General features: G+C 55.2%; 20 protein-coding genes across 28 annotated transcripts in view; 11 read left to right on the top strand and 9 right to left on the bottom strand.

Annotated features, from left to right (window-relative positions):
- Positions 1–1,048: 1,048 nt before the first annotated feature.
- KIFC1 (kinesin family member C1) lies at positions 1,049–11,348 on the bottom strand (the record flags this gene model as incomplete). Its single annotated transcript, XM_080710402.1, has 12 exons — positions 1,049–1,093; positions 3,977–4,052; positions 4,137–4,210; positions 4,295–4,585; positions 5,138–5,917; positions 6,519–6,919; positions 7,115–7,165; positions 7,265–7,318; positions 7,771–7,861; positions 7,960–8,097; positions 8,166–8,331; positions 11,341–11,348. The coding sequence occupies 12 exons, from the start codon at positions 11,346–11,348 to the stop codon at positions 1,049–1,051; spliced, it is 2,175 nt and encodes a 724-aa protein (XP_080566528.1).
- Positions 11,349–47,341: 35,993 nt separating this feature from the next.
- On the top strand, positions 47,342–52,404 carry DAXX (death domain associated protein; the record flags this gene model as incomplete). Its single annotated transcript, XM_080710493.1, has 8 exons — positions 47,342–47,394; positions 48,265–48,457; positions 48,574–49,405; positions 49,523–49,737; positions 49,874–50,087; positions 50,858–51,314; positions 51,439–51,658; positions 52,345–52,404. The coding sequence occupies 8 exons, from the start codon at positions 47,342–47,344 to the stop codon at positions 52,402–52,404; spliced, it is 2,244 nt and encodes a 747-aa protein (XP_080566619.1).
- A 1,437-nt stretch (positions 52,405–53,841) lies between these two features.
- On the top strand, positions 53,842–55,573 carry ZBTB22 (zinc finger and BTB domain containing 22; the record flags this gene model as incomplete). Its single annotated transcript, XM_080710401.1, has 1 exon — positions 53,842–55,573. Exon 1 carries the CDS (start codon positions 53,912–53,914, stop codon positions 55,571–55,573), a length of 1,662 nt encoding a protein of 553 aa, XP_080566527.1. The 5' UTR covers positions 53,842–53,911.
- A 44-nt stretch (positions 55,574–55,617) lies between these two features.
- Positions 55,618–66,864, top strand: TAPBP (TAP binding protein; the record flags this gene model as incomplete). Its single annotated transcript, XM_080710400.1, has 11 exons — positions 55,618–55,783; positions 55,992–56,332; positions 56,501–56,660; positions 56,752–56,922; positions 57,034–57,294; positions 64,052–64,447; positions 65,079–65,417; positions 65,483–65,578; positions 65,665–65,726; positions 65,774–65,825; positions 66,779–66,864. The coding sequence occupies 11 exons, from the start codon at positions 55,618–55,620 to the stop codon at positions 66,862–66,864; spliced, it is 2,130 nt and encodes a 709-aa protein (XP_080566526.1).
- A 4,434-nt stretch (positions 66,865–71,298) lies between these two features.
- Positions 71,299–82,092, top strand: RGL2 (ral guanine nucleotide dissociation stimulator like 2; the record flags this gene model as incomplete). 3 transcript variants are annotated; one of them, XM_080710496.1, is made up of 17 exons in its annotated part: positions 71,299–71,454; positions 72,768–72,851; positions 73,077–73,255; positions 73,365–73,415; positions 73,501–73,798; positions 74,060–74,311; positions 74,394–74,497; positions 74,965–75,049; positions 75,124–75,192; positions 75,309–75,383; positions 76,148–76,180; positions 76,294–76,379; positions 76,458–76,553; positions 76,636–76,747; positions 76,836–77,129; positions 81,671–81,785; positions 81,881–82,092. In XM_080710496.1, the coding sequence occupies 17 exons, from the start codon at positions 71,299–71,301 to the stop codon at positions 82,090–82,092; spliced, it is 2,301 nt and encodes a 766-aa protein (XP_080566622.1). The 3 variants fall into 3 exon arrangements, with proteins under 3 accessions (XP_080566622.1, XP_080566621.1, XP_080566620.1); XM_080710495.1 differs by having other exon boundaries at positions 76,261–76,379; XM_080710494.1 differs by having other exon boundaries at positions 76,258–76,379.
- A 2,158-nt stretch (positions 82,093–84,250) lies between these two features.
- On the bottom strand, positions 84,251–85,189 carry PFDN6 (prefoldin subunit 6; the record flags this gene model as incomplete). Its single annotated transcript, XM_080710520.1, has 4 exons — positions 85,091–85,189; positions 84,797–84,867; positions 84,590–84,714; positions 84,251–84,380 (listed from the first exon to the last, which is right to left on the bottom strand). The coding sequence occupies exons 1-4, from the start codon at positions 85,152–85,154 to the stop codon at positions 84,251–84,253; spliced, it is 390 nt and encodes a 129-aa protein (XP_080566646.1). The 5' UTR covers positions 85,155–85,189.
- A 619-nt stretch (positions 85,190–85,808) lies between these two features.
- On the top strand, positions 85,809–97,325 carry WDR46 (WD repeat domain 46; the record flags this gene model as incomplete). 2 transcript variants are annotated; one of them, XM_080710506.1, is made up of 15 exons in its annotated part: positions 85,809–85,883; positions 85,979–86,188; positions 86,293–86,373; positions 86,506–86,618; positions 86,726–86,813; positions 87,127–87,188; positions 88,550–88,654; positions 88,749–88,899; positions 89,010–89,145; positions 89,436–89,535; positions 96,188–96,501; positions 96,589–96,683; positions 96,810–96,905; positions 97,004–97,117; positions 97,218–97,325. In XM_080710506.1, the coding sequence occupies 15 exons, from the start codon at positions 85,815–85,817 to the stop codon at positions 97,323–97,325; spliced, it is 1,842 nt and encodes a 613-aa protein (XP_080566632.1). The 2 variants fall into 2 exon arrangements, with proteins under 2 accessions (XP_080566632.1, XP_080566631.1); XM_080710505.1 differs by having other exon boundaries at positions 85,815–85,883; positions 86,141–86,188.
- Positions 97,326–98,218: 893 nt separating this feature from the next.
- On the bottom strand, positions 98,219–99,253 carry B3GALT4 (beta-1,3-galactosyltransferase 4; the record flags this gene model as incomplete). The annotated part of the gene is made up of 1 exon (XM_080710509.1): positions 98,219–99,253. The coding sequence occupies one exon, from the start codon at positions 99,251–99,253 to the stop codon at positions 98,219–98,221; it is 1,035 nt and encodes a 344-aa protein (XP_080566635.1).
- A 333-nt stretch (positions 99,254–99,586) lies between these two features.
- On the bottom strand, positions 99,587–106,105 carry RPS18 (ribosomal protein S18; the record flags this gene model as incomplete). The annotated part of the gene is made up of 6 exons (XM_080710519.1): positions 99,587–99,703; positions 99,783–99,874; positions 99,948–100,049; positions 100,120–100,206; positions 105,520–105,618; positions 106,049–106,105. The coding sequence occupies 6 exons, from the start codon at positions 106,103–106,105 to the stop codon at positions 99,628–99,630; spliced, it is 513 nt and encodes a 170-aa protein (XP_080566645.1). The 3' UTR covers positions 99,587–99,627.
- Positions 106,106–106,540: 435 nt separating this feature from the next.
- Positions 106,541–118,820, top strand: VPS52 (VPS52 subunit of GARP complex; the record flags this gene model as incomplete). 5 transcript variants are annotated; one of them, XM_080710499.1, is made up of 20 exons in its annotated part: positions 106,541–106,630; positions 107,456–107,540; positions 108,400–108,452; positions 108,597–108,672; positions 108,830–108,897; positions 109,162–109,337; positions 110,786–110,936; positions 111,146–111,246; positions 111,331–111,463; positions 111,542–111,599; positions 112,039–112,172; positions 112,459–112,614; positions 113,018–113,136; positions 113,339–113,462; positions 113,564–113,659; positions 113,797–113,904; positions 114,076–114,141; positions 117,653–117,764; positions 118,386–118,504; positions 118,674–118,820. In XM_080710499.1, 20 exons carry the CDS (start codon positions 106,541–106,543, stop codon positions 118,818–118,820), a joined length of 2,172 nt encoding a protein of 723 aa, XP_080566625.1. The 5 variants fall into 5 exon arrangements, with proteins under 5 accessions (XP_080566625.1, XP_080566624.1, XP_080566623.1 ...); XM_080710498.1 differs by having other exon boundaries at positions 113,339–113,483; XM_080710497.1 differs by having other exon boundaries at positions 106,541–106,735.
- Positions 118,821–129,060: 10,240 nt separating this feature from the next.
- RING1 (ring finger protein 1) lies at positions 129,061–132,940 on the bottom strand (the record flags this gene model as incomplete). Its single annotated transcript, XM_080710508.1, has 6 exons — positions 129,061–129,162; positions 129,300–129,573; positions 129,743–130,132; positions 131,091–131,306; positions 131,409–131,569; positions 132,863–132,940. 6 exons carry the CDS (start codon positions 132,938–132,940, stop codon positions 129,061–129,063), a joined length of 1,221 nt encoding a protein of 406 aa, XP_080566634.1.
- Positions 132,941–134,198: 1,258 nt separating this feature from the next.
- On the bottom strand, positions 134,199–136,859 carry HSD17B8 (hydroxysteroid 17-beta dehydrogenase 8; the record flags this gene model as incomplete). Its single annotated transcript, XM_080710516.1, has 9 exons — positions 134,199–134,309; positions 134,440–134,514; positions 134,646–134,688; positions 135,695–135,779; positions 135,884–135,969; positions 136,054–136,146; positions 136,247–136,363; positions 136,456–136,655; positions 136,814–136,859. 9 exons carry the CDS (start codon positions 136,857–136,859, stop codon positions 134,293–134,295), a joined length of 762 nt encoding a protein of 253 aa, XP_080566642.1. The 3' UTR covers positions 134,199–134,292.
- Positions 136,860–137,632: 773 nt separating this feature from the next.
- SLC39A7 (solute carrier family 39 member 7) lies at positions 137,633–140,321 on the bottom strand (the record flags this gene model as incomplete). The annotated part of the gene is made up of 7 exons (XM_080710507.1): positions 137,633–137,905; positions 138,494–138,690; positions 138,878–139,021; positions 139,156–139,287; positions 139,395–139,448; positions 139,609–139,777; positions 139,857–140,321. The coding sequence occupies 7 exons, from the start codon at positions 140,319–140,321 to the stop codon at positions 137,633–137,635; spliced, it is 1,434 nt and encodes a 477-aa protein (XP_080566633.1).
- Positions 140,322–141,007: 686 nt separating this feature from the next.
- RXRB (retinoid X receptor beta) lies at positions 141,008–145,980 on the top strand (the record flags this gene model as incomplete). 2 transcript variants are annotated; one of them, XM_080710504.1, is made up of 10 exons in its annotated part: positions 141,008–141,236; positions 141,705–141,946; positions 142,429–142,585; positions 142,874–143,053; positions 144,016–144,188; positions 144,684–144,813; positions 144,992–145,124; positions 145,244–145,335; positions 145,542–145,647; positions 145,728–145,980. In XM_080710504.1, the coding sequence occupies 10 exons, from the start codon at positions 141,008–141,010 to the stop codon at positions 145,873–145,875; spliced, it is 1,590 nt and encodes a 529-aa protein (XP_080566630.1). In that variant the 3' UTR covers positions 145,876–145,980. The 2 variants fall into 2 exon arrangements, with proteins under 2 accessions (XP_080566630.1, XP_080566629.1); XM_080710503.1 differs by having other exon boundaries at positions 145,232–145,335.
- A 2,028-nt stretch (positions 145,981–148,008) lies between these two features.
- Positions 148,009–177,954, top strand: COL11A2 (collagen type XI alpha 2 chain; the record flags this gene model as incomplete). The annotated part of the gene is given in 67 exon segments (XM_080710491.1): positions 148,009–148,087; positions 150,811–150,960; positions 151,069–151,279; positions 152,147–152,309; positions 154,103–154,294; positions 155,413–155,490; positions 156,105–156,167; positions 156,840–157,019; positions 159,678–159,737; positions 159,843–159,884; positions 160,067–160,129; positions 160,926–161,000; positions 161,845–161,931; positions 162,133–162,189; positions 162,432–162,485; positions 162,563–162,616; positions 162,711–162,764; positions 162,853–162,906; positions 163,089–163,142; positions 163,220–163,264; positions 163,595–163,648; positions 164,201–164,245; positions 164,386–164,439; positions 164,855–164,899; positions 165,421–165,474; positions 165,698–165,742; positions 165,947–166,000; positions 166,099–166,143; positions 166,261–166,314; positions 166,508–166,615; positions 167,788–167,841; positions 168,358–168,411; positions 168,507–168,551; positions 168,638–168,691; positions 168,781–168,825; positions 168,930–168,983; positions 169,091–169,144; positions 169,308–169,361; positions 169,718–169,825; positions 169,966–170,055; positions 170,236–170,312; positions 170,503–170,610; positions 170,711–170,818; positions 170,939–170,992; positions 171,100–171,153; positions 171,348–171,424; positions 171,427–171,455; positions 171,639–171,692; positions 171,837–171,890; positions 172,068–172,121; positions 172,273–172,326; positions 172,680–172,787; positions 173,109–173,162; positions 173,305–173,358; positions 173,480–173,533; positions 174,027–174,080; positions 174,530–174,637; positions 174,721–174,774; positions 174,857–174,910; positions 175,153–175,260; positions 175,389–175,442; positions 175,681–175,716; positions 175,862–175,915; positions 176,010–176,277; positions 177,007–177,119; positions 177,352–177,558; positions 177,814–177,954. Coding segments are annotated over 67 exon segments (5,229 nt in total).
- An 11,527-nt stretch (positions 177,955–189,481) lies between these two features.
- LOC308273319 (HLA class II histocompatibility antigen, DP beta 1 chain) lies at positions 189,482–204,290 on the bottom strand (the record flags this gene model as incomplete). The annotated part of the gene is made up of 6 exons (XM_080710399.1): positions 189,482–189,641; positions 194,254–194,274; positions 194,461–194,581; positions 196,430–196,711; positions 200,720–200,983; positions 204,194–204,290. 6 exons carry the CDS (start codon positions 204,288–204,290, stop codon positions 189,482–189,484), a joined length of 945 nt encoding a protein of 314 aa, XP_080566525.1.
- Positions 204,291–206,265: 1,975 nt separating this feature from the next.
- Positions 206,266–209,281, top strand: LOC308273408 (HLA class II histocompatibility antigen, DP alpha 1 chain; the record flags this gene model as incomplete). Its single annotated transcript, XM_080710514.1, has 4 exons — positions 206,266–206,347; positions 208,127–208,372; positions 208,696–208,977; positions 209,127–209,281. 4 exons carry the CDS (start codon positions 206,266–206,268, stop codon positions 209,279–209,281), a joined length of 765 nt encoding a protein of 254 aa, XP_080566640.1.
- A 24,382-nt stretch (positions 209,282–233,663) lies between these two features.
- On the top strand, positions 233,664–246,165 carry LOC308273318 (HLA class II histocompatibility antigen, DO alpha chain; the record flags this gene model as incomplete). Its single annotated transcript, XM_080710398.1, has 7 exons — positions 233,664–233,745; positions 235,795–236,043; positions 237,068–237,349; positions 237,420–237,555; positions 238,896–239,016; positions 245,701–245,769; positions 246,112–246,165. The coding sequence occupies 7 exons, from the start codon at positions 233,664–233,666 to the stop codon at positions 246,163–246,165; spliced, it is 993 nt and encodes a 330-aa protein (XP_080566524.1).
- A 2,307-nt stretch (positions 246,166–248,472) lies between these two features.
- Positions 248,473–254,578, bottom strand: BRD2 (bromodomain containing 2; the record flags this gene model as incomplete). The annotated part of the gene is made up of 12 exons (XM_080710492.1): positions 248,473–248,609; positions 248,688–248,810; positions 248,989–249,293; positions 249,772–250,028; positions 250,116–250,361; positions 250,473–250,601; positions 251,071–251,445; positions 251,533–251,747; positions 251,830–251,968; positions 252,348–252,485; positions 253,095–253,398; positions 254,553–254,578. 12 exons carry the CDS (start codon positions 254,576–254,578, stop codon positions 248,473–248,475), a joined length of 2,394 nt encoding a protein of 797 aa, XP_080566618.1.
- Positions 254,579–270,902: 16,324 nt separating this feature from the next.
- The window catches only part of LOC308273317 (HLA class II histocompatibility antigen, DM alpha chain), a gene marked incomplete at both ends in the record, with an annotated part of 8,125 nt that continues 4,349 nt past the window's right edge, over positions 270,903–274,678 (top strand). Inside the window, 2 exons of the mRNA XM_080710397.1 lie at positions 270,903–270,990; positions 272,636–272,920. Of these exons, the coding sequence (XP_080566523.1) occupies positions 270,903–270,990; positions 272,636–272,920 (373 nt within the window). The remainder of the gene's footprint in view (positions 270,991–272,635; positions 272,921–274,678) is intronic.

Genomic DNA, 274,678 nt, shown 5'->3' with positions numbered 1-274,678 from the left:
GCCGGCGGGCGGGCGGAGGGCGGCGGGGGAGGAGCCGCAGGGGCGGGCGCGCCGCGCTCTCCTCGGGCGGGCCCGCGGGCCGGCGGGCAGCGGCGGGCGGGCGGCCGGACCCCGGGGGCCAGGGAATCCCCGCGGCCCCCCCCTCCAATGGGAGCCTCGCCCCGGGGGCAGGAGGGAATCCCCCGCCCGCCCCGCGCCACATCCGTTGGCCCCGCCCCGCCCCCCGCGCACGCGCGGCCCCGCCCGCCGCACCTGGAGCCCGGGCCGCCCGCCCGCCGCCCGCCGCAGGGCGGCGCGAGGATCCGGCGGCCGAGGCCCGCACCGCGGCCAGCCAATGGCCGCAGCCCGGCAGGGCCGCGGCGGTTCGAACGGGAGGCCAGGAAAGGGCGGGAGGGCGGCTCCGGCCCGGGCTGGACCCGCGGAGGGCGGGCGCCGCCCCAGGACCGCGCCGCGAAGGGCGCGGGGACCCGGAGGAAAGCACGCGGAGCCCCGAGGGGCCGGGACCCAGCACCCAGGAGGCTGAAGCCGGGTGGCGAACTTGAGACCGGCGTGGACAACTTGGCAAGACCCTCTCGAGATCGTTTTTTCCCTTTTCTGTGGTACTGGGGGTGGAACCCAGGGGCTTTCTACCCCCAGACCCCTTTTATGCTTTAATTGTTAACAGGGTCTCACCAAGTTGCTGAGAGCCTCACCAAGCAGCTGAGGCTGAACCTGTGCGATCCTCCTGCCTCAGCCTCCGTGTGCCACCGCCCCGGCGCCTGTTTCTACAGGGCCGGGATGCAGTGCGGTGGTAGGGTGCTTGCCCAGCATGTGCAGGGTCCCGAGCTCGGTGCCCAGAACCACAGAAACAAATGCCGCGGAATGACAAATCTTCACAGAAACGAAAAGTACTTTCCGCCTCTGGCAACCACGAAAAACACTTAAAAAACATCTATTCTTTATTTGATAAGCTGGTACACAGTGCCCCCCACCCAATAAAGCATCCCTCAGAAGTCTCCCCTATGCCATACAAACAAAACACACACACAAACAGGGTCTGGGTCCCTCTTCACTTCTTGTTGGCCTGGGCAGTACCAATAACACACTGGTTCACCTGGGGATAAGGGCGACACGTTATTACACAGCGTCCAGAAGAACAGCCCCCTGCTCCGCCAGTGCACCCAAGGGCGCCGGAGGCCGTTCTGCTGGTCCTGTTCCTGGTTTAGTTCTGTGCTCAATAGATTTAAAGAAGGAAGAAGAGACGGAAGCCCCACATGAGGGTTTAGCAGAGAGAGAAGGCTTCCATTTCCAGCAACACCCTAAAGACCTCAAAACCCTCCTACTAAACCCAATAAGCCGGGAATGGTGGCACACTCTTGTAATCCCAGCATTTGGGAGGCTGAGACGGGAGGACTGTGGACAGCCTCAGCTATTTAGTGAGGTGCTCCATAACTTAGTGAGACCCTGTTTCAAAATAAAGAATAAAAAACAGGGCAAGGGGGTGTAGCTTGAAGGTTGAATGCCCCTGGGTTTCATCCCCAGACCCGCAAGAAGAAAAAAAAAATAGGGCTGGGGGTGTACCTCGGAGGTAGAATGCCCCTGGTTTCAAACCCCAGTACTGGGGGGGAAAAAAAGAAAAAAAGCCAGGTGTGGTGGCGCACCCTTGTAATCCCAGCGTTCAGGAGGCTGAGACAGAAGGTTCACAGTTCGAGGACAGCCTCAGCTACTTAGTGACGCCCTCTGCAACTCAGTGAGACCCGGTTTCAAAATAGAGAATAAAAAAAAATAGGGCAGGGGGTGTAGCTCGGAGGTCAAATGCCCCTGGGTTCCACCCCCAGACCCGCAAAAAAAAAAAAAAAAAAAGAGTAAGGTAGAGCACATATTTATTTCCCATGCAGGAGGCCCTAGGTTCAAGTCTAAACACCAAAACAGTAAATAAGCAGAAAAATCCACTACTGCCCTTGCCTTTTTTTGTGTGTGCAATACTAGGGATGGAACCCAGGGCATTCTACCTCCAAGCTACACCCTGAGATCTAGTTTACTTTCAGTTTTGAAGCAGGGTCTCAAAAGTTGCAGAGGACCTCACTAAGTAGCTGAGGCTGGCTGCAAACCTGCGATCCTCCTGTCTCAGCCTCCTAAGTACTGGGATTACCAGCATGTTACCACACCTGAACTACTGCCCTTCTAACTGAACTTCCTGGGTGGCAGGGGGCAAACTTGATCAAAGTGGATACCCAGAGCAGGTACAGGTTTCCATGGGAGGAAACCAGCTCTAGATGCAGGGAACCTAAGCAAGGCGGAGGGTAGACCTGATCAGGCCCCTAGGAAAACCAGAACCCACTGAAGGGGAAACCAGGTGGGAAATTTTTCCCCTTGAGGTAGACAGTAAGGAAGCTCCTGACTGCAGACTCCTGAGTGTTCATGGCCACCAGGCGGAGCCTTTAGGGCTAGAGCCTGAATGCTGTTTGGAAGGCCCTCTGCAAACCTGGGTGTCTCCTCTCTCCAGCAATTCCATCCCAAGGACTGTTTCCCTAGATAGTTTGACTAACTGAAACACACACAATGGCCACTCAGTGTGGCCTGGGGGAGAGAAATGATGGCAACAACCCAGTGTCCAGCAGAGGGAACTGGTGGGCCGATTTTGGAGTATCTACACAACAGTGCAACCCGGGCAAACCTACAGATGCCGATCCCTGGAGCAACCTCAGCAAAACACACGTGCAGAACCACATGCAGCCACCGGGGAAGAGCGTGCGTGGATCTCGCCTTTGCGATAGTTTTGACCATTTAGTTTTCACTTATTTAAAAAAACGGACTCAGAGCCGGGCGTGGTGGCACACACTTGTAACCCCAGCATTTGGGAGGTTGAGCCCGGAGGATCCTGGTTCACAGCCAGCCTCAGCTACTTAGTGAGGTGGTTTGCAACTCAGTGAGACCCCGTTTCAAAATAAAGAATAAAAAATAGGAAATAGGGCTGGGGGTGCAGTTCAGGCCGGGAAAGGAGCTTGAATTAAGGCAAGGCCGGTGCTGGGGCCTCCGAGGCCGGGACTGGAGCCTGCCATGAGGCAAGGCTGGTACTGGAGCCAGAGAGGCCGGGATCAGTCTGCCGGGTGGCCAGGCCGGTGCCAGGGCCTTCAAGAGTGGGATCGGAACTTGCAATGCGGCATACACAGAGAAATATCACAGAAAATAAAAATCAGATGCTTTCCCTAATATGCAAAAACTAGGAAGAAATGGGTAATAGGAGGAAATCTAGTTGAAAAAGGCCTATGGAGGAGCAATTAAGGTGACCAATCAGAGGGGATGGGATGGGGGAAGATGGAACAGCTTTAAAGCACATGATAGATATATAAACAAATATATCCAAGTTAATCACTAACTCAAGCATGGGATTGAGGGAGGGGGAAGGAATGGGATGGAGATTGGATAAAGGCTAATTGGACGATGTGTGCTTGGATATCCTCTCAAATCTTGTATTCCAATGTGATGTTTGACTACAATGCACCAATAAAAAAAAAGCTGATTCAAAAGCCAATAGTTGAAAATGGAAGGCAGTGTGGTAGCCCATGCCTGTAATCCTAGTACTTGGGAGGCTGAGACAACACGATCACAGATTTGTGAACAAAAAAAAGCAGGAGGGTAATGGATCAGATACCTGGCATGTATAAATCCTTTCTAGATAAATGTGTCCCGAGTTGAGTGTGGTGGTGCACACCTGTAATCCCAGTAGTTGGGAGACTGGGACAGGAGGATCATAGGTTTGATACCAGACTCCACAACTTAGCAAAACTCAGTTTCAACATTAAAAAAAAAAAAGGGCTGCAGGTGCAGCCCAGAGGTAGAAGGTCCCTGGGTTCAATCCCTATACCAAAAAGAGAAAAAAGAATAAAGTGTCCCCTGGCAGAAAGACCAGGGGAACTGGATGGAGACCAAGCAGCCGGCTTGTCTGTAGCCCTAGTACTTGGATTGGGCCTGGCCAGGCCTGGTGGTAACGCACCTTGGAGGCAAAGCGGAGAGAGTTGAGTGACTCCGAGACATTCTCTTCTAGAGGGGAAACGTTCACAAACATGAGCCTGTGGAAAGAGAAGGGGCAGAGGCAGTGTAGGGGTCGCAGAGGCTGGACGGCCCCCGCCCCTGGGCCTCTGTCCACCTCTCACATCTTAGCGCTGCCGCCCAGAGAGTTCTGCAGCAGATAGGTGAGCTTGCTGTTCCGATAGGGCACGTGGGGCTCCTGGGGATGGTGGACAGGCAGTCAGGCCAGGCAGACCCGATGGCCCGCCCAGGCAGCTCCCGCTCACCTGCCCGCCCCGCCCACCTTGTTGCTCAAGGCCATGATGACCAGCCCCAGCGTGGACAGGCTGCTGTTAATGGCCTGGGTTTCACGGAGGCGATCTCGCTCCCCAGGACCCAGGGCTAGGCCAGGGTCCAGCCGCTCACTCCCGGCCAGGTCCACAAGGTTGAGGGGGGCCCCGCACTGCAGGCCGCGGGCAGCATGCTCCCCAGAGATCTGCAGCTGGAACACGCTGTGGCTGCGTGACGATCGCTCGTTCTGGGCTGTGCGGGCCACAGCCCGATTCTGGCGGGCCAGATGGAGCAGGGCCTCCACCTGGGGTGGGAAGCAAGGAGAGGCAAAGGCGGAAAAATGGGCGCGTGACAGCACCAGGCGCCCCAACCAGCGAGGCCAGCCCTGCCCTCGCTGAGCTTCCCTTTAGTCAGCCAGGAGACTAAATATGTAAAAAGCACAGCACGTCTGAGAACGCCGAGGAGCCACCCAGAAACAGGAAGCACGAAGGTGGGCGGGTGCCCAAGTTTACACAGGACAGCCCAGATGGCCTGCCTTAAGAACCCCAGGGAAGGAGAAGACCTGAGCGGGAGGGAGACTGACTGGTGGGCTGGGCATAGGCGGCAAGCCAGCGGGGCTGGGGAGCTGGGCAAGCACACGTGCCAGCGACAGGAGCAGGGCACACTCCCCTCCGCAGCTCCCACCGGCTCCCTTCCCGCACCCTAGCTGTGTGAAGGCAGTCCGCCCTTCCGGTCTCCCAGCCCAGCCCAGCCCACGAGACGCCCCCTCAGCAGGCACCTTCCATCCTCAGGCCTCCGGCTCCTCTCTGTCTTCCCGCCCCCTCCCCAGGCTCCAGCTCCAGTGTCCAGTCCTTACCTCCTTCTCACAGGAAACAGGGACGTAGCGGGCATTGGTGACGGTCAGCTCTTCGCTCCCGGGTCCTGCCCGGCGAATTTCACACTCACCCGCTTGGCCCTTCCGGGTGCCGGTGGCCAGCAGGTCTCGGACAGACTCGTTGTAGATCTCTACATAGCTGGCCACAAAGCTGTAGGTCCAGCCCTGGCCACTCATCTCCTGGGCCACGGAGAAGAGGTGCCGCAAGGCCCGCGGGATCAGCCCCTCCAGCTGGGGGCCTCCCCCAGGCCCACCCTCCATCGTGAAGGTCTTGCCGCTGCCTGTCTGGCCATAGGCAAAGATGCACACTGGGTATCCGTCCAGGGCGGACTGGACAAGCATGGCGATCTCCTCAAACACTTCATCCTGTCCACTTCCTGGTGGGAACACCCGGTCAAAGGAGAAGTCGTGGCGGGTAGGGGGTGCTGGCGCCCCACTCAGGGTCCCGCGCCGGTCATCAGACCGGGAGAGGCTGAGGCGGGTTGGAGGATCGCCCGGGCCCCCAGGGCCATGGGGAAAGAGAAGGAAGCCGGGGGATGGGGTGGGCTCCCCTGCGAGCACGGGGCGCACGCGGCAGAACACCCGGATGTTGCCCTTCAGCTCCTGCAGCTGGTTGTGCAGCCGGCGGCGCTCCATCTCAAGCCCGTGGAGCCGGTCTCCTCGCTCGGACAGCAAGGCCGCCTGCGCCGCGGTCTCCTGCTGCAGAGACGCCGCCTCGGCCTGGCTTTTCGACAGAGCTGCTTCTGAGGCCTGCAGCCTCCTCTGCCCAGAACAGAGCAAGTAGAGGGTGAGTTGCAACTGTGAATCAGGACTCGCGTGGCCGAGATAGGACGGGGTGGATGTGGGACTCCTAGCCCCACGGACACCCCGGTCTGATACAGAAAGAGAGCTAAGAAAATGGGAATCGGGCTGGGCATGAGGCCAGTGGCAGAGCACTTGCCCAGCATGTACCAGGCTACGCAACCATCACTAGCAACACATGCACGCACGCACGCACGCACATGCACAAATCATAGTACTAGGCAGGACATGAAGTGATATGGGAATATCCACAGGGGCACTAGATGACGACATCTACACCCAAACTACAGGCGTGACCCAGGGGAGCACGGAGTCCAGAGAGGACGGCATGTGCAAGGTGCCAGGGGGCAGAGCTCTCTGCGAATGTGCCTCCTGGCTGGAGTCCGCCAGGACCGGTGGACATGGAAAGAGGGGACAGAGCAGCCAGAGGGCGCCTAGGGAGACGTGGACGGGAAGCCAGAAGGCCAGCAGAAGGCTGGGGTGGAGCCAAGAGCGCGCTGCATGCAGGTGGTCGGGGGCTCCCACCCAGCGGGGACCTGGAAGGGTAGGGACCAGCCCGCACCTCTTGCTCCTCCAGGCGGGCGGCCAGGCCCCTCCGCTCTTCCTGCAGCTCCAGCTGTTCTCTCTGAAGCTCCCGCACCAAGCCTTCCTGCGTGCCCAGCCGCCCCTCCAGCTCCAGGACTCGGGCACTCAGAGTCCCCAGCTCCTGCTGGCCCTGCTCAGCCTGGGCCCGCACCCTGGCCAGCTCCCCTTCCAGGGCGCTGCGCTCTGTCCCCAGGGCCGTGGCCTGCTGCTGAGCCTCCCTGAGCTGGTCCCGCAGCTGCCGGTTCTCCTGGTCCAGCGTCTGCGTCTTCTCGCGGCAGCGCTTCAGCTCTGCGTTGAGGTCACACAGCTGGCCCTTCAGGTCCCAGGCAGGGCGTTTGCCAGGTTTCTTCCCTCCCACCATGGGTGGAGCAGCTGACGCTGACATGGGCGCAGAAGGAAGGGGAAAAGCATTGGCTCCCCTCCCTCCTCCAGCTGACCTCCAGGCCTCCACACCAGAGGCTGCGCCTATGTCTTCCCCTCCAGCCAGGGAAGAGACCAGCGAGTCCCGGCTGGCACTCACCACTCCTCTTCCCCGTCCCAGCCTCTCACCCAAGGCTTATGTTTGTCACCTACTGCCAGGCTTCTGGGCAGGAACAGCAGGGCCCGGCTTCTGGTTCCTCGACACTGCAGAATGGGAGTCGGCGTAGCAATCAGAGGCCAAGGCCCTGCCCTGCCTCCCTTCGCACCCCAGCACCCCAATCCCTTCTCAGCCGCTGCTCTTACCTGTGCTCACAGCTGTGGGGCAGCGGGCTCCTGTCTTCCTGATAACTTGCCGAGCTGTTCAAAGACGGAAGAGAGGCAGAAGAGTCACTCAAGTGGGACGGAGGGCCGAGGTGGAGGGACAGAACTCACTTCCCTCATCCCCTCAGTCTGACCAGCACCTGATGCCGTCCCTAAGACCAGGAACTACTCATGTCGCCAGGAAGCGACTGGATGAGTGGTGAACAGGAGCAGCGGGAGGGCGCCAGGTAAAGTGCGCTAGGGTTTATGGGAAAAGGGCCCAAGGCCGGATTTGCCTGTACACCCGTGGACGTTCTCTAGGACAGGGAACTGAGAGCCCGGGGACAGAGGCAGGGAGGAGACTTCACTGTACAACCACCTTTGTGGCTATGGGAATTTAAACCAAGCGTGATGTGATTACCAATTCAAAACAGAGGAAAACAGAAAGAAAAGCAGAAGTTAACGAAACTGCAGGGCCATGCCCACGGTCCCCGCGCCCCCGAGCCCACCTGCAGCCTGGCCCTGAGGCTGCGGCACTGTGCTGAGGGGCGCTGCTCTGGGGCGAGACGTGACGGGTTTGAGTGCTGTTCGTGTCCGTTTCTGAGGAAAGATATGGACAGGGTGCAAAGTTACCTTTCTTTATTGGTTTATTCCCTCTCTCTCACACGCACACACAGAGCGGTCCATGTCCGGCTCACCTTTGCAGGCTCCAAGGCGCCCTCCATCTGGTCAGGCCCCCTCTTGAGCCTGCTTCCTGGGAGCGGCAGTCGGGACGCGCCCTTGACCTGCGGTGTCTTCAGCTCTACGTTTCCCTTCACTTCCGACAAGGGAGACCTCTGCAGAGGACAGAGAGCCTTAGGACGATGCCCCGGACTTGCCACGGACACCCCTCCCGGGCCCTCACCTTCATTCCGAAGACACCATCAATATGCATTAACCGAGCACCATCGGTGCCCAAAGACGGCTCACAGATTATGTGCCGGTCAAACAGCACCGACAGAGGTGCGGCAGGATGGGAATGCGGGAAAGAGCTCTCAGGGAAAGGCTGGGCGCTGCTGAACTCGAGCAAACTTAGGGTCGAATGGAAACAAGCAGAGAAAAACAGAGACTCCTTCTAGATGGCAACAACTCAAACACACCTGGCATGGCTGGGAAAACAGCAGGCCCTGGTGGCACACGCCTGTGATCTCAGGACTTGGAGGCTGAGACAGAGGATCGCAGGTTCAAGGACAGCCTCAGCAAGTAGTGAGACTCATCAACTTAGCAAGACCCTGTATCCAAATAAGAAATAAAAATCAGGCTGGGATTATAGACTGAAGATACAATGCCCCTGGGTTCCACCACCATCATCATCATCATGAGCCAGGGGTGGTGGTGCACACCTGTAATCCAGTACTTGGAAGGTTAAAACAGAAGGATCACAGCTTAGAGACTAGCCTCAGAAACTTAGACTCAGCAACTCAGCAAGAGTCTATTTCAAAGCAAAAAGTAAGCTGGGTGTGGTGGTGCACACTTGTAATCCTAGTACTTGGGAGGCTGAGACAAGAGGATCACAGGCTCCCAGCCAGCCTCAGATACTTAGTGAGGCTCTTTGCAACTTAGTGAGACCCTGTTCCAAAATAAAGTCTTAAAAAAAAAAAAAGAGACTGGGGGTTGTAGCTCAGAGATAGAATACCCCTGGGTTCAATCCCCAGTTCTGCAAAAAATAAAAAATAAAAAGAACTGGGATATAGCTCAGAGGTAGACTGTCTCTGGGTTCAATCTCCTACACACACACACACACACACACACACACACACACACACACACACACACCTGGGCACAATGGAGCATGCCTGTAATTCAGTGCTTGCGGCAAGTCCAAGACAAGACAGGAGGATTGGAAGTTCAAGGCAAGCCTCAGCAACTTAGCAAAACCCTCTTTCTAAATAAAATATAGAGCCGGACGTGGTGGTGCACACTTGTAATCCCTGCGCCTGGGAGGCTGAGACAGGAGGATCGCGCAGGTTCGAAGCCAGCCTCAGCTACTTAGTGAGGCTCTCAGCAACTTAGTGAGACCCTGTTTCCAAATAAAGTATAAAATAGGTCTGGGATTATAGCCCGGAGGTAGAAAGCCCTTGGGTTTCACCTCCAGTACCACAAGATAAATAAATAAATAAATAAAATAGGAGCTGGGAGTATAGCTCAGAAGTAAAATGTCCCTGGGTTCATTGACCAGTACAAAAGAGAAAGAGACAGACAGACAATATTACAAAGAGTAATAATGGTCGGGCATGCTGAGGCATGCCTTTATTCCCAGTACTTGGTAGGCAGAGACAGTACTGCAGGATGGAGATGAGCAATTAGTGAGACCCTCATCTACTTAGCAAGACCCTAGTTCAAACTACATCCCCAGCCTGTTTTACTTATTATTTTGAAACAGAGATATAGAGCTGGAAGTAGAATGTCTCTGAGTTTAAAAAGAAAAAAAGAATGTCCCTGGGTTTAATCCCCAGTCCAAAAATTAAAAAGAGAGAAATCATTGTAGATCCACACACTATTGTTAAAAAATAATACAAGCCAGGCCTGGTGGCGCACGCTTGTAATCCCAGCATTTGGGAGGCTGGGACAGGAGGATTGCGGTTCGCGGACAGCCTCAGCTACTTAGTGAGGCCCTTGCTACTCAGTGAAACCCTGTTTCAAAATAAATAATAAAAAATAGGGGGGGGGGGAGTGTCACTTGGAGGTAGAATGGCCCTAAGTTCCAGCCCCAGTACAGCAAAATAAATAAATAAACCGGGCGTGGTGGCGCTCGTTTGTAATCCCCGTGCTTGGGCGGCAGAGACAGGAGGATCATGCATGTTCGCATGTTTGAAGCCAGCCTCAGCTGGTTTAAGAAACCCTGTTTCCAAATAAAATATAAAATAGGTCTGGGAGTGTAGCCCGGAGGTAAAAGGCCCCTGGGTTCCATCTCCAGTACCACAAATAAATAAATAAATAATAACACAAAGAGATCCTAATGTACCTCAACAGCTAACTTTTTTCTTGCTTTGCTGCACTAGGGACTGAACCCAGGGGCACTATACCACTGAGCTACATCCCTGGCCCTCAGACCCTTTTGAGACAGGATCTATCTAAGGTGCCCAGCTGGCCTTGAGCTTTTAATCCTTCTGCCTCAGCCTCCCAGAGTTGCTATTATAGCAAAAATGTGTATGAAAACCAAATTTATCCTTAAGTATTTATTTATTTATACTGGGACAGAACCCTGGGGCATTCTACCTCTGAGCTTCACACCCAGCCCTACTGTTTTATTCTTTATTTTGAAACAGAGTTTCACTGAGTTGCAAAGGGCCTAAGTAGCTGAGGCTGTCCACTAGCCTGGATCCTCCTGTCTCAGCCTCCCAAATGCTGGGATTACAAGCATGCGCTGCCACCACACCCAGCTTATCCTTCAGTATTTAAACATGGAACACTAAATATAACTTGAACATTTCCTTCTTTCTACGCCACCATAGTAGATCTTCTACAGACCTGCCTCCTGAGAGAGAGAGAGAGAGAGAGAGAGAGAGAGAGTGTGTGTGTGTGTGTGTGTGTGTGTGTGTGTGTGTGTGTTACTGGGGAAGGAACTCATGGGCTTCTACCTCCAGGCTACACCCACAGACCTATCTATATTTTTATTTGGAAACAGTGTCTTACTAAGTTGCTGAGGATGACCAAGAACCTGCAATCTTTCTCTTTCAGCCTCCCAAGTACTAGGATGACAAGCATGTACCACCAAGCCCAGATAGATACAACTCCTTTTTATTGGGGGGGGGGGTGGATACTTGGGATTGAACCCTGGGATATTCTACTTCCAAGCTATACCCCGAGCCTTTGTTTGTTTCTTTGCTTGTTTTAAAACAGGTCTTACCAGGTTGCTGAATGTCTCACTACCTGCTGAGGCTGTCCTTGAACCTGTAATCCTCCTGCCTCAGCCTTCCAAATACTGGGAGTACAGGCACGCACCACTGCACCGGCTTCAGCTCTGCAACTCTTTATGGCCTCTGTTTTAATAGACTTGCTCTGTCTGCAATGCCCTCCTTCAGTATCCACTTGCTCACCTCTCCATGGGGCTCACGGACACCATTCAATTTAACCCTCTAGCATACCAGCTGGTGTCCCTCAACCTGTTTATCAGAACTTTTTTGTGGGTGTGTGGTACTGGGAGTGGAACCTAGGGGCTTTTCTACCTCCAGGCTATACTCTAAGACCTATTTTATATTTTATTTGGAAACAGGGTCTCATTAAGTTGCTGAGAGCTGGCTTTGAATCTGTGCGATCCTCCTGCCTCAGCCTCCCAACCAACCACTGGGATTACAAGCGTGCGGCAGCACACCCAGCCCCTCAACCAGTTTAAATGTTTGCCTTTTACGCACAGCACTTACTCCCTTCTAATAGTTATATAGCTTGCTTATTACACTTATTGACTCTTCATAAAATGGCAGCTCTATGATGGCTGAGATTTCTTTCTTTTCTTTTGAAACTAGAGATCAACCCCAGGGCTTCATGCATACTAAGCAAGATGGCTGGGACGGCTATCTCACAACCTACTGCATCCTAAGTATCCACGATTGTCTGGCACCTAAGTGGCTCAGTAAATAATATCTCAGTAAATATTTTTCAGTCCCACCACAGTGCTCCGCTCTTGGACTGCCAGGGTACCCGCGACTTTGGGTTCATCTAAACGTGAGTCTCGGAAACCAAGCATGTGGGCAGGAGACCGCTGCAGGCAGCGCAGGCCTGTGCTCACGGCCACACACACAGCGGCCATGGCCACTGGAGAGGGACGCTGCAAACGGCTGTGGGCTATAGCCTGGGCCCAGTAAGAAAAGGAGCGAAGTCCACAGCCCCACTGGACAGTAATCTTTGCAAAACTTGGCGAAGGAGAACTGGGAGTCCTTCAGTCCAGATCACCGCATCCCTACTCTCCCCTTTATACACCCAGAAGCCCAGAAGTCCGTCGCAGAGATGCGGCCGCAGGCACCATTTCCCCAAGAGTAGAGGTCATCACGGAGCTGCCTTCTGCCCAGCAGCGATCCCAGCACGGGGCCGGAGACGTGGCCGACGAACGAGAATTCGAAATGGAAACTCCAGGAGGGCGCCCCGGGGCCGCGCGGCCCGCCGCCCTCGCACCCTCGCCGCGGCCCGCGCCGCCCGCTCACCTGCGGCTCCATGGCGGCCGCGTCCACACTGCAACGGAGGGGGCAGCGCCGAGGCCCCAGGGCCCGCGCTCCCTCGCCGCTCAGGACGCGGAGCTCGCGCGGCGGACCCGGCGCCGGCAGTCGCGCGCCACACCCGCCACTTTTGAATTTCAACGGCCGCCACCCATTCTTACCTCGCTCCGCGCCCGGGGGCCAATCGTCGCCGTCGCCACAGCCGAGGGCCAATCGCAGCGCCCTCCGCCTCCCGAGGCCACGCCCGCCCGCCCCGCGCCTTCTCCCGCGGCTTCACCAGCGCCGGGGCGGAGACTGACTGACCCACTTCCGGCGCCGCTCCGCTCACCCCTCCCCTCTCGCCGTCGGCGCACTTCCGCTCGGCTCCCCGCCCCCGCTCATACGTCATTCAGTGCGCAGGAGACGCCGCGAGAACGTCATTGGCAGAACGTAACCGGCCGTGGGCGGGAGACAGGGGCGGGGCGCCGGAGGAAAGAAGTCGCGCGTGCGCACACCAAGACCTGTGCAGGGGCGCGCGCCCCCTCGCGACGGCGGCGCGAAACGCACACTGTGGCCCCTCGCTGTTGGTCTTACAAGGGTGTCTCCGGCTCATCTTCTCTGGGTGGACTTGAGCTGGGCCTGGAAGTGGGAGCTGGAGCCCTCACGCGGCCGTGAGTGGCCGGATCGGCCCATCCCCGGACCGTTGTGCCACTTCTCAACAATTTTAAGCACCTTGGGTGCAGCTTGGCGCTCCATGGAAGCCTGACGGTGGGGACTGGAGGATGCTTCCATGCCGTCCGTCGCATTGGTCATCCCCTTTCTTGGCAGAACTGATACGGGGCAGCTCTTTGTCTCCTCATATTCCTCAAGTACTGAGAGTCGAATTGGCAGGAAGATTTATTTCCTTTATTCAAAGCTACCTGTGAGGCCAGGCGTGGTGGCGCACTCTTGTAATCCCAGCGCTTGGGAGGCAGAGACAGGAGGATCGCGCAGGTTCAAAGCCAGCCTAGCAATTTAGCGAGACCCTGTTTCCAAATAAAACATAAAATAGGTCTGGGAGTGTAGCCCGGAGGTAGAAGGCCTCTGGGTTCCAGCACCAGTACCACTAAAAAAAAAAAAAAAAAGCTAGCTGTGAAATAAGGTAGAGGAAACATGTTTCAGGTCTTCAGGTCACATCTTCAGAGACTCAGCCTGTTGTGTGTGTGTGTGTGTGTGTGTGTGTGTGTGTGTGTGTGTAACTGGGGATGGAACCCAGGGGCCTTCAGCCTCCGAGCTACACACCCAGACCTACTTTTTTTTATTCTTTATTTTGAAACAGGGTCTCACTGAGTTGCAAAGAGCCTTAAGTAGTAGCTGAAGCTGTCCTCAAACTGCAAACCTCCTGTCTCCGCCTCCCAAATGCTAGGATTACAAGCATGAGCCACCACGCCCTGCGACAGACAGCGTTGTTTTTTTTTTTTTTTGGTGGTACTGGGGTTCCTGGAAGCCCTCCTCCGGGCTACACTCCCAGACCTATTTTATATTTTTATTTGGAAACCAGCCCCGCTGACTTGGAACCTTCGATCCTCCTGTCTCCGCCTTCCAAGCTCGGGCGCCGCCACCACACCCGGCGACAGACAGCCTTTTTAAGAGAAGATAGCCCGAGAACCTGCCAGCCCCGGCTCCCTTGGCCTTCTGTCCATCTGGCCAGTGCGGGCAGCCCACTAGCCTTTGCTCTCAGGATGAGGAAATACAGAAAAGTTGCAGAAGCTAAAACAATTTGGGGCTTTAATTCAAACCTGGACACTGTTGCTGGTGGCAGGGAACTGTTTAGGGCCCTCCTTTGGAGTCTAGAATCCCAGGAGTTACTGTTTCCATTTTAAAGCATTTAATGCTTTTGAGACTCCACCTGCATTATGCCCCCCCTCCCAGTACTGGGGATGAACCCAGGGGCATTCTACCTCCAAGCTACACCGCCAGACTGATGTTTAATTTATGTTTTATACTTATTTATTTATTTATTTATTTGCAGGTCTGGAGATGGAATCCAGGGACATTCTACCTCCAAGCTACACCCCCTGCCCTAATTTTTTTTTTATTCTTTATTTTGAAACAGGGTCTCACTAAGCTGTGGAGGGCCTCACTAAGTAATTGAGGCTGTCCGCAAACCATGATCCTCCTGTCTCAGCCTCCCGAATGCTGAGATTACAAGCATATGCCACCACACCCGGCTCTTATTTTTTATATTTATTTATTTATTTATTTATTTATTGGTGGTCCTGGGGGTGGAACTCAGGGGCTTTCTACCTCCGGGCTACACTCCCAGACCTATTTTATCCTTTTTTTTTTTTTTTTTTTTTTAACAGGGTCTCTTAAGCCAGTGCGGCTGGCTTCGAACCTGCACAATCCAATCCTCCTGTCTCCGTCTCCCAAGCACGGGGATTACAAGCGTGCGCCACCAGGCCCGGCTCTCCCAGACCCATTTTATACTTTATTTGGAAATACGGTCTCACTAAGTTGCTGAGAGCTCTTATTTTTTATTTTGAAACAGGTCTCACTGAGTTACAAAGGACCTCACTAAGTAGCTGAGTCTGTGAACCACGATCCTCCTGTCTCAGCCTCCCAAATGCTGGGATTACACGGCCAGCTGGCCATCACGCCCAGCTTCATTATCACATTTAAAAATGGACAAAATTAGGCCGGGCGTGGTGGCGCACGCTTGTAATCCCCGCGCTTGGGAGGCTGAGACAGGAGGATCACGCAGGTTCGAAGCCAGCCTCAGCTACTTAGTGAGGCTCTCAGCAACTTAAGTGAGACCCTGTTTCCAAATAAAATATAAAATGGGTCTGGGAGTATAGCCCGGAGGTAGAAAGCCTCTGGGTTCCACCCCCAGGACCACCAAAAAAAATCATAATTTTTTAAAAATGGACAAAATTCACTGAGCTCAAGTGCTTGCCTGTCCTATCTTCAAGACAGATGGAGACAGACTTAGAAAGGTTAAGTAACAAGTGTATAAGGTCACACAGCTGGTTGGGAGTGGTTCAAGATTCCATTAGCCGCAACTCTACATCTGAGCTATTTCTGTTATCCCCTGGCCTCTACCAGTCTGCGTAAACAACCCTTTACGTGTGAATCCCACACTACTGTCACGCTTCCACCAATCGGGGGCAGGCAGGTGTAAGACCCAAAGGCAAGAGACGGGCAGGGAACAAGCTCTGGTTGAGAACGTGGATAGCATGTATGAAACCTCAAGTTTAATCCCCAGCACCTCCAAACAGCAACAACAACAACAGATTCTAGAACACTCATCAACATAACGGTGAAATGTTAAAAGGATTCATCTTATGATGAGAAACGGAGCCGGGCATGGAAGCGCACGCTTGTATTCTCAGCATTTGGGAGACTGAGACCAGAGGATTGCGGTTCACAGACAGCCTCAGCTACTTAGTGAGGCCCTGTTTCAAAATAAAGAATGAAAAATAAGACAGGGGGTGTCTTGTAATCTCAGCTACATGAAATTCACAATAGCAACAACATATAAGACACTTAGGATTTTTTTTTCCCTGGTGGTACTGGGCACTGAACCCAGGGGCCTTCTACTTATGGGCTATACCTCCAGACCCTTTTTTTTTTTTTTTTTCCCTTTTGGAAACAGGGTCTCACTAAGTTCCTGAGAGCTTCACTAAGTTCCTGAGGCTGACTTAAAACCTACGATCCTCCTGTCTCATCCTCCCAAGTACTGATATTACAAACCAGCTCACTTAGAATTCTTTTTTTTTTTTTTTTTTTTTTGGCAGTACTGGGGGATTGAACCTAGGGGCATTCCACCTCCAAGCTACACCCCACCCCTATTTATTTACTTATTTATTTAATTCTGTGGTACTAGGGATGAAGCCCAGGGGCAATCTACCTCTGAGCTATACTCCAAACGCTATTTTTTTATTCTTTTTGAAACAGGGTCTCACTGAATTCCAAAGGGCCTCACTAAGTAGTAGCTGAGGCTGTCCTCGAACTGCGATGCTCCCATCTCAGTCTCCCAAATGCTGGGATTACAAGCTTGTGCCACCATGCCCAGCTTTTATTTTTTATTTTGAAGCAAGGTCTAAGTTGCAGAGGGCCTCGCTAAATAGCTGAGGCTGAGCCAGGCATGGTGGCTCACACTTGTAATCCCAATACTTGGAGCCTGAGACAGAAGGATCTGAGTTTGTGGCCATCCTCGGTTATTTAGTAAGGGTTCAATCCCCAGTACCAACACACATATGCACAAAAAGAAAAGAAATCACATTTTTAACCAGGTGTGGTGGTACACATCTGTAATCACAGTATTTGGGAGCCTGTTCGAGACCAGCCGCAGAGTCGGGTATGGTGGTGCAGACCTGTAATCCCAGTATCTGAGAGGTTATGACAGGAGGATTATAGGTTTGAGACTAGACTCAACAACCTAGGGAGACCCTGTTCAAAAACAAAAAACAAGCAGGGCATGCTGGTACACACCTATAATCCCAGGACTTGGGAGGCCGAGACAGCAGGATCTCAGGTTTGAGGATAGCTTCAGCAAGTAGTAAGACTCTCATCAACCTAGCGAGACCCAGTTTCAAAATAAAAAATAAAATAGGGCTGGAGTATAGCTTGGAGGTAAAATGACCTTGAGTTCAATCCCATTACAAAAAAGGAGGAGGAGGAGGAGGAGGAGGAGGAGGAGTACAGCCAATCTCAGCAACTTATCAAGAGACTCAACAACCTAGCGACACCCAAGGACTTGGGATGTAGCTTGGAGGTAGAAAGGCCCTGGGTTCCATCCTCGGTACCACAAAAGAAGTGTGTGGGGGCGCTGCAGGGACATGGTGTCTTGTCCTTTTCTGTTGCAATAAAGTGAGCCTAGGCCTTCGCTTCAGTAACGCCGTGATGTTGCCCTAGATGACCCCGAGGCACTAATGTTCATCAGCCTGAAACTCATGTTCTCTGCCACCAGGTACCTCGCTCGTCACGCAGAGCCGCCTGTTTGACGTGTGTAGCTCCTGCTTGGCTTGCACCTCCAGAGAGGAACAAAGGCCGTCAGGGACTTTCTATCCTTAAAACAAGCAAAAAGAGAGCAATAGAAGGGCCCGGCATGGGCTGTTGAGCTCCTGCGCGATGCTGGTACTGGTTTCAGACTTTCAATTGACGTGCACACCCACTGAAAGAAACTGCTGGGGATTGTCCATGTCTGTGAAAACCTAAACTCTTTACTTGGCGGACCTGGAGGTGGAGCCCAGAGGCATTTTACCTCCGAGCTACACCCCCAGCCCTACTTTTTATTCTTTATTTTGAAACAGGGTCTCACTGAGTTGCAAAGCAGCTAAGTAGCTGAGGCTGTCCTCAAACCGAGATCCTCCTGTCTCAGTTCCCCAAAGGCTGGGATTACAAGTGTGCGCCACCACGCCCCACTGAGCTTGTGGTATAAAAGGAGCCCTGAGAAACAGCCCGGGGCTACACTCAGGACTAAGCCCGCAGTGTAGTCGCTGGCCAACTAATAAAGACTTTGTGTTTGGTCTAAATGAAGTCTGAGTGGTCTTCTCTGGTGTACACTCCCAAACACTGTCAAGATGCTCCACCCCACCATTCGGCCGGACCAAGCCACGCAGGTGTGTGTATCATCTGTGACGTTCTCGGGATGCGCACGTCACTGAAGAATAGACTTTTCCCAGTGCATCCCTTCTCTGAAGTGACACACAGATGTAATCGGACCTGAATACCCTCTTGCTGAGTGAGATTCCAAATCCAAATCCTCCCTTCATGGGTAGGCAGCTTCTTGTCGTGAGCACAATACCTGACGTGCACGACTTAGAGGAGATATTTGTCCCGACTCATGGTCACAGAGGCTCTTCAGCCCCCGATGGGCTGGCTCCATCGCTCCGGCCCTCAGTTGAGGCAGGATGTCCTGGAGGAAGAGCGCGGCGGAGAAGCGGCTCCCAGGACTCAGTCCAGCGACCCGTGGGTTGACCCACCGAGAAGACTGGAGCCCTCTTGATCCAGCTGTTTCCTAAGGGCCCCGGCTCGACTTCACCGCTCGACTTGGCTCCGGCAGGGACTGAATCTTCAGCACCTGAGCTTTTATCCATATCCCGACCACACCGTAAGTTACACAAGTCAAATGATGTCGAGGGCCCGCTTAGAACCGCACCTTAAGATTAACATCTTCACCAACTGGGCTGACACAGAGCCTGGATGAGTGGAATTTGTTCACGAGTGGACGAGTTTGGGACCGTGGAATCGGTAGTGTGTAGATTCTGATCTCCTCTCCATTTACCAGCAATGCTGAACTCATCCCTCCCCTTGCTTGTCTATGACGGCTCTGCTGCGCTCTTCATCTGACCCACGATACCCGCGATCCCTGTGGCTAATTGTTTTATGATGCTTTATCCAAACTTTTTTTTTTTTTTTCCGGTGGTACTGGGGGTTGAACCCAGAGGCTTTCTAGCTCCGGGCTATACTCCCAGACCTATTTTATATTTTATTTGAAACAGGGTCTCACTAAGTTGCTGAGAGCCTCACTAAGTAGCTGAGGCTGGCTTCGAACCTGCGCGATCCTCCTGTCTCAGCCTCCCAAGCACAGGGATTACAAGTGTGCGCCACCACACCCGGCCTAGACCCATTTTTTTTTTTTTTTAATTTGGAAATAGGGTCTCACTAAGTTGCTGAGAGCCTCACTAAGTAGCTGAGGCTGGCTTTGAACCTGTGCGATCCTCCTATCTCAGCCTCCCAAGCGCGGGAATTACAAGGGTGCGCCACCACGCCCTTTTTTTTTTTTTTTTTTTTTTGTACAGGGGATAGAATCCAGGAGCATTCTACCTCTGAGCTACACCCCCAACCCTATTTTTTATTCTGTTTTTTTTGGTGTGTGTGTGTGTGTGTGGTACTGTGGGTAGAACCCAGAGGCTTCCTACCTCCCAGACTTAATTCATATTTTATTTGGAAACAGGGTCTCACTAAGTTGCTGAGAGCCTCACTAAGTAGCTGAGGCTAGCTTTGAACCTGTGCAATCCTCCTGTTTCAGCCTCCCAAAAGCGGGGATTACAAGCATACGCCACCACGCCCAGCCCCTATTTTTTATTTTTTATTTTGAAATAGAGTCTCACTAAATTGCAGATGGCCTCACTTACGTAGCTGAGGCTGGCCACAAACCTGCAATCCTCCTGTCTCAACCTCCCAAATGCTGGTATTACAAGCACGCGCGACCACGCCAGGCTTCAAACTTTAAATAAAGGTAGAGTTTAGCCGAGCGTGGTGGCACGTGTTTATAATCCCAGCATTGGGGAGGCTGAGACAGAAGGATTGTGGTTTGCAGACAGCCTCAGCTACTTAGTGAGGCCCTTTGCAACTCAGTGAAATGCTGTTTCAAAATAAAGGATAAAATATAGGACTGGAGCTGGGTGTGGTAGCACACTCTTGTAACCCCAGCACTGGGAAGGCTGAGACAGGAGGATCGCAGTTCGTGGACAGCCTCGGCTACTTAGTGAGGTCCTTTGCCACTCAATGAGACCGTGTTTCAAAATAAAGAATAAAAATAGGGCTGGTGGTATAGCTCAGAGGTAGAATCCCTCTGGGTTCCATTCCCAGTACGGCAAAAAAAAAAAAAAAAAAAAAATAGGGCTTAGGGTATAGCTTGGAGGTATAATGCCACTGAATTTCATCTCCAGTACTGCTAAATAAATAAATAAATATAAATGAAAGCTGGGTGCCGGCTGTGGGAAGGCAAGAGATTTTGAGTTGCCTCCTCTCCAGCTAACCCTGATATTAAAAAATTATTTTGGACTCATTCATGTGAGGAACTTGAGCGAGAGCCCCAGACCATCACAGGATAAGATGGTTCTTATCTTAGTCTATTTGTGCTGATAAAAGTCCTAAGACTGGGTAATGCGTGTGGGGTGTGTGTGTGTGTGTGTGTGTGTATGTGTGTGTGTGTTGCTAGGAATTGGACCCTAGGGTGTTCTACCTCTGAGCTATACCCCAGCCATATTTTATTTGGAAATAGGGTCTTGCCGGAGCCAGCAAAAGTACGGGTTCCGGAGAGAGGAGTGAGGATGAAAGAGTTCAATTCTAAGAATTTATTTTTTTCTTTGCGGGTCTGGGGATGGAACCCAGGGGCATTTGACCTCTGAGCTACAGCCCCTGCCCTATTTTTTATTCTTTATTTTGAAACAGGGTCTCACTGAGTTGCAGAGGGCCTCGCTAAGTATCTGAGGCTGTCCACGAACCGCGATCCTCCGGTCTCAGCCTCCCGAATGCTGGGATTCCAAGCGTGCGCCACCACGCCCGGCTCAATTCAAAGAATTTAATTCAATCATGGAAGCATTGCCAGTCCACTCCCGGGTTGAGATCTCTACTGGCCGATCCCGGGTTTATTTCTCTTGTGGTATTTATACAGTTTCAGGTCAATCAATACCCTCGTGCCATCCCCACCAGAGCTTCTCTCAGACCTTTTACTTTGAACTTTCCATGACCCCAAACCTTGTTGACTCAGCAAAGGACAGTCAGCTGAGTCAGAAATATTCTTTCAGGGGAAAACCTTAATGGCTTCCCACGATTCCCCTTTCTTATTATATTCAAAGACTGTGCGTGTCTCAGGTTGTTTCCTTCAGGTGTCAAGGATTACCCAACTTTGGACAATACGGAGCTATAAGCTGTATATCCTGTCTTAGGTTTCCTCTTCCCAAGGAAATCTTACCCGTCTTTGACTACCAGCCTCTTAAATGGAGGTACTTTTTTTTTTTTTTAAGATTTAAAGAAGTTTATTAAAAAGATAGAAATACAGAAAATAGAAATACAGAAATTAGTTACAGCCCCATGCCAAAATGGCATGAGGGGGGAGGGTGGCCCGGGCCAACTCACCACTCCCCAAATGGGGGTACTTTTTATTTATTTTTTATTTTATTTTATTTTATTTTTTGGTGGTACTGGGGTGGAACCCAGGGGCCTTCTACCTCTGGGCTATACTTCCAGACCTATTTTATACTTTATTTGGAAACAGGGTCTCACTAAGTTGCTGAGAGCCTCACTAAGTAGCTGAGGCTGAACCTGCGCGATCCTCCTGTCTCAGCCTCCCAAGCGCGGGGATTACAAGCGTGCGCCACCACGCCCGGCCTAAGAGCACACTTTGTCCTGAGTCTCTAATAAACAAGGCATTGGGAATATCATGAAAAATAGGTATTTCAGTAAGACATTTCCTCAAATTAACACTAGGATGTCTACATGTTAAATCAGTTTAACAGGGTGCGCAAGTTATTGGTGGGCTAACATTTTTGTCTTCTTTCCCTCTGTAACCAGGGCCCCACAAAGCCACACCTTTAACAGCACAGTTACTATCAGTCTTTGTACTTGTCTGCAATACTACGGGCGTCAACTGCAGACATCCCATCTTCTTGACATTTTTAGAAAAACATAAGGGTGTATCAATTCTTTGTCCAGAATAATTAAAAGTTTCTGCAATGGGTGTAAAATTCAAAGCAAGAAGTCCCAGCTATCGTGAGTTGTTACTGAAGACAGCGATCTCCCGTTGTTCCCAAACAGCTGGATGAATATGGGAGGATCTGGAACGTAAGTCCAGTGTGTTTCAGTCATCACTGGGGCTGGGAGCATCATCAGCATTAATCAGAAATTCTTCCATTTTGGCTTGATCTATATGTCGCACCAGCCGCTCAGGTATCCACCGTGCGTTATCTTCATCCTGTGAGAAAACACACATGCCCTCGTCCCCATATTAGTACGGGGTCGGGACCTTCCAAATCCCTGTGCAAGGATCTTTCCATTTTACTAGAGCAAAATTGTTTTTTGGAGGATGGATGCCAATATCTATCTGCTGCTGTGTGACCAGTTTTGTCAGCATTCAAGAAATTAATAACACCTCCTTGACCATCAGGGTCTTCAGTAACCAGGAAAACTCTGAATCCTCTTGTATCTTCTCCGTTTTTTTGGAGCCCGATTTATAGCCCCTTGAAGCAGTGATATTAAAGATAATAACTCATCTTTATGGAACCGAGCAGCAGTTCCCTCAAGCCGCTCTTCTTCAGTTCCCTCATCTTCCTTAGGAAGTGAAGGCAAAGCGCCTTCGTGTTCTGTCTTAGTTTCCCTAACACCAAGCATATCTTTTAACATATGTACAAAAAGCAAAAGACTAAAATTTTGACCCATCGTATATTACAACTTCCACGTTTCTCACCGCCACCACGAGTCGTCGAGTGCGCTCTTTTTCTATTCAGCGGTGTCCTTCACTGGATCCTGAGTTTCAGAATCTCCCCACGGGCCACCACCTGCCAGAGCCAGCCGGCAAAAGTACAGGTGCCCAAGAGAGGAGTGAGGATGAAAGAATTCAATTCTAAGAATTTGATTCAAAGAATTTAATTCTAGCATAGAAGGACCGCCGGTCCACTCCCGGGTCGATATCTCTACTGGCCGATCCCGGGTTTATTTCTCTTGTGGTATTTATACAGTTTCAGGTCAATCAATACCCTCGTGCCATCCCCACCAGAGCTTCTCTCAGACCTTTTACTTTGAACTTTCCATGACCCCAAACCTTGTTGACTCAGCAAAGGACAGTCAGCTGAGTCAGAAATATTCTTTTAGGGGAAAAACTTAATGGCTCCCCACAGGGTCTCACTTAGCTGCTGAGAGCCTTGCTAAGTTGCAGCTGCTGGCTGCAAACCTGTGATACATTGTCTTAGCCTCCCAAGTACTGAAATTACTGGCTTGTGCCATCATGCCTGGCTAGACTGAGTAATTGTGGGTATGTGTGTGGTACTAGAGATTGAATTCAGGGTCATCCTACCTCTGAGCTACATCCCAGCCCTTTATTTGCCGGAGCCGGCCGGCAAAAGTACTGGTTCCGAAGAAAGGGGTGAGGATGAGAGACAAGCATGGGAGGGTCCCCAGTCCCCCGGGCTGATATCCCCACTGGCCGGCCGCTGGGTTTATTCTCTTGTGGTTATTTATACAGTTTCTAGCTTCAGGTTATCTCGAATACAAGAAAGACAAGCCCGAAGTACATATAACACGGGGCAGACCAAACAATACCCTGGTGCAACACAAACCGAATCTCAGCTCACACAGAACAGTAGCATCATTAGTTCTGAGCGAGTCTTAAGTACTTTGAAACCTTCATGACCCCAAACCTAGTTGACTCTGGGTGGAAGGACAGTCAGAAGTACTCTTTTAGTAAAGATAAGGGGAAGGCCTTAATGCTCCCCACACTTATTATATATATATATCTTGCCGGGCATGGTAGCACACTCTTGAAATCCCAGCATTCGGGAGGCTGAGACAGGAGGATCATGGTTCACGGACAGCCTCAGCTACTTAGTGGGCCCTTCTCAACTCAGTGAGACCCTGTTTCGAAAAATAAAAAGACTAAACAATAGGTCTGGGGATGTAGCTCGGAGGTAGAATGCACCTGGGTTTCATCTCCAGACCACAAAAAGAATAAATAAATAAATAAATAAATAAATAAATAAGGAAAGAAAGAAAGAAAGAAAGAAAGAAAGAAAGAAAGGCAGGCCAGGGATGCGTCTCAGAGGTAGAATGCACCTGAGTCCAATCCCCAGAAACACAAGCGCACACACGCACACGCACACGCAGTGTTACACAGGATTCGGCTGGGCCAGCAGATGAAGGTGTGTGGGGGAGGCGGAGGAGGCGCCCGGCTTCCAAGTTCTTGGGCCCGCCGCCCTCCTGGCACACGGGCATGTTCAGCAAGCAGGTGGCTCTGCACTCTCCTCCTCCTCCTTCTTTTTCACGTATTTATTTATTATTTCAGGGGCAGGGTCTCCCTCTGAGCCTCAGCCTCAGCCTCAGCCTCAGCCTCAGCCTCCTCTCCTGCGGCCTCCACCCCCAGCCGCTGAGCAGCCCCAGGTGCTGTTTTTAATGTCTCAAGCTGGATTTATTTGCGAACGAACACATGGTGGTTTAATTTTGTGCTCGCTTTATATTTGGCTGTTCCTTCTTCTCTCACAAGCACTCTCAAGACGGTCGCCACACCCAAAGGCTTTCAGTTCCACAGAACACACCGGCGGGGAGTCTCAGGGTGAATATGCAAAGAAGCCCCACATTCTGAGAGCACTGCACCGCCCAGGAGAAACCCAGATTGGTTTGTTTGGGGTTTGGGGATTTTTTGGTACTAGGGATTGAACTGGGGCATTCTACCTGGGAGCTGCAACCCCACCCTTCGTATTTTTTTTATTTTGGAACAAGGGCTCACAAAGTTGCTGAGGGCCTCACTAAATTGTTGAAGCTGGCCTCGAACTTGCAATCCTCCTGTCTCAGCCTCTGAAATACTGGGAGTACCACATACCAAGTACCATGATGCCTAGCTATTTTAGTGTTATAGGTAGCCTGGTAGGTGTGTTTGAATAAATAACCAGATAGACAGCCGGGCATGATGGTGCACACTGAGACAGGAGGATCGCACAGGTTTGAAGCCAGCCTCAGCTACTTAGTGAGGCTCTCAGCAACTTAGTAAGACCCTGTTGCCAAATTAAAAAAAAAAAAAAAAAAAAAAAAAAATATATATATATATATATATATATATATATATATATATGAATAAAATAAGTCTGGGAGTATAGCCTGGAGGTAGAAAGCCTCTGGGTTCCACCCCCAGTGCCACTAATAATAATAATAATAATAATAATAATAATAATAGTAGTAGTAATAAAAAATAATAATAATAATAATTTAAAAATAACCAAATAGAAGCCGGCTGCGGTGGCACACGCTTGTAATCCCAGCATTCGGGAGGCTGAGACTGTAGGATCATGGTTCGCGGCCAGCCTCAGCTACTTAGTGAGGCCCTCTGCAACTTAGTGAGACCTTGTTTCAAAATAAAGACTAAAAAATAGGGCAGGGGGTATAGCTCGGAGGTCAAATGCCCTGGGTTCCATCCCAAAACCCACAAAAAATAAAATAAAATAAGAATAAAAATAAAAATAAAATAAAAAATAAGCAAATAGGGTTTTGTTAAAATCCAAGAGCTGTGGAAGCATTGGGTCCGAGGCTTGGGTTTATTTCTTTTCTTTTCTTTTTCTTGTGGTGCTGAGGATGGAACCAAGGGACAGTCTACTTTCGAGCCACACCCCTATTTTTAGTTTTATTTTATTTATTTATTTATTTATTTATTTATTTATTTATTTATTGCAGGTCTGGGGATGGAACCCAGGGGCATTTGACCTCCGAGCTACACCCCCTGCCCTATTTTTATTCTTTATTTTGAAACAGGGTCTCACTAAGTTGCAGAGGGCCTTACTATATTTTATAATTATATTATATCATAATTTATTTGGAAAAAACAGTCTCACTAAGTAGCTGAGGCTGGCCTCGAACCTGTGAGATCCTTCTGTCTCAGTCTCCCAAGCACTGGGATTATGAGCATGTGCCACCACGCCTGGCTTAGTTTTATTTTGAATCAGAGTCTGTTATAGCTAGAAATAGAATGTCTCATCTGGGTGTGGTAGCCCACGCTTGTAATCCCAGCATTTGGGAGGCTGAGACAGACAGATCGCGGTTCGCGTACAACCTCATCTACTTAGTGAGGGTCCTTGCAACTCAGTAAGACCCTGTTTCGAATTAAAGAATAAAAAATAGGGCTGAGGGTGCAGCTCGGAGGTAGAATGCCCCTGGGTTCCATCCCCAGCACTGCAAAAAATAAATAAATAAATAAATAAATAAATAAATAAAGTCCCTTGAAGAACTGAACTCACCTGGAGTTGGAGCCGAGGTGGCTGAGACCTGAGGGCTCCAATCCCAGCAGGTAAGTTCGCTGTAACAGAATTGTCTGGGTGGTTTGCTGCAGGTACGCGCGGCTAGAGCTGGGCCTGGGAATGCTGCCTGGAGGTTCTATAAAGGGTCCCCGCCCATCTCACTCACCCTCCCTTCTGGCCTCCATGATTTGAAGAGCACAGCCACCATCTGCTCCTGATGCCCTGAGACCTCAGCGAGGTCCCCAGCCTCACGCGGACTGAGCCCAGAACTGTTAAGAAAAGAAATCTTTCCTAAGTAATGTGGTGAGATACGTAGATCATGGCTGCCAGAAGGCTGATGGAAGCAGGTCTTGCGGGCATCCTATCTTACTACTTGCTGAGGCTGTCCTCAAACCTACGACGCTCCTGTCTCAGCCTTGCAAGTAATGGGATTACAAACCTACACCACCACACCTTTACCAGTAATTTTAAAAAAATGTGGTTTTGGGGATTAAACCAGGACATACTGTGAGCTCTACCTCCAGCAGCCCTATTTTATTTTATTTTGTTTTTTAGTACTGAAAATTAAAGCCAGGGGCATTCTACATCTGTGCTACACCCCCAGCACTATTATTATTATTATTTTTGGCAGGTCTGGGGATGGAAACCAGGGGCATTCTAACTCCAAACTACACCCCCAGCTCTACTTTTTATTCTTTATTTTGAAACAGGGTCTCACTGAGTAGCTAAGGCTGTCTGCGAACCACAATCCTCCGGTCTCAGCCTCCAGAATACTGAGATTACAAGTGTCTGCCACCATGCCCGGCTATTATTTTTTATTATTTATTTATTTATTTAGTTTGTTTGTTTTTGCAGTACTGAGAATGGAACCCAGGGGCATTCTATCTCTGAGCGACACCCCCCGCCCTATTTTTTTTTTTTTATTCTTTATTTTGAAACGAGGTCTCACTGAGTTGAAAAGGGCCTTACTAAGTAACGAGGCTATGCATGAACCAAGATCCTCTGGTCTCAGCCTCCTGAGTGCTGGATCACAACTGTGAGCCACCACACCTGGCTATTTTTTTTTTTTTTTCGGGTCTAGGGATAGAACCCAGGGGCTTTTGACCCCCAAGCTACACCCCCTGCCCTATTTTTTATTCTTTTATTTTGAAACTGGGTCTCACTGAGTTGCAGAGGGCCTCACTAAGTAGCTGAGGCTGTCCGCGAACCGCGATCCTCCAGGTCTCAGCCTCCCGAATGCTGGGATGACAAGCGAGCGCCACCACGCCCGGCTCTTTTTTTTTTAATTTTGAAACAGGATCTTACTAAATTGCGGAGGGCCTCACAAAATTACCAAGGCTGGCCACGAACTTGCGATCCCCCATACCAAGTGCTGGGACACCACGCCCGGCTCCAAACTTTATTTAAATGTGAGGATATTCCAAGGATCCTTCTGCAACTTGCTTGCTTTTTTCAAACAACTCTGTATTTTTGAGACCTATATTTTGAGATATGCAGATCCAGATGGCTCATTTTCTGTTCCCCAACGGTGCTGTCCAATAGAATCTTCCGCAGTGATGGAAATGTTCTATATCTGAATCATCTACGATGGTGAACGCTGACCACACGTGGAGACTGAGTGCATGAAACGCAGCTAGTGATTAAGCAACTGAATTTAAAAGTAAACCCTAGAATTAATTTTAATTTAACTAATTTAAATTTAAATAGCCACATGTAGCCTGTGGGTACCAGATTGGACAGTGCAGCTCCAAAATATTCAATTATATAAATATGTCACACCAGGCGTGGCAGCACCCGCCTGTCATTGCAGGACTTGGGAGGTCGAGACAGGAGGCTCAATCGCAGGTTCAAGGACAGCCTCAGCAAAATAGTGAGACTCATCACACTAGTGAAATCTTGTTTCAAAATAAAAATAGAAAAAAAAAGCGTGGTGGCACACGCTGGTAAAAAATGTGGGTACGGCGGAGTGTGAAAAACAAGAGAGAGGTCCGGTACACGTGGCAAGTAAAGTTTTAATTGCGCGGCTCTCCCGGGGATCGGGGCGAGGCACCGTGGGGCCCGCGCGCCCGTCCGAAGCTAGAGGAGGTGGGCTCTCCTTTTCAAGGTATGCATCTCGCGAGATGGGGGGTTTACTTGCGGGAACGCCCAATTATCGCAGGGGTTCCCCCCCCCCTGCAGAGGTCATGTGACGCAGTCACACGCGTGCAGGACCCAACTTATCATCCCGGCCTTTTGATGGTAGGGGATAAGAGATGACGATTGGACCCTCTAGCGACTTCCTGCTGTCAAGGGGTGTCCTGGGGGGGGGGGGGCCCAGGCCGGGAGAAGTCGGAGTCTGCCCGAAGGGGGCAGGTGGGTGCATTGCTGCAGTGAGAATTGGAGGTTACCCTGGACAGCTTAGTGATGTGCGCTTGAGGAGGCTTGAACAGGCGAGGGCTATTAAATTAAAAAACAAATCGTGAGATTGAGCAGGCGACAATAAAGGAGAATGGCTTACCCACTACCTGGAGAGCTAGGACCCAATTTATCAGTAATCCCAGCATTCAGGAGGCTGAGACCGGAGGATTGCGGTCCGCAGACAGCCTCAGCTACTTAGTGAGGCCCTCTGCAACTCAGTGAGACTCTGTTTCAAAATAAAGAATAAAAAAAAAATTGGGCAGGGGTTGTAGCTCGGAGGTCAAGTGCCTCTGGGTTCCAGCCCCAGACCCGCAAATAAAATAAAATAATAAAAATAGAAACTGGGAGTGTAGCTCAGAAGTAGAATGCCTCCATGTTCAATTCCCAGCATCACATAAAAAAAAAAAAAAAAAATGCCAGCTAGGCCTGGTGATCCGTGCTTGTAATTCCAGTACTTGGGAGGCTAAAACAGAAGGATTGCAGGTTTGAGGACAGCCTCAGCAACGTAGTGAGACCCTGCTTCAAAATAAAACTACACGTATACTTACAAAATGGAAAGATCGGTGTTAAATCTGATGTAAAGATGTTGCAAAGAATTTATTTTATACATCTTAAAGGAGATGTGACTAAAGGTCTTTATATTTTCTTGAACTTTTCCTCCTGAACGTTAGCAAGTAACTAACATGGTGGTTTATAAACCTAACTGTTGGCAAATAATTGAGGCCCAGATGCACACTGATGTCCACTTTACCACCACATTATTTCACTTTTTTTTTTTTGGTGGTACTGGGGGTGGAACCCAGGGCCTTTCTACCTCCGGGCTCTACTCCCAGACCTATTTTATACTTTATTTGGAACAGGGTCTCACTAAGTAGCTGAGGCTGGCTTTGAACCTGTGCGATCCTCCTGTCTCAGCCTCCTAAGCGCGGGGATTACAAGCGTGCGCCGCCACGCCTGGCACCACTACATTATTTTAAATAGAGGTAACCATATATACTATCTTGCTTGAAGAAGTCTTTGACAAAAAGCAATACCTGTCATTTGTGAAATTTCTTGTTCTAAAGAAAGCAGCTATGTTCTATAAATACAAACTATATAAATATAAAAGTGTGTGTGTGTGTGTGTGTGTGTGTGTGTGTGTGTGTAGGTGTAGCTTATAGGTAGAATGCCCCTGGGTTCAATTACCAGTACCAAAATATATATATACACATATATATTACATATATATAATTATATATAATATATACATATATTATATATACATATATAATTATATATAATTATATATGTATATATAATATGTATATATATGTATATATAAAAATACAGGGCTATATATATATATATATATATATATATATATATATATATATATGTATAATATAGCCCCGTAACTGACAAAGATTCTCTCCTGATCAAACTCTAGCCAGGCTCCTGTGGACCCTTTTGCCACTAGGGCTCAACCTTGAAAGATAAAGACAAACAAAGTTTCTAACATAGAAACTGTTCCTAACAGCTCAAGGTTACATTCCTAGGATAACCAGCCCCTTGTAGTAACTGGCTGAGAAAACTCAAGGCTGCAAAATAATTGACTGCTTGTTCTGGTCAGAAGAGAAGGCCGGGGCTCTGTGGGCAGTCAGAACATAACTCCCTACGCGCCAGGTCACCAACCCGGATGGCTTTGTTGTAAAATGGTTGAAGCCGGTTGCTGTGTCCCTTGGTGCAAGCTAGTTATCCAAGTGCTTGGGAAGTTGAGACGGGAGGATCACAGATTCAAGGCCAGCCTCAGCTACTTAGTGAGGCCCTCTGCAAATTTAGTAAGACCCTGTTTCAACACAAATCATAAAAAAATAAGGCTAGCCCAGTGCGGTGGCACAAGTTTGTAATCCCAGCATTCAGGAGGCTGAGACAGGAGGATAGCGGTTCGCAGTCAGCCTCGGCTACTTAGTGAGGCCCTTTGCAACTCAGTGAGACCTTGTTTCAAAATAAAGAATAAAAAATTGGGCAGGGGGTGTAGCTCGGAGGCCGAATGCCTCTGGGTTTCATCCCCAGACCCACACACACACACAAAAAAAATAGGGCTGGGGCCGGGCGTGGTGGCACACACTTGTAATCCGGAGCTTGGGAGGATCGAGCAGGTTCGAAGCCAGTCTCAGCTAGTTTAAGAGACCCTGTTTCCAAATAAAATATAAAATATAATATAGGTCTGGGAGTGTAGCCTGGAGGTAGAAAGGTAGAAGGGTTCAATCCTCAATACCACCAAAAAAAAAAAAAAAAAAAAGGGGCAGGGGGTGTAGCTCTGAGGTACAATCCATCCCTAGCACCACAAAAATAAATAAATAAATAAAATAAATAATTGGAAAGAAAGGTGTTTTTGTTTGTTTTCTATGTCTCTGTGGTAAGGTTTTGTTTCTTCATTTGTTTTGTGTTACGGTGTGAAATGATATGGTTTTGGGGAAACTGTCCCCGAGGACCCCTGTTAGGGTTCCAGACACAATTTCCCTCAGAACACAAAAAACCCCAAACAGAAAAACCGCGGGTTCTTGTCCTGAGCTAAGGGTGAATACACATTAGCCTGGACCCTTGATGAAGATTTAAAGCCGTTTATTAAAAAGATAGAAACACAGAAGACAGTTAAAGCCCCATGCCATTCAGAAATGGCACGGGGGGGGGGGTGGCATTCGGGCGAGTTCACCAGCCGTCCCTGCATGCTGAGTGTTCTTGTCCCGACCAAGTCTGCTGCGGGTCCTTTGATATGGAGATGTGCCGCCCTATCTCTAGCCCACTATCTGTATCCGCTGTCTCCATCCCAGCCAGACCCGCCCCCTCTGAGGCAGGGGGCAGCTCTGTCCCTGGCACAGACCCCCACACCTTTTGTTACACTCGCAAGATGTGTTAAGTTGCTTCTCCTGAGTCTGGGATTTCCTCACATCCTTGAGGAACCTGGCGTCTCTTTAGAAATGTATAAACACCCTTTTCCCTGATGCTCCTGTCTTTCTTTACTACCAAAGATATATATATATATATATATATATATATATATATATATATATATATATATTTTTTTTTTTTTTTTTTTTTTTTTTTTGGTGGTACTGGGTGTGGAACCCAGAGGCTTTCTACTTCCAGGTTATACTCCCAGACCCATTTTATATTTCATTTGGAAACAGGGTCTCACTAAGTTGCTGAGAGCCTCACTCGGTAGCTGAGGCTGGCTTCGAACCTGCGATCCTCCTGTCTCAGCCTCCCAAGCGCGGGGATGACAAGCGTGCACCACCACGCCCGGCCAAAGATATATTTTCTAAAATTGGAAATCTTTCCCACTACTGGTACATTAAGACATTTTGAAACCTTTTCCCAATACTGGTACAGTTTGGTTTCTTGGTACTGAAGAGTGAAACTCCCAGCTTATACCTCAACCCCTTTTCAGCTTTTCTTTTCTTTTCTTTTCTTTTTTTTTTGCAGTACTGGAGATGGAACCCAGTACCATCTACCTTCTACTTCCGAGCTATACTTCCAGCCCTATTTTTTTTTTTTTTTATTCTCTATTTTGAAACAGGGTCTCACTGAGTTGCAAAGGGCCTCACTAAGTAGCTGAGGCTATCCGTGAACCATGATCTTTCTGTCTCAGCCTCCCAAATATTGGGGTTACTGTTAAGTTGGGTCCTGCACTCATGTGACTTTGTGTCACATGACCTCTGCAGGGCAAGGGAGGGGCTGAAACCCCCGCGAGAATTGGGCGTTCCCGTGAGTAAACCCCCATCTCGCGAGATGCATACCTTGAAAAGGAGAGCCCGCGTCCTCTAGCTTCGGACAGGCGCGCGGGCCCCACGGTGCCTCGCCCTGATCCGCGGGAGAGCCGTGCCATTAAAACTTTACATGCCACGTGTACCGGACCTCTCTCGTGTTTTTCACACTCCGCCGTACTCACTTATTTTTATTTTACTCGCATTTAATTTTTTATTTTACTTATCATTTGGTGCCGAACCGGGAGAACTCTTGGGTCCCTCCCCATTTTTTTCCTTTTTTTTTTTTTTTTCTGTTTTCTCTTTTTATTTTTAGTCTCTTTTTGAGCCCCGGACTCTCCGACCCGCCAGCAGCTGACTGTGAGGTCCCACAGCAGCGCTCCGCTTGCAGGCGTTGCTCCTGCCACTGCCGCCGCTGCCGCACCGTGCCTGCCCGGACCGTAAGCCTTCTTCCCCAGCCCCGCGCTCTCCGGGAGAGCCGGCGGCCTTCTTCCCGCCCCGGGCTCTGCTGAGAGCTCGCGGCCATCTTTCCAGCCACGAGCTCTGCTGAGAGCCGGCGGCCTTCTTCCCGCCCCGGGCTCTGCTGAGAGCCAGTGGCCATCTTTTCCTGCCCACGTGCTCTCTTCTGGAGCGCCGATGGCAATCTTCCACTGCCACTGCAGCCACAGCCACCACTGCCGGGGCGTGCAGGCTCCGCCGGCCGCCAGGCTGCCAGTTCCACCCGCCCGGAGCCAGGCTCCTTGGGTGATGCTGGCACCTGCTCTGCTCCTGCCTGCCGCTTGGACCTCCTAAAACCGCCGTTCCCGCCTGCCCGCGCTGCCCGCCGCTGGAATGGGACCGCGCCACCCGCGGACTGCGCCACACCGCGCGCCTATGTCTTCTCCGCGCCTGGCGTTGCTTAGACCCGCCTGCCGGGGCCGCCTGCCTCCTCCATCTAGGTGGCCGCCACTCTGCTAAACAGCCCCCAGCCCGCCAAGTCCAGCCCGCGCTCCAGCTGGTTCCTCCACTCGGACTCGCGCCCTGGCGCCCTTCACCCTGTGCCTGCCCACCCCTGCTTCCTGGGCCTGGCCATTCCGGTAAGCAGCCACATGGAATTACTGGGGGGGGGGGTCACCAGTTTTGGCCCGCCATCTTGGACACGTGGAATCACTGGGGGCCGCCATCTTGGCCCCACCATCTTTAACCCCTCCCACCTCATGGCCTCACTGGAGGCCTCGCCATCTTTAACCCCTCCCACTTTCCACTCCTATCCAATCCTAGGAGTCGGCGGCCATCTTTCTGGCCCGAGCCAGGCAGCTTGGCACTTGCTCTGCCTGCCAACCGCCTGCGCGGGCCAGGACCTCTGCCTGCCGCTTGGACCTCCTAAAGCACCTTTCCAGCTTGGTGCTCCGGTCACCGCCAGGACCTCTGGCCGGTTTGCCCCACCCGCCCCGAGCCAGGCTCACTGGCGGTGCTCCTCGGGGCCCAGCCTCAACGTCTGGCGCGTGCCTGGAAGCCATTTTGTCTCCACGCCGCCTGCCCGGCAAGCCATGCCGCCTGCGCACCCCCACTGATCCCACCTGCGCCAGCCGCCAGTGCCGTCCACACCAGCCACCGGCATCCACGCGCCCCAGCTCCACCACGCTCCCAGCAGCTTCTCAGCGCTTCTGTTGCAGCCAGCGCTGGCTGGCAACACTTCACTCCGGTAAACTGCCTCCTTCCCTTGGTTAGCGGGTTCCGGACTTGGGTCTTCCGGTCCACTGGGACCTAAAAATCCAAGCGCTTGGTGACCCATTGTCCCCCGGTCCACTGGGACCACGCTGCGGATGACCAGGTCATCCTCCGGTTTTGAGAAGGAATGAAGACGTTCTTCCCTATCTCTTAACCTCCGTTTCCGAACGATTGAGCAGGGAAATCGGGGACGCCCATTTCCTGTTCTTCGTTTCCGCCCGCGAACCAATTATGGGGAGTCGAACCTTTATACTAGCAGATGCCCTGAGAGCCTGTCTGCCTTGATACGAGTTGGGAAATAGGTTGCGGTGGCCCAGGAATAGTTAGGAACTTTTATAAGCGGTCTGGTATCCCTCCAAATGCTCTCCCCCATCAGCTTCCATTTATTTTCCCGCCAGCTGCCATTTTGTGATGGCGCGTAGTCACTGCCTGGTGATGTCACAGTCACCATCTTGGCCTGCGCCAGACTGCAATTTTGCTGGGTGGCCCGCTCGGGCGCGCCCTAGGTGCTGCGGGAAACGACAGGCCGGGGCTGGGGCGACACTCTCTGTCTGCCCGTGCGGAGTCCGCGTTGCCATTCTTGCTGGACACCTGTCTCGGGACGTGCTCTTTGTGAGTATAGGTCCGTCGCAGCTGACAGAACCTTAACATGGCATCTAAGTTTTAATTCCAGAGAGAAACAGGCGGAGATGGAGCGTACACTCTTGACTTTGCCAAAAAGCAGATCCCTGGTAGCTGCCCTTCGGCTGGCGGTGGCGGCTCAGCCCTCTGGAGCGCCACCTAGGTGTGGAGGACTGCAATGACGACTACCTCCAGGAGCCTGCCTGAAGTGGGGCGAAGCCACGCCCACCAATCAGACTGTGCCCGGCGTGCGGCCAGGAGGGCCACTGGAACAGTGCCCTTGGAAAAGGATGAGCCGCAGGTGCCTCAACACAGGGGGAGCACCTTTCCAGACCAGGCCCGCCGCTGGCCCTACTCAGCCTGGCTGAAGACTGATGGCTCCTGGATCCCTCAACCTCCATCCTCTTTGCCAGCTCAGGGTAGCTCTCCAGGTACTGAGTAAACCAGTCTCCTTTTTGGTCGCCTGCTCAATCTCATGATTTGTTTTTTTCTTTAATAGCCCTTGCCTGTTCAAGCCTCCTCAAGCGCACATCACTAAGCTGTCCAGGGTAACCTCCAATTCGCACTGCAGCTATGCACCCACCTGCACCCCCTTCTGGGGGACTGAACTCCCGACTCCTTCCGGCCTGGGGCCCCTGATGACGCCCCTTGACAACAGGAAGAAGCTAGAGGGTCCAACGTCATCCATTATCCCTACCATCAAAAGGCCGGAATGTTAAGTTGGGTCCTGCACTCATGTGACTTTGTGTCACATGACCTCTGCAGGGCAAGGGAGGGGCTGAAACCCCCGCGAGAATTGGGCGTTCCCGCGAGTAAACCCCCCATCTCTCGAGATGCATGCCTTTAAAAGGAGAGCCCGCGTCCTCTAGCTTCGGACAGGCGCGCGGGCCCCATGGTGCCTTGCCCTGATCCCCGGGAGAGCCGTGCCATTAAAACTTTACATGCCACGTGTACCGGACCTCTCTCGTGTTTTTCACACTCCGCCGTACTCACTTATTTTTATTTTACTCGCATTTAATTTTTTATTTTACTTATCAGTTACAAGCTTACACCACGAAGCCCGGTTAATTGTGTGTGTGTGTGTGTGTGTGTGTGTGTGTGTGTGTGTTAGTGAGGATGGAACCAAGGGGCATTTTACCTCCGTTTTACACCCCCAGCCTTATTTTTTATTCTTTATTTTGAAACCGGGTCTCACTGAGTTGCAGAGGGCCTCACTAAGTAGCTGAGGCTGGCTGTTAACCGCGATCCTCCTGTCCCAGGCTCCCAAATGCTGGGATTACAAGTGTGCGCCTCCACGCCCGGCTCCCATTTCAGTTTTTATTTTGAAGAAGGGTCTTTCCTGATCACTGAAGTCCTGCTATATCCCTGAGGTTGGCCATGTATCTGTACTTCCGACTGCTGTGATTACAGTCATATGCCATAAAGCTCCGCTCTTTTTTTTTTTTTTAATATTTTTGTGGTGCTGGGGATTGCACCCGGGAGTGTCTACTTCTGTGAAATCCCTAGCCCTACCTTATTCTTCATTTTGAAACAGGTCCTCAATATATTGCTGAGGGCTTCTCTGAGTTGCTGAGGGTGGTGCCTGGAACCTGCAATCCTCCTGTCTCAGCTTCCCATGTACTGGGATGACAGGTGTGTGTCACCATGCCTCACTTTGCCGTGTGTGTGTGTGTGTGTGTGTGTGTGTGTGTGTTGCTGGAGATGAACTCAGGAGCATTGTACCTCTGAGCTACACTCCAGCCCTATTTTTTTTGTGTGTGTGTGTGGTCCTGGGGTTCCTGGAAGCCCTTCTACCTCCAGGCTACACTCCCAGACCTAGTTTTGTATTTTTTTATTTGGAAACAGGGTCTCTTAAGCCAGCGCGGCTGGCTCCGAACCAGTGCGATCCTCCTGTCTCTGCCTCCCAAGCGCGGGGATTACAAGCGTGTGCCACCACGCCCGGCTCCAGCCCTATTTTTAATTTTTATTTTGAAATGGTCTCTCTAGGTTGATAAGCATCTCACTACCTGCTGAGGCTATCCTCAAACCTGCGAGCCTCCTGTCTCAGCCTCCAAAAGCCACCACATCCCTCCAGATTACTTTTTTTTTATGGTACTGGGGATTGAACACAGGGGTTCCATTTTACCTCTGTGCTACACCTCCAGCCCTATCTTTTATTATTTTGAAACAGGGTCTCACTAAGTTGTTGAGCGCCTCCCTTAATAGCTGGGGCTGGTGGTCCAGATCCTCCTGTCTCAGCCTCCCAACCCAATTTTCTGTGTGTGTGTGTGCACGCGCACATGTATGTGTGTGTGTGCCTGTGGTACTGGGGTTGGAACCCAGGGGGGCTTTCTACTCCCAGGGCTACACTCCAGACCTATTTTATATTTTATTTGGAAGCCACGCGTGGTGGCGCACGCTTGTAATCCCAGAGCTTGGGAGGCTGAGACAGGAGGATCGCACAGGTTCAAAGCCAGCCTCAGCTACTTAGTGAGGCTCTCAGCAACTTACCGAGACCCTGTTTCCAAATAAAATATAAAATAGGCCTGGGAGTATAGCCCGGAGGTAGAAAGCCTCTGGGTTCCACCCCCAGTACCACCAATAATTTTTTTTTTTTTTAATTTGGAAACAGAGTCTCAGTTGCTGAAAGCCCCATTAAAACCTGTATGATCCTCCTGTCTCAGCCTCCCAAGTACTGGGATTACAAGTGTGCAGCCACCACTCCTGGCCCCAGTTTACTTTTTTAAAACATTTTTTATATTACTGTTTCCAGCTTATAAGAGTCTCATGAAATGTTTTTATACTATTGGAAACAATTCGTGTATAGAGGCAGGAACTCGGCTCCCCGCTTCCCCTGGGGCTAAGCTCCGCCCATCCTCGGGTTCTCAGTGGAGCCACTCCTCCTCATCAGGGCCTCTGCTGTCCCCGCGGCTCCAGCGCCCTGCCCGCCCCCGTAGACTCACCTGGCATCTCATTGTCCTGTCTCACTAAGCCTCAGCTGGTATTCTTAGGCAGACCATAAGTGGCAGAAAGGCAGGGACCTGATTCGTGCTTACCTCCACCCCATGGCTCCCAGTGGCTGTCACAAAGTTGGCCCTCAGTGATATTTGTTGACTAAGTAAAAGAAAAAGCAACAAGCTGGGCGTGGTGGCACACACCTGTGACCCCCAGTGCTTGGGAGGCCAAGACAGGAGGGAGGATCATGGATTCAAGGGCCAGCCTCAGATACTTAGTGAGGTCCTCTGCAACTTAGACCATGTTTCAAAATAAAGAATAAGAAATAGGGCTGGGATAGTAGAAATAGTAGCTCAGAGATAGAATGCCCCTTCTCTTTGTTCAATCCCTGGTACCATGCGCGCGCGCGCACACACACACACACACACACACACACACACACACACACACACCCCAGAGTCTCACTAGGTTGAGTATCACTACTTGCTTAGACTGTCCTTGAACCTGAGACCCTCCTGTCTCCGCCTCCCAAGTCCTGGCCTTACAGGCCCCACCTGCCTGGCTAGTTTTAACAGTGCAGACACACCAGCATATCAGCTCAAGGGCTTTTGTTTTGTTCTGAATGAACAAATTTTATCCAAGCTTAAGAAATTAGATTATACTTTTTATTTTTGGTGGTACTGGGGATGGAACCCAGGGGCATTCTACCCCTGAGATACACCCCCAACCCTATTTTTTATTCTTTATTTTGAAACAGGGTCTCACTGAGTTGCAAAGGGCCTCACTAAGTAGCTGAGGCTGTCTGAGAACCATGATCCTCCTGTCTCAGCCTCCCGAGTGCTGGGATTGTAAGCCCATCTTAGATTACACTTTTAAAACCCCTGGGTCTGGCTTGGGGGTGCAGCTCAGTGGCAGAGCGCTTGCCTAGCATGCATAAGGTCCTGGAGTGAGCCCGGCACAGTGTCACACACTCGTGATCCCAGTCCTAAGGGGTGGAGGGGACACAGGCGAAAGGACGAAGTTTGACCACACCAGAGACCACCTTGTAGCCAAGAGATTTATTGGAGGGCCGCATGAAAGGAAGAAACAAAGAGAGAATAAGAGAGAGAGAGAAGAAGAGAGGGAGAGAGAAAGAGAGGGGGATAGAGAAAGAACAAAAGAAGAGAGAACGACTTGGGTCAGTGTTATATGTGGGCTTGGGGTTAAGTGCTAGGTGCTAATAGGCTAGGAGAAATGCCCTGTGACCTAATTGGCTGCCCTCTCATGGGAGGGGTCACGCTGCCAGGTAATTGGCTGGGGTCAGAGAGGTGTCCTTTCACTGATTGGCCAGGGGGGCACCCAGAGGGGTAGGTCTCCCTGGTAACTGACCAAGTCCGGTTGGAGGGGGATGGTAGTTTATCTGGTCAGACCAGGGCCTCTTGGGGAACTTAACTCTTGGCGGGGGTTTCTCAAGTAAGAATTTAGTTCATCTAACAACAGGTTCAAGGCCAGACTCAACAATTTAGTGAGGCCCTCATAACTTGGTGAGACTCTGTTTCAAAATAAAAATAAAAGCGCGGGGGGGGGGGGGGGTGTGTGCAGCTTGTAATCCTAGTACTTGGGAGGCGGAGATAGGAAGATCGCAGGTTCAAAGCCAGCTTTGGCGGCGTGGTGAGGACTTCATCAACCTAATGAGACCCAGTTTCCAAATAAGAAATAAAATCAGATTGAGGGTTTAGCTTAGAGGTAGAATGCCTCTGAGTTCAATCCCCAGTACCTAAATAAATAAATAAATAAATAAATAGCTGGGCATGGTGGTGCACGCTTGTAATCCCAGCCTTTGGGAGGCTGAGACAGGAGGATTATGGTTCGGGGACAGCCTCAGCTACTTAGTGAGGCCCTTTGCAACTTAGTGAGACCCTATTTCAAAATAAAGAATAAAAAATAGGGCTGGGGGTATCATTTGGAGGAAGAATGCTCCTGGGTTACATCCATGATACCATAAAAAATTAAAAATTTAAATTAATTAATTAAAAAGGGCTGGGGGTGTAGCTCAGAGGTAGAATGCCTCTGGGTTCAATCCCCAGTTCCTCACACACACACACACACACACACACACACACACATGAAAGGTCCTGGTTTGGTTTCCATGCCCAGCACCAAAAACGAAACCTCCCACATCCACTGAAGGCTGGGTGACTCGGTGGGCTTCACAGGTCCCCAGCAAAGCCCGGCTCGCCTTGGCCTCTAACTGCCTGCCTTCAGTGTGCACCTCGGCTGATCCAGGGCCTTGAGGCCTGGGACAGGACATTTCAGTGGGCCAGCTCGCCTGCCATTCAGCTGCCGCAGCTGGGGCTGGCATCCAGCAGCCTCTAATGCCACCTGTACAGGCTGAGCCTCTGTAGCCAGGTCACGGTACCCCTCCACGGCTGGCCTGTCATCTTAAGGCAGCCTGTGAAGGACCGGGAGTGCAGGACTGCAAGGCCCCTGCTCCCTGCTGCTGCTCCTTTATCTATACTAAGCAAAGTTTCCTACCAGCATCCATGATTTCTTCTATTTTCTGTATATTTCTTTTGTTTTTCTGGTAGGTGTTTTTGCTCCTTTTGGTCTTAGAGATTAAACCCAGGGGCATTTTACATCCAAGCCGCATCCCCAGCCCTATTTGATTGTTTGTTTGTTTTTGGTGGTACTGGGGGTGGACCCAGAGGCTTTCTACCTCCGGGCTATACTCCCAGACCTATTGATTGATTGATTGATTGATTGATTGATTGCAGGTCTGGGGGTGGAACCCAAAGGGATTCTACCTCCAAGCCACACCCTCTGCCCTGTTTTTTTTTTTTTTTTTTGAGACAGCAGTGATGTTTTTAATAAAACGTCTTTCAAGTTGGTGAACATGCTAGTTACGAAGCAAATGCTCTGCCCTGTGTTTTCTTCTTTGAGACAGGGTCTCACTGAGTCACATAGGCCTCGCTAAGTATCTGAGGCTGGCCAAGAACTGCGATCCTCCTGTCTCAGCCTCCCAAATGCTGGGATGACAAGTGTGAGCCACCAGGCCCGGTCCAGAGCTATTTTCTATTTTATTTGGAAACAGGGTCTCACTAAGTTGCTGAGAGCCTCACTAAATAGCTGAGGCTGGCTTCGAACCTGCGCGATCCTCCTGTCTCAGCCTCCCACGCAATGAGATTATAAGCGTGCGCCACCACGTGCTATTTGATTTTTAAACAGGTTCTAAGTTTGAAAAGAGTGTCACTCCAAACTGCAATCCCTCTGTCTCAGTCTTCAAAGTACTAGGATTGCAGCCAGGTGTGGTGGCGCACTCTTGCAATCCCTGCACTTGGGAGGCTGAGACAGGAGGATCAAGCAGGTTCGAAGCCAGCCTCAGCTGGCTTAAGAGACCCTGTTTCCAAATAAAATATAAAATAGGTCTGGCAGTGTAGCCCAGAGGTAGAGGGCCCCTGTGTTCCATCCCCAGTACCACACACACACAAAATAAACATACACCAAAAAAACAAAGTATTAAGATTGCAAGCATGGGCCACCATGTGGACCCAGTTTTTATCTAGATAGTTCTGAAACCATTTTGTAAGTTAGGCCTCCTTTATTCGTGTGTGTGTGTGTATGTGTGTGTGTGTGTGTGTGTGTGTGTGTGTGTGTGAGAGAGAGAGAGAGAGAGAGAGAGAGAGAGAGAGAGAGAGAGAGAGATAGATACTGAGGACTGAAGCCAAAAGCATTCTACCTCTAAGCTACACCTCAGCTCTATTGTTACCTTTTTTGTTTTCGGTACCCAGGGGCATTCTACCTCCAGCTACACCCCCAGCCCTATTTTTTGTTTTTTCTTTATTTTTGAAATAGGGTCTCACTGAGTTGCAAAGGGCCTATGTAGCTGAGGCTGTCTGAGAACCGTGATCCTCCCAAAGGCTGGGATTCCAGGCGTGCGCCGCCCTAGGCAGGGCAGGTCTCCCTCTGCCCTTCACACACATCTTGGGCGTCCGGCTCTACTGGCCCTTCTGGAAAACATCTTTGGAGGGAAGTGTTATTATCCTCATCACGGGCACACGGAAAAATCAAAGATGACAGTGAATTATCTCCGCCTTCTCCTAGGGACTTGACGCTAGAGGCTTGACTCTGCTGACGGAGCTGAGTGAAAGTAGAATGTCGCTTCTCTTGGTCCGGTTTCCAAGTCCATTGTCTTTCTGCAAAACCCTACTTTGAATTTCAATAGATACCTCTGTTCTCTGCTCGTCTTTACATTCCTGGTACAACGATCCTAATCTCCTTTTATGCAGATTGTCGCCCCCAAATAAGGAGGATGTCCTGTACTTGCTGCAGGCAGAAGAGAAAATAGTCTCTTCATATTCATGTATTTTCAACAGCCTGCTCCTGGCAGCCATCCCCTCCTCCAGAATTTTTTCTTTTTCTGGTGGTAGTAGAGATTTAATCCAGGGCATTCTACCTCCGAGCTCCACTCCCAACCCTATTTTTTATTTTTTATTTTGAAACAGGTTCAAAGGGCCTCACCAGCTAAGGCTGTCCATGAACCACGATCCTCCTGCCTCAGCCTCCCAAATGATGGGATTACAAGCGTGTGCCACCGTGCCTATTTTTTATTTTTGGTACTGGGGATGGAACCCAGGGCCATTTGACCTCCAAGCTACACCTCAGCCCTATTTTTTCTTCTTTATTTTGAAACAGGGTCTCTCTGAGTTGCAGAGGGCCTCACTAAGTAGCTGAGGTTGGCTGGAAACCACGATCCTCCTGTCTCAGTGTCTCCAGTACTTCAAAGACAAGCAAGTGCTACCACACCCAACTTTTATGGGTCTTTCTTTTTTTGGTGCTGGGATTAAATTAAACGCAGGAGCATTTTACCTCCAAGTTATACCCAAGTCCTATTTTTTTATTTTTTGCAGTACTCAGGATGGAGCTCGGGGGCATCCTATTTTTGAGCAATATCCCTGTCCCTATTTTTCTTTTCTTTTCTTTTTTTCAAACAGAGTCTCACTGAATTGCAGAGGGCCTCACTAAGTAGCTGAGGCTGGCAGTGAACCTGCGATCCTCCTGTCTCAGCCTCCCAAGTACTGGGATTACAAGCCTGTGCCACCACGCCCAGCTCGCAGTCCTATTTTATTTTTAGTTTTTATTTTTGTTTTGTTACTGGGATTGAACCCAGGTACAGACCTAGCCGTATTTTTTTTTTTTTCCGGGTCTGGGGACGGAACCCAGGGGCATTCGACCTCGAGTTATACCCCCTGTCCTATTTTTTTATTCTTTATTTTGAAATAGGGTCTCACTGAGTTGCAAAGGGACTAAGTAGCTGAGGCTGTCTGCGAACCGCGATCCTCGGTCTCAGCCTCCCAAATGCTAGGATTACAAGTGTGGACCACCACTGCTGGCTTCTCCCTAGCCGTATTTTATTTATATTTTTTATTTAATTTTTTTTTGTGTGTGTGTGTGTGTGGTGCTGGGGATGAAATCTTGGGGCCTTGCAGCCAGTACCACAAAATAAAAAATAATGAACTGAGGGTGGTGGCACATGCTTATAACAACCTCCATTACCAAAGAGATAGATAAATAGATAGAGCTGGGGAGATGGAGCTCAGGGGTAGAATGCCCCTGGGTTTAGTCCCTATTACCCAAAAAGAAAAAGAAAAAGAAAAAAGAAAAAACAACACACACTGAAATCCAGATTTTTTTTTTTTTTTTTTTTTTGGTACTGGGGATGGAAACCAGGGGCCTTCTACCTCCAGGCTACACTCCCAGACCTACTGTTTTAATATTTTTTATTTGGAAACAGGGTCCCTTAAGCCAGCAAGGCTGGCTTCGAACTTGCATGATCTTCCTGTTTGAAACAGGGTCTCACTAAGTTGCAAGAGCCTCACTAAGTAGCTGAGGCCGTGATCCTCCTGTCTCACTCAGCCTCCCAAGTACTGGGATTACAAGCATGTACCACCACGCCTGGCTCATTATTACTTTTTTTTTTTTTTTCTGGTGGTACTGGGGGTGGAACCCAGAGGCTTTCTACCTCCGGGCTATCCTCCCAGACCCATTTTATATTTTATTTGGAAACAGGGTCTCACTAAGTTGCTGAGAGCCTCACTAAGGAGCTGAGGCTGGCTTCGAACCTGTGTGATCCTCCTGTCTCAGCCTCCTGAGTGCTGGGATTACAAGTGTGCGCCACCATGCCCGGCTCATTATTACTTTTAATTTTGCTTTTTTGCTCATGTCTGAAGTCTTCCTCAAGTATCTGGTGACCCTTAACTTCACAGTAGTATCTGAAGGAGCCACAGCCCAGCCCTTGGCACCCCGTCTAAACAAGGCCACTGCTGGGTGTGGTGGTGCACACTGGCTACCTTAATATGTGGCAGGCTGAGACAAGAGGACCAAAGGTTCAAAGCCAGCCTCAGCAACTTAGCAAGAATATCGGAACTTAGTGAGATTGTATTTTCAAAAAACAAAAAAAGATGGGGCTGGAGATGTAGTGTGGAGATAGACTGCTCCTAGGTTCAATCCCCAGCGCCATAAAAAATAAAAAAATAAAAAAGCTGGGCCGGGCGTGGTGGCGCACGCTTGTCATCCCCGCGCTTGGGAGGCTGAGACAGGAGGATCGCGCAGGTTCGAAGCCAGCCTCAGCTACTTAGTGAGGCTCTCAGCAACTTAGTGAGACCCTGTTTCCAAATAAAATATAAAATGGGTCTGGGAGTGTAGCCCAGAAGTAGAAACCCTCTGGGTTCCACCCCCAGTACCACCAAAAATAAATAAATAAAATAAAAAAGCTGGGAGTGGTGGTGGCTGAGTCCCAGTACTTGGGAGGCTGAGAAAGGAGGATCACAGTTTTGAGACCAGCCTCAGCAACACAGTGAGACTCTCTGCAACATAGTGAGACCCTATTTCAGACCATAACAAAAGGCCTGGGGTGTGGACTGGAGGTAGAATGCCCCTGGATTCAATTCCAAGTGGCAAAGGGCCTCTGTAGCTGAGACGGCTGTCCTCGAACTGCGATCCTGTCTCAGCCTCCCAAATGCTGGGATTACAAGCCTGCGCCACCACACCCGGCCTTCACACTGGATGATTAAATAATGGTGCTCAGAGGCCCTTCCTTCTCTTTGGTGCTGGAATCTGGGTCAAGAAGGCTAGGCGCTGGGCTTGCGCCGTGCCTTAATCCTGGCCCTGCTGACCCAGGGCTTTCCTCCAGCCCTGCTGACCCAGCCAGCTGTCAGACAGCAGGCGAGGATGGAGGAGGACAGTGAAGTGGCTGAGGGGGATGTGTTCCTGGCTTTTGCGCAGGGGCCATCTCCCCCCAGGGGGCCCCTGCGACGCGCCTTGGACAAGGCCTTCCTAACTTTCCTGGCCCTTTTCCTGTTGGTGCTGATGTTGGAGGCTGTCTATAAGCTGCTGTGGCCGCTGCCATGGGCAAAGATTGGGGACTGGCTCCTGGGGACACCTCAGAAGGAGGAGGAGCTGGAATTGTGACCACGTTCCGGTCTCTATAAATCCTCTTCCCTACCACAGAGGTGAGAGGGAGACAGGAAAGGAAGGGAATTGTTGGGAGTTGTGGGGGGCTCTTGGATAGTTTAGGACAGTAGGCTAAAATTTATTATTATTATTATTTGCAGTACTAGGGCATTTTGCAGTACCACAGGCATTCTACTTCCGAGCTATACTCTAGTCTTATTTATTCTTTATTTGGAAACAGGGTCTCACTAGCTGCGGAGGGCCTCACTAAATAGCTGAGGCTGGCCGCAAACCTGCATCCTCCTGTCTCAGCCTCCCAAGTACTAGGATTACAAGCATGCACCATCATGCCCGGCTTCTTACAGATTTTTAAACCTTTTTTTATTTTTTGGAGTACTGGGGATAACATTCAGGGGCGTTCTACCTCCAAGCTACACCCCCAGCCCTGTTTTTTATTCTTTATTTTGAAACAGGGTCTCACTCAGTTGCAGAGGACCTACTAAGTAGCTGAGGCTGGCCTCAAACCCGATCCTAATGTCTCTGCCTCTTAAATATTGGATTTACAAGCATGTGCCACCATGCCCGGCTTTCAAAACATTTAAAATGACACAAAATGAGCGTATATATTCATGAGTTGCACTGTGATATTTCAGCTCATGTATATGATGTGCAATGATCAAACTGGGGTTTGCATATCAATCACCCCAAATGTTCATCATTTCCTTGTGTTAGGAATATTTACTGTCCTCTCTTCTGTCGGGCGTGCTTGGGAGGCTGAGACAGGAGGATCACAGGTTAGAAGTTGCCTCAGCAACTTAGGGAGGCTTTGAGTAGCTTAGTGAGACGCTATTTCCAAATAAGAAATAAAAACAGGGCTGAAGGCCTAGCCCGGATATAGAAAGCCCCTGAGTTCCATCTCTAGTACCACAAAGAAAAAAAAGGGGTCTACTCTTATAGCTATTTTATCTGTACTGGGGATTGAATGCAGGGGCATTCTACCTCTGAGCTGTACCCCCAGCCCTTTTTATATTTTATTTATTTATTTGGCGGTACTGGGGATTGAACCCAGGGGCATTCTTCTATCTCAGCCTCCCAAGGGGTTGGATTAAAAGGGTGCACCACCAGTGAGACGTTGAAAAAAAAAAAATAGGGCTGGGGATGCAGTTTAGAGGTAGAATGCCCCTGGGTTTAATCACCAGTAAAACAACACAAACACACATGCACATATAAGAGCTACGTGTGTGTGTGTGTGTGTGTGTGTGTGTGTGTGTGTGTGTGTGTTACTAAGAATTGAACCTACAGGCATTCAGACCTATTTTATTTATTTTGTGGTACTGGGGATGGAACCCAGGGGCATTCTATCTCTGAGTTACACCCCCGGCCCTATTTTTAAGGCTTTACTTTGAAGCAGAGTCTGAGTTGCAAAGGGCCTCACTAAGTAGAAGCTGCGGCTGGCCTCTCGAGCCGCGATCCTCCCGATGGCCAGCGTGCCCACCACGCCCCCCGCGTCTGGGGTTCGGGACCCAGCGTGGGGCGGCGGGGGGCGGGAGGCGGCGCTGCGGGGATGGGGCCCGGCTCACCTCTCTGGCTTCCCCTCAGCTTACTTCTACTCTAGACCCAGCGGCCTCTCCACGCTCCCGGGGAAGAGGAGACGCGGCCCGCGCGGCCTCGCAGCCCCCACGGCCACCCAGCCAGCCGGCCATCCACCCGGCCACCCAGCCAGCCAGCCAGCCAGCCTCCTGCGCAGAAGAGGCGCCGCCGGCCGCCCACTAGCTCTGCGGCGCCTGAGCCGCAGCCGTCACGACCGCGAATAACAAGCCGCGTCCGCACAGCGTGTGCTGCTCTCTGGCGGGCGTCGCGCTGGGGGGGAGCCGGGCGGGGGCGCCGACCGCGGCGGCCGGCCAGGGAGGCCCGCAGACGCCGCGCCGCCGCCCGCACACCCCGCGCCGCCGCCCGCACACCCCGCGCCGCCAGGCTTCCCGGCCCGCCCCGCCCTCCCCGCCCGCTCCCCGCCCCGCTGGGCGGCGCCGTCCGCCGCACGCGACTCGCCGGCGGTTGGGCCGGTCAGGAAGTTTCTGATTGGCCGGGTCGCGGAAGCTCCGGGCGGAAAGAGCGCTAGTGGGGGGTCAGTGCCGTACGGCAAGATGGCGGCCCCCAGGCGCTCCGGGCGCTCCTCGGGTCGGAGGCCTCCTGGGGCGGTCCCGGCCCGGCGCGCCGCCGGCCGTGTGGGCGGGCCCTCGCTCACTTCCGGCCTCTGGCCTTCCGTACCGCAAGATGGCCGCTCCCATGGCTAGTAGGCGGAACCCCCGCGACTTCCGGTCCGTAGTGGGGCCTGCGGTGGGAGGGGAAAGGAAGGCGGAGAGAACCATGCGAGGTTCTGAGAGCCGCGGCCAGGGTCGCCTCGAGAGGCCGTTTTCGAGGTGGGGGCTCGGCCGTGCGGGGAGCGGAGGAGGGGGCGGCGACGTCGAGGGAAGGTATCCGGGGGCCCGGGTGTTGAGTGCGAGGGGCAAGCGGCGGCGCCTTCCTCACCGCGCCGGGGAGCCGGGCGGCCGGGACTCCTGGGGGAGGGGGCAGTTGGCGGGAAGCTCGCACAGCTGACGGCCGCCCGACCCGGGCTCGCAGTCCGAGAGGCGGCAGGCGAGCCCGCGCGAGGCTCGCCGCGGTTACCAGTGCGGGAGCGAATGGGGAGCCTTAGGGTGGGGTGCAGGGAGGGGACCGGTGGGCAGTCTCCCCGGAGAGCCCGGGGTGGGCAGGCCCTGGGGTAGGAACACGTGAGGAGGGGAGGAGACGCGCGGTGCGAGCCGCTCCACTTGTCTGGGAGTTGGGTGGTGATCCGGGATGGGTCGGGTTGGCCGGGTGTGCGTCAAGTGGCGCCGGCGCTGTTCTTACCTGTGGGGGGGCGTCAGGGACCTTTGGGTGCAGTCTGGGAGGTGGGGTTGGAACTGGGAGGAAGAACCAATTGCCAAATCCGAGAAATAAGAAGGAAATGAAACTGAAAGATGGGCCATTGACAGGGGAGGGTGGAGCTCCGGATAGAAACTGAAGTTTTGGGGGAGGCTTCACACACACACACACACACACACACACACACACACACACACACACACACACAAGATGAGCAGGTCCAGGTACTGCTGAAACCCAAGGTGACTGGGTAGCGCGTGAGCTGAAGGCCCGGGCTGTGCTGGAGGGGCGCTTTCTGAGGGCCCTTCCCCTTCCAGCAGGAACTCTGAAATCCTCAACACTTGCTCCCTCCTGGGGCTTTGACTCCCCATGGCCACCGCCAACAGCATCATCGTGTTGGATGATGACGAGGAAGATGAGGCTGCTGCGCAGCCAGGGCCCTCCCACCCGCTGCCCAGCCCCGACTCTGCAGGGGCAGAGGTCCCTGGCCCCTCTGAGCCCCAGGGGGCTGGAGGAAGCGGCAGTTCGGGCAGCAACAAGAAATGCTACAAGTTGGAGAATGAGAAGCTGTTTGAAGAGGTGAGCTTTAGGGAAGAAGGTTCCTGCACCCCAGGGAGGAGGTGGCTGGCCGTCCCTCCTAAGGAGTGCTTTCTTCCACAATAACCTCACCGTGCCTTCTTTCCCGAATCTTCCAGTTCCTTGAACTTTGTAAGAGGCAGACATCCGACCACCCCGAGGTGGTCCCGTTTCTCCATAACCGGCAGCAGCGCGCTCACTCTCTGTTTCTGGCCTCTGCGGAATTCTGTAACATCCTCTCTCGGGTCCTGTCCCGGTCCCAGAGCCGGCCGGCTAAGCTCTACGTTTACATCAACGAGCTCTGCACTGTTCTCAAGGCCCACTCGGCCAAGAAGAAGCTGAACCTGGCCCCCGCCGCCACCACTTCCAATGAGCCATCTGGGGATAACCTTCCCACAGACCCCTCCTCGGACCCCCCAAATGCTGAACCCCCTGTCCCTGAGGCCCCAAGGACCCGTGGCTCCCGGCGGCAGATCCAGCGCTTAGAGCAGCTGCTGGCGCTCTACGTGGCAGAGATCCGCCGGCTGCAGGAGAAGGAGCTGGATCTCTCAGAACTGGATGACCCCAACTCCACATACCTGCAGGAGGCCCAGTTGAAGCGGAAACTGATCCACCTCTTTGGGCGCCTTTGTGAGCTGAAGGACTGCTCCTCGCTGACGGGCCGGGTCATAGAGCAGCGCATCCCCTACCGCGGGACTCGCTACCCCGAGGTTAACAGGCGCATCGAGCGGCTCATCAACAAACCAGGGCCCGACGCCTTCCCCGACTACGGAGACGTGCTGCGGGCTGTGGAGAAGGCAGCTGCTCGGCACAGCCTGGGCCTCTCCCGACAACAGCTCCAGCTCATGGCCCAGGATGCCTTCCGGGACGTGGGCGTCCGGTTGCAGGAGCGTCGCCACCTGGATCTCATCTACAACTTCGGCTGCCATCTCACCGACGACTACAGGCCAGGTAAGAGGTAGAGCCTTGCCCTCTGGTGGCCCTTCCTGTTGGGTGTGTGGCGGAGGGGACACCCTGCCCTCCTCGGGTTTGGGCTCCAGTCCTCTGACTTCACGTCTTCCCGCACAGGCATTGACCCCGCACTGTCGGATCCTGTGTTGGCCCAGCGTCTTCGGGAAAACCGGAGCTTGGCCATGAGCCGGCTGGATGAGGTCATCTCCAAGTACGCAATGATGCAGGACAAAAGCGAGGAGGGCGAGAGACAGAGGAGAAGAGCTCGGGTCTCCCAAGGCGCCTCTTCCCAAGCGGCAGACCCCCCCAAAGCCGCTCTGGATTCCGGTGAGGTGTGGAAGGGATGTGCCCTTCAGAAAGACCAAGCCCCGGCACGAAGAGCAGGGACCCCAGGGTGGTGGATGGGGAGGGTGCGGAACCAGATGCTCTGGGGCCAATGGAGTCTTCAGAGACCGCCTTGTCCCCCAGGGCCCCAGTGGAATGGCTTCCCAGGAGTGCCCTGCCACCTCCAAGGCCGAGACAGAGGAAGACGACGAGGAGGAAAGTGATGAGGAAGAGGAGGAGGAGGAGGAAGAGGAGGAGGAAGCCACAGAGTCCGAGGAAGAGGAGGATCTGGAACAGATACAGGAAGGTCCAGAGGACGAGGAGGACGAGGAGGAGGAGGAGGAGGAAGAGGTGGCAGGTATTTAAGAACATCATCAATTGTCATGAGCCACCTGTTGAAACTTAATTACTTTTTTTTTTTATGGTACTGCGGATGGAACCCAGAAGCATTCTACCTCTGGGTTATACCTCTAGACTTATTCTGTTTTTTATTTTTTATTTTTATTTTTTGTTTTTTGCAGTACAATGGATAGAACCCAGGGGCATTCTACCTCTGAGCTACACCCCCAGCCCTGTTTTTTTTTATTCTTTACTTTGAAATGGGGTTTCACTGAGTTGCAGAGGGCCTCACTAAGTAGCTGAGGCTGTCCGCGAACTGTGATCCTCCTGTCTCAGCCTCCCGAATGCTGGGATTACAAGCGTGTGCCCCCACACCCAGCCTATTTTTTTTTAATTTAATTTAATTTTATTTTATTTTATTATTATTATTATTATTTTTTGGCAGGTCTGGGGATGGAACCCAGGGGCATTCGACCTCTGAGCTACACCGCTTGCTCTATTTTTTATTCTTTATTTTGAAACAGGGTCTCGCTGAGTTGCAGAGGGCCTCCCTAGCCGAGGCTGTACATGAACTGTGCGCCACCACGCCTGACCTCTTTCTTATTTTTGAAACATGGTCTCGCTGAGCCGTGGAGGCTGGCTGTGAGCCTGCGGTGCTCCTGTCTCGGCCCTGTGCACTGGGATTCCAGGTGTGGCACACGCCCGCAGAGACTCCCTTCTTACCCGGGTTTCTTCTCAGCGTCTTTCTCTAGTTCTCATGTCATCCTCCCCTCGTTTCTTGTTTCCTAGACAAGGATGGGGACGAGGACCCCATGTCCCCACCACAGATCTTCGCTGAAAAGAACCTGGAACCTGGCAAAGGGATCCGCAGGTCTCCAGGGGAGTCGCAAAACAAAGAACTGGAGGTGTCCACAGCGCTGCCGGCGGACGCTCTGGCGCCCTGCAGCAGCGCGGCGGAGAGCTGCGGGGACCAGCCGGGGCAGAGCCCCATGTCCCAGCTCTTTGAGCTGGAGATCGAGGCCTTGCCCGTGGATGCTGCCCCTTCCCCCGAGGAGAGGGACGTTTCCCCATCCAGGAAGCGGTCGGAGGAGCCCCTGACCACTGTCCTGGAGAACGGGGCGGCCACGGTCACCTCCACGTCCTTCAATGGAGGTGTCTCTCCTCGCCCCTGGAGGGATGCCAGTCCCCCCTGCAAGAAATCTCGGAGGGAGAAGCAGCAAACTGGGGTGGGACTGTTAGGAGACAGGTGAGAGCAGCGGGAGCTGGGGGACGCCGCCTGCCAGCCGGGGCTGCCTGGAGGGCTGGGGGCAGCCTCCTGGGACAGCCCCGGGCGCCTCCCACCCCTCTGCCTGCTTTTGTTTTGTTCCCAGCACTGTGGAAGGGCGAAGGACGGTGCACAAGAATGGGAGGCAGACGGATTCCCTGCCCAGCCCACCGTCCCCCCTGGCCTCCACGGCCCCCGTTGCTGACTCCTCCACAAGGGTGGACTCTCCTAGCCACGGCCTGGTGACCAGCTCCCTCTGTAGCCCTTCTCCAGCCCGGTTGTCCCAGATCCCGCAATCACAGCCTTCCAGACCTAGTACTTACAAGGTAAGGCAGGGAGGCCCGATTCCCTCCGAGTTTATTTTCTCATCGTCTGGTTCAGCTCTTGTCCAAGTATTCTACCTATCACAGGGTGACGGGGTCTTACTAAGTTGCTGAGTCTGGCTGTGAACCTGCAATCCTCCTCCCAAGTATCGGCATTATAGGTGTGTGCCAACACACCTGGCTTTTTTTTTTTTGCAGTACTGGGGATGGAACCCAGGAGGGGCATCCTACCCCCGAGCTACATCCCCAACCTATTTTTTTTCTTTATTTTGAAACAGGGTCATGCTGAGTTGCAAAGGACCTCACTAAGTAGCTGAGGCTGGTTTTGAACCTGTGTGATCTGCCTGTCTCAGCCTCTCAAGTGCGGGGATCATGGGCATGCGCCATACACCTGGCGTGTTAACCTCGCAAATCTCGTTTGCACCTCCCCCTGCACTCTAGATTTTTTTTTGTGTGTGTGGTACTTGGGGTGGAACCCAGGGGCTTTCTATCCCCTTTCTATTCCCAGACCTATTTTCTATTTTATTTGGAAACAGGGTCTCACTAAGTTGCTGAGAGCCTCACTCAGTAGCTGAGGCTGGCTTGGAACCTGCGCGATCCTCCTGTCTCGGCCTCTCGAGCGCGGGGATGACAAGCGTGCCCACCACGCCCGGCTGCCCTCTAGATTTCTGACTCTCCTTTCCCTGCAGACGAGTGTGGCCACACAGTGCGACCCGGAGGAGATCATCGTGCTCTCCGACTCTGACTAGCTGCCTCCTGCTTTTCCTGCCTCTACAGAGTTTGGGGGGTAGCATTTGGAGGATGTGGCAATCCATGACCGAGGAAGGGATGGACTGAGCTCAGCTCTCTTCGGTGGTGTTTCTTTAAAAATAAAAAGCTTAAGTTTTACACAGAAACATTAATAAACAATAAAGTTCTTTTCTTATTCCTGTCTTTTCCTTGTCCTGCTGTCTCGGCTTTAAGTCAACCCTTCTTCACACAGGCCAGCCTTGCAGGCCTGTCTTGGGGTTTACTCCCCAGGCCTCCCCGCGGCCCTCCACCAGGCACCTAGAGAATGCCTCGCCTCCCTAAGACGTTTACTTTCCCACTCCGAGCGGCAGGAGTGGAAAGGCCAATCAGGGGCCGGCTCGAGGTTACTCGGCCAATCCAGGCCCGGGCAGGGGGCGGGGCCGTGCAGCGGGGGGGGGGGGGAGAGGGCTCCCGGAGCCGTCAGGCCTGGAGGGCCTCGGCCGGGCGGGGTCTGAGGAGCTGGACCAGCGCGCCTGGGGAGGGCAGGCTTACAGAATTAAAGGGCGTGCAGGCTGCGGCTAAGCCAAGTGCCGAGTCCTCCACCTATGGAGGGACCTGACCCCTTTAAGGAGCAATGATGCCACGGCTCTTTAAAGGAGAAGTGGCGGAGTCGGCCGACTTCTGCCCAGCGGCACGGGCGGGGTGCGGCTCTGTGCCTTTAAAGTCGGAGGGGCGGGAGGCGGAGCGGAGGCGGAGGGCGGAGGGAGTCGGCGCAAGATGGCGGCGGGAGGGGCCCGGGCTGCAGCTCTGGCCGCCGAGTGAGGGGCGGGGGGGCCCGGGGGCGCGCGGCCCGGTAAGCGGGGACGCGCGGGGTTGGGGGGCACCTTCCGGGTGGGAGAAGAGGCCGAGGTAGCACTTGGGGCGGAGCAGGGGGGCGGGGTCCGGCGGGGGCGGGGGTAGACAGGGGCGGGGTCGGGTGGATCGGGGGCGGGGCGCGGGAGGGTATCGACAGGGGCGGGGCTAGTGGCTGGGGGCCAGGGGGCGTGGCCTGCGAGAGCTGGGGGGCACGGCCCGAAAGACGATGGAGCCGGGGGAGATTTTCAGATGAGCTGACTTGTCCCCCTCCCAGGAAGAGGGTGTAGAACACCAACACGGTGGACTTGGGGAAGTTAGGCTCACCAGCAAGGGGAGGCATGACGCCCCCTCTCCAGGGGCGCCTCATTTCTCTAACCATCAAGGAGTCAGGACGCCCGCATTTGCTGGCGTTATTTCGTGGTTGTGTGACCTTGGATAATCTCAGTTTTTGTGAGCCTTCGTTTCCTCATCCGTCAAATGGGGTTGAGAATCATACCTGTCCTGCTCTTGGGGGGGTTCCGTAGTAGACCAGGATGAACATGTCCCTCAACTCTAACGGGCTGGGTCTTTATGAAATGCTTTTCTTCTTTCTTCCCAGAGACCCCCCCGGCCGCCCTCCTCCTTTCCTTTGTTCCAGTGGCTGGGGGGGGGGGTGTCCCCTCTCTCCACGACATGGAGCCATCCCTGTCCCCCAGTGGGGCCGCACTCCCCCTTCCTCTGTCGCTGGCCCCGCCCCCACTGCCCTTGCCAGCCGCCGCCGTGGTGCACGTGACCTTCCCCGAGGTGACCAGTGCCCTCCTGGAGTCCCTGAATCAGCAGCGGCTTCAGGGCCAGCTCTGCGACGTGTCCATCCGCGTGCAAGGCCGGGAGTTTCGGGCCCATCGGGCTGTGCTGGCTGCCTCCTCTCCCTACTTCCACGACCAGGTCCTGCTCAAGGGCATGACTTCCATCTCGCTGCCCAGTGTCATGGACCCAGGCGCCTTCGAGACCGTCCTGGCCTCGGCTTACACCGGCCGCCTCAGCATGGCCGCCGCGGACATCGTCAACTTCCTCACGGTGGGGTCAGTGCTCCAGATGTGGCACATCGTGGACAAATGCACCGAACTCCTCCGAGAGGGCCGAGCCTCCGCCGCGGCCACCATCGCGGCCGCGGCCGCCCCCTCGGGCACGGCGGCGCCGGCGGGGAGCGGGGCCCCTGCGGCCGCGGGCCCCGCGCGCCCCCCGGCCTGCAGCCGGGCCAGCGAGAGCCAGTCTCCCAGCAGCAGCAACTACTTCAGCCCGCGGGAGTCGGCCGAGCTCTCGGCGTCCTCGCAGGAGGCGTCCTCGGCGTCCGCGGCGGGCGGCGGGGAGCGGCGCGGCGGCGCCACCCCCGGGAGGCTGCTGCTGGAGGCGGACGAGCTGTGCGCCGACGGCGGGGACGGCAGGGGGCCGGAGGTCCCGGGGGCCGGGGGCCGGCGGGCCGTCCTGCCGCCGAAGCCCTGGGCCTACGCCAGGCGCGGCGGGAACGGCCCCGCGGCCGCACCCCTGGCCGCCCAGGACCCGGACCTGGAGGACGAGGACGAGGACGAGGACGAGGAGGACCTGGTGCTGACCTGCGAGGACGACGAGGATGAAGAGCTGGGGGGCGGCGCCGGGGTGCCCGCGGCCGGAGGGCCCGAGGCCACGCTCAGCATCAGCGACGTCCGGACGCTGACCGCGCCCCCGGACCCCGGCGAGGAGCAGGTCCACTTCTGCGAGTCCTCCGACGACTTCGGCCCCTTCGACGGCGGCGGCCCCGACCCCGGGGGGCCCGCGCCCTCCGCGCCCGCGCCCGCGCCGAGAGCCCTCCTGCCCCTGGACGTGCCCGGCGCCCCGGTGCTGCTCTTCCCGCCCGCCGCCCCCGCGCAGGCCGCGGGCCCGCCCCCCGCCCAGCCGGCCGAGCACGGCGCCCCCGGCGGCGACGGCATCAAGGTGTTCCTGTGCCACTGCGGGAAGGCCTTCTCGCACAAGAGCATGCGCGACCGCCACGTGAACATGCACCTCAACCTGCGGCCCTTCGACTGCCCGGTGTGCGCCAAGAAGTTCAAGATGAAGCACCACCTGACGGAGCACATGAAGACGCACACGGGGCTCAAGCCCTACGAGTGCGGCGCGTGCGCCAAGAAGTTCATGTGGCGCGACAGCTTCATGCGGCACCGCGGCCACTGCGAGCGCCGCCACCGCGCGGGGCCCGCGCTGCTGCCCCGGGGCGCGGCGGCGGGGGCGGGCGGCGAGCCGGCGGGCCGGCGCGGCTGGACCCCGCCCGGCGCGCACCAGGCGGAGAGGGACCTCGGCGGGGCCGGGGGCGCCAGCTAGGGCCGGGGGACGGCCGCCGGGGTCCGGGGGCGCCAGCTAGGGGGATGGCCGCCGGGGTCCGGGGGCGCCAGCTAGGGCCGGGGGACGGCCGCCGGGGTCCGGGGGCGCCAGCTAGGGGGATGGCCGCCGGGGTCCGGGGGCGCCAGCTAGGGCCGGGGGACGCCGCCGGGGTCCGGGGGCGCCAGCTAGGGCCGGGGGACGGCCGCCGGGGTCCGGGGGCGCCAGCTAGGGCCGGGGGACGGCCGCCGGGGGTCCGGGGGCGCCAGCTAGGGCAGGGGGACGGCCGCCGGGGGGTCGGGGGCGCCAGCTAGGGCCGGGGGACGGCCGCCGGGTGCCGTCGGGAGCGGGGCCAGGGCGCGTGGGCCCCTCCCCGCCACTTACTGTCTTCCATCTCCGTGGACTTGTGTATACTCTGGAGGGGGCGTGGCCGCGCGCCCCAGCCTCCGCCCCCTGGACGGCCGCCCCTGCCCGCCGACCGCCCCTGGACGGCCGCCCCTGCACCTGCGGGCCCCTGGACGGCCGCCCCTGCCCGCCGACCGCCCCTGGACGGCCGCCCCTGCACCTGCGGGCCCCTGGACGGCTGCCCCTGCCCGCCGACCGCCCCTGGACGGCCGCCCCTGCCCGCCGACCGCCCCTGGACGGCCGCCCCTGCCCGCGGCCCCTGGACGGCCGGGGCGGGGGCAGCGGAGCCCCGCGGTCGTGTCGTCTGTGCCTGAGTCTGTGTCGGTGTCGTGGCCGGGGCCGCCCCCCGCCCCCCGGGTCCGCCCCAGTTGCTAGCCCTCGGGCCCCTAGGGACAGGGAGGCCCGGAGGGAGTAAGTCGTAGTACAAGGTTTTAATTTTTTTTAAGTGATTAAAGTATTTATTGGTCATTTCTCTGGCTCCCGGCGCCGGCGTTCCGGGCGGGCGGGGCGGGGCGGGGGGGGCAGGGCCGCGATGGCGCCGCCCCGCCGCACCTGGCCAGCCGCGTCCCCGCCGCCCGGGCCCTCGCCCCGCGGCGCTCGCGAGCAAGCGAAAGCGAAACGGGGAAGAGCGGCCTGGAGATCGCAGCCATGACGCCGGTGTGGCCGCTCCTCGCCGCGGCGCTGGGTGAGGGCGCGGGCGGGCGGGGGGCGGCCGGGGGCCGGGGGCGGCCGGGGGGCGGGGGGCGGCCGCCGCCACTCTGCCGCGCTCTCCCCAGGGCTGGCGGCCGCCGCCTCGGCCGGGCCCGCCACCGTCGAGTGCTGGCTGGTGGAGGACGCGAGCGGGGGCGGCCTGGCCAAGAGACCCGCGGCGCTGCTGCTGCGCCAGGGGCCGGGGGGGCCGCCGCCCCGGCCCGACCTGGACCCCGAGCTCTACCTCGGCCTGGACGGTGAGTCCGGGGCCGCCCTGGGGCGCGTCCTGCCCGCGGCCTCAGTTTCCCCTCTGTGAGGGCGTCAGGCCCCTCCCGCGACTCTGCAGCCGCGCCCCTCTCGCCCCGCAGACCCCGCGGGCACCCTGCGGGCGGCCCTCCGGCGGCACCCCCGCGGCGCCCCCGCCCCGCGCTGCGAGCTGAGCCGCTTCCTGCCGCTCCCCGCCTCCGCGCGCTGGCTGAGCGGCCTGGCCCCTCGGCGGAGCTGCCCGCGGGCCCTGGACGGGGCCTGGCTGATGGTCAGCGTGTCCAGCGCGGTCCTCAGCCTCTCCAGCCTCTTGCGGCCGCAGCCGAAGCCTCAGCAGGAGCCCGCTCCCATCACCATGGCAACAGGTAGCTGGGGAGAGGATACGGAGGGATGCTTGGATCCAAGGGTGCAGAGAGCCGGTGATTCGGGACTTGAGTTGGTCCTACTTCCCGGATGGGCATTCAGTTTCCTTTTCTTGTAAAGCGAGGCGGTTAGGCTAGAATAAATCTGCCTTCTAAAATGTAAACCAATCCTGGCTTGGGGGCGGGGCTTTGTCGCATCCCAGGGGCGGGGCTTTGTCGCGGCGGGATTTTCCTGCACCAGATCCTGGGAAACTTGTAAGGTGAGGTGCCTGGTTTCCAGTCCTCCCACAACTGTATCTTGCCAGGCACCTCACCTTTGCAGTTTATCCTTTTTCAAAAACCCAGACCCGAGCATCTCAGGTTCTCTAGCCAGCTGCAGCACTTCATGGAGGCCTTCTGCAATTTAGCGAGACCCTATTTCAAAATAAAAAGTAAATAGGGCTGGGAGTGTAGCTCAGAGGTAGAACACCCTGGGTTCAATCTCCACTATCACACACACACACACACACACACACACACACAAAAAAAAAAAAAAAAAAAAAAAAAGCTGGGTGACGTGGTACAGGCCTGTCACTCTGTCATTCTAGTACTTAATACTTGGGGAGGATGAGACAGGACAATCTCAGACCTGTCTCAGCAGTTTATCATGTCCTTAACAACTTAGACTCTTTTTCAAAATAATAAATAGCTGGGAGTTAGCTTACACCTGTAATTCCAGTAAATGCCAGTATTTGGGAGGCTGAGACATGAAGATTTCAGGTTTAAGGACTGCCTCAGCAAGTAGTGAGACTCATCAACCTAGCGAGACCCTGTTTCAAAATAAAAATTTAAGTGCATGTATGCCTCTGCCGTGTTGACCACACACTGAGAGGTATGACTACAATGTACCAATAAAAAATTGGTATGCCCCTGGGTTCAATCCCCAGTACCACAACAAAAAAACAAGTAATTAGGCTTGGGGTGTAGCTTGCTGGTAGAATGTCCCCAGGTTCCATTCCCAGTACCACAAAAAAATAAATAAATAAATAAATAAAAATAAAAAAATAAGCCAAGCATGGTGGTGCATGCCTATAATCTCAGTACTTGGGAGGCTGAGACAGGAGGATCACAGGTTCAAAGCCAGCATTGGCAATGTAGCAAGGCTCTCAACAACCTAGTTAGATCCTGTTTCCAAATAAGAAATAAAATAGGGCTGGTTGATATTGAAGGTCGAATGCCCCTGGGTTTGATCCCCAGAACCACACACACGCACCAAAAAAAAAAAAAAAACAGAAGAAGAAGCAGCAGCCAGGTGTGGTAGCGCACATTTGTAATCCCAGCATTCATCAGGCTGAGACAGGAGGATCACAGTCTGCGGACAGCATCAACTATTTAGTGAGGCCCTTTGCAACTCAGTGGAACCCTGTTTCTAAATAAAGAATAAAAAATAGGGCTGGGGGTGTAGCTCGGAGGTAGAATGTCTCTGGGTTCCATCCCCAATACTGCAAAATAAATAAATAAATAAAATAAAAATAAACATAGCCCTTGGGACCTCCCCCCCTCCACAGCAGCCCCGTCAATCTGCAGCACTCCCCTAAGGCACATGACTGGGAGTCCCCAGTCAGTGGGCTCCGGACTGAAGGGCTACAGAGGCAGACCCCAAAGGCCTCCTGTTGCTTGGTGCAACTTAGTGGGAGTGCACAGGGGTTGAACCCTGACGGGCTGGGTCAGGGGGCAGTGAGCAGAGAGGGTGGGGAAGATCTCACCTGGGTATCTTCTTGGCTCCCCGAGGACTGGTAGAGAGGGTCCTCGACTTCCTCCAGTCTCCTGTGATTTTTTTTTTTTTTTTTTTGGTAAACAAAACAGTCTGATGGCAGGTCAACCCCAGTTAAGCCCCTGTATCCTCCCTTTCTTTGTTCTGAGAGCATGTGGTCCCCTGGACCAAGAGAATGGGAGTCTAAACCCTCAGCTGTGTCACCATCTCCACTCTTGGTTCCCTTTGAGAATTGCTAGTTAGAGCCGGTGTGGTGGCTCAAGCTTGTAATCCCAGTACGTGGGAGGCTGAGACTGGAAGAGTGCAGGTTCCAGGCCAGCCTCAGCTACTTAGTGAGGCCCTCCACAAATTAGTGAGACCCTATTTCAAAATAAAGAATAAGCCGGGCGTGGTGGCGCACGATTGTAATCCCCGCGTTTGGGAGGCTGAGACAGGAGGATCGCACAGGTTCGAAGTCAGCCGCGCTGGCTTAGGAGACCCTGTTTCCAAATATTAAAAAATAGGTCTGGGAGTCTAGCCTGGAGGTAGAAGGGTTTCCAGGAACCCCAGCACCACCAAAAAATAAAAATAATAAAGAAAAGAAAAGAAAAGAAAATGGATGAAACTAGAGAATATTATACTAATGGGAGCCAGCCAGTTTAGATAGTCAAGGGTCAGATGTTTTCTTTCATATGTGAAAAACTACTGAGAAAACTGGAAACAAAATGGACTTCAGAGCCTGGCGTGGTGGCTCACACCTGCAATCCCAGTGGCTGGGAGGCTGAAACAGGAGGATCACAGGTTCAAGATCAGCCTCAGAAACTTAGTGAGGACCTCAACCACTTAGCAAGACCCTCTTTCAAAATAAAAAATAAAAAGGGATGGAATGTAATTCAGAGGTAGAATACTCCTGGGCTCAAACCCAGGTACCCTCAAAATTTTTAAAAAATTAAATTAAATTAAAAAATAAACAAAGAATAAAAAACCGGACCAGGCGTGGTGGCTTACGCTTGTAATTCCAATATTTGGGAAGCCGCGTCAGGAGGATCGCGGTTCGCGGACAGCCTCAGCTACTCGGGACATTTGCAACTCAGACCCTGTTTCAAAGTAAAGAATAAAAAAGGAGCTGGGCATGATGGCTCAAACTTGTAATCCCAGCATTCAGGAGGCTGAGATAGGAGGATCATAATTCGCAGACAGCCTCAGCTACTTAATGAGGCCTTTTGCAACTCTGTGAGACCCTGTTTCAAAATAAAGAATAACTGGAGCCAGGCGTGGTGGCACATGCTTATAATCCCAGCATTTGGGAGGCCGAGACCAGAGGATTGTGGTTTTTCACAGCCTCAGCTACTTAGGCACTCCATAACTTGTGAGAGACCCTGCTTCGAAATAAAGATTAAAAATTAGGGGGGCAGAGGGTGTAGTAAAACCCATGGAGGTTTAATACCCCTGGGTTTTATCCTCAGATCCACAAAAAAAAAAAAAAAAAAAAAAAAAAAAGAATAACCAGGTATGGTGGTGCACACTTGTAATCCAGTGCTTGGGAGGCTGAGACAGGAGGATCCCACAGGTTCGAAGCCAGCCTCAGCTACTTAGTGAGGCTCTCAGCAACTTAGTGAGACCCTGTTTCCAAATAAAATATAAAATAGATCTGGGGGTATAGCCCCGAGGTAGAAAAGCCCCTGGGTTCCACCCCCAGTAACACACACACACACACACACACACACACACACAAATCGAGCTGGAGGTGTAGCTCAGAGGTAGAACACCCCTGGGTTTAATCCCCTGTACTGAAAAAGAAAGAAAGAAAGAAAGAAAGAAAGAAAGAAAGAAAGAAAGAAAGAAAGAAAGAAAACTGAAAACTGCTGGATGTGGGGTCAGTTGTTCTCTCAAGAGGAATCCCCCAGGCGGGGTCTGTGGCAGGAATGTCCTTTCCTCTCTTCCTCCATACTGTTACCCAGCTGCCTCCCTGCTGTGACTCCACAGGGAAGCCCTGTGTGAGTTTATTCTCTGGTTCAATAAATATTTATTAGCACCAAGAACAAGTATTTCTTAGACCTGGCTGCGAGTAAGAATCCTGCTGGAAGCCTGGCATGGTGGTACACACCTGGCTTATCTGGGGCACTGTGTGTGTGTGTGTGTGTGTGTGTGTGTGTGTGTGTGTGTGTGTGTGTGTGTTACTGGAAACTGAACCTCTGAGCTACATCCCCAGTCCACTTTTATTATTATTTTTTTATTATTATTTTTATTATTATTATTTCGTGGTGGCGCACGCTTGTAATCCCAGCATTTGGGAGGCTGAGACAGGAGGATCGCGCAGGTTCAAAGCCAGCCTCAGCTACTTAGTGAGGCCCTTTACAACTCAGTGAGACCCTGTTTCAAAATAAATATTTTGGTTTTTTTGGGGGGGTGTTTTGGTACTAATGATTGAACCCAGAGGCATTCTACCTCCAAGTTATACCCGCAGCCTGATTTCATTTCTTATTTGGAAACAGGGCTGGTCTCACCAGGTTGCTGAGAGCCTCACTAAATTGGTAAGGCTGGCTTCGAACCTGGGATTCTCCTTTCTCAGCCTCCTAAATACTGGGATTACAAGTATCTGTTAGCGTGGCTGGGCTTTATTCTGTGTGTGTGTGTGTGTGTGTGTGTGTGTGTGTGTGTGTGTGTGATACTGGGGATTGAACTCAGAGGTATTCTACCTTCGAGCTATACCCTCAGCCCGATGTTTTATTCTTTATTTTGAAATAGAGTCTCACTAAATTGTGGAGGGCCTCACTAAGCAGCTGAGGCTGGCCACGAACCTGCAATCCTCCTGTCTTAGCCTCCCAAGTACTGGGATTACAAGCATGGGTCACCACACCCAGCTTATTCTTTATTCTTTATTTATTTATTTATTTGCAGAACTGGGGATCGAACCCAGGGGATTCTATCTCCAAGCTTCACCCCCAGCCCTATTTGTCTTTCTTTCTCTCTTTCTTTCTTTTTGCGGGTCTGGGGATGGAACCCAGGGGCATTTGACCTCTGAGCTACACCTCCTGTCCTATTTTTTATTCTTTATTTTGCAACAGGGTCTCACTGAGTTGCAGAGGGCCTCACTAAGTAGCTAAGGCTGTCAGCAAACCGCAATCTCAGCCTCCCGAATGCTGGGATTACAAGCGTGCGCCACCACGCCCGGCTCTATTTTATATTTTATTTGGAAACAGGGTCTCACTAAGTTGCTGAGAGCCTCACTAAGTAGCTGAGGCTGGCTTGAACCTGTGCGATCCTCCTGTCTCAGCCTCCCAAGTGCTGGGATTGTAAGCGTGCGCCACCCCCTTCCGGTTTACACCTAATTTTCTATAATACCTATTAAGTTGTTTACCACGAGAACTCTTTCATCCACTTACCACCAGGACTGCCCAACCCTCTGTAGAATTGCAGAGTCCTGACTTGGAGCCACCTTCCCTTAACCCTTCCTATCCATTCTCCATCCTTATCATTCTTATAAAGGGTGGGAGGGCCGTGTATTGATTAGCTCTGGCCCCCTGAAGTGGCAGCCATGGACGCACTTTAATCATATAAGCTGGCCCAATTAATTTTGCAGGGACCACGTCAGGCTTTTCCTTAAAAGACTGAGCTTCTATAATTAACGGTAATTGTTTCAGTTTCTACTATTGTTTCTTAACTATTTGAGACTTTATGAAATTATGAGCAATTCCCAGGTTTCTTTTCTTTCTTTCTTTTTTTTTTTTTTAGGGTCTGGGGATGGAACCCAGGGACATTTGACCTCCGAGCTACACCCCTGCCCTGTTTTTTATTCTTTATTTTGAAACAGGGTCTCACTAAGTTGTGGAGGCCTCACTAAGCAGCTGAGGCTGTCTGTGAACGGCAATCCTCCGGTCTCAGCCTCCCGAAGGCTGGGATTACAAACGTGGCCACCACGTCCCCCCCCCCAGGTTTCTTAATACCCCTTTTCCTGTAGCATCTTCATATGCAAAGAACAGCATGTCTCACTGAGCCCACCCAGATCATTTGGCTTCATTAATAATCCAATCAGAACACAGACAGGGTCGTGTGAGTGTGGTCGCGGTGTGTGTGGTCGCCGTCCTCCTGCCTTGCAGGAGTCCTCCTCTTGCTGGGACCTTGTCAAACAGCCCAAGGGACCAGGACCTTTCGTATGTAGGTGTCTTGTCCCAACTTAGAAACTGAATGGATTTGGGAGCTAGAGAGTGATTAACCTCACAACCCCAGGACCTAGGGACTGAGGCCCTGGGTTCCACCCCTGGTACCAAAATAAATAAAAAATAAAAGTGAAAAACGTTTCCCTCCAGTCCCACCATCCCGAGTTTGGGTGGGCAGTGTGTTCAGAGTGGGCTTCGTGGGCGTCCATCCTACGGCCCCTACTCACCCGTGGACCTCTCTGCTCACTCTCAGCCACATTGGGCCCACCCAGGCCCAGGGCAAAGGGGATGTGCAGGGCACTGGGGAGTAGTATCAGGAAGGGAGGCTTTCTAGCGGGGCATGGTGGCGCATGGCTGTAAACCCAGTACTTGTGAGGCCGAGATAGGAGGATCACAGGATTGAGGGCAGCCTCAGCAAGTAGTGAAGCCTCTCAGCAACCTAGCGGGACCCTGTTTTGGAAATAAAAATAAAACAGGGCCCGGCGTGGTGGCACACTCTTGTAATGCCAGCATTGGAGAAGCTCAGACAGCAGGAGGATCTGGGTTCGCAGCCAGCCTCAGCTACTGTTTCAGCTACTGTTTTAGTGAGTCTCAGCTACTGTTTAATAAGGCCCTGTTTTCCAAATAAAGAATAAAAAATAGGGCTAGGGGTGTAGCTCAAAATAAAATAGTGATGGGGTATAGCTCGGAGGTAGTCTGGTCTCAATCCCCAGTACCACACACACACATGCACACACACACACGCGCGCACACACACTCGCGCGTGCGCACACCGCACAGAGGCGGGTATCTGGAATTTGACGCCTTTTCTCTACAGCATCCTGTGTCTATTTCTGTCCTTTCTTTTCCGTCTCCCCCCCCCCCCCAGTGGTGCTCACCGTCCTCACCCACACCCCTGCCCCTCGAGTCCGAATGGGACAAGACGCCGTGCTGGACTTGAGCTTCGCCTACGCGCCTCCCACTGCTGAGGCCGCCGCTCTGGCCCCGGGTCCCCCTCCCTTTGGGCTAGAGTGGCGACGCCAGCACCTGGGCGAGGGGCACCTGCTCCTGGCCGCCACCCCTGGGCTGGGGGCGCAGGTGCCCGAGGCCCAGGAGGGGGCAGGGGCTTTTGCTGCGTGGGACGACGACGAGCCTTGGGGCCCGTGGACCGGGAACGGGTCCTTCTGGCTGCCTGCGGTGCGGCCCTCCCAGGAGGGCACCTACCTGGCCACCGTCCATCTGCCGTACCTGCAAGGACAAGTCTCCCTGGAGCTTACTGTGCACAGTGAGTGGGCCAGAGGTCTCTGGGATTGGGGGAAGCCACGATGGGGGCTGGTGGAGAGGAGGTGCTGGGTGAACCTGTGGCGGCAGGTGGGGGCCCTTGCGGCGGGTCGGAGGTGCCCGCCATTCCGAGGGGCTTTGGGATAAGGGTTCCCAAAGCTGATGGAAGGTGGGATGGGGACTTGGGTCTGGAGACTGCTGGAGCCAGGCAGCAAAAGTACAGGTGCCCAAGAGAGGAGTGAGGATGAAAGAATTCAATTCTAAGAATTTGATTCAAAGAATTTAATTCAAGCATAGAAGGACCGCCGGTCCACTCCCGGGTTGAGATCTCTACTGGCCGATCCCGGGTTTATTTCTCTTGTGGTATTTATAGTTTCAGGTCAATCAATACCCTCGTGCCATCCCCACCAGAGCTTCTCTCAGACCTTTTACTTTGAACCTTCCGTTACCCTAAACCTTGGTGACTCTGGGCGAAGGACAGTCAGAAGTATTCTTTTAGTAAAGATAAGGGGGAACCTTCCTGGCTCCCCACAGGAGACTCCCGGCAAGCACCGTGGGAGAGGGTTCCCTGTCCTTGGGCCCCAGGTTTAGGGGTGGCCTGGCTCTGCTCACGGGCCTCCTCGCTCTCTCCCCAGAGCCCCCCCGGGTGGCCCTGTCGCCAGCCCCCCTTGTGTGGGCTGCCCCGGGGGAGGCGCCCCCAGAGCTGCTGTGCCTCGTGTCCCACTTCTACCCGCCCGAGGGCCTCTCGGTGCGGTGGGAGCAACGCGGCGGCGGCGGCGGCTGGCGGAGGGCCGAGGGGCACAGCTGGCTCTCGGCCCTGCGCCACCATGCGGACGGCTCGGTGAGCGTCTCGGGGCACCTGCAGCTGCCCCCCACCACTGCGGAGCGGCACGGGGCGCGCTACGCCTGCCGCGTGCACCACCCCAGCCTGCCGGCCGCGGGCCGCAGCGCCGAGGTCGCCCTGGAGGTGGCAGGTAGGAGCGGGAGCTGGGGGGGGCGAGGGGGGGCGGGGGCGCAGCTCACGGCCCCTCCGCCCCAGGCCTCTCCGGGCCCTCGCTGGAGGACGGCGTGGGCCTCTTCCTGGCCTCCTTCTTCCTCCTGGGACTCATCAAGGCGCTGGGCTGGGTTGGTGAGTGTGAGCCCCACCCGACCCCCAGACCCCCAGCTCCTGGAAGCCCCCACCCACCCTTCCATGCCCAGCCCTCCCGCACCCCTTCCCAGCTCCTCTCAATGTCTCCACAGCTGCCCTGCGGAGGACGGCTGGCGGGGAGTCGCCGGAGAAGGTGAGGGCGCCGCTTCCTCCTCGCCCCTCCCTCTCATCTCCTCTCAGGCCGTGCAGGGGCCAGGCTTGGACGCCCTCCTGCCCGCCCTCCATCCTCAGTGTAGGCCCTTCCAACACGCTCTTCATCTCATGGTAGTTTCCTAGGTGTAGGTGCGAGGTTTTATTTTGTTTGGTGCTGGGGATTGAACCCAGGGTATCTACCTCTGAGCTATACTCTCAGCCCCTATTTAATTAATTAACTTATTTATTTTGCAGCACCGAGGATGGAACCCAGGGGCATTCGACCTCCGAGCTACACCCCGTGCCCTATTTTTTATTCTTATTTAGTTATTTACTTATTTATTGGTGGTATTGGGGTTCCTGGAAACCCTTCTACCTCCGGGCTACACTGGAAACAGGGGCTCTTAAGCCAGCAAAGCTGGCTTCGAAACTGTGCGTTCCTCCTGTCTCCGCCTCCCAAGCGCAGGGATTACAAGTGTGCACCGCCACACCCGGCTTTATTTTGAAACAGGATCTCACTAAGTAGCTGAGGCTGGCCACGAACCTCGATCCTCTGGTCTCAGCCTGGAACCTCGATCCTCTGGTCTCAGCCTGCGGAATGCTAGGATTACAAGTGTGCACCACCACCCCCTGCTGCCAGCCCTATTTTTTTTTTTTTTTTTTTTTGTGGGTTTGGGAATGGAACACAGGGGCATTTGACCTCTGAACTATACCCCCTGCCCTATTTTTTTATTCTTTATTTTGAAACCGGGTCTAAGTTGCAGAGGGCTTCACTAAGTAGCTGAGGCTGTCCACGAACCGTGATCCTCCAGTCTCAGTCTCCCAAATGCTGGGATTACAAGTGTGAGCCACCATGCCTGACTTTATTCTTTATTTTGAAACGGGGTCTCACTGAGTTTCGAACCTGGATCCTCCTGTCTCAGTCTCCCAGATGATGGGATTACAAGCATGGGCCATCATGCCTGGCTTTGCAGGTATTTATTTTAAACCCAGAGCACATCACAATGCAGACTAGCCGGGTTTCACACCCTTAATACCACCTCTGGCTTCTAGATCGGTGGTGCCAGGGCTGCACAGCAGAGCCTCAGGAGACTGTTCAGAGGGTAAAGGAGACCACACTTCTCTCTTCGGAGATGTAGGAGAAAGCCCGGCATGGTGGCGCACACTTATAATCCACTACTTGGGAGGCTGAGATAGGAGGATCTCGGGTTCATAGCCAGCTTCAGCTACTTAGTGAGACTCTATGCAACTTAGTGAGACCCTGTTTCAAAATTAAGAATAAAAGCCGGGTGTGGTGGTGCACGCTTGTCATCCCAGCATTTGGGAGGCTGAGACCGGAGGATCGCGGTTCGCGGACAGCCTCAGTTACTTAGTGAGGCCCTTTGCAACTCAATGAGACCCTGTTTCAAAAATAAAGAATAAAAGCCGGGCGTGGTGGCGCACGCTCGTAGTCCCCGTGCTTGGAAGGCTGAGACAGGAGGATCGCGCAGGTTCAAAGCCAGCTACTTAGGCTCTTGGCAGCTTAGTGAGACCCTGTTTCTAAATAAAATATAAAATAGGTCTGGGAGGATAGCCCAGAGGCAGAAAGCCTCTGGGTTCCACCCCTAGTGCCACCAAAAATAAAAAATAAAAAAAGAAAAAAAAGAAAAAGAAAGAATAAAAAATAGGGCTGGAGTGTACCTCAGAGGTCAAATGCCCCTAGGTTCCATCCCCAGTACTGCAAAAATAAATAAATAAATAATAATAATAATAAAAAAATAGGGGTGGGGGTGTCCCTCAGATGTAGAATGCCCCTGGATTCCATCCTCAATACTGCAAAAATAAAAAAATAAAATAAAATAAATAAAAAATAGGGGTGGAGGTGTAGCTCAGAGGTAGAATTCCCTTGGGTTCTATCCCCAGTACTGGAAAAAAAAAAAAAGCAAATTTTTCACTTTTTTCTTCTCTTCCAGAAAACAGAGTGAAGACGCTCAGTATGCCCCGTGGAGCTGGCGCTGTCTCTGCCCCAAGCTACTGCAGGAGCGCCCCAGAGTCGAGCCCGCCATCTGCTCCTGCTTCCAATCTCTGCACAGACTGGCGGGAATTTTTTTTTTCTTTCAATACTGGGGATGTAACCCAGGGGCATTCGACCTCTGAGCTACACCCCTTGCCCTATTTTTTTATTCTTTATTTTGAAACTGGGTCTCACTGAGTTGCAGAGGGCCTCACTGAGTAGCTGAGGCTGTTCGTGAACCGCGATCCTCTGGTCTCTGCCTCCCAAATGCTGGGATTACAAGGGGAATTTTTTTTTTTTTTGACACAAATTTTTTCATTCACTTTCTTAAAGCTCTAGGACAATGGTTCGTAAAATGTTTGGTCTCCAGACCCCTTAAAATTTGTTAGAGACAAGCTGGGCGTGGTGGTGCACTCTTGTAATCCCAGCACTTGGGAGGCCGAGATAGGAGGATCACACAGGTTCAAAGCCAGCCTCAGCTACTTAGTGAGGTTCTCAGCAATGTAGTAAAACCCTGTTTCCAAATAAAGTATAAAATAGGTCTGGGAGTGTAGCCCAGAGGTAGAACCCTGGGTTCCACCCCCGGTACCACAAAAAAAAAAAAAAAAAAAAAAAAATTGTCAGAGAGCCAGGCCAGTGTGGCAGTAGGCCTGCAACCCTAGCACTTGGGAGGCTGAGACAGGAGGCTCTCAGGCTCATGGCCTGCTTCTCAACTTAGTAAGGCTGTATACAATTTAGGTCCCGTTTCAAAATAAAAGTGGGGTGTGGTGGTACACACCTTAATCCCTGTTCTTGGGAGGCTGAGACTGGAGGATCGAAGGTTTGAGGACATCCTTGACAACACAGCAAGCCTTTCAACAACCTAGTGAGACCCTGCTTCAAAACAAAAAATAAAAAATAGGGCTGGGAGTGCAGCTGGAGGTAAATCCCCAGAATAGCACACACACACACACAAAAAAAAAAAGTCAAAGAAGCCAGGCTGTAAGCTGGGCATGGTGACCCACATGCTTGTAATCCTAGCTTTTGGGAGGCTGAGACAGGAGGATGGCAGGTTGGAGGACAGCCTCATTGCAGAGTGAGCCTCAGCAACCCAGTGAGACTCTGTTTCCAAACAAAATAAAAAGGGCTGGGGGTGCAGCTCAGGGACAGCAGCGCCCATGGGTTCCAGCCCCAGGACTATAAAAATTGACACATTCCAGCCGGCACGCTTGTCATCCCAGCACTCGGGAGGCTGAGACTGGAGGATCGCGGTTCACAGACAGCCTCAGCTACTTAGCGAGGCCCTCTGCAACTCAGGGAGACCCTGTTTCAAAAAAAAAAAAAAACATTGGGCAGGGGGTGTAGCTCGGAGGTCAAATGCCTCTGGGTTCCAGCCCCAGCCCCGAAAAAAAAAACAAAAAAAACAAAACACATTCCATTTACTGTGAGAGCTACAGGGCCAACGCAGTCATGTAGCTGCTGGGAAGTTCTGCTCTATACTCAGAATTATACCGAAGAAAGCAACGTCTTTTTTTTTTAGAGGGGGGTCAGTGGTACTGTCCCTCCTGCCCTGGCCTGTGTCCCCGCCCCGCTGGACCACTGCCCATCTGTCGAGCCCTCCTCAGTGCTGGGTCAGCAGGCGGCAGCAGCTCCTTTCCTCCGAACCAAAGGCCTCCCGCTGCCCCGGCCACCGTCGCCATTCCCCTCGGCCTGCGCGCGTCCCCCTTGTGCGACCGGTCCACCACTGTATTAAAGTGACTGTGCGCCCTGCCTGTCGGTGTCCGGAGCATGGCGCCTAGCTGTCGTGTGCGCTGCGCCTGGCGCCCACTGGAGGGCGCTCGGGGACAGCTGCGGGGCCTGGACCTGGCAGCGGAGGGGCAGTTTAGGGCCCTCTGGGGCAGTACAGGGGTCATCCAGACCCGCGGAAATAAACTGTTACAAGCCGGGCATGGTGGTGCACGCCTGTAATCCCGGTGTTTGGGAGGCTGAGACAGGAGGATCGCAGATTCCAGGACTGGCCTCAGCAATTTAGCAAGACATTGTTTGAAAACAGAACCTAAGGCCAGGCGGGGTGGTGCACGCTTGTAATCCCAGCATTTGGGAGGCTGACCCAGGCGGCTCCGGTCAGCCTCGGCTACTTAGCGAGACCGTGTTTCAAAATAAAGAATAAAAACTAGGGCTGGGGGTGTAGCTCGGAGGTAGAATGCCCCTGGGTTCCACCTTTAGTACCATAAATAAGTAAATAAATAATATGAAAAGGGCTGGGGGTGTAGTGTTGTGATCCCGGTACTCAGGGGGCTGACAGGAGGGTCAGAGGTTTGAGGCCAGCCTCAGCAATTAAGGCCCTTTACAACTCAGACCCCGTTCCATACTACAAAACAGGGTTGAGGGCATACTCAGTAGAATGCGCCTGGGTGCCCGGCGTGGGCGCGCTTGTCATCCCAGCACTCGGGAGGCTGAGACAGGAGGTTCGCAGCCAGCTCGGCTGCTTAGCGAGGCCTCTGCAACGCAGTGAGACCTTGTTTCAAGGGAAAGAATGAAAACTAGGGCTGGGGATGTCGCTCCGAGGTAGAATGCCCCTGGGTTCCATTCCCAGTGCCGGAAAAAAAAAAGTCTGCGCCTGGGTTCAATCCCCAACATCGCAAAACAACAAAAACGCCAATCTCCGCCCCGGTGCTTCGGGCAGAGTCTCGTTCTAGCCTTTCCCAGCTCGTGATGTCGCAGCCACCCGGGTCGCGTCCCAGTCCCCGTCCTCCGACGCCGCGCGCGAGCCGAGCCGAGCGGAGCCGGAAACGCGCGCGCGCCCGCCGGAAGTGGCGGCTTCCGGCCCCGCCCCCGGCCGTGGGCGGGGCCGGCTGCCCGGAAAAGCCGGCGTGGATCGGGCCGGCCGCGCCCGCTGGCCGGGAGTGGGGCGCCGGCGAGGAGCGGGTGCGCCGCCCGCGGCGCCTGTGGGGAGTCCAGCCGCGTCCCCGCGGGGCCGGGATGTCCAGCCCGCCCCTGCCCTGCCCCGCAATGTCCACACGGTTCCCCATCCCGGCTCAGTGCGGGGCGACGGGCGCCCCCGGCCCCCCGAGCCCGGGCGCGGGGGACGGCCGAGGTGGACACGCGGCCCCCGGCGCCCAGCGCGCCCCGAGTCCGCGGCCCTGGCTCCTGTCCTCACTTCCTTCCCCTTTTGGCTCCCGCTCTCGGAGCAGGCGGACGTGGGGGGAGCGGAAAGGGCGGGAGGGCCCGGGCGCGCGGCGGGGGGGTGTGCGGAAAAGCCGGGGAGGGGACTCGGCCCCGGGACTCGGCCGGGGGCCGCAGACCGACAGCACGGCGGCCCGGGGCCCGCGCCGCCCCCACCCGCCCCGAGCAGGTCAGAGCCCGAGCGCCAGGTGACCCTGCCCAGCCGTGACCCTCGCACCCCCATGCGCGCCGGGGGCCCCGGTTTCCACCCACGTTGCCCCCCCCCAGCCTTCCTGCAGGACTCCCATCCGGTCGTCTACACGCCCACCCGCGTCCCGGCCGTCCCGTCCCCCACCCCCTCCTGACTCCACCCCACCCCCGCCGTCTCTCCCCAGGCGCCCCCATGGCCCGACCCCGCTGACTCCTCCACTCGGCCATGCTCCCGCGGCCCCTGCGGCTGCTCTTGGACACGAGCCCCCCCGGGGGAGTCGTGCTGAGCAGCTTCCGGAGCCGAGACCCCGAAGAGGGTGGGGACCCAGGTGGCCGGGCCGTGGGCGGGGGGCAGGAGGAAGAGGAGGAGGAAGAAGAAGAGGTGAGAGCGGGTGGGGGTCGGCCTCTCGGCGTCTCTGGGTCTCCGGTCTCTTCCTCCCTGCCTCGGGGTTGGCCGGCCTGTCTCTGGGTCCCTGCTTGTGCCTGTGCTGCGGGAGGCCTGGCGTCTCCGCGGTCCTCGAAGTCAGTGCGACTCAGGACCTGCCCGCGGGAACCTGCCCTGCTCCCCTGGAATGGCTGGCTGGCTGTCCCTGCGGGGCTCTGGCCCTCCCGGCCTCTCTGGGTAGTAGCGTCTCGCCCTGTCTCCCTCGCTGCTGTTTTTGTTTGGAGAGGAGGGGTTTGTTTCCACAGTAACCGGCTCCTCCGACTCTGGGATTGGGGAGGGAACCCTCGGATTTCGTGACCCCACCCTCCCTCCCTCCTCTCCCCACCCCCTGGTGCTAGGTAGAAGCCCGGAAGGCCAGGTTCTGGGACCCGGAGGGACCGTCCCAGGCGGGGTGGAATGTGGTCACCTGCTTTCCTCAGGAGCCAATGTGGTGGCCAGGCGCGGGATCAGAGCCGCAGGAGGGCCAAGAGTTAGAGTGCGTCTGCGTGTGTGGTGCTGGGGCTCCATGCAGGGCCCTGTGCTGCTGGGCGAGGACTCTGGCCAGCCCCACAAGTTAGAATTGAGGCCCGGAGCCCCTGGACTCCTGGGTCGAGCCCTGGGTGAAAGCAGGGTGACTGACTGGCAGGGCTGGTTTTTCGGGATCTTTGGGGGAGGGGCTGGGACCACGTGACTCTGAGTCCACACCCCTTCTCATCCCCACTTCCCCTTCTCCTTCCTGGACTGGGATTGGAGCTGCCACTTCCAGGGGGCTCCCCAGGGCTGGGAGGGTGGAAGCCCCACCCAGGGAACTGGAGAAAAGGGGCCTGGGGGGAGGTCGGGCTCTTGGGGCCGGCTGGCTTTGGGCAGGGCAGCGGGTGCCTGTGCTGGGTGTCAGCTTCTCAAGGTCTCTGCCTCTGGCCGGCTGCCTCTTTCGCTTCCCTGTCCTGCCCTCTGCACCCTGCTTCTCTGCTGTGTTGGGGTTCAGCTCTGGGGGGAAGAGGCCTTGGGGGGCTCCAGGATCCTGGTTCCTGCTTTCCATTCACCCCTCTGCTGCAACCCCTTCGACTCCACCGGGCCCTGCGGCGGCTGGGGGGGGGCTGTCTGGGCTCCAGTGGGGGAGAACTGGGGTCGCCGGCCCCCCCCACCCCTCGCACCCGCTGGTACTGCCCCCTGCCATCACAGGTGAGGGGCAGAGGGGAGAGCAGGCCGGGTGAGCAGGCGGGGGCAGCGGGCGGGGCGGGACTTTCTGACTCCCCCCCTTGCTCCTCCAGGCCCCTGTGTCTGTCTGGGATGAGGAGGAGGATGGTGCCACCTTTACTGTCACGAGCCGCCAATACCGGCCTCTTGGTCCCCTGGTGAGATCTTTGGCCTCTCACCTCTGACCCCTCATCCCAGGTGCCCTTCCACCTGTCGACTTGCACACCACAGCGCTGGTTTGGAGATCTAGAGGCCAGGACTGCGCTTTGCCCCTCAGAATCTCAGGAAATGAGCCCTGGCCAGTCCCTAGGTTCCGGGATCGTCCACGGATATCCAGGGCCGTGTTGAAGTACAGGCCAGTGACGGGCGTCTGTGTCCTCCAGGCCCCCACGCCTCCCCCCCGTTCCTCCCGACGGCTCCGAGCCGGCACACTGGCGGCCCTGGTCAAACACCTGCTGGACGCGCGGACGTCAGGGGCCGACGTGACCTTCGTGTCGGCCTTCCTGGCCACCCACCGGGCCTTCACCTCCACGGCTGCCCTGCTCGGGCTTGTGGCCGACAGGTCAGGGTCATAGGGGTCTCCCAGGGTCACAGAGGTCGAACATCTTTCCGAAGGAGTCAGGGCCTTCCGGGGCTGGGGACATGCACATAGGTCCTCTTCCCCTCCCCAGGCTGGAAGCCCTCGAGTCTCATGCTACCGATGAGCTAGAGAGGACAACAGGGTGAGTGACCCCGATTCCCAGCCTCAGTGCCCTCTGCCCGAGCGGCCGCTGGACCTCTGACCTTTGGCTGCCCCCATTCTCCCAGGGTAGCCATTTCTGTACTGTCAACCTGGCTGGCCTCTCACCCTGAGGATTTTGACTCTGAGGTCAAGGGTCAGCTTGACCGGCTTGAGAGCTTCCTGCTCCGGACAGGGTATGCAGCCAGGGAGGGTGCTGGGGGGGGCAGCACTGATCTCATCCGCGACCTCAGGTCCCGGGTGGACCCCCAGGCCCCCGACCTTCCTAAGCCCCTGGCCCTCCCCGGCGAACCCCCTGCTGACCCCACGGATGTCCTGGTGTTCCTCGCTGACCACTTGGCCGAACAGCTGACCCTGCTAGATGCGGTGAGACCCTGACCTTTGACCCCGTGCCCCCTGACCCCTGCTAACCTCTCCTTGACTCCAGATCCTTTCCTGGCTTCCAGCCCTTCCTAATCCAGCTCCTAACCACCCCCGTCCGTCCACCGTTTGACCTCTCTCCCCTCCCCTGGGCTTGTTACCCTTCAAACCCCCAGCCCTTCCAGCTCCCTGGGCGCCTCGGACCTTGATATTGGAAGAATCAGCTCATGTGACCATGAACTTGAACCTCTTTCCTCTGCTCTGCAGGAACTGTTCCTCAACCTGGTCCCCTCTCAGTGCTTGGGGGGCCTGTGGGGTCACAGAGATCGGCCGGGACACTCCCACCTCTGCCCGTCTGTCCGGGCTACGGTCACCCAGTTCAACAGGGTGGCCGGGGCAGTGGTTAGCTCTGTCCTGGGGGCCACCCCAACTGGAGAGGGGCCGGGGGAGGTGAGCGTGCGGCCGCTCCGGCCCCCACAGAGGGCCCGGCTCCTGGAGAAATGGATCCGGGTGGCAGAGGTAAGAGGGGCTGTCCTGCGGGGGGGGGGGGTGCACCGTGAAGAGGGTCCCACAGCCTGGCTTTCCTCTGGGACTCCTGCAGGAGTGCCGGCTGCTCCGGAACTTCTCCTCCGTGTACGCTGTTGTGTCAGCCCTGCAGTCGAGCCCCATTCACCGGCTTCGGCTGGCCTGGGGGGAAGCCGCCAGGTGGGCTGCGGATGGGGCTCCTCCTGGACTGGGGAGAGGGGCTGGCTGAGCCGGGCTGTCCTCAGGCCCACCGTCCTCCCCTCCCAGCCCGGGTTGTCCTCAGGCCCACCGTCCTCCCCTCCCAGCCCTGGCTGTCCTCAGGCCCACCGTCCTCCCCTCCCAGCCCGGGTTGTCCTCAGGCCCACCGTCCTCCCTTCCCAGCCCTGGCTGTCCTCAGGCCCACCGTCCTCCCCTCCCAGCCCGGGTTGTCCTCAGGCCCACCGTCCTCCCCTCCCAGCCCGGGCTGTCCTCAGGCCCACCGTCCTCCCTTCCCAGCCCTGGCTGTCCTCAGGCCCACCGTCCTCCCCTCCCAGCCCGGGTTGTCCTCAGGCCCACCGTCCTCCCCTCCCAGCCCGGGTTGTCCTCAGGCCCACCGTCCTCCCTTCCCAGCCCTGGCTGTCCTCAGGCCCACTGTCCTCCCCTCCCAGGGACAGCCTCAGGGTGTTCTCCAGCCTCTGCCAGATTTTCTCTGAGGAGGACAACTACTCCCAGAGCCGGGAGCTCCTCCTGCAGGTGAGCCCGGGGCCTGGCAGGACCACCCTTTCCTGCCAGGCTGCCCCTGTACCCTCTTGTTTTTTCACCACCAGGAGGTGAAGCTGCAGCCCCCCCTGGAGCCTCACTCCAAGAAGTCCCCGAGGTCCAGCTCCCGGGGCGGGGTGAGTGACCGCGGGAGCTGGGGGCAGGCAGGGCGGGAGGGCTGCGTAGGGGAGGCTGAGGGGCACGGGGCTGAGGAGAACATCTGCCCGGGCCTCAGCCTGACCTCTGACTGCAGGGTGTGGTCCCGTACCTGGGCACCTTCCTTAAGGACCTGGTGATGCTGGACGCAGCCTCCAAGGATGAGCTGGAGGTCAGTGGTGTGCGCGTCTGTGCGTGTGTTAGCGCTTGATGATGTAACAGGTATGCCTCAAGGTCGGCATACTACCAGAAAGAAGGCCGAGGAGCTGAGCGTGGGCTGCTGCAGCCAGGTGTGCTGGCTGTGGTGACGTGACCGTGGAGAGGCGTTTAACTTCTTTCTGCCTGGATGGTCTGTAGATAGGAAACAAGCAATAGTATCTGCATTAGTTTGCTAGTATGAGGGGTACGTGAATTCTTATTTGTGAAGTGTTTAGAACATGCCTGAAATACCAATATATACGCTTTCTTAAATAAACATATACAGGGTTCCTGGGGCATGGCTCAGTGGTTGCATGCCAACAGCAAATTCTGAGACACTGAACAGGCTCCTGTTCCTTTTTTGAGCTGGTTTTCCCATCTGTAGATAGTTTTTTTGTGTGTGTGTGGATCTGGGGATGGAGCTCAGGGGCATTTGACCTCCGAGCTACACCCCCTGTCCTATTTTTTAGTCTGGATTTTGAAACCGGGTCTCACTAAGTTGCAGAGGGCCTAAGTAGCTGAGGCTGTCTGTGAACCGCGATCCTCCTGTCTCAGCCTCCGAATGCTGGGATGACAAGCACGCCCCCACGCCCAGCTTGTGGACAGGTTTCCCACCTGGGATGCCAGTTTAAAGGGCCAGTGGTGCGGGGAGCTAGGGATGGATGGTGTAGGAGTCGGGGTGAGCGGCGTGTGTTGAGAGGGGCTAGGACCTTCTCTCCTATCCTGTTGTCCCTGCAGAATGGCTACATCAATTTTGACAAGCGGAGGAAGGTGAGTGGACCGCCCCGTCTGTGTTGAGGGGCCGGGCCCCGAGTTTTGGCTCCTGCAGTCTGAGGGCTCCTTTCCAGGAGTTTGCTGTCCTGTCTGAGTTGCGCCGGCTGCAGAACGAGTGTCGCGGGTATGCCCTCCGCCCCGACCCCGACATCCAGCGGTGGCTCCGCGGGCTCCGGCCACTCACCGAGGCCCAGAGGTGAGCGTGGGCTCCTGGGGCTCTGGCTCGCTGCGGCGGGGGCCTGGCCTGACCTCTGCCTGCTATGCTCCTTCCCAGTCACCGCGTGTCCTGTGAGGTGGAGCCCCCTGGTACCAGTGACTCTCCTGCCCAACGCGTTCTTCGGCCAACGCTGGTCATCTCGCAGTGGACAGAGTGAGGGACTCCGCGGCGGGGAAGGGGCGCCCGGGGATTTACCACTCTTCTTCCTCTGACCCCCAGTCTCCTGCCGCTCCAGGGTCCTGGGCTCTGTCGGGGGCCCCACCTCGCTTGCATCCTGGGACCGGCCCAGTGCTGGGGGAGACGAGGCGCCCGGAACTCCCGCTCTGCTGCTGACCCGGCTGGCGCAGGTGAGTGCTGCTCTTGACCTCTGCCCCCTCTGACCTCTGCTCCTGCGTCTCCTTAACTCCCTGCCTTCCGTCTTGTCGTTTGCTCCAGCACATGAAGTGGCCTTCTGTCTCCTCTCTGGACTCGGCCCTGGAAGGCGGCCCCTCCCTGCACAGCCCGGCAGACCCCAGCCACCTCTCGCCCCCAGCCTCCTCCCCCAGGCCTTCCCGAGGCCACCGCCGCTCAGCCTCCTGCGGGTCCCCCCTGAGTGGGGGTACAGGAGAAGGGGCCTCCAGGGGGACTGGACATGGAGGAGGGGGACCGGGCCCTGGGGCCTCGGACTGCCGGATCATCCGCGTCCAGATGGAGCTGGGGGAAGATGGCAGCGTCTACAAGAGCATCTTGGTGAGCGCCTGGCGGAGGAGGGCGGTGCGGCCACGGGGCTTATTCTAGGGTGTGTGTGTGTGTGTGTGTGTGTGTGTGTGTGTGTTGGGATTCAACCCAGGGATATTTTTCCTCCAGCCCATAGCCCCAGCCCTATTTTATTTTTATTTTGAAACAGGGTCTCTCTAGGTTGATGAGAGTCTCACTACTTGTTGAGGCTGTCCTCAAACCTGCAATTCTGTCTTGGTCTCCCAAGTACCAGGATCATAGGCAGGAGCTACCAAGCCTTACTTGGTTCTAGTTTTCTTATTTATTTATTTATTTTTTGTGGGTCTGGGGATGGAACCCAGGGGCATTTGACCTCTGAGCTACACCCCCTGCCCTATATTTTATTCTTCATTTTTGAAGCAGGCTCTCACTGAGTCGAAGAGCCTCACTAAGTATCTGGGGCTGGCCGTAAACCGCGATCCCCCATCTCAGCCAACCGAATGCCATCCGTGAGCCACCAGCCTGACTTGGTTCTAGTTTTTTATTTATTTTTGCAGTACTGGGGATTAAACCCAGGGGCATTCTACCTCTGGGCTATAGCACCAGCCCTATTTTTAATTCTTTATTTTGAAACAAAGTCTCACTAAGTTGCAGAGGGCCTCACTAAGTAACTGAGACTGGCCATGAACCAGGATCCTCCTGTCTCAGCCTCCCAAACACTGGGATTACAAGCATGTGCAACTAAGCCTGGCTCTATTTTTTATTCTTTATTTTTTTGTGAGTCTGCAGATGGAACCCAGGGGCATTCGACCTCCGAGCTATACCCCCTGCCCTATTTTTTCTTTATTTTGAAACAGGTTGCAAACGGCCTCATTAAGTAGCGGAGGCTGAAGCCCGGCATGGTGGCACACACTTGTAATCCCCGTGCTTGGGAGGCGGAGACAGGAGGATCGTGTAGGTTCAAAGTCAGCCACGCTGGCTTAAGAGACCCTGTTTCCAAATTAAAAGTATAAAATAGGTCTGGGAGTATAGCCCAGAGGTAGAAGGCTTTCCAGGAACCCCAGTACCCCACACACACACAAAAAAAAAAGTAGGGGAGGCTGTCCTTGAACCCGTGATTCTCCTGTCTCAGCCTTCCAAGTACTAGGATTACAAGTGTGCGCCACAATGTCTGGCTTGACTTTTTTTTTTTTTTTTAATTAAAAATTTTTTCTTTTTCTGGTATTGGGATTGAACTCAGGGGCATTCTACCTTTGGGCTACACCCAGCCCTGTTTTGTTTTTTATTATGAAACAGTCTCACTAAGTTGCTGAGACTAGCTGTGAGTCTGTAATCATCCTGTCTCATCCTCCCAAGTACTGGGATTACAGGTGCTCACCAACACACCCTGCCTAATGTGAAATTTCTACTTATTTATTTTAACGTTTGTGGTATTGGGGACTGAGCTCCAGGGCACTCTACCTCTGAGCTATCCCTTTTTATTTTGAAACAGGGGCTTGCTAGGTTGTGAGAGTCTCATTAAATTTCTGAAACTGAACTCAAACCCGTGATTCTCCTGTTTCAGCCTCTTCAAGTACTGGAATTGTTTAATTTATTATATATAAATGTACTGGGGAGTGAACCAAGGGGGTTCTACCACTGAGGTACACCTCCCAGCCCTATTGTGTTTTATTACTTTGTGGTACTAGGAATTGAACCCAGGGGCCTTCTACCTCTGAGCTACACCCCTATTTTATTTTTTTTTAATTTTGAAACAAAGTCTCCTTAAGTTGTAGAAAATCTCACTAAGTTACTAAAGATGGCCGTGACCTGTGATACTCCTATCTTAGCCTCCCAAGTACTGAGACTACAAGTGTGCACCACCACATCCAGCCTTTTATTCTTTACTTTTGCAGCGGGGTCTCACTAAGTTGCAGAGGGCCTCACAAGTTGCTGAGGCTGGTCACAGACCTATGATCTTTCTGTCCCAGCCTCCCAAGTACTGGGATTCCAAGCATGTGCCACCACATCTGGATCCTATTTTATTTTTTGTTTTGAAACAGTGTCTTGCTAAATTGATGAGTTTCACTGCTTTTTGAGGATGTGCTCAAATCTGTGATCCTTCTGTCTCAGCCACCCAAGTACTGAGATTGAAGGTATGCACTGCTATACCTGGCTCATACCTGTATGCTCCCAAGTAATGTAATGAGATTACAGGTGTGCACCACATTTATTTATATATATTGTGGTACAGGGGATTGAACCAAGAGACATTCTACCTCTGAGCTACCCCAGGCCTGTTTTAGTTTTATTTTGAAACTGGGTTCCCCTAAGGTCATGAGAGTGTTAGTCTTTGCCAAAGTCCTTGACCTGCGATCCTCCTGTCTCAGACTCCCAAGCTCTGGGACTACAGGTGTGCACCACAACGCCTAGCCCAAATTTCTTATTTTTGTGGTACTGGGGATGGAACCCAGGGGAATTCGACATCTAAGCTACACTCCCCACCCTATTTTTTATTCTTTATTTTGAAAGAGGGTCTCACTGAGTTGCAGAGGGCCTAAGTAGTTGAGGCTATCCTTGAACAGCGATCCTCTTGCCTCAGCCTCCTGAATGCTAGGATTACAAGTGTGTGCCACCACGCCCGGCCTTACTTTGGGATACTTACTTTGGAAAATTTTTTTTTTTTTCTTTTGTGGTACTGCGGATGGAACCCAGGGGTATTTGACCTCCGAGCTACACTCCCGCCCTAGTTTTCATTTTTTTTTTTTTTTGGTGGTACTGGGGTTCCTGGAAGCCCTTCTACCTCCGGGCTACACTCCCAGACCTATTTTTACATTTTTATTTGGAAACAGGGTCTCCTAAGCCAGCAGCTAGCTTTGAACCTTCGTGATCCTCCTGTCTCCGCCTCCCAAGCCGGGGATTACAAGCATGCGCCACCACGCCCAGCCTATTTTTCATTCTTTATTTTGAAACAGGGTCTCAACTGAGTTGTGGAGGGCCTAAGTAGCTGAGGCTGTCCGTGAACCATGATCCTCCCGTCTCAGCCTCCCAAATGCTGGGATTGTAAGTGTACACCATCATGCCTGGCTCCAATTTTTATTTATCTTTTGCAGTACTGGGGATGGAACCCAGGGTCATTCTACCTCTGAGCTACACCCTCAGCCCTATTTTTTATTCTTCATTTTGAAACAGGGTCTCACTAAGTTGCTGAGAGCTTCACTAAGTAGCTAAGGCTGGCTTTGAACCTGTGCGAGCCTCCTGTCTCAGCCCAAGTACTGGGATTACAAGTGTGCGCCACCACACCCGGCTTCAATTTCTTTATTTTTTGGTGGTACTGGGGGTGGAACCTAGAGGTTTTCTACATCCTGGCTATACTCCCAACCCTATTTTATATTTTTATTTGGAAACAGGATCTAAGTTGAGAGCCTAAGTAGCTGAGGCTGGCTTTGAACCTGTATGATCCTGACTTAGACTCCCAAGCGTGGGGATTACAAGAGTGTGCCACCACACCTGGCTCATTTTTATTTTATTTAATTAATTATTTATTTTTTTGGTGTTACTGGGGTTCTTGGAAACCCTTCTACCTCCGGGCTACACTCCCAGACCTATCTTTATATTTTTATTTGGAAACAGGGTCTCTTAAGCCAGAGAGGCTGGCTTCGGACCTGCGCAATCCTGTCTCCGCCTCCCAAGCACAGGGATGACAAGCGTGTGCCACCATGCCCGGCTAATTTTTATTTTTAAACAAGTTCTTGCTCAATTGCTGAGGCTGGACTCAAGCCTGTGATCCTCGTCTCAGCCTCCCAGGCACTGGGAGGACAGGCGCGTGCCACCATGCCTCGCTCCTTGCCAGCCCTTTTTCATCTTTTGCTTTGAAACTGGGCTACATTTCTGCGGGCGCTCAGAACCTGCATCCTTCCTGCCTCAGCCTCCTAAATACTGCGATTACAGGTGTGCGCCACCATGCTTGGCTACATGTTTACTTACGGTGCTGGAGATTGAACCCATGGGTGCTCTTCCTCTGAGCTACACCCCAGCCCCATTATACTTTGTTTTTGTTGTTGTTGTACTGGGGATTGAGCCCAAAAGCATTCTATCTCTTGAGTCACATTCCCCCATTCCTATTTTTCTTTTATTTTTATTGCAGTACTGGGGATTGAACCCAGGGGCATTCTTCCTCTGAGCTACCCCCCAGCCCTATTTCTTATTCTTCCTTTTTAAACGGTCTCACTGAGTAGCCGAGGCTGGCTGCGAACCGCGATCCTCTTGCTTCAGCCTTCCACGGACTGGAATTTTGTGCGTGTGCCACCATACCTGGTTCATGTTTTATTTTGAAGAGTACCTTGCATTAGTACCTTGAACTTTTAGTGGCCACGTTAGACTGTAGAACCAACAGCCCTTTCTCCGTGGAGTAGCAGCCGTATTTCGTGGGCACGTGAGGGCTGGCTCCGAGGGTCCAGGCAGCCACCCTATTGGGGTTTTGTTCATTTTAAAGCATTGGACACAGGTAGCCCCTGGCCCGGCGAGTGGCCGGGGTTGGGAGGATAGAGCAGAGGTCACCACGGGTGATGTGCTGTTCCTTGGTCTCCTGCCAGGTGACAAGCCAGGACAAGGCTCCAAGTGTTATCAGTCGTGTCCTCAAAAAAAACAATCGTGATTCTGCGGTGGCTTCGGAGTTTGAGCTGGTGCAGCTGCTGCCGGGGGAGCGAGGTCAGAGGCAAGAGGGAGGGACCGGGAGGGCTGGTGCCTGCGGGGAGCACCACGCTGGGCGGGCAGCGTCCTGATGCTCACCTTGGCACCTACAGAGCTGGCCATCCCACCCTCAGCTAACGTCTTCTATGCCATGGACGGAGCGTCCCACGACTTCCTCCTGAGACAGCGGCGCAAGCACTCCACTGCCACGTCGGGGTCCGCCAGCGGCCCCTCTGCCTCAGGAACCCCCCCAAGCGAGGGCGGAGGAGGCTCCTTCCCCAGGATCAAGGCCACGGGGAGAAAGATCGCTCGGGCGCTGTTCTGAGGAGGGAGCCCTGTTGGCGTCCAGGAGTCACGGCACTCCTGTCGGACATGGGCGGCCATCCCGAGTGGTGGCAGGAGGACAGAGCCCTGACATGTGGCCAGCCACCCGGGGGCAGTGGAGTGCCAGTTGTTTACAAGACACCTGAGAATCTGGCCCTGGGAGCTGGTCATCTTGTCCAGCTCCCCACCGCCCCTGAGTGCGGCACACAGCCAGTGCCAGGAAGAGGTGCCACCCCCGCTTCCTACCACATCCTAGCCTGTGCGGGCCAAGGAGCGCCGAGCCCCCGGGCGGAGGGGACGGGCAGGGCGGAGGCATTAACAGGAGTCCCTTTTCCCACTCCGGGGGTTCCTGTCACTGTGACAACACTAAGGTAATAAACCAAAACACTACCTGAATCCTACCCGTCCTTGCAGTTGCACGAGATGGCTGGAGGGGCGGCAGCCTTCTGCTCCCGGAGCGGAGCGCGGTTCTCCTGCAGAGGCCCTCTCCTCTTCCGCTGGCCCCCCGTTTACTCCTAGCGCTTCCCCTCTCTGGGCAGACCCCCGCAGGCAGAGGTCCCCACATCGTGCGCAGGAGGGAGCAACGCTCTGGAAGCAAATTTGTGAGCAACAGTTTTCTAGGAAACAAAGACATGAAAGAACAGTGCTGCAGACAACACACATGGTCTTGGAGGGGATTTTTTTATTCAATTGTTATTTATTATTTTGTTACCAGAGATTGAACCCAGGGCCAGTCTACCTCTGAGTTTCTCCTCCAGCCATATTTTTTTATTATTTTATTTTGAAACAGGCTTTCACTAAGTTACGGTACACTGGCCTCAAACCTGCAACCCTCCTGTCTCAGCCTCCCAATTACTGGGATTACAGGGGTGTGCCACCATGCCCGGCTTGGAGGAGTTTTTTTTTTTTTTTTTTTTAAGATTTAAAGAAGTTTATTAGAAAGATAGAAATACAGAAAATAGAAATATAGCCCCATGCCAAAATGGCATGAGGGGGTGACTCGAAATGAATATACCCTGGAGGAGTTTTTAAATCAGTTTAAACTCCATTCAAACAAACTCTTAATTTTTTTTTGGGGGGGTGGTGGTACTGGGGTTCCTGGAAGCCCTTCTACTTCTGGGCTACACTCCCAGACCTATTTTATATTTTATTTGGAAACAGGGTCTCTTAAGCCAGTGGGGCTGGCTTAGAACCTGCGCGATCCTCCGGTCTCCGCCTCCCAAGCAGGGATTACAAGCTTGAGCCACCACACCCGGCCATTCTAACAAATTCTTAGACAAAAGTCCAACAGAGCTGAGAGCGGCCAGGGTCATTTGGAGGCTGACAAGAACTCATGGCAAGAATGACCACATTTCGTTTGGGGTTTCCAGTTAGAATATTTTAAGTTCTTCAGTTAAAGCGACATTCCCATCTATAATCTCACTACTTAACAGGCTCAGACGGGAGGATTGCAGGTTTCCAGTCAGCCTCCGTAACTTAGTGAGACCTCTAAGACCTGTTTCAAAATAAAGTAGGATGTGGTATAGTTCAGAGGTAGAATGCCCTGGGTTCAACCTCCAGTACTCCCCAAAATAGTAACAAGATAAAAAATAACACTTGGGAGACTGAGACAGGAGGATTGCCGCCTCAGCAATCTAGCAAGGCTCTCAGCAACCTAGCAAGACCCTGTTTCAAAACAGATAAAAATGAGGCCGGGCGTGGTGGCGCATGCTTGTCATCCCCGCGCTTGGGAGGCTGAGACAGGAGGATCGCACGGGTTCGAAGCCAGCCTCAGGTACTTAATGAGGCTTTCAGCAACTTAGTGAGACCCTGTTTCCAAGTAAAATATAAAAAAGGTCTGGGAGTATAGCCCGGAGGTAAAAAGCCTCTGGGTTCCACCCCCAGTACCACCAAAAAACAAACAAAAAACATAAAAATGAAAAGGGCTGGGGTATAGCTCAGAGGTAAAATGCCTCTGGGTTCTATCTCCAGTTTAAAAACAAAAATCTGGAGCGGAGGCAGTAGTGCAGGCGGTGTAGGTAAAAGGTTTCAGAAGGGCTGCGGGAGCGGATAGGAACAATCAGGAAAGAAGTGGCTGCTCAGAAAAGAGCCAAGCATTCTTACATTTTATTAGTTATTACAGAGCTGCCCCCCCTCCCCCCGCCCCCCAGCACCAAAGGTCAGGCCTTGCCGCCAGCCCCAGCTTTTGCTGCCTGGGCCCGCTGGAACTCCTGCTGCAGCTGAGCGAGGGTCTCCCTCTGCTGCTCTGACTGCCGCTCGAGGTCTCGGAGCTGGGCCTCGTATCGCTTACTGAGGAGAGGAGAGGGAGACAAAGAAACAGAAAAGGAGAAATGAGTGGGAGAGGGCAAGAAGGAGGTGCACGGGGAACCTGAGAGCTAGGAGGAGGGGTTTGGGGAACTGGACGACTGGGAGCTACCGGGGGAGCTGTCCTGCACAGCGTCCTCACCGCTTCTGTCCAACAGTGTCAGCTGTACCCCAGGGCTGGAACAAGCACTTACATTTCGGCGGTGATATAGTCCAGTCTCTTCCCCACTGTGGCCCGGGCCTCCCCCAGCTCCTGTTTGACCAGCACGGGACCCAGAAGTTTAAAGACCACGTTGGACCCATCCAGCAGGGCCAGTTCCTGATGGAGGGGTGGGACACACGCGATCAGAACCACGGCCAGTTGTAGATCCCTCCTCGCCCGCTGAATCCCAGCCCCTCACCTCCTTTACGATGTTATTTTCTGTTAGTTGTGCCTCAAGCTTCTGCCTCCCTGACATGGATTTACTCAAGTCTGGGGAGTGGGAGGAAAGGCACGATTAGAAACATCAAAAGTGCCACTGACCTCCACAACCCTATTCAGAAGAAAACGGATGTACGGAAGAAGACAAGAACGAGCGGAGGCGACGGCGGGGGAGCTCGCGGGGAAGCACCGGCACGCGGGGCTCGGGTCCAGCAGTGTTGCTTTGGGCTGTGCATGGAGGCGGCGAGGCCACACTTCCCCCTTACTCCCTTACCCTTTTGTAGCTGCTGGTATTTCTCCACTTCTCCCTGCAGCTTCTTCTGGATCAGCTCAGCCATGGCGGGGGTGGAAGCCCGCTGGGAACGGCCGCGGGGCGCTGGGTCTCAGGCTCGGGAAGGCACTCGAGCGCTCCTTTCTGGCCCAGCCTGCGAAAACGACAGCGCCTTTGAAAGGCCGCCCCTCGGGGCCCCGCGGCCTCGCCTCGTCCCGGAGATCGGCTCTACCTGAGTCGCTGGAGATGGAGGGCCACACGAGACCCCGGAGCTCGCAACCAAAAGCCTCCACTACTCACGTTCTCCCTACTGTTAACAGACCCGGAAGTGAACAGTGAATGCTGGGAAAAGAGGGCGCCGGAAGCTGCCTTGTGACGCATGCCGGGAAATGTAGTCCTGACACGTTTAATGTGCGGAATTCGGCTAAACGCGCAAAACTCAGAAAGTTTTAGACGAGAACGAGAAGCTAACTAAAAACAAAGTGCACTGTGACTCGGGCCTTGGCCTCCGACTTGTCTATTTGTGGTTACTGTGGTCTAAGCAGTCACTAGAGAGCCTGCCCCGCCCCTCACAGGTGAGCGTGCCCTCACTAAAGATGGCGCCACGACGGCTTCAGAATTGGCAGCCGCGGATTGGATGAAGCTCAGAGGACTTCCGGAGGTTTCCTAGCGGACTGTGGCACCCCGAGTGGAGTGTTGCACGTGCATCGACGTTCGGGTGGGCGAGATGGAGACAGCCCCCAGGCCCGGCAGGAACGTCCCGCCCAAGAAGGACAAACTGCAAGCCAAGAGGAAGGTAGAGGCCTCCCTAAGTGGGAAGGGAAGTTTCTAGCAGTGGGGTCGGGGGTCGGGGCGTGAGCTGCGCAGTATCAGGGTTTCTATCTGCCCTAGAGACCGCGGCGGTACTGGGAGGAGGAAGCTCCGGATGCTGCCGGGGCCTCTCCTGGGCCCCCTCGTAAAAAGAAGAGGAATCAGGAGCCCCGCCCCAAGAAATCAAACGACACTCGCCTCTTAAAGAAGTCGCGGATTTCCAAGAAGCCCCCTGCCCCAAAGAAGCCCCGAGAACAGAAGACGCCGGAGGCCCGGCGCAGCTTGTCCGGGGTGAGCACGGGCCCTGCGGCTGCCAGGGCCGGTCGCCCAGTGCTTCGGGAATACGAGCCCTGGGGTCCGCGAGCCGTCCGCTAACCGCCCCGCCCCGGCCCCAGGCCCAGGACCCGTTCCCCGGCCCCGCCCCGGCCCCCGCGGAGGGAGCTCGGAAGTTCCGTCGCATCGACAAATCCAAGAAGGTGAGGATCTGGGCGGCGGGAAGGGCTGCGCCGGGACGGTCTGGGGGGTGGGACGGAGGCCGGGCTCCCGGCTCTTCTGTGACCCCACACGGTCTGCGCCTCCTCGCCTCGGCCCCGCCGACAACGGTGCAGCTGCCGCGTCCTAAGCCCCACACCCGAAGCCGACTTGAGGTGGCCGAAGCGGAGGAGGAAGAGACAAGTGTCAGAGCTGCTCGTTCTGAGCTGCTGCTCGCCGAGGAGCCGGGGTGAGTGCGCCGGCTGGTGTCTCCTGCCTGTGGGACCCGCTCCTTTTTAATGTCTGCCGCGCCCACCCCGCTAGGGGAAGCCTTACTACCGTCCTTACCGGTTTCAGGTTTCTGGAAGGGGAGGATGGGGAAGACACAGCCAAGATCCGCCAGGCTGACATTGTGGAGGCTGTGGACATTGCAAGTGCCGCCAAGGTGAGCCCAAGCGGGAGAGGGGGTGGCGGCTGACTGGGGGTGCGGGCCAGAAAGTGGCAGGGGTGAGCCCACTCTTTCGCCCCCTTAAACCTCGGGGTGCTCTACCACTCAACTATCTGCAGCCTTTGTGTTTTTATTTTGAGCTAGGCTCTCACTAAGTTCCCCCAGCAGGCCTCAAACTTGTCATCCTCCTGCCTTAGCGTCCCAAGTACCGGGATTATAGGTGTGCACCACCATGCCTGCCTGAGCCATTCGCTCTTCTGTTGCTTTCTTTTCAGTTTTTTATTGGTTATTCTGTTGTTTTCTTTCCCAGCACTTTGACTTGAATCTGCGGCAATTTGGACCTTATAGACTGAACTATTCTCGGACTGGGAGGTAAGATTGAATTCTAGTTAGTGTGTGTGTGTGTGTGTGTGTGTGTGTGTGTGTGTGTGTGTGACAGAAGGGGTGGGGAGAGAGGTGCTCACTGTTTGGGGATTGAACCCCAGGCCTTGCACATGCTCTGCTCCTGAGCTACACCCCCATTCCCATCTTCCAGTGACTTTTCCTTTTTTTTAAGGTGGTACTAGGGACTGAACCCAGGGGCATGCTACCTCTGTGCTACAGCCCCAGCCCTTTTTATGTTTTTGTTCTGAAACAGGCTCTCGCTAGGTTATTGAGAGTCTCACTATGTTGCTGAGGTTGGCCTTGAAACTGTGTTTCTCCTGTTTCAGCCTCCTAAGTACTGGGACAATAGGCATGCACCACCACGTCAGACCCCAGTGACTCTTCAGCTAAGATGCTGTTGGGTGCTGGGCACAGTCATGCACATCTATAATCCCAGCACTTGAGAGGCTAATACAGGAGGGTCGCAAGTTTTCTTTCTCTTTTTAGTTTGTACTGCGGATTGAACTTGGGGACCTTTTATCTCCAACTATACCCCAGCCCTACTTTTATTTTTATTCTGAAACAGCGTCTTCCTTTGCTAATGAGAGTTTCAATACTCCCTAAAGCTGTCTTTGAAACTAGGATAGCAAGGTTAAAGCCAGCCCAAGCAACTTAGACCTTGTTTCAAAATAACATACATTTGCTGGGCGTGGTGGCGCACGCTTGTAATCCCCGCGCTTGGGAGGCAGAGACAGGAGGATCGTGCAGGTTCGAAGCCAGCCGCGCGCGCTGGCTTAGGAGACCCTGTTTCCAAATAAAAAAAAATATAAAAATAGGTCTGGGAGTATAGCCCGGAGGTAGAAGGGCTTCCAGGAACCCTAGTACACCAAAAAATAAATAAATAAATAAATAAAATAAAAAAATAATAATAATAACTTACATTAAGCCGGGCATAGTGGCGCACACTTGTAATCCCAGCATTTGGGAGGCTGAGAATGGAGGATCACAGTTCATGGACAGCCTCAGCTACTTAGTGAGGCCCTCTGCAACTCAGTGAGATCCTGTTTCAAAAGAAAGAATAAAAGATAGGGCTGGGGATGTAGCTTGGAGGTAGAATGCCTCTGGGTTCCATCCTCAGTACTGTAAAAGGAGATACAATAGTACTGGGGGTATAGCTGGCAGGTAGAATATCCCTGGGTTCAATCCCCAGTACCGAAAAATAAAGTGCTGTCTGTCTGCTTAGCCACGCCAGCCATGGCCTCTCCTCACCCGTACCGTGCATGCTGAGGTCCTGTCACCGGGAGAGAGGCCCCGGCGTGGCGCAGCCAGGGCTCCCCACATTAACATCTGCCTGTCCACCTCCCCTACAGACACTTGGCTCTCGGAGGGCGTCGGGGTCACGTGGCTGCCCTTGACTGGGTGACCAAGAAGCTTATGTGTGAGATCAACGTCATGGAAGTGGTGCGGGACATCCGGTCAGTGTCTGCTCTGCTGGGGGTCTGCGTGGCCAGGTGGCCCGCTGCTGCCTCAATGGGAGCCCCGGATCCCATTTCCCCTCCTCTGCCCCAGGTTCCTGCATTCCGAGGCGCTGCTGGCTGTTGCCCAGAACCGCTGGCTTCACATCTACGACAACCAGGGCATCGAGCTCCACTGTATCCGCCGCTGCGACCGGGTGACGCGGCTGGAGTTCCTGCCTTTCCACTTCCTCCTGGCCGCAGCTGTGAGTGGCCACGAGGCCAGCGCAGCCCTCGGAAGGCCTCTCCCTAGCACCCCATTAGAGGGAGGACAGGGAGCCAGGGTTCCCTCGCTCACTCTTCCTTGCTCTCGCAGTCAGAGACGGGGTTTCTGACCTATCTGGATGTGTCTGTGGGGAAGATCGTGGCTGCGCTCAATGCTCGGGCCGGACGGCTCAGCGTCATGGCTCAGAACCCGTACAATGCCGTCATCCATCTCGGACACAGCAACGGTCAGTCCTGGCTTACTTGGGCTTTGAGCCGTCAGGGCCGGCTCCGGCTCAGTCCTCACTGTGCCTTCCGACAGCTGGGACTGCAGGTGTGAGCCACTGCGCCCTGCTCCCGGGCTAGCTTTGGTTTCCTGACCGTCCGGACCTGCTTGTCTTCTGTGCTTGGACTTTACGATGCCTTTCAAGTTGAGCTTTTCTTTTTGTTACCCCTCTGTCTTGAGTCCCCGTTTGGCCAGGCATAATAAGCTCAGGCTTAGGTTTGAGTCAGGAACTCAGGTTCTTTTAACTTCTAGGTACTGTGTCTTTATGGAGTCCAGCTATGAAGGAGCCCCTGGCAAAGATTCTGTGTCACCGCGGCGGGGTCCGGGCCGTCGCAGTGGATTCCGCAGGAACGTAAGTGACTTGTTTAGGGACGAGGGCTTAGAGGTCACGGCGGGGCAGGACGGCTGGAGCGCAGCTGCTGGAGTGTGTGTATTGGCGCTGTGGCTGGCCTGCCCCGGAAGTGTGGGCCTGTTAAGTGACCTCTGTGTACCACCCGCTGCCCTCGAGCCTGCGATCCTCCTGTCTTGGCCTCCTAGGTACTAGTATTACCAGCATGTGCCACCACACCAGCTTTTTTACCATTTCTTTTTTTTTTTTTTTTTTTTTTTTTTTATTTGGCGGTACTGGGGATGGAACCCAGGGGCATTCTACTTCCAATTGAAACCCCCAGCCCTGTTTTATATTCTTTATTTGGAAACAGGATCTCACTGAGTTGCAAAGGGCCTCACTAAATCGCTGTGGCTGTCCGTGAACTGCGATCCTCCTGTCTCAGCCTCCCAAATGCTGGGATCACAAGCGTGTGCCACCACGCCCAGCTATATCCCATTTCTTTTTCTTTTTTTGCAGGTCTGGGGATGGAACCCAGGGGCATTCAACCTCCGAGCTACACCCCCTGCCCTATTTTTTATTTTTTATTTTGAAACCGGGTCTCACTGAGTTGCAAAGGGCCTCACTAAGTAGCTGAGGCTGTCTGTGAACCATGATCCTCCGGTCTCAGCCTCCCAAATGCTGGGATTACAAGAGTGCGCCATCATGCGCGGCTTTATATCCCATTTCTTAACTCGTGGTCCTTGCAAGAACAGATGGTGGGCCAGATTTGGCTCTCAGGTCAGTTTGCTGAGCCCTGGTGGGAGGCCCACGTAAGGCTGGTATAGACATTGAGACGAGCTAAGGCTTACCGAGTTAGCTCGGCGTCTAGCGAGTGGCAGCGCCATGGTCGTCATTGTTGAAGATGCCCCACAGGTCAGCCTGTGCTGTGAGCGCGGGGCGCCGCACCGCTCGGCTCCTCCATGCCCAGGAGCGCCTGCGTTTTCTGCAGCTGCTCTCTGGTCTGCGTTTCCCTCTAATTCCTTTCCTGTGTCAGGGATGCAGTCCCCGCCGCACCTGGGCTCTGAGCCACGGGCTGCAGGAGCTTGCACTTTGTGTCCAGTGACGTGGCCTTGGTTGGCAGGACGATTGACAGGCGCTGTCGTCTGGCATCCCAGACGTGCCTCCTCAGATGTATCACCTAACGTATCACCTCGCTCCCAGAGTTCCTCACTCTCTGCTTCTGTTTGCTGGAATTTCCCTGTCACCCAGAATTTTTTTTTTCTTTTTTCTTTTTTTTTTTTTTTTTTGCAGTACTGGGGATGGAACCCAGGGGCATTCTACTTCTGAGTTATACCCCAGCCCTATTTTTTATTCTTTATTTTTTGAAACAGGGTCTCACTAAGTAGTAGCTGAGGCTGTCTGCGAACTGCGATCCTCCAGTCTCAGCCTCCTGAATGCTGGGATTACAAGCGTGCACCACCACGCCTGGCCAGAATTTGACTTACCTCCCTAGCTAGCCACTCTGTCCTCAGGGTCTTCGGCCATCTGTGTTTTGTTTTGAGGTACTGGGGACTGAACTCAGGGGCATTCTACTTTTGAGCTACATCCCCAGGCCTTTTTATTTTTTGTTTGGAAACAGTCTTGCTAGGTTGCTTAAAGCTGTCCTCGAGTCTACGCTTCTCCTGTCTGAGCCTCCCAAGTACTGGGATTACAGACATGAGCCAACATGCCCGGTTATTGAACCTTCCATATTACCAGGAATACAGGCACTGTTGGAGCCAGGCTTGGTGCACGTGCCTGTAATCCAAGTACTTGGAAAGCTGAGACCGGTGGCCACAGGTTTGAGGCCATCCTCAGCAGTTTAGCGAGACCCTGTTTCAACATAAGTAATTGTTAAGAAAAAGGTCTGGAGCTGGGCGTGGTGGCAAATGCTTGTAATCTTGTAATCCTAGTACTTGGGAGGCTCAGACAGGAGGATCTGGATTTACAGCCAGCCTCAGCTACTTAGGCCCTCTGCAACTTAGTGAGATACTATTTCAAAATAAAGAATAAGAAGCCAGGCGTGATGGCGCACGCCTGTAATCCCAGCATTCAGGAGGCTGAGACCGGAGGATCAGGATTCGGAGACGGCCTCAGCCTACTTACTGAGGCCCTCTGCAACTCAGGGAGACCCTGTTTCAAATTAAAAATAAAAAATAGGGCAGGGGTATAGATCGGATTAAGAATGCCCTTGGGTTCCATCCCCAGACCCGCAACAAGAAAGAAAAGAAGAAAAAAAAAGAAAGAAAGAATAAGAGCCCATGTGGTGACTCGCATTTGTAATCCCAGCATTCAGGAAGCTGAGGATCAGTTTGTGGTTTGTAGATAGCCTCAGCTACTTGAGGGCCTTTGCAACTCAGTGATACCCTGTTTAAAAAATAAACGGCTGTGACCTGACTGGGTCCCTCCTGACTGTTTCTGCCCATAATAATGTTTTTGTCCCTGCCCGAGTTCACAGCCAAGACCCAAGAGTCTCTGGCCCCTCAGCAAACATGTCCCCTGGCCTGGCTGATTCCCTTCAGCCTCCCTGATGGAGAAACAAAGAAACTCCAGCTCTAGGAGTCAGGAGTTCAGGCAGCTCACGCGGCCTGGAGAGGATCCGACCCACCATCTTGTCAGGAAAGGAGAGAGACGTGGCAGTGTGCCCGGCCGCCGGCGCAGGCCGCCCGGTGTCCTCAGCGGGGCTCGTCACTGCTGGACAAGTCTGGGAATGAGCTGCAGGTCCTCAGGCTGAGCCCGAGGGCTCTGCGGTCTGTCCCCTCCTGGTTTCTCTCACCTACTTCCCACCAGTGCCAAAGACAGACCTCTACCCGTCGGTCCGTCCGCGCCCTGGGCGCGTGTCTGGACTTGCTCCGTTGGCTGCTTGTTGACCCCCCCCCCTTTTTTTTTTTTTTGGTGCTGGGGATTGAACCCAGCTACACACCAGCCATATTTTATTTTTGTGGTACTAGGGATGGAACCAAGGGGCACTGTACCCCCGAGTTACACCCCCAGCCCTATATTTTTTAGTCTTTTTATTTGTGAAACAGGGTCTCACTGAGTTAAGGCCTATTTTGAAAGCCTCACTAAGTTGTGGAGGAGCTAAGTTGAGCAGGCTGGTCTTGAACTTACGATCCTTCCGTCTCAGCCTCCCAAGTACTGGGATTATAAGCATGTGCCATCATGCTCAGCTTTTTTTTTTTTTTTTTTTTTTTGGTGTATTACTGGAGATTGAACCCAGGTGGGCTCTACCACTGAACTATATCTCAGCCCCCTTTTTATTTATTTTTTAAATTAATTAATTTCTTTTTTTGTTTTACTGGGGTTCCTGGAAGCCCTTCTCCCTCTGGGCAATACTCCCAGACCTTTTTTTATTTGTTTGGAAATGAGGTCTCTTAAGCCAGCAAGGCTGACTATAAACCTGCGCAGTCCTCCTGTCTCCGCCTCCCAAGTGCGGGGATGACAAGCGTGCCCACAACACTCGGCCTCCCAGCCCCCTTTTTAAAAATTATTTATTTATGCCGGGCGTGGTGGCACACGCTTGTAATCCCTGCACTTGGGAGGCTGAGACAGGAGGATCGCGCGGGTTCGAAGCCAGCCTCAGCTACTTAGTGAGGCTCTCAGCAACTTAGTGAGACCCTGTTTCCAAATAAAATATAAAAAAGGTCTGGGAGTACAGCCCGGAGGTAGAAAGCCTCTGGGTTCCACCCCCAGTATCACAAAAAAAAAAAAAAAAAAAAAAATTTATTTATTTATTCTTTTGGGTCTGGGGATAGAACCCAGAGGCATTTGACCTCCGAGCTACACCTCCTGTCCTATTTTTCTTTTTAATTCTTTATTTTGAAACAGGGTCTCACTAAGCTGTGGAGGGCCTAAGTAGCTGAGGCTGGCCGCTAACCACGATCCTCCAATCTCAGCCTCCCGAATGCTGGGATTACAAGTGTGCGCCACCACGTCCGGCTTTTTTTTTTTTTTTTTTTTTTAATTTTGAGATAGGGACTTGCTAAGTTGCCCAGGCTGCCCTTAAACTTGTGATCCTCAGCCTCAGCCTCACAGTTGTACTGGGGTTGCAGGTGTGTGTCTGGGGTTGCAGGTGTGTGTGTCTGGGGTTGCAGGTGTGTGTCTGGGGTTGCAGATGTGTGTGTCTGGGGTTGCAGGTGTGTGTCTGGGGTTGCAGGTGTGTGTCTGGGGTTGCAGGTGTGTGTCTGGGGTTGCAGGTGTGTGTGTCTGGGGTTGCAGATGTGTGTCTGGGGTTGCAGGTGTGTGTGTCTGGGGTTGCAGGTGTGTGTCTGGGGTTGCAGGTGTGTGTCTGGGGTTGCAGGTGTGTGTGTCTGGGGTTGCAGATGTGTGTCTGGGGTTGCAGGTGTGTGTCTGGGGTTGCAGGTGTGTGTGTCTGGGGTTGCAGATGTGTGTCTGGGGTTGCAGGTGTGTGTGTCTGGGGTTGCAGGTTGTGTGTCTGGGGTTGCAGGTGTGTGTGTCTGGGGTTGCAGGTTGTGTGTCTGGGGTTGCAGGTGTGTGTGTCTGGGGTTGCAGGTGTGTGTCTGGGGTTGCAGGTGTGTGTCTGGGGTTGCAGGTGTGTGTGTCTGGGGTTGCAGATGTGTGTCTGGGGTTGCAGATGTGTGTCTGGGGTTGCAGGTGTGTGTGTCTGGGGTTGCAGGTGTGTGTCTGGGGTTGCAGGTGTGTGTGTCTGGGGTTGCAGGTGTGTGTCTGGGGTTGCAGGTGTGTGTCTGGGGTTGCAGGTGTGTGTGTCTGGGGTTGCAGATGTGTGTCTGGGGTTGCAGGTGTGTGTGTCTGGGGTTGCAGGTGTGTGTGTCTGGGGTTGCAGGTGTGTGTCTGGGGTTGCAGGTGTGTGTGTCTGGGGTTGCAGGTGTGTGTCTGGGGTTGCAGGTGTGTGTGTCTGGGGTTGCAGGTGTGTGTCTGGGGTTGCAGGTGTGTGTGTCTAGGGTTGCAGGTGTGTGTCTGGGGTTGCAGGTGTGTGTCTGGGGTTGCAGGTGTGTGTCTGGGGTTGCAGGTGTGTGTCTGGGGTTGCAGGTGTGTGTGTCTGGGGTTGCAGATGTGTGTCTGGGGTTGCAGGTGTGTGTGTCTGGGGTTGCAGGTGTGTGTCTGGGGTTGCAGGTGTGTGTCTGGGGTTGCAGGTGTGTGTGTCTGGGGTTGCAGATGTGTGTCTGGGGTTGCAGGTGTGTGTCTGGGGTTGCAGGTGTGTGTGTCTGGGGTTGCAGATGTGTGTCTGGGGTTGCAGGTGTGTGTGTCTGGGGTTGCAGGTTGTGTGTCTGGGGTTGCAGGTGTGTGTGTCTGGGGTTGCAGGTTGTGTGTCTGGGGTTGCAGGTGTGTGTGTCTGGGGTTGCAGGTGTGTGTCTGGGGTTGCAGGTGTGTGTCTGGGGTTGCAGGTGTGTGTGTCTGGGGTTGCAGATGTGTGTCTGGGGTTGCAGATGTGTGTCTGGGGTTGCAGGTGTGTGTGTCTGGGGTTGCAGGTGTGTGTCTGGGGTTGCAGGTGTGTGTGTCTGGGGTTGCAGGTGTGTGTCTGGGGTTGCAGGTGTGTGTCTGGGGTTGCAGGTGTGTGTGTCTGGGGTTGCAGATGTGTGTCTGGGGTTGCAGGTGTGTGTGTCTGGGGTTGCAGGTGTGTGTGTCTGGGGTTGCAGGTGTGTGTCTGGGGTTGCAGGTGTGTGTGTCTGGGGTTGCAGGTGTGTGTCTGGGGTTGCAGGTGTGTGTGTCTGGGGTTGCAGGTGTGTGTCTGGGGTTGCAGGTGTGTGTGTCTAGGGTTGCAGGTGTGTGTCTGGGGTTGCAGGTGTGTGTCTGGGGTTGCAGGTGTGTGTGTCTGGGGTTGCAGGTGTGTGTCTAGGGTTGCAGGTGTGTGTGTCTGGGGTTGCAGGTGTGTGTGTCTGGGGTTGCAGGTGTGTGTCTGGGGTTGCAGGTGTGTGTCACCGTGCCTGGCTGCTGCTTCTTGTGCTTTCTTGAGCATTAGCTGGCATGGGCTAGGTCCTCCCCTTGCTCAGCGGCTCTGCTGCCTGGCTGCAGCAGGACCACACATTTAGCCATGCACTGGCCTGTGTTTCTTACACCCATGTGTCTTGAGAGGGCAGTGGGTGTTGGTATGTCGGTGGAAGCCTCGCCGGGTGTGGTGGCACACACTTGTAATCCCAGTACTTGGAAGGATGGGACAGGATCCCAGGTTCCAGGCCAACCTCAGCAACTTAGATCTGTTTCAAAATACAAAATAATGTCAGGCTGGGGTAGACTTCAGGGGTAGAACCCTCTTCAGTTTAATCCTTAGTACATTAAAAAGAAAAAGAGGCCAGGTGTGGTGGCGCACGCTTGTAATCCCCGCACTTGGGAGGCGGAGACAGGAGGATCACGCAGGTTCGAAGCCAGCCACGCTGGCTTAAGAGACCCTGTTTCCAAATAAAAATATAAAATAGGTCTGGGAGTGTAGCCCGGAGGTAGAAGGGCTTCCAGGAACCCCAGTACCACCAAAAAATAAAAAGAGGCCTGAATCGACTCAGCTGGCCTCGTACTAACTCACACTTCCTTTCCCTGAGCTTCCGTCTCCTCTCTAAAAAGGAGAAATAGTCATGTGTGTTCCGCGTGATGGAAGCGGCTACACTGTGTTTTCTGCCCACTCAGCTGGACTTGGCCACAGGCCTTAGCCAACTCAGTGACAGGCTGACCCCTCTCCCAGGTACATGGCCACCTCAGGCCTGGACCACCAGCTGAAGATCTTTGACTTGCGAGGGACATTCCAGCCTGTGAGCGCCCGGACCCTGCCCCAGGGAGCTGGGCACCTGGCCTTTTCCCAGCGGGGACTGTTGGCTGCGGGGATGGGCGACGTGGTCAACATCTGGGCAGGGCAGGGCGCGGCCAGCCCACTGTCGCTGGAGCAGCCCTACCTCACCCACCGGCTCACGGGCCCCGTGCAGGGCCTTCAGTTCTGCCCCTTCGAAGATGTGCTGGGAGTGGGGCACAGCGGAGGCTTCACCAGCATGCTGGTCCCTGGTGAGTGGCGCACTCTGGGTGGGCGTGTGGGTGGCCTAGGCAGGCCTGGCACCCTTCTAGGCTCCAGGTCCCTTTTTCCTCCTACAGGGGCTGCCGAGCCCAACTTTGACGGCCTGGAGAGTAACCCCTACAGGAGTCGCAAGCAGCGGCAGGAGTGGGAGGTGAAGGCGCTGCTGGAGAAGGTGAGCCCCCCAGCTGGCGCTGTGGTGGCGAGGCTCGCAGGTTGAGGGCCTGGAGCCTCCCCGCTCCGGCTCCTCGGCACCCTCCGTGGCTCCTGCCTCATTCCTGCCGCTTGGTGACACCCTCAGGTACCCGCAGAGCTCATCTGCCTGGACCCGCGTGCCCTGGCCCAGGTCGACGTCATCTCTCTGGAGCAGCAGCAGAAGGAGCGCATCGAGAGGCTGGTACGGAGGGGACCCGCTGCAGCCTGGCCTGTCCCTAGAAGCGCGGCTCAGCAGCCGTGGCCGAGCTGTTGCTGAGTTTGCTCTGGTCCCTTCCGCAGGGCTACGACCCCGAGGCCAAGGCCCCCTTCCAGCCAAAGCCGAAGCATAAGGGCCGCAGCTCCACGGCGAGCCTGGTGAAGCGGAAGAGGAAGGTGCTGGCTGAGGAGCACAGGGTGAGCGAGCCTAAGCGGGTGGCCAGCCCTCGGCCCTCTGCCCGGGCACTGGCGGCCCCCCACGCTGCTCACCTTGTTGCCCCTCCCCTTTCCTTCCCAGGACAAAGTCCGGCAGAGCCTGGAACAGCAGCAGCGGCAGGAGAAAGCCAAGGAGAGAGCCAAGCCTGCGGGGGGCCGGCCCTCTGCCCTGGACAGATTTGTGCGCTGAGCCAGGCTCCGGCGTGGCTTGGCAACAGTGCTCCGAGGCCACCGTGGGGGGACTTGTTCCCTGGAGTAAGGGGACACCGCTCCCTTTTCCTGTGGGGTGGACAGCTGGCTCCGGAGTGGGCAGGCATTCACAGAGGTGCAAGGGTGTGGTGGCACATCTTAGTCCTTGAAAGGCTGAGACGGGAGGATCTCAGGTTTGAGGCCAGCCTTGGCAACTTAGCTAGTCTTATTCCAAAATAAAAATAAAATTGGGCTGAGGCAATAGCTCAGAGGTGAATGCCCCTGGGTTCAATCCCCAGTACCACAGGGGGAAAAAAAGAAGGAAAAATAAAAGAAAGACATGTGGAGGATCCCAGTACGGGGGTGGCCGAGAGGAAGAACACAGGATTGGAGGATTGGGGCCAGCCTCAGCAAACTGCTGAGACCCTCTTGCAAAATAAAAAGAGGGCTGGGTATCCCTGAGCTACAGCGCCCCAGGTTCAGTCCCCAGAAAGAAAATAAAAAGGTGTCAAGCGTTTTGCATATGTCTGGACGGCCCTGGGGACCTCTGGCCTCCCCTGGCCCTGCACGGCGGGCTCTAGGCTCTGACTGGGCTCGCCACAGCCGGGGCCCCCTTCCATCCGGCAGGTGGATGGGCGCTGAGCGCGGGGGTCCTGGTGAAGACACCGCACGACGAGGTTGCAGAGACACGTTTATTGAGGGCTGTGCGCCCGCCGGCCCTGGCCGGAGGGGCGCCGGCCTTTTCTCTCCTGGGGTGGTCTGGGCTGGCGGAGCAGGCCCCAGTGCCTCTTAATAACAACTAGTGACAAAGTGAGATTCTGACCCGAGAAACAGAACCGAGAAACGGACCGCGCAGTGGGGAGGGCCCTCCCCTGGCCGGACCCGGCCAGGCCCTCAGCTGTGGAGCCAGGCCAGGAGCCGGCACCGCACGATGCCCAGGAAGCTCTGCAGCCACGAGCAGAAGGGCGCCGTCCTCTCGCCGTCCGGCCCGCTCACCAGCTCCCAGGCCGCCTGCATGGTCCCGGGGTCCAGGCGGTGGGACGTGAGCAGGAAGCGGCCGTAGCAGCAGCGGTCCAGCGGGTACCGCGTGGCCCCCGCCAGCCGCACGCAGTGGGTGGGCGCCAGGCCGGCCCGGCGGGCGCTCACGCCCACGAACACGTCCTCCAGGGGCAGCGGCGGGGTCCGGCTGGCCGCGCGCAGCACCAGCCGCACGGCCGCGGCCGACAGCACGTAGCCGGTGCCCGAGGCGTAGGGCGGGAAGGGGCCCCAGGCGCGCGGCCACAGCTCCTCCGACACGCGGTGCCGGCCGCCGGGCGCGCGCGAGGGCAGCACGCGCCAGTGCACGCGGCCCAGGTAGAGCGGCGCGCCCGCGGGCCCGCGCCGCGCCAGCTCCGACACCAGCTCGGGCACGTTCACGAACACGTCGTCGTCCGTCTTGAGCACGAAGCGCGCGCCGCGGCAGTGCGCGGCCGCCCAGCCCAGCCCGCTCAGCGTCTTGAGCGTCAGGTTGCGGTACGAGTCGCGGAAGGCGGCCCGCACCAGGTCGCCGCGCGCCGCCGCCTCGCGCGCCAGCGCCGCGCCCGCGCCCGCGCCCGCCTGGCCCAGCACGAAGAGCGTGCGCACGCGCCGGCCGCGCGCCCGCCGCAGCCCGCCCCACGACGCGCGGATGGCCTCGCGGCGCGCGCGGTGGCCGGGCGCCGAGCTCACCAGCACCAGCAGGAAGGGCGCGGGGCCCGCGCACGCCGCCGCGCTGGCCCGCAGCAGGCGCGGCAGGGCGGGCGGCGGCCCCGGCGACGCGGGCGGCGGCAGCAGCGGCGCCAGCGACAGGCTCAGCAGCGTCTCGCCCAGCCCCGCGGGCCCGAACAGCGCCCACAGCACGCACAGCAGCAGCGCGGCCAGCAGCAGGCGGCGCGGCGGCCGGGCCGGCATGGGTGCGCGGCGGCGGGAGCGAGGGAGGCCGGCGCTCCCCTCCGCCCGCGGCAGTGCGCGTGCGCCGACCCCGGAGGACCGCGCGGGGACGGCGAGGACGGCGCCCCGGGACCGCAGCGGCGCCCGCCCGCCCGCCCTCCACGCGCAGCTCCAGCTCCAGCAGGGCCGCGCTTTATCTGAGCCCCAGGCTCCCCCTGGAGGCGCGCTTATCTGCCCTATCCCAGGACCCGCTTCTCCAGATAGGGCAGTGGCTTGTGGGAGGGGAGAGCCCAGAGTGGTCCACGGAGGCCATCCCCGCCCCCAGGGTCAGCAGAGAAAAGAGAAGCACAGAGCCACCAGTATATGAACTGTTTATTAACAGGCGCGGCCCACACTCATTTCTTCTTGGACACACCCACGGTGCGGCCCCGGCGGCCCGTGGTCTTGGTGTGCTGGCCTCGGACACGAAGGCTGCGGAAGGGAGAGAGAAGGGTCAGGGGCCGAACAGGCCCGAGGCCGCCCGGGCGGGGCGCCCCCCACTCCCACTCACCCCCAGAAGTGGCGCAGCCCCCGGTGGGCCCTGATCTTCTTGAGTCGCTCCAGGTCCTCGCGGAGCTTGTTGTCCAGACCGTTGGCCAGGACCTGGATGGGGAGGGGGGTGAGTCTCACCCAGGACCACCTGGGCTCTCCGCCACCCTCCCGCCTCGGCACACACCTGGCTGTATTTGCCATCCTTCACGTCCTTCTGTCTGTTTAAGAACCAGTCTGGGATCTTATACTGTCGCGGGTTCTGCATGATGGTGATCACGCGTTCAACCTGCAGGGAGGCCCGGGTCAGATCCGGCCGGCCCTCCCCTCCGCCAGGGACCCGCCGGCCCGCGCCTCACCTCGTCCTCCGTGAGCTCCCCAGCCCTCTTGGTGAGGTCGATGTCGGCTTTCCTCAACACCACGTGAGCATACCTTCGCCCCACACCCTGAGGTGAGAGGTTTCATAATTAGGTTTGAATCTGTTTCCCCATAGACTTACTGTTATTCAAGAGACCCAAAGGAAGGACAGGACCTGCAGTAACCCAGTGTTTTGCAATTCCTGAATCACTTTATTAAATGGAAAAGGAAGAATTGTTTGGGGAAGGCCTACACCAAGAGAAATGCAAACCCTCGAGAGTGCATTGGACAGCCAGGCGTGATGGCACACAACTGTAATACCAGGACTCCTGAGGCTGACACAGGAGGACCGCGGTTTTGCAGCCAGCCTCAGCAGGCTGATTCTCAATCCTGTTTCAAAATAAATAGGGCATGGTGGCACACACTTGTAATCCCAGCATTTGGGTGGCTTAGTCGAGAGGATCACGATTCATGGTTCGCAGACAGCCTCAGCTACTTAGTGAGGCCTGTTTTAGATAAAAAACAGGGCTGGGGCTGTACCTCAGAGGCAGACTGCTAAGTTCAATCCTCAGTACCCCCCCCCACAAAGAAAAAAGGACCATTTTCCTCAAGACTCAGCATGTATAATTCTGGGTGCCTTTCAATTTTGGCACGGTGAAAAATGACCTGTTTCTCTAACAGATAAAGCGAAACCGGGGCGCGGTGGTAAGGTGACAGGGCTTGGCCTATCAGGAGCAGGATGTTCCAGAGCAAGCCAACAGCAATGAAGGCCTCCCAAGACCACAGCCTCAAACGCCGGCCGCACCTGGGGAGCTCCTGCTCTGGACAGTGAGTGCTCAACTGGTTGGTGGGGAGGTCTTCAACCCGCGGTCCACTAAGTGTGGCCTTGCTTTCTAGGTGTTAGTAAAAAGTGAGGTTCCGCTGGATTAGGGTGGACCCTAGACTCAGTGCCTGAACTTAAAGGAGAACACATGCATGCACGCACGCACGCACACACACACAGGACAGCCGAGTGCACAGAGGGAGCCCAGTGTTCAGACTGAACGCCAGAGCCGAGGAACCTGCTGCTCGAAGCCAAGTCCAAGGTGATCTGCTAGTCACTCTACAAAACCAAACAGTCGCTTCCTCTGAGAGGGAGACCTAGGATCAAGTACCCAATGGTTGAGATTGAGGCCCCTCAAATGTACTTAAAATTCATATTGTGGCACTGGAGGTTGAACCCAGAGACATTCTACTTCCAAGCTACAACCCCAGCGCTTTTTATTCAGAAAAAGGGACTCACAGCCGGGCGTGGTGGTGCACGCTTGTAATCCCAGCATTTGGGAGGCTGAGACCGGAGGATTCGCGGACAGCCACAGCTACTTTGTGAGGCCCTCCGCAACTCAGTGAGACCCGGCTTTCTTTAAAATAAAGAATAAAAAATTGGGCAGGGAGTGTAGCTCGGCAGTTGAATGCCTCTGGGTTCCATCCCCAGACCCACCAAAAACAAAAAGAAAGGGGACCCACGGAAAAAGTTTGCTGAGTACTTCACAAAGTTTTTATTTTTATTTGCAGTACTGGGATGGAACCCAGGGGCATTTGACCTCTGAGCTACTCCCTCTGCCCTATCTTTTTTTAATTTTTGGTGGTACTGGAGTTCCTAGAAACCCTTCTACCTCCGGACCACACTCCAAGACCTATTTTTATACTTTTTTAAATTTGGAAACAGTCTCATGGCTGGCTTCGAACCTCTGCAGATCGTCCTGTCTCCGCCTCCCAAGTGCGGGGATTACAAGCATGCACCACACCATGCCCGGCTCTGCCCTGTTTTTTTATTCTTTATTATTTTTATTTTATTTATTTATTTTGGTGGTCCTGGGGTTTCTGGAAGCCCTTCTACCTCCGGGCTACACTCCCAGACCTATTTTTACATTTTTATTTGGAAACAGGGTCTCCTAAGCCAGCACACGGGGCTGGCTTCGAACCTGCGCGATCCTCCTGTCTCCGCCTCCCAAGTGCGGGGATTACAAGCGTGCGCCACCACGCCCAGCGTTTTTTATTCTTTATTTTGAAACAGGGTCTCACTGAGTTGCAGAGGGTAGCTGAGGCTGTCCGCAAACCACGGTCCTCCTCTGCTCTTGGCTCCCGAATGCTGGGATTACAAGCGTGCGCCACCACGCCCGGCTCCCAGCCGTATTTATTCTCAATTTTCAAACAGGATCCCACTGGGTTGTAAAGGGCCTAAGCGGTAGCTGAGGCTGTCCGCGAGCTGTGGTCCCATCTCACCCCCAGTGCCGGGCTCACCAGTGTGCACCGCCATGCCTGGCTTTTCACTAAGGTCTTGAGGCTCTCTTTGAACCCGCAATCCCCGTTTCAGGCCTGCGCCGCCATGCTGGCTACTTAAAGTATTAGATGAGAGCATCACGTGTGGTAGCTGCAGAGGCCTCACTCAGTAGCTGAGGCTGGCTGTGAACCCGGGTCCTCCCGTCTCCGCCTCCCAAGCGCGGGGATGACCAGCGTGCCCACCACGCCTGGCTCAGGCCTGCTATCTGGGTAAATTCTTTAGAGCTACCATGTGATGTTCTGCCTTTTCATCTCTGTAGCCCAAGGGCCTGACCACGTCATACAAGGGTTGGAGCTAGTATTAACCTCTTAAATGACAGCAGTGTTATTTATGAGGGCATCAGGATTTGGACAGGACAAGAATTCCTCATGAACAAGGCCAGAGGGCACTCCCCAGACACTGGCCATCTCCCCCATGTTTCCAAATAACCCACAAACAGCATTTACCACCCTAATCGACAGGAGACCCCAACTGTGTAATTTGTTTTTGTGGTACTCGGGTTGGAACCCAGGGGCCTTCTACCTCCGGACTACACTCCCAGATCTATTTTATATTTTCCTTGGAAACAGGGTCTAAGTTGCTGAGCCTCACTAGCTGAGGCTGGCTTTGAATCTGCAGGATCCTCCTGTCTCACCTCCCAAGTGCTGGGATTACAAACGTGAGCCACCAACCCTGTTTAGTGTATTTATTTATTTATTTATTTTTTGGTGGTACTGGGGGTGGAACCCAGAGGCTTTCTACTTCCGGGCTATACTCCCAGACCCATTTTATATTTTATTTGGAAACAGGGTCTCACTAAGTTGCTGAGAGCCTCACTAAGTAGCTGAGGCTGGCTTGGAACCTGCGTGATCCTCCTGTCTCAGCCTCCCAAGTGCGGGAATTACAAGTGTGTGCCACCACGCCTGGCTTGTTTAGTGTATTTAAAATTAAACAGTTGCTGGGCATGGTTGAACACCCTTGTAATTCTAGCACTTGAAGGCTGAGACAGGAGGTTCGCAGGTTCACGGCCGGCCACAGCAACACGCAACTTTAGTGAGATCCTGTTTCAAAATAAATTGGAATAAGGGGCCAGGCGTGGTGGTGCACGCTTGTAATCCCTGCACTTGGGAGTCTGAGACAGGAGGATTGCACAGGTTCAAAGCCTGAGCTATTTAGTGAGGCTCTCAGCAACTTAGTGAGACCCTGTTTCCAAATAAAATATAAAATGGGTCTGGGAGGATAGCCTGGAGGTAGAAAGCCTCTGGGTTCCACCCCCAGGACCACACACACACACACACACACACACACACACACAAAAAAAGGAATAAGGATGTAGCTCAGAGGTAGAACGCTCTTGGGTTAAATCCCCAGTAACACACATCCTCAACAGGAACACCGAGGAAAGCATGATGGAATAGAACATGCCCACAAGATCTATGTTGCCTCTCAATAAATATATTCTCACCAGAAATGGTGACACACGCTTGTCATCCCAGTACCTGGGAGGCCGAAACAGGAGGGCCGCACAGGTTCAAAGCCAGCTTCGGCTACTTAGTGAGACCCTTTCCAAATAAAATGTAAAACAGGTCAGGGGTCTAGCCCAGAGAGAGAAAGCCCCTGCGTTCCTTCCCCAGCACCACAAAAATAAACAAATAAATATGTTCAATATGTTCTTTTCTGTGTTAACATCTATTCTTTCCCCTTTAGCTACACCTTTGGGAAATCCCCCACACCCGCCCTCTTTTGTACTTCCCTACAAGTCCTTTAAAAAAGGTTGCTTATTAAACTTCAGTTCTCTCATCAAAAGATCCGTCTTTGATGACTTTCCACAATTAGCAGAAACAATAGCACTCATCTAACCTCAGGAGCAATTTTTTCCATGTAAGCCAGGGCATCAAATCCCCCAAGATGGGCAAGGTGGCGCATGTCTGTTAATCCCAGTACATGGGAGGCTAAGACAGAAGCATCACAGGTTCGAGGCCAGCCTGAGCAACTCAGCAAGACCCTGTTTCAAAACAAAAAATAAAAAGGGCTGGGGGTGTAGCTCAGAGGTGAAATACCCCCGGGTTCTACCCCCAGTGTCTTTCTCCCAGCGGAAACAAAAGCTGTGCTACCCCTGGTACAGAATGAGTACATCAAGGGAGTAATTGTTACTGGTTTCTAGGTTGTGGAGGTCTCCCCCAAGATGCCGAGGCTGTTCTGGAGCCTCCCAAGTACTGGATTTACAGGCATGCACCACCAAACCTGCTCAGGAGGGTGGAGACCCCTCCAAACCAGCGCTTCCCACAATTACCTGACTGCGTGTGGGCGAGTGGTAAAGGGGACTGCACCCAGGGGCCTTCTACCTGAGTTATATGCCCGGCCCTCTCTAGGTTGCAGAGAACCTTATTAAGTTGCAGAGGCTGGCCATAAACTTCAGTCCTCCCATTTCAGCCTCTCAAGTGCTAGGATTACAGGCACGCACCACAGTTTTGATATTAAAGGTCAGGGGGTCCAGGGATGCGGTTCAGGGGTGGCCTGCTTCCACCACAGTTACCAGTACAGTACCCCAGCACTGTACCCTCAAGGATCTCCACCTAGGAGGCCAGGAACTCATTTGCTTTCTGAATTTTTAATTCCCACATGTCAGCCGGACAGGGGCCTGGCCTTCCACTTGTGGAATGTTGAGTCAACTGCCGCCCCCCCCCACTCTTAGAAGCTGCTAACGTTTCTACTCACCCTTCAAGATCCACAGAAACTACTCAATCTTCAGAACATATAAACTACACAGAAGGGCTGCTGTTATGAAGCACTGGGGGGAGGGAGAAGCAATCTAGGGAGGCTCTCACAAACGGATGCCCAGTAGGACCTTCAGCAAGGCGGCAGGGGGAACCATCCTCACCCCACCCCCCAGGTGAAGTGCTTCTGTCTGACCTTAAAGCATCTCCTAGCTCTTACCCTTTTCATAGGAAATGGATGACAGGCGAGCACCATCCCACCGGCCTCATTTTGCTTAAGCCCAGAAACTGAGGTAACCTGATTGCAACATCGTTCCCTCAACCTTATCTTTCCTACAACGCCGATCTCAACCCGTTTCACTTCGACTCTCCCTACCATTTACCTTAATGGCGGTGATGGCAAAGGCTATTTTCCGCCGCCCATCAATGTTGGTGTTGAGTACTCGCAGAATGTGCTGGAACTTCTCAGGGATCACTAGCGACTGAAAGGGTATGGGGGAGAGATCAAGACATCGTGAACTACCATCGGATCATAAGGTCGCTTGGTCGGAGGAGCAACTTCCAACAGGAACGTGCCACTTGTCAGAGCCACGACCCCCCTCCCCCTCCGGGGCTCCCACACCGCAGCCGCCTGGGGTCCGCCGACCGCAGGTCACCGACGTCCAAGCCTGGGGGGAATGCGTGGGGCGGCGCGCACGTCGGCCGTACCCAAAGCACGCGGCGTGGCGGAGGTCCCCGCACACGCCCAAGCCTCGGGCAGCTCGCGTGCGCCCGGGGAGTGACCCTTCCTCGGGCCCGACTCCCCGGAATTCCAACTCTTTGGTCGTCCCTTCCCGGGGGTGCGATCCAAGGCTCCGCACAGAAAGCCGCAGGCCCCCCAGGTAGGGCGTCCACGGTGTCCCGACAGCGAACTTCCCCTGCCCTGGTTCCGATGTCGCTGGATCCCGGCACAGATTCCAATCTTACCATGGCGGCGGCAACACGGCGGCGTGTAGGCCTCCTGTGGAAGAGGGAGCGGAAGTGACGTGCCATTATTATATAGTTTGCAGGCGGAAGAGGCGGGACGATCTCGGTGAAGCACTTCCGGACATTGCTTCCGCGGGAGGAGACTTGTGAGAGTCCGGATTGGACAGCACGACTTCCGGTGCTGCCTCTCCTGACGGTCGTCAGGGATTTGGGGAGGAGGACCGCGAAGGTTCCGGCGCGGGACGGCGCCGGAGCGTTCCGGGTTCCCCTTGGCGCCGTGGTGAAGTGGCCGGAGCCGAAGGGAGAAGGCTGGAGCCAAACAATTTAAGTCAAATACCCGGCGAGTTTCGCGCCGTGCGAGCCACTCTGGGACTTGTAGTTCTACTTCGGAAACGGCCTCGCTGGGCCTGACAGCTGCCGGAAGTGAGGCTGCGGGGAATGGCCGCCGCTGCGACCATGGCGGCAGCTGCCCGGGAGCTGGTGTTGCGGGCTGGGGCCGTAGATTTGGAGGAGGAAGAGGGCCCGCTGGTGAGAGCGCGGGGCTGTTTGTCCTCCGTCGTCCCGTCCGGTCGTTCTGCGTCAGAGATGCCTGGGCTGGGTTCGGGAAGGAGGGCTGGGAGCTCGCCTGCTACCAGAGATGCCGCCCGCTGGGCTCCCTCCGAATCCCTCCCGGGGACAGGAACCGAGCCTCCGCGGGGACCAGAAGGGCTGCAGCTCAGGTTCCCAGGGCACAGTTTCATTTTCCCATTCACATTTTTTGGCAGAAGAGTGGAACCATAGAGTGTAAAGGTTCGGGACGTGGTCTCTTGAGCCAGACTGCCTGGGCTCTAATTCCAGGTCTGCCACCGAGACACTGTCCTTGGGCGAGTTAACCAGCCCCTGCCTTCCCTTTCACACTCATAAAGTGGAGGAGAGGAGAGGGCCCACCCTGCAGGTTGTGGTTAGGATCAGATGAGTATGTGTAACATGACACCTGGCACGCAGGTGAACCCCACGGAGCAGCTGACAATTCAAGACAGTCTGGGGCTCCCCAGGTAGCAGGAGCCTGAGGGTACTGAATCCAGTCACAAGTTCTGCCCTGTCCTCCCTCTGCAATCCCTGATTGTCCTCGCGTGGACACCTCCCTTGTATTCACGGATCAGACACACCTGACTTTGTTGTGCCTCCCATTAGCAGCTCAAAGCAGTAGAGTGAATAGAATACACTCTGAGAATTAGAATTTTTTGCCATAGTATCCATGACTCCCCAGCTAAAGTGCCCCTCCCCCTTTCTTGAAGGATCGAGGCTATCTGATGATATTTGTTTTCCTCTTTCCTCCCCGTGTCCCCCTTTCATTTACCTGTCCCTCCCCAGGGGGGCGGGCCCGGGCTTCAGGAGCCACTGCAACTTGGGGAGTTGGATATAACCTCTGATGAATTCATTCTGGATGAAGTGGATGGTAAGTCATGACTTGGGGTGGGAGCGGATCGCAGCAATTCCCCTTATCCTCTGGGAATGTATTACAAGACATTACAAGATACATGCTTCATTTTTTCTTATATATACATGCTATGATAGTTTAGTTCATAAATTAGACACAGTAGGTGACTAACAACACTAATAATAAAACAGAGCCGGGCGTGGTGGCGCACGCTTGTCATCCCAGCATTTGGGAGGCTGAGACAGGAGGATCCAGGTTCACGGCCAGCCTCGGCTACTTAGTGAGGCCGTCTGAAACTTAGTGAGACCCTATTTCAAAATAAGGAATAAAAAAAATAGGGCTGGGGGTGTCGCTTGGAGGTAGAATGCCCCTGGGTCCATCCCCAGTACCGCTAAATAAATAACAGGATAATTATCACAGTATACTGTAGTAAAATACCCAGCATCTTTAATCTTGCACGATGGGGCCATTATTGAGTAAAATAAGGGTTATTTGGACATAAGCTCTTCCATAAGTAGACAGTTGATCTGATAGCTATAAATGCTATTAAGTAACTGTGGGGCTCAGCATGTACAGCATGGGTAACCTGGGCAAAGATATGATTCACGTTCTGGCTGTGACAGCAGGGTTACATGAGATGTCATCAAGGTACTCAGAATGCGGTACACATTTAAGTTTACGAATTGTTTATTTCCGGAATTTTTGATTTAATACTTTTGGCCGACCATGAGTAACTGAAATGACAAGAGAAAAGGTGCCCAAGGGTTCTGACCGTACCTGTGATCCGAGGGGGATGGAGGATTAAGCTGGGGGTTGGCGCGCCAGGTGGGAAGGGGGAGCCGAGCAGCTGGACCTTACAGTGAACTTCCATTTCCAGTTCACATTCAGGCAAACCTGGAGGATGAGTTAGTAAAGGAGGCTCTCAAAACGGTGAGTCGCTCGCTATCCCAGTCCCCCTCCCTCGCCTCCTCCCACGGCCGGGCCTCTTGCTCTTGCGATGCCCTCTGGCCCCTCGCTGACTCTTGCGCCTGTATCCCGAGACTTCCCGGTGACGTCTCCTTCCCGTTCTCCCAGGGCGTGGACCTCCGTCACTATTCAAAGCAGGTGGAGCTGGACTTACAGCAGATCGAGCAGAAATCCATCCGGGATTGTATCCTCCCGCGGGGGGGGGGGGGGGTACAGACTCGGGGTGTCGCGGGGCACGATGCTGCCGCACTGCTGGGGTCGACGTCTCTCTGAGCTTCCTGTCCCGTGCCGGCTCTGGGGGTCCGTGCCCTCGCGTGAGGCCCTTGACCTTTGCGGGTTAGATATCCAGGAAAGTGAGAACATCGCGTCTCTGCACAACCAGATCACGGCCTGCGACGCTGTCTTGGAGGTGAGTAACCAGGGCCCGGGACCCCGCAGAGCTCCGAGCCTGAGCGCGGCCTCCGGTCTCCTCCTTCAGCTCTTCCTCCTCAGGTGGGGACAGGCGAGGTCACTTTCAGGGCGACCTCAGGCAGCCCCTGTGAGCTCTGGGGCACCTCATCGTCTGCCACCCTCAGGGACTGGTGGACACTGGGTGATTCCCCAGGAGACTTTGGCGGCCACCCTCCCCTACCAACCCGGTGGCCCTTCAGCAACATCTCCTCCTCTCCCCCAGCGCATGGAGCAGATGTTGGGAGCTTTTCAGAGCGACCTCAGCTCCATCAGCTCTGAGATCCGGACACTGCAGGAACAGTCAGGAGCCATGAACATTCGGCTTCGGAACCGCCAGGCGGTTCGGGGGAGACTCGGGGAGCTTGTTGACGGGCTGGTGGTGCCCTCGGCTCTGGTCACGTGAGTCACGGGTTTGACGGGTCGGAATGTCCATAGCGGGTAGTTGGGCTGGGGAGGACCTGCCCTATTCGCCTCATGGGTCTCCTGACTCGTCTCATCTAGTACCTTATAGAAATTAGTGGGTGAGTCGACAGTCATTTTGTTTTTGCGGTACTGGGGATGGAACTCAGGAGTGTTCTACCTCCGAGCTACACCCTCAGTTCTTTCTATTTTTTTATTTCTTATTTACTTATTTTTGTGGTACTGGGGATGGAACCCAGGGGCATTCTACCTCTAAGCTACACCCCAGCCCTATTTTTTATTCTTTATTTTGAAACAGGGTCTCACTGAGTTGCAGAGGGCCTCACTAAGTAGCTGAGGCTGTCCGTGAATCTGGATCCTCCTGTCTCGGTCTCCCAAACGCTGGGATTACAAGCGTGTGCCACCACACCCTGCTTATTTTTTTATTTTGAAACAGGGTTCTTGTTAAATTGCTGAGGTTGGCCTCAAACTTGCAATCCTCCTGTCTTAGCCTCCCAAGTACTGGGATGACAGGCGTGTGCCACCATGACCAGCTTTGGCAGTCTTTTTTTTTTTCTGATACTGGGGATTGAACCCATGGGCATTCTACCTTTGAGCGATATCCCTAGCCCTATTTTATTTTCATTTTGAATTGGTCTCATTAGGTTGCTGAGATCTCACTACTTGCTGAGGCTGTTCTCGAACCTGTGGCCCTCTTGTCTCAGCCTCCCAGGTAGTGGATTGCAGGTGCCCATCCCGGCGCCTGGCCTGGCTGTCATTTTTAACTGTGACGCATACTTTAGGTATCTCAGACTAGGAGGTATCCAAGGTCAGGTGTGCAGTGGGGGGGTCCAAGGCTTAGGTGTCTGTGGTGCAGGTCCAGGAACAGAGAGCTTTGTGTGTATAGCGTGACCAGGTGTAAGAAGGCAGAGATGACAGAGGCCAGACGTGAGGGAGGGGTTTGAGTCTGGTTCAGAGATGCCCTGGTCTTTTTTTTTTTTTTGGTACTGGGGATAGAACCCTACACCCCCAGCCCTATTTTCTTTTATTCTTTTTTTTTTTTTTTTTGCGGGTCTGGGGATGGAACCCAGGGACATTCAACCTCTGAGCTACACCCCCTGCCCTATTTTTTTTTTAAATTCTTTATTATGCAACTGAGTTGCAGAGGGCTTCACTAAGTAGCTGAGGCTGTCCGCGAACTGCGATCCTTAGGTCTCAGCCTCCCAAATGCTGGGATTACAAGCGTGCGCCACCACGCCCGGTCTTTTATTCTTTATTTTGAAACAGGGTCTATCTAAATTCTGGAGGGCTTCACTAAAGTAGCTGAGGCTGGCCAGGAACCTGGATGCTCCTGTCTCAGCTTCCCAAATGCTGGGATTACAGGCGTGCGCTACCACGCCCGGCCTGCCCCACTCATTTCTAACCCGTCTCACCCCTTCTCTGCCCAGGGCAATCCTGGAAGCTCCAGTGACAGAGCCCAGGTTCCTGGAGCAGCTGCAGGAGCTGGATGCCAAGGCGGCCGCAGTCAGAGAGCAGGAGGCCCGAGGCACGGCAGCCTGTGCAGACGTCAGAGGCGTGCTCGACCGGCTCCGCGTCAAGGTGGGTGGCGGGGTGGGGCCTGGAGACCCCGGGAACCGGCCTCCCCGGGAACATTGCCCTGCCTCTTCCAGCTTCTCTGGATTTCCCTGAAAATCTTGTAGAATACTAAGGAAGCTTTCTTCCCAGGACTGACATTTGTCCCCGGTGCCCCGCTCCTCATACAGTAAGAGGGCTGCAGCTCACGGCCTGTGTTTGGTTCCCACGTCTAGGCAGTGACGAAGATCCGAGAGTTCATCCTCCAGAAGATATATTCCTTCAGAAAACCCATGACCAACTATCAGATCCCCCAGACGGCCCTGCTCAAGTACAGGTCGCCGCTGCCGCGCCCCTGAGCGCCCCGTGCGCGTCTCGTCTCTGGGCACATGGGAGGCTGACTCGTCCACCGCCCTTCCAGGTTCTTCTACCAGTTCCTGCTGGGCAACGAGCGAGCAACAGCCAAGGAGATCCAGGACGAGTATGTGGAGACGCTGGGCAAGGTCTACCTGTCCTACTCCCGCTCCTACCTGGGGCGGCTCATGAAGGTGCAGGTGAGAGGGCAGCCAGCGCCCTGGGGGCAGGCGGGTCGCTCTGTTTTCTTCTCACCTTCTCTGATTTATCTTCTCTAGTATGAGGAAGTTGCCGAGAAAGACGATCTAATGGGCGTGGAAGACACAGCAAAGAAAGATATCCTAGAGCCCGGGACTTGAGCTGGGCCTTGAGGTGGGAGAGTCTGGCTGCATCCTCAGAGGCGCTGCCTCTTGCCTTTTGTGTGTCTGTGGGGGTACTGGGAATGGAACCCAGGGGCCTTCTAGCTCCGGGCTACACCCCCAGACCTATTTTTTATATTCTGGGACCTGCGATCCTCCTGTTTCAGCCTCCAAGTACAAGGATTGCAGGGTGTGCCGGCACGCCCAGCCACACGCTTCATCTTGACACGTAGTCTGGCACATTGATCTCAGGCAGTGCGGAGCTTCCCTGAAGCCCATTCGCAGAGGTCACGTGAAGTGGCCCCGTCCTGGAGACGGGGACGCCTGGGCTGCGCCTGGCTCCTGGGCCCCGGAGGCCCTCAGGCTTTGGGCGCACTTGCGGTCTTGGTGTTTTCCCTGACTCTGACCCTTGCCACGATTCTTCTCGAAGCCGTCCCTCCGCAGCAGGAACACCATCTTCACACTAGGCGCCCGCGGCTCTGTCATCTCCCCCACTGAACTCGAGGCCCCCATCCTCGTGCCCCACACGGCCCAGCGGGGCGAGCAGAGGGTATGAAGGGACCCCAAGCAAGAGGGCGGGGAGGCTTAGACACGGAGGGGCCTCCGCGCAAGGCTCCTCCAGCCTGAAGTGTGGACGTCAGGCCAGGCAGGGAGCCATCGGGTGAGGGAGTGACTGTCAGGAGGGGCGGGCGCTTTCTCCTGCGCCCCCATCGGTGCCCATTCGCCGAGCCCTTTCCCAGCCCGAGGCTGGATGGGAGGGTGAGCCGAGCTTGCCCGGCTGCTGAGTCCCCGCTGTCTGCAGCCCTCTGTCTCTCTGTGCTGCCCTTCCCTCCTAGTATCCGTTTGAGGCCCTCTTCCGCAGCCAGCACTATGCCCTCCTGGACAATTCCTGCCGGGAATACCTGTTCATCTGTGAATTTTTCGTTGTGTCTGGCCCGGCCGCTCACGACCTGTTCCATGCTGTCATGGGCCGTACGCTCGGCATGACCCTGGTAAGATGCCCGTCCCCTGTGCTCCTCAGGCCCTGAAACTAGGACTGCCTCCTTCTGAAGTGTCTCAGTCGTGTACTTAGATCGCAGCTTCCCACAAACCCCTCGGGACGTGGGGCCCGAGACCACCCCAGTGCTGGCCCTCCGCCAGGCGGTGCTCCTGAAATCCAGGCCCTAGATCTTAGTGCCGTAGCCTCTGGCCACGCTAGCCCGAAGCTCGGCTGTGATGGGTTTGTGGCAGTAGGTCCTGGTGGGCCAGGCGGGCCACCCGAGTGGCCAGGGGCCAGGCCAGGGGCCGCTTCCCCCTCATCTCTGCCCAGTACGTCGTCCCCAAAGAAGCACGCATCCATCAGGCCACACCCACTGGGAACGAGAGAGAGTAACGCACCCCCCTCCTGAACCGCAGAAGCACCTGGCGGACTACCTGTCTGACTGCTACGACGCCATCGCAGTCTTTCTCTGTATCCACATCGTTCTCCGATTCCGCAACATCGCAGCAAAGAGGGACGTCCCCGCCCTGGACAGGTCGTGGAGTTCTGCGGCCTCAGACACTTGGTCTCGCATGCCCCCTCCTGACGGAAACCCTGGCCCCATGCCCAGTCACCTCCGGAGGCGGCGCTGCTGCTGACTCACTCCCCACCCAGCAGCCATCGCCCTTGACCCGGAGGACGCCCCTGCCCTGCCCCTGCCCTCGCCAGCTGACCTCTGGTTCTGATTAAGCCCACAGGTACTGGGAACAGGTGCTCGCCCTCCTGTGGCCACGCTTTGAGCTGATCCTGGAGATGAACGTCCAGAGCGTCCGAAGCACTGACCCCCAGCGCCTCGGGGGCCTGGATACTCGGCCCCACTATGTGAGGGGGCCGTGGGGGCGGGCAGTCTGGGGCTGGGAGACTGGGCGGAGGTTGAGCCGCGGGGAGCTGGTGTGAGGATTCCTTTCACCCCTGGCTCCCAGATCACACGCAGGTACGCAGAGTTCTCGTCCGCCCTCGTCAGCATCAACCAGACCTTTCCCAACGAGCGAACCTTGCAGCTGCTGGGCCAGCTGCAGGTGACTTCAGAGGGACTTCCCAGGGCAGGGGGCGGAGCCTCGGCGAGGCGGGGCCTGGGTGGGCGGAGCCTCGGGCGGGGCGGGGCCTGGCGGGCGGGGCCTCGCGCCCTGGAGTCACTTGTGCATGCTGTTCTCAGGTGGAGGTAGAGAATTTCGTCCTGCGAGTGGCAGCTGAGTTCTCCTCGAGGAAGGAGCAACTCGTGTTTCTGATCAACAACTACGACATGATGCTGGGCGTGCTGATGGTAAGGGCCGCCCTGCGCGGCTCCTCCCGCCGCCCGGGCACTGTGGGCCGCCCTGCGCAGAGGCGCTGTCCTGGTCGGGCGTTTTCCTCCTGGAGCCTGGCACACGGAGCGGTCCCTCCGCGGTCCCTCCGCCGTCCTGCAAACTCAGCGCTTTGCTTCCGTGCTTCCCAGGAGCGGGCCGCCGACGACAGCAAAGAGGTGGAGGGTTTCCAGCAGCTGCTCAACGCTCGGACGCAGGTAGGGGCGCGGGAAGGGAGGACTTGTCTGCTGTGTTCCCGGATGTGCGTGAGTTAAAACTCTGGGTTCGCTACAAGCTGTTATTATTGGTCTATATTATGTATTTGTTTTTATTGGTATGAACCCACCACACAATCCAAGAATTAGCACCTTTGTGAAAACCAACTTCAGAGCTGGGCGTGGTGACTGCACACTGTGACCCCAGTACTCGGCAGGCGGAGACAGGAGGATGGCAGGCCTGCTCACAGCTCACTGCTTAGTGAGGCCCTCTGCAACTTGGACCTCGCTTCCAAATAAAGGATACAAAACAGGGCTGGGGTGTGCCTCGGTAGTAGAATGAGCCCTGGGTCCCATCCCCAGAACCGTGCACGCCAATGTCGAGCAATGAACTCCTTCACCCCGCCCGCTCTTCTGGGCGCTTCTTGGCCAACGTTTGGTTTGTGTTTGTCATTTGCTTCCCCAAATCCCCGACTTTCACCCCAGGCTTTTGCTTAAAAATATAGCCAAGGCCGGGCGCGGTGGCGCGCCTGTCATCCCCGCGCTCGGAGGCGGGGACAGGAGGGTCACGCAGGTTCCAAGCCAGCCGCGCTGGCGTAAGAGGCCCTGTCTCCAAATAAAAATATAAAATAGGTCTGGGAGGGTAGCCCGGAGGTAGAAGGGCTTCCAGGAACCCCAGTACCACCAAAATAAATAAATAAAATAAATAAATATAAAATAAAATATAAAATAGGTCTGGGAGTGTAGCCCGGAGGTAGAAGGGCTTCCAGGAACCCCAGTACCACAAAAAAAAAAAAAAAAAAATCTGTATATCTATCTATCTATCTACACACATATACACATATATAGCTATAGGCTGGGCATGGTGCGCACACTTGCAATCATAGCATTTGGGAGGCCGAGACAGGAGGATCGCAGTTCGCAGACAGCCTCAGCTGCTACTTAGTGAGGCCCTGTGCAACTCAATGAGACCTTGTTTCAAAATAAAGAATAAAAAATAGGGCTGGGGGTGTAGCTCAGAAGTAGAATGCCCTGGGTTCCATCCCTGGTCCTGCACACACACACACACACCTATATCTGGGCATGGTGGGAATGCCTGTAATCCCATTACTTGGGAGGCTGAGACAGGAAGGTCACATGTTCAGGGACAGCCTCAGCAAATAGTGAGGCTGTCATCAACTAGTGAGATCCTGTTTCACAAATAAAGATTAAAATAGGGCTGAGCCAGGCGTGATGGGCATGCTTGTCATCCCAGCACTCGGGAGGCTAAGATCGGAAGATCACGGTTCGCGGCCAGCCTCAGCTACTTAGTGAGGCCCTCCGCAACTCAGTGAGACCCTGTTTCAAAATAAAGAATAAAAAAATAGGGCAGGGGATGTAGCTCGAAGGTAGAATGCCCCTGGGTTCCATCCCCAGACCTGCACACACACACACAAAGGCAGAAAGTGTAGCACAGAGGTAGAATGCCTCTGGGTTCAATCCCAGGTACAAAAATAAAAAAAGATGGGGTCTTGCTGTGCTGCCTAGGCTGGCTTCAAACTCTTGGGCTCAAGCAGTTAAGTAGCTGTGAATATAGCTCCGTGCCACCACACACAGCACCGTTGAGGGTGTGTGTGTGTGTGTGTGTGTGTGTGTGTGTGTGTGTGTGTTTTACTGGGGATGGAGTCCAACGGCCTTGCTAGATTTCTCAAAGTCTCACGACATTGCTGAGGCTGTCCTGGAGCCTGCGATCCTCCTGTCTCTGTCCTGGAGCCTGCGATCCTCCTGTCTCAGCTTCTCAGGTACTGGGATTACAGGCGTGCACCACCACACCAGCTTATGTTATCACATAAGATCTTTGTGTGTGTGTGTGGTGCTGGGGATGGAACCCAGAACATTCTACCTTTGAGCTACACGCCCAGCCCTATTTTATTCTTTTATTTATTTGTTTATTTTTATTTATTTATTTTGTGGTACTGGGGATGGAACTCAGGGGCATTCTGCCTCTGAGCCACACTCCCAGCCCTATTTTTTTTTTTTTTTTTTTTTTGGTGGTGGTACTAGAAACCCTTCTGCTCCGGGCTACACTCCCAGACCTGTTTTTATACTTTATTTGGAAACAGGGTCTCCTAAGCCAGAGAGGCTGGCTTCGAACCTGCGCGATCCTCCTGTCTCTGCTTCCCAAGCGCGGGGATGACAAGCGTGCGCCACCACGCCTGGCCCCAGCCCTATTTTTTATTCGCCTGGTTCTTTATTTTTTTGAAACAGGGTCTTCCTGGCTCTTTCTCATCCTGTCAACGGGCCTGTTAGTCTTACTGTCTGACAATCTCCCCTCCGTGTCTACGATGTATTCTGAGTCTTCTTCAATTACAAGTTCCTGTTCCTGATATCATTCTTATATCTAGTCTGCTATCTAACCTGCTGATTTTTTATATTTATTTATTTATTTATTTATTTATTTATTTATTTTTGAGGGCCTGGGGATGGAACCCAGGGACATTCTACCTCTGAGCTACACCCCCAGCCCTATTTTTTATTCTTTATGTTGAAACAGGGTCTCACTGAGTTGCAGAGGGCCTCACTAAGTAGCTGAGGCTGGCTAAGAACCATGATTCTCCAGTCTCAGCCTCCTGAATGCTGGGATTACAAGCATGCGCCACCACGCCCGGCTACCTGTTGATTTTTTAAAAAAATTGATTCATTTCAGAAAAAAATTACATTTTTTCAAGTTTGTTCATTCTTAATAATCCTTATTAATTGGCCATCTTTTTTGTGTTATGTGTGTGTGGTACTGGGGATTGATCCCAGGGGCATTCTTCTGAACTACATCTCCAGCCCTACTTTTTATTCTTTATTTTGAAACAGGTTCTCACTAAGTTGTGGAGGGCCTCACTAAGTAGCCAGGGCTGGCCAGGAACCCTGATCCTCCTGTCTCTGCCTCCCAAGTGCTGGGATTACAAGCGGCCACCACACCCGGCTTTAGATCCATCCTTAACTTTATTTTTCTATTTTTTTTTTTTATTTTTTACTTTTTTGTGGTACTGGGGGTGGAACCCAGAGGCTTTCTACCTTTGGGCTATACTCCCAGGCCTCTTTTATACTTTATTTGGAAACAGGGTCTCATTAAGTTGCTGAGAGCCTCACTAAGTAGCTGAGGCTGGCTTCGAACCTGTGTGATCCTCCTGTCTCAGTCTCCCAAGCGCGGGGATTACAAGCGTGCGCCACCACGCCCGGCTCATCCTTAACTTTAAACACTTCATAAAGAACATTCAGTCATTATTTATCTGGCGGTTTTTGAGGGGAGGGGTACTGGGGATCATGGCAGTACCCACGCCCACCATGCTCAGCTTTTTTTTTAGGAAGAATTCTTGGAGAGTTCCTCTTTCTCTTGTGAGACCAGCAACATCTGAAAGTGTAGATCTTTCCAGAACTTAGCTGTTCTGCTGAGGGAGTGTGTGAGCATCTGTCAGCCATGATGGCAGCATTGGGACAGTCTGCGACGCCTGGGCACTGGTGGGTGCTTCTGTGTCTCCAGGAATTCATTGAAGAGTTGCTGTCCCCCCCCTTCGGGGGTCTGGTGGCATTTGTGAAGGAGGCGGAGGCTTTGATTGAGCGGGGACAGGCTGAGCGACTTCGAGGGGAAGAAGGTACGAAGATGGCGTGGTCCTGGGGGGGTGAGCGGACGAGAAAAATGGAGGTGCGCGCCTGTTAATCCCAGACAGCAGGATTGGAGATTCAGGGCCGGCTTCAGCAACTTAGTGAGACCTTGCTTCAAAATAAAAAATTAAACAGGGTCAGTGGTGTAGCTCAGAGGTGGAGTGTCCCTGGATTCAATCCCCAGTGCCACAAGGAAAGAAAAAAGGAAAAAAAAGATTGGCTGAGATTCCCTGGGGGAGGGGGCAGAGCAGGAGAGGCCTGGTGGGAAGGGCAGGATATAGGACGGGTTTGGAGCCGGGCGTGGTGAGCACGCTTGTAATCCCAGCATTCGGGAGGCTGAGACAGGAGGATTGCTATCCACGGCCAGCCTAGGCACTTAGCGAGGCCCTTTGCAACTCGGTGAGACCCTGTTTCAAAATAGACTAAAAAACAGGGCAGGGGCTATAGCTCGGAGGTAGAATGCCCCTGGGTTCCATCCCCAGTGCCGCCAAAAAAAAAAAAAAAAAAAAAAAAAAAAGCATGGTTTGGTGAGGTGCCTTGGGAGGACTTGGCAGGCTGGAGGCTCACCAGGCCGGCCCCTCCTTTGACACCCTGTCTCGTCCTGGTGTCAGCCCGGGTAACTCAGCTGATCCGCGGCTTCGGGAGTTCCTGGAAGTCGTCGGTGGAGTCCCTGAGTCAGGATGTGATGCGGAGCTTCACCAACTTCAGGAATGGAACCAGCATCATCCAGGTGGCCGCGGCCCCGGCCCTCCCCCGTGCCCACCCCTCTCACAAGGCTGCCTGTTTTCCCAGGGCTCCGTGTCATCCAGACAACCCTTGATTTTCACCTCCCCGCCGCGCCCCAAGTCCTGAGCCCTGCCCGACTCCGCAGCCTGACCCCCGTGGCCTTCCCCCCGCAGGGAGCGCTGACGCAGCTCATCCAGCTCTACCACCGCTTCCACCGGGTGCTGTCCCAGCCCCAGCTGCGGGCCCTCCCCGCCAGGGCCGAGCTCATCAACATCCACCACCTCATGGTGGAGCTGAAGAAGCACAAGCCCAACTTCTGAGGCCGGAGAGGAGCCTCGGAAGCCCTCCGCACCTTCGGGCCTCCCCGGCCTCTGCCCTGGCGTCCTGGGATGGCCGCCTCGTCCGCCCGGCTTTGCCACCTCCTCCCCGCTCCCGGTACCCAGGGTTCTTTTCTTCCCGGTGAGAGCCTTCGCGGTCTCAGTCCTGCTTCCCTGGCGCGTCTCCAAGGCCGGGCGCCGGAAGCCTCCTCGTGGAGTCGCGGCAGGGAGGCTGCCCCAAGGCACGGTTCTTTTCTTTTTATACTCAAAACCATTTCTGCAGCTTTTTGGCCTAAGAGCTCAACAACGTGAACACTAAGCCAGTCACGCCCCAGTCTGCAGAAAACAATAAATACTTAACAGCACAACACTCTCCCCTCGCTTCTTCCTCCTCCCTGGGCCTCCAAGTGGCGGGAGCTTCCGTCACTCTCCTCTTTCAGGCCGCGAGGGCCGACGGCCCCTCTGGTGGGTACCTAAAAGAAGGCGCAGGAGCGGGGGTGCTGGTGCACACGTGTAATCCTAGTACTTGAGAAGCCGAGCCAAGAGGGTCACAGGTTCGAGGACAGCCTCAACAAGTAGTGAGCCTCTCATCAGCCTAGGAAGACCATGTTTCAAAATAAAAATAGGAGCCAGGTGTGGTGGGAACGCTTGTAATCCCAGCATTTGGGAGGCTGAGACGGGAGGATCATGGTTTGCGGTCAGCCTCGGCTACTTAGGCTCTTTGCAACTCAGTGAGACCCAGTTTCAGAATAATAAAAAATAGGGATGGGGGTGGTAGCTCGGAGGTTGAACGCTCCAGGGCTCAATTCCAGAAGGAGCAGGAAGTGTAACTTCTGACCCGAAGCTCCTTACTGCACAAGGAGGGGCTGCGTGTAAGAAGAGGACCGTTTTGCAAGTACCCAGCCACTTGGAGGCCTGCGACTTGGGAGCGTGGCCGTGCGGCTCCCGGCAGTGTCCCACGCCGACGGGGGTGTCCCCTCAGGCGGCCCCTGGGCTTCCCTGCTTGTGGCTGTCACAGGCCCTGTCTGGGGTGCTGAGCACCTGCACCCCCACGGTGGCGGCAGGGGTGGGCCCGGGTCACAACTGCATCCTCTCTTCGTTTCTGTTTGACCTGGAGCCTTCCTGCTGCTGCGCCTGCAGCCTATCTGAACTCGGACTCTAGACTGGGGAGACAGAGGCGCTTTTAAGTCCTAAGGGGAAAACGTCCAAAAAAAAGGCAATTTGAGGGTGTTTCGTCGGCCCCCATGGCCCAATCATTCCATCCCCAGGACCCAACAGTCTGGCAGAGGCTGTCCGCGAACCGCAATCCTCCAGGTCTCAGCCTCCCGAATGCTGGGATTACAAACCTGGCTCTCTGGCTTTAGAAACCTTATCTTGCCGGGTGTAGTGGCGCACACTTGTAATCCTAGCATTTGGGAGTCTGAGACAGGAGGATTGCGTAGGTTCGAAGCCAGCCTCAACTACTTAGTGAGGCCCTTTGCAACTCAGTGAGACCCTGTTTCAAAATAAAGAATAAAAAAATAGGGCAGGAGGGTGTAGCTCGGAGGTAGAATGCCCCTGGGTTCCATCCCCAGACCCGCTTAAAAAAAAAAAAAAAGCCGGGCGTGGTGGCGCACGCTTGTAATCCCCGCTCTTGGGAGGCTGAGACAGGAGGATCGCGCAGGTTCGAAGCCGGCCTCAGCTACTTAGACTCTCAGCAACTTAGTGAGACCCTGTTTCCAAATGAAATATAAAATAGGTCTGGGAGTATGGCCCGAAGGTAGAAAGCCCCTGGGTTCCACCCCAGTGCCACAAAAAAGAAAGAAAGAAAAAGAAACCGTTATCTTTGCACTGCTATTTTGCGGCTTTGAAGGCCGGAGGGGTGGAGGAGGGTGTGGTCTCAGAGCCACTCCTGATTGGCTCGGGCGCCTCGGGGCGGAGCCAGGCTGCGTCCTCACCCGACCTCGCCCCGCCCACCGCCGCTTTCCCGGTGGCTGGCGGGGTCCAGGCATCATACCCCGCCGCGCTGGCCCGCAGGCTCCGGGGCCTTCCCGGCTCGGTGCGCGCCCCAGAGCCGGCCCGGAGTCCCCTCCGCCCGCCCATCTTCCCCGCCTCTTGCCCTGCCGCTTTCTCCGCCACGCTGAGGTTTCAGTCTTGGGGATACAGAAGTTCTGGCATTTGACCGGACTCCATCCTCAGCGCGAGGAGGACGGAGAAGGGACAAGGGTTTGCGACTTCCTCCGGAGAAGACTGGGCTGCTCCGACCGAGGGAGGGTTCCCAAAGACCATCCTGGGCTAGCCCCCGGGAAGGCTGCCGAGACAGGCGACCTCGGCAGAACAACGGGCGGGGGCTGGAGGCCCCAGCCCAGCTGTGGGGCCGGCCTCCGTGCGCGGGCCTTGGTTCAAACCCCAGGAGCTGCAACCAACGACACAGAAAACCAGCCGGGGCGGGCTGTGCGCGCACACGCGTGGCTCTTCACGGTTTGGGTCTTGTCTGTTCATCCCCAGCCCCAAGTATATATACCTTTTTGGTACTGGGGATGGAACCCAGGGGCAGATCTGCCTTCGAGCTACACCCCCAGTCCTATTTTTCTTTCTTTTTTTCTTTCTTTCTTTATTTATTTTTTATTTTATTTATTTATTTTTTGGTGGTACTGGGGTTCCTGGAAGCCCTTCTACCTCCGGGCTACACTCCCAGACCTATTTTTGCATTTTTATTTGGAAACAGGGTCTCCTAAGCCAGCGCCCGCGGCTGGCTTCGAACCTGCGCGATCCTCCTGTCTCCGCCTCCCCAGCGCGGGGATGACAAGCGTGCGCCACCACGCCCGGCTTTAGTCTTTATTTTTGAAACAGGATCTCACTAAGTTGCGGAGGGCCTCCCTAAGTAGCTGAGGCTGGTCGCGAATCCGGATCCTCCTGTCTCAGCCTCCCAAGTCCTAGGATTAACACCACGCCCGGCTCTTCGGGGACATTTAATTTCCCCGGAAATCCATAGGAATCCTCGGATCTAATAAGGATAAGGCGATTAAGAACTGAGAAGATGGGAAGGAGACAAATAGCGTGGAATCGGGCCGCGATGTCCATACTGGCCACCAGGGGGCAGCATGGACCAGGAGACGGAGCTGGTCCCGGCTTCTCGGCCTACCCTGAAGGCCACAAGGCTTCCCTTAAGCCACCTCTCCTTTCAGTCCTCAAAGACTTTTATCCTTTCAGCCCGAATCCTCTGTTCTGTGGCGTCCATAGGTCCTGATCTCTCAGGTTGAAATTCTTGTGGGGGACATTACTTTGTCTAAAACTTCTTCTCACTTCTTTTTCTGGTGGTACTGGGGTTGGAACCCAGAGGCTTTCTACCTCTGGACTATACTCCCAGACCTATTTTATATTTTATTTGGAAACGGGGCCTCACTAAGTTGCTGAGAGCCTCACTAAGTAGCTGAGGCTGGCTTCGAACCTGTGCGATCCTCCTGTCTCAGCCTCCCAAGTGCAGGGATGACAAGCGTGCACCACCATGCTCGGCTAAAACTTCTCACTTCTGCTTAGAGGACTGGCCCCGGACCACCGTCTGGGGTCAGTGCTGGACACAGCTGCGTCAGGATCCTCCTGCCCTCTGCTAACCCCTGACACCAGCATGTACTTAGGAGGCTGACACAGGAGGACCACAGGTTCCCAGGCCCTTAACAGTTTAGCAAGGCCCTCTGTAATTTAGTGAGGTCCTGTTTCAAAATAAGAAAAAAAAAAAAATTAAAGGGCTAGGAGTATAGCTCCAAAATAGAATGTCCCTGGGTTCCATCCCTAACACTGTAAAAAATATTTTTCTTATCTTTACATAGCTTGACTTTAAATATTTTTCTCATTCTGTGTGTGTGTGTGTGTGTGTGTGTGTGTGTGTGTGTGTGTGTGTACTGGGTATGGAAACCAGGGGCATTCGACCTCCGGGATACACTCCCTGCCCTATTTTTTCTTCTTCATTTTGAAACAGGGTCTCACTGAGTTGCAGAGGGCCTGACTACGGCGAACCTAGATCTTCCTGCCTCAGCCTCCCCAATGCTGGAATTACAAATGTGCGCCACCAAGCCTGGCTGCTTTTTTTTTTTTTTTTAACAGTCTCCAGGAGATGAGTTGTGTAAAATCCAGCCTGCTTCCCATCCCAGTTTCTGTCACTTAATAGTGAAAGTGGAACCCCAACCCCCGGCCTCCGTCCCCGGCCACCCCACCGGCACCCCCGCGCCCCCCCCTCCGGCCCTCTCCTCTGTCCCCGATCCCCCCCCCTCTGTTTCTGAAATTTAACTGTCCCTGGGGCAACACTCCCGGCAGGCTTCTGAAAGGAGAGCTGTTTATTTTCTTACAGGCGAGGGCGCTTCCCTTGCTCCTGGGCGCCGCCTCCAGATGGCTCCTCTCCGACCCCCAGTTCCAGCTGAAAATAGCCGCCCGCGCCCCGGCCTCGCCCGGTCACCAGCCCGCCGGCTTCCTGGCCTGTCCTGGCCCCTCTCTTTTGTAGACTGGGGTTGATCCCGGGGCATGCTACCTCCCAAGTACACCCAGCCCCCCCACCTTTTTTTTGCAGTACTGGGGATGGAACCCAGGGGCACTGTACCTCCGAGCTGCACCCCCAGCCCTATTTATTATTTATTTTGAAACCGGGTCTCACTGAGTTGCGAGGGGGCCTCACTATGTAGCTGAGGCTGTCTGCTGTCTGTGAACCGCCATCCTCTGGTCTCAGCCTCCCAAATGCGGGGGTTACAAGTGTGCACCACCACGCCCGGATTTGTCTTTCTATTTTTGAAACAGGGTCTCCCAAGGCTGTTGAGCGGCTCCTTAAAGTGCTGAGGCTGAGTTGGGGCATGGTGGCACATGCCTCGGACTTGGGAAGCTGAGACAGGAAGAGCCAAGGGTCGCGGCCAGCCTCAGCAACTTAGTGAGGCCCTGTTTCAGGAAATGAAATAAGGCCCAGACGTGGCCCGTGCTTGTAATCCCCGCACTTGGGAGGCGGAGACAGGAGGATCACATGGGTTCGAAGCCAGCCTCAGCTACTTAGTGAGGCTCTCAGCAACTCAGTGAGACCCTGTTTCCAAATAAAATAGGTCTGGGAGTATAGCCCAGAGGTAGAAAGCCCCTGGGTTCCATCCCCAGCACCACAATAAATAAATAAATAAATAAATAAATAAATAAATAAATAATGTTTTTTAAAAGTTGGTGGTGCATGCTTGTAATCCCAGTATTTGGGAAGCTGAGACAGAAGGATCTTGGTTCAAGGACAGCCTCAGCTACTTACTGAGGCCCTTTGCAACTCAGACCCTGTTTCAAAAATAAACAGACTAAAAAATAAGGCTGGGAGTGTAGCTTGGAGGTACATGGTGGCGCGCTTGTAATGTATGTAGCTCAGGGGTAGAACGTCCCTGGGTTCTAACCCTAGTATCTATCTATCTATCTATCTATATGTATATTATTTTATTTTGCGGTACTGGGGATGGAACCCAGGGGCATTCTACCTCCGAGTGACACCCCCAGCCCTATTTTTTTATTATTTATTTAATTTTTGGGTGGTACTGGGGTTCCTGGAAACCCTTCTACTCCGGGCTACACTCCCAGACCATATATATATATGGTCTGGGAGTGTAGCCCGGAGTAGAATATATATATATATATATATATATATATATATATATATATATATATATATATATATTTTTTTTTTTTTTTTTTTTTTTTTTTTTTGCGGGTCTCGGGATGGAACCCAGGGGCATTCGACATCCGAGCTCCACTCCCTGCCCTATTTTTTATTCATTTTGAAACTGGGTCTCACTGAGTTGCAGAGGGCCTCACTAAGCAGCTGAGGCTGTCCGCGAACCAGGATGCTCCGGGTCTCAGCGTACCAAATGCTGGGATTACAAGCGTGCGCCACCACGCCCGGCGCTTATTCTTTATTTTGAAACAGGGTTTCACTGAGTAGCAAAGAGCCTCACTAAGTAGCTGAGTCTGGCTTCTAACCCGCACAATTCTCCTGTCTCAGCCTCCCAAATGCTGGGATTACAAGCGTGCGCCACCACACCCGACTACATATTTTAAATATATATGCGTAAGTATATATTTTAAAATATACATATAATTATATTAAAGTAAGCCAGACATGGTGGCTCATACTTGTAATCCCTGGACTTGGGAGGCTGAGACAGGAGAATCACAGGTTCGCAGCCAGTGTTGGCTAACTTAGCAAGGCCCTGTTTCAAAATAAAGAATAAAAAATTGGGCTGGGGGTGTAGCTTGGAGGCAGAATGCCCCTGGGATCAATCTCCAGTACTACTACTACTACGACTACTACTACTACTACTACTAATAATAATAATGCAGAGGCCATGTCTAGTGCCTGTCTGAGATACTCCAGTCACAGAACAATCCCCTAAATACACCCCTCCTGAAACAGCCACCACCCAGCAGCCTCCCACCTGGTCCTTTTACCTCTCAGTGTGTTTAGTCCCTTTCCATGTGTTTCCATTTTCAACCTCTCTGATACATCCTAGGGAAAAACGTTGCCAAATCCTAAAGAGTAGACTTTGATAACATTAATAAAAGAACTAAAGTCTCACTCCACCTATAACATGAACAGTAACAATAAAATAGTTGCAAGATGTGCCTGGTGGCCCTACCAGTAACCCCAGCCTTCCGTAGACTGAGACAAGAGGATGGCAGCCTCAGCAACTTAGTGAGACTCTCGGTAACTTCGCAAGACTATAACTTGTAATCCCAGTACTTGGGAGGCTCAGACGAGAGGACAGTGCTGGTTCAAAGCCAGCCTCAGCTACTTAGGCTCTAGCAACTTAGTGAGACCCTGTTTCCAAAAAATTATAAAATAGGTCTGGGAGTGTAGCACAGAGGTAGAAGGCACCTGGGTTCCATCCAGTAGTACAAAACAAACAAACAAACAAAAAACCCGGAAATAAACAAGCTTGGGTGAAGAATACCTCTTGGTTCAATCCCCAGTCCCAGGAAATAATTATTAAATAAAGAAAACAGACCGGGCGTGGTGGCAATCCCAGTCCTGGAGAGGCTGAGATAGGCAGGTTAGCATTCAAGGACAGCTTCAGCAAATAGTAAGATTTTCATCAACCTAGTGAGGCCCAACTTCGAAATAAAAATAAAAAGCCGAGCGTGGTGGCGCACACTTGTAGCACCAGCATTCCACAGTTCACAAACAGCCTCAGTTGCTTAGGCCCTCCGCAACTTAGACCCTGTTTCAAAATAAAAATGAAAGCTGGGCATGGTGACGCATGCTTGTAATCCCCGCATCTGGGAGGCTGAGACAGGAGCATCACGGTTCACAGGCAGCCTCAGCTGCTTAGTGAGGTCCGCTGCAACTCAGCGAGCCCTGTTATTTATTTATTTATTTATTTATTTATTTATTTATTTATTTATTTATTTATTTTTGTGTGGTACTAGGGGTGGAACCCAGGAGCTACACCCCTAACCTGATTTTTTTTTTTTTTTTGCCGGTCTGGGGGTGAAACCCAGGGGCATTCGACCTACAAGCTAACCCCCTGCCCTGTTTTTTATTCTTTTTATTTTGAAACAGGGTTTCAGCAGTTACGGAGGGCCTCACTAAGTAGCTGAGGCTGTCCGTGAACCCTGATCCTCTGGTCTCAGCCTCCTGAATGCTGGGATTACAAGTGTGTGCCACCATGCATGGCTTCTAACCCGATTTTTTATTTTTTATTTTCAGAGTCTTGCTGGGTTGCAAAGGGCCTCACTAGGTAGCTGAGGCTATGAACCGGGATCCTCCTGTCTCGGCTTCTGGTATGCTGGGATTATAAGCGTGCGCCACCACGCCTGCCTGGCTCTCACCAGACCTTCAGATGAGCAGGTTTGGGATGGGGCCCAAGTATTTGCATTTCTCTTCTTATTCTTTTTTCTCTTTCTTTCTTTCTTTCTTTCTTTCTTTCTTTTTTTGGTGGTACTATCAATTAAAACCAAGGGGCATTCTACCTCTGAACTACACCCCCAGTCCTATTTTTTTTTTTTTTTTTTTTTTTTTTTTGCGGTACGGGGATGGAATCCAGGGGCATTCTACTTACAAGCTACACCTTCAGCCCTATTTTTTATTCTTTATTTTGATACAGGAGATGAAGAGGGAGGAAAGGCTGGTCTGCCGGCTCGTGACTGCTCCTCTCAGCTCACTAAATCCTCGGGGGGGGGGGGGGCTGCTGTTCTCCCCATTTTGCAGGTGAGACCCCTAAGGCCAGATCCAGAGGCTTGTGCCAGGCAGATTGACGACTCGACTGGCACAGCGCTCCCTCCCCTGCCGCGGCGGCCCAGTGAGACTGCCCTGCCGGCCCTCCTCGTCCAACCCAGCGGCACCAGCCCAGGGAGGGCGGCCGGCTGCGCACCGTAGGACTTTTTCTTTGGGGAGTGGGCAGGCGAGACCTAGGGACCCCTCCCCGAGGGTCCCCCACGCTGTCACCTAATCACAGTCATAGCCCAGAAGTGCAGCCCCGGGCGGGGCGGGCCGCAGACAGCCCGTGGGGCGGGGGGCGGGCCCGAGGTGGGTGTCGCGTGAAGCCCGCGGGGCGCAGGCGCCTGGGCTGTTAGGGGAGCTGGGGAGGGGGCCGCTGCCAGCAGCTCGCGGACCAGAACAAAGGCGGCGGGTCCGCGCCCCGCCCCCGCCCGCGTCCAGCTCGAGCTCCCGCCCCGTCGGCGCGGCCCACCCGGCGCTCGGGACCGAGGGAGGGAGTCGGGGTCGCGGGCAGGACGGGCCAGCGCGCGGGGGGCGTCGCCTGGCTCCCGGGAGCAGGTGCCCCGGCCCCCCGCCGCAGACCCGCCGCGAGGGGGGCTCCACCGGAGGACGGCGAGCCCCCCCCCCCACACACCCCTGGCCCCGGGGAAACCTGATTCTCCAGGTCAGAAAGAATTCCCCGGCAAACACCACCCGCCGCTCCTGCCCGACCTACAAACAGGTTTAGCTCCGGGACCCCGTTTTCCCTTTGGCACCGAAGCTGGGGTTCACCCGGGCGGACCAGGCTTGGGATCTAAAAAACGGTATCTTTTGAAGCTGGGCTTGGTGCACAACTGCAATCCCAGTACTTGGGAGGCGGAGACAAGGAAATTGCAGGTTCAAGACCAGCCTCAGCGACTCAGTGAGACCCTGCCAGGAACCGAAAACCAGGGCTGAGGGTGCGGCTCCGAGGTGGAAGCGCCTGGGCACAACATACATGTATATACATATGCACACGCGCATACACACACACACTTTTTTTGATACCAGGGGCTGAACCCAGGGACATTCTACCTCCAAGCTACACCCTAGCCCTATTTTATTCTTTTGAAACAGGGTCTCATTAAGTTACAAAGAGCCTAAGTAGTTGTGGTTGGCTGCAAACCTGCGACCCTCCTGTCTCAGCCTTCCAAGAACTGGGATTACAAGCGTAACCACCACACCTGCTTTATTTTGATTTTTTCTTTTTTCTGTACTGGGGATGGAACCCAGGGGCATTTTACCTCCGAGCTAGACCCCCAGCACTATTTTGTATTCTTTATTTGGAAACAGGGTCTCACTGAGTTGCAAAGGACCTCACAATGTAGCTGAGGCTGTCTGCAAACCGAGATCCTTCTGTCTCAGCCTCCCAAGTGCTGGGATGACAAGCATAGCAGAGGACCTCACCATGTGGCTGAGGCTGTCTGTGAACTGTGATCCTCCTGTCTCTATGTAGCTGAGGCTGTCTGTGAACCGTGATCCTCCTGCCTCAGCCTCCCAGGTACTGGGACCACTGGTCTGTGCCACTAGGCCTGGCTCAAGTTTGAAGTCTGATCTTAAACCCTCCGCCCCTCTCTTCCACACCCCCCTATTTTTCATGGGTATTTTCTAACTCGGAGGCTTTGGGGAATGGGAATTACCCTGCAAAGAGCCTTGGGCATCCCCTCCCCCTGAGCCTAGTCTAGATCTCCAGGCCTTCCTCCCCAGTCCTTTTCTTGCCAGTCCCTGATAAACACACACAAAACTACAGGTTCAAAGAGGAAAAGCAAGTCTGTTGTTGGTGGAGGGTGTGCCCCCTCTCCCCTCCATCTGGGGGAGCGGGAGGCTGGGAGGTGATAGAAAAGGCGTTCATGGGGCGCGCTGCCCGCTCTGTACAATATAGAACAATCTGATATAGACACTTTGTATAAAAGCCACTTGTCCTGTGTGTCCCTTGCTGGCGGGCTGGGGGCGGGGAGAAGCTGGGGCGGTGGGCCAGGACGGAGGGCACCCGGTCCGCTCGCTGGCTGCCCCCTCGCGGGGTCACTTTGGATCCTTAGTGGGGGCGTAGCAGAGCTCTAGGGGCCTGGACACCTTCCAGAACTTCTCATTGACCAGCTCCAGGGTCAGCGAGCCGTTCAGCGTCTGGTGGAGGAAGAGCAGGGAGGAGACCGGGGAATCCATGGGTAAGACACCAAGGCAGGTGGAAGGATGAGGGAGTGATGCTGAGCCGGCACCTGCCGCCTGGGCGAGGCCCCGCCCCTCCCCGCCCCCCAGCTCACCGTGAAGGCGCCGCCCCCAGGCGCGATGTAGATGGTGTACTGCTTTTCGCTGACACCTTCCAGGCTGGGCAAGGCTGGCTCCTCGGGGCCGTCCCCTCCTCCGGAACCCCCGCCCTCGCCGCCGCCCCCACCGGGCCCCCCAGGGTCAGCAGCGCCCCCGCCGGGCCCCCCTGGCTCGCCGGCCTCTTGCTGCTGCCTCCGCTCCAGGGCAATGCGCAGCGCCAGGTACTTGGAGAGGTGGTCCACCGTGGCGTTCCCCGTGGTCTTCACATACCTGGGGTGGGGAGGGCGGCTCAGGGGGAGGGGAGGGGGGAGGCCTCCGAGGGAAGGGAAGGGAAGGAGGGAGGGAGGGAAATTTCCAGAAGGGCCTCTGGGTTTTAGGGTTTCTTCGGGACTGGGCGTAGCCGCTTTGGTGGGTGGGGGGCCAGGTCGGGGCGTCTCACCTGGTCTGGCAGTATTCTCCCTTCTCCACGAGCAGGGGGTGGGGCCGGAACACCAGCTCAATTTCTCCACCAGGCTCCGGCGGGCTGGGGGCCCCCGGAGGGCTTGGGGGGCCCAGGGTTCCCCCTCCCAGGGTGCCTCCCCGGTCACCAGAGTCTTCAGACCCAGCACCCCCGCCGGCCCCACCGGTACCGCCTCCCGCTGTCCCTACACTGCTGCCCCCCGCGCCCCCGCCCCGGGGTCGCTTGGGGGCAGGGCCGGGGGCCGAGTCAGGGGCCGAGTCTGAGCTCACGTCCTCGCCCTCCCCCTCGCCCTCCCCTGGCTCCCCTTCCCCCCCACTCATCGTCGTGGTCTGGTCAGACCCAGGCATCGGCCGCCGCACACGCTGCGCCCTGCAGGAGTAAGTGGGGTGATTAGGGCGAGGGGCTTGGCTCTACACCTCAGACTTCGCAGCGGGGGTCCCGGGCGGCACCTCACAGTTACCAACCACCACAGCTCCAGTGCTGAGGGCCCTAAGTGGGCGCCTCTCGGCTGGGAGGCTGAGCAACTCGCCCCACCACAGAGCCTCACTTTCAGGGTGCCCGAGCTGTGTAAGCGCTACCAGACCCGCAGGCGGCACTGGGACTGAACCCAGGGTGCTCCGCCTCCGAGCTACACCCCCAGCCCGATTTAATTTTTGTTTTCAAATAGGGTTTCCCGAGTTGCTGAGGCCAACTTTGAACCTGCTATCCTCCTATCTCAGCCTCCCAGGTACTGGGATTACAGGTGTGTGCTACCAAGTTTGCATTTGTGTGTGTGTGTGTGTGTGTGGTACTGCCAATGGAACCTAGGGCGTTCTACCTCCGAGCTACACCCCTGATTCTATATTTTAGTCTTTATTTGGAAACAGGGTCTCACTGAGTTGCAAAGGGCCTCACTAAATAGCTGAGGCTGTCTGCGAACCGCGGTCCTCCTGTCTCAGCCTCCCGAGTGCTGGGATTACAAGGGCCCACCACCTCGCCCAGCTCCGAGTTTGCATTTTTAACGAGACCCCTAGGTACGGTGGACACATGTCACAAGAGATGGAGGCCTAAAAGACTTACTCCCCAACAGTACAAAGCCAGAGCTTCCGCTCACAATCACTCGACTAACTTGTCCTAACTTCTAAAAAGTGAGAGGAGCTATCCTAAGAATAGGAAGGTCAGCCGTTTACAAAGGCTGCAACTGACATCCAGGATTCAAGGCCTAACAAGCTAACAGTCGGGCTGTGGCCGGCTCTGAGGGTTCTGGGGTTTGGAAGCCCCGCAAAGCCAGTGCCAGGAGCCTGCCCGGAGGAGCCGCTGCCAGCCCCGCCCGCCCGGCGGCCCGCACCTGTGCATGGCCTGCATGCGCAGCCCCTCCTCGATGCTGGAGCTCAGCGCCTGCTGGTTGTGCAGGCGGCTGAGGCGGATGAGCACCCGGTCTTGGTGGGCCTCGTACTCCTCCCGGCTGGGGTAGATCTTGGAGATGAGGGCGTCAAAGTTGGGGTCTGGCCGGAGGGACCGCTTGGACACCAGCTTCTTTCGGCAGGTGGGGCACTCCTTGTTCCTGGGATAGGAGAGGGCACCTTGAGCTGCCAGGCCCAGGGCGCTGGTGGGGTGGGCCGCCACGCGCCCCAACTCTGGGCCCCCCTCCCGCTCGCCCCCTCACCCGCTCCGCAGGGCAGTGACGATGCAGTCCGAGCAGAAGCGGTGCAGGCACTCCTTGGTGGTCATCGTGTTCTTCAGCATGTCCAGGCAGATGGGACACATGAGCTCTGAGTGCAGCGACCGCGGGGACACGGCAATCTCCGTGCCGTCCATGATGGCCTCCTGGGGGCGGCAGTGAGCGAAGGTATGGTGGGTTGGGGGGAAAGGGTTTTGAGAAACAAGAAATTCAAGCCAGAGGAGCTTTGAGAAACGGAGTGAGATGGCAGGATCTGGGCACCCACGTGGGCCACTTCAGGAAGAGGGCGATTTGGGAATAGAGAGTAACTACTGACTTGGAAAAAGTGGGAACAGAAAGGATCAGGGTCCATTAATGGAGGAGCTTTGGGACAGAATGATCTGAGGTTGGGTTGGAGACTTATTTAACAGAGTTTCTTTTCTGTTGTTGTAGTACTGGAGCCTGAACCTAGGAACATTCTACCTCCGAGCTCCACCCCCAGACCTACTTTTTAGTCTTATATTTTGAAACAGGGTCTCACTGACTTGCGAGGGGCCTTGCTGGTCAGTGAACACGATCCTCCAGTCTCTGCCCCCTGAATGCTGGGATTACAAGTGTGCACCGCCATGCTCCACCCCAGACCTTTTACTTTTTGTGTGGTTCTGGGGATAGAACCCAAGGGCCTCTACCTCTGGGCTATGTCCCCAACCAGTTTATATTTTATTTTGAAACAGGGTCTAAGTTGCTGAGAGCCTAAGTAGCTGAGGCTGGCTTCAAACCTGTGCGATCCTCCTGTCTCAGCCTCCCAAGTACTGGGATTACGAGCGTGCGGCACCACGCCCAACCCCAGACCTTTACAAGAAAATTTTTTTTGAGATTCGGTCTCACTAAGTTGCGGAGGCTGTCCTCACACCTGTGATCCTTCTGTCTCACCCTCCCAAGTACTACTGGAATTACTGGTGAGCAACCACGTCCAGCTTCAACAGTTTATTAAAAATGCAGCCCAGGCACTACCTACACGAGAATCCCCTGATTCTAACAGGTGCCTGTTAGAAATCAGATCCTGAGTCTCCCTGGCACCACTGAATCATCATGAAGTTCCAGCTGAAATAAACGCCCAAGGTGAGTCCTGTCTGCACGGATTTACGACACTGAACCGAGGAACCGAAAAGGTAATTTCGCTGTTCACTCTCTTTCGAATAAAGATAATAATATTTGCGCGCTCTCTCTCCCTCCCTCCCTCTCTGTCTCTCTCCCTCCCCTCTCTCTGGCAAGGCTCGAGGGTCAAAAGAGATCAAACGAGATAAATGCAGAAGTGCTTTAAAAAAAAGAAAGATTAAAGCGCGGACTCGAGGCAGGGCCTGGGGGCCGGTGCGGGCGGCCCGAGGCGCAGACGCGGGCGAGAACGGAAAGCGGCCTTGCGGGGAGCGCGGCGGGGCGGCGGGCGGGGGCCCGGTCACCTGCGGGGTCCGGTGCAGCTCGTACAGGCTCAGCTCCCACGTTTTGCTGGCGTTCTGGGCATTCGCCGGCGTCGTCATGGCGACGGCGCGGACCCCCGCGGGCGCGTGGGCCCCGAGGGCAGGGGGCGTCCGCCCGCTCCGCCGCCGCCGCCGCCGCTCAGACCGCCGCTCCCGCCGCCGCCGCCGCCGCCGCCGCCGCCGCCGCCGCCGCCGCCGCCATGCCGGGCGCCGCGACGTCACTTCCGCCCCCGACGTCACGCCACTCGCGGCGCGGGACGCGACGTGGGCGCCGGCCCGCCACGTGGGCCCGGGCGCGGCAGGTGGCGGCAGGTGCGGCGCCGCGGGCCCGCCGAGCCCGCCCGCACCCCGCCGCCCCCGGCCCGGGCCCCGCCGCCCCTCGAGGTGGGGGGCGGCGGCTCGGGACGTCCAGACCCAACTCTCGGCCGGAGCCAGAGACCCGAGAATTGCGTTTGGACAATCAGGAGCCGCGGCCCGGCGGGAGGGGCGGGCGGCGGGCCGGGCGGGCCCCGGGGCCGGGGCAAGGCGCGGCCGCCCCGGGCCGGCGGGAGGGCGAGCGGACCGGCCCTCTGCCCCCGGCCCGGCGCGGGCAGGGTCCCCGGTGGGGCCGCGGCTGCCAGGGGGCGGCCCGCCGCGAAGAGGGGCGAGCCGGCAGCGGGCCCCTCGCCCCCGTCCCGGTCCCTCCGACTTCCCTGTCCTCTCCTCCAGTCCGTGGCCAGTCCTTATGTGGGCGCCAGAGTCGATTAGCGCGGACCCCTCCCCTCCCTCTCCTCCTCCTCCCAGCCCCCTCCCTTCTGCTCTCCTCCGGCCCTTTTCATCGGCTGGCCCATTCCCCTAATCCTGGCCCCCTCCCCTAATCCCCCCCATTCGACCCCAGGCCGGCTGCAGCTATTGTAAGGTGGAGAGAAAGGAGAGGGGTGGGGGAGGGCCACCTGTTCCAAGACCCCCTTCCAAGACCAGACTGGACACCAGGATGGGGCCAAGAACAAACCTCCCTCGGGGACCAGAAGGACCCGGCGAGCTGGGGGGAGGGACCTGCAGAACCATGGAAGGGGGTGGGCAGGGCCCCCTCCCTCCGGAGGACCCGAGTGTCACGCACACACAGTGACACACACTCTTTCCACTCACGCCGGCGGCGGGGGTTGCCCTGGGAGACCAGGCAGTGAAAGGGAACAATCCCCGGGGAAAGGGGGAGCGGGGGAGGTGGGGAAGGGTCTGAGGGCTCGGACACAACAAGAACCGGAGGTGGCAGGGAAGAGGATTTGGAATTTATTAGGGTCACAAGCACCCCTGCCTCCCATATTCAGCATTCCTGAGTCATACACCGCCGCCCCTTTTGTAGCCTGGGAACTCCGAGTCCTCATCAGCGGGAGGCTGCGCGGAGCGAGCGCGGCGCAGGGTCCTCGAGGCTGCTACATGAAAAGACCTCCTGGGAGGGAGAGACATTTGGACAGATGCAGGGGTGGGGAGCGGGCCGCCGGGGTGCCGACTTCTGTTCCCGGCGCGGGAGCCCCTGCCCTTCCTCCTAGGGCTGCCCGCTCCCTCCCACGCTCTCATACCAGTGACTTCCACGGAGGCCCCCGTGATGTAGCCGCTGTCTCCAGAGGCCAGGAAGGCCACCACGTCTGCCACGTCTGCGGGAGCGGTGGAGAGTGGAGGGTCCCATGGACTTCCAGAGACCCAGAGCAGCGTGCAGCCCCCCAACACCAGCAGCCGATCCTGGGGAGACCCTCTCAGAAATACAACCGTGGGATTCAGTGCTCACCCTCAGGGTCCCCCAAGTGTCCCATGGGGATCATTCCGGTCACCTGCAAGGAAACACGTGGGTGAAAGGTTCCTTCTAGGGATCTGTGCGTGTGTGGGGGGTGCTGAAGACAGGACCCGGGGTGTTCTACCTCTGAGCTATACCTCCAAGCCTTTAAAAAAATTTTTTTTGGTGGTACTGGGGTTCCTGGAAGCCCTCCTACCTCAAGGCTACACTCCCAGACCTATTTTTTACTTTTTATTTGGAAACACGGTCTCTTAAGCCAGCGCAGCTGGCTTCTAACCTGCGCACTCCTCCTGTCTTCACCTCCCAAGCGCAGGGATTACAAGCGTGGCCACCACGCAGGCGCCTTTTTATTTTGAACAGGTCTTATTAAGTTGCCATGCACTGGCCTCCAACTTGTGGTCCTCTTTTCTCTGCCTCCTAACTACAGGGACTGCTGTTCATGGACTTCTTTTTTTTTTTTCCTGTGGTACTGGGGATGGAACCCAGGGGCACCTCCCAGGTACACTCCCCAGCCAGAATTTTTTTTTTCAGATTTTTAAATCTTTATTTGGAAACGGGAAATGGTCTCACTGTGTTTCAGAGGGCCTAAGTGGCTAAGGTTGTCTGCTAACTGTGATCCCCCATCTCAGCCTTCCAAATGCTGGGAGTACAAGTATGCACCACCACGCCTGACTCAGAAATATCTTTTTTTTTTTTTTTTTTGTGGTACTAGGGATGGAACCCAGGGGCATTCTACCTCCGGGCTACACCCCCAGCCCTTTTTATTCTTTGTTTTGAAACAGGGTCTCACTGAGTTGCTAAGGGCCTAAGTAGCTGGGGCTGGCCGTGAACCGTGATCCTCCTGTCTCAGCCTCCCGAGTGCTGGTTTACAGGCGTGCGCCATCACGTGTGACTCTTCATGGATGTTTCTGAGGACGAGGTCTGTGACCTTTCTCCGTCTTCATCCTCATATGCACTTAATGAACACGCACTGCCTGCCAGGCAGTGTGCCACATTCGCTCTCTGGCGCCCAGAGAGGCTGGCCTCCGCCCGCAGCCTCCTACCTTGTCCTTCACTTTCTGAGGCATCTTGTCTGTCATGGGTGTTGCAATGAACCCTGGGAGGACAGAGTTGCAGCGGATCCCATGTCTGCAGAAGGGAGAGTAGCTGCTGACTCTGGAGAGGACATGGACCCTTCCCTCAGGCCCCTGCCTGCCCCCACACGCCCCCTGGCACCCAGGCATCTGACCCACCGTCCGAGCTCCCGGGCCACAGTCTGGGTGAGCCCGATCACTCCGGCCTTGGAAGCAGCGTAGTTTGTCTGTCCCATGTTCCCCACCTATGCGGAGCCAGAGACCTGGGGTGAGCCGAGCCTCATGGAGGCCCCCTACGCCCGCTCGGCTGGCGGACCCCCCAGCCTGACCTTCCCAACGATGCTACTGATGTTGATGATGGAGCCGGGGCATCCGCTGGACACCAGGGCTTGGGCTGCCGCCTGCGTGACCAGGAACGTGCCCTGGCAGGAGGGGTAAGGAGGCAGCCATCAGCCGGGGGCCGCCCTCCGACTCCTTCCCCGGCCTGGGTGGGGCGCAAGTCCCAGGCTCAGAGATCGCCACCTTGAGGTTGACGGCGACGACTCTGTCCCAGTCACCCTCAGACATGTACAGCAGAAACTCATCCCGAGTGATGCCCGCACAGGACACGACGACAGATGGCGGGCGAGAAAAGCAGGCCTGCGGGAGGGGGAGGTCACGCCCGGCAGCGCCGCAGAGGCGGGGCAGAGCGCGCGGCGGCAGCCCTGGCCGGGCGGGTCGCCTGGGGTCACCTGCACTTGCTCCAGCAGACGCCTGGCGGCCCCGGCCTCGGACACGTCGGCCTGGAAGGCGGCGTGGTCCTCGCGCCCGGGCCCGCCCAGCAGCCGCACCGTCTCCCGCGCCGCTGCCCCGTCCAGGTCGCAGACGGCCACGGCGGCCCCCTCCCTGGCCAGGCGCGCGCTGATCGCCCGGCCGATGCCGCCGCCGGCGCCTGGACGGGAGGGGAGGGCCGGGTCAGAGGTCACGGGGCGAAGTTGGTGCAAATCGGACGAGGGGCCGGAAGTCGCGGGGGTCCGAGGGCGCGCCCCTGACGTCACGCCTGCACCCCAACCCGCCCCGGGAGAGGACCCCGGGAGAGGACCCCTCAACCTGTGACCAGAGCCAGCGCGGAGCGGAGCCGGAGCTGGGACGCCATGGCGGGGCACCCGAGGCCTGAGCCAATCGGAGAGCGCAAGGGGCGTGGCGAAGGCCTAGCCGGGGCCAATCGGAGCCCCGCAGCTTCAGGCCATCTGCGGCCACCGGCGCGGGCCGACCTCCCATCGCGGGGGCGTGGCCAGACACCCCCGAAAGGGGGCCCAGGGAGTAGGGGAGACAAGGGGCCCGTTCCTCCCCCGAAACACAAAGACTGCGTGTAGGGTGGAAGATACAAAGTCTTTATTTTCGATCACCAATCCTCCCCCTTGACTCAAAAGTGATATAAAAGGACTAGAAACAAACAAAAATCAGGCCATGAGATTACCAGCTAATTCCCACACTCCCCCCAATCACGCCCAAATCAGGACACACGATTGCGTTATCCCCGACTCCGGTTACCCTCCGGCCAGGGCTCTGGTCTCCCTGAGGCCTCCACCAACAGGTGGGAGAGAGAAGCCCTTGGGCACCTCCTGTGTGGCGTCGTGGTCCTCGCGGTGGGTGGGGCGCCAGGTAGGCTGCCACCATCCCTCCCAGCCTCCTCCACACCCCATTTACCCCTCTGCCGTCCACAACATGGTGGGGCAAGGCCCAACACTTTGGTCCCTCTGGCCTCTGGCTCTCGCGGTCAAGCCCTGGAGGCCCTAATGCGGGGTCGACATTCTCCCAGGCGCCAACTCCTTCCCTAGCAGACGCCCAGCCAAGGCCCCCAAGCCCCGCAGACCCTGACCTGGGGTTAGAGGTGGCGTCTGGGGTGGGGCGGGCGGCTGCCAGCTCTTACTCGAGGTGGGCAATCAGCACCATCATGAGGACGCCCCCAAGCAGCCCCAGCACCTCCAGAAGTGACTGTAAGGGCGACGCCTCCCTCAGCAGCTCTGGCAGCACAGACACGGTCGCCACGTAGATAAAACCACCTGCGGTGAACGGCAGAACCCAGCCAGGACCTGTCCCGCCTGCAACGTCGCTGCCCACTGCCCCTCCTTCCGTGAGCAGGGCACAAGCCGTGCCTGCCAGTGCCCCCACTGCTGTCAGTAGCTGCAGACGCATTGCCTGACGGGAGAAAGAGAGGGAGGCACTTAACAGCTAAGGACCGTCAATAGGGGAGAGCTATATAGGGGTGGGGTGTGCATCTTTGGAAACTAAAAAACTAGGTGAGGGGGGGGTTCTTTTTTTGGTGCTTGGAATTGAATTTGTGGTACTAGGGATTGAACCCAGGGATATCCTCCCTCTGAGCTACACCCCAAGCCTATTTTCTTATTCTTTATCTTGAAACAAGGTCTCACTAAGTTGCTGACAGCCTCACTAAGTAGCTGAGGCTGGCCGCAAACCTGCGATCTCACACCTGGCAGGGACGGTTCTAGATCAGACGTTTTTCAAAGCAGTCCTTCTATGGATCCCGGGACTTAGTAGGCGTGTGTGGACGTGTGCATGTGTATGTAAAACACTGTTACCCTAAATCATTCAAATGGTTTATAGACTGTAGTTCAGGAAAATACTTAGCTATGGGATAAAGAAAACAGAACTTCTTCCCCTTCACTTAAAAAAAAAGTTGCTACCAATGACAGTATAACTCATGTAGACTGATAGAGGCACTGGGGTGAGCGCGCAGGGACATGTTCAGTGGTCATCATCACCCACCTGCTTTTTGCTGCAGCCAGACTGGACCAAGATGGCAAAGTCCCCGACCTCGTGGGGCACTTCATGAAGCAAGACAGTCATTGTGGTCAGGATCCCCAGTCCTCGGCCACCCCGAAAGGAAGCTCCAATGGCCAGGCCGTCCGTGAAGTTGTGCGCCAAGTCAGCAGCCAGATTCAGGTAGCCAGACACACGCAGGTCTTGACAGGACACAGAGGACCGATCAGAGGCCCCGGCCCCGCGTCCCGCCCCGGCTAGCCATCCTGACGTCTTTTGAGAGACCACGTCTGCACACAGCCTGGCGGCGTTCTCAGCCACCACCGTTACCCAGAGCGCCTCTGACTCGCAGCACCCCTTGCCCACGCGCTCACCGACGCCGGCCCTCACCAGAACCTGTTTCTTCTTTGTCATCCGGGTTCTGAGGTCGCACTGCCCCATCCTTGGGCCCCGAGCCCCCTGCTCTCCTCTTCCGCAACCCTTCTCTTTCCTTTTCTTCTTCTTCTGAGCTGGGCTTCTGCTCTGAGGGACGCTCTGAGGGAGAAAAGCAGCTGGTCGGAGAGGGGAACAGAGACCTATCCTCAGAGCAGCACTGGTTCACGTGGTGCCTGAGACGAGGGGATTAGGACACACACAGGAGGCTCTCGGCGAGGCTGGCCCTGGCTCACCCTGTTTTCCGTGTGTGTGGCTGTGGCCATGCCCGTGTCCTCCCTTCACGTGTCGCACAAACTTTTCCACCACGAGGAAGGCAACAATCCCACTGAGAACCCACAGCCCCACAGACAGGATGGGGCCCTGGCCTGGAAGGGGGGCAGTGAGATGTTAGGGGAGACGCCGTGGGACTGACCGTCGGAGGAGAGAGATGCTTTCCCAGCGCCCCCACCCGGCAGCCGCGAGTCCTCCTCACCGCTGTGGGAGTGTCCGTGTCCAGGCTGCTCCAGAGTGTGATGCGAATGAGGCTCTGGAGGAAGGAGAGAGAGCCAGATGCTCGAGGGAGCACCTGACCCAAAGGATGCGCGTGTGGGCGATACCGGAGGGTTGGGGACCAAAAAGAAGGACTCCTTTCCCCCCAAAGAATCAAATGGCTTCAGCTTTGAGGGAGAGTCGGAGAGGGTGCTCACCCAGGGCGTGAGGGATGAGGTGTAGGAAGGCGTCTCCCAGGAGCCCTCCAGAAGCAAAACTGAGTAAGATCTGGAGCAGAGAGCGATGTCTGGGGGAGTTCGACTCCACCGGGATGAGGAAGAGGACGAGAAAGGGAGCTGCCGAGATCAACACTGTGGCCCCCAGTGCCTGGCAAAGGAGAGCCAAGGGTCAAGCGCCATGGACTTTCCAACAGTCCACCCCAGACCCCTCTCCCCCGCACACTCACATAGGCCCAGAGAGTGACAGTGTCTAGGTCCTGCTTGATGGCCGGAGCCCCAGACTCTCCAGAGCCTCCACGGCTATGATCATGGTCACGCCTCTGTCCTCTGTGCTGGAGGCTCTCACGGGAGTGACCAGGGTGCAGATCCTCATGTGAATGTCCGTGGCTGTGCCCATGCCCATGGTCGTGGCTGTGCCCATGCCCATGGTCGTGGCTGTGCCCATGGCCATGCCCGTGGTCATGACCATGTCCATGCCAGATGCTCTCATGAGTGTGGCCGTGGCCGTGGGCATGGCTGTGTCCATGGTGGAAGTCCTCATGTGAGTGCCCGTGGCTGTGGCCATGGAGGTCCTCTTGCACGTCCTTGTGCTGGTCACCATGACCCCCGTGTCCGGCCACCAGTAGCCCCAAGGCCGCCCAGGTCAGCAGGCCCACGGCCACCCAGTGGGGGGCCCGCAGGCCCCTGGCCATCACGCTGACCAGAGGGACAGAGTCAATGACTTCACTTGACCCTCAACTCTACCTACGCGGGGCCGCTTTACTCCGCTAGCGCCCTCCGTCCACCTCTACGGGCCGTTCCCCCGTTCCATTCCTTCCCTACATGGTTCCCCAGACTCGTTCTGTTTTCGGACCCCTTCCCGGATGCAGTCGCCCCGCTCCCCTCGGGCGCCGCTCTAGCCTTCGCCCGACGCCTTATGGACTCTCTGGGCCCTAACCTCGACGACCCACTAGAGAAGGAGAAGGCCTGGAAGCGGCAGCAGGGGCGGCAGGGACTCTCACCGGCTCGGGCCCCTCCGCCTTCCCGGCTCGCTCGGACGTGGCAGTCACGCCTCTGGCTCCCGCGAGAACGGGAGCTCCCGCTCGCCCTCGCCCCAGCCCTTTACCAACATGGCGGCTCGGGCGGCGCCGCCGCCAGGGCGCAGGCGCAGCGCGGAGGTCACTCGAGGGGAGGGCGGCGCCGCCCCCCGCCGGGAAGCCCGCCTCCTCCGCGGGGCCGCGAGGGGCGGGAGCGCGGACGCGACTTCCCGTCCGTGCGAAGATGGCGGCCGCGGCGGCGCTGTCACCGCGGCCCCGCGCCGAGCGGAGCGCCTAGCTCGGCCGATCGCGGCCCGGGCCGTCCGCGGCCGCCGGGCCCGCCAGCCCCGCCCGGCGGCGGCATGTCGTGGGCCGCCCGCCCGCCCTTCCTCCCGCAGCGCCATGCCGCGGGGCAGTGTGGGCCGGCGGGGGTGCGCAGAGAGGTGCATTGTGGGGGCGCGGCCCGGTGGCGGCGGCGGCGGCCCTGGCTGGATCCCGCGGCGGCGGCGGCGGCGGCCTCGGGAGCGCAGCCAGCCCCGGAGCCGGAGCCGGGGGAGGCTGGACGGGACGGGATGGGCGACAGCGGGCGGGGTGAGTGTCCGGGGCCGGCGATGGCGACGGCGCCGGCGCCCCTCCCCGCGCCCGCCCCCTTGTTTGTAAACACGCGGGGAGGACGGGTTCCCTGGAGCTCGGCGTCCCTTCCGCCCGTCGCCCCGCGCTCGGCTCCCGGGCCCCGGGCTGGTGGTGGAGGGGGTGGGCCGGCCCGCCCCACGTGCCGCCCCGCCCGGGGACAGGGCGGCCGGCGGCGGCCTGCTGTCCGTTCCCACGCCTGGCTGGGGCGTTTTTCCTCACTCGGACTACCCTTCTCTCGGTCAGCCCCCCTCTCTTCGCCGCAGTTAGGAGTTAAACTGCTGTTCAGTATTTCTGGACTGGAGGGAGACGCCGGGCCGGGGCGGGGGGAGAACGGAGGCCTCCCCGCGGACCAGCGGAGACTCATTTTCTCTTTTTGTCTCTCCTGTCTCTTGTGTGTCTCTGTGCTTGTGTGTCCCCCTCTCTCAGATTCCCGAAGCCCAGACAGCTCTTCTCCAAATCCCCTTCCCCAAGGCGTGCATCCCCCCTCTCCTCCGGGGCCACCTCTCCCCGCCTCCGCAGCCCCATCCCTCGGAGGCGCCGGGGCCCCGCCCCCCATGCCCCCGCCCCCTCTGGGCTCCCCCTTCCCGGTCATCAGTTCTTCCATGGGGTCCCCCGGTCTGCCCCCTCCAGCTCCCCCAGGATTCTCCGGGCCTGTGAGCAGCCCCCAGGTGAGAGGTTGTGACCCACTTACTGCCTCTCCACTCTCTTCTCCTTGTTCTCCTTGTAACCCCAGATCCTTGTGTGCGCTTCCCCATGGCCCACTGACCTTCCAGTCCTCTAATCCTAGCAGGCCTGTGGTCCTTGTGAGACCCCTTGTCCTCTCTGAGGTGACTGACTTCTTAGTGCATGCTTCTCCCCTGACCCTATTTTTTAAAAATAAGCCCCCGGTATTCTCGGTGTCCCTTATCAGTGCCTTTCTGCCCCTTTTGACCCGTCTGCCCTTCCAAGCCACACGCCCTGCAGGGCCGCTGTGTCGCACAGTTTCAAGGGGGGCCTGTTTCCATCTGTTGGCTTTGGGGTTTGGTCCGGGGATGGCCCTTCATGGAGGCCGCAGCGCCGGGCCCCTAGCGCCGGGGAATGATTCCCCTGACCTCAGAGATCTTGCCTCCCAGCGAGTCCCCCTGTGACTTCCCTATTTCCCCTATCCCAGATTAACTCAACAGTGTCGCTTCCCGGGGGTGGGTCTGGCCCCCCTGAAGATGTGAAGCCACCAGTCTTAGGGGTCCGGGGCCTGCACTGTCCGCCCCCTCCAGGTGGCCCTGGGGCTGGCAAACGGCTGTGTGCAATCTGCGGGGACCGGAGCTCAGGTATGGGGCGCAGAAGGGAAAGGCGGAGTCTGGGGTTGTTGATCTCCCCCACAGGAGTGCGGGGTTGGGTCAGAGTGCAAATGTGGGGTAGAGTGTGGGGGGATCAGAAGGGAAAGGGCTTTGGGGTCCTGAGCAGGGAGGAGTGGGACTGGGTGCCCCCACTCTCTGCTTCCTCGTCACCACATCTGACAGACACAGGGGCGCTTGGATGAAGCCTTGGCGAGGGGCCGGGAGACCTAGTGTGAGGACGTCTCTCTGTGGCCCTCCGCCCTCCCCGGCCCCTCGCAGGCAAACACTACGGGGTCTACAGCTGCGAGGGCTGCAAGGGCTTCTTCAAGCGCACCATCCGGAAGGACCTGACCTACTCATGCCGGGACAACAAGGACTGCACGGTGGACAAGCGCCAGCGGAACCGCTGTCAGTACTGCCGCTACCAGAAGTGCCTGGCCACCGGCATGAAGAGGGAGGGTAGGCGCCCCACCCCGCCCCTCTCCGCCCCCCTCCTGGGAGAGCGGCGCAGGTAGAGGGAGGATGGGCAGCCCTGCCGCCTTCCTCCCGCGGAGCCGGGCTGTGCTCTGTCCTGCAGGGGGCGACCTTTGCTTTCCTCCGCCCGCCCGCCCGCTCTTCCGGGTGCCCTGTTGTAAATGGTTCCGCCTGCCTGGAGCCTGCGCAGGATTCCCCCCAGCCCAGTGAGCTCGCAGATAAGCTAACCTGGCTTTATCGAGACGGCCTTCTCTGTGTCTTTGGCTCCTCTGTTCTCCGTCTTCCCGCTCTGTCTTTCTCTGACGGGCGCCCTGGCACTCCCCCCCTCCAGCTCACCTCTCAAGGCCTACCGACCTCAGGACTTGCCGTCCCTTCTCTGCATCTTCTTCTTGTCTTGAATGGTTCCTGGGCTTCCGAGAGATGCCCGAGAGAGTATCTTGGCCAGATTCCTCCCGTAGAGAAGAGATGCCCGAGGCCTGGCTTTCCCAAGGGCACGCAGCAAGAGTGGCGGGGTGGGGTCAGCTTCCTGCCTGTTTGGGAGTCAGGCGAGCAGGGCATTGCCGCGAGGCACGCCTGCGTTCACGTGTGTGGCCTGCCGCGCGTCGTGTGAACTTAGGCAAGCTGCGTGTCCTTCAGGCCCCGACGTCTTCCTCTTTAAAGACGAGAACGAGCTCAGGTCTAAGGAACTTGAGTGGATGTTAAAACGCGCTTAGCGTGGAGTAGGACTCCCGTGTCAGTGCTCACTGCCTCCCCAGTGCCTTCAGTCCTCTCTCGACTCGCGTACCTGTCCTTTTATAGCCGTTCCAGCCCGCCCCAGGCCACCTTTCCCAGCAGCCTCCCCAGGTGCTATAAATATCTCGAGGGATGGGACAGAAGACTTTGATAGGCCCCAGGGTATCCGAGGACTGGCTCTGGCTGGCCGCTGACCACCTCTCCCCCCCTTGCAGCGGTGCAGGAGGAGCGGCAGCGGGGAAAGGACAAGGACGGGGATGGGGAGGGGGCCGGGGGAGCCCCCGAGGAGATGCCCGTGGACAGGATCCTGGAGGCAGAGCTTGCTGTGGAGCAGAAGAGTGACCAGGGCGTTGAGGGGCCCGGGGGAACCGGGGGGAGCGGCAGCAGCGTGAGTGATGGAGTCGACCCCTTCTCCCTTCCTCAGGGGGCTGGGGGCGGGAGTTCAGCTCTGGCTTGTGTCCTCCTCCCTCCCCTCGTAACCTCCTTCACACTGCCGGGGCCTGGGGGTGCCGCCAGACTGGGCCCCCAGACCTCAGGTGGGTGTGAGAGCCCGCCTTCCCCCCTCATGGGCAGAGCCACGGGCGAGTCCCAGGGCCGCCAGCAGAGGGGCCTGGCTCAGGGGGGTTTAAAGCCTCCTGTCAAGCCAGGCGTGGTGGCGTACGTCTGTAATCCCAGTACTTAGGAGGCTGAGACAGGAGAATCACAGGCATGAAGCCAGCCCCAGCAACTTCCCGAGACCCTGTTTTAAATCAAAAGGCTGGGGTGTAGCTCCGAGGTAGAACGCCCCTGCGTTGGATCCCCAGTACCAAGGGAAAAGCCTCTGACAAGGGAGGCTCTCGGTGTACCTCCAAACTATCCGTAACGCTTGCCCCTGTCCCTACAGCCAAATGACCCGGTGACTAACATCTGCCAGGCGGCCGACAAGCAGCTGTTCACGCTTGTTGAGTGGGCGAAGAGGGTCCCCCACTTTTCCTCCTTGCCTCTGGATGACCAGGTCATATTGCTCCGGGCAGGTCAGTGACCTCGAGTCCTTTTGGCCTCTTCACACTTGACCCCTCTTTGGCCCCCTGACCTTCGGGACGCAGTGGCCTCGCTGGCACGTTTGGGGGCCGCGCTTGCTGACCGTGCCCCCTTCTCTTCTTGCTCTGACCCCGCGGCCCCTGGCTGCTGCCCTTGCTGCCCCCTCCCCAGGCTGGAACGAGCTCCTCATCGCCTCCTTCTCCCACCGCTCCATCGATGTCCGAGACGGCATCCTCCTGGCCACGGGTCTACACGTGCACCGCAACTCTGCCCACTCTGCGGGCGTGGGAGCCATCTTTGATCGGTCAGTGGCCGCCCGCCTGCGGCTGGGCAGCTGCTGGACGGGGGGTGGGGCTGTAGGCTGGTCCGTGTCCAAGGCTGGCTGAGCTGTGACCTTTGAGTGACCTGCAGGTCCCTCTCCAGGGTGCTGACAGAGCTAGTGTCCAAAATGCGGGACATGAGGATGGACAAGACAGAGCTTGGCTGCCTGCGGGCAATCATTCTGTTCAACCCAGGTAAGGGGAGGGCTGCCCTGCCCCCAGACAAGGTGCCCTTGGAGCCGCCCCTCCATAAGGCGCTCAGCCCAGGAACAGCAGCCTCCCGACACCTCCTGGGGCCGGCCTCCCTTGCCACACCCCGGCAAGGGCAGGGCCATCCGTGGACCACGTCTGCTCGTCCACTGGCTTGACTCACCGTTCTCTTCTCTCCCCGGCCGGCCCAGACGCCAAGGGCCTGTCCAACCCCAGCGAGGTGGAGGTCCTGCGGGAGAAGGTGTACGCATCGCTGGAGACCTACTGCAAACAGAAGTACCCTGAGCAGCAGGGCCGGTGAGGCCGCTCGGGGCCCGGGCGGGGCGCGGGCTGTTGGGGGCCACGGGCGGCCCTCACACCCCTCCCTCTGTGGCCAGGTTTGCCAAGCTGCTGCTGCGTCTTCCCGCCCTGCGCTCCATCGGCCTTAAGTGTCTAGAGCACCTGTTTTTCTTCAAGCTCATTGGCGACACCCCCATCGACACCTTCCTCATGGAGATGCTCGAGGCTCCCCACCAGCTGGCCTGAGGAGTGCCCCCGAGAGGACGCCAAGCCGGGGCGGAACCTGGGGCACCGCTGAGACCCCCAGGGGCTGGTTGGGCATCCTAAGTGGGGACCCCGGATCCCTGGGAGGACTGGACATCTCCCTTCAGTGGCCTTGGGTCTCTGAGTTTGTTGGGATCTCGTGATTTGGGGTGACTTCTCACCCCTTCTCCCTCCCCGGCACAAAGCACTGGCCCTGCCCCAGGGATCCTGCTTCCTTCTCACCGTGGCCCGCTCCCACTGGACAGTGGAAACGGGCTCACCCAGAGACGGGTGTGAGGGGGCAGGCCCCCCAAGCTGATGGACGGGGAGGCCCGCAGGCCTGCTCTCTGCCAACGTGGCAGACGGGGGAGTGTGGAGGGGGCTGGCTCTGTCCCCTGCCCAGAGTCCCGTTTACACTTCACCTCCTGCAGTTAGACTGAAGAAAAGGTGGTGGTGATTAAGGGCTGGTGGAGACTAGGAAGCCATCTGCTATTAATTTCCTCTGAGGATAGAGACTTGCAGTTAGACTCAAAGAAGTACTGTACTTTCCCAGGTTGACTAAGAAAAGCCGGTGGTGGAGGCGGTATTTGGGCAGGGCGGGCCCAGGTGGTCTGTCCTTGGGCTTGTGCACTGGCCTGCCCGGCCCTCCCCTGCCCCTGCCCCTGCCCCTGCCCCTGGCCTGGCTGTGATGACTGTGATGGCGTCCTGGGGGCCTTCCCAGCTGCCCTCCAGCCCACACCTGCATGGGCTGGGAGGACAGGAGCCTGGCCTGAGGATGGAGGGGCGATGGCCCGCCGGCGGAGATGGGGTGCTGGGGCTGCATGATTTTGCCCCGGGGCTTCTCTTTGGGGTCCTTTCCTCTCGCACATAAAATTGCTTTCAAATTAGAGTCGCTGTTCTCTGAACTAAGGTGAATGTGGGGGAGGCGCCGCGCCGGCTTGGTGTGGGGCATCGTGCGGGCATCCGGTGGGAGCTGCAGACCGGCTCCCTGGACGCGCTTCCCTGGGGCCCGAGAGGCGGGCACAGGGTGGGGGACAAGGCGCGCTTTGTCGGGAGGGGGAAGAGGGTGTGCCAGCCTGGGGGCGGGGCCGAGGATGGGCGGCCGCTCCTCAAAGGCGCCTTGTTCGCCGTGCCCTCCCTGCGCCAGCGGGCGGCGGCGCCTCTGCGGGCCGGCCTTCGCTCCCGCCGCACCGCGGGCTCGGCCGCCGGCGCCGCGCCGTCCCGGGGTGACCCCGTTCCGCCGACCCCTCCAGCTGCATCACAGCTCCCTCGCTCCACGCGGCCCCTTCCACCTGCGCTCCCGGCTCTCTACCCACTTCCCCGTTTCCATCTCTTCGGAGGCGATTAACCTGTGTTTGAGCGTCCCAGCCTCTGGCCTCTCTGTCCCAAGGTCGGCTCAGTCAGCCGGGGAGGGGACCCCGCGAGCCCCTCCCCTCCGCCCCCCACCAGTTAGTCCTATCTATAGCCCCGTCTATAAATACCCCGCCCCAGGCCGCTCTGTAATTACGCGGGGCGGGGCGAGAGAGGTAATTATGGAGACCTGATTGCGGGTGGGCGTGGGGTGGTGACCCCCCCAGGCCCGCCTCTCCCCTCCCACTAGGTCCTGAATCCCACCCAGGACTCACTCCGCTGAAAGGGGGCTCTGGGCCCCCAAAGGGGAGGGAACCGGGGTGCGTGTGACTGGACGCTTGGGTCCTAGGGGAGGAAGGGGCTGGGAGGTTAAATTGGGCTCCCTAAAAGAATCTTAGGGTGCAGGCCACAGTCCTGCCGGAGGAGTTCAGCTCGAGGGTCAGCGGGGAGGGCGGGCTCCCCCAGGTGGGGCTCGAGGGTGGGGTTTCCTGGTGGCTGTGGGCGGGCGGCTGAGGCGGGGCGGGGGGCGGGCTCGGGGTGGGGGCTCTGGACCGCCGGTGTGGCCGGGGACTCACAGGAGCGGCGTCCGCCGAGCAGGGAGCAGTGCGGAGCCCCGACGGCACCTGGCTGCATGGGGCCGGGCTGCTGAGAGCCCTCGTCGACAGCTTCTGCCGGCCTCTGGTCCTCTCAGGGGATCCCGGGCTCCAGGCTCACCGCCCTTGCCGTCTCCTGTCGGCCTCCGGGCATCCCTGGGTCCCTGGGACCTGGCGCTCTGATCTCCCAGTCATGGAGCGGTGCCGCCGCCATCGCCTCCTCCTGCTTCTACCTCTGGTGCTGGGGCTGAGCGCTGCCCCTGGCCAGGCAGGTAAGAGGAGTAGCTGGGGCAGGCAGCTGGGGCGCTAAGCATCCCTGGGGAGGGACCTCTGATGCCCGGCCAGAGCTTCTGAGTCTAGAAGGCCTTTGGGTCTTCAGAGTTTAGGCGGGGGGCAGACACCTGGGTCCTTTTAGCCAGGTTAAGGGTCTGTCCCTGGTTAAAGTGCCTGGAGGAGGGCCACCAGAGAGAGCCTGAGCAGGTGGGATGCTGAGTCTTCAGGAGGACCCGAGGGTGGCTAGGGCCAGTCGGGTCCAGCCTCTGCGGATCCCCAGGTGGTAGATAGCAGTGCCGAGGGGTGAGGGGTGAACCTTTATGGGGCAGAGCAGTCTTGTGAGCCGAGACCTCAGGGATGCTCCTGATAGCTGTCCTACTGGCCTCCTGGACAGCGTCCCCCACCCCCTCCCTGTGCCCTCGATGCTGCCACGCGGCTGGCTCTGGGGAGCACCAGGGCTGGCTGCCAACAGGACGGCCGCTGGACAGCCTGGGATCAGGTGTCTGAGGCCGGAGCCAGCTCTGCATTCCTGCCCCTCCCCTCCCCCTCTGGCCAGCCAGGCTCCCCTGGGACCCTGGTGTCCACAACCCCAGTCTTCCCCCATCCCAGGACCCAGCCGTCCTGACTCCTAGGAAGGGGATTGGATGTCAGCGCAGGAGGCTGGGACCCCTGGGTGGGGGCAGGCTGGAGCAAGACCCCTACTCCTGACGACACTGGGGGCTATCCATTACTTCTCTGCTCTGGAGAGAAAACAGCATAAAGGGCTCAGATTCGATTACAGAAAGGACTTCCAAGCTCGGAGGAGTGGGGCTCAGGGACAGGAAATCAAAGTAGATGGTGTCTATGAGTCTTTCTCAGGGAGAAAGGAGCCCTGTGGCAGGAGGCAGGGGGATGGCCATGGTGCCCGGCTCCTATTTCGGGGCTGAGTGGGTGGAGGTGGGACTCGAGACAGCTTGGCGTGGAAGTCCTGCCATTAGAGGATGGGGCACTTGGGGGCTCAGAGGTGGAGCGGCAGAGGGTGCCAGCGTGCCAGCAGGGAGCCGGGGGACAGGCGGGTTCTGAGACAGTGGCGCGAGTGTGTGGCTTGAGGTGGGCAGAGGAGCAGACTGGACTCTCCTGTGCTCTGCGGTCTCGTTGGCCAGGGTGTCTGTGAGTCTCTGTGTCTCTGCTCCCTGGCCTTCCCCTTTCAAAGCGGCCCTTGTACGGCAGTGTTTGCGGAGTTGCCACACGCGGCCAGTTCTGGCGGGGATGGGGGGCAGGCCGCGGTTTCCCCGGCTCCTGGACTCAAAGGGCCTTTTCTCTCCTGCCCGCTCCACCTCACCGCCCCACCCAGCTCTGCTCTCCCGACTGCAGGCCTCTGCCCTGCCTGCCACTGCTAGGAGCTCGCTGTTGGAGCACTCTTTGGGATTTTTTCCAGTTTGGAGTGGAAGGCGTGAGCAGTGTGCGCTGGGGAGCAAGCCAGGGAGTTGGTGACCTTTGTTTTCCAGGGAGTTTGGGCCTTGGAAGCTGAGGTCTGGATAGATCAGCTGGTGGCCTGCCTTTTAAATCTTTGAAACAGCCCGGTGCCTGGAATCCTGGGACTTGGGGGGCTGAGACAGGAGGATCACAGGTTTGAGGTCAGCCTCAGTACCTTAGCAAGACCCTATTTCAAAATAGAAACTAAAAGGCTGGGAGCTTATAATCCCAATAACACACACACACACACACACACACACACACACACACACACACACACACAGAGTCTCTCTGGATCACAGGTGGTTGGGGGTGGCGGGCATGGTGGAGGTTCCAGGTGTGGGGCGCTTGCCTGGATTTCGGCGAGAGCCCTGATGGGATCTACAGATGTGCGGCTCAGGGCCCTGGACCTGCTCTGTTCTTCGTGGCAGCTTTAGCCATCTCCCCACACCCCAACCCCACCTCCCGAGCCAGGGGCACAGGCTCTTGGGACAGCTAATTCTTCTGTCTCCTTTCCCAGCACTGGCAGAGTTGTTCCCCAAAACCCCACTCCACCAAACTCGGGATCTGTAGCAGCTCAAAACCCCTCCCCAGAATGCTGCCTTCGCTCTCCCCAGATGCTCCCCTGCCCCTCCCGTGCCCAGGGTGATCGATTGCCCAGATGCTTGTGCTGGAGACGGGACAGATGCCAGGAAGCCAGAGGCTGGGAGATACGGAAAAGGCATAAGAGAGGGAGAGAGAGAGAGAGAGAGAGAGAGAGAGAGAGGGAGAGAGAGAGAGAGGAAGAGAGAGAGAGAGAAGGATGGACAGAAACAGGGGGTGGAGGAAGATAGGGGAGGTACAGAGATGAAAAAGACCAACAGGTGCAGAGACCAAGGAAAAGACACAGAGCGAGAAGCTGGGCGCGGAGGCTCACACCTACTTCAAAATAAATAAAATCAAATTGGCCTGGGGTGGAGCTTGGAGTTAGAGAGGGGGGTAGATGGAGAATTGAGAGATATATTAAGAGAGAAATTCACAGGCTGAAAAACAGAGGGACAAAGTAAGAGAGATGCATGCCGGTCAAGAGGGTGAGGCGTTCCACACCAGGCCCACTGCTGTCCCCTGCGGTCACTCTGAGTCCCCAGCCATGCAGGCTACCTTCAGGGGAATGTAAGTGGACGGGCGATCTTTGCCTTCCAGGGAGTTAGAGCCCTAGATCCCAAAGGCCCCTTTGCCGCCCGCCCGAGCGCGTGTTCCTCCTCCTGACCCTCTTGGACTCTCTCAGGTGTAGCTTCTGTGGACATGCTCGCGGCCCTCAGGTTCCCCTCCCTCCCCGACGGTGTCCGGAAGGCGAGAGGCATCTGTCCAGCTGATGCAGCCTACCGAGTGTCCAGGCCTGCCCAGCTCAGCGCCCCCACCCGCCAGCTCTTCCCAGGTATCGGGTGATCAGTCGGGGAGGTGGTAGGATCAGATCAGACACCAAGAGGGGTGCCTCTCTCTCTGCCTCTCACTCCCGTCCGTGTGTCTGTCCCTCGGGTACCAGGAGGCTTTCCCAAGGATTTCTCTCTGCTCACCGTCGTCCGGACGCGTCCCGGCCTCCAGGCTCCGCTCCTGACGCTCTACAGCACCCAGGGCGTCCAACAGCTGGGCCTGGAGCTCGGCCGACCCGTCCGCTTCCTCTATGAGGACCAGACGGGCCGGCCCCAGCCCCTGGCTCAGCCAGTCTTCCGAGGCCTCAGCTTGGCGGATGGCAAGTGAGTCTCTGCCCCTCTGGCTTGCCTGGCATGCACACTCAGGAGAAGGTCCCCAGGACCCCATTCCCTAAACTGAGAAACCCTGCTGTCCTGTCTGGCCACACGACACCTACCCACTGTGTTGCTTCAGGCCTGAGTTTTGACTTTAGAGTCTGTATCCTCACTCTCCATGTGTGCATCTTAGGCAAATAATTTCACTTTTTAGCTGGATGCGGTGGTGCAAAGCATGTAATCCCAGGCCTTGGGAGGCTGAGACAGGAGGATCGCAGGTTCAAGGACAGCCACAGCGACTTAGTGAGATCCTTGATAACTTAGTGAGACTCTATTTCAAAGTAAAGAATAAAAAAGGTGTAGGGCAGCTGGGTGTGGTGGCACACACCTGTAATCCCTGTACTACTTGGGAGGCTGAGACAGGAGGATCACAGGTTCAAGGACAGCCCCAGCAAGTAGTGAGACTCGAAGCAACCTAGCCAGACCCCGTTTCCAGATAAGAAATAAAATCAGGCTGGGGTTGTAGCTTGAAGGTAGAATGCCTCTGGGTTCAATCCCCAGTTCACACACACACACACACACACACACACACACACACACAGCTAAGGTATTGCCCAGAGGTAGAATGTCCCTAGGTTCAATCCCCAGTACCAAAATAAAACAACCATTTCACAGCTCAGCTTCTCTGAAAGGCAGAGCTAACAGAATCATGATAATCGAATGAGCGATCGCGCGATGGCCGCGCACCGTGTGCGCTCTGTAAACCATGGCGACTGTGATCGCGGTTGACTTCTACCTCCGTCGGCTGCCCCCCAGCCCGGCCGCCGTCCTCCCTGTCGGTCCGTCCGCCCCTTGAACCCCTGTCCCCGTGACCAGGTGGCACCGCGTAGCTGTGGCTGTGAAAGGCCAGTCTGTTACCCTAATCGTCGATTGCAAGAAGAGAGTCACCCGGCCCCTCCCGCGAAGCGCTCGCCCAGTGCTGGACACCCGGGGAGTGGTGATCTTTGGTGCCCGCATCCTGGATGAAGAAGTGTTTGAGGTAAGCCAAGATGTCTAAGAAGGGGGGGGGTCATTTCTGGCCTTTTATCTTGTACCCACTCCCATCCTGGCTCCTGTATTTCTTCTTCCAGTTCCCTAGGTCAATTTATCCATTTGTTATATCTACCTCTGAGCTATAACCCCAGGCCTACTTTATTTTTTATTTTGAAACAGGGTCTCACTAAGTTTCTGAGGTTGGATTCAAACCTCTGGTCCTCCTGTCTTAGCCTCCCAAGGACTGGGATTATAAGTGTGCACCACCACGCCTGGCTCTCTCATGAATTTTTATTTTCATTTCTTTTTTGTTTCCATTTTTAGGGCTGATTTTCTTTATAGGAGAAATAGATGCCCACTTAGGTGGATGGACAGCCCGTGGCCTCCTATTCTGTCTTTCGTCTTTGCCCATATCTACCCCTCAACCAGTGTATTCACCCCCCTACTCATCCACCCAGTCTCCCACTGACCCACCAACACGCACGGACACCCACGAGTCCACTCATTCATTCGCACAACTGTCCACCGGCACGTGTCCACTTCATGCACTCAGGTCCCTATCAACCCACTCGCCATCCGCACCCTGCTTCAAGCCGCCTGCCCGTCCATCCGCACACGCATCCCTCCCTGCAGCCATCCACACCCGTCCGCCCATGCACATGAGCATGTGTGCACGTGTGCGTGCATCCATCGCCCAAGCTAGCCACCTGTCCTCCTGCCGGCTCAGCCTCTCCCTCCATCAAGGCATCTCCCACCGCCTCCTCGCCCACCCACCCATCCAGAAATCAGTTGCTCGTGTGTTAAATCCCATCCATCTACCTAACCACCGATCCGGTCCTCCCATCCATCCATTCATTCATGTACCCACCATCCGTCAACATCCACCCATCCACCTATCCACCCGTTATCCACCCACCCATTCATCCACCCACTTTCCAAACCAGGAAACATTTTCTGAATACCTGACGGCCAAGGGAATAAAATAAGGCGTGTGTCATCCCAGGGAGCTCCCAGTTGGGCTCTGGAGTTGAGACGGCATCCCCAAACTTTGTGTAAGGCTGAGTGTCTGAGCACTCCGTGTGGGCACAAGTGAACACTGGAATTTAGGAGGCTTCCAGCTGGGTGCGGCGGATTGCGCCTGTCCTCCTAGGACTTGGAAGACTGAGACAGGAGGATTGCAGGTTTTTGGCTTCAGCAACTTAGAGAGATTTGCAGCAACTTAGTGAGAACTTGCTTCAAAATAAAAAAAGAAAAAGGGTTGGAGGTGTACTTGGGAGGAGGTAGAATGTCTTTGGGTTCAATCCTCAGTACTAAAAAAAAAAATTGAAGAGGAAGAGGTGGAATATCCTCTCTCCATTCCTAAAGTTCTTGAGAATTCCCATTGGTACCATCAGAAAGCCAGAGCAACGAAGGCGGGGCCTCTGTCTCCAGGATCCACTGGGGAAGGCTTGAGGGCAGGCAGCAGGCAGTAAATGTCGCACCTGAACTTGCAGGAGCTGAGTTCTAGTCCCGATTCTGCCCCTAGTCATTGCTTTTTCCAAGCTATTCAGAATGGAATATATGTGAAAACTGGGCATGAAGCCCTCCTAACTTTCCTCGTCATTATGAAGGTCCCAGGAGGTCCTTTGCAAACTGAAAAGGGCTGTGCCCATGGAAGGGCACAGGATCACCTTCTCTGTTGGTCAGTGGTACTGCAGATTGGCAAGATTGGCCTCCTTCCCGCTGTCCCGGAATGTCCCCGTGTCTCCCGCCGTCTCTCTGTGCCTCCTCCAACAGAGTTCCTGTCTCTTGTCTCTGCAGGGTGATGTCCAGGAGCTGGTCATCGTTCCAGGGGTCCAGGCTGCCTACGAGTCCTGTGAACAGAAGGATCTGGAATGTGAGGGGGGCCACAGGGAGAGGCCTCAGAACCAGCAGCCCCACAGAGCCCAGCGATCTCCAAAGCAGCGGCCACCAAGACTGCACAGGCCTCAGAGCCAGGAGCCCCAGCGGCAGGTGAGGGCGGGCAGCCCCACAGCCCAGGACGCGCTGGGGTGGGGGAGGCGCCAGGCAGCGCCCAGGGCACGTCCCCAGCGTCCCAGGGCACGTCCCCCAGCTTCCCAGGGCACGTCCCCAGCGTCCCAGGGCACGTCCCCAGCGTCCCAGGGCATGACCCCCAGCGTCCCAGGGCACGTCCCCAGCGTCCCAGGGCACGTCCCCAGCGTCCCAGGGCCCTCCATCACATCTTGGGCTCCTGTTCTTTCCTTAACTCCCTTCCCAACCACCCCGATTTTCATCTCCCCCTCCTCCCAGCCCTCATTCATCAACCTTTTTATTTTCACTTAAAAATAAAAAGAGTCGTTATGAAGAGTTCCTGGCTGGGAGCTGTGTTCCCCGCTTGTGTCTTGTCCTCTGCCTGTCTTTCCTGGAACTGTGTCCCTTTCTTGGATTAAGAGATTGGAGGCCGAGTGGGGGGGCGCATGCCCATAATCCCAGCCACTCAGGAGGCTGAGGCAGGAGGATCCCAAGTGGGAGGTCAGCCTCGACAGCTTAGTGAGACCCGGACTCAAAATTAAGTGTAAAGAGGGCCGAGGATGTAGCTCAGTGGTAGCAGCCTCTGGGAATCCATCTTTAGTCCCCCCAAAACACACACACACACACAAAAGATGAAGACTGGGAGGTGGTGGTGGAGGGTGCCTTGGGAAGGGAGGGGGAAAGAAGCTGGAATGGGAGGACCAATGAGGAGACATGGAGGAGGAGCAGGGCTGCAGGGATCCCAAGGAGGGAGGTCCTGGGAGTGTGGGCTTGGGGAGCCCAGTTCCTAGGCCTCCCGCATGTGGGGGCGGGAGGGGCTGGATTGGGGGTCTGGTTGTGAGGGTGGCAGATAGGGTCTGGGGTTGGTGGTCTGGAGACTGGAAGGTCAATCTCTTAATCATGTTCACTTCTGCCCCGCACGCGGGACCCGTTCTTTCCCGCCTCTCCCTGTCTGTCTTGTGACCCCCCAACCTCTCCTGTTGACCTCGACTCTATTACCCAACCCCATGCCCCGTTTCCCAAATCCCACCATCTCCTTCCCTCCCCCTTCCATATTTCCCTCTCCAACACCCTCCTACCTGACCCTTCCCTGCTCCCAGCCCGCTGACTCTCTCTACTATGACTACGAGCCCCCCTATTACGATGTGATGACCGCGGGGACCACCCCTGATTACCAGGTAAACCCGAGGGACCCCGTGGCTCCCCTTCCTCCCCACCCACGCCTGCAAACGCCCCCTGTCAGGGTTCCCTCCTCCCCGGTTCCTGGGAAGAGACACCATCCACTGAGATGATGGTTTACTGACACACAACCCTTCCGTCTCTCTGCTGCAGCGGCCTCAGAGCCCCAAACCCAGAGCTGCCCCTGCCCCTAGGGGGCGTCGGACCCCTCCCCGAAAGCCTAACCCACCTGCCAAGCGGTCCGCGGCCCGCCAGGCACCCCCCTCGGCAGGCCGGAGGCCCTCTGCAGCTCGAGGCTCCGGCCCGGCCCGCGGCCAGCCGACCCCCTCCCGACGCCCAGCTCGGAGGGCAGCTCCCCCCACTGCCCGGGCCCCCCCAAGGACCAGAGGCAGCGGTTACCGGCAGGTAGAGCCGGGGCATCCAGATCTCTGCCCCCACTCTCCCTAAACAGTCTCCCCACTAAAGGGGCTGCAAGATCTGAGATCTCCTCTGCGCCCCAGCACAGACACACGGCGCCCTGGGGTGGGACAACGCCTGCTTTGACCCCCACCACTAACCTCCTCTCGCCTTCCCCCCACCTCCGCTACTCTTCTCTCCCTCTCTTCGGGGTCAGTACCCCACCCCAGGCGAAGAGGAAGGCGGCCAGGAGTCAAGCCCCTTACCACTGCCTGAGGAGGTAACTCCGTCCCCACCTGGGGGCCAAGGCTTCTGATCCACTCCCCTGGCCCCAAGCCATCTTGAAGAGCCAGCCCCTCCTCTGGCCGGAGGGCTCTTTGTCCTATGCACGTGTGGTCTTCTGTCTCCTGGTCACTTTAGCCCCGTCGGTCTGCTTGTCCACCTAAGTGTAGCCATGTCCCATGGCGCCCGAGCCTCCTCCGTGCCCGATTCTGCAGCGGCCTCTCCGTGTTGGTGTGAAGTAGGCCTGTTTTCCTGTTCCTGGGACCATTTCTCTGTCCAGCGCTGTCAGTTCTTTTCTTCTCCAGTCTCTTTCCTTGGTCCTGGCCTGGACTTCTCCTCTGTCTTTAAGTCCGTGGACTGTCCTCTCTGTGTCCAGCCCTCCGGCCACCCTTCTTGTTGTCCGCCATTTGTTTTTCCTCACCAAACCCATTTTCTGGACATCTTTCCCCATTTTTGGCCTTTGGTGGTCACCCCTTTCTGTGGGACCACTCCCCTTGCTCTTTTTGGGGTGAAAAATTCCCATCCCCTTTCACCTACTCCATCCCCCCTTCCCTGGATTCAGCCCGCTGAGTCCTTTGGGCTGGAAGGTCGAACCCTGGGGTTCAGGGGAGAATGTCCTCTTGGCCCTAATGCCTCCATCTACCCCTTCTCCCTCTGCATTCCCGGGAAGGAACAGACAGGTGTCCAGGTGCCCCCCACAGCTGGCAGTTTCCGGGCAGAGGAGTATGGGGAGGGTGGCACAGACGCCCCGGCAGGGCTCTACGATTTCACCTATGGCTATGGGGACGATTATCACGAGGAGACGGAGCTTGGCCCTGCCCTCTCTGCGGAGAAGGCCCACTCGGGAGCCGTAAGTGAAGGGCGCCCCTCTTCGTTCTTGACTGGCGGCGGGCGCCGCGAGCATGGCATGCTGTTGTCCTGTTGGCTGGGAGCACTTCTTCTTGGTGGTTTGCCATTTTCTGTTTACATAAGATGTCTACGCTGCTTGTAAAGATTACTTCCCGCCTTGCCTGGCCAAATGTCCTGCTCTCTGACTCCTGTGGACCCTTCTGCCTGTGGCAACTGGTTTATTATTATTTTAATCCTCTGGCCATTTTCTGTCTTTCTTGGCCATTTTTCTGTCTCAACAATCTGGCTTCCAGAAGCTTTTGGTCAGTCAGCATCTATCTTGTGTCCACTCCATCCTTTCTTCTCGGTCAAAATTTCTTGTCCAAGCCGGGCATGGTAGCACACGCTTGTAATCCCAGTACTTGGGAAACTTGAGAGAGGAGGGTCTGGGTTCGCGGCCAGCCTCAGCTACTTAGGCCCCCTGCAACTTAGTGAGAAAATAAAGAATACAAAATCAGATCAGGCTGGGGACACAGCTCGGAGGTAGAATGCTCCTGGGTTAAATCCCCAGCACCACACACACACACACACACAAAAATCTTGTCCAAGTCGGGCCTGGTGGTGCATGCTTGTGATGCCAGTACTCGGAAGGCTGAGACAGAAGTTTCACGGGTTCGAGCCCAGCCTCAGCAATTTAGCAAGGCTCTCAGCGACTTAGACCGTTTCAAAACAAAGTAGGGCTGGGGTGTAGCTGAGAGGTAAAAGGCCTCTAAGTTCAACCCCAGCACTACAAAAAATATCGCTTTTGCTTGTCCACGTTGCTGTCAAATGACTGAACATCACCCTCGGCGGCGCGTCCAGCCTGCAGGCCGCATCTCACATCCTCCTCTGCCTTCCCTATCCGTGGCGTCCATCTTGGTGACTGCCAGGCTGGACTGCGAGGGCTTATTTATCTGTGTCCTGCCTCGAGCTCTTCATACTGTCGTGTGACCGTCTCCTCTGTGATGCACTCACGCTCTGGGTACTTCCGGTGATCCAAACCGTACCGTGCACCGTGGGCCCGCTTCTCCGTCACACCGGCCACTTCCGGCGATGTCTGTGTTTTTCTGGAAGCACTGCCCTCCTGTCACAGCTCCCTCTGGAGTCCTGTCAGCCTTGTGAGGCCCTCTGCTCGCTGGGTCAGGGCGGCCATGCTTTGTTCCAGGCCCACTTCCTGGATCCTCTTTCCTGGCCGCTTCCTGTCTGCCTAACCACTTCCTGTTTGTCTGCTTCGTTTTCCAGCCATCTTGGCCATGTTTAATTTTTCTTGGCGCTGGTCTCGTTCCCCCTTCCAAGTGTTTGTCTCTCTGTTTGGTCTCCCGTGTCTTCAAACGCTCCCTGTCGTTTGGGTATTTCCTGTCTACCCCGCTTCATCTTTGGCCTGCCTCGCAGTCATGGCCGCCCCCTCCGCCCTGCGGCACCACCCCGCCCCTCCCTTCTCTAATATCCCCACCCTGGACCCTCTGCCGCCTTCCTTTATGCTGCTTTGTGGACATTCGGGGTTGGTCTGGGGTTTGGGAGAGTTGGGGCTGACCGACGCTCTCTGGCCAGGGCTGGGGGCATTCAGTAGATCTTTGTTGGGAGAGGTGGAGGTGGTCACTGTCCTCTCTCCTCCCTGTCCTTATCGTGGTTCTGGCCCCAAAGCTTGGAGTAGGCATCTGAGTCCCAGGGAGGCAGCTGGTAGGCTTGGAGTGTAAAGGGGACAGAGGGCATTGCTTTCTTTCAGGCAGGGGATCTGGGGGGACTTGTGGGGTCTGCTCTGAAGCTCGGCTGAGCCCAGGAGCTAAATTTCCCCAAAAGTCAGGTGTGAGGCTTGAGTTTGGGGTATCAGCGGGGACTGCCCTCCAAGTCTACTGAAAATCTGGGTGCTTAGCTGAGCCTGGTGGTACGCACCTGCAATGCCAGTACTTGGGAGGTGGAGACAGGAGGACTGCCCGGGTTTGAAGCCACCTAGTGAGACCCTGTTTCAAAACAAAGAATAAAATAGGGCTGGGGTGTAGCTCAGTGGTAGAATGCCGCTGGGTTCCAGCCCCAGCCCCACAAAAAACAAATAAATCAATAAATTGGGTGCTTAACCTCTGGGAAGATTTTAAGCTCGGGAACCCTTAGAATTCTGAGTAAAATTCTGTGCATAGGGGCGTATGCTCTCCGTGTTCATAGCTTCTCTCTGCCGTCAGATTCTCGTATGGGTCTGTGCCCACATCCATCCCGAAATAAAAATCGACCCACAATCGTGGAGAGATTCTTATTTGATGGGTTGGATAAGGGTGAAGAAGTGGATAGCTTCTCGGGGTTTTAAGGGTTCCTGGGGCCAGAGGGAGTTGGGGATCAGGGTGGGGTGTCGCAGAAGCGGGTTTTGGAAGGTTGCAGGTTTGAATCCCAGAGAGCGAAAGAGGCCCCCAGGGAGGTGGAGACGGCGCATCTGAGGCGGGGCTGGGCCTGAGGGGTGGGAGAGCCCAGGTCTCCTAGCAGGCTTGGAAGGGCTGCAAAGAGGGAGCTTAGGGGGAGGGCTGGGAAATTTGGAGACCAGGTCAGGGAGGTCTCTTAAAGACCTGACAGTAGAGGCAGGGTTGGGACGGCCGTCCTGGTGTCCCGGCTGCTCACGGGCCCCACTGGGGGGTTACATGTGTGTCTCCCTCAGGCCGCCCTTGGACCCCGGGGGCTGAAGGGAGAGAAGGGAGAGCCCGCGGTGCTGGAACCTGTGAGTTTCACCGGCCACTGAGCTGCGGGAGGTGGACAGAAGAGAGGGAAGCGGGGTGGGGGTGCCGGCTCCGCAGCCTCTGACTTTTAACCTTTGGCTCTCCAGGGGATGCTCGTGGAGGGGCCCCCCGGCCCAGAAGGCCCTGCGGTGAGTGTGGCTGGGACGTCAGCCTCCACTCTCTGCTCTGACGCTCGTCTGTGCTTTGCCTACACCTGGGCCTCCTCCTCAGGACTCCAGATCCTTCCATCCAATCTCTCCTGCAGAGACCTTTCCTTGGCCACACTTCTGTCTGATTGTCGCACCTGACTCCCTCTTCCTTTGTTTCTCAGGGATTGTCTGGCCCCCCTGGCATCCAGGGGAACCCGGGCCCAGTTGGAGACCCTGGCGAGAGGGTAAGGGGATGTTCTGGGGGGTGGGGGTAGCTGCAAAGGAGCCACTGGTACCCAGTGGTGTACCATGCTCAGTAATTCCTTATGTGCCGGCTGAAGAGGTAGTTTTGTTCCCAAGACCCAGTAAGGAGGGCCACTCCAGATGGGATGAGGAGGTAATCTAGTGTCTCGTCAGTATTCTTCTCTGTGGAGAACAGGGGGCTCAGGAAAGATCCAGGGAGGCAGGTGCAGTGGCCCACACCTGTAATCCCAGTACAGGAGGGTCGCAGAGTCAAGGCTAGCCTCAGCATCTTAGTGAGACCCTGCTTCAAAATAAATAAATACAGAGCCGGGGGTGGTGGGCACGCTTGTAATCCCAGTACTTGGCAGGCTGAGACAGGAGATCTCAGGTTTGTGGCCAGCCTCAGCTACTTAGTGAGGCCCTCTGCAACTTAGTGAGACCCAGTTTCAAAATAAAGAATAAAAATGGGGCTGGGGGTAGAGCTCGGAGGTAGAATGCCCTGGGTTATATTCCTAGTACCACAATAAAAATAAAAATAGGGCTGGGGGTATAGCTCGGAGGTAGAATGCCCCTGTGTTCCATCCCCAGTACCGCAAAATAAATAAATAAATACAAATAAATAAATGGGCTGGATGGTGTAGCTCAGAAGTTGAATGTTTCTGAGTTCAAAACTCCAGTACCCAAAGAGAAAGCTCTGGGGAAGCCTTCACGGGGCGGTTGGGACAGGTTGCAGTGTGGCGCCAAGCCCTAACAGCCTCTTCTCTGTTACCCTGATCTTTTCGTCCTCCCCCACCGCAGGGCCCCCCTGGACGAGCAGGGCTCCCTGGGTCAGATGGGGCTCCCGGCCCTCCTGGCACGTCCCTTATGCTCCCGGTGAGTTGCCCTCTGGGCTCTGGAGCGGGCTGATGGGGCGCGCAGGGGGCTGAGGGCTGTGCCGCCAAGCGCCAGCAGACCAGGAAAGCCGTGGTGGAGCCCTAAAGGCCACCGACGCATGGGGGCTGATCCTTGGAGTGTGTGGGGGCTGGGTCCTCACTAGAGGACCTAGAACCAAGTGAGACCTTCTAGACCCACTTGGGTCATCTAGAACCGGGCAGAAGACCCTGTACTTCAGGGGTCAAGTATCAAAGGAGAGTCTGGGAGGAGGGGCTTTGAGAGTGGGATGAGCGCTGGTAACTCAGCTCCTGGGAGGATTGCAAGTTCCAGGCCAGCCTTGGCAACTTAGCAAGACCCTGTTTCAAAAGAAAAAGATAAGCTGGGCGTGGCAGTCCACGCTTATAATCCTAGGACTTGGGAGGCTGAGACAGGAGGATCTGGGTTTGTGGCCAGGCTCAGCTACTTAGTGAGACCCTGTTTTAAAAATAAAGAATAAAAAAATAGGGCTGAGGGTGTAGCTTGCAGGTAGAATGCCTCTGGGTTCCACCCCTCAGTACTACAAAGAGCAAGAAAGAAAGAAGAAAGGAAGAAAGGAAGAGAGAAAAAATAGGGCTGTGGTTGGCTTGGAGGGACAATGCCCCGGGGCTCAGTCTAGTATTACACAAACACACACACTCACACACACTAGAGAGGGGATAAGGACCGAGGTTGGGTTTCTGAGCCTCCAAGTGGCCACCAGCGTGCCCAGGAGATGCCGGGGTAGGGGAAGTGTCGGGTGAGGCTCTGGTCGGGAGGGCGCCGGGATTTCCTTGAAGGGAACCTGGCCCTGTCTCCTGGCCCTCAGTTCCGGTTCGGCAGCAGTGCGGGTGAGAAGGGGCCCGTGGTGGCCGCCCAGGAGGCGCAGGCCCAGGCCATCCTGCAGCAGGCCCGGGTGAGGAGCCTGGGGTCGGGTGGGGGCGGCTGTGGGGTCGGGGGAGGTCTGGAGGGTGAAGGGAGGGCAGGGCAGGTCTGGGTTGATTTGGGGCTAGGAGGGAAATTGGGCTTGGGGTGAGGACTAGGAATGGGCTGAGCTTGGGGGTGTCGGGGCTCTCCGGCTGCCCCTCCTCATCTCTGCCGTGCCCACTCCCCCTAGCTGGCACTCCGCGGACCACCCGGCCCCATGGGGTACACCGGCCGCCCTGGTCCCTTGGTGAGTCAGGGGCGTGCTGCTCTAAAGGCTCCTTGATGTGTGTGAGTGTGTGTGAGTGTGTGAATGTGTGTAAGTGTGTGAGTGTGTGTGAGTGTGTGTGAGTGTGTGTGTGTGTGTGTGTTGGGGGTATGGATAGTTCTGGAAAGGAGCTGGGTTGAGTTGTTTCTCCTCTCTGGGGGAGGGCTTGGAGGTCACCATTGCCTGTGACCCTCAACATGGCCACCCCCTCTTCCCTGTCGCAGGGACAGCCTGGGAGCCCCGGCCTGAAGGGAGAATCTGGAGACCTAGGACCTCAGGTGAGGGCCCCGAATGGTCCCCATCCCAGGCCCTCCTGCATCCATGCTGCTAACCCTGCCCGTCTCTCCCCCACCAGGGCCCCAGAGGACCGCAGGGCCTCACCGGCCCTCCTGGCAAGGCCGGGAGAAGGGTGCGTACCCCGGGGAGGGATGGGGACTGGGGGGGACAGGGCTTGGAGGGAGGACTGTGCCCCGACTCGCTGAGACATTTCCTCGTACCTCCAGGGGCGTGCAGGGGCTGATGGAGCCCGAGGAATGCCTGGGGAACCTGGCGTGAAGGTAACAGCGGGACCCCTGCATCACCCCGCCCACAGAAAGGGTCTCACAGAAAGGGGCCGGGCCCCACACTGGCTGTTCTTTTCCTTAGGGTGACCGTGGCTTCGATGGACTGCCAGGGCTGCCTGGGGGGAAGGGGCATCGGGTGAGTGTCCGGGGTCGGCGCTGGAGGTGGCCAGGTCTTCTGTGGAGGGGAGGGAGGGCTCGAGGAGGGTGGGGGCTCAGGAGGAGCTCGGTGGCTGCAATTGTTCGACAAATCGAAGGGGGCCAGCGTTTGCCTGTGTTAGAGGCGCCGAGGCCCCTCTTAGCTGTCCCCCCATTTTCCAGGGTGACACTGGTGCCCAGGGACTTCCTGGGCCCCCAGGCGAGGACGGAGAGCGGGTGAGTGCCGGGGCAGGGCTGGGGTGGGGGCAGGAGAAGTCTAGAAGGCAGGGCTGCTTCACTGTGTCCTCCTCTAGGGAGACGAAGGGGAGATTGGGCCTCGGGGACTGCCGGGAGAGTCGGTGAGTGCCGAGGGGTCGGTTGGACTGGAGCGGGGAGCCCAAGGGAAGCCAGGGGATGCCCAGCGTGGGGGTGCACACCTGTTATCCCAGGACCTAGGAGGCTGAGACAGGAGGGTTGAAGGTTTGAGGCCAGCCTCAGAAGTTTAGCCAGACCTTGTTTCAAGATGAAAAATAAAAATGGCTGAGGGTTTTGCTTGGAGGCAGAATGCCTTTGGGTTCAATCCTAGTACGAGGCGGGGGCAGGCCAGGGAGGGGCATGGGCACAAGAGGGACTTGAGGACACAGTTTCTGTCACCCACTCATGCCATTGCCCCCCAATCTTGAATGCAGGGACCTCGAGGACTCCTTGGCCCCAAGGGCCCACCTGGTATTCCTGGACCCCCAGTAAGTGACCCCTGGCTCCCAACCCCAACCTTCTACCTTGACCTCGCCAACTCTCCAACTTCCTACCCGCCTCCCTCCTCCCTCTCCCTCCTGTCCCCACCCCAGCTTTCACCCCCAGAAACACTTGGAGGGTCCCCTTGGAGGGCCTGAGCGCAGCCAGAACAAAATGAAAATCCTTGATGGGCATGGTGGCACCTGCCTGTGAGCCCTGTACTTGGGAGGCTGAGACAGCACTTAGACCCTTAGCAACGCAGTGTGACCCTGTTTCAAAATAAAAATAAAAAGGGCTGAGGGTGTAGCTTGGAGAGAGTGTCCCTGGGTTCACACTGAAAAGACAAAAAGGAAGTCCTCTAGGAATCAAAGCAGAAAGCCTGGCACCCCAGCCCACGCCCTGCGGCTTCAGCCGCAGCCATGCTTTGCTTAGACCTGGGATGACTGGCGGTCTGGCCACGGCTGCCGAGTGCCCTCTCTGGAATGGCCTCGCCTCTCAGCAACCACAGGTCCCTGGGGCCTGGCCCCCGCCAGCCTGCTCACACCCCTCTCGTGTTCCAGGGAGTCCGAGGCATGGACGGTCCCCACGGCCCCAAAGGAAGCTTGGTGAGTGGTGTGCACAGGGGCCCGGCCTGGCGGAAGTTCACCCCCATCACCTCCCCGCCTCCCTCTTGGCTGCCCCAAAGCGCTGCCCGATTGTTCTGTCAGCACGCCTTTCTGACCCCTGCCTGGCTGCCTGTTTCCAGGGACCCCAGGGAGAGCCAGGACCGCCTGGGCAGCAGGGAACTCCTGGGACCCAGGTGAGTGGCCCTGACCCCGGCTCCCCAACCCCAGTGACCGCCCCGGGCCAGACTCTACATGAGCCGGGTGTGGCGGCGCACACTTGTAATCCCAGCGTTCGGAGGCTGAGACAGGAAGATCACGGATCGTGGCCAGCCTCAGCTACTTAGTGAGGCCCTTGGCAACTCCACTGAGAACGTGTTTCAAAATCAAGAATAAAAAATAGGCTGGGGGTGTAGCTTGGAGGTAGAATGCCCCTGGGTCCATCCCCACTACCCCCCCCCCCCACACACACACACACACACACAAAGACTCCAGCTGGGTCAGGACAGTGAGGGTCCCAGGACCTCATGCTTTAAATGGGGATACGGAGGTGGGCTGGGGAGAGTGGCGCACCCCTGGAGGCCCCTGTGACTTCTCCCTCCCTGTGTGTAGGGTCTCCCTGGGCCTCAGGGTGCCACCGGCCCTCATGGAGAGAAGGTGAGTGGTTTGGGGGATAGGTTTTTGGGGGTGTGTAGGGAGGAATTGAAATGTCTCCTGGGAGATGGGTGCGGTGGTCATGTCTGTCATCCCAGTACCTGGGAGGCTGAAACAGGAGGATCACAGGTTCAAGGCCAGCCTCAGAAACTTAGCGAGACTCTGTTTCAACGTAAAAACCAAAAGGGTTGGGAGTGTGGCTTGGAAATAGACTGTCCCTGGACTCAATCCCTAATACCAAAAATATATATTTAAAGTATTAAAATATATATAAAAGAATAATAAATAAAAGAAAAAGATTATAAAATATATATAAAAAAAGGGCTGGGTGTATAGAGCTCAGAGGTAGAAGGCCCCTGAGTTCCCCTCATACATCATACATACATACACACATACATACATACATGAATTCGTGCATGTATGCATACATACATGCATACCTACATACATACATGCATGCTGGGGCTTTAGCGGTGTCAGGACTGACTTCTCTGGTGACCTGGGTCCTCCTCATCTTCCCGCAGGGTCCTCGAGGGAAACCAGGGCTCCCTGGCATGCCTGGCTCAGATGGACCCCCAGTAAGTGAGCCCCCAACCTTAGCCCAGATTTCCCTTGACCGTCTGCCCAGAGTGCCCCTCTGGGCTCCTTAGTGCCCGTCCACACGCGTGCCTTGCACCTGAAGGTCATCGGTGCCTGACCGTGGTCAGTCGGCTTTGTTAGGTCACGGGGGGAGCTGAGCTGGGGCAGCGTGGGGGGCAAAGGGAAGTGACAGGGGTCACATCCTCCATCTCCCACCCACAGGGCCACCCCGGGAAGGAAGGTCCCCCCGGAACCAAAGGGAACCAGGTGAGCTCTTGGGGCCTCCTTCCACGGCCCCGGGCCTAGGCGTTCCCTCGTCTGCCGTCCACACCGCCCTCGCAGTCTTCTCCGCTCCTCCAACCTGGAACCTCATCCCGACTCCGGAGCCGTCCCTCTCCCTCCATTTTCCCCCTGAAGTCCCCAGGGCCACACCCGAGGCCTCTTCACAAATGCCCGTCCTCCTCCTCCTAGGGTCCATCTGGACCTCAGGGTCCTCTCGGGTACCCAGGACCCCGAGGCGTCAAGGTACGTGACCGGGGGGCAGAGCTGGGGTCTCAGGAGCTCGGTCTCCAGCCCAGCCCCCCTGATGGCTGGTCTCTGCTCTGTCCTCCCTCCACCTGCAGGGTGTGGACGGCATCCGGGGCCTGAAGGGTCATAAGGGTGAGAAGGTGAGCGCCAGCCCACTCCCAGCCCCGCCCCGCAGACCCACCTTTCCACCGTGTTCCGAGCCCCTCATTTAACTCCCGGGCCTCCGCCGTGGTGGTTCTCACGTGGGTCTTTCTCAGGGCGAGGACGGCTTTCCAGGCTTCAAAGGAGACGTGGGCGTGAAGGGCGACAGGGTGAGCAGAAGCCCCCGCGGCCCCCGACTCCACGTCCTGACCCCTCCACCTGGAGCCCGGCACCAGCCTTTCCCTTGAGACCCCAAAGTCCCCGGCCCTCTCGGCACACCCCCTCAGCCTGGCTGGTGTCCGCCTGCCCCCGGGGGATCAGGCCCTCCCCTGTCCCCAACACCCACCACCCCCTCTCCCCCAGGGCGAGGTCGGAGTCCCTGGATCCCGGGGAGAAGATGGACCGGAAGGGCCGAAAGGACGTACTGGACCCACTGGGGATCCCGGCCCCCCTGGGCTCGTGGGCGAGAAGGTGATGGGGTCTGGGCTTGACCTCTGCGGACGTGGGATATTGGTGGTAGGCTGAGAACTAGGCAGGGGGGGATGGGGGGGACCAATAGCAGAAGTCAGCAGGTCGGTCGGAGAAGGCCATGCGTTAATTATGCTCCTCTGTGTGGGCTTGAGGAGGGGCTATGAGGCAGGCAGGGCTGGGGTGTAGCTCGGTGGTAGAGCCCGTGGCTTGTATGCACAAGGTCCTGGGTTCAATCCCCGGAACCACAAAAGAAAGCAAAAACAGAGAGGCAAAGAGAAGCCAGGCATGGTGGTGCACGCCTGCAATCCCAGTGCCCGCGGGACAGGGTGCAGGTTCAAGGCCAGCCTCAGTAACTCTGTGAGAATATTAGCAACTTAGCAAGATCCTGTTTAAAAATAAAAAATAGGCCAGGCACCACCTGTAAGCCCGGCACTGGGGAGACTGAGGCAGGAGGGTCGCAGGTTCAAAGTCATCCTTAGCATCTGAGTGAGGGTCTTAGCAAGACCCTGTTCCTAAATAAAAACCAAAAAATAGGGCTGGGGGTATAGCCTGGTGGTAGAAGCCCCACTGGGTTCCACCCCCCAAGTACCACAAAATATAAAAAGTAAATAAAAAAAGAGCATGGTAGTGCATGCCTGTAATCTCAGCACTTGGGAGGCTGAGACAGGAGGGTCGCAAGTTCTGGGCCAGCTTCAACAGTTTAGCAAGGCTGTCAGCAACTTAGTGACACCTTGTTTCCACGTAAAATATAAAATAGGGCTGGGGGTGTAGCTTGAAGGTAGAATGCCCCTGGGCTCAATCCCCAGCACCACAAAATAAAAAGCAAGGGGCAGGAGTTGGGTGGTGTGAGGGGACTGGGCTGGGTGGAGCCGCTGAGGCCGCAGGCGGGCAGCGGCTGGGTCACAGCGACCCCGAAGGGCCTGACCTCGCTGCAGACTAGTCTGAAGGCTCGGGGGAGGGGAGATCCCAGCACTAGAGTTGGGGACAGTCCACCTTTGGGAAGAGGTGCTTCAAGCCAGGCAGCCGCGGGGCGGCAGACAGGGACCGGGGGCCGGGAGCCTGACGGGGATGTGGCCGCGGGGGCTGGCGCGCGCCTCCCAGTGCTGGGGTCCCCGGGGTGGCGTAGCATCGATGCCTCCTCTCATTCCTAACTGCCCTCTGTCCCCCCACAGGGCAAGCTGGGTGTTCCTGGTCTGCCTGGCTACCCCGGACGCCAGGGTCCCAAGGTGATGTGATATTTATTCCACCTGTATCCTGGCCTGTAATAGGGCACCCTAGAGAGAATGTCGCCGACTCCCACTTGACAGATTTAGAAATAGAGACCCAGGCTGGGCGTGGTGGTGCATGCCTGTAGTCCCAGGACTCGGGAGGCTGACTCAGGAAGATTGCACCATTGAGGCCAGCGATTTCTTGAGATCCTCTGCAACTCAGTGAGACCCTGTTTCAAAATAAAGAATAAAAAAATAGGGCCGTCGGTGTAGCTCGGGGGTAGAATGCCCCTGGGTTCCATCCCCAGTACTGAAAAAAAATTTAAAAAGGGCTGAGGGTATAGCTGAGAGGTAGAAGATCCCTGGGTTTGGTTCTCAGGACCCAAATCGAGCAGCCCATCTACCAAGCAATGATAATAGAGTCCCAAAGAGCCGTAGACCTTAGTCCAGGGCCACCTAGTTGTCGGCAAGGCCCGGGTCCCCCATGGCCTCTCCAGGCCCCTTAATGACTCCTCCCTTCTCCGTCCTCACCAGGGGTCCCTGGGATTTCCTGGTTTTCCTGGAGCCAGTGGGGAGAAGGGGGCCCGGGTAAGCTGGGGGAAGGGAGAGGGTGCGGGTGGAGGGCCTGGAGGGCTCTGGGGGGCCAGGGGACCACAGGGTGATGCTGTCTCTACTCCCACCAGGGCCTGTCGGGAAAATCAGGGCCTCGGGGAGAGCGGGGCCCCACGGTGAGTGCAGCGGGGTGAAGGGCGGGTGGGGGAGACCCAGCTGGCACATTTGTATGTTTCTGACAACTCCCCTCCCCTCCCCCTAGGGTCCACGGGGTCAGCGGGGACCCCGGGGTGCCACCGGGAAGTCCGGAGCTAAGGTTGGTGATTCTCCAGTGCCCCTCACCCGTCCTCCCTCGGGCATGGCTGGGAAGCGGCTTCTGGCACTCCATCTCTGTCTCCCCTGCAGGGAACGTCTGGCGGTGATGGCCCCCATGGGCCCCCTGGAGAGAGGGTGAGTGCCACCTGAGTGTCCTTCCCTGGGGTTCCCCAGGGAGGAAGCCATGCCCCCTGCCCAGCCCCCCCGTCTCCTCATTGGACCCACATCTCTGTCTCTAGGGTCTTCCTGGACCCCAGGGCCCCAATGGATTTCCTGGCCCCAAAGGCCCTCCGGTAAGTGGACCGCCGGACCGCCGACCTCTGACCCACCTCAGTTCTGAGTCTTTCTTCCCCACCCCCCTCCTCAGCCTAAAGTTCACCGACATCTGAACCCCTTCCAGGGCCCCCCTGGGAAGGACGGGCTGCCAGGACACCCAGGCCAGAGAGGAGAAGTGGTAAGTGCCCGTCCTGGTCACCTATCTTGGGTGCCTCTGCCAGACGCCCAGACCCTGGAGCTTTCTGGAAGGCCGCGGGAGGTCCTCCTGGCAGAGAAAGCCTGGGCCCTGGATCTGCCTCAGTGTCCCCACCTGCCCTGACTGTCCTCTCTTCCCGTCTCAGGGTTTCCAAGGAAAGACCGGCCCCCCTGGGCCCCCTGGTGTGGTGGGACCTCAGGTATGTGTGTCCCCAGGAAGAGCAGGCTGCAGACCCGGAGTCAGTGGGTCTGGGCCTCTTCTCCCGGGCACAGGGCCCCACCCCCTTTGCCTGCCTGACCCTGGGTTTGGGATTTGGGGCAGGGTCCTCAACCTCACAGCTCTCCCCTTTTGGAGAAGAGGCAGTTCCCCAAATGGACACAAGGTGGCGCCATTACCCCACACTACAGAAGACAAAACCGGAGAGAGGCCCAGGGACCCCCCATGGGGCCAGGATGAAGGGGCCCTGGAGGGGTGTTTTAGGGTGGCCAGGGTGGGCTCCTTGGGCAGTCAGTGGGACCGAGGGAGGGGCTGAGCATGGCCACGCTTCCTCCCCAGGGAGCCGCAGGAGAGAGCGGGCCCATGGGGGAGCGAGGTCACCCAGGCCCCCCAGGGCCTCCTGGCGAGCAGGGACTGCCTGGCACATCTGGAAAAGAAGGGACAAAGGTCAGCGAGGGGCCGGGGAGGGGACCCGGGGGGCTGGGGCCGGAGGGAACAGGTGATGGGGGGACGCTGGGGGCCCGAGATCTCTCCGTCCAGTCTGGGACAAGCCTATCTATCACTCAGCATCTCTTCTTTCCTTTCAGGGTGACCCTGGTCCCCCCGGGGCCCCGGGGAAGGACGGCCCTGCTGGTCTGAGGGGCTTCCCAGGAGAGAGAGGACTCCCGGGCACTGCTGTGCGTGAGACCCCAGAGCCGACCGCCTATAGCCTATAACAAGTTGCCCTGCACCCTGGCCCTCCTGCGCCGCTCTGCCCCCCCCCCCCGGCCCTCCTCCTGCCGCCTGCCTCCTGGAGCCCGTTTCTATGACGCCCCATCTTCCTGTCTCACCGGCTGTCCCAAATCTGTGGTTTACAGGGTGGGCCTGGTCTGAAGGGGAATGAAGGTCCGGCTGGCCCTCCTGGCCCTGCAGTGAGTCTGGGGTCCTTGGGGCAGTGAGAGGGACCTGGGGCCCAGGGGAGAGGAAGGATTAGGAATTGGGTCAGGCTGGACCCATGGGACTGGGCGGAGGGAGTCTAGAGTTAGTCAGCTGTGTCTGACTGGGTGCCATGGTCAGGGTGCTCTCCTATGGGTGGGCTGGGGTCTCTTTCCTGGTGGGGGTCCTCACTCCATCCCCTCTCTCAGGGCTCCCCGGGGGAGCGAGGTGCAGCAGGATCCGGGGGACCCATTGGGCCCCCAGGGCGCCCAGGCCCGCAGGGTCCCCCTGGAGCAGCCGGTGAGAAAGGCGTCCCGGTGAGTGGAGCCCAGGCCGGGTCTGCGAGGGAGGGCCGGGGCTTTGGCCGTGGTTCCCTGGCCACGTCCAGGCCGTGACTCCTTCCTTCATTTCCCACAGGGCGAGAAGGGCCCCATTGGTCCCACTGGCCGCGATGGGGTGCAGGGTCCCGTGGGGCTTCCTGGTCCTGCCGGCCCCCCGGGCGTGGCCGGAGAGGATGGAGACAAGGTGAGAGGCCCACAGAGCCGGCCAGTCCTCCCTCCAGGTGGAGGGCTGATGCGGCACCTCCCTGCCCGATGACCCGCCATCAGCCTTGATTCTCTAAGCCCCGTTGCCTTCTCCTCCCAGGGCGAGGTGGGAGACCCCGGACAGAAAGGCACCAAGGGGAACAAGGGTGAACATGTAAGCTAAGCGTCCTCGACCTTGACCTCTGATCTCCCGGCCTTTGACCTTGCCCCCTCCTGCCTTCTCTCCCGGTCCTGGTGTCTCTGACTCTTCTTCCTCCCCAGGGCCCTCCTGGACCTCCCGGGCCCATCGGCCCTGTGGGGCAGCCCGGAGCAGCGGTGAGTGGCCCTGCCCAGCGGTGACCCCTGTACCCACCCGAGGCCCACAGCCTCTAGTCGGTCCCCGATCCCCTCTGCCCTGGGGTCCAGGCTGGAGTGGGGGCTCTGGTGTCCAGCTCTGAGGGGTCCGTGCGCAGAGAACAGCTAGCTAAGACCAAGGCCATCTTCACGTCCTTGGCCCTGTCCCCCTCCAGGGAGCAGATGGGGAGCCTGGAGCTCGGGGCCCCCAGGGACACTTCGGAGCCAAAGGGGATGAAGGGACACGAGGCTTCAACGGGCCCCCGGGGCCCATCGGCCTGCAGGTTGGCTACGGGGTGTGGGCGGGGCTGGAAGACGGGATCAGGAGGGTTTGCCTGGGCCCTGCCGGGGATGGGGCCAGGGTGCTGGGGAGGCGCGTGGGTCTGGGGGGAGCTGTGGGCCCTGGCTGCCCAGGGCTGCGCTCTGGGTGTCTGGTCACCCGGTGTGTGCTCTGTATCTCTGCACAGGGCATGCCAGGCCCCTCCGGGGAGAAGGGGGAGACAGGAGACGTGGGTCCTATGGTGAGTGTGGCCCCCAGCCCCGCCACACTGGAATGTCACCCCTCCCCCTCCCTGGTCTGCTGCTCCCCAGCCCTCTTCAGCCTCTGTCCTTCAGACTCCTCCTCTCCCTTCCCTCCCCCACCCTGGCTTATCTGTACCCCCCAGGGACCACCCGGCCCCCCAGGACCTCGCGGCCCTGCTGGACCCAACGGCGCTGACGTAAGTCCCCCCAGTCCTTGTCGCCTCGGGTCAATGTGGTCAGCCCCCTGCCTCCCTTTCCCCAGACATAAGCTCCAGTCCAATCTCAGGTGCTAAGCGATGCCCTGGTCCCCGGGGGCCCTCGACCGCACCCCTGTCTCGCCTAGAAGGTGACTTCTCTTTCTGTTCCTCTTCCAGGGCCCACAAGGTCCCCCGGGAGGTGTTGGGAACCTGGGTCCCCCTGGCGAGAAGGTAACCAGGAAGGGGGTGAACCGACTGGTCTTGGGGGCTGGGGATGAGGGTGGGATTTCTGCCTGTTTTGGTTAGAGTACAAAAGAGAATGAGATGTGGGGTGCATGAGGACTTGGGGCACAGGGACGATTCTGACCCCATCTCTTTGTAGGGGGAGCCGGGAGAGTCGGGATCTCCAGGGGTCCAGGGCGAGCCGGGTGTCAAGGTGAGTGACGGTTCTGAAGCCCTGATCCCTGGTACCCTTCACCCCTCACCCTTCACCCCTCACCCCTCACCCTTCACCCTTCACCCCTCACCTTTCACCCGTCACCCTTCACCCCTGCCTGCCCTTTACCTGTGACCTCCGCAAGCTGGACCACCCCAGGGCGCCTGCTGCCGGCCTCCTGAGTCCTGCCACTCTGCCCTTGAGGGGGAGGGAATGGGGGGGCTGCCGCAGAGGCCTGATTCCTCTGGGTGTCCCACTGTCTCCGGGCTCGGGAGGCTCAAGGTGTCTGGAAGCGGGGGCTGCCCCCTGATTCGGGACCCCTCAGGCCATCTGTCCTTCTGCTCCTCCTCCAGGGCCCGCGTGGGGAACGTGGGGAGAAAGGAGAGTCGGGGCAGCCGGGAGAGGCAGGGCCACCCGGGCCGAAGGGCCCCACGGGCGACGACGGCCCCAAAGGGAACCCCGTGAGTCTGGGGGAGAGGGGAGCCCTGTGAGTGGGAGACCTGGGCGTGGGTGTGGGAGTAAAGACCTGGGAGTGTGGAAAGCCCCGGGGAGAGGGTGCCCAGGAGGGAGGTCTGGGAACAGGGTCTCCTGGGAGGCATGTGTGGGGTCAGGGTGCAGCGAGAGAGCAGAGATGCCCTCTAGGTAGCACCCCAAGGGTATCAGAAGGCACACAGGAGATGGGGTGCGGAGCCGTTCTCAGGGTGGTAGCGTGGGCTCTGCCCGCAGAGAGGACGCGCGTGGGGTCTGTGCTGGCCCTGACCTTTGCCCTTCCTCTGCCTCAGGGCCCGGTCGGTTTTCCTGGTGACCCTGGCCCCCCTGGAGAGGGCGGCCCTCGGGTGAGTCTTACCAGAGAGGGGAGGTCTCGGGGGTCTCTGTGCGATGGATGGGCTTGGGTGTTGGGAAGCAGGGTGTGGTCAGAGGAGGGAGAGGAGGGATGGAGTTTTGGGGGGCCCACTCCTGACCTTGCTTCATCTGCAGGGCCAGGATGGTGCGAAGGGGGACCGAGGAGAGGACGGCGAGCCGGGACAGCCTGTGAGTGTCCAGTGACCCCCACACTGACCCAAGCGGTCGGGACCTGTACCCCTCTTCTGTGCACCACTCCCAAGGGGCCATTGGCTGGAGCCACACATCCACCCAATTCCCTCCTCTTTAGGGATCACCTGGTCCCACTGGGGAGAACGGACCCCCCGGGCCACTTGGAAAGCGGGTAAGCAAGGTGGCCGGCCGGGCGCTGGGGCGGCAGTCCTTGGGTAGGGTGGATGATGGCGGTGATCGGCAGGGGATGCCTGGCGTCTGGGTTGTCCTGGGGGGGCACAGGCAGGCTTATCAGTGTGCTGGGTACTGGGTGTCTTGGTTCTTGGGTTTATATGTTCTTGCCAAGGGTGGTGGTATTCACTGGCCAGTCAGGATGGACACGAGGGGAGGGGGCTGGCTTTTCTAGAGACCCACCCCCCAAGACCAGGCTTAACCCCTTAGTTGCTGGGGCAGGAGTTGGGCCACTGAGTGGGAAGTGGGCTCCTCACCGCACGCACAGAACTACTTGATATTAACAACTGGAGCAGTGGTACCTGTTCTTACGGGCTGTGAACAGGTCGTGTGTGTGTGTGTGTGTGTGTGTGTGTGTGTGTGTGTGTGTGCAGGGGATGAGCTGAGCCGTCGCGCTCCTCCTCATCTCCCCTCCCTCCCGTCCCTGTCCCCAGGGTCCTGCCGGCACACCTGGTCCAGAGGGGCGACAGGGAGAGAAGGGGGCCAAGGTGAGGGCACAGGGTTCCGGGTTGTCCATGCTCTGGCGCCTCCGTCCCCCACCCCGCCCATCATCCCCTTCTCTGGTCTTAAGGACACTTTATTTTATTTTGGCATTGGGGATTGACCCAGGTATGTACTAACTCAGAGCTACACGCCTCCTGCCTGCCCCCCCCCCCCCCCCGTCATGGCACTAGGGATCAAATCCAGTCATTCTACCTTTGAGTTATACCTCCAGCCCTATTTTTTTTTTTTTTTTGGCAGTGGGGATGTTATACCTTCATCCTTATTTTAATTTTTATTTGGAAACAGTGGTCTTGTTAAAGTTGCCGAGAGCCTTACTATATTGCTGAGGCTGGTCTTGAACCTGTGATCCTCCCGTCTCAGCCTCCCAAGTGCTGGGATTACAGGCATGCACCACCGCACCCGGTTTAGGACACATTCCTTGTGTGTGTTTCAGGGGGATCCTGGATCTGTAGGTGCCCCAGGGAAGACGGGTCCTGTGGGCCCTGCTGGCCCAGCGGGGAAACCCGGGCCTGATGGTCTGAGGGGGCTCCCGGGCTCAGTGGTAAGTCACGGCCTGGAGGGCAGAGCCTGGGGGTGCGGTGTGGGGATGCTCGGCTCACCCCTGGGGTTCTCTCCCACCTGTAGGGTCAGCAAGGCCGTCCTGGAGCCACAGGCCAGGCTGGGCCCCCGGGGCCTGTGGTGAGTGACCGGGACAGGGATGGCGGGTGCCATGGGAGGCATGGGGGACTTGGCCCACTCGTGACTTCCTGTCTCCCCACAGGGCCCCCCAGGGCTTCCTGGCCTCCGGGGTGATGCTGGAGTCAAGGGGGAGAAGGTCAGTGCAGACAGATGTGGGCCAGGTGTTCGTCTGTCCCCCTCGCCCCCAAGCCTGTGGGGTGGTGGGAGCTCCGCTCTGCCGCAGGGCGCCAGCTCCCTGTCCTTAGGGTGGGCGGGGGTCCGCAGCTCCCTGTCCTTAGGGTGGGCGGGGGTCCCCACAACTGCCGCTCTCTCTCCAGACCCCTCTGTCTTCTCTCTCCTCTTCTACCCATGTGACCTCTCTGCATCCCCTGACACCAGGGCCACCCGGGTCTCATTGGACTGATCGGACCCCCGGGAGAGCAAGGGGAGAAGGGCGACCGGGGCCTTCCTGGCCCTCAGGGCTCCCCTGGACAGAAGGGAGAGACGGTGGGTAGAGGACGGGTCCTGGAGGTCTGGGGCGAGGGCGTATTCGTGATGGGCGGGGTGGAGTTGAGGTGAGGGAGCGGATGCTTGGGCCGTGGAGGGCCCCAGTGAACCAGCCCCTCCCCTCCTAGGGCATCCCAGGCGCATCTGGCCCCCTTGGCCCTGGAGGGCCCCCCGGGCTCCCCGTGAGTACCCTCTGCCTCTCCTCTAAGCCCCGGGCCCCATGACCTCCCTGACTTCCGTGGCGGCCGCCAGCCCGACAGTGAGCAGTGCCCGCAGGGCTTCCTCCTGCGTGCTCCGTGTCTCCCTCTCCCTCGCTGCTGCCCCTCCGCAGTAGCCAGGGTGCCGCGGCCTGGACCTCCCCTCCCCACTCCATGGCCCGCCCACCCCTCATGGTGCCGTTTCTCCTTGTCCTGTTTTCAGGGACCTGCTGGCCCCAAAGGAGCCAAGGGCGCCGCCGTGAGTGACCCCGCCCCCCTCTGGCCCTTCCTCCCCGCTGCCCGACGCTGTCCCTCCCTGTCACCCCCCACTTTGACCCTCCTGTGACCTTGACCCCATGCTTGACCTCTTAACCTTTCCTTGACCTCGTGAACTCCTTTGCCAGGGCCCAGCTGGACCCAAGGGGGAGAAGGGCGTCCAGGGCCCTCCAGGACACCCGGTGAGTTCCGAGGCGGCCTCGGGCGTCCCTCTCCTTCGCGGTGTCTCTGCCTGTCGCACGCTGACCTCGTGACCCTCCGTCTCTCCCCACCCAGGGCCCCCCGGGCGAGGTCATCCAGCCGCTGCCCATCCAGATGCCCAAGAAGACACGCCGCTCGGTGGACGGAAGCCGCCTGATGCAGGAAGATGAGGCCATGTCGACGGGGGGCGCCCCGGGCAGTCCTGGGGGGCTGGAGGAGATCTTTGGCTCCTTGGACTCCCTGCGGGAGGAGATTGAGCAGATGAGGCGGCCGACAGGGACCCAGGACAGCCCCGCTCGCACCTGCCAGGACCTGAAGCTGTGCCACCCGGAGCTGCCCGACGGTCAGCGCCAGCCTTGGAGCGGGCGGGGGGCCCGGGAGGTGCTGGGCTGGGGGAGGGACTCTTACCCACCCAGCTCTGATGTGCTTCGGGGTTCTGGTCCTGTCCAGCTCACCAGCTCATGCCAGCCCAGTAGATAAGCACACACATGTGCACACACGCATGTGCGTTTACACAGACACATGAACACCTACCCCCACACTGCGCCCAGACTGAGGGTGTCACTCCGCTCCACTCAGAGGAGCTGGGGTTACCGTGGGTGGCCGGAGTAGAAGGTGATGAGGGAGAGCCGGGCGTGGGGGCGCACGCCTGGAATCCCAGTACTTGGGAGGCTGAGACAGGAGGATCGCAGGTTTGAGGACAGCCTCAGCAAGTAGTGAGACTCTCATCAACCTAGCGACACTGTGTTTCCAAATAAAATTTAAAAAATAAGGCTGGGGGTTTAGCTCAGAGATAAGAATGCCCCGGGTTCAATCGCTAGTAGCACACACACACACACACACACACACACACACACACACACACGAAAAAAAGAAAAAAGAAAAAAAAAGGTTCTGGGGCCAAGGGAAGTGGAAGGGGGTGTCATGGAGCCCTGGGTGGGAGGACTGGGAATCAGAGCTTTGTAGGGAGGGCTGGAGTGTTGGGCCGGGCGGGGAGGAGGGCACATGGGGTGAAGGGCATGTGGGGGTGCAGGACCTCGGAGGCCCTGACCTCCCTGCCTCCCCCCAACAGGAGAGTACTGGGTGGACCCCAACCAGGGCTGCGCGCGGGATGCCTTCCGGGTTTTCTGCAACTTTACAGCCGGAGGGGAGACGTGTGTGACGCCCAGGGATGATGTCACCCAGGTGCCGGGGGCGCTGGCCTGCCCTCCCCCGCGGGCCTCCCCATCCCCACTCCTTCCTCCTCGCCTGTCCTTAGGTCGGCTTTGTCTCCTTCCCTTGAGAACCCAAGACAGGGCCGCCTTTCACTGACCCGCGCCTGCCCCCCTCCCCCCGCCCTCAGGACCCTGGCGCAGCCGCCCGGGCCCTCTGGATGCTCCCCAGGCCCCTCCATCCCCTGACCCCTGGCTCCTTCCAGTTCTCTTACGTGGACTCCGAGGGCTCCCCGGTGGGTGTGGTCCAGCTCACCTTCCTGCGCCTGCTCAGCGTCTCGGCCCACCAGGACATCTCCTACCCCTGCGCGGGGGCATCCCGGGACGGTCCCCTGAGGCTAAGAGGGGCCAACGAGGACGAGCTGAGCCCGGAGACCAGCCCCTACGTCAAGGAATTCAGAGATGGCTGCCAGGTGGGAGCCGGGGCCAGGGTGGGAGGTGGACCCCGGCGTCAGGCGGCAGAAGGGAGGTGGGAGACCCTCTGGGCAGGGCGCCCAGGGAAGGCGCACGTGGGGGCGAACGCACACTCATGGGGTCACGGGTGGGCACGTTGACGCCCAGGCTCACGGGAGGGGTCACACCGCTTAGAGGGAGTCCAGCCTGGGACTGGCCTGGGGACCATGGCGGTGGCGTCCCCACCCTCACGCTCCCTCTCGTCTCCCCTCCAGACACAGCAGGGCCGGACGGTGCTGGAGGTGCGCACGCCCGTGCTGGAGCAGCTGCCGGTGCTGGACGCCTCCTTCTCAGATCTGGGGGCCCCCGCAAGGCGGGGAGGGGTGCTGCTGGGACCTGTCTGCTTCATGGGCTAGGACCTTCTGTGACCCCGCCGTCGGAACCAGGCCCACCTGGAATCACCCAGCGCCAGCTCCGTGCCACCTCCCACGAGGGCTCCGTGCCATCTAGGGGGTCTTGGACTGGGGTACCGAGAGCCCCCGCCAGGGGAGGGGTGACGCCTGGGGCTCCCGGCCCTCCCACCTGGAGCCTGTGACCCCTTAGAGAGCTGAGACCCTTATTTAAAACTCAACCTCCCAACCACCCCTCAAACAAGTGGAAGAGAAGAAAGGACACTGTGTATTTTGTATTTAAAAGTAATTATATTAATTATTTAAAGAGTGGAGAACTAATGAAAAAGATAAAGAAAGAAATGCCAACAAAAATCAGATGTTGGAGACGGGGTCTGCAAGGGTGGGTCCCCGGCACCCCGTCCTGGCCTCAGGGACCGTGTGCGTCCAGGATGAGCCCCACCTCCCCACCCCCGCCCGTGGCACCCACTGTGAACTGGAATCGAGGGTCTCCTTTGTCTCAGGGCGCTGGCTGACTCCCCGCCTACAGCTGGCTCACCTGTATGGACCAGCTGGTGGCTGCTGGCCCACATGCCTGCTGGCCCTTCGCCTGGGGACACAGCCACATTCTCCAGGAAGAAATGGGACAGTGAGGGGCTCCGCAGGGCCTGCCTTCAGCTGACTGTTGAAATACTGAAATTCTCCCACACGGGCTGGAAAGTCAGCATGGCCCTCAGCCGCCCGAGTGTCTCCTTACCATCCTGGCCACCCAGGCCTTCCCTGGGCACTGCCTCTTACTCTGATCCTGCAATCAAGGGTTAACATCCGGCCTGGATGGGAGGGGGTCCCAGGACCCCATCTAGCCCTAAGCCCAGTGTCCGCTCAGACTGATGGTTAAAGAATACGACTGTCTCTGCCCGAGTGTACGTGTTGGTACTTTTATTTCGGCTTCCCCTAAACTGTATCCAGTGTTCTTCTCCCCAGCCCAGTGGGACCAAAGACGCCTGGCCCGGTCCCTTCTCCCTGGAGGGCTGGTGCAGCTGGGCTGGCGGGCCCAGAGTTTACCAAGCCTGGACGACAGGTTCCAACATCGTGTGGGGGCCGAGTCCCCGGCCCAGGGGTCTGCGCGGTGCAGGACTGTTTCGGGGTGCACGTGTCTGCCCTCCCTTTCATCTCAAGCACGCCCCCAAGATCTTAAAGGATGGCAGGCTAGAAGGAGCCTTGGGTGGACGGGTCTAAACTTCTTGCAAACAGAGAGTGAGCCAGGCCCCCTTTAGGACGAGGCTCGTCACCCTGTCCCTTCCCTTGGGCTTGTGCTGGCCTGTCATGGAGACCAGGGCCCCGGGGCTTCCACACGTCTGTTTGTCATGAGAGCCCATATCCGTGGGGGCTTGGGGCTGCGTTGGGACTCAGTTCCCACCACTCTTCCGGCTTGGATCTGCCCCTCCTCCTCCCTTCCCAAGACGTTCCTCCGGTGTGCAGCCACTTGGCAGCTCTGGTCCCCAGGGTCAGGTGTCCGGGTCAGCTCCTCTGTCCAGGGGGGGCTTCTGCTATCTCCCCGCCTCTCCCTGGCCTTTCCAGACTCAGCTTTGCCTGGTTTCTGCCATCCTGGAGGCAGTTAAGATACTTATTTCAGCCAGATGTGGGGACGTGAGCCTGTAAACTCAGCGCTTCGAAGGCTGAGACAGGCCCGGCGTGGTGGTGTACACCTGTAATCTCAGTGCTTGGGAGGCTGAGACAGGAGGATCGCGCAGGTTCCAAGCCAGCCTCAGCTACTTAGGATCTCAGCAACTTAGTGAGACCCTGTTTCCAAATAAAGTATAAAAAGTAGGTCTGGGAGTGTAGCCTGGAGGTAGAAAGCCCCTGGGTTCCACCCCCAGTACCCCCCCCCCACACACACACACGAAGGCTGAAGCAGGAGGATCACAGGTTTGAGGTTAGCCTCAGAACCTTAGCAAAACCCTGTCTCAAAAAATAAAAGGAGTGAGGGGATATAGCATGGAGGTAGGATGCCCCGGGCTCAATCCCCAGTTTTATTTTATTTATTGTGGTTCTGGGGAGTGAACTCAGGGGCATTCTACCTCTGAGCTATACCCCCAGCCCCTATCTTATTTTTAAGTTTGAAACAGCATCTCACTAAGTTCCAGAGGGCCTCACGAGGTTGCTGAGGTTGGCTGCGGACCTGTGATCCTCCTGTCTCAGCCTCCTGAATGCTGGGATTTCAAGCGTGCCAACCACACTTGGCTCAATCTTCAGTTAAAAAAGAAAATCCCAGCATTTGGGAGGCTGAGACAGGAGGATCGTGGTTCGTAGACAGCCTCAGCTACTACTTAATGAGGCCCTTTGCAACTCAGAGAGACCCTGTTTCAAAGTGAAGATAAAAAATAGGGCTGTGGGTGTAGGTCGGAGGTAGAATGCCCCTGGGTTCCATCCCCAGAACCGAAAAAAAAAATCCAGTGAGGTGTCCCATGTGGGGTACCCCCGCCCCGGACGCCTGGCAGCAGAGGCGGGAGGGCGGCAGGTGTGCACACGCTGTGCGCGCATGGTGGTGCTGCGGCTCTGGGCGGGCGGGGCTGGATGCCTGCTCTCAGGACCTGGGCTGGAACCCGAGTAGACAGTGCATCTTTGGACTTCGTCCTCCCTGCATATCCCTGACGGTACCACCTCGACTATCTCTGTCCCCAAGGATGAAACCCTGGGCGTTGGAGCCCACGCGTTCTCCCAGGAAGCCCAGCCTTACAGGCAAGAGGGCAGGATGCCGGCGCAGGGGACGCCTCTGCTCCGCACGCAGTGCTCGGGGCTCGGGCATCTCCCTGCCTCTGCTGCCCCCGCTGCAGGCCAAACCTCCGCCCACTGCAGGGCCAGCGGAATAATCCTGACCCCTCGGATGTCCTCAGTCCCTCCTTCACCAGTTAAACCCTCGTTCCCACTCCCCCAAACCAGGAGGAGGCCAAATGGAGGAGGAGGCCTCTGTCTCATTTAGGTGGGGTCAGGCGATGGACCGGGTTTCTGGGGTCACCAACGCCTTCCATCCCAATCACCAAGTGCTGGGGGCTCATCTGTGCTACGTCCCTCCCTCCCAGGCCCGGGAGCAAGAGGTCAGACCTAAATAGACGCGCCCACCCTCCTCGCCGCACTCAGCTCGGCCAACCTGGGCCAGAGCTGAGGTTTTTCTTTGGTGCCAAACCACAGAAGTCATCCCCGGAGCACGAGGCGGGGTGTCCCCAGAGGATGCCCTTGGTCAGATGTTCCAAGAGCAGAGGGCTTTTCTCCACGGAAACAGTGCCACAAAGCCACTCAAATAACATCTATATACGACAGCTGGGTCCCCAGCCAATCCACAAAAGCCTGTTTCACCAGTGCGCCTGCCAACCCACCCCGGCTGACAGCTTTATGAGCGATTCTGTGTCAACTTGCAGGCAAGGATCCTGGGACCACAGCCCTCTCTGCGCATCTGATCCCTCCCTGTCCTCTGGAAGCTGGGGCTGGACTCCGAGAAAAGATGGGAGGAGCTTCAGCTGGGGCCGGGTGTGGGTGGCCCGCAGCCTGGCATCCGCCCCTTGGGTGTGTGGCTTCAATGGCTTGTGGGCAATGGAGGCTTCTGGATGGGGTGGGAGGAGATAAGGGAGAGGGAAAGGAAGAAAAATAAAGGACACAGAGGGGCAGAGGCTTTGGGGGATGATGTTGGGCTTGGACACAATATGAATTTAACATGGGGTTAAAATTCTGCAAAGTTCTGTCTCTCAAAGGAGTCTAACTTAAACCCCTGAAGTAAGAGGGAGTCATTGCTGGTGCTTGAAAAAAAACAGGTGACATGATAGAACTGGGCCCCAGCAAGGACCGCCCTGTGGGCTTAGTGGCCCGGAGGAGGAGGACTTGGAAAGAGGAGGGCAGCCAAATTATAGACGGTCCTCTGGCCTGTCACACCCTTGGGGCTGCTTCTCATATTTGGGTTGCTATTTTTTTGGCATCTTTGACTTATGGTTAAAAAAAATAACTTGTGTTCAGCTGTGGTGACACATGTCTATAATCCCAGTACTTGGGACTGAGACAAGAGGATGATGGGTTTGAGGCCAGCCTCAGCACCTTAGCGAGACCCTCTTTCAAAATAAAAGATAAAAATCTGGGCATGCTGGTGCATGCTTGTAATCCTAGCATTTGGGAGGCTGAGACAGGAGGATCGTGGTTTGCGGACAGCCTCAGTTACTTAGTGAGGCCCTTTGCAGCTCAGTGAGACCCTGTTTCAAAATAAAGGATTAAAAAATAGGGTTGGGGGTGTAGATTGGAGGTAGAATGCCCCTCTGGGTTCCATCCCCAGTACTGCAAACGAGAGTGTTTGGGGGATGGAAGCCACAGGCCTTCTACCTCAGAGTCATACCCCTAGCCCTGTTATTTTTTTTATTTTAAAAGAGGATTCCACTAAGTTGCCGAGGGTCTTGCTAATTGCTGAGGCTGTCTTTAAACCAGACATACTCCTGTCTCACTCTCTCAAGAACTGGGATTACAGGTGCGCACCACCACACTTGGCTGAAGTAATTTCAAATTGTTGACAAATTCCCTTCTTGTTCCAATTATAGCTTCCATTGTTGGCCACTAGGGGGAGAGAAAATCCAATTTAATATTCTCTAGTCTTAAAATTTTAAATTTGCACACACACACAATTTGGTACTGGGGATTGAACCCAGGGGCATAATGTCTCCGGACTACATCCCAAGCCCTACTTAATGTTTTTGTTTGGAGACAGAATCATCACTGAGTTGCAGAGGGTCTGGCTAAGGTGCTGAGGCTAGCCTTGCCCCACCATGACCAGCTAAATTCAGATTCTTTGCAGTGGATAATCTGGCATACTCTTCAAAAACTTTAAAAGATTTTTTTCTCTCTCTTTCATCCCCTTTACCACCACCCACCCCTGTGCCCACTCTTTACCCCACAGGAGCCTGAGCCCGGTCTCGTGTGTTCATGTCGGCTTCCGCTGTTGCCCCCGGGTCCTCACCATCACCAGAGCGCCTCCGTGCGCATCCTGCACTCGCCGTCCTCCCACACCCTTGAGTCTGGCCCCATCTCTACAGCTGCCTCTGCAGCAGCTCCTCCTCCTCCTCCTCCTCTTCCTCCTCCTCCTCTTCCTCCTTCTCCCCCTCCTCCTCCTCCACCTCCTCCTCCCCTTCTCCTCCTCCTCTTCCTCCTCCTCCTCTTCCTCCTTCTCCCCCTCCACCTCCTCCTCCCCTTCTCCTCCTCCTCTTCCTCCTCCTCCTCTTCCTCCTCCTCCTCTTCCTCCTCCTCTTCTTCCTCCTCCTCCTCCTCCTCCTCCTCCTCTTCCTCCTCCTCCTCCTCCTCCTCCTCTTCCTCCTCCTCCTCCTCCTCCTCCTCCTCCTCCTCCTCCTCCTCCTTCTCCTCCTCTGGACTAAACCCAGTATCTCTACCTTTGAAACACACCCCCAGCCCTTTGAAACAGCATCGCACTAAGTTCCCGAGCGCCTCGCTAAGTCGCTGAGGCTGGCTTCGTACCTGCGATCCTCCTGTCTCAGCCTCCCTAGCACCAGGATTATAGGCAAGCACCGCCACGCCCGCTCCCTCCTGATGAGACCCGGGCTCCTCCCTTTCCTCTCTCTCCATCCGCGGGGAGAAGCTCTGCCCCGGCTGCTGCCCCCACCTTTCTGCTTCTCTGAGCCTTAAATGTCAGAAAACAATCCCCCTTTCTCGCTGTGTGAGGAATTAGTTTAATGGGGTGCCGTGGGGCAGGTGAAGCTGGAGGTTCAGAGGAGAGGCGGGCCGCAGGAGGAGGTGGGGAGGCCGTGGGTGGAGACGGGAGGCCGGGAGCTTAAATGTCACTGTTCTGTTTCACATGGGGATGCTGGGGATTGCTTGGTGTCCAGGACGATGATGCCGGCGATGACACCTGCCAGTCCCGCCTCCTAGCCCAGGACACAGACCACGTTCTCCATCGTCTCGGGCACCTGGATTGGTTCCTTGACCTCTGGGGAAAAAAGAAAGACAGAAGGTACCAGAAAGAGCAAACCGGGTGCAGTGGCGTGCCTGTAACCCCAGTGCTGGTGGTGGTGGTGGTGGCTGAGACAGGAAGAGTCAGGTTCAAGGCCAGCCTTGGCAACTTATCAAGACCCTCGCAACCCAGTGAGACCTTGTTTCAAGATAAAAATGAATAAGGGCTGGGGGTGGGGTGTGGAGGTTAAATCTGGAGGCTGGGCGGGGGCTGGCTGGGCAGGGGCTGGCTGGGGGGCTGGCTGGGTGGGGGCTGGCTGGGTGGGGCTGGCTGGGTGGGGCTGGCTGGGGGGGGCTGGCTGGGTGGGGGCTGGCTGGGGGGGGCTGGCTGGGGGGGGCTGGCTGGGGGGGCTGGCTGGGGGGGCTGGCTGGGGGGGCTGGCTGGGGTGGGGTGTTGGCTGCTAGAAGACAAGTGGGTGAGGTTCAGAACAGGGACAAGCGGGGCTAAGGAAGCGGAAGCTGGGAAGCTGGGCGGGGAGGGTGTCGGAAGCAACAGGTGGAGCGGGAGGTGGCAGCAGGAGGCTCCGTCCCCTGGTGGGGCTCCAGCCCCAGCGCACCACCTTGCAGTCATAGGCAGCGGGAAGGAAGGGCGGGGAGCGGAACCTGTGGAATCTGAATTCCGTGCTGGGCAGGAAGATGCTCTCAGCGACACCTGCAGCGACACTCTGCCTCTGTCTCTGTCTCTCTCTCCTTTTCTCTTTCTCTTCCCCCACCCCTGAGGATTGAGCCCAAGGCATTCTACCTCCATGGTACACTTCCAGCCCTTTTTTTAAAAAAAAAATTTCCCCTTTTGAAATAGAGTCTCAGCTGGATGTGATGGCACACACTTGTAATTCCAGCATTCGGGAGGCTGAGACCTGGAGGATCTCAGTTCGTGGACAGCCTCAGCTACTCAGTGAGGCCCACTGCAACTTAATGAGACCCTGTTTCAAAATAAAGAATAAAAAATAGCGCTGGGAGTGTGGCTCAGAGAATGTCTCTGGGTTCCATCCCCAGTACTGAAAAAAAGAAAAAAAAAAAAAAGAAAAAGAAAAAGAAAGAAAGAAAGAAAGAAAAAGAAAGAAAATAGGGTCTTGCTAAGATTAATAGTGGCTTGCCAAGTTGCTGAGGCTGGCCTCAAAACATTGATCCTGAGGTGACCCCCCTCTCCACCCGGAAGGACCCCGGGCCCCCGACCCTGGGCAGGTGGGCAGGCGCCGGCGGGGTGGCCCTAGGCGACCCCCCTCTCCACCTGGAAGGACCCCGTGGTCCGGGGCCCCTGGGCCCCCGACCCTGGGCGGGTAGGTAGGCGCTGGCGGGGTGCCCCTAGGCGACCCCCCTCTCCACCCAGAAGGACCCTGTAAAAAAGGAAAAGAAAAAGAAAAAAGGAAAATATCGGAGAGGGGTCAAGGAGGTGGCGGATGCCAGGATACTGGAGATGCAGACAAAACTTATCCAAATGAACTGGAATTATTGGAAAAATTCCTTGCTAAGGAGGACTGCTTCTTCTCTACACTGTTAAGAATCTTGGACATCACCTGTAAGGAGAGAGACTTTAGCGGAGACCAAGGAGAAAGGCGGTGCTGAAAGCGGTCTCCGCGTTGGCGGTGGAGAATTGTATTCAGGAGAAGCAGAAATCGGAGCCTACCAACCTTATTTATTTATTTATTTATTTTGGAGAAATTACACCAAAGGTTGAATGCTACCGTCGCGCATGCTTAGGAAGATTGGACAACACTCAGAGTGAAAAGAGAGCTTGGGAAAGATTTGAAATGGTGGAGACAGTGGCAATGGCAGTGGCCAGTACTCAGGGGAGGCAGAGATCTGATATATTACACCTAGAACTTTTGAAGTAATGACCCCAGAGGCAGAATGCTACCACTACCACGCACCCTCGAGAACGTGGGACAAATAGTTGGGCGAAGAGGGTGCTCGGATTAGAGCCTGCCGAGAGGTGAGGCCGGCGACGGACACAGCAAAGCTGGGATCGGAGCCTGCCGTGAGGCAAGGCCAGTGCTGGGGCCTCCGAGACCGGGATCGGAGCCTGCCGAGGTGTTAGGCCAGTGCCAGGGCCAATGGTCGGCATCGGAGCCTTCCATGAGGCAAGGCCGTTATTGAGGCCTCCGAGGCCGGGATCAGAGCCTGCCGAGGGTTTAGGCCGGTGCTGGGGCCAGCGAGGCCGGGATCGAAGCCTGCCTCAAGGCAAGGCCGGTGTTGAAGCCTCCGAGGCCGGGATCAGAGCCTGCTGAGGGGTTAGGCCGGTGCTGGGGCCACTGGCCGGCATCGGAGCCTTCTGTGAGGCAAGGCCGTTAATGAGGCCTCCAAGGCTTGAATCAGAGCCTGCCGAGGGGTTAGGCCAGTGCTGGGGCCAGAGAGGCCGGGATTGAAGCCTGCCGCAAGGCAAGGCCGGTGCTGGAGCCTCCGAGGCCGAGATCAGAGCCTGCTGAGGGGTTAGGCCGGTGCCGGGGCCACTGGCCAGCATCGGAGCCTTCTGTGAGGCAAAGCCGCTACTGAGGCCTCTGAGGCCGGGATCGGAGCCTGCCGAGGGGTTAGGCCAGTGCCGGGGCCAGCGAGGCCGGGATCAGAGCCTGCCATGAGGCAAGGCCGGTGCTGCAGCCTCCGAGGCTGGGATCGGAGCCTGCCGAGGGGTCAGGCCGGTGCCAGGGCCAGCATGGCCGGGATCAGAGCCTGCCGTGAGGCAAGGACAGTGCTGGGGCCTCCGAGGCCGGGATCGGAGCCTGCCAAGGGATTAGGCCGGTGCTGGGGCCAACAGCCGGCATCAGAGCCTCCTGTGAGGCAAGGCCGTTATTGAGGCATCCGAGGCCAGGATCGGAGCCTGCCGAGGGGTTAGGCCAGTGCTAGGGCCAGTGAGGCCGGGATCGGAGCCTGCTGAGGGGTTAGGCCGATGCCGGGGCCACTGGCTGGCATCAGAGCCTTCCTTGAGGCAAAGCCGCTATTGAGACCTCTGAGGCCGGGATCGGAGCCTGCCGAGGGGTTAGGCCGGTGCTGGGGCCAGCGAGGCCGGGATCGGAGCCTGCCATGAGGCAAGGCCGGTGCTGGGCCTCCGAGGCCGGGATTGGAGCCTGCTGAGGGGTTAGGCCGGTGCCAGGTCAGTGAGGCTGGGATCGGAGTCTGCCGTGAGGCAAGGCTGGTGCTGGGGCCTCTGAGGCCAGGATCGGAGCCTGCCGAGGGTTAGGCCGGTGCTGGGGCCATCGGCCGGCATCGGAGCCTTCCATGAGGCAAGGCCGTTATTGAGGCCTCCAAGGCTGGGATCGGAGCCTGCCAAGGGGTTAAGTCGGTGCTGGGGCCAGCGAGGCCAGGATCGGATCTTGCCATGAGGAAGGCCGATGCTGGGGCCTCCGAGGCCGGGATCAGAGCCTGCTGAGGGGTTAGGCCGGTGCTGGGGCCACTGGCTGGCATCGGAGTCTTTCGTGAGGCAAGGCCGCTACTGAGGCCTACGAGGCCTGGATCAAAGCCTGCCGAGGGGTTAGGCCGATGCCGGGGCCATTGGCTAACATCGGAGCCTGCCGTGAGGCAAGGCCGGTGCTGGGGCCTCTGAGGCTGGGATCGAAGCCAGCTGAGGGGTTAGGCCAGTGTCGGGGCCAGAGAGGCCAGAACCGGGGCCTCTCATGAGGCAAGGCCACTGCTTGAGCCAGCGAGGTCTGATCAGTCCACCGGGTAGCCAGGCCACAACTGGGGCCGTCAAGAGTGGGATCGGTATTTGCAACGCGGCACGCACAGAGAATTATCGCAGAAAATTAAAACCAGATGCTTCCCCTAATCAGCAATAACTAGGAGGAAAGGGGCAACAGGAAGTGGTCGAGCTATAGAAAGGGCCTATAGTGAAGCAATTAAGGTGATCAATCAGAGGGTATGGAATAGGGGAGGATGGAGCCTCTTTAAAAAGCAGGAGGTACATAAACATATGTATCAAAGTTAATCACCAAACAAGAATGGGATCGAGGGAGGGGGAGGGAATGGGATGGGGACTAGATGAGGGCTAATTGGATGATGTGTGCTTGTATATCCTCTCAAGTCTTGTATTCCAATGTGATGTATGATTACAATGCACCAATAAAAATAAATTAAAAAAAAAACTTTGATCCTCCTGTCTCAGCCTCCTAAGTACTGGGATTACAAAAGGCCTCCTCCCTGACCATTCACGTGTCAGGCTCTGTGGACTGATCGCTCGCTCATGGGAAGGGGTTCACTCCTGAGCAGGCGCCGGGTCTTCACTCAGTGCAGGCCCCGTCCCCTGGGCCGTGCCGTAGAAGAGCAGGCGAGGGTCGGCAGTACCACTCATGGCCCGGGTGCGATTGGATCCCTGAATCATGGCGTTTGAGTTTTCCTTGCCACGGTGATGTCAGCAATGCCCCTCAAAGCATCAAAGTCGAATGTGTGAACAAACTCCGGCAGATGCCGGGCAGTCTCCTTCCTGTCCAGGTCCACGTAGAACTAACTGCTCGTCCCTCAGCCGGGCGCGGCGGCCACGCTTGTCATCCCCGCGCTTGGGAGGCGGAGACAGGAGGATCGCGCAGGTTTGAAGCCAGCCGTGTTGGCTTAGGAGACCCTGTTTCCAAAAAAAAATAAAATAATAAGTCTGGGAGGGTAACCTGGAGGCAGAAGGGCTTCCAGGAACCCCAGTAACCAAAAAAAAAAAAAAAAAAAAAGTGAAAAAAAGTGAAAAAAAGTAAAAAAGGCCGGTGTACCTCGGTGCTGAGCACCCTGGGTTCAATCCCTAGAATCCCCCCAGATAATAAAAAGAGCTCTTGATCTTAGTACTATTCCTAGACTTCAAGTTACTGTCTTCATTTTAAAATAAAAACAGTAGGTTATATGATTTTGTGCACAACACTTTCATTTTAGATAAATAAAATTTGGCTAGGGGGTGTAGTTAGAGGCAGTGCTCCCCTGGATTCAATCCCCAGTACTGTGCACAGGCTCTATCTATCTATCTATCTATCTATCTATCATTTATCTATTATTTATCATCTATCTATCATCTATCTAGTTAATAAATGCCTTCCTGAAGAAGGTACTGTGAAAAAGGCCATGATATTTGGCACTCGGTAGGTGTTCCATGGATAAACAGTGGTTATTGTTATTAGAATGAGAGCAAGCCCGCACACCTGCAATCCTAGTACCTGAGAGGCTGAGTCAGGAGGATGTCAGGTTTGAGTTCAGCCTCAGCAACTTAGTAAAACCCTAGGAAACTTAGACCTAGTTTCAGAAGAAAAAATGAAAAAGCCTATTGGGGGGTGTAGCTGAGAGGTAGAATCCTCCTGGGCTCATTCCCCAGCACCTCAAAACAAACACAATAAAAATAAAAGGGGCTGGGGGACGTAGCTCAGTGGTGGAGCACCCTGGACTCAATCTCCAGTGCCCCCCTCCAAAGAATGAGAGAAAAATGAAAAAGTCCTCACACAAGGACAAGAAGAGAAACAGGAGAATAGCAGCCGTGGCTCCACTCCCCAGGGTCCCGGCTCTGGCGCCCACCCCAGCACTCACCCGATGGCCTCGTTCCCGCCCGCGGGGGCTGAGCAGGGCGCCAGGGGAGGATCACGGCTCTGCTGGCCCCTTAGTCCTGGAGGCGCTCGCAGAGTGGCGGCGAGGGAAGGCGGGTGGTGCAGAGCCGGGAGGAGCTGGAGCCCAGGACCCGCTGCCCTCCCCAGTCTAGAGGGAAGGGCGGGCGGGCCAACCAGAACGGAGGGAGGCCTCTGCGGCTGGCAAAGAAGGCGCTAGAAGCAGTGGGCGAGGGGTGGAGAATTGCCAGGGACCGACATGACCCAGAAAGCCCCGCTACTGTGGGGTCTGAGGACAAGGGAAGAGAAGTCAAATAGGAACATCGTGAGGGACGTCACACCTTCCTCCTAACTGGGATGTTTGGAAATTGATCCCAGACTATTTTTCATCGGTAGTTACTTGTGCAAATAGATACGTGTGTGTGTGTGTGTGTGTGTGTGTGTGTGTGTGTGTGTGTGTGTTGCTGGAAATTGAACAACTGAACCCAAGGGCATTCTACCCTGAGCCACACCCTCACACTTATTTTATTTTTTACTTGGAAACAGAGTCTCACTAAGTTGCCGAGAGCCTCATTGAGTAGGTGAGCTGGCTGCGGACCCGCCATTCTCCCATCTCTGCCTCCGGAATGCTGGGATGACAAGCGTCGCCAGGACCCGGGCTTAAGTTTTTATGCTTCAAAACAGCTTCTCCATATGTTTCACATTGAGTGAGATGGTAAATCATTTTACATGTTCTGTTTTATTATAAAAGGATGTGGAACTATAGTAAGTTATTCTGGCATTTAATGTTAAAATAATAGAATCGAGGCTGGGCACACGTCTGCCATCCTAGTACTTGAGTGGCTGAGACACGAGGAAGGCAGTTTCAAAGCCGGCCTCAGCAGTTTAGTGAGACTCTGTTTTCAAATGAAAAGTAAAATAGGGCTGGGGTGTAGCTCAAAGGTAGAATGCCCCTGGGTTCACTCCTAGCAACACACACACACACACACACACACACACACACACACACACACACAGAATTTTTTTTTTCCGCAGGTCTGGGATGGAACCCAGGGACATTTGACCTCCGAGCTACACCCCCTGCCCTATTTTTTATTCTTTATTTTGAAACCGGGTCTCACTGAGTTGCAGAGGGCCTCACTAAGTAGCTGAGGCTGTCCACGAACCGCGATCCTCCAGGTCTCAGCCTCCCGAATGCTGGGATGACAAGCGTGCGCCACCACGCCCGGCTCACAGAATTTCTTAATGGACAAAGTCTTTTTTCATTTTTTGTGTGTGATACTGAGGATGGAACCCAGGGGCATTTTACCTCCAAGCTACACCCCCATCCCTATATTTAGACTTTTTATTTTTGAAACAGGGTCTCACTGAGTTGCAAAGGGCTTCGCTAAGTAGCTGAGGCCGTCCATGAACGGTGATCCTCTGGTCTCAGCCTCCCGAATGCTGGGATGACGAGCGTGCCCGCCACGCCCGGCTCCCTCACTTCCTAGGTCCCTCCTTTCTGCAGCCCCAGCTCTACTCACGTCTGTGTCACTGCCGCCCAAGTCTGGACTTTCAGCCCTGACTTCTAGTATTTGGGGATCTGGTCCTCAGATGCAGGATGGGATCTGAGAGGGGCGCGGTGTGCGGGAGCACTGGAGCTTGCGGGAACTGCCTGGGACACGCACGCAGGAGCACACGGTCCAGAAGCTGTTTCTAAGAATCCGGGGTCACCCATGCCTGTAATCCCAGTACTTGGGAGGCTGAGACAGGAGGAACACAGGTTCAAAGCCAGCCTTAACCTCAAAAACTTAGACCCTGTTTCAAAATAAAAAATAAAGAAGGCTGGGAGGGGGTTACAGTTTAGAGGTAGAATGCTCCTGGGTTCAGATCCCAGTACAAAAAAAAAGAAAGAAAGAAAGGAAAAAGAAAGAAAGAATCCTGGTGGAGGAAGAAGGCACCAACTTGTGCAGTAAGAACTGTTCGACACAGAAAATGAGTGTGTGAGTGTGTGTGTGTGAGTGTGTGTGTGTGTGTGTTTGCGCGCTGCTGGAGGTCCAACCCACAGCCTTGTGCACTCGAGCACAAGTACCACTGAGCTGTACCTCCAGCCCAGGAGGCCATAATCTATATTCTCCACAAAAAGAAGAGCTTAGGCCAAATACGTCCTCTATCTTGACTTAAAGATGATTTAATATGACACAAAACTCTTAGTCACTTTAAAGTAAAAAACAGGCCGGGCGTGGTGGCGCACGCTTGTAATCCCCGCGCTTGGGAGGCTGAGACAGGAGGATCACACAGGTGCGAAGCCAGCCTCAGCTACCTAGTGAGGCTCTCAGCAACTTAGTGAGACCCTGTTTCCAAATAAAATATAAAATAGGTCTAGGAGTATAGCCCGGAGGTAGAAAGCCCCTGGGTTCCACCCCCAGTACCACCAAAAAAAAAAAAAAAAAGTAAAAAACAGGCGTGTGTTTGAGGAAGCGCGGCACCCGGTGCGCTGGCCCTCGCACCGGGCAGGCTCCCGCTCTCTGGATCGTCGGGCCGGGAGCCTGGGCAGGCCGGGGATGCGGATTAGAGGATCGTCCGCATCCTCCCCTGGATGCGGGCAAAGGCTAAGCTGTGTGTAGTTAAGGAGTATTTATGATGTGTGCAAAAAGTTTAGAGATGATTAGATTATGTCTATAATTTTAATTTTGTTCTATATTATGTTTCTTTTCGTACCAGGACTGAATCCAGGGCGATTCTGCTTCCAAGCAGAATTCAACACCACAGCCCTTTTTATTTTTATTTTTTGTTTTTAAACAGGGTTTACAAAACCACTGAGTCTTGTTCAGCTGCTGACGCTGGTCTCCAACCTGGAATGCTCTTGTCTCAGCCTCCTGAGTACTGGGATTACAGGATTGGGCCACATCCAGCTTGCTTATTTATTTATTGACTTATTTATCTATTTAAACAGGCTTCTGCTAAGTTGCCGAAGGTCTTGCTAAATAGCTGAGGCTGACCTCAAACCTGCGATCCTCCTGTCTCAGCCTCCCAATCCAATACCGGGATTACGGGCATGCGCCACCGTGCCCGGCATAAACATATGTTCTTAATCAGATCTAGAGTGAGTCAGTGGACATAGGTCATACAACCCACATGCACAGCCTGCTCATCTTTGGACAGCTGAGAACAGTGCTCCCACACCGACACGGACGGGGGCAGACACGATTTGGGGGCAGCCCGTGAAACGCAGTACGTCCAGAAGAGTCCACGTCTGAGCGCCACCTCGTGCAACAGCTATGCCGTCCCCCCCCTCGTCTTTTCTTCCTGCCCCGCGTGTGTAGACAACGAGCTTCTCAAGAACTCCACGGGTTTATTGACATTCCCAAACAAAAGCACTGGCAGAGAGGACGTGGCGTCCGTTCTTTAGAGAAAACAGTAACGCTGGCGTTCGATTATCTATGGAGCTAAGGAGGCGGGAACCTGGCTGGAGGCCTCAGGAGAGAAACCGCACAGAATCAGAGGGCAGAGCTGGAGAAATGGCTTAGCGCGGTGGCCTGGCGGCAGCGTCCCCCAGAATCCTTGGGCTGGATCCCAGCGCCAGCCTTGGGGGCCGAGGAGACACCCGAAAATCCTTGTCCAAGGCGCACGAGGTCTTTCGGGACGGGCGGGAAGCGCTGCGGGGATCGACAAGACGTTACCCAGCTTCCTGTCTCCTCCAAGGCCAAGACTGCGTTCTAGCCGCGTAAGAACAGTCTGTCAGGGGAGCGGCGGCGACTCTCATCCCAGTACTTCAGAGACAGGAGGATGGAGGTTTCGAGGCCAGCCTCGGCATCTTAGTGAGGGCCTCAGCAATTTAGCAAGACCTTGTCTCAAAATTAAAAAATAAGACTGGGAGTGTGGCTCAGAGGTAAAATAGCCCAGAGTTAAATGTTTAATCCCCAGTACCAAGCGACCACAACGAAGGCCTTCCTTCCTTCCTTGGAATTCAACCCGGAGCCTTTCACCTCCAGCTACACATTCCCGCCCTTTCTACTTTGAAACAGGGTCTCACTAAGTTGCTGAGGCTGGCCCTGAACCTGCAGTCCTCCTGTCTGCGCCTCACTGGGATTACAGGGGTGTGCCACTGTGGCCTTTCTTTCCTTCACTCCCTTCCCTCCCTCTTTCCCTCCCTCTCTTCCTTGGGATTGAGAGCTACACTCCCAGTCCTTTTTATTCTGTTTTAAAACAGGATCCTGCTAGGTTGCCGAGAGTGTCATTAAGCTGGAGGTTGTCCTCGAACCCGCGAGCCTTCTGACTCAGCCTCCAGGTACTGGGGTTACAGTCTTGCACCATCACGCTTTGGCTTGCTTTTTGTTTTTTTTGTTTTTTTTTTGGTGTGTGTCTGGGGATGAAACCCAGGGGCGTTTGACCTCTGAGCTACACCCCCTGCCCTATTTTTTTTTTTTTTTTTTGGTACTGGGGTTCCTGGAAGCCCTTCTACCTCCGGGCTACACTCCCAGACCTATTTTTACATTTTTATTTGGAAACAGGGTCTCCTAAGCCAGCGCGCGCGGCTGGCTTTGAACCTGTGCGATCCTCCTGTCTCCGCCTCCCAAGTGCGTGGATGACAAGCGTGCCCACCGCGCCCGGACCCCCTGCCCTATTTTTTATTCTTTATTTTGAAGCCGGGTCTCACTGAGTTGCGGAGGGCCTCACTAAGTAGCTGAGGCTGGCCGCGAACCGCGATCCTCCGGTCTCGGCCTCCCGAGTGCTGGGATGACAAGCGTGCCCACCACGCCCGGCTTTGGCTCTTTCTTAATGGGGCAAAGTAGTGCTCCTTCCCCACCCTCACCCCAAACACAACGCAACAGCCCAGGAACCTTACCTGTTCACCGAGATCCTCGAGCTGAAAAGAGGGAGGAGAGAAAGGTGTCACGCTGAGCCGGGAAGCGCCCTGGACAAGGAGAGACGCCCCCTGCCCGCCCCAGGCCCCGGCTCGGCCCTGGCTGGCCCGCCTGGGAGCCCCCCTCCCCGCAGCCCCCCAGCCGCAGGTGGCTCTGCCGCACCCCTTCTCCGCGGGCAACCGCGGCACCTCCGCTCACCCTTCTTGCTCCGCTTGTGCATGAAGACGCCCACGGCGAGGAAGATGAGCCCCAGCACGAAGCCCCCGACTCCTGTCAGCGTCTTGTTGCGGGCGGAGTCAGACTGCGCCTCTGGGAGACAGAGCTGGGTTAGGCCCCTCCATCCCTCGGTTAGGCCCCTCCATCCCTCGGTTAGGCCCCTCCATCCCTCGGTTAGGCCCCTCCATCCCTCGGTTAGGCCCCTCCATCCCTCGGTTAGGCCCCTCCATCCCTCTGCCAGCTCGGCCTCCCTGCTGCTCTGGAGGCTGCGGCTGGGGCGGGGCGTCAGCAGGAGGCAGGTGCACCCCGCAGAAGGGGAACACGATTGCTTTCTGGGGTGCCGGGGATGGAACCCAGGGCATTCTACCTCCGAGCTACACCCCAGCCCTATTTTTTATTCTTTATTTTGAAACAGGGTCTCACTGAGTTGCAGAGGGCCTCACTAAGTAGCTGAGGCTGTCCGCGAACTGCGATCCTCCTGTCTCAGCCTCCCGAGTGCTGGGGTTACAAGCGTGCGCCACCACACCTGGCATTTACTTATTTATTTATTTATTTATTTATTTATTTATTATTTTTGTGGTACTGCAGATGGAACCCAGGGGCATTACCTCTGAGGTACACTCCCAGCTCTAGTTTTTAATTCTTTATTTTGAAACAGGGTCTCACTGAGTTGCAAAGGGCCTCACTAAGTATTAACTGAGGCTGTCCACGAACCACAATCCTGTCTCAGTCTCCTGAATGAATGAATGCCGAGATTATAAGTGTGCCTGGCTTTATTTTTTAATTTTTATTATTTATTTATTAATTATTATTATTATTTCTGGTACTGGGGTTTTTGGAAACCCTTCTACCTCCAGGCTACACTCCCAGACCTTTTATACTTTTATTTGGAAACAGGGTCTCTTAAGCCAGTGTGGTTGACCTTGAACCTGTGCGATCCTCCTGTCTCCGCCTCCCAAGCGCGGGGATTACAAGCGTGCGCCACCATGCCTGGCGTTAATGCATGTATTTTTACTTTGAAAAGAGATCACACTAAGTTGCAGAGGGTCTTGCTAAATTGATGATGCTGGCCTCAAATCTGTGATCCTCCTGTCTCAGCCTCCCGAGTACTGGGATCTCAGGCCCGCCTGGCCATCACGCTCGGCTGCTTATTTTCATATTTCAAAGAATTTACTACATGGTGTAAAGCAATTTGGCAACATTTTAATTTAGCTCTCTAAGATTATAATTGATCTTGCTGTGTTCTAAATTTCTTCAGGCAGTTACCTTTTATTACTGTTATAAACTTGGGTAAGAACCATACAGTTTTTGAGAGGTAATTCACTGGAGCATAGTTTTTTAAAACTTATTTTTCAGAGCCGGGCGTGGTGGTACGCACTTGTCATCCCAGCATTCGGGAGGCTGAGACAGGAGGATCGAGGTTCGCGGCCAGCCTCAGCTACTTAGTGAGGCCCTCCGCAACTCAGTGAGACCCTGTTTCAAAATAAAGAAGAAAAAATAGGGCTGGAGATGTAGCTCGGAGGTAGAATGCTCCTGGGTTCAATCCTCAGTACTGCAAAATAAATAAATAAATAAAAATAAAATAAAATTGAATCAGGGTGTAGCTGAGAGGTAGAATGCCCCTGGGTTCCATCTCCAGGACAAACAAACAATACTCGTGAGCCCAGCTGAGCGAACCCCGGAGCCAGCGTGTCCCCCTGTTTTTTTTTTCTTTTTTTTGGTGGTACTGGGGTTCCTGGAAGCCCTTCTACCTCAGGGCTACACTCCCAGACCTATTTTTTATTTTTGGAAACAGGGTCTCTTAAGCCAGCGCTGCTGGCCTCGAACTGCGTGATCCTCCTGTCTCCGCCTCCCAAGCGCGGGGATGACAAGCGTGCCCGCCACGCCCGGCTCCCCCTGCTTTTTCTCATGTGGGTCCAGGACGGCCATGGGGCCACTCACTCCACTCCACGGTGACGGGACTGTCCAGGCTGGGGTGCTTCACGCGGCAGGTGTAGACGTCCCCCTGCTGCGGGGTCATCTCCAGCATCACCAGGATCTGGAAGGTCCAGTCCCCGTTGCGGATCAGGCTGGTGGACACGACGCCCTCGGTCTCCTCCCGTTGGTTCAGGAACCACTGGACCTCGATGTCGCCTGGGTAGAAGCCCGTCACGTGGCACACCAGCAGGTCGTGGTGCTGCAGGGCCCCCTTCTTGGAGGGCGACACGTGCACTTTAGGTGACACTAGAATGGGGGGGAGGGAGAGATGTGTGAGATTATTTCTTGAATATTTTCATTAAGAATGTGTTTTCTAGGCACTTAAGATATAAATGTCATAACTAGGCTAGTGCGTATGGGTTGTACCAAGAAGACAGAAAGAGACCTTTAAAGAGAATACACAGGATCCCTCCCCGCCCCTCAGTACTGGGGAGTTAACCCAGGGCCTTCTACTCTAAGCTGCACCCCCAACACTTTTTATTTTCATTTTGAAACAGGGTCTTGCTAAGTTGCTGAGGCTGGCTTCGAACCTGTGCGATCCTCCTGTCTCGCCTCCCAAGTACTGGGAGTGTACATATGATCTGGCCGGGCGTGGTGGCGCACGCTTGCAATCCCAGCATTTGGGAGGCTGAGACAGGAGGATTGCGGTTCGCAAGCAGCCTCAGCTACTTAGCGAGGCCCTTCGCAGGTCAGTGAGACCCTGTTTCAAAAATAAAAAGACTTAAAACTAGGGCTGGGGGTGTAGCTTGGAGGTCCCATGGCCCTGGGTTCCACCCCGGGTACCGCAAAATAAATATATAAATAAATAAATAAATACGAAGCAAGTTTGACAATGACTTATTTTTTAGTACTGGGCACTGTTCCCTGGAGCAGTCTACCTCTGAGCTATACATACCCCAACCCTTTTTATTTTTTATTTGGAAACAGGGTCTTGCTAAATTGGTGAGGCTGGCCTTGAACCTACAATCCTCTGGTCTCAGCCTCCCAAGCACGGGATGACAGGTGTGCCCCAGCAGGCGGACTTCCTTTCTATTTTAAGGCCCAGAACATTCCATAGGGAACTTTGGCTAAAGCACACTAGGGGGCGTTGTAGCTAAGTCTACAGGCCCAAGGCTTAAAGTGCTTCACAAGGCAAAAGATTCACTGTATCGCGCTTTTAATCCCCTCTCTTGGGAGGATTGCACTGGTTTGGAGCCAGTCTTGCTGGCTTAAGAGACTCTGTTTCCAAATTTAAAAAAAATTATATATATATATATATATATATATATATATATATATATATATATATATAATAGGTCTGGGAGTGTAGCCCAGAGGTACCCAGTACCACCCAAAAAAAAAAAAAAAAAAAAAAAAGATTCCCCATATCCCAAGACAGTCTTGTTGAGTGGCCACACAGTGTCTGCTCAGGTACTTGGAGGATTGTGGTAGGGGTCACATTAGAAACCCCACAGCTATAATTCATGCCCTGATGACTAGACCCTAGAAAATAACATTTTCTTATTCCATCTCCCTGATTCCAGTCGTGTGTGTGTGTGTGTGTGTGTGTGTGTGTGTGTGTTACTGGCATTGAACCCAGGGATGTCCTACCTCTGAGTTACACCCCAGCGCTTTTCATTTTTTATTTCAACACAAGGTCTCGCTAAGTTGCTGAGGCTGGTCTCCAACCTGCGATCCTCCTGTCTCAGCCTCCCAAGTACTGGGATGACAGGTGTGTGCGCCACCACGCCCAGCTAAATGCCTCCTCTTTTCAACCTGCGTAACGCTCTGAACACACCTCTGACTCTGCCATTTCCTAGTGCTGTAAAACAGAAATATCGCGAATTCAGGTTCACATTGGCAAGGATCTGGGTTGCTCTGCAAAGCCCAGGAGGCAGCTTTGCATGTTAGCGAAATAATAAGAAATTGCGAAATCTTATTTATCTGTACTAAAATAACAAATCTTAAAGGGTAAAATAAAAGGATTTAAGACACAATTAATAAAAATGTTACAAAAGCCTAATAATGTCTAGACCAAATTTTAATAAAAGAGAAATTGAACTAGTTTAAATTTAATTGTTTTTCTGTTGGTTCTAAGTTTATTTTGTTGTTTTCCCATTGGTTCTTTGAAACAAGAATTTCAAAGACTTTTTAAGACAATAACTTTTAAACTAGTTAAAAGAAAAGAAAAAGGCTGCTATAAAAAGCAGCTTTGCGCCGGGCGTGGTGGCGCACGCCTGTAATCCCCGCGCTTGGGAGGCAGAGACAGGAGGATCGCGCAGGTTCGAAGCCAGCCGCGCGCGCGGGCTTAGGAGACCCTGTTTCCAAAATGAAAATGTGAAAATAGGTCTGGGAGTGTAGCCCGGAGGTAGAAGGGCTTCCAGGAACCCCAGTACCACCAAAAAATAAATAAATAAATAAAAAGCAGCTTTGCTACTCTCTAGTTAGTCTGGGTAACAATTAAAGCAACAAGTTATTCCAGTTCTTTGAGATTATCTTCCTGTTAGTTTGACAAAGATATTTTTGTAACATTCAACCAATAAGACACTTGGATAATTATTATTATTTATTTATTTATTTTGGTGGCACTGGGGGTGGAACCCAGGGCCTTTCTACCTCCGGGCTATGCTCCCAGACCTATTTTATACTCTATTTGGAAACAGGGTCTCACTAAGTTGCTGAGAGCCTCACTAAGTAGCTGAGGCTGGCTTCGAACCTGCGCGATCCTCCTGTCTCAGCCTCCCGAGCGCGGGGATGACAAGCGTGTGCCGCCACGCCAGGCTTGGATAATTATTTTAAGAAATTGCTGCCTAGTCTGAAATTTAAAATTCAAAGTAGTTTATCTAAGATATCTTATATTTGGGTCACTAAGAAAAGACTTTTTATTAAAATTATAGCAATTCTTGGGGTAGCTGCCCAAAAAGAAAGTGTCCCTAAAAATAATGAATTCTGAAGTGAAAATTATGGAACATTTGTTCATAAAATTAAATGTGTTAATTTTAAAAGACCCTTCTTCTGACTTGAAAATAAGTAATAAGTAGCCACCACTGATAATGAGAATTATCTGGGAATAAGAGCCACACATTTGGTCAGAAAATAAACCATTAACCTAAAATCCTAATTATACAATGTCAGTGAAGACAGATGATTTATCCCCAGGAACCATTTGTGTACCTGATTATGGACAATGGAAATGTGTTTCTATATCTATAATTTACAAGTCTATGGTAAAATCACCAGCACTATTTCAGGTTTTCTTTTTCTAAGATGTTAATACATTTCTACTTATAACACTTTCCATTTAAGTATGAAATGGGATACTAGAAAGCTTAAATATCTCTTAAGGATTTTAATCAAACGTTCTGCCCTACGGTTCCTCTTGTGCTGTTTAACGGAACTGTCCCCTGGTGCACAGGGAAAAGGAAAGCTCTATCTGGATTTTATTTACTTATTTATTTGTTTGTTTGTTTGTTTGTTTGTTTATTTATTTATTTATTTATTTATTTATTTATTGCAGTACTGGGAGTACTGGGAGTGGAACCCAGGGGCATTTTACCTCTGAGCTACATTCCCAGTCCTACTCTCTCTCTCCCTCTCTTTCTCTCTTTCTTCCTTTCTTTCTTTCTCTCTTCTCTGTCTCTCTCTCTCTCTTTACTTTGCAGGTCTGGGGGTGGAACCCAAGGACATTTTATCTCCGAGCTCCACCCCCAGGCCTATTTTTTAATCTTTATTTTGAAGCTGGGTCTCACTGAGTTGGGGGGGGGGCTCACTCGGTAGCTGAGGCTGGCCTCGAACCGCGATCCTCCGGGCTCAGCCTCCCGAGCGCTGGGACGGCAGGCGAGCCCACCGCGCCGGCTCCGTCTGGGTTTTATATGCTGTCTATTTACCAATCCTTTAAAATCCAAGAGGACCAGCTAGGGAGGGGGGGTCCAGGACAAGACGGCTCCTCGGGCAGAGAGCTTCCGCTCCGCACCTGCGGGCGCCCCCTCGCCCCTGCGGCCCACGTGGCTCCGCAGACACACGCGCGGTCACACGCACACGCACACGCACACACACACGCACACGCACACACACACACACGCACACGCACACGCACGCACACACACACATACACACACACACACACACGCACGCAGGCTCCTGTGTCTCCCCGCGCGGCCTCGCCCGGCCCGGCCTCCACCCTGGCCTCCGCCCCGGCCTCCATCCGGCCTCCGCCCCGGCCTCCTCGCTCCCGGCCCGCCGAGCCGCCTCCCTTCCGCGGTGGCCCCTCCTCACCTCGGCGCTTCAGCGTGAAGCCCTCGTCCAGCTCGTAGTTGTGTCTGCACACGGTGTCCACCGCGGCCCGCTTCTGCTCCAGCAGGTCCTCCTGGCTGTTCCAGTGCTCCGCATCGGGCCGGCCGAGCTCGGTGACGGCGCGGAACCGGCCCTCGGCGCTGTCGAAGCGCACTTGCTCCTCCAGGTTGTACACGTACCTCTCCACGTAGCGCTGCGAGCCGTTCCGCGCGTAGCACTCGACCCGGGTCATCTCCACGTAGTGCCCTGCGGGGAGGGGCGCTGAGCCGGGCCCCCTCGAGGCTGGACCCGAGGTCCGTTCTCTCTCTCTAAGAGCGAGTCTGCGACCGTGGCGAGCGGACACGGCAGCGCGGGCAGCGGCCCCAGGAGGGCGGCGCGGAGGGGGACAGCAGGAGCCGCAGGAGCCGGCAGGGGCGCCCCAACCGGACCCAGCAGGGCGCGGGGTCCAGGCCCCTCCGCCCGCCTCCCTCCCACTGCCTCGCTCCCACAACCAAGCGCTCTCCTCTGTCCCACTGTCTTGAAAAAGTTCACACACACACACACACACACACCCCTACTTGATGAGGTGTGTGTGTCTGTGCATTGAGAATTGAACCCGGGACACTCTACCTCTGAGCTACACCCAAGCTTATTTTTTTATTGGAAAATGGCATGTCATCAGGTTACTGAGACTCTTATTATGTTGCCAAGGCTGTCCTTGAACCTGCGATCCTCCTGTCTCAGCCTCCCAAGTACTGGGATTACAGGTGTGCAACACCATGCCCGGCTTTCAATATATCTTTTTTTTTTTTTTTTTTTTTTTTTTTCAGTACTGGAGATGGAACCCAGGGGCATTCTACCTTCAAGCTATACTCCCAGCCCTATTAATTAATTAATTAATTAATTAATTTTGCAGTACTGGTGATGGAACCCAGGGGCATTCTACCTCTGAGTTACATCCCTAGCCCTATTTTTTATTCTTTATTTTGAAACAGGGTCTCACTGAGTTGCAAAGGGCCTTACTGAGCAGCTGAGGCTGTCTGTGAACCTGGTTCCTCTGGTCTCAGCCTTCCAAATGCTGGGGTTACAAGCGTGGTCCACCATGCCTGACTCCCCAGTCCTATTTTTTTTAATTTTTTATTTTGAAATAGGATCTTACTAAGTTGCTGAGGCTGGCCTCAAACCTGCAATCCTCCTGTCACAGCCTCTCAAGTACAGGAATTACAGGTGTGTGTCATCATGCCAGGCTGCAAAATGTGTTTTTTGTTTGTTTTGTTTTGTTTTGTTTTGGGTACTGGGGATGGAACCTCTGAACTACACTCCCAGCCCTATTTTTTACTCTTAACTTTTTTTTTTTTTTTTTTTGTGGGCCTGGGGATGGAACCCAGAGGCATTTGACCTCCTGCCCAATTTTTAATTTTATTTTGAAACAGAGTCTCACTGACTTACAGAGGGCCTCACTAAGTAGCTGAGGCTGTCTGTGAACCTGGTTTCTCTAGTCTCAGCCTTCCAAATGCTGGGGTTACAAGCGTGCCCACCACGCCCGGCTCCTCTTTACTTTTGAAATAGGGTCTCACTGAGTTGCAGAGGGCCTAAGTAGCTGAGGCTGGCCGCGAACCTCCCATCTTCCTGTTTTAGCTTCTCAAGTGTGTTTACTTAGAGCCCGTCTAAGTGTCCCCCATCTAAGTGTCTCCCCTTGCTCACTAGGGGGGGTTCAACCAAACGTTCCCCCAGCCCCTTAGCCAAAGCCTGTTTCTGCCCAGCTTGAGGCTGGGATCTGAGTGGACACGGAGAGGAGGTGCACCCTGCCCGCCCGCTCTACCCCCCTGCCCCAGGGCTCTAGCTGTTTGTGCTGAACATCTGTTTGGGCGCCAAGCTCTGGGAGCCGGCTCTCAACCATTTTACACACTCTTTCTCATCGCATCCCTCCTACAACTCTCACTCTGCTCCCTCCACTACCCATGTCTGGGCTCCCTGTGCACCCCAGCTCTGGGTTTCCAGGGAGCAGCTGGAACCGGCTCCCCTACCTCCTGTGACCCAGACCCACCTTCTCTAACCTGGAAGGTTCGGGTCCCGCTGCTGGGCGGCCCTGCCAGCTGGACCTCAGCGCCCTGTGGCTGACCTGGCCACGTCCCCCTCCCTCCCTCCTCAGCAGTGGGAGGCCCAAATCAGGAGAGTCGAGAGCGCTCACCCCAGGAAACACCAGCGTGAATTCAAAATACCTTACTTAACCATCAAGCCTCAATTTCTTTTTTAAAGTTTCTTTAAAGTTTTAAGTTCTTTTTTTAAATATTTTTAACTTTTTTATTGGTGCATTACAGTGATACATAACAGTTGAAATCTTGTGCTCTATTTATCCCACAACATAATGAGGCTGATTCTGTCCCTGGGACCTCCTTTCCCCTCTCCCATCCCCTCCCTCTACTCCGTGGGTCTCCCTCCAGTTCTCCTGAGGTCCCTTTTTTCTATCCAGCTTCCACATGTGAGCAAAGCACGACTCTTGACTTGCTGAGTGTCCTAATTTCACTTTACATATTCTCCATTTCTGCTCATCCCCCCCAAAATGGCATGATTTCATTCCTCTTTAAGGCAGGATGGAATCCCTGGGTCTAAGGAAGAAGTCCTACAAAGGGAAGGGGTTACTGGGAAGCCAAGGTGGCTTGCACCCCTCTCCTCCAGGAATGGCGGCCCTGCTCTCACCTGCGTGTAATCTGGGTTAGAGAGTTGGGGAGCATAGTAAGGTGGCGGCCACCGCACGCCGCAGGGAGGCCGCAGGCAGCCTTTAGTCCCCTCCTTGGGGTCCGAGCATCTGTGCTCCGCCCCGGCCTCACCTCGTTCTTCTTATAAATCTCCACTCTGTCTGACACCCTAGTGGAGCCATGGGAAGGCTCCGAATCACTGCTGTGAGGTGCCCCAGGGTAGAGCATGGAACCCAGAGGATTCTACTTCCAAGCTACACCCCAGCCCTATTTTGAAACAGGGTCTCACTGAGTTGCAAATGGCCTCCCTAAGTAGCTGAGGCTGTCTGTGAACCGCGATCCTCCTGTCTCAGCCTCCCGAATGCTGGGATTACAAGTGTGCCCACCATGCCCAGCTGGGTCACAGGTTCTTATCCCACCTTATGGAGAGAAAGCTCTGGCCCTAAGCACTGGATCCATGGGGTAAACCGACTCCCCTCAGGTGTGGGCCAGACGGGAGGACATCCTGGAGGCTGACCCTGCTCACATCTCTCTGGAAACCCTGTCCCCAGGGTCATTCCAGACCTCCTGGCCCATTGCCACCAGAGGCCCGCATACCGCCCCTGGACGCCTCTGCCCTGGCCATGTGCCTCCGTCCCTGGGAGAGGACAGGCTGGATGGGTGAAGGGAAGGTGGCCTGGCAAGCAGGGGAGGAAGGACGGGGCGGCGGCAGGCCCCTCACAGCCTTTCTCAGTGGGCTCCCTTAAAGGGACTGTTTCCAGAGCCTCTCTGCCCTTACCTGGCGTGGCGCTGCCCTGGACCCTGGGGCTGAGCAGCGCCGTCAGCAACACCATCAGCGCCCATGTCCGGGGGGTCTTTGGAACCTTCAGGGCCATCGTGGAGCAGGAAAACTTAGTGAGACGGAGAAAGTGGCAGCCAGAGCTCCAGGACTCACTAACTAGAGCTCAGAGACCACGACCAAAGTAATCTCCTGTGACCTGGGATTGGACGGGCTCTGAGAAGACAGCCAATGGGTAGGCAGCTTTCCATGACTCATCAGTCACTGGGCAGACGGTCGGCGTGAGAGGTCTGACAGCCCAGAGTAGGATGCACTCAGGATGCGGATGACAGACGGGGAGAGTGACCTAGAACCACTTAGGTAGGTCGTGAGGCCTGGGAGACCCTGTGTTTCCTTTGCTCTGAGGTGATCTCAGATGTTCCATTGACCCATCTGTGGGACTGTCATCCCCCGCCCGCCCCCGCACACGCCCACAGGCCACGGGATGGAGCTAGTGCCATCTTGGTGTGAGGAAGTCATCAGTGGCGTGATTTATAGAGAATCAGAGCGCCCCCCCCCCCAGAGCTCAGAGCAGGCCTAGAGCCATCTGCCCTGCCTCTGATCAAGGGGGTGATTGGGGCTATCACCATCCACATTTGCCTTCTCCCAGAGGCTGTCAGTCCTGAGAGGCACAGGGGCCAGGATCCCCCCACAGGAATGTCATCCGGGCCGCAGGGGTCTGTCTATGCCGGACACCCGGGAGCCTGTACACCGCTGCACGCCACAGACGTGTGCCGCGTGAAGGACGTCGCGGTGCTGAGCCTCGGTTCCTTGTCTTCTGTGTGAGGCTGGTGGGATCTGCCTTAGACCGGTGCTCTTAGGTTCAAATGGGATAAGTCGATCTGAAACAGAGAGTATAAATAGACCAGTAAATAAGAAAGAAAATTTAAAAATTACCAATTACATATCTCCTCCAAGACATCTGATTCTCTTGTGTTTATTATGAATAGTTTTCAAACTTTCTAAAAACATCACTGTTTACGAACTTATAAATGTGCTGGTGGGCTACAAATTCTGATAAAAGAAATGTTAAATTGGCATTTCTTTCTTTTTTTGTGGTACTGGGATTGAACCCAGGGACACTTTACTACTGCGCTCCCAATCAATTTTTCAAAACAGGATCTCACTGAGTTACTATGTGCCTGCTTGGGCTTGAAATCTGTGATCCTCCTGTCTCAGCCTTCCATATATTGAGATTATAGGCATGTGCCACCACTCGGGCTATCAGTTCTTGTATAGATATTTAAATGTAAAGGATAGACTAGCACATAAAATGCAAAAGAAAAAATAATTATATAGCACATGATATCTATTAGGAATGAGGCATCAGTATAGAGTTGTGGAGGTGCCGGGCGTGGTGGCGCACACCTGTGACCCCAGTACTTGAGAGGCCGACACAGGAGCATCACAGGTTGGGGGCCAGGGTGTGGTAACCTACTGAGACCCTGCTTCAAAATAAAAAATGAAATAGGGCTTGTGATCTAGCTCAGAAGTAGAATGACCCTGGGTTGAATTCCTGGTAACACACACATACACACATACACATATGCACACGCACACGTATGCACACACACATCATTCAGAAAAACAAAAGCAATGGACAAAGCCTCAAAGACAATCTGCCTGTGTGGGATGGGACTGGGTGTGTGATGCAGGAGGACGAATCCTACCTAACATATAACAGAAACTAATAATAAAACATTTTACGGTAGAAGAACGTATGGCTTATCTTTTCAAGTCCGTGTCTAACTCTGCCAAAGAACTGCGAGTCTGGTTCCCGGGACAAGTGGCTCCTGGAAACTCCTCTCCAGCCCCTTCCCGCGTTCTCTTTACCCAGCAACAGATGACGCTAGCGCTGCCGCTTCCCTGATTGGCTGACTCCAGCCGCGCCGATTCCTCCCGGCCCTTTTTGGCTATTTTCGGGCTGTAGAAGCCACAGCTTCAGAGCTCCTGTCCGGCCCCATCCAGCCTCTTCGCTGTTGCCGCGCTCGCTCTTCTCGACTGCAGACCCCCAAGGTGTGCCCGCAGAGAGGATGTTGCAGACCAGAGCTGCGCTCCTGGGAGCCCTCTCCCTGGCCGTCCTGCTGCGTCTCCAGGGAGCTGGGGCCATCAAGGGTGAGCGCCCAGGCGGTGCGGGGGGCGGGCCAGGGAGGGATAGAGATTTTAGGGCTGTTTCCTTTATGTTCTCTCCTCTATTTACTTATGTGAGCTTCGCCTTTGTCCGGTCTTCTAGTGATCACAACAGTGAGGGCAGCCACATTGACTAGACACCTATTTATTTGTTCCTTTCCTTGTTTGCACCTCACAAGCGCCTTCAGCGGACATACTCATTCCTCCAGGCTGTGGAAGGAGCAAACTGACCGCCCGAGTCCAAGCAGCCTGTCCCCAGGAGCCTCCCTGGGCTTGTTTGTTTTGTTTGGTTTGGTGCTGGAGATGGAATCCAGGGGCCTTCTACCTCTGGGCTATACTCCTAGACCTTTCTTTAAAAATATTTTTTATTTGGAAACAGGGTTTCACTAAGTAGCTGAGGCTGGCTTTGAACCTGCGCGATCTTCCTGTCTCAGCCTCCCAAGTACTGGGATTACAAGCGCGCGCCACCACGCCCGGATCAACTTCAAATTCTACACTAAACTGATCTGAAACTGAGTCCTGATCCAACCAATCAGCTGAACGTTCACTCATACCATCATCAAGACCCGGATGCGGTGGTGTCCCCAGAGACTCACTGCCTCTGCTCCTTTCACAGATGTCCCTTATCACACACAAAGCCAGGCTTTCATCAAAGGATTTGTGGCGCTTTCTTTGTCGTTCACTAGATAATTCATCTGAATTTTCTTCTGTTTCACTAATTCCTCTCCTCCTGGATGAGGTAGATGGTCTAGAAACCAAAGTGGAAGATGAAGGCTTCTCTTCCTGTAACCCTTGCACGGGGTCCTTCTGATCACTCCCACCTTCAAGTTGGCGCCTGTTTTCACTCACAGATGTACTGGAATCTGATGGTTCTTGTTGATTGACGCCATCAAGTCTCTGTAGATCATTGTATATATTTTCCCGTGTTCTTTCACAGAGATGCTCGGCACTCCAAACACATCCCCTAGAAGGTCATTTGGACAGTAGACTATATGTTCTTGCCTTTCATCATGTAATCGTTTTGTCATAATATACTGGCCAAGATAAAATATAACCTCTTTCATAGTGTAAGTGTCTTTCTGTGCTCCAACAGACTTCAGGAGCAATGGCTTTGGTCTAACCTGGATTAGTGAGAGAGAGAAAAGGTGCTGCAAGTCCGTGGCCCTCAGTCGCCAGTGACCACAGCTGCTCCTCACCTTGCGGGGCCTCTCGCACGGGATGGGCGGGGGTTCCTTCAGGGCGCCCCAGTTTCCTTCATGAGGCGCGCAGGCCCAACGCCCCGATCCTCGGTGACCATTCGACTCGCGGGGCCCAGACCCCCGGGCGCTTGAGAGGGAGGCTCCTCGGTGGCAGGACCTGCGCCAGAAGGCTCTGGGCTGCCCCGCGGACTCGCCTTCTGGCCCCATCGTCTCCCAGCCGCACCGGGCTGCACAGGCGCCCCCGGAGGCGCTGAGGTCCGCTCTGCGCACCCCCTTATTTATTTTGAAACAGGGTCTCACTGAGTTGCAGAGGGCCTCACTAAGTAGCTGAGGCTGTCCTCGAACCGCGATCCTCCTGTCTCAGTCTCCCGAGTGCTGGGATTACAAGCGTGCGCTGCCACATCCGGCTCCCCCTCACTTTCTTTATAAGTCTGCATATGTCGGTCCTTGGTTCTCCTTCCTTCTGGCTTTGTATATTAATGAATCTTTATTCATTCTCGCGTCTCCACCACTTACATACTCATTCTTACATTTCACCTCATTTTTCTCTCTTTTCTTTATGCAGCGGACCATGTGTCGATTTATAGCATATTTGCACAGACGCATAGACCATCAGGAGAGTTTATGTTTGAGTTTGATGAGGATGAGCAGTTCTACGTGGATCAGGACAAGAAGGAGACGATCTGGCGGCTGCCGGAGTTTGGCCGAGCCTTTACATTTGATGCCCAGGGCGGGCTGGCTAATATTGCTATAGTAAAGTCAAACTTGGAAATCTCGATGCAGCGTTCCAACTACACCCAGGCCCCCAACGGTACTGCCTTCTTTCCTTCCCTGTCAGTCACTCGCTGGGAGGGTCGGGAGGCCCCTCAGCCACACCCAGAATGGAAGGCCCGGTGCCCACTACCAAGGATGCCTCCTCCTGGGTGGCCGTGAGCTCAGCGGGTGCAGCGCGGGCGGCGTCCTCCCGTCAGCTCCACTGGAAGGGGGGGCCAGGGAGGCTGGTCAGTGCGGGAGCCTCTGCCCTGGTTTCTGAACCCAGAGGTGCTAGAAAGTCCGAGCCTGAGGGAGGCAGCACCCCAGGGAGCCTCATGGTTCAGCCCAGAGCAGGGGACTCACGGGCCCTGTCCCTCCCAGAGCCCCCCGAGGTGACCGTGTTCCCCAAGGAGCCCGTGGCGCTGGGCCAGCCCAACATCCTCATCTGCCACGCGGACAAGTTCTTCCCGCCGGTGCTCAACGTCACGTGGCTGCGGAACGGGCAGCCGGTCACTGAAGGTGTCTCTGAGTCCCTCTTCCTGCCGCGCATGGATTATAAGTACCACAAGTTCCACTACCTGCCCTTCCTTCCCACGGCCGAGGACGTGTATGACTGCAAGGTGGAGCACTGGGGGCTGGAGGAGCCGCGCCTCCACCACTGGGGTACGAGCCCTCCCCTCCACAGCCCCGCTCCCAGGACGCGGTGCTCCCTGCGCGGCCCCCACGCTCCTTATCCTGCCCCTCACTTCAGCCTCCTCACCCAGGGCAGGCCACCCCCACTCACACCCTCACACAAGCCCTCATTTTCCCAGAGGCCCAGGAGCCGGTGCAGGTGACGGAGACGACGGAGACGGTGGTCTGCGCCCTGGGCCTGGTGGTGGGCCTGGTGGGCATCATCGTCGGCACCATGCTCATCATAAAGGCCCTGCGATCCAGCCGCGATCCCCGGGCCCAGGGTCCCCTGTGAGTTACTATGGAGGTGGGGGGGGTCTTAGGAAGTCAGAGGAGGAGAGGAGGGGCCTGGTGTTGACTGCATGTAAAGAAAGGAGGAGCCGGGTACAATGGGGCTCGCGTGTAACCCCAGTATTGAGGAGGCTGAGACTGGAGGGTTGCAGATGTCAGGCCAGCTTCAGCAACTTAGAACTCCAAAATGTAGCATGACTATTTCAAAATAAAAAATAAAACAGGCCTGGGGTGTAGCTCAGAGACAACCTTGGGTTCAATCCCCAGTACCACAGAAATAAAAATAAATAAATTAATTAATTAATTTAATTTAAATGAAGGAAGGAAAATTCACTTCGATCAGATGCACACTGGTCTCTTAAAAGCACTGGTCTGGTAACGACAACACTGGTAATTACTGAGCAATGTTCAGACGCTGTTCTGAGCATCTTGTTTACTAACTTACTTTATCCTCACAAGCGCGCTGAGGTAGGTACAATTATCATCACTTACCCCATGAAAGATACTTACATCTTCTCATATACACGGGTCATAAAGCAACTTGACCAAAGTCACACATCTAGGAAGTAGCAAAGCTAGCATGCAATCCAGGGAGTCCAGACCTAAAGCTGTCTGCTTAATCACTAGCCTATTTCCCTATATTTTGAGGAAAAAGACCAAGTCCAAACTTAGTTTAGTAGTGGACCCAGATCCATATTTCAGTACATAATTACAGCATGGTGTGACTGGTGCCTCATAAGCTGTTTGCTGTCTCTTTTCACTGAATGGTAACATCACAAAAATGATCCTTCTGGGATTCCATAGTTTTTATTTATGCTGGAATCTACCTTGTTTTATCTATTTATCTATTTTTGTATTCTCATTTCATTAAAACAGTAGCCTCTCCTTGATGATGACCACATCTAACTCATCATCGTCATCATTCATGCCAGAGCCAGGTGCACAGGGTCAAGTCAACCATATCACTCAGTGCAGGCATACCATCCTCATGGATACCTCTAAGTCCATATCCCCCCTCCGGTACTGGGGATTGAGCCCAGGGGCATTCTATGCCTGAGCTTCACCCCCAGCTCCGTTTTATTTTGTACTTTGAAACATGGTCTTGCTATGTTACCTCATGAACCTAGAGGGCCCTTTGCCTTCCCGGATTCGTGAAGTTTTCATATATTATTTCTACAAATAAGCTTCCTGTACCTTTCTCTGTCTCTTCTCCTCTGGGAACTTCCATAATGCACATTTTCTTTTTCATTCGATGGCATTCCCTAAGTCCCAATGTCTTTCAACTATTTTTAATTCCCTTCTTTTTGCTTCTCTGGATAATTTCAAATGACCTGCCCTTAGGTTTGCTGATTCTTTCTTCGGCTTGATTAAGTCTTCTATTGAACACCTCTAGCAAATTTTTAATTCAGTTATTGTGTTTTTCAGCTTCAAAGTTTCTGTTCGCTTCTTTTTTATAGTTTTGACCTATTTGTTGGCACTCTCATTTTACTCATGTAATCCCAATACTTAGGAAACTGAGTCAAGAGGATCTCAGGCTTGAGGTCAGCCTCAGCAACTTAGCAAGACCTTGTTTCAAAATAAAGAATAAAATAGGCCTGGGGTGTAGCTTACAGGTAGAATGCTGCTGGGTTGAAACCCCAGTACCACAAAAGACAGAGAGGAGGAGAGAGAGAAAAAGGAAATTTTAAAGAAAATGGAGAAAAAACCATAGAGGTGGGAGAATGAGGAAACTGTCATCACATAAGCCAAGGGGGTGAAGAGGTTCTGAGGAGGAAGCGCTGAGAGGTGTGCCGTGGTCAGAGTCAGCTGCGCGGCCTGGACTCCTTTCAGAGAGTGGCTTTACTTCTTCACACTGAAGATGCGTCCTTCAGTGCCATCCTCCCCATTTGGCTTCTCTGGCCTCAGTAATGCGGTCCTTCCTATTGGGATATTTTGGAGACCTGGGGTGTTTGGAGCATGTGGGCTGCCCACCGTCAGCTGGGCTCGGTGGTGAAGCTTGCCTTAGGGAACTCCTAGTTCCTGACTGCTGTGCTCCTAGAGGACCAGGGAGTGCGCAGGGATGACCACCCTTTCCCTGGGATCTGAGCAGGGAGAGAAAGGGAGATCAGGTGTAAGAGCAAGGGGGAGAGCTTAGGGCCCTGACCCCAAGATGTCAATAACTGTGTGTCTTGCTGCAGGTGATGAAATTCCTGAAAAGAAGACGCGTTGGGGGAGAGATCTGATTCCAGCAGCCTGTGGACCGCAGCCCCGCTTCCTTCCCCAGTTTCTGTGCTGTCTGCCCCACTGACCCTCAAGTCCTAATCTGTGGCCTTAAAGCACTCAGCCTTAATAGAGTCCCCACAAGCAGAAGATAATACATAGTGTTGGTATTTTTGTAGCACTGGCGTGAGATTCACCCTTCACTGGGACATACGTGCTCTGGTCTCTTCAGGGGAGAAGAGGAGACCAGAGCCCCCCTTCCTGAGAACCCCCTGAGACCAATAAATCTGCAGTGTTTCCGACCCGAGAGACTCTGAGTTCTTCTTGCTGGGAGTCGGACCAGATCACAGATGACTAAAACTTAGGAATGACTCGTTTAAGCTGGGCTGTGGATGTAGCTCCTGAGGGCTCTGACCCCGCCTGGGTGGGGTGGTCTGAGGGTGTCCATTCGGCCCTGAGTTATTCCTAACTACAGGGGGGGGGGGAGAGGACACTGGAAGAAGTTGTACTTGGAGGAAGATTTCACTGGGGCGTTTGAAGGCTGCGGTGAGCGGCGTCGCTAAGGGAAGAGACTTGTCTGGACCAAGATCCCAGGCAAAGGTACAAACCAAGATGTGTTACTGATGGTCAATATGGGGTCCTCTTAACAACCTTGGTTTAACATTCCATGCTTGGCTGGGCTAACAGCTCACTTTTAGCTGACCAAGGTCAATACTGGCTACAGCTCTTGGCTGACAGCTTAGAGGCAGAGAAAAGGATTTTATTGTTTTGCCTAAGTATGAAAACTTATTAGCTATTAATAGAGCTCTTATTAACCATCAATACAGGCTTGATCCCCATCAGTCCCCCCTCTTTTTATTAACTTCCTGACCCCGCAAGGCCAAAGGGACTGGGGATGAAGAAAGTCACTCGCGCTGCTTCCCTACTGAGAAGGTCCAAGTGGCCCGGCCTTGGGGGTGCGAGGAGTCACCTGTGGCTAGATCAGCCCATGTTTGAGGTGTCCATGGCTGCCAAGGGGCTCCGGCAGATGCTCGTCTGGGACAGTATCTGGAGTGTCATCTAGAGCTTGATGGCTTTAAATCTGTTGAAGACAAACTTAACCACACAATTTAGTCACCAAGTGCCAAGACTGCCTGCTGCCTCGGCATCTATGTGTTGAGACCCCACTCCACATAGTTAATCGGCAACAAGCCCCGAGAAGGAGGTGTCGTCTCTGGCCAAAGTACCCCCCACTTTTAGATACCCTTCATGACTATTATTTTCTTGGTAATGATTCCTTTTAACTCTCTACGCGAATTGCTCCGGTGATGTGAGACCAGGACTATGAAAGAGATTGAGTCCGTGAAAATAAATTCTCTAATAATTTGTCTAAACGCCCTTGGCTTTGCTCAATAGTAATGAAAAAACTGGCCAGAACTCAGATGCTGTGATAAGCATTCCAGCTGCAGCAATCACTAGGTTAAGCCATTAACTCCGGTAAGGTAGCTCAGTTCAAGGTAACTGTTTACCCTGGAGATCCTGCCTAGAGACAGAGAAGATAAAACCTTGTGTGTGACTTTGAAGCAATTTAGTTGATGAACAACTTAGTTGCCCAAATACAATAGAGCCAAGGAAAAAGATTGTTGACTCTTATGCCCAGTGTGAACATTCCTGGAGACAGAGAGACTGGCTGTATGGTTAGAAATGAAAATGACAAAATAAAGGACAGACATTCTAAATACATATGTATGAAGGAAAGGAAATACCATAAGAGTAAGAAAAGCATTTTTGCATGAAGAAGAGCTTATCATAAGAAAGTCCCAACTGGGAAAGAAAGGAATTAGAAGGTTAAAAGCAGGTTGCAGAGGGTTTGTGACAGGGAAATGGATTATTAAAGATGAGTAGGCTTTTAATAGGCTTGTCGTCTAAAGAAGAGTGCTCAGCAGTTAAGGAAATACATCTGACAATTAAAACCAAGAACTTTGTGGTGTTGTTTGTGGTATTTTGTCTGCAAAATTGTGTTGTGAGTTTGCTTAAGCTTTCAGATTTAGAAGATAAGATGCCAACACCTGAAGAAACTCTATCGCATCCATCTGAATCACCACATCGCCCCACACTTGCTATATGAACTGAGCCCAAAAGATGGAAAGTTCCAAGAAAGTTAAAGAAGATTCCCCGAGAAGCCCCCAAGCCTTGGGCATGCCTGTTTCTCCTGGGAGGTCGCCCCCTGGAACTGCTTATCTACAAGACCTTGGAGAGGATCAGGAGTTAATCTCTCGAAGATCAACAGCCAGCTGAAGGACTAGTTTTATTACCTTTGTTTACATGTCATTCATTATTATTTCACAGTGATTGCATTCACCCCCTCTTCTCTTTATCATTAACTTTACTGGTGAAGGGTATACATTTTGGGGTTTTTTGTAATAAAGTGTCATTGGCTCAAGAAGCCTTTGTCCATCTCAGGTTCTTTCCAAAGCGTCGTACCTAAAAACTTAAGGAATTCATAGAGGGGAAAGAATCGCTGCAGATAAGTTTCTGCAGAACTTCACCTGCCTTTTGCCCCATCTTTCTGAGGATTTGACCGGGAGCTGACAATAACGACCCGACTGAGTTTAGTCTGCAACAACCAAGGGCCAAAGATAGTATGAATAGAGTAGCCTCCAGAGGTCTCAAAAGAGGTAGACTTAATAGAAACTTAACTGTAAGTCTTTTAACTAAATTTTATATAAAACCATCATTATCGAGCCAGGCGTGGCGGTGCACGCTTGTAATTCCAGCGTTCAGGAAGTGAGACTGGAGGATCGCGGTTTGCGGACAGCCTCGGCTACTTATGAGGCCCTTTGCAACTCAGTGAGACCTGGTTTCAACATAAAAGAATTAAAAATAGGACAGGGGATGTAGCTTGGAGGTCAAATGCCCCTGGGTTCCCGCCAGACCCTCAAAAAAAAAAAAAATCTTTATCACATATGTAATACACTTTTTATAAAATTTCTTTCTTTTCTTTTTTTCTTCTTTGGTGGTGCTGGGGATGGAATCCAGGGGCCTTCTACCTCCAGGATATACTCCCAGACCTATTTTATATTTTATTTGGAAACAGGATCTCGCTAAGTTGTGGAGGGCTTTTGACCACAGGCATTTGACCTCCAAGCTACACCCTTTGCCCTATTTTTTATTCTTTATTTTGAAACAGGGTCTCACTAAGTTGTGGAGGGCTTCATTAAGTAGCTGAGGCTGTCCTCAAACCGCGATCCTCTGGTCTTAGCCTCCCAAATGCTGGGATTACAAGCATGTGCCACCACGCCTGGCTTACAATGTTATTTTTACACCAACAATTTAGAAACCCAATTTAGACCCAAGGTTCCTCAGTCTTAACCCAGGTTGGGGGAGCCTGGAGAGGCAGCCCTGAGGCCCGTCACTGGGGCGTGTAGTCGAGGACACTCAGACTTCCAGGGATCCCCTCTGCATTTGGGGCGAGGCCTTGGAGGGCGTTTGTAGCCTCCCGGTGAGGGCGCTGGAGTTTGAAATGCCCTGGCTTTCCACACCTGGGTTTTCACGGGGCCGGCATCCACCTGTACCGGAGTGCCTGGGAACTGGCATTTGGACACATGGCCGCCAGGATTTTCCCATGGCGTTTTTTCTTCTGTTTTTCTCTTTCCAAGTCTCTGTTCTAGCAGACAGAGTCAGCAGCCTGCACTAATTGTTCCAGCATGTATTTTTCCAGATCTGATGTCAGTTTCTGGAGTTTCCTCCTTATATCTGGTGCAGATTGGGTTAAAAACTTGTCTCTGAGGATGGCCTCCCCTTCTACCAAGTCTGGAGTTAGGTTAGTGAATTTTATCGTAGCCTCCTTTTTTTTTTTTTTTTTTTTTTTCTAAAAAGGTCATAGGAGCTCATGAGGGTTTTGATGTATGGCTGCTGATTGGCCGTAATTGAGGGGCTTGACCTCAGCTTGCTTTAATCCCTCCTTTATACAGCACAGATAATGGTTTTTATCCCATTCACTTTTTGGGGTGTCGGGTCCCACTTGGGATCGGTGAGTGGCAGCACCTGTCCCCTGTGGGAGCATCCCATCCATCACTGCGCCCTTGTCTGTGGAGGCAGTAAGTAATCATCGCCCACTGCTTACCCCTTTATAGACTCGGTGTTTTCCTAATGAAGTCAGGGTCTGTCAAGAAGCAATTGTTCTCTCCAGGTAAGATCATACAGTCATTTGAATGCTTTTATGTATTAGTCAGGGTCAGTGGTATAGCTCCCAAGATCTTTTTAAATTTCTTTTAGCTCTGCTAGTGAATGGCTGATGGACCAGTTTGGATCCGGCTCTTCCTCCTCCTCCTGATATGAGAGGAAACATTCCTCTTTGTTCCCTTAACCCTGGCTGCCATTTTTCAGTATGGGACCCCTCTTGGGTCTCCTGATATCAGGGGCAGCACCGTGATGTGGAGGGGCCCTGTTTTGGTGTGATCCTCGGGTGTTAGAGGGAGCCCTGTGGGGTCTGTGGCTCCTACGGTGCCATCACCTTGTTGGGTTTTTTTTATCTTTAGATTTTTGTCTTAGCCAAGGCTGCCAAAATTGTCTCAATTAAATTGTACTCTTTAAATAAATCTGGGTGAGGCCGGGCGTGGTGGCGCACGCTTGTAATCCCTGCGCTTGGGAGGCTGAGACAGGAGGATCGTACAGGTCCGAAGCCAGCCTCAGCTACTTAGTGAGGCTCCCAGCAACTTAGTGAGACCCTGTTTCCAAATAAAATAGAAAATAGGTCTGGGAGTATAGCCCGGAGGTAGGAGGCCTCTGGGTTCCACCCCAGTACCACCAAAAAACAAAAATAAAATAAAATAAATCTGGGTGGTCCTAGAGGTAAAAGAACAGCTGAAGATAAGCTATCCGTGTCCACTGGCCCTCCTTACAAAATAGATCTAATTGCCGGATGGTGCTGTAATTAAACTTCCTGGAGGTGGCCAAGTCTCTCTGTCCCCCAGTGAGTACTGTGGCCATGATTGAGTGCAGAAAAAAAATGAGAGCTTTCTTCCTTAGAGTTTTGGGGTCAAATTTTCCCCAATTTTGGAGAATGCTTTCGAGTGGAGATCCGGTTTCCACTTTGGAGTGCTGGGATACCATCTACAAGAGAGGGATCGGCTGGTGCGCAGAAGGCCGTCCTTCTTTGCGCCCTGTGAAACTGAGTGGCTCAGCCGGGGGTGTGTGGCTGGGAGCTTGTGTGTGTGTGGACGTGGTGAGTGGCCTCGCCGCCCACCAGGCCACCAGGGAGGGTCTCTGCGGGCTGGAGGCTTTGCCGCTCTCGTGCCTGCTCCGCCTCTACCCCTCCCTGCCTGCTGCGTGGCCTCTCTCTATCCAGATGAGGTTCCCTAGAACCTTGTTTGCACCCTAGATATTTTTGATAAATCCAATTAAGAAAAACACTGCAGTTCCCAAAACACTTTCACTATCCATGGACAGATCGTGGCCATTAGAGCCAAGGTCTTGAGTGTGGGACGATCCTGTCTCTCACTAATTTTCCTCCCTGAGAATGTGCCAGAACTTAGGGATAAAAATCTAAAGCCGAGCCGGGCGTGGCGGTGCACGCTTGCAATCCCAGTACTTGGGAGGCTGAGACAGGAGGATCTGGGTTCGTGGACAGCCTCAGTTACTTAGTGAGGCCTTTTGCAACTCAGTGAGACCCTGTTTCAAAATAAAGGATAAAAAATAAGCCGGGCGTGGTGGCGCACGCTTGTAATCCCTGCGCTTGGGAGGTGGAGACAGGAGGATCGCGCAGGTTCGAAGCCGGCCTTGCTGGCTTAGGAGACCCTGTTTCCAAATAAAAATATAAAAAAATAGGTCTGGGAACATAGCCTGGAGATAGAAGGGTTTCCAGGAACCCCCCGGTACCACCAAAAAAAAAAAAAAAAAAAAAAAAAAAAAAGAATAAAAAAATAGGCCTGGGACATAGCTCGAAGGTAGAATGCTCCTGGGTTCCAACCCCAGTACTGTAAAAAAGAAAAAAATATCTAAAGCTGACAAGAGGGAGGTGTGAAATCCACCCATGGGCGCTCTTTCTCTTCCTTTCCGGTTTCTATCCTCAGGGCTTTTCGGCGCATACAGAGGCAGTGTCTGGTTAGATGCCAGCAGAGGGGAGCCCAGGCACCAGAGGACAGACGTCCCTGTAACCTCCAATGCAGAGTCTGTGTACAGCAGGCATGGGTTTTTGTGAGAACGTAGCCTGCATATGAGAAGACGAGCATCCTCTCTAAGTTCTATTTCCCAGAGTCTTTTTAACAGAATGTCCCATCTTTGACGGGGACAGAATGGATGGGCACTCATTGAGCCTTACACAACAGCAGTGGGTTTCCCTAGAACCCCAATATAGATCTTGACAAAGATCTAGCCTCACTTACGAGAACAAAAGGCAACGAGCTGTTACCTCGAAAGTCGTGAGGCTCCCGAGTCGCTGATTGGCTGCCTGTGAGTTCATACAGTGAGCTTAGGAGGGTCTGGAGTCCCTTCTTGTCTCCTACTCTAATTAAAGGGGAATTTTCACCTCCCCCGGATAGTCTGCCATAGCTAAGCGGTGGCGGTGGAGGGAGGGGGCTCCGTGATCACGGAGAGCCTGTTGGCGCCGGTTACCCAGTCATTTGCCAGAATCCTATCACATTTTGGGGAGGGTTACTAACCTTCAAGATACAGTGGCGTTAGGCCACGGTCAGCTGGAGCCCCGCCATTGGGCACCAAAACTGTACCAGTGTGAGAAGGCAACGTGGGTTCTTGTTCTTAGCTAATTTAGAAAAAATAGCCAGAATTATACTGCTGCAAGCTTAAGCAATTTTATTATTACAAAGGCAGAAAGAAGGCACAGAACAATAAAACACTGTATCAGAGAGGAGGACACAGCGGGGAGCCTTGAAAGTAAGACACTCACCGCAAGACCTTTCACCAGCCTTGGAGATTGGCGGCTGTCATTACGGCTCTCACTGGCCGGCTGGTGCCCACCTTGTGAGGCATCAGAAGTCCCTGGGTGGAGACAGAACATGGACACGAAACACCCTCATGGGCCATGGCGGGCGCAGAATGCCAGCGGGGCTCTTAGTGTCGGGGCCCACTCGGCTAGACCGGGATGGGGCAGTGGCTCAAGATGGCGCCTAGGCATGTTGCCAAGTCACAAGGCTCACGAGGCTGGCGGTGCCCTGAGCCTGCGCAGTGAGCCCTATCAGGCGCCCTACGGATGATCAGTGACGCAGCGCCTCGTGCTACCACCAGCCCGCCTATGAGAGGGTTAGAAATGTGCATGCCCTAGCTGTGGAAAGCTTGGGGTTGGTGGAGTGATGAGGGAGGGGTTATGAGACTGATATCTATTTGCCTGCTGTGTGCATTGAGGGGGAAGCATCAAAGAGGAAGCATCATCAACAGACTCGGCGTTTGTGTGTTCTTTCCCGGGGCTCTGCAGGCCGGAGCCTTAGGGACGGGACATCTTAGCACTATCTGGGGTAGCCCAGACCAGGCTCGGCAGCTGCACACCACTGGTCTCCAATGTCCACACAAGACACGTCCCGGAGGGGTAGAGGGAGAGGAAAAGAAGTATCAGTCACGACACCACTTGTGATCTAGTCTTACCTTCACTAGACTAAACCCTTGACCATTCTTTGTCCTCAATCTCAAATGGGCCTTCCCAAGGAGATCTACAGAGATTGTTATTAATTTCCTGTTAATTTTACTTAAAATACTGACACTGATGAAGACAGACCCTCATTCCTCATTCACCACTACAGAGACAGAGCATGTAGGGCCGGGGCAAGGAGACCTCAGCGTCAGACCTGGAGCTGACCTCGGCTCTTCAAGAGTGAAGGGAGCTCAGGAGAAGCATTGCATCGTGTATAAGGAAAAACGAAGCAGATATTTCCGATTTATTGTTGCTCTATTCTAAAGTTTCTAGAAGGATCACAAGAGAATGGAGTTAAGGAAATTATCAACTTTTTCAGGAAGAGGCAGCAGGGATAATATTATTTGTACCTGATAGAATGATTTTCTGAGCAGGTCACAGTAATAGATAGATGCCCCCCTCCAGCATGTAATTTAGTTTTTATTTTAGAGGAACAAAGCCTAATAAAATCTTCACTTATGTGTTTTAAATATTCAGAAGTAAAGCCGGGTATGGTGGCGCACGCTTGTAATCCCAGCTCTTGGGAGGCTGAGACAGGAGGATCGCACAGGTTCGAAGCCAGCCTCAGCTACTTAGTGAGGCTCTCAGCAACTTTTTGAGGCCCTGTTTCCAAATAAAATATATAAAAAAACAGGTCTGGGAGTATAACCCAGAGGTAGAAAGCCTCTGGGTTCCACCCCCAGTACCACCAAAAAAAAAAAAAAAAAAAAAAAAATATATATATATATATATATATATTATTCAGAAGCACAGTAGCACAGTATATAAGATTTATTGAGTAAATGAATAAATTTACCGAAATAGTAAATAAATATTCTTCATTTTATAATTGCAACCATTTTGCAAATAGGAAAAAAAAAGAAGTGTGTGGAAAGAGTAAGGAGGAGAAAAAATGGTGAGGGGGAGTAAATGTCAGAGAAGAGAGAGAAGAGAAAAAAAGACAGTATATAGATGAAATAATCCTGATACAGAGGCCGACTGGCCATTAAGCTATAAAAGTAGGGCCCCTGTCTGCAGGAGTCCTCTTTCATGAGCCTATATTTTCATAAATTGTGTAAAAGCTATGATGATTGAAGGGCAAATGGTCACGGCTGTGTTCTGTCTCCATTCTGACCCCCGTACATTTGCTCCGTTGTGTGGCCATGAGGTGACCGCAGAGATTGTGGAGATTCAGACAAGGGGAAGTTAAGCTGGGCACGCTGTGTATGTACATATACATACACACGCGATATGTGTATATGCACTGTATGTTGCAGAGGAGTACACGCTGCTGTGACATTCACCTCATGTACAGTTACGTTATTGCTAGAAGCATCTCGTGCTTAGTAGCGGTGCACATGGATTCAGTTTTGCCGATTCTCATAGCGAGGACCTTAGAGCTCCCTGTCTTTTATGTGCTTCCTGATAACCACTGGACCGTGACCCTTCAGCGTAAAGGCGTACTCATCTAGTATTACTCGCCAACGTTGGATACTATTTCCCCCCTCCCCACCCCACTTCAACTCGGTTTTTTAGCCATTTACTCTTTATCACCCTACTGTATACATCACTGCTACCAAACTGAACTTCTTACCTTCACTAGACTAAACCCTTGACCATTCTTTGTCCTCAATCTCAAATGGACCTTTCCAGGGAGATCTACAGAGATTTTCATTAATTTTCTGTTAATTTTACTTAAAATACTGACACGGACGAAGACAGACCCTCATTCCTAACTCACCACTGCAACAGGGACATCGATGAAAACCTGGTTGATGAGTGTCATTAGTTCTAAGAGCATCTAAGATGAATAACTATAACACAGTAAATAAAGAAGAATAAAACGATTCTTTTCCAGGCCCTTGTACATGGTGTGTAATCTACGCTCCCACCAGACGGCAGCTTGCTGTTCAGAGCAGGGAATGATGATAGTTTTAACACATCCTTTGATGATCTCCCTGGCCCTTCAGTATAGAGATAGAATACAGAGACTTGGCTATTGGAAGGTGTCCAAAACCGACCCCATATCTGAAGTAAGGGATAGTGAAGGAAACGTGTAAAAAAGCCCAATATCTAGGTTGACCTCCACTCTGGGCTATGATGTGTTTGGGCTAGTGATGTGTTTGGGCCATGATGAATAGTTTAAAAAAGATTAATGCTTCTTCTAAAAACAATGGGTGGAACCAGAGAAAAGACAAAAGTAAATATGTGATTGAGGAAGTCAAAGAATTCTCAAGACGACCACAGCTTGAGGAGACGGAGGCATGGTGACTCCATCCCATGTTTGTTTCATCATGTCGTAATGCTGTCTGTCTTCCAGGATTACCCTAGCCTCTTGCTATGCCCTGAGAGTAAAATAATTTCTTTTTCTTTTTGTGGTGCTGAGGATTGAACCGAGGGACATTCTACCTCCGGGTTACACTCCCAGACCTATTTTATATTTTATTTGGAATCAGGGTCTCTTAAGCCAGAGAGGCTGGCTTTGAACCTGCGCGATCCTCCTGTCTCCGCCGCCCAAGCGCAGGGATTACTAGCGTGCACCACCACGCCTGGCTTTTTTATTCTTTTTATTTTGAAGCAGGGTCTCACTAAATTTCAGAGGCCTAATTGCCGAGGCTGGCCGTGAACCTGTAATCATGTCTCAGCCTCCCAAATGCTGGAGTTACAAGCGTGTGCCACCGTGCCCGGCTTGTAAAGTAATTTCTTCAAGCGCCCCTAGGCGACCCCCCTCTCCACCCGGAAGGACCCCGGACCCCCGACCCTGGGCGGGTGGGCAGGTGCCAGCAGGGCGCCCCTAGGCGACCCCCCTCTCCACCCGGAAGGACCGACCCTGGGTGGGTGGGCAGGTGCTGGCGGGCTCCTCTAGGTGACCCCCCTCTCCACCTGGAAGGACCCTGTAAAAAAGGAAAAGAAAAAGAAAAAAGGAAAATATCGGAGAGGGGTCAAGGAGGTGGCGGATGCCAGGATACTGGAGATGCAGACAAAACTTATCCAAATGAACTGGAATTATTGGAAAAATTCCCCGCTAAGGAGGACTGTTTCCTCTCTACATTGTTAAGAATCTTGGACATCACCTGTAAGGAGAGAGACTTTAGCGGAGACCAAGGAGAAAGGCGGTGCTGAAAGCGGTCTCCGCGTTGGCGGTGGAGAATTGTATTCAGGAGAAGCAGAAATCGGAGCCTACCAACCTTATTTATTTATTTATTTATTTATTATTTTTTTTGGAGAAATTACACCAAAGGTTGAATGCTACCGTCACGCATGCTTAGGAAGATTGGACAAGATTCAGAGTGAAAGGAGAGCTTGGGAAAGATTTGAAATGGTGGAGGCAGTGGCAATGGCAGTGGCCAGTACTCAGGGGAGGCAGAGATCTGATGCATTACACCTGGAACTTTTGAAGTAATGAACCCAGAGGCAGAATGCTACCACCACCATGCACCCTCGAGAATGTGGGACAAATAGTTGGGTGAAGAGGGTGCTCGGATTAGAGCCTGCCGAGAGGTGAGGCCGGCGACAGACACAGCAAAGCTGGGATCGGAGCCTGCCGTGAGGCAAGGCCGGTGCTGGGGCCTCCGAGACCGGGATCGGAGCCTGCTGAGGTGTTAGGCCAGTGCCGGGGCCAATGGCCGGCATCGGAGCCTTCCATGAGGCAAGGCTGTTATTGAGGCCTCCGAGGCCGGGATCAGAGCCTGCCGAGGGGTTAGGCCCGTGCTGGGGCAGCGAGGCCGGGATCGAAGCCTGCCACGAGGCAAGGCCGCTATTGAGGCCTCTGAGGCTGGGATCAGAGCCTGCCGAGGGGTTAGGCCGATGCTGGGGCCAACGGCCGGCATCGGAGCCTTCCGTGAGGCAAGGCCATTATTGAGGCCTCCAAGGCCGGGATTGGAGCCTGCTGAGGGGTAAGGCCGGTGCTGGGGCCAGCGAGGCCGGGATCGGAGCCTGCCGTGAGGCAAGGCCGGTGCTGGGGCCTCCGAGGCCGGGATCAGAGCCTGCCGAGGGGTTAGGCCAGTGCTGGGGCCAATGGCTGGCATCGGAGCCTTCTGTGAGGCAAGGCCGTTATTGAGGCCTCCGAGGCCGGGATCGGATCCTGCCGCAAGGAAGGCCGATGCTGGGGCCTCCGAGGCCGGGATCAGAGCCTGCTGAGGGGTTAGGCCGGTGCCGGGGCCACTGGCCGGCATCGGAGCCTTCCGTGAGGCAAGGCCGCTACTGAGGCCTCCGAGGCCTGGATTGGAGCCTGCCGAGGGGTTAGTTCGATGCCGGAGCCATCAGCTAACATTGGAGCCTGCCATGAGGCAAGGCCGGTTCTGGGGCCTCCGAGGCCGGGATCGGAGCCAGCTGAGGGGTTAGGCCAGTGTCAGGGCCAGCAAGGCCAGAACCGGGGCCTCCCATGAGGCAAGGCCGCTGCTTGAGCCAGCGAGGTCTGATAAGTCCACCGGGTAGCCAGGCCACAACTGGGGCCGTCAAGAGTGGGATCAGTATTTGCAACGTGGCATGCACAGAGAAATGTCGCAGAAAATTAAAATCAGATGCTTCCCCTAATCAGCAATAACTAGGAGGAAACGGGCAACAGGAAGTGGTCGAGCTATAGAGAGGGCCCTATAGTGAAGCAATTAAGGTGACCAGTCAGAGGGTATGGAATAGGGGAGGACGAAGTCTCTTTAAAAGCAGGAGGTACATAAACATGTATCAAAGTTAATCACCAAACAAGCATGGGATTGAGGGAGGGGGAGGGAATTGGATGGGGACTGGATGAGGGCCAATTGGATGATGTGTGCTTGTATATCCTCTCAAGTCTTGTATTCCAATGTGATGTATGATTACACTGCACCAATAAAAATAAATTAAAATAAATAAATAAATATATAAAAAATAAAATAATTTCTTCAGGGGAAAAACAACTACAACACAGCTGCAAACTGTCGGTCCTTTTATTTCCGGGATTGTGTCTCCTCAAGAGACAAAACCAACTTTCTCCTCTTCCACCCCAGCCCGACCCCCTCTCCCTTCCACAGGACTCTGAGAACACACAGCGTCACAGGAGAACCCAGCGCGCGTCTCCATTCTGGGAAACCGAAAGAAAAGGTGAGGCGATGCCGGCCCGTGAGACAACCTGTCAAAATGGGCTTGTTTTATTCTGTCCAAAAGAATTAAAGTCAGGATACTGCGTCCATGCAGGTCCACAGCACGCTTCACGACAGCCGAGTCATGGGACCAACCAGGTGTCCATCAGCGGATGAATGTGGTGGACACAGATTGTGTGTACATAGACACACAAAAATGTGTGTATGCATTGTGTACACACACGGGCAAGCCTGGGGGAGACGCGCGCCCTCCCGGGCAGCCCCCAAGGCCTCCTCCTGGCTCCTCTTGGCGGCCATCACTTCCAATCGTTCCTGGTTCGAGACTCCAGCCATCAGGACCTACTTCTTTGATGGGACGGATAGGAAGAAACTTTCTTCTGGGTGGGTGTGGGGCAGAGCCAGGGAGAGAAAACTTTGGGGCGAGGAGGAGAAGCTTTGAAGAAGTTCCTTACCAGCAAACTTCTGGCAGGCGTTTCTCTCTAGCCAATGAACAGCGAGCTAAAGGCCGCGTCACTAGTCTCCGGGCAGCCTCGGCCCCGAGCCGGCCCTGCAGGGAGGGTGTGTGCGAAGGAGCCGGGAGGAACCCGAAGGTTTCACCGCGTCACCCCAGGGCCGGGGGGTGGGGGAACTCCAGCCGAGACGCGCGCGGTGCGTGCCGGGAAGTCCCTGGCGGGCTCCAAAGGGTAGGCGCGGCTGGAATCTGGAGTCTGTTGTCAGAATTATAAGAATTGATAAGGAAGATAATATTCAGACTTTGTCGCTTGTGAAACGATGGAGGTGAAGGAAGCCGCAGGAAGAGGAAGCTTTTTAAAGTTTTTTTCTTTTTGGTACCAGGTTTCTAACCCAGGGCCCTCAACCACTGAACCACACTCCCAGCCCATTTTAATATTTTATATTTTATTTTACTTTTTAATGTTTTATTAGCGCATTGTACATTTTATTTTGAGACAGGGTCTTGCTAAGTTGCCCGGGCTGGCCTTGAACTTGCAATCCTCCAGCCTGCGGAGCTGCTAGGTGTGCACCACCCACCCAGTTAAGAGGAGGCGATTCTAAACCTAACTTTTTATAACTCCAGTCCCCTTTAAATGTCCAGATCAAGGGAAATGTTATCTCCTTAGTCAGTCACTTTTTTTTTTTTGGTACTGTGGATGAAACCCAGGGGATCTGCTACAATCCTAGCCCTCGTGCACAGTGTGTGTGTGTGTGTGTGTGTGTGTGTGTGTGTGTGTGTGTGTGTATGTGTGTGTGTGTGTGTTACACGGGGGTGGAACCCAGGGGCCTTCTACCTCTGGGATACACCCTCAACCTATTTCATACTTTATTTGGAAACTGGGTCTCACTAAGTTGCTGAGAGCCTCACTAATAGCTGAGGCTGGCTTTGAACCTGCGCGATCCTCCTGTCTCAGCCTCCCAAAATGGAAGATGTGTGTGTGTGTGTGTGTGTGTGTGTGTGTGTGTGTGTGTGTATTATATGTATGTATGTATGTGAGTATGTAGAGAGAATCTGACACACATATGTGTGCATGTGCGCACACACACAGAGAACATGAATTTCGAGTGGCCGGTGGCGGTTGGCCACCCCTGGCGATGCCGGGCTCCGAGGCCCTGAGTGGAGGGCAGAGCCTCGGCCAGGAGTGAACTCCAGATAAAGATGCTTGGAAGGTCGCCAGAGCCCACGACCCAGGCCCTCGCAGGCCGCCCTGGCTGCATCCTCTTTTTGTTCTTCCTTTTCTTTTTAGCACTGGGGTACTCCATCATCGAGCTACCTCTACAACCCTTTTTAGTGTGTGTTGCTAGGGACTGAACCCAGGTCCGTTCCACCCCTGAGCTGCCCCTCAGCCCTTTTTCACTTTGATTTTGAAACAGGGTCTCGCTGAGTTGCTAAAGGCCTCGTTAAGTTGCTGTGGCTGGCCTCAAGCCTCTGATCCTCCTGTCTCGACCTCCCAAGTACTGGGATCACAGGTGTGTGCCACTGCACCTGGCCTACGGCCTCCTCTGGGAACCGGCCTCCAGTGCCTTCTCTCCCTGTTATGACCGCTCTCCCACCACAACAGAGTGAAGGATTATGAAAAGCCCAGAGGGAAAAAGAAGGGGGAAGCCAGGCGTGGTGGCGCACACCTGTAATCCCAGTGCTGGGGAGGCTGAGACAGGAGGATCACAGGTCCTAGTGAGGTCCTCTCGGCAACCTAGTGAGACCCTGTTTCAAAATAAAAATTAAAAAGGGCTGGGAGTGTAGCTCAGAGGAGAACACCCCAAGTTCAATCCCAGTAACACACACACACACACACACACACACACACACACACACACACACACACACAATGGGGGAGCTCCTTGTGTACACCGGAAATTCCTCGAGACCCCCCACTCTCTTTCGATTCCACCTCAGTTGGACCGCGCCGGCCCATAGCCGTTCTTCAGCTCCTACCCTTGGTGATGAGGGCGGCGCTCTGCCTCAGAGCAGGTGGGGTGCTCCCTGGGGTGTTTGGTGGGGGAGCCCCTGCCACCCTGTGGAGCTAGACTCCCCAGAGGGGCCGGATGGCCTGAGAAGGAGCAGAGCGCCGACCCCGCGGCTGTGGGTCAGCGGCGCAGCCCGGGAGTAGCAGCGCTCTGAAGGAGTCCGCATTTTATTTATTTATTTTTGCAGTACTGGGGATGGAACCCAGGGGCATTCTACCTCCAAGCTCCACCCCAGCCCTCTCTTTCTTTCTTTCTTTCTTTCTTTCTTTCTTTCTTTCTTTCTTTCTTTCTTTCTTTCTTTCTTTCATTTTGGTGGTACTGGGGTTCTTTTTTTTTTTTTAAAGAAAAAAAATAAACAGGGTCTTACTAAGTTGCCTGATCCTAGCCAGGCGTGGCGGCACACGCTTGTCATCCCCGCGCTTGGGAGGCTGAGACAGGAGGATCGCACGGGTTCGAAGCCAGCCTCAGCTACTTAGTGAGGCTCTCAGCAATGTAGTGAGACTCTGTTTCCAAATAAAATATAAAATAGGTCTGGGAGTATAACCCAGAGGTAGAAAGCCCCTGGGTTCCACCTCCAGTACCACACACACACACACACACACACACACAAATAAAAATAAAAATAAAAAATCCTGATCCAGGCTAGACATGGTGGCACATGCTTGTAATCCCAAAATTTGGGAGGCTGAGACAGGAGGATTGTAGGTTTGAGGACAGTCTCAGCAAGTAGTGAGACTCTCATCAGCCTAGCAAGACCCTGTTTCATAATAAAAAATAAAATAGTCCTGGGGTATAGCTCAGAGTTAGGATGCCCCTGGGTTCCATCTTCAGCACTCAAAGTAATTAATTAATTGTAAAATGAAAAGAGCTGAGAGTATAGCTCGGAGATAGAATGTCTTTGGGTTTAATCTGCAGTATAAAACAAAGGGCTGGGTGTATCTTTTTTATTTTTTATTTTTTTTTTTGCAGTACTGGGGATTGAACCCAAAGCACTCTACCTCTGAGATACACCCCCAGTTCTATTTTTTATTTTTCATTTTGAAACAGGGTCTCACTAAGTTGTGGAGGACCTCACTAAGTAGCTGAGGCTGGCCGCGAACCTGCGACCCTCCTGTCTGTCTCCCAAGTACTGGGATTACAAGCGTGCCTGCCACGCCCAGCTGGGGTGTATCTCAAAAGTAGAATGCTCTTGGGTTCAATCCCCAATACGAAGAAGAAAATGGAAGAAGGAGAAGGAGAAGGAGGAGGAGGAGGAGGAGGAGGAGGAGGAGGAGGAGGAGGAGAGAGGGAGGGAGAGGGGGAAGGGGAGGGGAGGGGAGGGGAGGAGCAGGAGGAGAAGGAGGAGGAGGAGGAGGAGGGGGAAGATGCCTTGGATTAGGGGAAAATGGAGTGGAAGGCTGTTGAGAGCGAGGGCGCGTGCATGCATGTGTGTACATGCGTGTGTGTTGAAAGGTGAGTGAGGAGTTGTGTTAGTCGGCCAGGGCCGCCATCACAGAGACCACAGGCTGGGTGACAACACAGAAATTTATTTTCTCCCAGCTGTGGGGGCTAGCGGTCCAAGGTCCAGGTGTGAGGAGACTTCATCCCGAGGCCCCTCTTGCGCTGACCGCCTCTCACTGTCCCCGCGTGGCCCTTCCCCGGGTACCCCGCTGTTGGCGTAGCTTTCTCTTGTTATAAGGACACAGTCCCAGCCTGGACATGGAGGCGCACCCCTGTAATCCCAGTACTTGGGAGGCTGAGACAGGAGGATCGCAGGTTCAAGGCCCTCAGCAACTTAGTGAGACCCTGTTTCAAAATAAAGAATAAAATACGGCTGAGGTACGGCTCGGAAATAGAACATCCCTGGTCCTGTCACCAGGGTCGCACCCCCACATGTACCCACGAACGGGCACTGGTCCCCTGGGCCGGGGCCACCTTTATGCCTTGTTTAAGTGTGTTACCTATTTAAAGACCCTGTCTCCAAGTGCAGTCACATTGGTGGAGGATGGGTGGGGTGGGGACATGATTCAGGTGTAGCAGAGGGACGGCTCAGGGAATGACACCCACACCCCACGCACAAGCTCTCCAGGGTCAAAGTTCAGCCTGTGAGACGCAGGGGCGGCTCCAGGGCCGGCTGCTATTTTCTGGCTCCTCTGCACGTGACGGGAAAGTGAAAGTAGAAGGAGTCGCAGGGGAAGGAAGTTTCTGGGTAAACACCTGCTTCTCCATGGAGAAGGCGATTCCCTTCCCCAGTGGACCAATGGGCGCCGCGGATCCCCGAGCGTCACTTGTATCCGGCAGACTGAGTTCCCAGGAAGGACCTGCTGCAGAATTCGGGGAATTTCTTGGGTGGAAGACTTCTTTTCTTTCTTTTTTTTTTTTTTTTTTCCTGGTTACTTGTTTACGTCAAGTGAACACCACATATGGGTAAAAGTAATTTTATTTTTATTTTTACTTGTTTGTGGCACTGGGGATTGAACCCAGAGGTACTCTACCTCTGAGCTATACCCTAGTCCTATTTTATTTTTTATTTTATTTTATTTTATTTATTTATTTATTTATTTTTTTGGTGGTACTGGGGTTCCTGGAAGCCCTTCTACCTCCGGGCTACACTCCCAGACCTATTTTTACATTTTTATTTGGAAACAGGGTCTCCTAAGCCAGCGCGGCTGGCTTCGAACCTGCGCGATCCTCCTGTCTCTGCCTCCCAAGCGCGGGGGTGACAAGCGTGCGCCGCCACGCCCGACTTTATTTTTTATTTTAAAACAGGGCCTTACTAGGTTGCTGAGGTTGGCCTTGAACCTGCGATCCTCCGGTCTCAGACTCCCAAGTACTGGGATTACAAGTGTGCACCACCACACCCAGCTAAAAAGTCATTTTAAGTGAATACATTTTGATCGTGAGAAAGGTCAAGTATGTAAACATTTGTGATTGCACAGTAAATCTGCCAGCTGCGGAGAGAAGTAGTTGGTAAGAGGTTAGCTACGATGCCCACACTGACTTTTCATTACGACCAGGTACGTGAGCCAAGGCAGAAAAGTGATTGTTTGGCAGCAGGAAAAGAAAACACTGACGAATATTCGGGAAAGAAGAGACCTAAGCACCCAGCTCTGCGGAGGGAGGGTCTGACGTGGAGGGTCTGACGTGGTTCATCACTGATAGTTAAAAGGTAGCCGGGCGTGGTGGGCACGCTTGTCATCCCAGCATTCGGGAGGCTGAGACTGGAGGATTGTGGTTCACAGCCAGCCTCCGATGCTTAGTGAGGCCCTCTGCAACTTAGTGAAAACCTATTAAAGAATAAAAAATCAGGCCGGGCGTGGTGGCACACGCTTGTCATCCCCGTGCTTGGGAGGCGGAGACAGGAGGATCGCGCAGGTTCGAAGCCAGCCTCGCTGGCTTAAGAGACCCTGTTTCCAAATAAAAATATAAAATAGGTCTGGGAATATAGCCCAGAGGTAGAAGGAACCCCAGTACCACCAAAAATAAAAAGAATAAAAAATAGGGCAGAGGGTGTAGCTCGGAGATCAAATGCCCCTGGGTTCCATCCCCAGACCCACAAAAAAAAAAAAGTCAAAAGGTAGCTGGGCATGGTGGTACTTGGGAAGCTGAGATGGGGGATCACAGGTTTGAGGCCAGCCTCAGCAATTAGGCAAGACCCTCAATAATTTAGTGAGACCCTGTTTCAAAACTTAAAAATAAATAAGCCAGGCGTGGTGGCACATGCTGGTAATCCCAGTTACAGGGTTCAGGGACAGCTTCAGCTACTTAGGTGAGGCCCTCCACAACCTAGTGAGACCTTGTTTCAAAATAAAGAATAAAACATAGGACTGGGGGTGTAGCTTAAAGGTAGAATGCTCCTGGGTTCAATCTCTACTATCATAAATAAATAAGTAAATAAATAAATAAAATAGGGCTGGGGTGTAGCTCAGGGGTAGGAAGCCCCGGGGTTCAATCCCCGGTACAAAATGATAACAGTAATCATAACAAAAATAAGGCGTGGCTTCTAGAGCGCTTTACAGGATTCGTCTGGGACCGAGTCTCTGTCCGTTTGCAAGTGGACCCTCGAGGGCCAGTTTTGCTCTCCTGAAACCTGCGTTTTCATCCCTCCACAGTCTCCACACAGCACTAGAAGCCACAGGAGCCTGTGTGCCTGGTGGGACTTACCTGAAATAGGGAAGAAAAGATAAATAGGTAGAAAGGAAACAGACAGGAAGAAAAAGTAAAATACAACTTTAATCGAAGAGCCTGGCTGAAGTGCCGCAGCCTTTACCTCCTGAACCAGCTCTCTTTACCAGGCCTGTCTCCCCAATTCCTGGGAGATCTGTAGATCAGAGAGCTAACTGAACAATACCGTAATTGCCTGGTGCACTGATATCCTGAGAAGCCTATAATCTAGGACAATCTCCAGCTTATCTGTTGATTAGATAATGAAGACTTCCATCAACCTGAGGAGGCTAAGGATGACCAGACCACCAGAAACCCCAGGGGACTGCGAGACAGGAAGTCATCCTCACCACCTCCTCCTGCCCACCCTCACCAAGGCCCCAGAAGAGAGGAGCCCTGCACTCCCCAAAGGGCCTCTCTCCCTCGTGAGGCAGCCGGATTCTCCCTGGAACGTGCATTCCTACTGTCCTAAACAACCCTCGACGTCTCTGACTGGTGCGCACTGAAATTCTCTTCCATCGTGTCAGCCCAGGACGCTGCGGACCCTGAGTTCCTGAGTCAAGGCATCCACGCGCCATCCCTGACACCCCAATTTCCACCTTCCAGAGTTTCAGCAGTTGTCGTGGCCCCATGGTCGCCAAAGATGCTGCCTCTGGGCGCCTCCTCTGCTGTTCCAAGTCCTCTGTGTGTGTCGAACACTTGGGGAGATTAAAAACGACCTTTGTTATAATTTTCTCACGCCCCTAACATCTGGCAAACTGAACATTACTTTAAAAGCTACCAGGAAGCCGGGCGTGGTGGCGCACGCTTGTCATCCCCGCGCTTGGGAGGCGGAGACAGGAGGATCGCGCAGGTTCGAAGCCAGCCGCGCACTGGCTTAGGAGACCCTGTTTCCAAATAAAAAAATATAAAAATAGGTCTGGGATTTAGAGAAGTCAGAGACCAGAGGGAGAGTTGGAGGCCCGTGAGCTGCTCCCAGCAGCAGCTCAGGCCCAGAGCCTGGGGCGGCCGAGGTGGGAGCCGCCTTGAAGGGACCGCGAGGGCGGCCGGCACGGGGCTGTCACCTGTCACAGGTCAGCCCCTTCTCTGTCCAGGAGCTCGCGGAGACCCTGGGGACAGCGGGGCCTCTTCCCAACTCCCTCCAGTGATGTGGGCTGAGCACTTGCGCCCCGTATCCAACCACAGAGGGAAGGATGATCCCGGAAGATTAAGGACTGAGAACCTGAATCTTATTCATACCATGTTTATTTCTGCGCTCAGCTTTCCAGATAGGTTGAAAGACCCACGAATGGAGGTCCTCAAAGCAAGTTAGTTACAATCAGATTAGTTACACAGATTAGTGGTAATTAAGTACAATCAGATACAAACAGTCGAAGGGCAAGAATTGAAACATGGAGAAGTTAAGATCGCCCCCTAGTGGATTCCCTAGTTGGTAACAGAAAAGGACCCAAAGACTGGCCAGCGGCTGCTCCAATGGAAGAGTGCCTGTAATCCCCGCCCTCGGGAGGCCCAGCAGGAGGTTGCAGGTTCGAGGCCAGCCTCGCCAACTTAGGGAGACCTTCAGCAACTTAGCAAGACTTATTTCAGAATAAAAGTAAAAGAGGGCGGCGGTGTGGCTGGTGGCTGCTGTATTGGACAGTGCAGAGGAGACGGAGGCTCTTCTACTCGCCTCTGTGTCCCCAAGGCAGGGCCCAGGGCATAGCAGGTGTTCCATAGACATTTCTTTCTTTCTTTTCTTTTCTTTTCTTTTTTTAGCGGGTCTGGAGATGGAACCCAGGGGCATTCGACCTCTGAGCTACATCCCCTGCCCTGTTTTTTATTCTTTATTTTGAAACCGGGTCTCACTGAGTTGCAGAGGGCCTCACTAAGTAGCCGAGGCTGTCCGCGAACCGCGATCCTCCGGTCTCAGCCTCCCGAATGCTGGGATGACAAGCGTGCCCACCACGCCCGGCTTGTAGATACTTATTTCATGAAGAATATTCCTAACATTACCTCAACCTGTCACGTTCCAGCGAATGCCAGAGATTCAACTTTACCTCAAAACCAGCTGTTTAGACAATTGAAGGGCGCTGAGTTTATGTCATTTTCAGGACGTAGACATGTTAGCTGCCTCCTTGTGGGGTCATATCTGCCCCAGTACTGGGAAGTGTCTCCCTAGGACAGCAACAGGTAATCATTTTACTCACTTCTATTGGTTATTATTTATTGGTTTAAGTTATTTATTTATCCATTTTTTACTGGAGGTTGAGCCCAGGGGCAGTCTACCTCTCAGTACACCCCAGTGTTTTGTTTTTGTTTTTTTTTTTTTTGGTGGTACTGGGGTTCCTGGAAGCCCTTCTACCTCCGGGCTACACTCCCAGACCTATTTTTACATTTTTATTTGGAAACAGGTCTCCTAAACCAGCGCGCGCGGCTGGCTTCGAACCTGCGCGATCCTCCTGTCTCTGCCTCCCAAGCGCGGGGATGACAAGCGTGCGCCACCACGCCCGGCTACACCCCAGTGTTTTTTTAGTTTACTTGATTTTTTTTTTTAACTCTATATTTGTCTGCAGAAACGTATAGGAAAAGTTCAGGTCCCTGCACCGTCCTTCCCTCAGCCGTGCGGGGGTCGGGAGACCTTCCCGTCCCCTCGACGCCCCTCCTGGGAGGAGGAAGTGCCAGGTGACTGATCCAAGGGCCCCTCCTAAGCGGAAACTTCTTCTCAATCCCCGAGGACCAGACGCCTTCCCTCCGAGGCGCCTGGCTTCTTTACCCAGCAACGGATGACGTAACTCAGAAGACGGCTCTGATTGGTTGCACATAGCAAGATTTCCCCCCACCCTAGACGGTAACTTCTTTACTTCCATCTTGTCCCTTAACTCTCACGAAGCCCGGGGCTTACCTGGTTAAAGTCCCAGAGGACAATGGCCCTCCGCGCTGGGCTGGCCCTGGGACTCCACACCTTGATGACCCTCCTGAGCCCCCAGGAAGCCGAGGACATCAAGGGTGAGTGCCGAGGGCCGGAGCTTCCGGGAGCCGCACAGAGCATGCGCGTTCCTCTCGCCCTCTGAGCTATGGGCAACTCCACCCAGGCTCCCCGCATCCCTCACCTCGCTCCTGTCCGTGCGGGACCTAAAAATGGTGCAACCCAATCTGGGGAAGCCAGCGTCGCCTTTGGGCTCCCCTACATCCCCCTGCTTCTTCCTCCTTTCTGAAGAGCAGTCACCCCACTGCTGCCCCGCACCGGGTTTCTCTACCCCTTCCTGGCTGGAGCTGCCCCGTCCAGTTCCCGCCACTGCGCTCTGTGGCTACTGGTGTGCGCCCACAGTGGGCTTCTGGTTAGCTAACAACTCCGCTGCCGCCTCCTCCGCTGCCGCCGCCTCCTTCTCCTCCTCCTCCTCTCCCCCTCCTCCTCTTCCCCTCCTCCTCCTCCTCCTCCTCCTCCTCTCCTCCTCCTCCTCTCCTAATCCTCCTCTCTTCCTCCTCCTCCTCTTCTCCTCCTCCTCCTCCTCTCCTCCTCCTCCTCTCCTAATCCTTCTCTCTTCCTCCTCCTCCTCTTCTCCTCCTCCTCCTCCTCTCCTCCTCCCCTCCTCTCCTCCTCTTCTCCTCCTCCTCCTCCTCTTCCTCCTCCTCCTCTTCTCCTCCTCCTCCTCCTCCGCTCCTCCTCTTCTTCTCCTCCTCCTCCTCCTCCCCTCCTCCCCTCCTCTTCTCCTCCTCTCCTCCTCCTCCTCCTCCTCTCCTCCTCCCCTCCTCTCCTCCTCTCCTCCTCCTCCTCCTCTTCTCCTCCCCCCTCCTCCTCTCCTTCTCCTCTTCCTCCTCCTCTCCTCCTCCTCCTCTCCTCATCCTCCTCCTCCTCCTCTTCTCCTCCCCCCTCCTCCTCCTCTTCCTCCTCCTCTCCTCCTCTCCTCCTCCTCCTTCTCCTCCTCCTCCTCCTCCTCCTCCTCCTCCTCCTCCTCCTCCTCCTCCCCCTCCGTACTGGTGGTTGAAACCAGAAGCATTCTAGCCAGACGTGGTAGCACACTTGTAATCCCAGTCCTTGGGAGGCTGAGACAGGAGGATTGCTGACCAGCCTCAGCTACTTAGTGAGGCCCTCTGTAACTTAGTGAGACCCTCCCTGCTTCAAGACAAAGATCAAAAAATAGGGCTGGGGTGCAGCTCAGAGGTAGAATGCTCCTGGGTTTCAACCCCAGTACCACCAAAAAAGAAGAACATGGAACTAGAGGCATTCTACCTTCAAGCTAGACCCTCAGCCCTACTTTTTTAATATTTGGAACATGGTCTGTTATAGCCAGGCATGGTCGCACAGGCCTGTAATCCCAGTGCTAGGGAGGCTGAGACAGGAGGATCACAGATTCAAGGCCGTCTTAGCAAGGCCCTCAACAACTTGGTGAGGGCCTGTGGTTTTTTTTTTTCTTTCCTTAGTTTTGGTGGTACTAGGGATTGAACCCAGAGGCATTCTACCTCTGAGCTATATCCCATCCTATCTTTTTGTGCGTGTATGTGGTGCTAGGGATTGAACCCAGGGGCATTCTACCTCCGAGCTACACCTCCAGCCTGATTTTTTATTCTTTATTTTGAAACAGGGTCTCACTAAGTTGCAGAGAACCTCACTAAGCGGCCGAGGCTGGCCGTGAACCTGGATCCTCCTGTCTCAGCCTCCCAAGCACTGGGATTACAAGCGTGCGCCACCACGCCCGGCTCCTATTTTACTTTTTATTTTTGAAGCTGGACCTCATTAAGTTGCAGAGGGCCTCAGAAAGCTACTGAAGCTGGCATCAAACCCGCGACCCTCCTGCCTCGGCCTCCCAAGCCCCGGGACGGCAGGTGTGCACCACGATCTCACCCCCACGTGCACCGCATCCCTCGTGGAAGTCCCCTCCCGCCTGTCCTGCTCTTGGCGCCTCGCCCCGCCTGCTCAGCCCCCCCACACCAGCCGGCCGCGAGCCCCTTCGGCCCTCCCGGGCCTCTGCAGCCAGGGTCGCCCAGGGTCCGGGCGGAGGCCGAGCGCCACCTCGCGGATGGTCAGGAAGCGCCTCCTCTCCCCGCGCCCTGCAGCTGACCACGTGGGCTCCTACGGGCCGGCCTTCTACCAGTCCTACGGCGCCTCGGGCCAGTTCGCCCACGAATTCGATGGGGAGCAGCTGATCTCCGTGGACCTGAAGAACAGCGAGGCCGTGTGGCGTCTGCCCGAGTTCGGCGACTTTGCACGCTTTGATCTGCAGAATGGGCTGGCCAGCATCGCCAGCCTCGGGGCCCACCTGGACGTCCTGGTGGAGCGCTCCAACCGCACCAGGGCCGCCAGCGGTAAGGCCCCCCCAGCCCGGCCCGCCGGCCGCCCTCGCTCAGGCACAGCGCCTGTCTTTCCCCGGGGGTGGGATGGGGGGGTGGGGGGGTGTTCAGCCTTCCCAGATCCCACAGCACCCTCCTCCTCCTCCTCCTCCTCCTGCTCCTGCTCCTCCTCCTCCTCCTCCTCCCCCTCCTCCTCCTCCTCCTTTTTTTTTAAACCAAGGATTGAACCCATTGAGCTACTCCCTCCAGCCTTTTTTTTTTTTTTTTTTTTTTTTTTTTTGCGGTACTGGGAACAGAACCTAGGGCATTCTACCAACCCTATTTTTTTTTTTTTTGAAACAGGGTCTCACTGAGTTACAGAGGGCATTACTAAGTAGCTGAGGCTGTCCATGAACCTAGTCCTCCTGTCTCAGCCTCCTGAATGCTGGGATTACAAGCATGCACCACCACGTCTGGCACCCCCAGCCTTTTTAATATTTGTTTGTTTGTTTATTTATTTATTTATTGCAGTACTGGGGATGAAAACCAGAGGCATTCTGCCTCCAAGGTACACCCCCAGCCCTATTTTTTTATTCTTTATCTTGAAACAGGGTCTCACTGAGTTGCAGAGGGCCTCATTAAGTAGCTGAGGCTGGCTGCAAACTGTGATCCTGCTGTCTCAGCCTCTCAAATACAACCCTGCGCCACCACACCCAGCTAATTTTTTATTTTGAAACGAGGTCTCAATAAGTTAGCATATACTGATCTCAACCCTGTGATCTGTCTCAGCCTCCCGAATCCTGGGATCACAGGTGTGCACCAGCGGGCCCAGCTTCCCGCTTCCTTCTTGAGGAAAGGCCCCTTCCGCCTGGACCTGCCTCCATCCCGGGACCGCCGGTGCCCCCACACCCGCCCCAGGGTCCCCTCCTGCATTTCCTGTCCTCCCGCCCCAGTGCTCACACCCGCTGCTTGCCCTCTGAGAGGAGGTCGGCCCCAGTCCTGGTCCTCAAGAGGCCGGCTTAGGGGATGAACACGGGGACTGAGGGCGCCTCCCTCCTAGTGCCTCCGAGGGTGACTGTCCTCCCCAAGGCCCCGGTGGAGCTGGGCGAGCCCAACGTCCTCATCTGCGTGGTGGACGACATCTTCCCGCCCGTGGTCAACGTCACCTGGCTGCGCAACGGGCTAAGGGTCACGGAGGGGGCGGCTCAGACCAGCTTCTACGCCCAGCCCGACCACCGCTTCCGCCAGTTCCACTACCTGACCTTTGTGCCCACGGCCGGCGACGTCTACGACTGCAGGGTGGAGCACTGGGGCCTGGACCGGCCGCTGCTCAGACACTGGGGTACGGAGCCCTGCCTGCCCCGCTCGCCTGGGGTCCCTGTGCCGGGCCCTGACCTTTCCTCTCTCTCCAGAGCCCCAGGTGCTGACCCCACCACCAGACACCACAGAGACTCTGGTCTGTGCCCTGGGCCTGGCCGTCGGCCTGGTGGGCTTCCTCGTGGGCTCCGTCCTCATGGTCACAGGCACCTGCGTGTCCAGTGCCCCCAGGTACGTTCTCCTTGGGAGTGGGGGGGCCGGAGGAAGGGGCGGGAGGAATCAGAGAATCTGGCCAGGTGTGTTGGCATATGGCTGTAATCCTAATACTTGGGAGGCTGAAACAGGAGGATTGCAGGTTCAAGGCCAGCCTCAGCAACTTCATGAGACCCTGTTTCAAAATAAAAATAGAAAATAGGGTTGGGTGTGGTGGTGGCTGGCATGTGCCTGTAATGCCAGTACTTGGGAGGCTGAGATATGGGAGGCTGAGACAGGAGGATTGCAGGTTTGAGGCCAGCCTCAGCCACTTAGCAAGACCATGTGGAGCCAGGCACAGTGGTGCACGCTTGTAATCCCAGCATTTGGGAGGCTGAGATGGGAGGATTGTGGTTCAAGAACAGCCTCAGCTACTACTTAGTGAGGTCCTTTGAAACTCAGCAAGACCCTGTTTCAAAATAAAGAATAAATGCCAGGCGTGGTGGCACACACTTGTAATCCCTGTGCTTGGGAGGTGGAGACAAGAGGATTGCGCAGGTTCAAAGCCAGCTGGCTTAAGAGACCTTGTTTCCAAATAAAAATAGGTCTGGGAGTGTAGCCTGGAGGTAGAAAGGTTTTCAGGAACCCCAGTACCACCACCAAAAAATAAAAAAGAATTAAAAATAGGGCTGGGGTATAGCTCAGAGTTAGAATGCCCCTGGATTCATCCCCAGTACCACACACACACAAATTTAAAAAATAAAAAGGGCTGAGAGCATAGCTTAGAGGTAGAACGCCCTTGGTTTCGATCCCTAGCATGAATAATTCATTAATTAAAATGATTTTTGCCACGTTAGTCAACGACTCTGAGGTCTCGTCCTGGAAGACGCTGTCCAGCTTTGGAAGGCCTCCGCCAGCCTCTGCGTGTCCGGAGGCCCGGTCTCCCACGCGCACCCCGTGCTGACCCTGGACAGATGCACCTCTCCTCCGGCCCCCTCCTTCCTGGCCCAGCGTTGGGGTGGGGCTTGTGGGGCACCGCCGCCCTCCCCAGCACACACCCGCGCTCGGCCAGCAGCACCGCATCTGGGGTGGCGTCTGTGCTCCCCCCCCCCAGGTCTTGGCCAGCGCCCCCAGGCGCGAGGGATGCTGGGACCTGGGGAGGGGGTGATGGCCACTGAGCATGGCCGCACTGGAGCCGTCCTTAGCCTGGCCCGGCTGCGTCTTGCCCTCTTTGGTGCATGCTGGGTAACTTTGTCAAGGGGCCATTTCTCAGGGCTCCGGCCCTTTGTCTCCTGAGTCCAGACTCCCCTGAGAGGGACGCCGAGGACCTCCTCGTGTATCATCTATGGCGTCCTTTGCTTTTCCTGCGTTCCCTCCAGTCCCAAGCCTGACAGAGGTGTCCACGGCTTAGACGAGATCGCGCTTCCCCCGGCGGGCTCCATCACAGGAGGCAGGACTGGTGACAGGAGGCCTGAGCTCTCCGGAAGATTCTGGTTAACTGTGAGCCAAGTTAACACACACGCAAAGAGATAAGTAACCACACGAGAAGGCTCGTGCCAGGCACAGAGGGGTGACGCAGATGACTGGTTTTCAAACTGATAGGTACTTAAAAGAGTCACTCAGCGATCTTTTAAAAGCACAGGCCTCAGCCGGGCACAGTGGTACACGCCTGTAATCCCAGCATTTGGGAGGCTGAGATAGGAAGGCAGTAGGTTGGAGGCCAGCCTCAGCAACTTGGCTATTTCAAAGTAGAAAATAGGGCTGGGGATGAAGCTCGGAGGTAGAGTGTCCCTAGATTCAATCCCCAGACCCCATGTCATGATGAAAATGATGGTGATGATGATGACAATAATAATAATAATAATTAATAATAATAATGATGATCCAGTCCAGTGTGCTTAGCGCAGGGGTCAGGGCCCCCGAGCCCCCGCCTCGGTGGGAGGGTCGTCCTCCAGAAAGAGTGGCTGGGTCTCAGGAGATGCCACAGAGAGGTCGGCCCCAGAGCCCCGTCTCTGCTGACCTTTTGCTCGAAAGCCAACTTGACGCACCACTGCAAAGACATTTCTCTCGGCTCTGTCTTAAGGCTTAATAAAGTTGTTGAAAGTGTCTTTTATTTATTTATTATTTATTTATTTACTTAGGGTACGGGGGATGGAACCCAGGGACATTCTACTTCTGCCCCAGCTCTAGTTCTTTATTCTGTGGGGTGTGTGTCTGTGTGTCTGTGTGTGTGTGGTACTGGGGATAGAACCCAGGGACATTCTACCTCTGAGCTAAACCCCCAACCCTATTTTTTTTTATTCGTTATTTTGAAACAGGGTCTCACTAAGTAGCTGAACCTTGATCCTCCTGTCTTAATCTCCCATGTACTGGGATTACAAGTGTGTGCCACCACGCCCGGCTCTGAAATTGGCTTTTGATTAAAAGAAGCTAGACCCTTTTCATTTATTTATTTTATTTTTATTTTTTATGGTGCTGGAGATTGAACCTTGGGGCATTCTACCTCCAAGCTACACCCCAAGCCTATTTTTTTTTAATCTTCATTTTGAAATGAGGTCTCTCTGGGCTGATAGAGTCACTACTTGCTGAGGCTGTCCTTGAACCTGTGATCCTCCTGTCTCAGCCTTTCAAGTATTTATTTTTATTTTTATTCAGTACTCTCAGGGATTTTTTGTTTTGAAACAGGGCCTTGTTAAGTTGCAGAGGCTGGCCTCAGACATGAAACCCTCCCATCTCTACCTCCCAAGTACTGAGATTACAGGCATGGGCCACTACATCCAGGCTTCTTTTTTTTTGCGATCCTCCTGTCTCGGCCTCCCAAATGCTAGGATTACAGTGTGCGCCGCCACGCCCGGCTCCAGCCTTTTTCTGGTTTTAAATTCCTATAAAAGCCGGGCGTGGTGGCCACGCTTGTCATCCCCGCATTTGGGAGGTGGAGACAGGAGGATTGCACAGGTTCAAAGCCAGCCGTGCTGGCTTAAGAGACCCTGTTTCCAAAAATAAAAAAGTATAAAATAGGTCTGGGAGTGTAGCCCGGAGGTAGAAGGGCTTCCAGGAACCCCAGTACCAAACACACACACACACACACACACACACACACACACACACACACACACACACAAATTAAATAAATTTCTATAGGAGCCGGGCGAGGTGGTGCACACTTGTAATCCCTGCGCTCGGAAGGCTGAGACAGGAGGATCTCACAGGTTTGAAGCCAGCCTCAGCTACTTAGTGAGGCTCTCAGCAACTTAGTGAGACCCTGTTTCCAAATAAAATACAAAATAGGTCTGGGAGTATAGCCCGGAGGTAGAATTCCATCCCAGTACCCCCCCAAAAAAAAAATTCCTATAGGAAAGCCTTGCGGTAAACACTTTTCATGTGCAGTGGGTTTGTATCTTGGTCCACAAAATCAAGAGCGCAATCCACTGAGTATAACAAGTAATAAACTTCCTTAAATAATCTCAAATCTGGCTCAAAACCTGCTCCCCAATCCAGCCATGAGCCTGGTTTTAACAGGGGCATTCTACCTCTGAGCTGCACCCCAGCCCTATATTTTATTCTTTATTTTGAAACAGGCCAGCCTGTTTCTGAGGCTGGCCGAGAACCATGATCCTCCTGCCTCAGCCTCCCGAGTACTGGGATGACAAGCCTGCGTCACCACGCCCGGCTCTAGTTTTAAATTTGATCTCAGCTATTACTGGGGCTTCTCTTTCTCAGGGTTGTTCAGAGTGTGTTCTGAGGCAGAGCCAGGCCTTGAACAAGGCCCTGCCTTCCTGCCTCTGTCTACACTGCTTCCTGTGGCAGCCAGCGGGCTGGGTCTTGACCCGCGAGGCTCCTCTTCCATCGAGTACTAAGCAGGACCAGCCCTGCTTAGCATCTGAGGTTAGAGGACACCAGGCGTGTTCGGGGTGAGAAGCTGTAGAAACCACACTTCTTGGCGGCGGGGCGGCTGCTCCTGCATGGGCGTGGGCTGGCGATCTGGTGAGGGGCGATGGCCAGGGCCTGCACAGGTACCACCAGCCTCCTCTCCTCCTCTCCCTCAGGGGCCGTCCCATCTGCCTTGGGGCTACGGGACCCACAGACCAAGCACTCTTCTTGGCTTGGGGCACCCCCTCGTCTACTGCCATCCAAGAGCTCTCTTCCCCCAGTATGACGACTGGGACACCTGACGGCTGTCGAGTGTGTCCTGTTTTGGGGAATCCAAAGCGAAAGAGGAAGGGCCTGGGAGGTACCATCTGCTTTGCCTTATGTTGAAAACCCAGGCCGGGCGTGGTGGCGCACGCTTGTAATCCCCGGGCTTGGGAGGCGGAGACAGGAGGATCACGCAGGTTCGAAGCCAGCCGCCGTGCTAGCTTAAGAGACCCTGTTTCCAAAAATAAAATAGGTCTCGAGTGTAGCCCGGAGGTAGAAGGGCTTCCAGGAACCCCAGTACCACCAAAAAAAAAAAAAAAAAAAAGAAAAAAAGAAAAGGAAACCCAGATATGAGGAAAGACCAAAGGCCCTCAGCCATTATCCTTCCTCGCGCCAATCTGCACTAAGTGTGATCATCTCTATTTAATGAAGGAGGAACTGGGACGCCAATTACTCAGCTGGTCAAGGTCAGACAGCAGTGCGTGGCTGAGAAAGTCTGATGTGTGTGTGTGTGCGTGCACGTGCGTGTGTGTGTGTGTGTGTGTGTGTGTGTGTGTGTGTGTTACTGGGGAATTAAACCAGGGGCATTCTACCCCTGAGCCACATCCCCATCCCTTTTTTTCTTTTTTTTTTGCGGTCCTGAGGATGGAACCCAGAGGTATTTTACCTCCAAACTACAACCCCAGCCCTATTTTTTAAAATCTTTATTTAGAAACAGGGTTTTATTTCACTGAGTTGTGAAGGGCCTAAGTAGTAGCTGAGGCTGTCCTCTAACCGTGATGCTCCTGTCTCAGCCTCCCAAATGCCGGGATTAAAAGTGTGCGCCATGATGCTCGGCCTACGTACATATATATGTTCTGGGTGTGTGCCACCATGCCCAGCTCCCCTTCCTCTTGGACCCCTGGAGAGCTTTTTGGGGGGCTCAGCTTTCTCCTCCTCCCCCCTAGTTTAGGAAATCGCTGTCTAAGGCTTGGATCTGACTCCATCTTGTGGCCGCGAGTCCCTGTGTGCGACTTGGCTCCCAGCGTCTCAGGGAGAGGGCTGCCTGCCGCACAGGGTGGTGGCGCTCGCCTGGAATTCCAGCAACTGGGCAGGCTAAGGCAGAAGGATTGAGAGTTCAAGGCCAGCCTGGACAATTTAGCAAGCTCCTGTCTCAAAATAAAAATTAAGCTGCATTACTAATCCCAGAACCTGAGAGCCTGAGACAGGAGGATTGTAGGTTTTTTTGTTTTGTTTTGTTTTTTTAGGTATTGGGGATGGACCTAGGGGCAGTCTACCTCTGAGCTACACCCCCTGCCCTATTTTTTTTTATATTTTTTATTTTGAAACTGGGTCTCATTGAGTTGCAAAGGGCCCAAGTAGCTGAGGCTGGCTTTGAACCTGCGCGATCCTCCTGTCTCAGCCTCCCGAATGCCGGGATTACAAGCGTGCGCCACCGCGCCCGGCTAGGACAGAGGTCTTAACTGGGATGGTGGGGAGGGGCCAGCTCAAGAGGGGAGAAGCAGGCCATGGGTCCCTAGGACATGTGCAGCTGGAAGACGTGGACCAGTAAAAAGAGTCTAGCCTGATTTGGGGTCAGGGGACGGAGATAAAAGTGACACAGGAAACCTCAGCCAACCTCTGTGGCTGGACAGGAGGAGGGACTGCTGGGTCTGCGTGGCGGGATCAGTGATATATTAGTAATCCTGGCTTTAAAGAGGGTGTGGTGGCACACGCCTCTAATCCCAATACTTGGATCAGAGGATCACAGGTTCAAGGCCAGCCGGCAATCTAGTGAGAATCTAAGCTTTAGCATCCTCAACTACAAAGTGATGAGAACCTTCCTCTGGGGATTATTTTGGAGACTAAACTGTAAAGGTGCCTGGCACAGCGAGCCCTGTGCTTGGTACTTCGAGAGGGACATGTTTGGGGGAAAGAGGATCTTTTCTGGACATGCTGAGGGAGTTGAAAACCAGACCTGGAACTACAGGGCAAGGTGCAGAGACAGGTTTTATGAGTGGCTGTCATCTCCAGGGGAACGGCTAAGATTGCTTTAAATCAGTGTGCAGCCGGGCGCGGCGGCGCACACCTGTAATCCCAGCATTCGGGAGGCTGAGACAGGAGGATCGCGGTTCACGGCCAGCCTCAGCTACTTAGCGAGGCCCTCTGCAACTCAGTGAGACCCTGTTTCAAAATAAAGAATAAAAAATAGGGCAGGGGGTGTAGCTCGGAGGTCAAATGCCCCTGAGTTCCATCCTCAGTACTGCAATAAGTAAATAAATAAATAAAAAACAAACAAATAAATAAATAAAATAAGCCGGGCATGGTGGCGCACACTTGTAATCCCCACGCTTGAGAAGTAGAGACAGGAGGATCGTGCAGGTTCGAAGCCAGCCTTGCTGGCTTAAGAGACCCTGTTTCCAAATAAAATATAAAATAGGTCTGAGAGTGTAGCCTGGAGGTAGAAGGGTTCCATCCCCAGTACCATCAATCAATCAACCAATTAACCAATAAATAAAAAATAGTGTGCAAATACAGAGAGGACCAAGGAAGGTATCATGAGGCCCATCTTCTGGATGGCTGAGACAGGCTTTAGATAGAGCAGACTAAGGGCTGTCCGAACCAGGTGTGGAGCTAGCCTGGAATCCCAGTGCTTGGGAGGCCGTGACAGGAGAATTGCAGGTTCCAGGCCAGCCTTGGCAGCCTACTGAGACCCTGTTTCAAAATAAAACATTTCAAAAGGGGTGGGGTTGTTGCCATTTAAAAGGGTTGGGTGTGTGGTGGCGCCCGCTTGTAATGCTTGTAGTTTGTGATTTGTGGCCAGTCTCAGCTAATGAGGCCCTTTGCAACTCAATGAGACCGTTTCAAAAAAAAAAAAAAAAAAATAGGGCTTGGGGTTAGCTTGGAGGTAGAATGGTCTGAGATCCATCCCAGTACTACAAAATAGGGCTTGGGGTGTAGCTCAGAGGTAGAATGACCCTGGTTCCATCCCCAGTACTGCAAAATAAACAAATACATAAACAAACAAACAAATAAATAAATATAAAAAGGGCTGGGTTGTTAACTCAGGGGGTAAAGCACACCTGGGTTCTCTCCCCAGTATGACCCTTCACAAAAAACTAAAAATTACAAAAAATAAGGCTGTCTGAAAAGCACGTGTAGTAGAGCAAAGGAGACGAGACGGACGCCCCGTGACCCTCTGCCCCAGGAGAGTGCAGACTCACGTGAGGACTTGAAAACAGGAGGCAGAGAAGCTGGACAAGATGGACAAGAACGACACGCTCTGCCAGGGGTGATGGTGCACATCTGGAACCCCCGTACTTGGGAGGCTGAGACAGCAGGATGCGGGCTCTAGGACGGCCTCGGCATCAGGGACTCTCAGCCACCTAGTGAGACCCTGTTTCAAAGCAAAAAGTGAAAAAAAAAAAAAAAAGGGCTGGAGGTGTAGCTCAGAGGTAGGAGGCCCCTGGCCCAATCCTCAGGACCACGTAATTAGTAACTAATAAAAGAAGAGTGGCAAGACTCAGGGGGGGACGTCCCGGGCAGCACGGCCGGCAGATGGCGCTGGAGCTGAGAACAGCCTCCTGCGAGCCTGGCGCGTCCCTGCCAGCCAGGGGCTCCTCTGTCAAGGAACCAGCCCTTCCAGGGCTGGAAAGCTCTGCACAAGTGAGTGTCAGGATCTATAAACATGTGCAACACACATCGCTGCCGCACACGCACAACGTACACACGAGCAGAAAGGTGCTCCTCTAGCGTGATTTTAAACGCTCTTCAGAGTCATCCCCATTTCATCTCCTACAGCTTCCACCGGTCACTGGTCCTTCACCCCCAAACCACCACTCCGTTGCTAGGACTAACTGCCGCAACCGCTTTAAAAACCACGCGCTTGACAACCCAACCTCAGCAAGATTCTCTAGTGCAATTTTTTTTTTTTTTTTTTTGAGATGGGATCTACCTGCCGCGTCCTAGCTGGTCTCATGCTCCTGGGCCAGGTGACCCCTCGGCCCCCCAAGTACCCCGGATGGAGCATGGGCGCCAGTGTCAGTCTCGTTATGAAGCCTCGTCTCCTAGTTCCCTTCAGTGCGGTCCCACGTGGGTCCCTGGTGTGGGGTCAATGGCTTCATCTCTTCAACTAGTCAAGTGGGCTTAGGATTCACCTTATAAGGAATTCCAGGGAGAACCGAGTTGCGGTTGGTTTTGGCTCGGTGCTTCGCAGGGGTACGTGTTCATTGCGGACTATTAGTGCTTAGGACAAAGATTCCACTCTTTATGCATTGGACTTGGCTGAAACGCCCTCCCCCGGGCTCACCTAGCAGCACCAATTCGTCTGGGCCGCTCCACGGCCCCTGGCATTTGGGCAAGTTCACCCCCGCCTCCTGCTTACAAAAACATCTGAATTCTCTGCACAATGCCCCACTAGAACTACTTACCATTTTATTAAAATCCAGTCGCCTAAGGTTGGCCTTTCCACGTCTACACCAGAAAAACAACTCAGCAGGGGGCATCCAGTCCCAGTTCTCGGCTGAAGACCTCTGACCTGTCACAGCACACAGCCCCGTCCTTCCTGCGGGTTCTCCTTCAAGGCAGCCCTGAGGGAATCCAAGATCGGAAGTAGACAGGCGGGACTGGGATCCCCAAGTTGGGTAGGGCTGGTCAGGCCCTTCTGGAGTCAGCCGATATAAGCCAACTATGGTGGTTAATAACTATTGCACCGATGGTGAGCCGACTCCACTCTGAGGGCTGCTGCCGCTCTGCTCGCCCCTTGACGTGGCATCGCCTGCACCGAGTATGAGAAGCCATCAGGTGCACTCAGTGTTGACTGAGCACCCACCTCTGCCTTACCAACAGGCTCCCCACGGAGGGGGTGACCCCAGGATTCCAAAAGCAGGGGTGCACAGAACACCCACAGCAAAACCCCGGAGGCCGGCCTTTCTAGCTCTATGAAGGACTTTGGCAGACAAGTCCTGAAACGACTGTCTTGGGGGACAGCAGTAGAGCTGGGATCTGGACCAGGTGAATTCATCCAAGGAAAATGTAAAAAGATCAGTGCGAGGCTCGGTTGTGACACCTGTAATTCTACCAGTCAGGAGGGAGAGAAAAGACCGCAGGTGTAAGGCTAGCCTCGCAACTGAGTCTTCAAAATAAAATTCAAAGGGAGCTGGTGCGGTGCCATGCTTGTTCATGGACAGCCTCAGCTACCTCTTACAACTCAGTGAGAGCCTTTCAACAGTAGGGCTGGAGTTATGGCTCAAGGGTAGAACGACCCTGGGCTCCACCCCCAGCACTGAAAGAAAAAAAGGCTGGAGTATAGCTTGGAGGCAGAACGCCTCTGGGGCTCAATCCCCAGCACAAAAATAAAAAGGCCCCCAATGGGTCTAACACGTCTCAAAACTCTTCCAGTCGAGTGGTCTGCAGCTCACGAGGTGAGCCAGGACTTCTCTTGAAAGCACTTGGGGTTGCCTGGGTTCAATTTCTAGGGAACTACATGAAGGTACCCCAGCAATCTTCCTTTTGATGGCTAAAAGGACTCTTAAAAGCCCTTGAGAAGGGTGCACAGCCCCCAAAGCCCCCCAACCCGTGTCCCCACTGATTGATAGTCTTGGACATTGAAATCTTAACCTTACTTTTAAAACCTTCTTAAATGAAGTATTTCATATTGCCAGTGCCCCCAAAATGATTAGTTTTGAATTTAACATCTTTCTTCAAAACGGGATCAGGGCTCAAGGGAAGCTACTAAAAGCCCACTGAATTTATCAGCCAAAACCCCCAATAGAGGGCACCCCCCAGGGGTTACACACACCTAAGTTGTTCAGGCCCAATCATGCTTTAGCAATTTCCCAAGCCTTTAAGAACTGTTAAGTAGAACTCAACTTTTTGAGCCTAGCATGGTGGCGCACGCTTGTAATCCCCGCGTTCGGGAGGCTGAGAAAGGAGGATGACACAGGTTCGAAGCCAGCCTCAGCTACTTAGTGAGGCTCTCAGCAACTCAGTGAGACCCTGTTCCCAAGTAAAATATAAAATAGGGCTGGGAGTATAGCCCGGAGGTAGAAAAACCCCTGGGTTCCATCCACCTCAGTACCAAAAAAACCAACTTTTTTTGTGTGTGGTACACAGGATTGAACCCAGGGATATCCTACTTCTGAGCTAAGTTGCAGGATCCCTCCTCCTGTCTCAGACCCTTTCTAAGATTTCCCGGGCAGCGCGGCTTGGCGGGCACCGTGCAGCACTCGAATCATGTTCCTTCAGAAAGAACCACATAAACAAATGTTACTAAGGCTGACTCAAACGTGAATAATATTTTCTTTATTTACAAGTTAGAATCAAGAGACAAAGACAAGTCAGTCCAGGGACCAAATGGGGAGATGACTGGACCCCAGAGCCCCAAATGGAGCGGAAGGAAAAAGGGCAAAGAGTAGAAAAAAAAGTCAACGTAAAAAAAGAGCTCCCCTTTTTTCCTCCCCGTGGAGGCCCAGGGGACCATGGCTGCACCCCCACAGCCTTATGTAGCTTAAAATAAATTAGAACAACCAACCTCAAAACAGGGCATAGCTGTGACCAGGGCGGCCGCCTCAGGTGCCCTCTCCAAGGGCCTCTGCCCACTCCCACCCTGGCCCCGGCCGCCACCAAAGGGGCTCTGTGCCCAAGGTCACTCCCAAGGGGGCGGCAGGTCAAGCTCATTGTCCATGCCCCTCCTTCAGCGATGTCCCTGCGCTCCTCCCCCTGCAGAGCCAGCTCTCCCACGGAGGGGGAGGGTGAGATGAAGCAGGTCCAGCGAGGGGGCGCCGGGCAGGGTGGTCAGGGGTCCGGTCCCGCGGAGCCTTCCTGCCTGCCAGGCCTGGCCCCTTAGCCCGAGTCCGAGTCACTGGTGTCTGAAGAGGAGGAAGAGGAGGAGGAGGAGCTGGAGTCCGAGGAGGAGCTGGAAGCACTGAGCCGTGACCCTGCGGCCTGCTGTGCCGTTGCTGGCTCCGTCTTCTCGCTCGCTGCGGAAGAGAGCGCAGAGTTAAGATAGAGAAGTCGGTGTTTGCCAGCAAGGAGATGCAGTGACCCGCAAGGCTCACCTTTCTTGGGGGGCTTCTTGGTGGAATTGAGCTGCCCGCTGACGTCTTGGAGCCGCTTTTCCAGCTCCCGCTTCTTCTCCAGAGCGAGTTCTTCCTTTGTCTTCCCCACAGGCTTCTTAATGGCTGGGGGAGGAAAAGAAACCTGAGTGCAGCGCACAGACCCCCCTGTGCCGAGCCTGAGCCAGCCAGGCACTCCGCGAGGCACCCCGCCCGACTTCATCTTGTACTTGGAAACGGGCTCACTGTCGAGGGACTTCCTAAATCTGAGGCTGGCTCCAGACCCCGGGCCCTTTGCACTCACTGTAGGGCTTCCGAGGCTTCTTCCGCAGGCAGGAGAGCACGTAGCGCTCGAGCTCCCTGAGCGTGGACGGCTTGAGCGTCTCGAAGTCGATCTCGATCTCCTCTGGGTTGGAGTCCCGCAGGGAAGGCTCCCTGGCCTGGATGATGTGCACGACCCGACCCAGCTTCTCCCCAGGCAGCTTGTTGATATCCAGGCTCAGCTGCCGCTTCTCGTCGTAGCTCATGGGCCTGCTCTCTTCCTCCTCCTCGGAATCGTAACCAGCGGGCAGGGCAGGCGGGGCCGTCTTTGCAGCTTTTTTGGGTAGTCTAAGAGGTGAAAGAAATCAGGAGCATTAGCTTTTCCCAGTGTCCAACCCAGAAAACTGTCTCCTGCCTGAAGCAGAGTTCTGTGTTTTTAAGTTATGGCAAAATGGTGCATTAGAGACAGCCCGTTCTACTGAGCCTTACAGGCCAAATGTACAACACCTACTTGAAGTTCTAAACAAAAACTAAACAAGCTGTGCTTGGTGGCACATGCTTGGAATCCCCCTGCTCGGGAGGCTGGGAGATGATCAGGTTAGAGGAGCCTCACCAAGTACTGAGGCTCTCAGCAACCTAGAGATACTGTTTCAAAATAAATAGGACGGGGTATGTGGCCCAGAGGGAAAACACCCCAGGGTTCAATTCCCAGCCCCCCCCCCCCCAGAGCACAGCCCTACCTTTTTGTTCCCTAAAGCACTAGGAGACCACACAGCACGGCAAGAGAAGCCTGCTCACTGTGTGAGCAGAGGAGGCCAGGACTCACTTGCTGCCACTCCCTCCGGAAGGCCCGAAGCCGGCCGGGCCCCCCAACGCGGCGCCCCCGCCGCCCGCCTTCTTGGATTTCTTGGGCTGAGCTGGGCGGGGAGCCCGAGGCCCCTTGTCGTCATCGTCAGGCCCGGCGCGGCCCCGGTGCTTCTCCGCCTTCCGTTTCTTCTTTTTCTCTTTTTTCTCCCTCTTCCGCTTGGGCTTGGATATTGGGCCCTGGGACAGGGCAGCCAGCTGTTCGTGGACTGCCCGCAGCTAGGGAGAAAGAAACAAGACATGAAGCGGGAAAAGCTGAGCTAAAGCAAGACAGGGCGTTCTGACCAACGGAGGCACGAGGGCTACCTGCTCCTGCAGCTCCGCCAGGCGGTGCGCCCGCTCCTCCTCTGAATCCGAACTCTCGCTCTCATCCTCCTCGTCGTCGTCGTCGTCCTCCTCCTCCTCCTCAGAGGAGCTCTCGCTGCTACTCTCCTCGCTGGAGGACTCTGAAGAGGACTTGACCAGCCCGGGGGGCAAGGCGGTGGAGACCGGTAAAGGGCCTGGCTCCAGCGGCTCATCTGGCATCTTGGCATAACGGAACTCAAACACGTCCTAGAGAAACAGGTGGACTCAACACCGCGGGGGACCCCGGGCCGCCCCAGGCGCCAATTCCTGAAGTCCTCGCTGAGGACACAGCTCGCCGGCCGGCCGCCTGCCGCTCACCTGCAGCTTTCGTGCCATGGCCACGACGTCGTGGTCAGGGGGGTTGTACTTGTAGCAGTTGGAGAACATGAGCCGCACGTCGGCCGCGAACTCCTGCGCGTCCCGGTAGTCGCGGCTCTCCATCTTCCGCTGCAGAAGAGGCAGCGTCAGAAGCTGCACCGGCAGAGACTCACCTCTCCCTGCCAACCCGCCGCCACCAGGCGCCCTCAAGGGCACAGTGGGGACCAACTTAAGGATCTGTGCCCTGGGGAGCAAGTTTGAAGACAGGACTTTGGGCAGGTTGAACAATCATCTATGTCTAGAAAAAGAAATCGTTTCTCTGTGATGGGAGGTGGTCTCTACTGTTCAACCCCTCAGTATTCCTAACCCAACGCTCCCGGTGGTTTAGTTGTAGATGTTGACTAGGCCTTGCTCTGGGAAAGAAAACCCATCCTCAGCCTGGGAAATACGGAGTTCCGACTACTCGGCCTGAGGCAATTTCCTGAAAGTTAAAAATCAGAGCGCCGCTGGCGTGCCCACGGGAGACGTGAACATGCTTCATCCATCCCTAGGCTCCAGGCACTGCGTGAGCATCCCGTCTGGCCCGTGCAGTGGGTACCTTGACAGTGCTGAGGTCCATGGGGTGCTTAATGATGTCATGGTAGTCGTGCAGACCAAGCGCAGAAGCGTCCACTGGCTTATAGAAGGGCCAGGCGTAGGCGGCGTGCTTCTTAGAGAGCAACTCCTTCAGAATGCCGTTGCAATGTTTTAACTGTTCCGACAGTTTTCCTTTTTTAGAGCTCTGGTGCTGCTGCTGAGAGTCAGGCAAGTCTTTGCGCGGGGGCTTGATGGGGCGGCCGCTCTCTCTGCGCATGGGGGGCAGCCGTGCCGCTTTAGGTTCGAGACCCCCAGGAGGACTTGCCGGGGAGCCGGGAGCCAGGATGGCCGTGGGTGTAGGCGTGGTAGTATCTGCTTTCCGCTTAACTCCTTTTTTCTGCAAAAGAAAGGAGCCAATTACTCCAGCTCCACCTCACTTGATTCAAACTCTCTCCCTCCCTATTGTCCAAAATAAACACTACACCTTGGCAAGGGGCTGAGCCGGGGGAGCTGCAGAGACGGCGAGGAGCGGGGGTCCAGCAGAGTGCAAGGACTTGAGGAGGGGAGAAGAGATGACCGAAGGATGGGGGATGCTGAGGACAGTGGTGGGTATCTCAGGCGGTGGCGTATACAGGGCAGTGTGTGACACAGACGAAATGGCAGGAACCTGATGGGCACTGGCAATGCTGCTCTGGAGTGCTAGGAAAGAAGGAAGCCGAGTGAGTGACCCCCTTTCTGTCTCCAGTGCTCCGCCTGCAAAACCCGTGTTGCGCGCGCCCACCTGCCAACTTGGCCCCTTTCTTGTGGCTGTTCTTGGGGATGGTCACCACGAGCTCCTGCTCTTCTTGGGGCATTGACGCCACTTTCTGCAGGAAGATCTTCTCCAGCGTTTGTGCCATCAGAACGATGTCGTCAGTGGGCTGGAGAAACGAGCGCAAACAAGGCTGTTGCGAGCAGAAAGCAGGCACCACGGCCCCCTGGGGCCGAAAACTGGCACACACCGCCAATCTGCCGCCCCCAACCCTCTCTTGGAAACACGGACCCTTTAAGTCCACAAAGTAAGAAAATGAGCCGGGAGGGCTAGATCCCATTCTACTCGGGTCTCTGGAGGTTTCTGAGAAACAAGGCCACCACCCTCCAGTATGAACGTGTTCTACTTAAGTAACCTGTAACCACACAGCCCTGAAGCCATGCCACTGTTTAGTAGCACTAGCTGGAGTTGCTAGAGGGCATCTTCAACAAGGAGCCGGGACGCCACACATACATAGTCAAGAACATCCGCAAGGAACACAAACTCACCTTGTTGTAAATGTAACAATTGGTGAACATGGTGTTGAAGTCCTGCATACATTCGGAGGCAGCCCAATAGTAGTTGTTTTCAAGCCTCCTCTTAATAGTACCCATGTCCATAGGCTGTTTTATTATTTTGTGATAATCCTGGGGGGGTGGAAAAAAAAAAAACTAGGTCAGAGCCATCAAAATTTACACCTTAATTCTCCTAGGGAAACTATAACCCCAGCACACACACGCACACACCCTACTCAAACACCCTATGCAGCAAAGGGGTATAGTTCTCTAAACTGCGGCCCCAATTAAGCTACAGGACAAAATAATAAATAATGGAACAGGATTCTTCATCCCCAGGGGAAGGCCCCTACTTGCCTCTCCCTAACCACCCACCTCCCACCCACTCTGAGAACTTCCCAGCCTGTGACATTACCTCTGGGGTTGGCTATCCATGGGCTGCATGAGGGAAAGGAAGAAGCTAAGAATTTTGGCCACCGTGGTCCTCTCCCAACCCGGGGTGGGAATCTGTAAAATGGAGCCAGGGCACAAAAGTTAAGGAAGGACACAGAGGGCACAATGAGATGCCAAGATAGAGAGAGCAAGCGACTGGAACAATGACAAAGGACCAAGGACTCAGAACTCGGGTGGCTACCTGCCCTAGAGAAAGGGAACTCCCTAGGGGCCGCAGACCCTAGCCTAGGCAGCCCCCCACTCACACACACTCTTCCCTCGCCACCCACGCCAAGGTCGCCAACTCACCGGCAGCCCCAGCTTGACCGCATCCACGGGCTGCCGGAAGGGCCACGCGAACTGGTGCTTCCACAGGGCCTTCATCACCACCTTGTGCAGGTACTGCAGCTGGTTGGTCACCCGTCCTGGCTTTTTGGGGTTGGACACCTCAGGGGGCGGTGGGTTGGCAGGAGTCAGTTGCAAAGCAGGCACTGATGCCATTGTAGGGCTCTCGAACCCCTCATACAACAGAGAAGGCTTCCGAATCCTTTTCCCGGGTGCTGCTGCCTCTGGGCCCAGCCCCAGTAACCCTGCATTCCCTTCCCCAGGGAGCCTGTGAAGATGAGAAGCAAAATTAGATGCGATGCTCTCATACAAGTCAGGAAGTGTAATTCGCACCATGGGCCCAATAAATCCAGGCTCTGCACCCAGTGAGATGACTAAGCGTAGGCAAGTGGTCCTCCACCAGAACCAATATCCACTCCGGAGCTTTGCACGCTGCCCCTTCCCGCTCTATTTTTAGTAAGCTTGCTCCAGGTCCTATAGTCTGGGTCTGGTGAGCCCGGGTCAACTTAAGGGAAAAAAAAGGGCACCCAAGACGGTACAGCCTCTGAGAGCTGCAGCGCGGTGGGGGACGGGTCTTGAGCACAATGGGAGGAGCTGGGAAGCGCTGGCTTCCCCCTCACTAGGGGTTTGGTGGTTGCCATGGAGGCTGAGCCTGAGGGAAGCCGCTGCAAGGAGGAAGGGAACAAACTAGGGAGAACTTCACAGAATGCCCAGGAGACACCTAAGGACCCGTTCCGATTAGAAAGCGCAGATCTTCCGCCAGTTATGGGGAGTTAATTCCCTGGTAGAAAGCGCTGGACACACGACCTGCCACCACAGCAAGGCAAACGCCAGGCCTCCAAACCCGGCCTAACCACCGGCCCTCCAAAATCACTTGAAAAAAAACACAACCCAGCAACCCAGTCAAGGTCACACACCCTTCCTTCCCTAACTGGCCGCACACCCTGCAGGCGAGCGCGCCCGCGACCCGTTCCCACCGCAGCCTCTACGGAAGACCAAAGGCCCGAGGCGGCTCGCGTCCAGCCCCGGTGCCAGGTGTCCCCCACCCAGGTTGCAGGCCGACAACGAGGGCTCATTGTTTTCATCCGCAGTCCAACGCAGCCTGGGCTCCACCCTCCCGCCCCACATCCCGCAGTCAACCACCAGCCCACCCCCAGGGACGGCCGGCCGCCGCCGCCGCCGCACGGGGCCCGCAGGCTGGGGGCGCTCCCCGCCCGAGCCCGGGAACCCCGCTGCCAATCCCCGCGCCGTCGCCATGGCAACCCCGCCAGCCCGCGGCGGCGGCGCCCCGGCACTGACAGGCCCGGCCCGGAGCCCGCTCCCCGCCGGCCAGGCCTACCCGTGCGCGGCCGGCCGCCCGCGCCGCCCTGCAGTTAGCCGAACCGCCGCCCCCCGCGCCAGCCGCCGGCCCGCGCCACCTACTTGTGGGGAGTCACGTTCTGCAGCATCGTGGCCGCGGGCGCTGCCCTCTGCCGCGTCAGGTCCGGGTGGCCTGGGCTCCCCGCACCGCCCGGTCCAGCATCACCCGGCGAGCGGGGGGAGCCGCTGCCCGGGGCGCTCCAGGCGGCAGCCTCCCCGCCGGGCCGGCGCGAAAGCCGCCTCCGCCGCGGCCTCGGAGGACTCCCGCAGCTTGGCGCGCTCCGCGGGCGGCGGGCGGCAAGAAAATGGCGGCGGCCTCTGCCGAGACGGTCGGGCGCGGGGGTCCCGGCGGCTCAGCGCGAAGACGGCTCCCGATCCGAGACGCGGCCGCCAATACCGCGCGCGGCCGGCCTGCAGGGGTCCCCTCTTCCGGCCGGGGCCGCCCGGCGCCGCCGAGATCCCGTCTCGACCTCGGATGGAGCAGGATGAACACCAACCAGAGTGGTTTAGGGAGCCGCCGCCTCCATCTTTGAAATCCTCTTGAGGGCGGAGCAGAGGGGGTGGACAGACTCCGAGAACTGGGCGGGGCCCAGAAAAGGGGAGCTTCGGGGGCTTCTACGGGGTCTGTACTGTCCGCCGGGACCGGCCACAGAGCCAGGCGAAGGCCATTTCCCAGAGGATGGACGCGGATTGTAATGGCGGCCCGACGACTCGAAGGCTCTGTTATCGGTAGGCAGAATCCCCCGGCTCGTCCTAGAGGCTGCTCCACTCCAGCGCGAAATGGCGCCGCCGAGCCCCGCGCCAGCCCTTTATATATAGGCGAAGGGGCGGAGCTTCGCTGCTCATGCGCGCCACCCTGCTGGCGATTTCCCCCACCCCCTCCGCGCGCGCGCGCCCGCTCACGCGCGCGAGGAAGCAGGGCCGAAGGGGGAGCAACGCCTCTCCGCGGGAGCTTTTCCTATTGGCCAACCGGAGCGATGACGTCACAAGCCTCATGTCCCAGGCGTCAGTCACCAGGCAGAAGAGTGCCGCAGAGAGCCACAGGGAAGCGGCGGCCCGCCATGTCTCGGAGCCAATTGGCCGCGCTGCAGTTGGGCGATTCCAGGGAAAGAGGGAGGCTGCAAAAGCCGCAGGAGCCATGTCCCCGGCGCCTCCAGCGCTTTCTCCCGCCTCCCCTTCCGACCAGGCGCCCCGGGGCGCCGTGCGTCCCGCGCAGCTCCATCCCGGCGGGCTGGGTGTGGCCGCGGGGCGCCGGCCGGGCGGTTCTCGGCGGTGGGGCCGCTGCGGCGGAGAATCTGAAACGAGGAAGGAGACGCCATCTTAGCGCGGCGAGGCCCTGGCCCGCCCGCGCCCCGGACGGCTCCCCGCTCCAGCCCGCCGCGCCCCGCGCCCCCACCCTCCCACGAGCCCGCCTCCGCCCGAAGCCCCCGCCCCACCCCAGGCCGGAGTCCCGCCCGAGCCGCGCCGGGAGGCGGCCAGCCCTCCCCTCCCCCGGCGCCTCCGCCCGCGCGGGAGCCATCTTGGGAGCCCGGCCGCGCCCTCCCCCACCCGCGGCCCCGAGCGCGGGCCGAGCCGGGCTGCCGCCGTACAGCCGGGGGCCACGGCCCGGCGCCCCCTCGCTAGCCGGGGCCGGGGCGCGGGCGGGGAGGGGCGCGGGCGGCCGAGCTCCCGGCCCCGCCCGCGGCACCGTGACACAGCACTCCGCCGCCGCCCCTCCCCCGCCGGCCCGAGGAGGCCGCGCTGGGCCCGGGCCTGGGGCGCGGGCGGCGGGCGCCGCGTCCAGGAAAGTCGCCGCCCCCGAGTCGCGGGCGCCGCTCTGGGGCGCCGCTCGGCCTGGCCGCCCCTCCGCAGCCCGCCGGCCGGCCCACGTGCAGCCCCGGGCCGAGGGCCGCCCGCCGCCCCGCCCCCCGGCCTACCTGCCCGCCGGCCGCTCGCCGCGGGCTGGGGGGCAGCTCCTGCCCACTCGGGGTCGGCTCCAGCCCCGGCTCCCCCTCCGCGGCCCCGCCACGGCACGCCGCTCACTGCACCCCCGCCGCCCCCGGGGCCGCCTCACCTGGACCGCGGAGCCTCGGGGGGGCGCCAGGGCGGCCCTGGGCTCGGCGCGGGGGGAGCACGCCATCCGGGGTGTCACCCCCCCGGAAGCCGGGCGGCGTTGGGGGAGGGGGCGTAGCCCCCAGCCCCTCCCTCCCCGAGGCGGCTGGGGGTGGGGAGCGCGTCGGGGCCGCGCGGCCACGTCAGCGGCGCCGCGATTGGCCGGCCGCGATCACGTGCCCGCGCCCCTCCACCCCGCCACGCGGGCCGGCCTTCCGCGCGTCCCTGGGGGTCCAGCGGGGGGCCCAGGGGCCGCGCCACCCACGCCCGCCTCCGGAGACCCAGGGCGCGCCGGTGCTGCGGCCGCTCCGCGCCCCGGCTTCCTACCCCGCGGTCGTCGACCCCGTCCCCCCCACTCGCCTCTCGGTACGGGCTCAGCATGGCCGCCGCAGTCCCGGAGCGCGCACCGCGCAGGCGCGAGCGGCGGGGGAGGGGCGGGCGCGCGCGGCGGGCGGCAGTGCGCAGGCGCCGGGGCGCAGCGCCGCTCCCGCGGGCCCGGGCGCGCGCGGCGGGTGGGGCGGGCGCGGGCGCGCGCCGGCTCCGGCCCTTCCCCCACCGCCGGCCGGCGGGTCCGCCCGCGCACCTCGGGGGTCGGCCGGGCGCCCGCCGCGGCCCCGGGGACTCCGCGGGAGCGCGCCGCCCAGCTGCCGCCGCGAGGGCGGGTGCGGGCCGGGGCGGCGGGCCGCGCGGCCCGGGTGGGGCTCGGGCCCAGGCGCCGGCGCCCCGGGTGTGGGCGTTCCGCTCGCCCGGTCGGTCTGGGCTTTGGGCCCCCCGGGTCACCGGACGCCCCGAGACCGCACTGCTCGAGACCTGCCGGTCCCTGGACCTCGCAGCCTGGCGAAGTTTACCAGCTGGTCACTTCCTCCAGCGCTGATCTCGTGGGTCGGCCGTGCGAGTCAAAATTCAATCTGCCAAAGCTCCTCCCAGTCTTGATCCACTTAGGAATAGTAACATTAAACAGAATGCCTCCGTTTCCGACGAGATCCTCTCGTTCGCCCTTAGCCCATGACCTCTCCCTTCATCCTGCAGAGGCCGCAGCCGGACCCCCACTCCCCCTACCAGAGCCGCCTCTCGACGGGAAGGCCAGCCCGCAGACGTCTCCGCTTCCTAAGGGGCTTCCATTTAAGGACATGCCCGTATGTTTGACCTGGCCGGCCTTCTCCGTTACCGTGAGGCGATCCTCCGTTCGTCCTTTGGGTTTTTAATTCATCTTTGTTAGTGTCCTAGCCAAAAAGAACAAGAAAAGAAAACAGTTCTCCAGTATCATACTGTATCCTCGCAATAGACCCACCCGGCCCAGTTCTGGGAATCGAACTCGGTCTGAGCCCCACAGTAGGTTCTTTATATCTAAACATGCACAGCCAAGGCCTGAAGTGGAAATTTATTTCTCACTAGTTTCTCCTCTCTCCCTCTCCCCTACTCCCCCCCCCCCCACACACCCTCAATCTGTCAAGGTCTCACCACCAAAACCGTCCTGGCAGATGCCACCAGGACTCCCAGGGGCAAAGCCAGGAGACCTTGCGCTTCTGACCTTATTTGACCTCTGGAGTTTGCCATGTGATCAGCTTCTTTCCCGACATTCTCTATACCCTTGATTTCTGTGACATCTCACCAGCTTCTTTTCATACTTTCCTCTGCCGTCTCCTTTCTGGACTCTGCTTAGCCCCTTCCTATGTGACACTTCCCAGGATTATACCCGTTTGCTTCGTTTGTCTTTCTAGTTAATGGTGCTCAGTGGCTCGGAGCTCAGATCTGTAGCTTTAGTTCCGACAGCTCTCCTGAGCTAAGCTTCCTGCTACATACTCCTACTTGGCTAACCCTTAAACACGAACTGTTCAAAACTGATACAATTTGTGTGTGCCCTGGACCGGATCCCTCTGCTGTGTTTCCCTGACTGATATCAGATCCTCAGTCACAAAACGTGGACTCTGACAGCCCCTGCTTGATTTTTCCTAACTCTGTATCATCCAGACTCTTCGATGTCCACGGGATCACCTTTCTGTCTTGTTCTTATCACCTGGGCTAGGAGCACAGTCCCCTAAGTGATTTCCTTACCTCTGAAGCTGCACTGTCCAGGATAGTAGCCACAAACCACATCAGGTTGTTTGAATTTACTGTCAAGTCCCATTTGAACTGTGTCCTCAGTGCCCTAGCCGCATTTCAGCTCCTCGGTCCCCCCCAGGGCTGGTGGCTGTCGCGGGATGGTACAGACTAGAACTTTCTGTCGTTGCAGAAGGTCTTGGGCAGTGCTGATGCTGCTCTCTTTCCTCTTGGCCTCTGCCACGTACTTCCAGGAATGACCTTCCCAAAATACAGCCTCCAGCCATATGTTACTGTTTAAACCCTCTATTAATCCCTTGTTGCCTGGACGATAAAGTCCCGATTCGTGTGCTTGCCAGGAAGGTCTGCCTACCCCTGCGCCCAGTGTCCAACGACTTCCTCTTGTTCCCTCTACTCCAGCTGCATGGAACAATTTCCCAGACTGCCATTTTGTTTACGTCTCAGTGTTTTACACACGTTTTCTCTACATGGATCAGGCTTTCCCTCATCAGTCTGGACCCGAATCCAACATCTGAAAGCCTGTGCTGGCCTCCCGGCCATGGCCTCCCGGCCGGCTGCCCGGCCCCTCGGCGTCCCTTCCTTCCCCACGGCACCTTCCGCAGCGGATGTGCGTAAGTGACCGCACGCCTCACGTTCTTCAGGGATGGTCACAGGCAATAGCAGTGCTGGCAGGTGTGGACGTGAGACTCCAGGATGGTGTGAGGAAAGAGAAGTGGACAGCACAAGTGGTTCTGTCTTCTATTTTAAAGTAGAAGACAGAACAGTTCAAAATCTCAGGCTGTAGGGATTTTCATAAAGCGAACACAGGGAAATAACCCAGAAGTCGAGAAAGGAACGCCAGCAGCGGGATCAAGGGATGCTTCTCTCAGGCAATGGAAACCGAGTCCCTGATTCCTGCGTCAGGCGTTAGGTCGCCTGCTTTTCCTTTACATGAATGGAATCATGCAGCACACGTTTAGAGGGGACGCAGGCCCACCCTGCCTACGGGAAGAGCAGGCAAGAGAAGGCCAGCAGGGAAGGTTGCGTGCGGGGCACATGATGGCGAGTTCCCAGCGCTGTTCTGTGCGGGGCCGGTGGGGGCCACTAAAAGTTTTCTGAGCAGGGACTTCATCAGAATTATGTTATGAACTCTGTGTCCCGGTGGCGAGCACGCTACACGTGAATGAACACCAGATAAAAACGCTGGGAATTGGAAGGAGATGCATTCGGTGGTAGCTGACATCTGTTGTGTACTAAAATGTGTCAGGCACTATTATAAGTGCTTTACACATGTTATCTTTTTTAGTCCTTATAACCCTAAAGAATAGATACTATTATTATTACTTCTATTCTTTAAATGATGTGACTGAGCCGGGCGTGGTGGTGCACGCTTGTAATCGCAGCATTCGGGAGGTCGAGACAGGAGGCTGAGACACGAGGATCCCCGTTCGCAGGCAGCCTCAGCTATCATGAGCCCCTGTGCAACTCAGTGAGACCCTGTTTCAAAATAAAGGATAAAAAAAAAACAGGGTTGAGGGTGTAGCTCGGAGGTAGAATGCCCCTGGGTTCCATCCCCACCCAGTACTGCAAAAAAAACAAAAAAGCAACCCCCCCCCCCACACACACACACAAATGATGCGACTAAATCAAGCAATGTTAAATCGCTTACCCACAGTCGCACTTTGAGCAGCAGCGGGGATCAGCGTGTTACCAGGCTGCGGGGCCCAGCACGGAGCCTCGGAACCAGGACCGAGGCGGAAGAAGAGGTTAGGAGCCATCTGAGCTGTACCCCCAGCCCTATTTTATTTTTATTTTGAAACAGGGTCTCCCTGGGTTGATGAGGTTCTCACTGCTTGCCGAGGCTCCTGGAACTAACTTGTGATCCTCCTGTCTGAGCCTCCGAGATTACAAGTGTGTGCCGCCATGCACCACTTTTATTTTTGTTTTGAAACAGGGTTTCACTAAGTAGTTGAGGCTGGCTTAAAACTTGTGAACCTCCTGTGTCAGCCTCCCCAGGTACTGGGACTACAGGTGTGCGTCACTGTGCCCTGCTAGACATTTCCGGGGTGGGGTCACTTGGGGAAGACTTTAAACCTTACCTCACAATATTTAGAAATGCATAAGATAAAATATGATTATCAAATAATTTGTCTCCACCTAGTGGCACATGCTTGTCTTTCCAGTATTAGGAGGCTGAGACAGGAGGATCGGGGCTCATGGCCAGCCTTAGCAACTTAGTGAAGCCTCTTACAACTTAGTGAGACCCTGTTTCAAAATTAAAAAAGAAAATCGAGTTGGGGGTGTAGCTCAGAGGTAGAATGCCCCTGGTTCCATCCTCAGTACCAAAAAAAATTACTTAAAGAAATGTGCAAGTCTTGGCCCACGTTTGTAATCCCAGCATTTGGGAGGCCGAGACTGGAGGATTGCGGTTCATACACAGCCTCAGCTACTTAAGCCCTCCGCAATTTAGTGAGACCCTGTTTCAAAATAAAGAATAAAAAAACAGGGCAGAGGTTGTAGCTCGGAAGTTGAATACCCCTGGGTTCCATCCCCAGACCTGCAAAAAAAAAAAAAAAAAAAAAAATGTGCAGCTGGGTGTGGTGGGCGCATGCCTGTGATCCCAGTACTTGGGCTGAGACAGAAGGATCACAGGTTCAAAGCCAGCTTCAACAATTTAGCAAGAGCCTTAGACCCTGTTTCAGGGAAGAGAGGCGGTCTGGGGGTGTAGTTCATAGGTAGAATGCCTGTAGGTTCAATCGCCAGTACAAAAAACAAAGAAAAACAAAAGTAAACAACAACAGAAAAAAGGGATTTAGTAGCATGTGTTTCTGTATTGATATGGTGCGGTGTTTCTTTACTAATACTTTGAATAATACAATTTATCAGCAGTTTTAACAACTCCTAGAATTTGAAGCTGGGCATGGTAGCACATGCCGGTAATTCGAGTACTTGGGAGGCTGAGAAGGAGGATCACAGGTTTAAGGACAGTTGCAGCAAGTAATGAGACCCATCGACCTAGCCGCACCGCTTCAAAATTAAAATTGGGCTGGAAGTGTAGGTCAGAGGTCGAATGCCTTTGGGTTCAGTCCCCAGCACCCCACCACAAGGAGATATTTTGGGGTGTCTCTAATAACTATGATGCCATATGAATATATTAATGGATGAATTTCTATTGATGCCAATATTACGGATACTGCTAAAACTACAAAAATTTGTTTTCTACACACATCCATAAAAGTAAATTTCAGTTGGATCGTTTATTTTTTTATTTTTGTGGTACTGGGGATGGAACCCTGAAGAGTTCGACCTCTGAGCACACACCCCGCCAGCCCCATTTTTTATTTTTATTTTCTTTGAAATGCCGTCTCACTAAGTTACTGAGGCTGGTCTGTACCCCGCCATCCCGCTGCCACCCAAGTGCTGTGATGACAGCCATGTGGGGCCTGGCTTCAGTTAGAGTTTATTGGAAATAAAGACTTTGGAGCGTCTACCTCCGAGCCACACCCCATCCTACTTTACATCTAATTTGTGTGTGTGTGTGTGTGTGGTACTGGGGTTCCTGGAAGCCCTTCTACCTCCGGGCTACACTCCCAGACCTATTATATACATACATACATATATATAATTTTTTTATTTATTTTGGAAACAGGGTCTCTTAAGCCAGCACGGCTGGCTCAGAACCAGCGCGATCCTCCTGTCTCCGCCTCCCAAGTGCGGGGATTACAAGCGTGCGCCACCACGCCCGGCTCACATCTAATTTTGAAACAGGGTCTCACTGAGTTGCAAAGGGCCTAAGTAGCTGAGGCTGTCCTTGAACCGCTATCCTCCGGTCTCAGCCTCCCGAGTGCTGGGATGACAAGCGTGCCCACCACGCCCGGCTCTCATAAGTATAATTTGGATATGTGGTAAGACGTGCAGAAGCGGTGAGCAGGTGGATGCCGCCTGGCAGTCTGTCGGGAGTGCCAGCCCCACTAACGGTCTCACCTGGACGCCTCAGACGCGCTCACGTAGCTACCTGCGGCCCCGTGTTGAAGCCCGCTGTCCCGAGGGCTCGCTGGTTCCCGACCAGTCTCCCTTCTCCAGAAACGGCCCCGCATCGTGCCTGCCCCTGCTCATGGCCCGGTGGTATACAGCGGATCCGAGCTGAGCCCTCACGCTGTCCCTCCCGGCACGGTGACACTTGAACGCCAGGCTGGCGGCCTTGGTGGGTGAGCGCGCCAGTGTCAGCTCAGCCCGCCTGCCGACGCCCTGTGGTCGGTCCCTCCTGAGGCCGGCTACTCAACCCTCCCTGACTGTGAGCACATCAGCACCTTTCCAAAAACGATTTTATTTTATTTTAATGGTACTTGAGAGTGACCCTGGAGACATTCTACCTTCAAGCTACACCTCCAGCCTGACTTTATTTCTTATTTAGAAACAGGGTCTTGCTAGGTTGATGAAAGTCTCACTGCTGCTGAGGCTGTCCTCGAATCTGCAGTCCTCTTGTCTCAGCCTCCCAAGCACTGGGATGTGCCACCACGCCGGCTAGTCCAATAACTATTTTAAAAATGCAAGTGGGCCAGGATTGGCTTTGATTACTTCCAAATGAAATGAGCTTATTAAATAATATATTAAGCATACACTTGTAATCCCAGGACTTGGGAGGCTGAGATAGGAGGATCATAGGTTCAAGGACAGTCTCAGCTAATAGTGAGACTTTCATCAACCTACTGAGACCCTGTTTCAAAATAAAAATTAAACAGGGCTAGGGATGTAGTTCAGAGGTAGAATGCCCCGGGTTCAATCCCTAGTGCCACAAAAAATTAAATATATATGTGATATATAGTTATAGCATAAAAGTTATATAAATATGTTTGGTGTCTTGTTATATCTCGGTTGAAATAAACTTTAAAATAAAATTTCCTTTTGTATATGTATATGGTACTGGGGTTTGAACCTGGGGTGGGTTCTACTTCTAAAACACACCCCCAGCCTTATTCTATTCTTAATTTTGAAACAGAGTTTCACTAAATTGCTAAAACTGGCCCTGAACCTGCTAGTCTCCTGTCTCAACCTCCCAAGTGTGGGATTACAGGTGTGTACCACCACACCCAACTAAATCTACCTATTTCTTGTCTCCTCCTCTTCCTCTTCCCCGCCCACTCCCTGGCACTCTGCCACTGAGCTACCTCCCCAGCCCTTTTACCTCTTACTTTTGAGCCGGGCTCTCACGGTGTCGCCTAGGTTGGCTTGGGCTCAGGCTCCCCAGTGGCCGGGGTTACAGGCGTGCACCCCGCGCTGGGCGCTTTTCTTCTTCTTGAGGGGCGGTATCATCACAGGGTGAGAGCTGCCGGAGGCGAGCAGAGGCTCTAAGCTGGGTAGATGAGGGCCTGGAACTCCAAGCAAGGCCTCAGCCAAGAGGTGAGCTGGGGGGGACCCCGAATGGGTGGGCGCCTGAGCTTGCAGGGTGGGGACCTTCCGGGCCAGCGTGTAGTGTCAAGAGGGCTAAAGGTGGCGGGTACAACTGGGGGGGGGGGGCGCCAGTGCTTAAAAGCCACGGAGGAGACTGGACAGATGCCAGAGAGAGAAGCGAGAGGGCAGACTAGGAGAGAGTGCCGGGAGGAAGCCAAAGACCAGGGATTCAGGGGAGAGGGCACCCGGCTGCGCCAGGCCCTGGAGGCTGCGAGGAGCCCGGCTGACTTAGCAACACGAAGGATTGGCGAAGAATTTCATTGAGGGTTAAGGTTAAATGGCAAGTGTGAAAGTAGAGACGCAGTTGTCCATGGATCTTTCAAGAAATTTGGCCCTGCTGGGGAGGGAGGGGGCTGGGGCAGTGCTAGAAGACACTGGGAGAACTGGGTGCTGAGCGGTGCCGCCGCTGTCAGAGGCGTTCACAGACAGGGGTATGTACTGGTGTTAGGGATTGAATCCAGGGGCATGCTCCTGAACTACACATCCAGCCGTTCTATTAGTATGTTAGCAGCAGCAGTAGTACCAGGGATTGAATTCAGAGGCATTCTACCTTTGAGCTACACAACTAGCCCTGTTCTTCTTCTTCTTTTTTTTTTTTTTTTCCCAGTACTAGGGATTGAACCCAGGGGCGTTCTACCTCCCAGCTACACCCCCAGCCCTATTTTTTATTCTTTATTTTAAAACAGTGTCTCACTGAGTTGCAAAGGGCCTAACATTAAGTAGTAGATGAGGCTGTCCGCGAACCCTGATCTCCCCCGCCCCTGTCTCAGCCTCCCAAATGCTGGGATTACAAGCTTGCGCCACTGTGCCTGGCTTCTTCCTTTCTTTCTTTCTTTCTTTCTTTCTTTCTTTCTTTCTTTCCTTTCTTTATGGTGGTACTGGAGTTTCTGGAACCTTCTACCTCCGGGCTACATTCCCAGACACCTAATTTTTATATTTTTATTTGGAAACAGGGTCTCTTAAACCAGAGAGGCCGGCTTCGAACTTGCGCGATCCTCCTGTTTCTGCCTCCCAAGCACAGGGATTACAAGCATGCCCACCATGCCCAGCTTTATTCTTTATTTTGAAACAGGTTCTCACTGAGTTGCAAAGGGCCTCACTAAGTAGCTGAGGCTGACAGCAAACCTGTGCTCCTCCTGCCTCAGCCTCCCAAGTACTGGGATTACAAGGGTGTGCCACCACGTCTGGCTCTATTTTGAAGCAGTTTCAATAAGTTGCTGAGAGGTTTCTAAATTGTCGAGGCTGGCCTCAAACCTGCGATCCTCCTGTTTCAGCTTAGCACTGGGATTGCAGGCACGCGTCACTGTGCCCCCGCCGTGATCTTGGGCATGGATGGACCTATTTCCCCTCCCTGTGGTCTTGTGCACACTCTGGTCTCCCAGGAGAACCGGCCCCTTCCTTCCCTCACTCTGCCGACCCAGAGTAATCAGAGTCGGCCTCCTGGGCTTCTGAGCCCTCCCACTCTGCTCACTCTCCTCGGTTCTTCCCAGACCGTCCACATATCCTGCGGTTACTGAGACTGCTCATTGACCAATCGCCATTCCCATCAACAAGGGGAGTGGGGCTCTCAACAGCGGGTTGGTTGGGTTTCCATCCCATTCTGGCCTCACACCCCCGACAGCATTCAGCAGACTATGGGGCTGCAGCGCAGTCCCGCCCACCGCCTGTTTCCCTAGCTGAGAATGGTTCTTACATCTTCAATTGGGTGGTGGTGGTGGGGGGGCAAAAGAAAGTGTTTCATGACACATGGAAATTATGTTCAATTTGAATTTTAGTGTCCATAAATAAAAAAAGAAGCTTGAGAACAAGACTCCAGGGGACACCAATACTTAAGAAGCTGCTGGAGAAAGGCGTCCACGGGGAGATGGAGCAGGAGACGCGCCCCGGCAGGAGGGGCAGCTGGAGCGTGCCCTCGGTGTCCCTGTCGCCCTGGCTCTGTCCTGCCAAAGTTGAGGCTTCCCCAGAGACTGGCAGCCCACAAAGCCTGAGGTATTTGCTATCTGGCCCTTTACAGGAAAAGGTGCCCGCCTGGTTTAGCACTCCGGGTGGCTGTGTGCCTCGTGTCCCCTCGGTGCCACCGCACACCTCTGCTGTCCTGTCAGCCTGCATCTCTTCCCCCAGAGCCCACGGGCTAGCACCAGAGCCGGACGGCAGGGAAACTTTTTTTCTTTTTTGAGCGTTACAATGATCTCTGAGCCCTCCCCTTACCTTGGTACCCAGAAACACAAGACACAAGCGCGTGCATGCGCGCACACACACACACACACACGCTGCTGATCCAGACTGTCCAGCAGGGCAGGAGGTTGTTTCTGCTTTTATTTTTGGCCATTACTGCTGCTGTTATTTATTAAATGGGGGTATGCCGACGGGCCAGAGCCACAGATGAACTCCTCCGCTTACCTCGGCGCCGCTCCCCCGCCCCTCCTGTCTCTTCCCCGGCAGACTTGAAGCGTGCACCCTGACAGTTTCTTCCTCACCTCCTACTTCCTTCTCAGCCCACTGCCATCTGGAGTCCACTCCCACTGCGGCTCTCAAACTGCACTCCATAAATGTCTCTGAGCCACCGAATCCGAGGACACGCTCCTGCTCCTCCCTGACTTGGGGAGGCGCCCGCAGTGCTCTTCGGGAAGGCCCTCTCTCTGTTTCTCGGATCTGCTTCCATAGGCTCTTCCTTTAGCTCTCGGCATGCTCCCGGCAATTCGCCTTGGTCTGGGCGCCCCACCACCCTCCTGTGCCCGCCTGACCCGGGACTCAGCCAGCTGCGACCTCCCAGCCTTCCTGGCCAGCTGACCTCCTGCTAGACCCTGCCAGCGGGAGGCACTGCAGGGAGGTGAGAAGGCAGGAGAAACCCGAAGCTTCCTGCTTCAGCCTCTAACAGGGCTGGCAGAATGAGAGATTCTGGACTCCAGCCTCCTGGGGAGACGCCTTCCCAGTGCCCCCAGCCTTGAGGCCAGCTTTTCAGTAAATGGGATCTGACTGGGACAGTATCTTCCCTGGGGCAGGAGCAGGTGTGAACGCGGATTCAGCTCAGGGGCCACGGTGGCCCCTCCTGCTCCCCTTCCTCCTCCTTTGGTACTGGGGATTGAACCCAAGGGCATTCTACCTCCAAGTCACACGCCCAGCCTAAATGACTAGCGGGCAGGTGGTGTATACAGGGTGAATACACTGGACAGAGGGGTGATCCACATTTATTTATTTACTTATTTATTTTTGTTTTTGTTTCTGTTTTGGTGGTACTGGGTTTCTGGAAACCCTTCTACCTCTGGGCTACACTCCCAGACCTATTTTTATTTTTGGAAACAAGGTCTCTTAAGCCAGTGCGGCTGGCTTCGAACCTGCACGATCCTCCTGTCTCCGCCTCCCAAGTGCGGGGATTACAAGCGTGCGCCACCACACCCGGCAAAAGTAAACACAATTTAAAAAATTTTTAAATGTTTAATTTTAAATGTGGAAAAAATAAATAAATAAAAAATAAATAAGCCGGGCGTGGTGGTGCACGCTTGTAATCCCCGCGCTTGGGAGGCGGAGACAGGAGGATCCTGCAGGTTCGAAGCCAGCCGCGCTGGCTTAAGAGACCCTGTTTCCAAATAAAAAATATAAAATAGGTCTGGGAGTGTAGCCCGGAGGTAGAAGGGTTTCCAGAAACCCAGTACCACACACAAAAAAAATGTTTACTTTTGAAGCAGGGTCTCATTAAGTTGCTGAGGTGACCTCAAGCCTGCAGCCCTGCTGTCTCAGCCTCCCAGGTGCTGGGCTCGGGGCTGTGCGCCGCCATGCCCACTCCCGCAGGACACTGTCGACTAGCAGTTTGGCCTCAGTTCTTTCCAAGCTTCAGAGTGTTGTTAGAAATATTGGAACAGTTTCTCTAAAATGCTAACATGATCGTGTCACTCCCCAGCGTTGATACCACTATCATCTGCTGAGTAAGAGCCAGCCCTCTGTGGTGTGCCGGCCTGCCTCTCACCATGCTGACTCCCAGCCCCCTTCCTCATGCAGGAGCAACCTCCACAACTTCCTTGGGAGCTATTTCTGGGTCTCCGAAGGAAGAGCTCTGGATGCCTTTGATTTTCTTTTACTTTCTTGTCTCTTTTTGTGGTACTGGGAATTGAACCCAGGAATGTTCTACCTCCAAGCTACACTTCCAATCCCCCCTTTTTTTTGCGGATCTGGGGATTGAACCGGGGGCATTCGACCTCCGAGCTCCACCCCCTGCTCAATTTTTTATTCTTTATTTTGAAGCAGGGTCTCACTGAGTTGCAGAGGGCATTACTAAGTAGCTGAGGCTGTCCGCGAACCACGATCCTCCTGTCTCAGCCTCCCAAATGCTGGGAATACTAAACTTGCGCCACCATGCCCGGCTCCAACCCCTTTTTAATTTTTTTTTTTTTCTGCAGTACTGGGAATGTAACCCAGGGGCATCTACCTCCGAGCTATACCCCCAGCCCTATATTTTAATCTTTATTTTGAAACAGGGTCTCACTGAGTTGCAATGGGCCTCCCTAAGTAGCTGAGGCTGGCCAGGAACCACGATCCTCCTGTCTCAGCCTCCCAAATGCTGGGATTACAAGCGTGCGCCACCACGCCTGGCTTTAAATTGCATTGTTTTGAAACAGTCTCACTAGGTTGTTAGTGAGACTAGGTGGTCTTGAACCTGCGATCCTCCTGTCTCGGTCTCCCAAGTCCTGGGATTACAGGTGTGCTCCACCACACCCACCTGGTGCCCTGGGTTCCCACCCCTGGTGCTGGAATGTCTTTCTTCCCCTCCAGTTCTGCCAGTCACATTGTTTTCCCTTCACGATTCTTAGGCCTCCCTGTCCTTCCTTCTCCTAGAATTCTCGCTTCCTCAACACCGCACATTCCCATCTGAGTACATCGCATCGTATAGACTCACGAACACCCTGCACACTCGCGCGTGAGCTCTTTGAAGATGGGAATATGCCTTGCGACGGGCCCCCCTAATCCGTGGGGTGCACCCCAACACCCCCAGGGGATGCCTGGAGCCGCAGAGAGTTCTGAGCCCTATATATGCTGTGTTTTCCCCCCCTACATTTAAACCTGTGATAAAGTTTACTTTTTAAATCAGACACAGCGAGAAATTAAGAATCTTAATGATTTCGTGTGTATGTGTTGGAGTGTTCACGAACTGGAGATTGAACTGGGGGCCTTCTACCTCCAAGCTACACCCACAGCCCTTTTTATTTTTTGTCTAGAGACAGAGTCTCCCTAGTTTGCTGAGAGTTTTGCTAAATTGCTGAGACTGACCTCAAACCTTTGATCCTCCTGTCTCAGCCTCCCAAGTACTGGGGTTACAGGTGTGCGCCACCACAGCTGGCAACAACAGTAATAAAATAGAGCAGTTATGAGAAGATTGTGCAGTCGGAGTTACGTGAGTGTGGTCTCTCTCTGTCCCATAGTTTCTTATTATATCCGCACTTCCACTTTTTTCTCTTTCCTTACCAAGCTGAGGACATTTACCTTTGCGTTGAAAGGAAGCACTTCCCGGCCGTTGGGCCTCTGCCTTGTGTTCTAGCCGAGCTGCTGCCCGTCATTGCCTCGTGCTTTGGGGCCACTATGAGGTAAGACAAGGCCCTTGAACACGAGCGCCGCAGCACAACGATGGTCTGACCGCTGAGCCAGCCACCCGATGACTAGCGGGCAGGTGGCGCATACAGGGTGGATACGCTGGACGCAGGGGTGGTCCACATGCTCAGAACCACGCACAACTGAAAACATTGCTTATTTCTGGAATTATTTACTTATCTATCTGTGTATTTATTTACAGTACTGAAGATTGATTTTTTTTTCTGCTACTGAGAATTGAACTCAAGGGCTGTCTACCTCCTAGCTACACCCCAAACTGTATCATTTTATTCTTTATTTTGAAACAGGTCCCACTGAGATTCAGAGGACCTCACTCAGTAGCTGAGGCTAGCTGCAAACTTGCAGTCCTCCTGTCTCAGCTTCCCAAGTACTGGGATTACAGGCGTGCGCCACCACGCCTGGCTCTGAGGACGGATATTTTGAGACCAATGTTGATTGCAGGTAACTGAAGTCCCAGGGAGTGCGACCTCTAGCAAGGGGCGGGCACTACTGTATTTCCAGGGGTCCAACAAACAGAGCTTATTAAACTGTCAACATATTTCTGCAGAATGAAGTGGAGCTCATGTCCGAAGGGGAATAACCTTCCTGAGGAAGAGGAGCCGAGAGTGAGGAAGGAGAAGGAGTCAGGGTCCAAAGAGCCCGGGGGTTGCCAAGGGAAGATGTGCTTCCCGTGTACGTCTGCAGTAATCCCAGTGCTCGGGAGGCTTACACAGGAGGATCAAAGGTTTGAGGCCAGCCTCGGTAACATAGAGATCCTGTTTCAAAATAAAAAATAAGAGCTGGGGGTGTAGCTTGGAGATAGAATGTCTCTGGGTTCAGCCAGGGAGGAGGAGAAAGAAGGAAGAGGAGGAGGAGGAGGAGGAGGAGGAGGAGGAGGAGGAGGATTCCTATCATAACTTTCGGCCACAGGCGGCACAGGTGGAAAGCCGGGCAGCGTGGTGCTGGAAGGCGATCTCCACCAGGAGGCAGACGTGCCCGCCCTGGCCTTCCAGCCCAAGTTATACCCCACGCGGGGCCTGGCGGAGGAGCCAGGTCTTCAGGAGGTGGCTGGCTGCAGGCGTCTCCCTAGTGACTGATGACGCGGGACCCTGCACTTGTGTGATTGGCTTAGCCAAATGCCTAGGGCGGCACTGGAAATGGGCTGGCAAACCCGGAGCTTGGCACTCTCTGGGGAGGGAGTCGGGGCTGGGTCGGGGCTGGTCGCTCCCACCTGCCCTGTGGTGCGGAGTTATGGGCCATGAGCGGAACCTCGGAGCTGCCCTGCTGCCGCTGCTCCAGCTTCTCTGGCTGATGCCCCGCGCAGGGGCCACCACTGCAGGTAAGACCGGGCTCCCCCACTCCCAGCCCGAGGGCACTGGAGCCCAGGGACCCACCCAGGGCCGGGGAGAAGAGCCCGAGCGCTCACGTGGTGGCGAGGGTAGGGGAGGGTGGAGGCTGCAGACTTTGGAGAGCGCACGCTGCTATTCGAGGCTGGAAAACAGCGTCAGGTGTTTCACACGACCCTGCAGGACCGTCTCGACACGGATGATTCTGTCTACTTCGCGGATGAAGACGAGGCCCAGGGAGTTGAAGTGACTTGTGCGGGTTGAGCTGGGGTTTGAACACAGTGAAAGCTATTTCCATTCTTCCACTAGGGGCTCTGCACTCGTCCTCAGTCCTCTCGGCCTCCCCGCCTCCTTTCATACTGTGGACTTGACCCCACCCCGGGCAGTCTACCCTGTACTACACCGCCAGCCCAATCGTTTATTATTTATTTATTTATTTACTTACTTATTTATTTTGGTGGTACTGGGGTTCTTGGAAACCCTTCTACCTCCAGGCTACACTCCCAGACCTATTTTATACTTTTTTTTAAAAATTGGAAACAGGGTCTCCTAAGCCAGCGCAGCTGGCTTTGAACCTGTGCCATCTTCCTGTCTCTGCCTGCCAAGCACGGCGATTACAAGCGTGTACCACCACGCCCGGCTCCAATTTTTTATTTTGAAATAGGGTCTTGCTAAGTTGTGGAGGCCGGTCTCCAACCTGCGCTCCTCCTGTCTTAGCCTCCTGACTATACATCACAGCCGTGCGCTGCCACAGCTGGCTGCTTTGTGATTGTTGAAGAGTTTCTTAAGGATGTTCGTCCTTAGTTTCTTCTCTGTAAAGGAGGGGTAATCTGGAAGATATCTCTTACTTGAAATGTCTATTACCCTGGGAATCGTTTGTTGGTTTGGTGCTGCAGATTGAATCCAGGGGCATTCTTTCTACCCTCTAGCTACACCCCCTGCCCTTTTTTCAAATTTTGAAACAGGGCCTTGCTAAATTGCTGAGGCTGCCCTCCAACCTGTGATCCTCCTGCCTCAGCCTCCCAAGTACTGGAGTGACAGGCACCTACCACTGCACCAGGCTTGGGACTGGGGTACTGAGTAGGTTTCCTGCTGGCTGGGGAGTCCTGCTGGGCATTTCAAAGAAGAGGGGTGATTCCTGTAGCCAGGGAGTCAACTCCGCCACCCTGTCCTTGTGAGGTTTGGAGGGTTCAGGTGAGAAGGGGGTTTTCAGAGCACCCCGGTGCCAAGGAAGTGGCTGAAGTCTGCCGACTGACTTGGTTTACATCGAGGGTGTGCTAGGACAGTGCTGTTATGGCTCAGGGAAGCTACGGCCATTTCTTCTCCCTCCCTTTGAAGACGGGGAGCCCACATCCTGGCTGGTGGCGCACACCTGTAATCCTAGCACTTGGGAGTCTAAGGAGGATCACCGATTCAAGGCCAGTCTCAGCAACTTAGAATCTTTCAAAATAAAAAATAAGACAGGTGTGGTGGTGGCACACACCTGTAACCCCAGTACTTAGGAGGCCGAGGTAGGAGGATCATGGGTGCGAGGTCACCCTCAGAGGTGGGACTGTAGCTCAGTGGCAGAAGTACCCCACACCACGGCCAGGGGTGCGGGAGGCGCCCACCTGCCCACCTCCGCCCTGTCTGTTCCAGCTCCTCCTCCGGGGTGGCGGCAGGAGCTGCAGAACCACACCTTCAGGCACACGCTGTTCTGCCAGGGCGGGAGCCCCAACATGGGCCTCCTGGAGACCTACGACGACGACCAGCTTTTCTCCTTCGACTTCTCCCAGAACACCCGCGTGCCTCGCCTGCCCGACTTCGCGGACTGGTCCCACGACCAGGGAGATGCCTCCGCCATCCTATTTGACCACAACCTCTGCAAAGCCATGATAGAGTCGTTGACTCCACAACTTGATGGGAAAATCCCCGTGTCCAGAGGTCAGGGGCTCTTGGGGGAGGGTTGGGCATCGTGGGGCGCGTTCCTGCCCTCCTTCATCGATACAGGGGCGATTCCCTTCCTCACCACCTCCCATTGCTCAGGACTTCGTTTTATTTTTGAATTTTTGCGTTTCAAGAAAGGGTACTTGAGCCGGGCGTGGTGATGCACGCTTGTCATTCCGGCATTCGGGAGGCTGAGACCGGAGGATCGCTGTTCACAGACAGCCTCAGCTACTTAGCGAGGCCCTCTGCAACTCAGTGAGAGACTGTCTCAAAATAAAAATACAAAATAGGGCAGGAGGTGTAGCTCAAAGGTCAAATGTCCCTGGGTTCCATCCCCAGACCCGCAAAAAAAAAAAAAAAAGAAAGAAAGAACAAAAGAACGAAAGAAAGAAAGGATACTTGAGCTGGGCGTGGTGGCGCACGCTTGTAATCCCTGCACTTGGGAGACTGAGACAGGAGGATCGCACAGGTTTAAAGCCAGCCTCGGCTATTTAGTGAGGCTCTCAGCAACTTAGTGAGACACTGATTTCAAATAAAAATATAAAATAGGTCTGGGAGTATAGCCCGGAGGTAGAAAAGCCCCTGGGTTCCACCCCCAGTACCACCAAAAAAAGGGTCCTTACCCTTTTATGTATGATGCCCTTTCATATGTTCTATGCTATTCCAGTTTTATCTCTTTTGAGGGGGACTGGGGGTTGAATTCAGGGGCATTCTACCTGTAAATGACAACCCCAGACCTATTTTATTTTATTTTGTAATCTTGAAACAGGGTCTCACTAGGTTGACAAGAGTCTCACTACTTGCTGAGGCTGGCTTCGAACCTGTGTGATCCTCCTGTCTCAGCCTCCAGAGTGCTGGGATTACAAGCGTGCGCCACCACGCCCGGCTAGCCACCATGTCTTACTTAGCAAAAATCCCAAGACAGGCTAGTCAAACAGAATAGTCAAATTAGACAGTAATAGTATTCAGGATAGTCTTTGGCTATGGCAACTATAGTTTTTTGTTTGTTTTGACTTTTTATTTTAGTTTTTTTATTGGTGCCTTATAATGTATATTATACACAATAGCAGTATTTATTGTTACGTATTAATACATGCGCATAATGTGATTTGTTCAGTTTCATTCCCTGGTTCAACCCCTTTCCCTCTCCTCCTCCTTCCCAATGGCCACCTCCTCTGCTCCATGACCTCTCTTTTATGTTCCTGAGACTCCCTCCCTCTGTTTGATGATACTGATGAGAACCTGGGGCGTTCTACCTCTGGGCTACACCCCAACTCTACTTCCTTTCAATTTTGACATCTCTCTACCTGATGAGGCTGTCCTCAAGCCTGCGATCCTCCTGTCGTAGCCTCCCAAAGACTGAGGTTACAAGCGTGCGCCACCAGCCCGCCCTTTCCCATTTATTGATTGGGTTATTAGTTGTTTTGGTGGTAGGCTTTTTGAGTTGTTTACATATTCTGGTTATTAATTCTCTATTGGAAGAGAGCTGGCAAAGATCCCCCCATTCTGTAGGTTCTCACTTTACCCTGTCGACTGTTCCCTTTGTTGTACAGAAGCTGTTTAATTACTAATGTCCCATTATTAATTCTCAGCACTACCTCCCCAGCCTTGGGAGTCCTAGTGAGGAAGTCACTGACTGTGCCTATATGTTGGAGCCTTGGTCTTATGTTTTCTTCTAGCATTTGCAAAGTCTCTGGTCTATTTCCCAGGTCTTTGATCCATTTTGAGTTGACTTATGTGCAGGCTGAGAGATAG

The sequence above is a fragment of the Muscardinus avellanarius genome (genome assembly GCF_963383645.1).
Source record: "Muscardinus avellanarius genome assembly, chromosome: 14".
Classification (NCBI taxonomy): Eukaryota; Metazoa; Chordata; class Mammalia; order Rodentia; family Gliridae; genus Muscardinus; species Muscardinus avellanarius.
The sequence above is the reverse complement of the archived record's forward strand: the minus strand, read 5'-3'. Positions and strand labels throughout refer to the sequence as shown.